The 288,358-nt window shown below is 42.2% G+C and overlaps 12 protein-coding genes, 1 long non-coding RNA gene and 1 other non-coding gene across 73 annotated transcripts in view; 5 read left to right on the top strand and 9 right to left on the bottom strand.

Moving 5' to 3' along the window:
* The window catches only part of LOC1277441 (paxillin), a 70,161-nt gene extending 4,942 nt beyond the window's left edge, over positions 1–65,219 (bottom strand). The window contains exons 1-10 of one of the 25 annotated variants that reach the window (XM_061662070.1): positions 24,571–24,686; positions 21,419–21,720; positions 17,161–17,306; positions 15,355–15,571; positions 15,155–15,287; positions 14,946–15,049; positions 14,061–14,152; positions 2,490–2,903; positions 2,187–2,417; positions 780–2,019 (exon numbers count right to left, since the gene is read on the bottom strand). In XM_061662070.1, coding sequence (XP_061518054.1) covers positions 1,927–2,019; positions 2,187–2,417; positions 2,490–2,903; positions 14,061–14,152; positions 14,946–15,049; positions 15,155–15,287; positions 15,355–15,571; positions 17,161–17,306; positions 21,419–21,506 — 1,518 coding nt within the window. In that variant the 5' untranslated portion in view covers positions 21,507–21,720; positions 24,571–24,686 and the 3' untranslated portion in view covers positions 780–1,926. Of the gene's footprint in view, positions 1–779; positions 2,020–2,186; positions 2,418–2,489; positions 2,904–14,060; positions 14,153–14,945; positions 15,050–15,154; positions 15,288–15,354; positions 15,572–15,734; positions 16,661–17,160; positions 17,307–17,503; positions 21,168–21,418; positions 21,811–23,798; positions 24,697–29,909; positions 30,629–34,266; positions 34,853–43,130; positions 43,356–59,568; positions 59,585–64,797 lie in introns of those variants that run through there. The other 24 variants (XM_061662056.1, XM_061662051.1, XM_061662050.1 and 21 more) reach the window with 24 other exon arrangements.
* Positions 3,163–7,292, top strand: LOC133393998 (uncharacterized). Its single transcript, XR_009766549.1, has 2 exons — positions 3,163–3,997; positions 6,225–7,292. It is a non-coding gene; the product is annotated as an uncharacterized LOC133393998 (long non-coding RNA).
* On the bottom strand, positions 47,804–54,738 carry LOC3291738 (ubiquitin carboxyl-terminal hydrolase 7). 4 transcript variants are annotated; one of them, XM_061662045.1, is made up of 4 exons: positions 54,551–54,738; positions 53,489–54,240; positions 52,238–52,520; positions 47,804–52,163 (listed from the first exon to the last, which is right to left on the bottom strand). In XM_061662045.1, the coding sequence occupies exon 4, from the start codon at positions 52,157–52,159 to the stop codon at positions 48,794–48,796; it is 3,366 nt and encodes a 1,121-aa protein (XP_061518029.1). In that variant the 5' UTR covers positions 52,160–52,163; positions 52,238–52,520; positions 53,489–54,240; positions 54,551–54,738; the 3' UTR covers positions 47,804–48,793. The 4 variants fall into 4 exon arrangements, with proteins under 4 accessions (XP_061518029.1, XP_554912.2, XP_061518027.1 ...); XM_554912.3 differs by having other exon boundaries at positions 47,804–52,520; XM_061662043.1 differs by lacking the exon at positions 52,238–52,520.
* A 1,089-nt stretch (positions 65,220–66,308) lies between the features above and the next one.
* Positions 66,309–70,229, bottom strand: LOC1277444 (pre-mRNA-splicing factor ATP-dependent RNA helicase PRP16). Its single transcript, XM_061661836.1, has 4 exons — positions 69,460–70,229; positions 67,230–69,385; positions 67,021–67,162; positions 66,309–66,957 (listed from the first exon to the last, which is right to left on the bottom strand). The coding sequence occupies exons 1-4, from the start codon at positions 70,041–70,043 to the stop codon at positions 66,366–66,368; spliced, it is 3,474 nt and encodes a 1,157-aa protein (XP_061517820.1). The 5' UTR covers positions 70,044–70,229; the 3' UTR covers positions 66,309–66,365.
* Positions 70,230–71,641: 1,412 nt separating this feature from the next.
* On the bottom strand, positions 71,642–166,860 carry LOC1277446 (CD63 antigen). Of its 10 annotated transcripts, XM_061661845.1 has the most exons (9): positions 166,537–166,799; positions 166,327–166,363; positions 166,038–166,228; positions 105,404–105,450; positions 88,225–88,318; positions 75,870–75,942; positions 75,660–75,775; positions 75,193–75,579; positions 71,642–74,219 (listed from the first exon to the last, which is right to left on the bottom strand). In XM_061661845.1, exons 5-9 carry the CDS (start codon positions 88,285–88,287, stop codon positions 74,154–74,156), a joined length of 705 nt encoding a protein of 234 aa, XP_061517829.1. In that variant the 5' UTR covers positions 88,288–88,318; positions 105,404–105,450; positions 166,038–166,228; positions 166,327–166,363; positions 166,537–166,799; the 3' UTR covers positions 71,642–74,153. The 10 variants fall into 10 exon arrangements, with proteins under 10 accessions (XP_061517829.1, XP_061517824.1, XP_061517831.1 ...); XM_061661840.1 differs by lacking the exon at positions 166,327–166,363 and having other exon boundaries at positions 166,537–166,860; XM_061661847.1 differs by lacking the exon at positions 166,327–166,363 and having other exon boundaries at positions 166,591–166,844.
* LOC1277447 (dynein axonemal light chain 1) lies at positions 107,946–109,782 on the bottom strand. Its single transcript, XM_316916.4, has 3 exons — positions 108,828–109,782; positions 108,617–108,728; positions 107,946–108,493 (listed from the first exon to the last, which is right to left on the bottom strand). Exons 1-3 carry the CDS (start codon positions 108,980–108,982, stop codon positions 108,194–108,196), a joined length of 567 nt encoding a protein of 188 aa, XP_316916.4. The 5' UTR covers positions 108,983–109,782; the 3' UTR covers positions 107,946–108,193.
* LOC3291736 (uncharacterized) lies at positions 112,311–114,752 on the top strand. The gene is made up of 2 exons (XM_554917.2): positions 112,311–112,971; positions 113,048–114,752. The coding sequence occupies exons 1-2, from the start codon at positions 112,448–112,450 to the stop codon at positions 114,750–114,752; spliced, it is 2,229 nt and encodes a 742-aa protein (XP_554917.2). The 5' UTR covers positions 112,311–112,447.
* Positions 166,861–168,382: 1,522 nt separating the features above from the next.
* Positions 168,383–170,183, top strand: LOC3291733 (5-methylcytosine rRNA methyltransferase NSUN4). The gene is made up of 3 exons (XM_061661837.1): positions 168,383–168,501; positions 168,578–169,875; positions 169,943–170,183. The coding sequence occupies exons 1-3, from the start codon at positions 168,436–168,438 to the stop codon at positions 170,085–170,087; spliced, it is 1,509 nt and encodes a 502-aa protein (XP_061517821.1). The 5' UTR covers positions 168,383–168,435; the 3' UTR covers positions 170,088–170,183.
* LOC1277449 (general transcription factor IIH subunit 3) lies at positions 170,116–171,593 on the bottom strand. Its single transcript, XM_061661838.1, has 6 exons — positions 171,381–171,593; positions 171,124–171,304; positions 170,859–171,054; positions 170,545–170,790; positions 170,301–170,473; positions 170,116–170,236 (listed from the first exon to the last, which is right to left on the bottom strand). The coding sequence occupies exons 1-6, from the start codon at positions 171,385–171,387 to the stop codon at positions 170,173–170,175; spliced, it is 867 nt and encodes a 288-aa protein (XP_061517822.1). The 5' UTR covers positions 171,388–171,593; the 3' UTR covers positions 170,116–170,172.
* Positions 171,594–173,003: 1,410 nt separating this feature from the next.
* On the bottom strand, positions 173,004–188,994 carry LOC1277450 (low density lipoprotein receptor adapter protein 1). Of its 5 annotated transcripts, none has more exons than XM_061661201.1 (8): positions 188,856–188,994; positions 188,604–188,753; positions 184,084–184,186; positions 181,879–183,058; positions 180,717–181,525; positions 174,191–174,379; positions 173,553–174,121; positions 173,004–173,482 (listed from the first exon to the last, which is right to left on the bottom strand). In XM_061661201.1, the coding sequence occupies exons 5-8, from the start codon at positions 180,760–180,762 to the stop codon at positions 173,384–173,386; spliced, it is 903 nt and encodes a 300-aa protein (XP_061517185.1). In that variant the 5' UTR covers positions 180,763–181,525; positions 181,879–183,058; positions 184,084–184,186; positions 188,604–188,753; positions 188,856–188,994; the 3' UTR covers positions 173,004–173,383. The 5 variants fall into 5 exon arrangements, with proteins under 5 accessions (XP_061517185.1, XP_061517183.1, XP_061517184.1 ...); XM_061661199.1 differs by having other exon boundaries at positions 182,532–183,058; XM_061661200.1 differs by lacking the exon at positions 184,084–184,186 and having other exon boundaries at positions 182,532–183,058.
* Positions 187,687–187,760, top strand: Trnai-aau (transfer RNA isoleucine (anticodon AAU)). Its single transcript has one exon. It is a non-coding gene; the product is annotated as a tRNA-Ile (tRNA).
* On the bottom strand, positions 188,803–218,654 carry LOC1277451 (actin-binding protein WASF3). Of its 4 annotated transcripts, none has more exons than XM_061661198.1 (6): positions 218,388–218,654; positions 216,589–217,266; positions 196,305–197,011; positions 195,033–196,217; positions 192,946–193,159; positions 188,803–192,850 (listed from the first exon to the last, which is right to left on the bottom strand). In XM_061661198.1, the coding sequence occupies exons 3-6, from the start codon at positions 196,683–196,685 to the stop codon at positions 192,666–192,668; spliced, it is 1,965 nt and encodes a 654-aa protein (XP_061517182.1). In that variant the 5' UTR covers positions 196,686–197,011; positions 216,589–217,266; positions 218,388–218,654; the 3' UTR covers positions 188,803–192,665. The 4 variants fall into 4 exon arrangements, with proteins under 4 accessions (XP_061517182.1, XP_061517181.1, XP_061517179.1 ...); XM_061661197.1 differs by having other exon boundaries at positions 192,460–192,850; positions 218,259–218,654; XM_061661195.1 differs by having other exon boundaries at positions 192,460–192,850; positions 218,488–218,653.
* A 2,964-nt stretch (positions 218,655–221,618) lies between these two features.
* Positions 221,619–244,492, top strand: LOC1277452 (nicotinate phosphoribosyltransferase). 14 transcript variants are annotated; one of them, XM_061662200.1, is made up of 13 exons: positions 221,640–221,822; positions 222,079–222,288; positions 222,657–223,043; positions 227,887–228,057; positions 228,189–228,315; positions 228,408–228,491; positions 228,596–228,723; positions 236,586–236,726; positions 236,809–236,980; positions 237,770–238,420; positions 241,092–241,357; positions 241,431–241,840; positions 241,931–244,492. In XM_061662200.1, exons 3-13 carry the CDS (start codon positions 222,938–222,940, stop codon positions 242,006–242,008), a joined length of 2,334 nt encoding a protein of 777 aa, XP_061518184.1. In that variant the 5' UTR covers positions 221,640–221,822; positions 222,079–222,288; positions 222,657–222,937; the 3' UTR covers positions 242,009–244,492. The 14 variants fall into 14 exon arrangements, with proteins under 14 accessions (XP_061518187.1, XP_061518196.1, XP_061518192.1 ...); XM_061662203.1 differs by lacking the exon at positions 222,079–222,288 and having other exon boundaries at positions 221,619–221,703; XM_061662208.1 differs by lacking the exon at positions 237,770–238,420 and having other exon boundaries at positions 221,636–221,703.
* A 783-nt stretch (positions 244,493–245,275) lies between these two features.
* On the bottom strand, positions 245,276–255,152 carry LOC1277455 (titin). 4 transcript variants are annotated; one of them, XM_061662196.1, is made up of 5 exons: positions 251,629–251,760; positions 251,527–251,567; positions 246,874–247,800; positions 245,762–246,793; positions 245,276–245,700 (listed from the first exon to the last, which is right to left on the bottom strand). In XM_061662196.1, exons 3-5 carry the CDS (start codon positions 247,717–247,719, stop codon positions 245,479–245,481), a joined length of 2,100 nt encoding a protein of 699 aa, XP_061518180.1. In that variant the 5' UTR covers positions 247,720–247,800; positions 251,527–251,567; positions 251,629–251,760; the 3' UTR covers positions 245,276–245,478. The 4 variants fall into 4 exon arrangements, with proteins under 4 accessions (XP_061518180.1, XP_061518178.1, XP_061518179.1 ...); XM_061662194.1 differs by lacking the exons at positions 251,527–251,567; positions 251,629–251,760 and adding an exon at positions 254,118–255,152; XM_061662195.1 differs by lacking the exon at positions 251,527–251,567 and having other exon boundaries at positions 251,629–251,875.
* Positions 255,153–288,358: the final 33,206 nt, after the last annotated feature.

The raw sequence follows: 288,358 nt of genomic DNA, 5'->3' as shown, positions 1-288,358 counted from the left end.
TCATCGACAAGATAGTCGTACCCCTCGAAAATAGCTAGTAAAAGTACCAACACAATGACACCAACTTGACCGAAGGACCATCAATCATTCGGCCGCCCCAAAAATAAATCTTCCTTATTTTTTGGAGCAGAAGATGACGATCAGCCGGCATACCCGCCTTACTCACAGTTTCAGCAATTTGTTTTTAATCGGAGTGAGCACCACCACCGCCACCACAGCCACCTCTCATCGCATCATTCAACAGCTCATAATAATTAGTTCACCCTCACCCTGTTCCGTGCGAATCGTCGGTCCATGTATTGCGTCATTCCCGTCTGGAATATCACACCGTGTAAGTGGGGGTGAGAGCGTGACACGGTCATGGTCCGGTTGTGTGGATTCTCCACTATGTCTTTTTCCATTCTCCAAAGGGTCGGGGTTGAAAAAAAGAATAAACAAAACCCCCACAGCGAAACATGGCGTGTGGAAATGGAGACGTCTGGTGGCTCGTAGAGCTTGTGCAGCAGCACGCAAGCCAGCCACAGTATGGGTCCAGTGTCTAGGGGCAGGTCCATGACGTCACCCAGGGATGAGGTCATCCGTCGTCCATGGGTGACACACAAAACAGAACAAAAAAAAACAAAACCAAAAATGCGTAAAAAGGTGCAGTCCTACGCATCGTGTGGGTGCGCACACACAAGCATACGTACGCAGCAGCACCACGTGTCTCAAGGACGCACGGTAACACGCGCATAAACGTGGAGCGAGCGCACGAATGTCGCTCTTTAAAATAGTGTGTGTTTTGTTTTGTTTTTTTGTTTTGTTTTTTTTTTTGTTTATTTATCGTCTTGTTTTATCGCTCTTTATTTACAATATACATTTATAACAATATATTAGATTCAAAAGGGTCGGTCGGGTAAAGTGATAAGGTGATGCAAATTTGTGGCCGAGTACAGTCCAGTACAATTCCTAAACAGAGAAGCCGCATTTTGGGGGGTGCATGTTATTATGCCAAAAGCTAAAGTACCTAAGTCATTGTTTTTCTTTCGATCGTCCAAAAAAGGTGTGTATGTGTGTGATCGTCCAAAAAGTGTGCATCACAACGCTGGTCGGCGCTGGGCGTCATTCTGTCTCTACGCGGGCGCCACCTTACATGTCTTGTGTACGGGGTGGGTCATGCCGTAAGGACTTGCTTAGGTAAGAAAAACAACATTAACAAGGGGGGGAGGGACAAATGGGGAAGGCGGAGATGCTAGAATGATGACCTCCATTGCACAGAGAATTGGGGAACGATGATGGAGGAGGGAGATGATCTCGCTGGGTGTTTGTGCCGTGACACTATTCCATTTCGCGCGCGCGTTCACGCATCGAGAATGTCGGCTGAAAATAGTTTCCGAACTTGTTGTGCCGTGCAAAACGGGAGCATGGGGGAGGGGAACGTGGTAATTGATGCGTGTGCGTTTTGTGTATTAAAAAAAACCCCCGCAGATGTAGGTCATCTTGTGTTTTTTCAGCATCGCAGAACGGACGGATTCGGTGGTCGAGTGTGTGAGAGAGAGAGGGTGAGACGAAAGTGGCGGCGTTGGTCGATTGATTTACCGCGCGCGTCGAAAGCACGCACGCAGGAGCAGTTGATGGTGCGGTGCTGTGATGGAGCTCGGACACACTAATCAGGGAGCGGAGAGGGAAGGCTATTTTTAACCTCGGATGATGCCAATCATCACCGGATCATCATCGCCACCCTTTTGGGACCAGCACACTTTTTATAACCGGATATTGCATCATTTCGGCTGCTGGCCGCTCCATTGATAAGTAGCATCCTCGCTGCCACAACACTGCCCCCGCACTCCCTCGCAAAATCAATCGCGACTCGCGTTTCTCTTGACACCACATCACACCACCGCGGCACATTCGATGCTACTACTTTGCTGCCGATGGTTGCTTATTTTACTCGTCCTCATCAGCGCCGACACAGCCGGGACAGACGGGTTTGCCTTCCATCGCGTAGAACGACTTGCCGGTGACCGGTTTCGAGCAGTCCTATAACGAAAGTTGATTACTGATCCACACTCTTCCTACTGCTTCTCATTCCCCACCCCATCCCGCCCCGATAGAACCCAAACCCCTTTCGTCCTCTGGAGAACTAGAAAACAGAAAGCTGAAAGAGAAAGCAGCAAAGGTCCACCGCACTGGCACACGCAACTTACCCGGCACACGAAACAGTCCGGATGCCACTGGCTGTTCAGGGCGGAGATGTAGTTCTCCATGATGGCCCGGTTGCACCCGTTGCACTTCGGCGCGAACATGTCGAAGTAGTCGTTGCGGCAGTACGGCTTGCCGTCGCGCTCGTGGAACCCGTCCTCGCCGAACTGCTGGCCGCACTGGGCGCAGAAGAAGTGCTCCGTGTGCCACGTTTTCTCGAGCGCTGTGACACATTTCTGAAACGAGAGACAACCAAACTCGAAGAAATAAAGCAAAAGTGTTCCACAAACAAAGGGGAGTGCACGTACATCGAGAATCGGCCCATTGCAGTAGGCGCACCGGGGGCTGAACAGGTTGTGATAGTCCGGCTCGCAGTACGGGTTGCCGTCGCGCTCGAAGAAGTTCCGCGTGCCCAGCTCCTGGTTGCAGTGGTTGCAGGTAAAGTGCTCCGGGTGCCACGTTTTGCCGAGGGCCGTTATCACCTGCCCGACGATCGGTTTGTCGCACGCGTTGCAGCAGCCCTTCTGCGTCGTGTTCACACCCTGGCGGCTCATGTCGGCGGTCAGGTTGCCGAGCATAGAATCGAGCTGATCGGACGAGGCCGGCGGCAGATGCTCGGTGGTCGAGACCGTCGTCAGCGTGCTCTGGTAGTGCGAAGTGCCCTGGTTTGGCTTCGCGTAGTCCGTCACCGACTGGTGCTGGTGCGACGTGCCGGCGCTGATCTGTAAAGCAAAAGAAAAGTATTTATTAAAAACTTGGCGCACAATTACCTTCAGCGATAGAGCGAGCGAGCGAGAAAATAAGGATGCGCTTCGGGAAGATCCAAACGAACCTTCCTGTTCAAGAACGAAAAAACGGACTAGATGACGTTCGGGGCGTAGCGCGTTTAGGTTGTTGCCGCGATGCGGTCTCAATGCGAACTGAGCAGTGTGCCGCCCGTCGGGGTACGATCTGCTACTATTGCCACCCCTGTGTGAACGGGGAGGCAAATAGGGGAGGAGACTGGTGGTGCAATGAAGGGTAGTGTTTTTGCACCCCACAACCTCCCACAAAACACAAACACATACACTGACACTGACGCCATTTGGACATTGGGGAGCGATTTCGTTCTCCCGTGCGCTTGCTGACACTCTCTTTCTCTCTCTCTCTCTCTCTCTCTCTCTCTCTCTCTCTCTCTCTCTCTCTCTCTCTCTCTCTCTCTCTCTCTATCTCACTCTAGCCGTGTTTTGTTTTGTCCATTAGAAATCGCAGCAAGCCGTGCACGATCCAAACAGAAGAGCGGTGTGGAGTTTCGCGGGATGATCGTAGGGGTGTGGGTGAGGGAGACGCGTTTACAGTCGCTTTTGAAAACCCACTGGCTTTGGAGCGAAATCCACAAGCGCGGGCACACACACACACACACATAAACGTGTAAAACGGTGTTCAATTTCTTGGTGTTGCGCTACACCCCGCACACGTTCTCTTCCTAGACGTCCTCTCACCATCCCTACTTGTGCAAAATGGAATAGTTATAATAGAAGATGACGCTCTACACTAACACACCCCGAACGGGTGCAAAAACGGAAGAAGATGCATCGACAGTGGGAGAGGGCTTCCCAGAGGAAAGGAAGGAGGATTGTTTTTACACGCATTTCGAACGAGCGAAGAGCTCCCCTCATGTTACTACCGTTTCAACGTTCAAGGGCAGCACAGCGTAGGTAGGTGTAGAGGTTTAGGAATTGCATCCAGCAATGGGAGAAAAGAGATGCCAATTCCGGGCGAATTTGTTTGAAAATTCGTGTGTTTTTTTACATCCCTCACACCGCAACGGAGAAAGGTGAGTGTAGCACGATCAAACGATCCTGCGAACGAATTGGTACGAACGGTCTCCAGTGGTTTTTAAATGGTTCTTAGACAATTGTTGATGAACAACGCCTTTGCCAGCATTCTGTTTATTGTGTTTGGCGCATTTTGTTTCGCTTCGGTAATTTCGGGACTCGTTTTTTTTTTTAATGCAATCACTTCACTCATCGAGCTGGGTTGGTTTGCGCCAGACGATCGTCTGTCTGGGGAAGCGGGACGCTTTGGAACATCGATTAAGCATGTGGTGGTTGGTGTGCGAAGGAGGCGCGAGATTCGATGGCGATAAAGATTTAAAACAGACGATTTTTTTTTCAACTTCGACTTTCAAGAGTTTGCCTTTTTGGCCGCACTGCGGCAGACGATTGGAGAGATAGGAAGAGTTTGTTGGGGTTGAAATTGAATACTGTTTCGCGTTACTAAAAAGCAAGACACTAAAAAAGGGCTTTTAGTGTGTACCACTTGAGCTGGCGATCATTTTATGGTGGAAAGTCTATGAGATAATATGAACCCCAACAAACCACAGAAAGACAAACAGCAATTACAACAATTCGTAAACAGTGCAACACAAGCAACACGGAATCGATCTTATTGATCGTGTGCAAGCAATTTAAATGATAAGAAATAGTGTGGCTGTGTGTTTGTGAGTATGTTGACGGCTGCGTCCCATCCACACACTGCCGACTAATATGTGTGTGTGCAAGAGAAGGTTGTGCATCATTCTACGGATGAATGGAAATCACAACAAATTATTTAAAAAGGGAAAGAGGCATATTACAGAGAGTGTGGCCTATTTTTAAAATCCGTTCTGAAATCCTTCACTAAATTGTCACACGAAGAAGGTCAGCGTCTTTCCGTGCTGCTTGACCTGAAACTCTGGGCAGCAGAGGTTTACAGGGTTTCACAGGAGATCTCATAGCTGTGGAACACTTTTTTGACTCTTGCTTCCATGAAATGAACTTATTGTAATGGGATTTCGACTCTCTAGTACCCTTGTTGGACAAATCCAATAGGAATTTCCAACGAGCCAGTGCAAAAGGGTGCCTTACAGTCCAATTTCCAATATATGAAGTTCACTTCCAATAGGAAAGAGTGAAAGAAGTGTCCCACAACTATGAGAACCCATGAAAACCCTGTAATCCATAACAAATATAGCAATGGATTAGAAATTATATTTTCTGTTATTTCTTGTGCCACGCACACGATGTGCTCAATGCGTTTAAGAACAATTATTAAATCATTTTTCTTCCATTTTTTCCACTCATCTTCCCTGAGCTCGATTTTCTACCACCGTGCCAACGATCAACCAACACCACCAGCACACCATGATTTTCATAAGCGTTTTTCCACTCTCCTTACCGCGTACGGTGACCTTTCACCGTTGCACAGCGTTCGCTCCGTCCGCTCCCCCCAAAACCCTGTTAATCACTCTGCCGCAGTGTTTTTGCACTCATCTTTGCCGGCCCGTGAGCCGGAAAAATAGTAACGCGCCGTGTGCACAAGAGACACGGCGCGATCGTGTGCGCGCCGCCACACACTCAAGAGAGCGCGCGTTGAAAACGCAGTCGAATGTGTGTCTGTGTGTGTTAGTGTGTTGTGTGCTACTACGTAAACACACAGACCCACACACAGAGCAGGATTTACTCGAACGGCAAAACAGAGAAAAAAAACTCAAAAACTTTTTGGCGGATTTTGGCTGCACAATTTACGCCAGCAGCAGGCGAAAACGCGAAGCAAAATCCAAGCAACACACACTCATTCATCAGGAAACGCGCGCAGAGCGCCTGTTTTGCGCCTGGTTTGTGGTGGAGGAAGTTATTTTTCCGTAAAATTGAAAAACAGACATCCGATGCCTCGGAGATGGAATGTATTGCTGCTGCTGCTACCGATTCTTCCATCCAGTTGGTGGTTTAATGCGATTTTGTGATTTGGAAGACTAATGATATTTTTATGGGTGCAAAAAGGGGGGCAAAACTTGGCGGAAGATTGCTCCAAAAAATAAACTATTACTTGAACACGTACTACATTGGTCACGCAGTGGTAGGTTTTTGTAACTTAATCCAGACGCACACGATCAACTACCGCTTGTTTAATGGTTTCCCATTAATAATCTTCATTCGATCCGTATAACCGATCGCGCTTCCGCAGTCAGTTAGTTCCATTCCAAATGTAGTGGTCATTCTTCTTCCCCTAACTCTTTCTAGATTTAGTTCATCGTGACGTTATCCAGATTTTGGGGCCGCAAGAAAGCGCCGGAGGTTAGCAAAACAGATGATCGATTTCACAGCATCGATCATACAGTAGGCGAGTGACTGAGGCGTTGGCGTTAAAGCAGATCAGGCACACGGGGCGCAATGGACAACCAAAGCGGGAGCTTATAAGGTGAACAAATAATGTGAAAATCCATCCCATCACAGACCCATTGAGGTGCTGTTGCCGGTGGCAAATAGAGTGGTATAACAATGATTGATGGAAGGCGATGGCCTCCACACTACCGTTTACAAAGATGGACATCGAGAAGTATTGACCCAAATGAGGGATTATAATGATTTTGGTGGGTTGATCGTGTGTGGCTACTCTAGTTAACATAATAATGCAGCAGGAACAAAATAGAATCAATGTGTTCCACTTTCTTATTTTCTGCTTTAATATCCATGAAACTAGCTTTAACAAAAACAACCTTTTTCTAAGTACAGCATCTCCAGCAACTGCCACAAATCACACAGCTCGACGCAAAACAGTGTCAACATCTCTAGTGAGTCATATGTCACGTTCGATCACCAGTTTCGTTTCCAGCGTACGCAAAACAGACCGGACAACACCCGCTTGGCTATAAATTGAGTCATGTTAAAGTCATGCCTAATGTATCGTCGTGTAAGATGGATTCACCTCTCTGGTATTGAAGCACGGTCGTAGCGTTGCCGCTCACGCGAGCCACCGGCGGGTGTGGTGCTTGACTACAGGTTTTTGATGCGCAAAATGTAATAAACACTGCAGTTGCATCTTTCACGCACCGGGCGGAAGGTGCACCGTGCACCGGCGGTTTAACAGACAGGTAATCCCGTTTGATAGACACACACACACACACAGCGCTAGGGTGCATATACACGAATGAGGATTTACACTAGGGAACGAGTGTTTCATTCGCTGGAGCGTACCAATTGAATTTCTTTACTACTAATTCGTTTTGTTATTTTTTTGTGGAAAAATATCATAAATTCAAGAATTTAAAGTATTTTTAAAAGGAAAATAAATATGCTTTGTAAACTTTACTGTTTGTTGTTATGATTTTATGGTATAACTTGTATTGTTAAAATCTTTTCTTCAGTATTAATTATGTAGTATTTATTGAGTTTAGAATAGAAGTTTATCGGACATAGAAAAAGTCTTAATGAACTAGGTGCTCACAAGCTACGGGACGTTACTTTTAGTTTAATTGACAAACATGCAAACAAATGCTCAGGGAACGCAGATTGAATTCAATATGTCATTCAATATGTGTTGAAAATCATGTGTTGAAACTTAAAATTCATTTTGAAGCAAATAAACCATTTTCAACAGCTTTCAAGTATTGCATTTACATCACAATAATATTTCAGTTCCTCCACATGATTTTCAACACACCTGACAAGCTGACAGTTCTTTGTGATATGTTAAAAATCAAGCGTAAGAGCTGAAATTTTATTGTGATGCCAGTACAATGACAGCTGTTGAAAAACATCTTGAAGGCTTTGAATACAGGGTTTTCCAAGTTACTTTCGAAAGTAACATCAGCATGATTTTCAACACTTCAACGGTCAACGAGTGATGAGATCCGGCTGCCGGACAAACTCCGGTGGAAAAACGATGACAACAGACACTTTAAGTGTTGAAAATCATACTGAAGAAATTAAAAATTATCTTGATATAAATGATATCATCAGAGTGATGTGAAATAACGTTTTGCACGCGGTGAAAAACAATGTTTACATTCGAAAGTGACTTGAAAACCCCTGAAGTGTTGTGTACATTCGGAAGTGACTTGAAAAACCCTGTAATATAAAAATCAATTTTTATCGAACTAAACTAATTATACTATAAATAAAATAGATGCTTAAGTAGAGTATCGATTACATATGTATTTAACAAAATACAGTTTTGTTTTCCTCATTAATAATTCATTACAGACAATGTTCTCATAACATAACGTTTACAAGAAGAAATGATTACTTATACAAAAATGTAAAGTATAAAAACATAATTGAAAAATAAGGAAGATAGCATGAAATTAAATGCAGTTTAGAGGAAAAGGAAAAAGTACACATGTTCACCAATAAAAACAAACGGCAGCACCTAATAGTTAGTAGCCGCATTGCATTTAAATTACATGCAATGTCCTACACGTGCAAGGGTTAATTAAACCAGCTCAAAGAAGATATCCACTTCGCCCACAAAACCACAACCTCCTTCTCCGTAACCTTGCCACAAACGAGACAACGTGCCGCCCCATACACACACACACACACACACACACACACACACACACATAGAATCAGCCATCAATCCGCATATGAACGTTCGCTAATCAGGCAAAAGAGACGATGCGCAAAATACGATACCGACGACGGGCGCGATGGGTGGGTCATCATCATCATTCGCATGATACCATTGCACTTATCGATTGCCGTACAAGCACACCGGGTACACACAGCTTGTTCCGCACGAGCTCCAGCCCGGTATGGTGAACACACCGGAGCTCTTGTTTACGAAGGTACTTAGTAGCCCTTTTTCGTCTCGACAAGCGCCAACAATTACAACGTTCAGGGTCGTGTAAAGAATGCTGAAGAAAATCGACAATCGCCAGAGTAAGCCAGAGTAAGCAAGCAGCAAACCAGTTGCATTTAGCCGGAAGATAGCATATACGGGTTTCCGTTTAATCGATTGCACAACGGCGCCCGATGCCCTTCGCAGCTCGCAGGAAGGATGCACCATGGGCATGTGCAAGCGTTTGGAGGCCAAATCTCCCCCCCCCCCCTCCTTCCCCACAATTTGGTTTGGTTTCGCTCCAAAAAGGGATCTCGCATGCCAAACAGCAATTGTTTTCGACACAGCCAGTAAAGTACGATCGCGATTCACACTTTCTTTGTGCCGCGCGCGCGCGCTCGCTCGCTCTCGGGGGTAAAAGGCAACTCCACCCACTTTCAGGGACAATAGTAATAATTGGCAAACGGTTGTTACACGTGCTGACGCATGGTAACGCATCGCAATGGGCTGCACATTGCACCCAGAACAATGCACCGGGCAGTTGCCGGTGAGGGGAGGCGAAAGGATGATATCATCGGCAAAGCAGAGTAGAGCAGAGAGCAGAGTAGGGTAGAAATTAAATTAAATTAAAAAATTAAACACTCCTCCCAAGTGGTGAATACTTTCAAACCCTCGTAACTCATATTTTCTCAACTCAACTTAACTCGTATTTTGCGAGATGTTTTACATTCTGTGTTAACCGCGCTCTTGCTTTTTTCAGATGTTTTACCCCGCGTCATTTCACACATCAACAAGGCGTTACATTTTGCGAACGTTACGGTCAGTTACTAGTGGAAAGCTAGAGCTAGTTTCTGCGCGTGACACCACGGCAAGGCCTGGTTTAATTTTCACCACTCTTTCCCACACTCTCGTGAACATTTCGTGACATATTTAATTTAATAGCCGCAATAATTAGTCCGGTGCTTTGGTGTGGGGTGCTTGTTGCGCTTTGTGAGGTGGAAAACGGTTTTGCCCGAAACACGGTGGCCGTAAATTTATCAAACATTGTTGAAAGCGGCACAAGCGGCACAAACAAATGCCCCATAGTTAAGGGTACGGGACACACGGATTTTCTTGCTTTTCACATTTGAAACCCACTACCTGGGCAAATCTTTCAACAAGATTTTAGTTGCTTTTCTCACTAAGACACACAAACTATCTATTTAATACCCGGTTTTTTCTTCTTCGGAAACGCATTCTTAAGTCTGGGAGTGCCAACCAGTCGCGGTTAGAGGTTGATGATGCCATAGTTAATAAAATTAATATTACAACCACGCGAATTGGACCACAGCGGCGGCAGCACACGGGCGGGAACGTGCAACGCGATTCAGCATTAATTAATGTGTGAGGTTGTATGTTTCGGTTGCACGACGACCAAGTTTTGGAAAGATGAACATGAAACGCAACCCTCCCTCACCATGCAAAACGACCATAATAAATGAGTATCTAAGCGCCGACAGCGCGGATCGACTTGATCCTTTTCCGTTGTTTGTCGTGCCGTTCTCTTTCGCTTGGTGTAGTGGCTCGAGTGACTACTGTCGAGGCGCAAAACACATTTCTCTGGCACGCTGTCTCTGGCACGCTGGTACAGAGGGGGAGAGCTCAGGGGCACCATCCCACGAGGGGCAGACAAATTTACAAAGCTACAAATGATATATCGGATACATTTCAATTGTGCTCTATTAAGATGTTCGCACGCAAGTTCGAGGTCACACCATTCCCGATCGTGCGCGTTCTAGCTCTACACCTTCAGTTCCGGTTGGGTTTTCAGTCAAGGCTGTCTCGTGTTTATTTTATGTCTTTTGCAGATTCGTTTGTTGGGTCTAATACTGATCAAGAGTGGCATTTGTCACGTGCCATTTTTTTAGGCCGTGTGGGAACTTTTAAAAATAGAATGTATGAATAGCATAGAATGGAGTATTTATAAAACTTTTTCAACTTTAGTATCCATTTTAATGCCATAAAATTTGACGTTTTCACTAAATTTTCATAAGCAAAAGCAAGTTTAGAATGCAATTGCACGTCTTAACGATCTGCAGCGTCTGTGCATCTCACCCAACAATAAATCTCAATTTTCAAGTACATAGTCTCTAAATACATGCTTGCAACATTTTCCTTTCCCGAAATCTCTGTTTATCCGATTGCAAGCGGAACCGTCTTTGCTCGGGGAAGAATGATTTATTTACTTACGATAGTATTAAGTATGGACATTTGTTTTCGCTTCGTTTGGCCGTCCGGAAACGATCAGAAAGCTTGAAGGACGCAGTACGACGGGTGGAAAAGTGTGCCGGAACAAAATGCGAAGTTGTATTTTGGGACGAAATGACTCGATTTTGGATGAACCCAACCGAACCAAAATTTTTTTATTGCAAATCCTCGAGAAATGCCTAAACTTCGAGGATGGATTGGAATAATAAACCTAAAGTTAGTCAGAGATTCTTCAATGTTTGAATTGCATTTGCCTTGACTAAACCGAATAAATATGTGAAAAAGCAAACCATCGATCCTTATGGTCATGATTATATTATCAACCTGATAGCGCCCAAGTCTAGCACCCAAGAGGCGGTCCCGTGGTACAGTCGTCAACTCTAACAACTCAATAACATGCCCGTCATGGGTTCAAGCCTAAAATTGACCGTGTCCTCGTAGCAAGTATTGACTTATCCTATCTATCCGGCTGCGTAGTAATGAGAATTAAGTCTCGAAAGCCTGTATAGGCCGGCATGTCCGCGTAGGACGTTACGCCAAATAGAAGAAGCGCCCAAGTCTGATGCCCAAGTATGAGTGCTAAGAAAATTGACTTATTGTGTAACACGTATTTTACTAACATTTAACATGCTAAAACATAGCGAACAGCAACTAAATTCTCGCTCTCCGCCGTTATGGCACTCGACGCTTCCCGCTCATAGGCGACAGCAGGAGCTCCCCGGTCTTCTGACGTCATGTCGTCGTCGTCGTTGTTGGAATAGTATTTGTATGAATACTATTCGAGCAAGCAATCAATGCAAGGTGTGATAGCGCGTGTCGCTATGTCGTTATCAGCTCAAGTTGTTGTTTTATTTTTTTACGAGTCTTTTTAACATTCGCTTCTTATTAGTTCAAGTGTTTGCGGCCGATTTAATTAATCCGTATCAATAATGGAATAAAAGTCCACTAGTGGCCGGGTATCTTAATCAGTAATAATGGAGCAAAAAATTAAGTTCTTATGAGTTTCGACACAGAAGTCGTCGCTGAGAATTCGCTGACGACCTCTTTGGATATGCTGAAACGTTGGAAGGCAGCCGCAAACGCAAAAAGGCTGCCGATTCGCAAATATGTTTCTTGTAAATTACATACCGAAAGCAACAATGTAGAAGTTGTATCATAATTTATCAATTTTGTGTTATTCGACTGTCTAACAAAGTCTCTCTAAGTGTCAAACATCTTTAGCTTCAATTAATAATAACAAACATTCGCATAAACAAAGCCTAACACAAGTGGTGGAAGCGATCGCATCAACCTCTGAAATGCCCGGCTTTATTCAATTCCGACAGCAAATCCTACAGCACTTGCCACCCGCTGCAGACATTTAGTGCAATCATTAACGTCAAGTTAGCAACGGTCAGTGATCGTGATAAATTTCTCCTCACAAACAGATGTGTGCGCTAGTTGAAACCACTATTTGGCAATGGGATTTGTTGTCGCTTCTCCTACAGCTTTTGGGACGGGAAAACAGCACAGCACAACAACGCGTCATCCCTCATCGTTTTTGCTGATGGTCAATCTGAGGCTTGTGTTACGAGGGCGAGTGAGAGAGAGAGTGAGGAGGACGCTATTCTGCCATTCATGGGCGGCGTCTATTCTTACGCCAAAACTGTTGGTTTAGCGGGACGACATGGAACGGCAAACGTAAATAAATCGAAAATAATCATGACCACACACGAGCATGAGCGAACGACAACAACGGACAGCAACCTTCAGCGGCGGTTACGGTAGCGCTAAAAGTTAAGAACCGTTCCTTAACCATTCATCCGTACACGGGACTTGCGGGACTGTGCACGTAGGGAACGGCGACGAGTCAAGATCGTTGCACGATCCATTTTGCGTACATTTGACGTTGGAAGGCAGCAAAGATGAGCTCGTTAAATTTAGAAACAATAATTTATCGCTAATGCAATAGTTTGAGAGGCAGAACAGTCAAATTTAATACGATCGCAGTGTGTTTGCCAATGGAATAACGAGCGTCACATCGGGACTGCTTTTAACCACGATCACCTTGCACGAAATCGATCGGACACGTTCGTAAAACAGGTGTATGAACAAGCAAGATGACAGCCCAATCGCTAGGATTTTGGGCAGTGCAAAAATGTCAATTTAATGACGAATGTAGGAAGGGAAATTATGATTCCTGTACTCGTTGCGCCACTCAAAATAGCGCCAATAAACGTCCTTTTCGAAGGAAAATCTTCCGTGGCCAAAAAGTGAAGCGAAACGAACCAGAGAGAAATTGTAAATTGGATAACTTTGGCACCCGGCTCTGGTGAACATTTAGTGCCGAAGAAGCGACACCCAGCAAAGAGTGAAGGAAAATATCCATACGTCAAGCACCGCTGCCAAAAGGGCGTTTTGTTCGCTGGTCGCAGATATGTGGCAGAGATGATCTCGACCCTGCTCACTTCCGTTCCGTAACGGTGCCGATTCCGTTGACGAAGCGTGGCATAGTTTAACAGGTGAGGCACGGTGCAGTGCATCCGCCACACTCCCAATGTAACGAAATCATACAGCTTAAAGCCGACGACAGGCGACTGTCATAAAACTGTCAGTACATGGAGACGCATGGTGGTTTAGCACAACGGGACAACGTCTCCCACTACTACACAACTTGTCCGTGGATTCTGCACTTCTCTGATGCCATTGTAAAACCGATCGGCTATAACATGGAGAACCACTAAAGCTGAATGCACAACATGGCAAAAAACCGTTCGCAATATATTTGAGTGCAAATATTCGTCCGACTGTGTTCAACACCCACAGAAAATACCTTCCGGCGGCATAATTAATCATACACTGCAGATGAAAAACTGCTTTCCACCTTGCCATCTTGATAAAAAAAGACAGCCAAATGTACTAGCAACCGAACGACGACTCGAGTGCGTCTAATAACCATTCGGTTTGTGTGCACAGTTTGTTTTTTTCCTACACGCCGCTAATTTTGTCCCGTTACGAAAGGATGCAAACAAACTGAAACATAAACAAAGCGCAAACAACGCGCAAATTACCTTGAAGTCCGACAGTGACGCCATCAGATCGTCCAATTCCTTCGTGGCCGACGAAGTGTGCGACTCATTTTGGGCCAGCTGTTGTTGGTACACTGAATGAGAGAAAGAGAGAGAGAGAGAGAGAGAGAGAGAGAGAGAGAGAGAGAGAGAGAGAGAGAGAGCGATAGAGAGCAACAAGAGAGAAAACAAATCATTAAATTCGTTAGTGGCGACAATGTTGTCGAACGGTTGTATCTTGATGTGCGGGTTGCATACTCTGTAGGCGCATATAATGCAGAGAGTGTAGTTTCGCCACAGGGTGGCTCGTAGATCAATATTCGCATTAAATGTTTTAAAAATGTAATAAAATTTATGAATTTACAGTTTTGCACATTTCTATTAAAGTTTTATATTTTGTGAAAATAAACGTTAAACTGATGCAATATTGATGCTTAGAAAAGAATGGTTTTGCTTTTATGAGTTTTTTTCTATTCTAATTATATAAATAAGCCGTTGACCACGTTTCGTCCAGCAATAAATGTATTATCCGATATACTTTTATCTTGTTTTACACAGCTGATATGGATTACAATTTATTGCTTATCATTTTTCAATGTAAATTTGAAAATGAAACGTTCATCGGAATTCAAACTGATGCAATTTTCTTAGACAGGCCGACAAGATAAGAGGTTTTTAATTCTAATTTTGTTATCTAAGCTTTACTAATTGCTTTCTGTAACAGTCAGAAGCCATTTTTATCATAGTGTAATAAAATGTGCCGTTGATTTTGTGCATTTTTGATTCCACGTTAACGTGCAAACAAGGCTGACATTCATTCTTCTCTCTTTACATTCTTACATCCTTCACCTTCTAAGAATGGTAGCGTGGTGTGATAACTGTACTTACGCTGATTTTGATACTGTGCGCTTGGTGTACCGGTAAGCTTTTCCGTCGTAGTTTCACGCACCGTTATCGTGACTTGCCGACCGGGTTGGTTTGCATTTTGATTCCTAAAAATGAAACGAGCGAGTGGGCAAATAAACGCCATTAGATACAGTTGCGGGCGTGCAGCAGCCAATTACTATCCGAATCCGGACCGACGCATGCACACTTACCCGTGCGGGACCGCATAGATTGGGTTGGAGTGCGCATTGCTTAGCTCCTCCAGCAGGCTGTCGACCGACGGTCGCTTAATGCTATCATTAATGGCATACGGAGATGGACTAGTGACGATGGCGTTGCTCGGTTCTGCAAATGGCAAGAATTCAATTAGTGCACCGTGAAACACGCACAGCACAGGTGGCGGCTGACTTACGCTTCTCGGCGACATTGCCGTACCGGGCGCTACTCAGGTCCTGCAGCAGCGAATCCAGCTCGGACAGATTGCCGGAAGCAGACGTTTGCAGTTTCTGGGGCGTGCTGGACCGTGGCAAGGAGTTGTGCGGTGTCGTCGACCTGGGCAGTGAGCCATTGTAGCCGTTGGTCGCACGCGACTCAGTCACCGTTTTGGTGGTGGTGTTTTGATATGTTTGCTGTAAACAGAGGAGCAAAATGGAAATACAAATTAATCAGATAATTTCCTACAGCCATAAAATCTAATTACTTTTGGATTGCTAATTATAATAAGTGTGTAATGGTACAAGTATTTCGATATCTGAATCTGAATAAAATAAAAAAAAAACATACAAAACTCACTTCAATTTCCATGTTCACTAATTTAATTCAAAATTATCATCTTCAATTACTTGCGAAAGCGTAAATCTCTATTAGTCGCAAAAAGGTAAAATCAATTAATTTTGGCGGCTTCTTCAAAGTCAAGCGACACCTTTGGAGCACATCCAACACGGGGGCTGTCATTGGTGACGGATTTATTCACCAGCATCTATCCATCGTCGCTCGTCCGCCGGGCAATAGTTGCAGCAGCGTTCGACAGCATTGCGTGTACTTGAGCCGAATAAGACAATTTGGCTAATGTCTCACAGGAAACGCGTGTACGTGTGCACATCTCTCCAACGTCTAGACGGAGCGTTCCACTTTGCTAATTGTCTCTCGGCCGCTCACAAACTCATGTCAACCGCATGATTCACTCAACTCCAAGAAATTGCCACGGGTTCGTAGAAGCTTCACTTGCATCAACGTGCAGTAATCTACGTCTCACGGGGGAAGAATTTGTTTCTTCTGCTTATCGTTGAACTATTTATCATCAAACCTTTACAGTAAAAACAGTAAATGAGTTGTATCATCTCACGTCGGTGTTCAACTACCGCATGAAGTAAGATCACTTTTCTGTCTAAAGCATTTAAAAGAAAGAAACACGCATATTGCATTACCGCCTTAAATACTAAAACTTTGAACGCTTTAACTGTAGTTCCTTCCACCAGACGTAAACGTAATCGGCGTCGCTAGACTAACCACACCACTGACTTTTACACCGTGCGACGCGAGAGTTACTTTCGTTTTTTTTTCTAGACATTTTTTTCAAGCGTTCAATCGACCGATATTGCCAACACGATGTAAGTCCGGTACCAGGAGGACAGGCTTGCAAGAGGCCACACACTGCTCCAAGCCATTCACACATCCATTCATGCACTTGCACGTTGCACCACTTACACACACACACGAATACAACGTGCTTCTGCAACTTTGATTCACACAGCCAGCTCGGGAGGGAAAGGGCAGGAACTAAGAGAGCAGCAAGTACCGAGAGCGGTCTGGTACATGAGTGTGCGTCTGTAGAAAGAAACTGCAACTGCACCAAGTAGCGTGATCTTCTCTTTCGTTGTGCGCGCACTTTCAAGAAATGCATCGTTTGCATCGCGAGAGAGAGAGAGAGAGAGAGAGAGAGAGTGGTTGTGTTTGTCGTTTTGACGCAGCAAATGCACTTGTGTTTGCACACACTCTGAATAAGCAAGCCTTTGCTGCTCCTCTTCGTCGATTAATGGGAGCAGCTCACTCAATGACACATCACCTTGAAAAGGTTTAAACATGATGGGGTTTTCCCCTTCTTCTTCTTCTTCTTCTTCTTCTCGAGGTTATCGTGCTTCCTTTTGTACATTTCGTACAAAACTCGATCACTGATCACGGTTGATCGTACACAACCCTGCAAATGTCTGATACGTACCGGAACGGGACTCGTCTGCTGCTTGTTCCGAACTCCATTCAAGCTACCATATCCGGGAACGGATGAGCCACCGCCACCACCACCACCACCATGCTGCTGCTGATTGTGTCCGGGGACCGTGTTCTGAAGGTCGGCAAGAAGTGCATCTGCAAAGAGTGAAAGCAACACGTACACGGCACGTTAGAAATATATATCAAATGAATAATGCATGAAAAGTAAAACTGGAGCAACCAGACACGGAACACAGAGCTTTAAGTCACACGCTTTCGATCGATCAATCACGCACTGACATTCCTTCTTCGATCTGTCCCACACACTTCATCCTTCGCTCTCTTAACCGTACCGAGAAAATCTTGACAGTTTTCCTGCACACTTTCGTACGTTATTTGTTCCATCTTTGGGTCGCGCATCAGTGCACCGTTTGGGGCTTCAACTGGGAGTTTGATTCCACAGCCCGGAAAGCCGTTTTGTTTGTTGATGAGTAAGCAAGAACTTGATCCACTTGACGCTTGTGGCACGACACACACACACACAGCGGCTGGAAGTTGCAACCAAGCGCCACCGGCTTTCTCTGGGGGTTGGGTGGTGATGGCGCGAAGTACGCTAACGGACACGCTGTCGGAATGCGTTTGTGTTTGCAGAATTCGTCCGGCTCGTTCGGTGACGGCCACTGTTCAACTGGCGCATCGCGAAAGCCTCAAACGGCACCACAGGGTGGAAGATCTCTCCCCTTTGTGGTGTCTCATATGTGTGTGTCTTTTTTTCTCCTGCTCGTTCTGGAGCACGCAGAGAACAAACGGTGTCGCTATATATGTCGCGCTTGTCTTGCACACGACAATATCACCATAGATACGGTACGGTGCGCGGAACAGCTAAGACGACGACGTCGGCTACTACTACTGTACGAGCAGTTGTTAGATTTTTTTCTTCACCCTTCTCCCCTTTTTTCTTCTACGCTGCCACACAAAAAAACGATAAACCGCAAAACGGAAGATAACCCAACCGCAACCCAACAAACCGCACACTTGATGACGAACTTTTGCGGAATGTCACTCCAAACGCGCGGTTGGCGCGGGGAAGAGAACGCGTTTTTTTTTTGTTACACGTGGAAGAAGATTTTTGTTAATGAAACGGCGCGGCGTTCCACATTTGCTTGTGTACGGGTGGCGTTTGGTAAATACACCGCTGTTGTTGTTGAGTGAGACGTTCTTGTTATGAAAGGTTTTGGTACACATTGCGTTCATTTGGGCAAGGTGTAAAAGACACTGTGCGCGGATAGACGATAAGGTTCCGGCCGATAAAGAAATAAGCGCACACGTTTGTTTCTATTGATACATTGGCGATATGTTTTTGGGTTGAACCGAAAATGTTTTAGGTTTTTGTTATTTCAAATTTAAAAGGAAACTTGATATCTGTCACAATAACTATACGACTGTATGAGCCTTGTGAAAAAGCCCATTTACTTGACTTCAGTTTAACCATATTATAGTTCTTATGAATCCATTCTAATTAACCTGAGGGACAAATCGAATTCTGTTTTGAAAGTCATCGCAGATCTCAAGATATTAATGTATGTGAGTATGATGAATCTCCATAAGTCAACGGGTTTATGAAGCTTTATTGATTTGCGAACAAGTAAGCAAGGTAGATCCCTTAGATCCCTAGGATAGTATCATTTATAGTTCTTACTTCTACGGTATAAGACATAAAGGAGGAGGAGGAGTTAGCTATCTGATGAACCAAAGAGGCAGTTTTTCGACAATATTTGTCAATGTTCAATTATCTCATAACTTCGAATTATTTTTCAAGCTGACCGATGACTTATGAATAATTTGTGAAAAAGGGTTTAATAATAACTTCTTCTTCTTCTTCTTTTTGGCGTTACGACCTACGCAGTTATGCTGGTCTTTAAGACCTTCGCATCTTATTAAGTATCATGTAGCCGGATAGTCACTTCCCTTGCTACTTCAGGGACACTGCACTACTAAGCACTATTCAAAGGCTTATGTATCATTAAAGATGACAGTTGTATTAGCTTTAAATTATCCGTAGTCTTGGTATGATGGAGCTTGGAGGACTCGGGTAGCTTTGGAGAAGCATGCAAGAAGAATAACGTTTGCATTTAAAAAATGGACATTTTTGAGTTGATTATAGAAAAAAATACTAAGAGAGATTTGTTTCCATGAACATCCTTTGAAAGGTTATTATTTAAGATTTCTTGCGAAAATAAATCTTGGCAGCTGCCTTCCATCAGTTATCCGGAAGTTTCGCCAGCGCGGACGAAGACAAGCGTGCAGGCATGTTTTGAAGATCTACCTCGATTTGTAATAGTTCCTCTCTTCAGTTATCGCGGAAAAATCGTTGGAGTAGAGCTTTTCTATCGTGTTGGTCCAGAAAATTTTGATGGAATACAGCTGGGGGATATTGGACGGTTCGCGTACTAGGGTGTCATATAGCAATTCACCCGAAATTGGCTTGAAATGATCGAATTGAGTTTTGGCGTCTTGTCTCAAGGATGCCTGGGGACCCTATCTATATCTACTTCCTGATATTTACGTTTATGTTTCTCAGATACTATTCTCTGTTTGGCGAGTTGGGTCGATCTCTCGGCCAAGCTAACGCAGTGATGTAGTCTCTCAGTCTTCATTTTCAGCTTCCTTTGAAAACTCAAGTCGCTCAGTGCTGTCGGCCATTCGGTACCGGACCTTCTTTCGGTATTCTGATTGTTTTATAATAGCGCCAAAATGTTGTAGACGCCGAAACAGGCGTATACGATGTCCACAAACTGATCCACGTAATACCTTTTAGACTCGACTTGGACCGCGGGATACAGTTCGACTTGAGGAGTTCGACAGTTCAGTTCGGGTTAGAGTTCGACTGATATAGGTGTCAAATTTTGTCCAGGAACTCATAGTTTACAATGATTGATAATGCGGGAGAAAGTTTGTAAAAACAAGTTAAAATGAATCCATACAAAATCTACCAATTTTGTCAATTTTTTAATGCAAACGTTAATTTGTTTAAAATAATAATTAAAGATTGAGATGCATGTGTTTATTTTTAAAATATTCATTTTACGACTATGAAACGAATTCAGATTTAGCAAACAACAGCGTTGCAACTAATTTGAAACACCCATATCTAACAACAATTATAATTTCTATAATTTCACTCATTGGAGAAAACATTAGCAACAAACATCTTATCACAGCAGGGAAGCAACCATTTCCACGTAAATTTGATAGAGCACTCTAAGCAAAGATGACTCAATCTTTTTTTAAGAACAAAGGAATGTAACAAAAAACAGCTAAAACATGTATTTATAGTGTAAAAAAGCCATTTAAATAGGAAATATGTACCAATTTTGCAAAACTCGTTTGAAATCGAAGTGAATGCAATTTCTTTGTAAAGAAAGTTTGCTCCCCAATCACAAAGAAATGCATTGAAATTCAAACATCCTGCTTAGAGCATACCCAACAGCGTTTTGCATCATACAAACGTCGTCTACGATTGCATTTTACACGCTTTCGGTCGCCATCTCTCAATTGGATGCACATTAGAAAATGAGTTCAACTGTGCCGCTGGCCCCGCGTGTTGCGGCTATAAATATCAAAAACCGATCGACAGCGAACGCAAAAGTGGAGAAGTGCAATTTAAAACCCATCCCACCCACCCCAGTAAGGATGCCGGAGTGTGTGTCTCGTCTCTGTGTGTGTGCTCCATCAGGTCAATTTAATGCGCACACGGGGAGAGGCGTAACGAGACCCGACCCGAGATGCAAAAATATTGATTCCGTTTGCCCTTGCCTCGCTGGAGTGCACCAGGAAGGAGGAGGGAAGTAGTGTTGCTGCCGTTTGCTGATGCTGCTGCTGCACGTGCCGGATGACACGCTGCGCGTTGGAAAAGTGGGACAACCGCCAACTGTTGATGCGTCGCATTTGGAGTTTTACGCATTTGGTTTGATTGATGCGTAGAGTCGGGGCGCGCAGGTGAGCGCTATTTTGTCACTTCCAAGATGCATTCGTCCCACTTCCACTCCTCCGAATTAATGCCAGGATAAACTCTGCTCCTATAAATAACGCCTTTCAAAATGATTTCCCGCTACACACTTTACCTAACGATTGCTCAACAGTCCGGCGCGGTACCGGTTGCGTTGCATTTTGGTTTTGCTTGCGAGGAACCAAGAGAAAACGCAATGAAGAATTGGGCAATCTGAATCCCGCTCGGCAGACCCGAGACACGATCGTGTCACACTCACCCAAATAATCTTCGAAACCTTCCGCCCGGCCTCCTCCTCCTCCGACGATTCCTTTCGTTGGGGTGGTGCGGGACATCTTTGACGCCATCCTCGCAATTGCACAACCAACGTGGTGGGCGTGTGTGTTACTACAAACAGTTGCGTTCCTTGTGAATGCACTTAATGTATATGCTTTCTTTTGTTTGTTTTATAAACTTCCCGTATAACTATGGTTCACTGCTTCTTCGTATGCTTGGTAATACTGATACAACGGAACTAACTTATCGGAATTACACTCATTCCTTGTTGGAGTTTTACAAGCTCTGCTTAAACACAATTAATTGACGGTCTTATTGTTTTCATTCATCAAAAAGTAGCTTATTCGTCGTCTCGAGAGCGGGTAACAGACAATTCTGCAAACATCGTAGGGATTAATTAATGAAAGTCAGTTTGCTGCCACCACGCCCTCCACCTCTCCATCTATGGAGCGCACACAGCTCTGGTGGAATTTTTATTACTGATCGTACATTTTATGACACCCTTAGCTCTTATGCGGTCACTGCCATAACAATTAGTGCACACTGACACCGAGGGGGACACATCTCGAATGCAGCCACGCGCAAAAAGACAAACATAACATCAAACAGCCGTTAATACAGTTAATGCTCTTGTTGGTTTGGAACATCGAACCGGAGCCAAACGACAGTATTGGTGAAAATGATGGTCGTTAAGCTGGCGACTTCACGAAAAAGATTAATTAAAACAACACACGACGAAGAACATGAAGGCAAAAAAACAGTAATTTAATATTTAAAATTGACCAAAGAATTGCAAAAAAAACTCATAATTCTTTAATAATTTCTTAATCATCAATTTTTACGATTATACTTTATCTCACTTTAAATCTTTAATAACAAATAATGAATTATTTCCTAAAAAATGACATTCTGCCATTAAAATTACACAAGAAATAACAAGATACAAATGAGCAAAAATGCACCGATTGAAATTTGTGACACAAATTAGAGGCAGATCAAGTTCAAATCAAATTGTGAACAATCATTGAAAAGCATGTTACAAAATAAAGATCTGCGAAACCATTCAATCCTAAATCCTAATGTGTACGCGTGCCAGACAGTACTTCTATTTTTTTTACCTGACACACCTTTGCAAGAAATTATTTTTAGACTTCAAACTACACAGGCAAGCTCGCACAATGGAATGAGTGGAGATTCTAGTAAAATGAATGCGAAAACCGAGCGCATTTGGCACAAGTACTGAGCCAATTTGAACAATCGGAAATGGAAATTATAGATCAATTGATGAAAAAATTGGCTTTAAATTTTGAAGTTAATTAAAACTATTTGATAAGCAAGACTTCAAAATACTGTCGGCTATCTAACAAAATTCAAAATCGTTTTCAAAAACAATCATTACAAGGAAATATTCTTCCTTCAGAAAAAGCGCTATCGAATTTCTCATGTGTTTGTTTCCCTTCCAAACGAGTTCTAAAGATGCTTTCTTCTTTACACACTCCAATCTGAGACCGCGCTGGCTTAAAATAGCCTCCAACATTGTGTGACTAATCGGCAATGGGTCGTGCGCAGTCCGGTTCCACATTTTCCTTTTCCCTTCCACCAAAAACGGCCTGCATGTGCACAAACAAAACACACGCACACACACACTCACTGATGATCGGAAACATCTTACGGTCGAACCAATTATTCTACCATGTAGACCGAGGGTGGTGTATGATCGGTTTTCCACCGTTTTCCCCCCCACTCACACCAAAGCACGAACGAGACCAAGGTCAAAAGCAAGATCTCTGCCACTGGGCTGAATGAGTTTAGGTGAAACAGCGGCACATATGCGCCCCGGCCGTGACTAGGCACGACGACGGCCCGACGCGCACACCCATAACGAGATTCCAATGGGATTTGTGTCTGTTCGGTGTGCTTCGTGCGAAAAATCGCGCATCCGTATGATTCCCCCCCCGGCCGAGGGTGAATAAGCGCGCGCGGAGTTCACGCGAGCGTAAACATAAACAAATCCGTCTAGGATACTAAAATCGGTTCGATACGCACACATTAGCGCACGAACACGACATAGAAACCGTGACAGAAAGGGGCGGGAGACGCTCCTCACAGGTGAGCGAGAGAATTATACGCTTGCACAGGGACAAACACACATACACGCGCGCGCGCACCATATAAGCCACTGACAAAAGAGGGGATTGCCAAGCAAGATAAGAAGCCACACCGCTTGGTGCCATCACCAGACAGATTGTTCTGCTCGATCGACCGCGCTGCTCCGTAGACGGGGACGACACATCACACCACGCATCATCGAACATCGGAATAAGCTACTTTTCAATAGACGAAAAATGTATATTTTTTATGACCTCAACATCACCACCTACAACAGCCACGTCTCAGAGCAGGCAGGTTCTATTTTCCTCCTCTGGGGAACAAAACAAAAAACAAAGTCTAACCACGTTATTCACTCGCGCACACACGGCCCTGATCTTATTATCGTTATTTCGAACTAAAAATATTGCCAACAAACACCACTGCAGCCGAGGGAACGAGTAGCTGAGTTTGCTCGGACATGCCGCAAAAATTCCCTGTTGTTTTGAGCACCGAAAGCGAAACAAACACACAAAACAACGTAAAAAATAACGTAACGTAACGCTCACTCGAATAAAACGTTCGAGAACACACACCTACGGGACGTGGCGTATGGCGTGTGAACGCACTGTAAACGTTAGAACCGATTAAAACCTTTACACGTTGTTTGCACTACTAATAAACTACTACTGCTACTACTACTGCAACGCCTTAACATGTCGCAGTGTACATTATTCTGTTGTAGCTATGATTTTCAACTGCAATTGTTGAAGTTTGTTCACATTTGCTGGCTCATTTCAGAGCCTTTTTGCTCTGCTGCTGCTTGTGCTTGTTTACCACCACTGTCGCAACTGTCGCCTTAGCAGAAAACCTGTTACATTATCGTTGGTGGGATTTGATAGCACCGTTTTATCTTAAACTCTCTTTCGCTTGTGCGCACATTGCCCCGCGGCACACTGGACCGGACACTGGTTTGGGTCCACTTCTCAAAAAATGCGTATTTTATAATGCAAAAAAAACCATTCAATTGCACTCTACGTCACACACAGGGACGAATCGCGCACACAAGAACACAACCTGGCGCCTTGATCGTGGTATTAAACACGGCAGCGCACGAGAGAGCCTTCACTGCTGCGCGACCGATCGCCAAACTGTTTGCACTGATACTACCATTAGCATCGGGTTCGGGTTCGGCGCGTCTCTTCTGCTCGCTGCTTGCCTTTCGCACACAAACACACACACAACCACTCGCACTGAGCGGGAGCGGGATTTTGCAGCATCACGCAAGATTAGACACGCACTGTGTGCTGGCCTTCTACACTACTGGCAAGCAGTGACGTGACACTCACACTGCCGAGCAGCACACGGTGCACTATACGTCATCAGCACGAGGCGTTATAGTGGACACACAGCGGGATTTAATACATCAAAAATCATCAAGTGTGTCACACACGCGGCGCTAGAGAGCAATCAAAGCTGGCACGTTGGATGCAACACCGCATGATAGTGTGTTAGTCTAACGCGACGTTTGATAGTCCCCGCGAGATGAGCGACACACACACACACCCACACGCTGGCTGGGACGGATTTAGACGGGACGGTTTTGACGCTGCTTTTCGGATGTGTGGCGCAACACATCAGTCAGTCACACGGCACTCGGCTGGCCGACTCCCCCCACGCAGCATCCGATCGCCACAACAACAAGCCGGCTAATTTGAACGGCCTTTCACCGCGAGGGGAGGAATCTTCGCTCGTCGGCGTTTTCCGACTCACGATTCGCACATTTCTCTCAACCTCGCTCAAATTCAAAGCATACAAACGACGGATGATTCCATTTTGCGTACTGTTTAGGGTTGGATGTTCATAAAGGTAAAATCGCAGTTGTTCAACCCAACCTACAAGCCAATGCTCCACGAAGGTGAACCTCGCTCACATGAACCTTGCCGGATGTTCCGTATATGGACGGTGATAACGAAAGATGGCCAAAGATCGTTGTCCGGTTCAGGTAGCAGCAGCAGCAGGCAGGCACCGAACCTAGACAAACATAGACGTTAGTTGCTAAATGGTAATCTTAGCTTATTATTTATGGATGCCGAATTCCACGGGCGGTACGTTATGGTGTTGCTCTGCCAGACCAGTGCTTCGGCAGACCAGCTTGCCTATAACAGTGCAAAACCAGTTAGATTACTGTCGGATACACACAGCTGGGCGGGGGATCTTTTTCGGTCAGTGGTTGGCAATGTTTTAAGTTCTTCACACATTTTGATGCTGGTATGATCTCTTCACGTGGGACTACGCGGGTATGTTTTTGGGGCACATTCAGCTGCAAAGTTTGCTCACCACTGTTTTTTGGCGGATGCTGGAATGTTACCAGTAGCTTTCATGATGTCATAGATACTCACTGACTGATGGTAAAATCATTATTGTTTTCTGTTGGGTTAGTAGGGTGAATTATGGCAGCTGTCGACAACGCAGAATGCAAATGAACCTTCTTCTTTTTGCTCGTAACTACCCATTAGATTAGATCATGTCTGACATTCGAAAGATGTTTATCGTATTTTAGCACTCAGTGGCTTTAATGGTTTTGGTAGCTAACTAGCAACAAAAAACTAGTCAAAAATTTAACATATGGTGCTCTGGATCAGTTTTGTACACGGGAGTTTAGCTAAGCTTTGATGTATTTTTCGGAAATTCGCAGGTTTGAAGTTTCCAAAATATCAAACACTTGCAAAGGATCTGAGATCTTTGAACCTACAAATTATAACTTTTAAAGTTAAGTGCTCTGATAAAGATCAGTTTGGTGATCGAGAGAAAGTGATCGTGTATTACTGATCTTTTGAGCATGACATGACTATCAAGATTTAAATATAAAATGAGCAAATAGGAAATGGAAATGATTGCATATTAAGTACCCTTACTGTCACAAATCATATATCTAACAAAAACCTTAAAACATATTGCCGCTAACCTTAAACATTAATAGTTTAAAGTTTAAAATTAAATCATAAAATCTCCCAACTCTTTGCAAATTGTTACTGTGCATTACTTCCAAGAACAGTTTAACCGATAAATATGAACCAACATCCGTGTGCTGTCAACTTAAAACATGTCACGCTCGCTGAAACGTTAAACAGACGAAAAAACAGTGTTTATATGAGCTATTTAGCAAATACACCAGATAAAAGTGTAACGCAAGAACAATTTCTAACACATTGTGTGCTAATTTTATAGCCCTAGTGCTCAAGAAGTTTACATTCCTCAATACAGCTTCTAAAATGTAAATTAGTTAACAGATGATTAATCGCTTTTGGTGTCACCCATTTGTTGATCATTTCCAAGCGCCGTGTCCACAAGCAAAACTACGAACGAATTGGTTCCACGACGAATTTGTGATCAGATATGTTTACTCTACTTTCCTGGTGAACCCCTCCTCCACCCCTCAACGGTATTCCTCACGTCTGACATGCAAGCGCCATCACGAGGTAGACGATTTTTTCGTTCTCTTTAGCACACATTAGTAGGTCCAAAGTCGACGAACGAAAGCAGTCGGCACATCACAGCGAAATGAAATGCATGCAAAACAAAAAAACCGACGGAAACACGACCACCAACCGCGCAAAGCAAAGGCTACACAAAGCGAAGGAAAGGAAATGCAAAGGTAAATATCATCCTGAGAGGACAAACCAACAAAAAATCTCTCCAAAGCCTTCAGCAAAGCCAGAGCGTGCCCTTCTGTGCGGTAGAAAGTGTCGTGTCTTGGTGCGGTTCACGACTTTTCCACACCGCACACTCGCTTGTGGCAAGGAATTTCAAGAACAATAGGGTCGTGTACTAAAAGTGTTTTTTTCCCCTGCTTGATATAGTAATAGGGAAGCTCAACTAGATGAGCGTGTAGGGTTCCTTTAAACCAGTGCTCTGCAGTGCTTTTTAGGATCGCAGACCACTCGCCTTTGAAAATTTATAAACTTAGTTCAAAGTTTTTATTCAAAAAATATATTTAAATCTAATTCTAGCCGTGCCTGTTGAAAATTTAATCTTCATTTTGGGGAAACAATGGTACGATACATACCGTAATAAGCTTTTCTTCAAAAAAAATCTATTTTTTTCGCCGACCACTTATGTCAACACCACGGACAAGTGGTCCGCAGACCACAGGTTGAAGACCACTGCTTTAAACGATTATCGAAGTATCTCGTTAAAAAATAAACAAGAAAAAATAGAACACAGGATTATATGGTTAAAAGGTTAACATTACATGTAAACTGGTTTAATTACATCCAAAGTCATATGAGGTGTAACCATTGAATCAGTACAGCAATTTTTTATTCAGGAGGAACGGTCCAAAAAGGTCTACCAATTGCTACCAATCAAAATATAAAACAACATTTGAATTAAGGTATGCAAAGAGCTTTTTTGGGGCCATCAATATCGAACCCTGGAGTGCTTTGTACCTAAATACAAAAATCATACTAAACCAACGTAGTGGGTTACATGTGACCTATTATTAGGAGCAACAACCGCAGTCGGTTTAGAACTGCCATCAGTGTAATAGACCTGGCTATCTTACTTACATTTTTTTTACACGACAGATCTCGCTAGTGTTATCGTAAATCTTCAATGAAATCTTCTTATTCTTACTCTAACGACCTACACAGTCATACCAGCCTGCTTATACAGGCTTTCGAGACTCCATATGAGGTTTCAACCCACGACCGGCATATTGCTAGGTCGTGCGAGTTGACGACTCTACCACGGGATCGCCTCGAATTCCAATAGGAAAAACGAATTATTTTAGCTAATGAAAACTAATTTAAGAGCTTTTTGTACAACGCTGAGTCAGGGAAGTCAAACCAACATAAAATACTCACGACAACACATCACTTGACAAGGAATAATATTAAAGATAATTAGCTATTAAAATTAGAATCTTATATTGGGAAACAAAATCTATTTCAATTAGAGTTTCAATTATAGGAATTAGAATTATACATTCTTGAATTCAAGGGTTCATAGACAGTACTGGTCAAGACAGTTTAAAATCAATCAATTTCAATATTGTGTCGATACTCAAAGAACCTTCCTCCATTTCCCTGCAATAAAAGATAAAAATAACTATTGCAACGTAAAAAAAACAAGCTTCAGATAAGAAAAACCTTTCCAAGGTTGAGTACGCAATCAAGATCAAACGTACCATAAACTTTGAAGAGTTTCATTCACAAAATTGTACCCGAATACGCAAAGAAAGAAACCAACACACTGGAAGAATATATAAGATTAAAGATTTCGACATAAATCATATCACACTCCATCGATCAAGACTGATCGCAGAAAGAAGTAATGCAAAACCTTTTACATTTCGTTTTTTCTATCTCCATCCATTCGAGAATACATTCACATCATGTGTGTGTGTGTATAAGGGAGGTGTGGATAAGAGGCACATAATGATAAAATGACTGTTCCGTATGTAACACACTCACTCCCACGGCCAGAATTACGTACGAAACGGCACGTTCCATCATTTGCATATGATTTTAAAAAGGCAGCCAGTAGCCAGTAGGCGAGCGATCGATGGGACCATTGGAAGCAATATCGTTTCAACTTCCGGTTTGAATTTAACACACTGGTCTGCGGTGTTAGATAAACACACTGCCCAATCTCCACTGCATTGGAGAGGAGTCTGAAGAAAACAATTAATAAAAGATTCGATTGTACAGTACAGTACACCCTGCGCCTAAGGTAACCCTCTCATTATCTTTTCGAACAAGAATTTCGGGTTGAAAGCATGCAAGGGTTGAACAGGGGAAAAAAACATATTCCCAATTTGCCTTGACTTGCCGGGCGTAGGATCACAACACCGTGTAGGAAGAAGATGTGTGGCTTCGTGGCGTGTGTTTGGAATGCTAAAAATAGCCGCTGACTTGCCTGCCACCTCGCGCAATCACATTTCGGAGCGGATTTTTCTTGCCCTGCTCTTGCCTGACTGCTTGATGTACGGTGATCGCGGAGGAAAAACACCACAAACAGCGAGCTGATCGAACACATTCCGAAATCAATACTTCTTCCCTACATTCCACCACCAGCGCCTGAGGTTGTCGGAGTTCCTTCCTGTCGAGGCCAATTATTGGATGGTTTTTTTCTCAGCAAAATTCTTTCCCAATTTTTGAGCAATTAAGAGGGAAGAAGGAAATGGAATAAGGGATAACTATCATCATCTCAAGTTCACTGGAGCAACAACATCCTCCGAACAGACGCGCCAAAAGCAAGCGCGCGTTTCTCTTTCACGCATGATGCTGCTCCGGTGCGCATAGAAACTAATGACGTCACAGGTTCCAAACCTGTTCCAAACAGATGATCGAAAGATCGAGGGCAGAGCGGCGACAACTTACCCGTCATGTTTCCTCTGCTGGCTTGGTACGCTGGTATATTTTAGACAGAAACACACACAAAATAATTGCGCGAACTGTAACACAAAATTGAAATATTCACACACCACAATGGAATAGCACAACCTAACACGCGATACTGAAGAAACCTTTTTTGTGAGGTTTTGCAGCTTTCTTTGGGATGTTTTTACTGGCAAGTGCAGGAAAACCAACACTTTACACCACTAACAATCGTTTGCTGCCTTCTGATAAGCCTTAGCGGGCATGCATTTCAGTGATAATGCTGCATTTCTTAACATTTGGTCTGCCGAAGGTAAGCACACACCGCCCGGAGACGTCGAGGTCGAAGAAGCGTCGACCTGTACAGCACACGATCGAGGCCTAGCACTCGCTCTCTCACACCACTCACACCGCTCGCATTAACTACAAAAGCGTTTGAGGCACAACAATTGCAATAGCTTCAGCGTAATGTTTTAGCGTTTTGATAGCACAATTGCAATAGCACAGAAAAAGCTTCAAACTCCTGTTCTTCTTCCAATCCAACCGAGCGGCACCGAACACCAAAATGACGCGCGAATGACGATGATTCAATGAATACTAAATCAAACCAAGACGGCCAGCGATTAAAGCTCTTTACGCGCGTCGGGGGTTGTGGCGCGGCCAAATGCAAATCCCTTGCGCACCAACACAACCAACAAACAGGCAGGGGTGGTTGTTGCGATCGCGTGAACGCCCCAGCGATTGAGAGCCGCGTTAGCGCTCAGCGGAGGAGTCGTCTTGGGGTGGCCAGTTACTCATGCTGGGGATTTGCTTTTTTTCCAGCATGTGTTTGCATTGCACCGTCGAATGAACACCTCGCAAGATTCTCGCAGGTTCACGAAAGGGAAAGCAAATGAAGAAAAAGCCTGTCAAAACCTCCAGAGCAGCGAACTGGAACGATTATTAGGGAACGTGAGCGTGAGTGAAACGGTCGATTAGTCCGTCGGTTTGAGTGACTGGAATGTGTACAACATTCTTCTCACATTCACTGAGAGAGAGAGAAAGAACTCCTGTGGTATGTTTTGGTTCAGCCCTTGCACATGTTGGGCATTCAAATTTACTGAGACCATCGCACAGTAGAGTTCTTAATACTTCAAAAGATTGGTATTTCTACCATAACTTCCTCAAAATAAAAATTAATTTTACGACTATAATTCAAAATTTTCATCGATTCTTCACATTGTTTTATTTAAAAAAAATGAATTGAGCATAAAAATGCGTTACAATATACTATAATAATAAAGCGAAGATCATCAGTTACTTGATAATTATTTGAGTTACCAATAAAAATCTTCATGCAACGTAAACAAACCGACAGTGGAATGATCGATCAGTCACCATATCACACAAAGACTTTTACCCCTCTTTCAAATACCCAGCACCGCAGTTTAAAAGAGAGCTCTTTCGATTCATTCATCTTTCGAACGATCGGTAAGAAAAGAAGGATCGGTTAGAGCAAGAAGAGTGCACAAGAAAACCACATTTACCCCATTTGCCCAACGGCGTCTCGGGTTTGTTTGCTGCAGCAAAATCATGTTTGTACGATAATGACATCATCGACGTGGACACAAGAGCGGTGGCGACATGGCGACAGGAAGTAACCCCCGTACCCACCCCGTCGATATCGACCACCATCACCAACGGGCGAAGAAAGAGCACCTTTACACCCATACACACACGCAGAAAGGTGTCGAAGGAATGCCACATTTCGAACGTATGACCTCAGCAAGGTGTCGCACATGGACACCGTGTGTGCGTGTGTTTTGAAGGCGTCCAAGTGTAGGTCTCCTCCCCACGCAAAGAATCAACATACAACAACAACAAAAAAACCCCGACACTAACCGAGGAAAGGAGTACACTCCAGTGTTTCATGGCTAGTATGGGTGGAATTTAAACAGCTGTGAACAAACACCGCCCGCACCACGTGTGTAGACGGTTACATCCATATCCAGAGCAGCGATTTACACGCGGCGCACCCCATCTGTTGGTGAACTTTGGAAGCTTTGGGGTTTAAAGCACGAGCTTTTTAGCAATTGCAGGGATGATGGTGCAGGGTTTAATTGGAATCGTGTCAGGTGTAGTGGTAACACCATTAGAAGAAGAAAAACACATCAATTGTAAATGTGGATCATATCCCACATATCCCCCTAAACACACATTTATTTTATGATAATGAGTTAATAAATTTAAAAATAAATAAAATAATAATAATAAATAAATTTAAAATTATTTTAATACAACATTTATTAAACTAGGGGACACAGATTTGAGGCATTATTTCAGCTTCTAAAAAGAACTTTTGAAATGGTTTGATGCAGGGCAAAAAATACTACATGCAATTGCAATTAAACGATAGTTAACTAATTCCATTCAGCCGCATGAAGCAAACTTTTGCTGATGAAAAATATAATTAATGTTAAACATACAAATGTTAACAAGAACGAGACACCAACAACCTATTCTTATTCTGCTTCTTCTTTTTTTCCATGAGCGCAGCAACTGTACCAATGAAGGCCTTGGCGATCTATGACATACAGGGTTTTCCAAGTCGTATTAGAATGTGCACATAATTATTCACCGCCTGCAAGATGTTTTTCAACAGCTATCTCATATTGTTTTGCCATCACTATACAATTCCAGTTCTTACACATGTTTTTTTAACAAATCACAAAGAACTGTCACACTCAATTCAACTTGAGACGTGTAGAAAATCATGTGGAAGAACTGATAAATTATTGTGATGCAAATATAACATTTGCCAGCAGTTGAAAAAAATCTTGCAAGCATGAATTAAAAATGTTGTTGACATTGGTAAGTGACTCGGAAATCCCTGTATTGTTTACCCGCAGCAGGATAGTCAGTCCTACGTAAAAGGGTCCAAGGTCCAAATGGGCCTAGAACCCATGACGTACATGTTGTTAATTCGTGCGAAACGAATCTTGTACAACGGGATCCAAACCAACAAAATGCTATCGTTAAAAAGCAAAATTTTCGTAAAGAAACTATCCGTTATTGAATTTTTCATAATCGGTTTGTTTAGTGGTGGGAGCTCGGAATCGGACCTACCCGATTCCGATTCCGTGTTCGGAATCAATTCCGGAGCCGATTCCAATGCTGGAATCGATTCCGATTCCGGAGTCGATTCCGGAGCCGATTCCGGAGCCGATTCCGGAGCCAATTCCGGAGCCGATTCCGGAGCCGATTCCGGAGCCAATTCCGGAGCCGATTCCGGAGCTGATTCCGGAGCCGATTCCAGAGGCGATTCCGGAGTTGGCTTCGGAGCCGAGCGGACTCCGGAGCAAAATCAGTTCGGGATTCTCCATGAGAATGGATCTTTTACAAGTAAATTTGGATTTTTGCGGTTATCAATACATAGTATGATTGGACCGCGCGCCTAACCAAATCCGATTCCGGAGCCGATTCCGGAATCAATGCTGGAGCCGATTCCGGAGGCGATTCCGATTCCGGAAGCGATTCCGATTCCGGAGCCGATTCCGGAATCAATTCTGGAGCCAATTCCGATTCCGAAGGCGATTCCGGAACCAATTCCGGAGTCGATTCCGATTCCGGAGCCGATTCCGGAATCGATTCCGGAAACTGATTCCGGACCTACTATCCGGAATCGATTCCAGAAAACTGCGAAGCTAGCCGGAATCGATTCCGACAAAAACTACATTTTTCCCATCACTAGTTTGCTTACATTCGCCCTTTGGCGTCATTATTACTTAACAGTGCATTGTCATCTCAATAAGAGTTCAAGTGCGTGACGATTATTTTATTGCCTCTAATTTGAATTAACACTTTGAGATGACTAATGACTTTTAATTCAAAGATTCGTGATTAACTCAATTTTCGATCTCGATTTCGATCGATGATTTATCGATGAACACTCCACACCGACGAGCTACCTTCCGTAAGATTTTGATAGTTTGTTAAAAGTGAGTTAATGATTTAACTCAAACTTCTGATAACACTGGTCAGAGAAAACTTATGCATTAATCGGGGAACAGACGAATAAATTAACAAGTTGTTAGCACGTACATTTTGGTTATCATATACAATAGACGCTTGAAGATACAATATAATTCAATAAACAAATACTCCAACGTAAACAGAACCAAAGTTTGAAGTTCTATAGTGCATGTCCTTATTTCTGAGATGTATTTCTTGTGAAACGCAGTTTCCTCAACAAAATGATAAAGAATTATAGCCATAAATTTAAGATTAGCGAGAAGGCACTCTGAACATATTAAATATTAGTAAAATGACCTTTAATATTGTTAGCATCATAACATTTCTGTGTAACCACAAACAAACTTACATCCTGGCGCTATGCCGCGATCTCTTAGTGTACAGCGGTACGGTTGACGAGCTCCTGGGTCAAATTTTCCATAGCACGTTCGATCCATCTCGGGGCCGCTCGCTTCACTGCTCACCACACCACCGCACGCACAGCATTCGCTCGTCAAGCAAGCAAGCACCACCCACCGCCCAACGATCGCAGTAAGCTTAGCTTAACGGTGTTTGATCAGCGACAACGACAAACAATACGATCCTTCAGCGGGGTCGTTGCGTGTTTTCTTTTCTCTTGCTTCACTACCACTGGTTTCTTGAGCGCGTTGGAAGTTACATTTGGAAATGAAATTCGATTCGAACCGGCTTCTTGACGAACAGCTGGGAAAACAACCTTCCCCCACGCACATTTACCACATTCACACACAACACACTGGTAGGCCGTTCAAACGGGATGTCTCATTAGACGTGGGCACACTTTTCTGGAAAAATCTTGTTTATCGCATGTTTTGATTTCCGATTTACGTAGACGAATCAATTTTCTTACTATTCACCACCAGCCAGAGCTAAACTCGTTGCACACACTGCCACACACTGTGGGAGAAAATGTTGAACTAAACCCATTCAAAAAGGTGTGGTGGTACGCACCTCAAGAAGCTATTGAAAGCACACACAAACACGAAAAACGCACGAAAAGTTTCCCAACGACGAGGTGCACGAAACGAAAAAAAAACACACGAGGAAAGATGAAAAATGATTCAAAGCATTTAATTTACGCACCGACCAGCCAGCCAACGCACAGGCGAGTGTTACCGTTCTTTAGTGTTCTAGCACTGGGGGGCCCTTCGCTCGGGTGTGCCGATGATCTCGTGCCTTACCGACGTCGCTTTATTTGCCATAAATTATTTCCCCGGCCGTGGAAAACAGCGCGTTAAGGGACGGAAGGAAAAAAGGAGCAGAAAATGTGTATTTTTTATGTTTTCTTTAGGCCACTTCAGGTCAGTTCACTCCTCGAACGGCTACTACACACAGCCAGGCAATGGTAGCATCTCCCGGTGGAAAACCTTTGAAAATCGACACCACCTTGTGACTAACAACTAGCAACGCTGAACTGCACTAGAGGATGCGTGGCACGGCGAAGGGATAGAATGTGTTGCAGCCGGTGGTTTCGCTTTTGTTGCGTTCATTTGTCAGCCGGCGGAGAGACACGCGCGCGCGTAACAAATGTAGCATTAATACGCGAAATTAAAACTTGCCCGGCGTGCTTTTGTGTGTAGCAGGAACAATTGCGTAATCTAAAAATAAAATGATTAAAAAAACACACACACGAGACCACACAACCGGCACAGCGCCAACCAAGTTGAAGAACCACTGCGGGCAAAGCGGTTGCGTGATTCTAGCGCGAATTCGTGACACGTCTTTCAAATTAATGGTGGCATGTTGTGATCGCTGCTTATCCACTTAATAATGCGTTGGAACTAGTGATTTTAGCTAGTTATTTGATGTTTTATTTTATATATATTTTATATTTAATAAATAGAACAAAATAGAAGAGTATTGCTAACAAATACAAACTTATGTACTTAAAAAATTGACTGAAAAGTTCTATCAAGTCCTTTTAGGCATTAACAAGAGTTTCTGAAACTCAAATAGGAAATGATCATCCAGATCGAATTCAAGAAGAATTACAAAAAGCCAAATTTGCTTTACAAGCAACAAATTTGTATTTAGGATTTGATGCTTCATGTTTTCATATATTTATAATAGTAATATAAAACAATTCTAACACATCTAGATGAAAAATAATAAAAATGAACAAATCAGATTAAATTGTCTTCTAGTTTTATGTTTAATAGGGTCATCAGTGATGCTATATGGAACTTTTTCATAGTTTTTTGAAGGTATTGGAGCACACGGTACAATGTTTCCACAGTTTTCACATGTACATGCTTATGTTCAATTGTTTTTAAAGTTAAAATTACAGCATTTATCCGCAGTACGCGATACTCGAAATATGCGAATTCGCACTACGCAATTTCTTCTAAATTTGACAGCTCCATGTGTTTTTTTGCAAATATTTTAATTCTTTGAAATATTTTATGCTCTTTTTGAATTTCGCTAATGTTCTAAAAGCATTTTGCACTCAATTTGTGCAAAAGATACCTGTTTTACAACAAAAAAAACTTTAATGCAAAACTCTGTGGCGATAATTTTCGACCCTCGAACCAGTAGTGTAAACAATTTTTCCATAGGAATCTGCTACACGCAAAAACTCGAGATACGATACGAGTACGATAGGGTATATCGGATAATGACTGCACAGTGTTGAAAAAAAAAATGACACAACTACTAGGAAATTCCAACATGGTCCGGGACAGTAAAAATCAAAATTTATTTAAAATTGAGGTTCCTGGCCAAAAATGTGATATTACTAAAGCATCATCCATAGTCTCCAACAAATATAAATACTATATTGCTAAGGAAATTGCGCCGGCAAATTGAAGTAATGACGAATTATTGGCAGGTGAAGGCACAAAAAACGAGCTTTCGTAACTAATGAAACAATAAACTCAATCATGTATAAATAATACTTCCTGAATAAATAGAAATACACTGTCACAAATAAATAAATAGATGCGTTAACACATTAACACATTAACTGTAACATTGTTTGTTGACAATTGTTTAGAATTCTAGCAATACGAAAACCGTATTCAATACGAACCGAGGTCTTCTATAGCTTAATATTGCATTAACCAACACAGATGATTAGTCGCAGTGATCGTTAAATGCACAACACATGATCTAGCACTACAATACTGGAATAACTGTGAGCAAAATTCCAACGCTTCTGATCACGTCACCACCAAAGGATATAATGCTTTTCGAAACTTTACTACTTTTCCCTTCCATTTTTTTTTCCTGCCTCTTTTCCCATCCTGCGGTGCAATCTCGCGACACCAAACACCTCGTCACAAAACAATTGGCCGCGTGGGAGTCCCAGACACTTAACACTTGTTATGGCACTTGGTTCGGAATTGACCGAATTGACACGATCGCGGCACCAAGCGTCTCGCCAAATTAATGGCCCTTAGGACAGGCTGGCACATGGCGCTTCTGTGCTCGCTGTGACCCAATCGTGACACTCCCACGGCACGATCGTCAATAGGGTGGATCCGTCGCCGAGACGCAACGGTTCCGGTTAAGAAAATGGTAGCCTGCAATGATGTTTGTAAACATGTCTCCCCGCACGCTAATGCGAACGCTGCGATCACAATTTCGTCACCAGGAAAACGACACATCAGGCAGGGGGAGTTTGTCAGCAAGAACATATTCACACACACACACACGCGGACGCACTGTCGGTGACAGTAATCTGCTCTTGGCGCTGATCGATTTAACGACTTATGTAGCTGTTAGCTCCGTCGGTGTCCCACTTTTTTGTTAACTATTCCTTTGGGATCTTGTCTAGGGAACGCCGTAAAAAACACGAGTGACAACACTGTGCCGAAAACGATGCCCAAATAATCACACAAACGTACGGATTTTCGAGGGGATTTTCCTTACACGAACAAACGGAGCGGGGTGCACGCTCGACCACACCACACTTGTTGTCTCGCGAAACCGGGGAGACTTGCCAAGAGCGAGAGATACACGTTCCGCGATCGCACAGCACTGCGAATGGAATGAAAACCGTTTTTCACGAGATTTCGGTCCCGTGGTTCGTCGGCGGCAGTAGCATGAAGATCGTCGGCGTCGGCAAAAAAAACGCACACACAAACTTCCTTCCCACAGCAGCGGCAGCAATCTCTGAGCTGGATTGTACGCGCGCGTATGGGAAGCATTAGGTTGATCAAGTTGCTAGAGGCCGGTTGACGTGGGCCAATGGCCGCCCTACTAGCGTGATGGTTTGCGGTAGCAGAGGGAGCAAAAAAACACACATCTGGGGGCCACACAGCCGTCCCAGCCTGTTCGTCGCGCCTGTTGGCGTTTCTCGGGGACAAATTCTGGGCGCCATGGACAGCGTGTGTGCTTGGGTGCGTGCGTGTGTGTGTTTGTGTGGCACGAAAACCGACCGATGGGATAGTGGGAAAATAGAACGGAGTTTTACGATCCCTTAACGATCGCATTACATTCTCGACACGTTCAAGATAAGTTTTTAAATCTGTTCTTTTAAAAAAAATCGTTCAAAATTCGTCGTTGTCAAGTCTTACAGGGGTTTCCAATTCACTTATAAGCGTGATGTTACGGGATGGTTTTCAACATCGATCATCTATTATTTATTTATATCGCAAGAGTTTTTAATTTCCTCAACATGATTTTCAACACTAATAAATTTCCAACAATTCGCTGTGAGAAAACAATATTAAAAAAATTCATAATTAATTGTTGGCGGTTTTGACGCATTCTCTCAACTCATATCAATTTGTTGTTCAATTTGGAAAAAAATCAATAAAAACACATATTATTTTGTAGAAACCAGTTCAGGCCGTAAAGTGTTCATGTTGAAGTTCATGTGAAATAAGGGAAAAAATATATTGTGATTACATGAAAACATCTCAAAAAGCTCAAAACTTCAATACAGGGTTTTCCAAATCACTTTCGAATGTGCACGTAATTATTCATCGAATCCCAGATGTCTTTCAACAGCTGTCATGTTGTGTATTTGCTTCAAAATGAAATTTCAGTTTTAACACATGATTTTCAACACATAACAAAGAACTGTCAAATTCAATCCAGCTTGAGTCGTGTTGAAAATCATGCTGAAGAAATTAGAAATTATTGTGATGGAAATGAAATATCAGATCGATGTGGAACATTATTTTGTACGCGGTGAATAACAATGTTTACAGTGGAAAGTGACTTGGAAACCCCTGTAAGATCAGAACAAACGGCGATTACAGGTTTTTCCAAAAGAATTTCCTATTTCAACATCATTTTTCTCTGTTTTTCAACATCTGTCATACAATAACATTTCGTTTCTTCTACATGATTTTCAACACATTACAAAGAACTGTATGGAACGGCTTGTGTTGAAAATCATGTGGATGAACCAAGGTCTATAAATTACTACAGGTCGGTCCGTTCATTGTAATTTGCCCAAATTTTCATTTGACAGCTAGGGTGTCCAAAGTTACTCAGAAATTCATACAATGTCCTTAGCAACCCTAACACCCTATATGCTAATCTCCATAGAAATCTCCATCCATTATGGCTATCAAAATCAGAGCTAAGGACCAACGTGTAGACTCTCTAGGCACCTTGGGATGAACTAAAAAAATATTGTAATGCAAATACAACATTTGACAGCTGTTGAAAAACAGCTCGCTAGAAATGAAAACTGTTGTTGACATTGGAAAGTGATTCGAAAAAACTCTGTAATCTGTAATCCGCGATATAGGCATCCTCGATTTTTAAAATATATCCAAGCGCTATGTAACAATTGAAAATTATTAAAAACATATTGTATTATATTAATCCATAATACCATATTGGGCAATATTGATTATTTTATAGAAAAGAAATATTAAAAATATTCTTAAAAAATTAAAAAATAGTAAATAACTAAATTAAAAATAGTAAAGCCCAATGTTCTAATGTGCGGCAAGACCGACAGTCCCTTAATAGAGTAATGATGACTAGAGTCGGCGCGAACCGGTCAGTGAAAAATTCAAAATACGACCACAACACACCGACCCGACACTGCAACTAGTGGGTCGTTGCTGGGAAAGGGAGGAGGGGTGGGGGCGGGTAGATGAAGGTGTTTTCCTGTCTGGCGATAGAACCACGACCGTGCGAAGGCGCAACTGAGCCGTGCTGTAAGGGACCGTGTGCCAGTCCGTGAGGGCGGAAAAGAGAAAAAAGAAAAGCAAAATAAAACACACACACACAGGAATCACCCGACGCAAAGCAATCCTGGCCGTTTCTGTCACAATTTAAAATTTAAAATAAATTCCCTTCCACGCGGCGCGCAAACGCTACCGAACCGCGCGCTGGTCACTAGCGCGTTGCGTTGTGTTTGTTCCCGTGTGTGAGCGTGACACGCATCGTTGTTCAGCGCAACGAGCGCAGGTTGATGTTCTGCGGCGATGCAGATTTCTGCCCCCCTTCTGTTCTGTAGAGAAACTCGCTCCCTTTCCTTCTTCTACCACACAATTTCCTCACAGTTGCGAAGAGGCGTTCCTGTGTCTAACGGACCGCTGCGTCCTCCACGGTCTGAGATTTGATGGACAGCAGGCCACACACACCTCCACCCACCCAAATGGTGTGTAGTTGTTGGTGGACTTTGCAAACGAACGTTTTGTTGCTTTGTAAGAGAGGAGGAAGAAAAAAGAACGATACTATAGGGAGGAGTAAGAGAGAGGGATAGAAACTTCAGGGGGGAACTCGCTGCAACTGCAGTTGCATATGCAAATGCCGCGCTAGAACGGAGCTAAACCAACTTAAATTAAACAGTGCAAACAGCATTTTTAGGTTATTGTCTGTCACTACGTTCAATTAATGATTTAAATTAACTTATAGATTTGTAAGATTTGTTCACCTTAATAAGGGCTCTAATGTAACTTGCAAAGACCGCATTTTGTTTAATCTTGATTTTTACTTTTCGTAAGTTAATCATAACATACTATGAGTTTACAGCATAAGTTTTATTTTGATAACTTTCATAGATTTTTACCCGATTTTTTTAACCACTTATAATCATAAAAACATCTTAATAAATGATTTAAATAAAGCAGCCTCAAACGAAATTGCTGATCAACTTATTCCTCGTGTTTTTCGCGGGAGTTGAAAATGTGGTATCGAAAACATATCGGTTCATGTGTTCGGGGAAAAAGTAGCGACTACTACAATAAAGTAACATTGTGTAGATTTTTTTTATGGAAATCAAAACATGTTAAAAGATTAATAATTTTAATAAAAGAGGGGTTTTCATGATTTTAACCAATCTAAATACGTATTTCTACCTACCCGTATAATTGACGGGAGTCCGTAGAGATGGGTATATAAGAGAAGCCCGTAAACCTATTGTTAATCTAGATCTTAGGTCCTCAATCTTACTAGCATAGCAAAAAATTACAAACCTAAAATGTCAAATCTTCACAACTTTTGAATATTAAATCTGAGTTTCGATTTGAAATAGTTTAACATTTAACAAGTCATCGCCGGCCACATTATAGACTCTTTTTGGGAACCGTATTTGGCCCGCGGACCGCAGTTTTAAGATTCCTGATTTAAATAACAGAAAATAATTCTTGAGTTTCTAGAATGCACGAACTTAGGTAAACTGTTCATCATTGAGCTATAATTAGTATTATACTCCTAATGTGTAAAATAACATTAGGGTTTATACATTTTGAATTAGTTATTAATTATTATCAATAATTTGATTATTATTCATTAATTATCACATTCATTTCAAGGAGTTTTTAAATAAAAAGGATCAACCATTATTAATTTTGAAACGATTAGAATTCAAAAATGTGATGATTTGAGAACATGTTGTAGCCTAAATAAGTATAATACGAGTAATTCTTCTTTTTTTGGCTTAACAAGGCCTGCATTTGTACCACTTGTGGGGTTGACTTTCCCTGAAAAATAAATTCAAGATGTTCTGCTTATACTGGACATCAAGATAAGCAATTCTAGAAACATTTTAATTATATTTCGAACAACAACAAAGGGTTCATTCTAATCGATCAAAAGAAAGTTGACCTCATTAATCCTAATTTTTTATTTGTGATTTGTTATCAAAAATTATGAGGATTATGAGCGGACAACTCAAGTTTGTGATAACACAATTCAAAGCAATCATATTCTAATTTTTGCACTCATTTCAATTCAAATTGCTGATAAGACCGAAAAAGCTTCTGGAAATCGAAATAATACATGCAAAAAGGTCTTTTTTCTCTATTATCAAAAGAGATGACGAGCCAACCAAGGCCAAAAAAACCTCATTATACTGTCTCAGACGCTGTAAAAGACGCCGAACGAAGCGCAATGTCAGCCAGCAGCAGAGCATGTATACATTATCACCGCTTTCTAACACACCAACCAGCGACAAGTATGACAAACACACACACCGTGTCACAGCTCTAATGCGTGCACCTGCTATCAGTTTGTTTATCAATGCAGAGACATGCAAACAAACACCAGCAAGCTAACCTGGGAGGACACATTCGGCCGTAACAGACCGGTGGGGGGCTAATTATTACACATTCCGATCGCGTCCGGATAGTCCAAAAAGAATAGAAAACCGACGCACACACACACACACACGCACACACCTACATGCCAACACATGTGTGCCTTCGTAAGCGACCTGTCGTTTGATTTTCTCCCTAAAAATAAACCCCAACTAATTCATCCATCCCTTTCCTTCCCCCCTTCACCGCCTGGGTGTTGCTACGATACATGTTGCTGATTGGGTCGCGAAACATAGACTGACACTGACTTACACACGCGTACACGCACACTTTGATCGGTCGAGATATGAATGAAGCCGGAACACAACAGGGGCAAACGATAAAACAGCACACAAAGTGTGTAAAGGGTTTGCCTTCAAAATAAATTAAATCCTAATCTCACACACACACACTGATACACTGGGCCGCATCACGACCGGAGCAGAGTTACGCAGAGCGACTGGTGGACGACGACTTTTGGCTCTAAACCGCGCGGTCTGCTTCGACACATGTTCGACTATTTGGTGGCCCCAACTTGCGGGGAACCTTGTTTCGATGGAAGGTTGTGTGGGGTTCATTGTCTCGTGCAGGCGCACCGGACCGGCAGATATCACGTAGATATCCATCAGCTGAGACGGACATAAAACGGTCACGGACCTTCTGTTGGCGAAAAACAATAACACACCAATACTCTTCGAGAGTGAAGCACCTTTCCTACATTTGAAACACGTGCGTGTGTATATCGCGGGTAATAGTATACCCATCGCACCCCTACACTGGGCCCGAAGAAAGTAATACGCAATACACAATTGTTGGCACACTTTTAATGACAATTTAATTAAAAACTTTGTTTACAAATGTCCCCAAAGCCCCCGAGCGACAACGACGACAACAGCCACCGAGCAACGACACTGAACAATGGCGACCAACTGACTGCCAGGGGCAACGGCAACGTAGTCGGCATGGTCCTCTACACACTAGATCGATCGCGACACATACGCGCGGGATTTTTTTTCTTTTTTCGAACAGCGCGTCATTTCTCGCGCGCTCGGTCAAACCCAGAATCTTCTCTGTTGCGCTCGCAAACATGATGTCTCTCACTCTCTCTCTTTCTTTCGCTGCTCATTGCTTTCAGTTTTATTTTGTTTAGTATTTAGTGAGTTTTTTTCATCCCCTGTCCAATGCTTCCCCCTCTGCTACAGAACGCAGGCCCGCCCAACTGGTGATGGTCGTTGCAGCTGATTAGAGCCGAGCACCTTTTAATGACCCGTCCCGTCACCACCAGCAACAGCAGCAGCAGCATATCGCACCCCCAAACTAGCAACTTGGAGAGGGAAGGAAGAGGAGGAACACACCCACTAAATCGACCGCTTACATGACCTTCCGTTCCATCGGGAAAGCGTTCACACGCGGGAGTAAAAGGGAGTAAGAGTGGTAAGAGTTATTTGATGATGATGATGGATTTACTGACTTCTTCGATGTTGTTGTTCGTTTTTTTTCTCCAATCGAACATCAGCCATTAGAAAAGGCAAGGGAAGAGGATTAGATAAATCGATTGGTGCCAGAAGCAGGAAGTGGCGCACTCGGAAGCCGCTGAACCCATATCGGACACCAACGTGACATTTAAGCGATAGCAAAAACAACAGAAAACTGGGTGTCTTGTGAGCTCATCAATTTGAAATTAGGAAGAAGTGTGAGGTGTCGAATCATGATGCAAGTAAGGAAGGAAGGAAATTAGCTTCAAGAACATCGCGATTTTTAATTATTTTTAAAAGCAGTACCGGTTTGTATCGCCCCACGTGGCTGTTAACCATCTTTGTGCATGGCACGCGCGATGTTATCGCTGTTGCTTTGAATAATGGTGATTAAATAAGCAATAAATCGTCTATGCTCGGCTTGCAAGCATTTTTTTTTTTTGTAAAGATGGGATGAATCATAAATGAGTCATCGAAACACATATAGAGCTTCATTACGAGAACTGCAGTGGAGCGAATTTAAACTAACAAATACGACGCAGTTTATTAAACATCATTCAGCATCTATCTATCTGTCAATCTATCAATCCTAAAATCTATACGAAATCCTAAAATCTATACTAGTTCCGCCAGGAGTCGTCCGCAGTCGTCCGGAGTCGTTCGGAGTAGGAGTCTTCCGAAGTCGTTGGGAGTCATTGAGAGTTGTCTGGAATCGCCCGGAGTCGTTTGGAGTCATAGTCGTGTCTGAACGATTCCGAGCAACTCTGGGCGACTCCGGACGATTCCAGATAATGCTGGGCGGACCTACCTACCGGAGTCGATTCCGAAATTATTGTAGTCGGATCGGAGTCAACTCCGGATTTTTGCAAACTTTACCCATCACTAGTCTAGGCCATGCCTGTCCAATAATGGGCATGACTATCTATGACTCATTGATGTAATTATACTAGGATAGTCAGTCCTGCGTATAGAAGCTCAGGTCATATGGACAAGTCATGCGAGTTGTGCAAATTTCAACGATAGAATCAATTTATAAGCTAGAGTGGAGTCTTCGGGAACCATATTCTATATGTCAAAGGAGACCTCGAAATATGCTAATTATACAGACATCATTGGTCTGCCGCTTTCCTATATAACTAAAGCCTACCAAGGCGGTAGAGAACCTGGGACTCCAGATAAACGCAAGGAAAAGACCAAACTGATGGGTAACACAGCACCATCAGCGACCCTGCAAACATATCCATGATCGGCTGACAACCAGCATTCTTGCGCGCAACTCAGCTGACCCTGGGATAGGTGACATCTGGGACGACTTCAGAAGTGTGTTCTGCTATCTGTACGTCACACCTACGTAGGTTTTCGTTAGTTATTGGAAGGGCCGCTGATGTTGCCACCATCAATTTGTCTTTGCCCCAAAGGATCTGCTATCCGAGATTCTCTGCCGCCTGCTCGATCCCTTGCTATTCTTCTGCTGCATAGAAGAGTCACAAACCAATGCTGTCTATATCATCAGCGTATGATAGGATCTGGGTTGACTTAAAGAAGATGGTTCCCGAAGTCTCCACCCTCGAGTGCGTACTCCCCATTTCAAAAGTACGTTCACCTAAATATCTGTTCGTCATCCCTACGTAGGTTTGGATTTCATTTCGCGACGGACGCATCTGAGACTATATCTGACGTGGCACTGTCCAGATCTGACGAAATCGCGTTAGAGTACAAGATGTACAGAAGGTTTCTAGGCCCCGTATGTAGAAGGACAATATAGTAACCGATACAAAGACAGAGCTATACCAAGTCAAGTCCTATAAGGACGTCCAAAAGGAAAGAGGGGGCAATTTGGCAATTGGAATTTCCAATGTGGCTGTCCTAAAAGGGACTTCCCGTCACATAAAGTTCACTACCCTTAAGAAATGGTCAAGAATGTGGCCCAAAATTATGATAACCCCTGAAACCCTCTGAAATACTTGATTATTTTGAAAATTTGAAAATAAAGAATAAGAAATAAATATAAAAAAAACATCAATATACATTCTAAAAGAAGTAAAAAGTAAAAATTATTCACGAACAAAAAAGAAAAACATAAACAACTAATAAAGCACGCATATATGCCAAGGTAGAATAGAAAACAAGTAGCATTTATTTTTGTAACCTTTTTATTATTTTTTTTTGTTCAGTTGCTTGCATTTTTTGTTTATACCATTTCGCAATGACTTCTTGCACTTTCTTTTTGTTTATTTTTTTTTTTAATTTTCCTCTTTAATGTTGCTTAATCTTTCCTAGTCTCTGAGCGGCGGTGACGGCGACAGTCAATCGTTCAAAACTGCGTGTTCCAACTCTCTATAACTCAATTTCCTGTGTGCCAACATTCTCTGTCTGTGGTTTCGGAGGGGGCGGGCATGAAGAACCATCCTCTTCGTTTACACACGCAAATACACAGAAGAGCAAGAGCTAAGGATTTCTGCGTTTTTAGTAAGTGCACGTAAGTTGTCTAGAATCCTCACCTCGCAAGGCTAGGGGGGCTGTCGACGTTGTGTATGAAAGTCACGAGAACTGCTACTACACACCGACAGCTTGAACTTACTCTCTCTCTCTTCCATGATGATCATTGGGCAGGGTTTTCGTGTCTGTTTTCTGTCTTTCTAGACCGTCTACCTCTCGCTCTCTCTCTGTCGTCCCTCGCTTTCTCCATGCTACGCACTAAGCTAGCAAAATATTCTTATTAGACATTTGTTTTAAAGTTATAAATCAGTAACTGGGGCAGAGCTGTGATCATCAGTACTAAACGTGCGCGTTCATATGCTGGCTTGGTCTTGCTGTCGATCGCGCGCTGCGTTTGCTTCGTGCGCCTGCAGAGTCAGACTTTCTTCATCCATCCTCATTCTCAACAATTCTCACCGCTCGTTCAGTTTTAATCGTATCTCTTTTTTAAGCTTCTATTAATTCGTCTCCGCTGGGTTTTTTACGCCATCGATGTTTTGTTTGTTTTCTATAATCGTTAGAGAGAATATGCTCATCATCAGTGTTTTTCGTAAGCAATCCCTTCCTAGTAACAAATTACTATCCTCTCTCTCTCTCAGCCGATGCTTACATGCGACACAAAGATAAGCTTTAAATTGCCAAGATCACCTTTTGTTTTGCATCAACACTCTGCAGTTATCGTCTGTTCTTGGACAACTTTTTAAACCCTCCAACCGGTCGCTAGGTTCGTCATTCTGTTGGCCGTCAGTGTCATCTGTACATCCTATCTTGTAATTTGCCTTCAGCACATCTCAGCAAATCTCTTACGCCGCGCGTATTTCTGTGTGTTTGTGTGCAGTTATGTATTTTGTTTTAGTTTTTATCATTTTTTTTTTGTTCAACATTATTAGCCTGTCCTCTCGTGCACACTTATCTGCTTGTATCTCCTCTTTCACTCACAACTATCTATAATATTAAACTGTTTGCATAATTCGTTTTAATTCCTAATCCGCCATCTGGGGAGTTCTCTTTTTCTTCTTCTTTTTTAATCTCCCTGTGGCACTTGTTGCTCGAGAGAAGCACCCCACACACACACACTCTGGGCTATTTTTTTATTATTACGTTCTATGCCAGCAGTAATTGTATCATGGTTGATTGGTTGGTTGGTTCGGGTTTCGTTTGTAAAGACTTTGTCTGGCGATCGCCATCGCCATCGCTGCCTGATATAGGTATGGATCGCCCTTAACAAACCATACCTATATCACGCCACCCTTCTGCACCTTCTTTTACGCATCGGCTGGTTGTGTGCTGAGTTCGTCGCTGTCTGCTTGCCGTTGCTGTCCTGCTGCAATGGGAGTCTTTTAACGTGCTTCCACAGCAAAAATTGTACACACAAAACACAGCACCGGATTGAAACACACAAAACACAACGAGACACAAAAAAAACACATTAATTTCAGTAGAATTATATTAACTGTATACAAAAGCAGCATATAATAAACGAACTACAACCAAAAGCACACAAAACAGCAGTATAAAGCTTGCGCGCGCGCCCAAAATGAAACATTATTCAGCGCTTTTAAAAGTATTTTAGAACACACCCACCGTATGCGACAACAGAAAAAAATCGCGCATCCGGGAACGCACAGGTTTGGCTCCTACCAACCCTTTTCTTTGCTCTCCGGTTTCGCTGTGCGCGGTGTTCCTAACTGGGGCTGGGGGCGCCCCTTAATTTTGCGATAAGTTTTCCCCATAAAAGCAAACAGGTCCGTACGTAATTGCTAATTTTACAATGCTTCATCCTCCTATCTCGATGTTTTTTATCTGCTGATGTGGGTGTGAGTGTATGTATGGAGGCAATGCAACAAGATTTTCCCGGCCATTCAATTTAAGAATGAACGATAACACGCCTATTGACTGTCTTCAACCGGTTGTGTGTGTGTGTGTTGAAGTCGAACCTAGTTCGTCTCATCCGTTTCTTTTGTATTTTGCATACTCTCTCTCTCTCTTTTACACAACATTCATTGCTATGGTACAATCAGTGTCTCGCCGGCAGCAAGAATAAATCGTGTGCATTGACCTCTGGCAAGGCCGAGGACCACTGCTGCATTTTAAAATGACCGTTTCGTGCCCTCGATATTGGACATGAACCGATCAGAATAGAAACAAAAAATCGTGATATTTCAAATACACTCACATACTTTCTACATTCCCTCCCCTCCAGCGGCTCAACTCAACAGCCCACAAAAAGGTCGAGGGGTTGTGTTGGCGGTGGTGATGATAGCAGCGGCGATGACGATGACGACAACCGTTCGATCGATGATCCTGATGAGGGCGGGGGAAAACAAGGCTTTTCACTGAGCACTGTAAAGCGCAAATTTAGTATCTCTATCTCTCTCTCTCTATCTCTCTCTCTCACACACTCCTGCTTGCTGGATATCTAGTTGTAAATCTTGATCGCCTTTTCCATGTAGTTGAACCTGCTGCGTTTGGTGTTTTTGTTGATGTGCTCCAGCCCGAGGAAGGTCCGGGAGTGCGGGTCGCTCGGATCGCCCCGGAACGTTTCCAGCTTGATCTGTATCATCTCGTCGTCGATGTAGTCGATGTGCTCGGTGATGATCGCTAGCCGGTACTTCTCCCACTCCTTGTCCGACACGCCCAGCTTCTTCTTCATGCGCTCCTTCAGCGAGGCGAACGTTTCGTCCTGCACGGTGCGTATGAAGAACGGTATGCCGAACACGCTCGAGATGTCCTTGGTGAAGTGCAGCACCGGCACGAGCATCTCGTGCTCGCCGAGCGCCACCTCGTCCTCGGCCACCTCCTCGATGCGGTACATCGTCTGGTTGCCGATGCTCGACTTCTGCACGAACGGGTTCTCGGTGTAGTCGTGCAGCTGGTCGAGCGGCGTATCGTCGGCCGGCCCGGGCGACAGCCGGTTCTTCGACAGCTCGGAAATCCGCAGCTGCTTCGTGCTCGCCTCCGCAAACTCGATCACCTTCCGGGCCTCCTCGAGCAGGTCGCGCACGGTACCGTTCTTGTTCGGGTAGAGGATCAGCTCCTTCTCCTCCTTCAGGTTCGGCATCAGGTAGAGGCAGCGGAACTGCTTCTTGTTCTCCAGCTCGTTGATGTTGATCGAGAGCTTCTGGTAGAACAGCTTGCGGATCGTTTTCGTCTTGCTGTACTGCAGCACCTCCCGCAGCGAGCCGGCGTAGCTGTGCGACAGCGGCTGCCCGGGCAGGTCGCTGTAGTTTTTGCTCTTGAAGAACTGTATCTCGTACGGGTTGACGTTGATGCGGCGGCCGACCGCCTTCGCGATCTGGTCGTACGTCGACTCGGACGACAGGTCGAGCGTGAAGCCGGTATCGTTCGGGATGAGCGTGTCGAGAAAGATGACCTCCATGCGGCAGAACAGATCCTTGAAGTACGCCTCGCACGTCGGAAACTCGAGATTGTCCTGCGGCGGGTGCAGCTTCTCGAACACCACGATCGTGCCGTGGCAGAGGAAGGACAGGGCGGTCTGCAGCGTCTGGAACTGGTCCGTGATTTTCTGCGCCTTGTTAATGTCCACCACCTCGTACAGCTGCAGCTCGGTGTCCGGCTCGAAGTAGGCGCGCTTGTTCAGCCCGCGCACCAGCTCGGCGACCGTCGTCGACGGTTTGTACAGCCCGTGGCCGCAGTAGTTCAGCCGCTTCTCCACCGGATCGTAGAACTTGAAGAACAGCAGCGTGTCCTCGAACGTGATTTTGACCGGCTCGAGCTCGGTCCGGCCCGGCAGCGGCAGCTCGAGGAAGATCGTGCACGAGTGCTTCGTCTCGGGCGACGCGTACTTGGCGCACGTCTCCGTCGACGCCGGATCGATGTACTCGAACTTGTGCGGCTTCTGGTTGGCGGGCTTCTTCACCTCCCACAGCCGGTACTGGTCGACCTTGAACGCGCGCCCGACCTGCTGCACCACCGAGGCAAGGTCGGTCGTCTTGCGCACCTTCAGCGTGCGGTACGCGGCCGTCGTCGCGTCGAACAGGTCCGACTTCTGGTGCACCTCCATGTAGTCCGCGAGCAGGATGTTCAGGTTGACGAAGTTGGACGCCTCGGTGCGCTCCGTGCGCCGCACCTGCTGGATGCGCCGCTGCTCGTTCAGCCGCTCGAGCAGCTCCTCCGGGATGTCGCTCTCCTTCACCTCCTCCAGCACCTGGTGCACGACCGATTCGCGCACGTACACCAGCATGTACGCGTTGCTGCTGTGGCGCATGTTCAGCTCGTTGTCGTGCCCGCCGTAGTTCTGCTCGATCGCCTCGTTCCGGCTGCACCGGCACACCACATCGTCGTCGAACTTGCACCACTTGCCGTCGTTCTTCGGGTTGATGTAGACCACGTAGTGGCCGCCGTGGTTGTCGCCGGAGTGGACCAGCACCGCGTGCAGTATGTACGTGGCCGGCGTCTCCTCGTGCGACTCCAGGAACGGGTCCAGGTTGATCTTCTCGTCGAACTCGAAGCGATCGTTAAACTTGACCGAATTGTCCGAGATCGGATCGTACTGGAAGCGCATCAGGTGCAGGTGCAGCACGGGCGGGAACTTCATGAACAGGATGCCCTTCTCCGCCTTCTGCAGGCCGTGCTCGCCCGCGTCGTACTTGTTGTCGTCGTCCAGGATCTCCGTCGCGATGTAGTCCTTGAACGATTCCTGGATGTTTTTCTTCCCCTTGATGTTCAGCTGGATGTCGTAGAACGTTTCCGTGCGCCGGCTCGTGTAGTCGATGTTCTGGCACTTGATGTACGAGATCATCTTGCCCTCGAACAGCTTCGGGATCGTGCCCTCCAGGCTGGTGCCCTTCATCTTGTTCTCCAGCTTGTCCAGCAGCACGCGCAGAAACTCCTGCACGTCGTGCTGCATGAACGAGTCGAGCGCGTCCCAGCCGAAGCTCTTGGTCAGCTTCTTCGTGCCGACCGGTTTGTTCTGCGTCTGCAGGTCGTGGAAGACGCGCTGCAGCGCCAGCGCCACCGACTTGCAGTCATCGTCCGCCTCGGTCGGCATCTTGTACACCGCCTTCCGCAGCTGGTTGGTGAAGTAGAGCGTCTGCAGCAGCGAGTTCATGTAGCAGGTGGCGCCCTGGTTCTTCAGCCCCACGTACCCGGTGTGCTTTTTCGAGTCCCAGAAGATGCCGCGCGGCGGCTCCGCGTTCACGTACACCTCCAGCGTGATCGTGTCGTTCTCGATGAACCCGTTCGCCGGGTCCAGTATCTCCTGCCAGTTCATGAACGACGAGAAGCCCCAGTCGTTCTCCTGCATGCAGAACGTGTGCCGGATCCGGCGGATGAACGGTTCCGCGCTCCGGTCCGCCTTCAGCAGCCGCAGCTCGGCCGACGCGGAGCAGTTCCAGTTGTTGCTGGTGCTCTCGCCGTTGCACTGCAGGAAGAAGCCGAGCCCCTTGGCGGGCGACACCGAGTTGTCGTTGTTGCGCGGCATCGCCAGTATCTTCCACGGCAGGTTGCGCACGTACACCGGCGGCGACAGTATCGACTCGGTCAGCCGGCTGAACTTCGTTATCACATAGCTGAACGTGGCCTCCGACCGCACCTCGTCGTTCAGGAAGTCCTGATCGTCCAGCGCCATCGCTTCCCCGCCCCCGTCCGCGCTCGCACCGTTGGCGGCGGCGACGGCGGCTGCCGCCACTGCGGCGACGACGGCCTCTGACGTCGGGGCTGGTGGTGCTGCGGCGACCGCGTTCGTGAGGTTCTGAATGTTGGGCGGATCGATTTCATTGTCGTCTTGCGTGTCCATCGCTTCCACGGTTTTGTCAAAATCCATAGCGCTGGAATGAGAGAGTTTACAATGTTTCGGTTTCGGTTCCGCCGGGTCCGGTTCGGGCGAGGTCATGACGCATACACGCGACCGGGGCGACCGCCGGGCAGCAGCAGTAGCAGGACACACAGGAACAGGAGAAGGATGATGATGATGATGGGGTTTTTTTTTTCAGAAATGGAGCGATCGGGATCGGGCAGCCGTTGTTGTGGTGGAGGAACCGATTGGCACACGACGGCAGCAATCGGGATGGCGGGACATCGAGTTTCGAGATGGGAGAAGCAGCGCACCGGGATGATGAGGCCAGGAGGAGTTGGGCCAGAGGATAGAGAACAGAGAAAGAGAAAGAGAGAGAAATAAACACAAACTTTCAGAACAATCGGTGAACAATCTGTCTACTGGGATGGTGTGACGGAGGAGGAGGAAGGAAGGAAGGAAGGAAGGTTAGGACAGATCAACTCCAAGCACCGTGCTTCTCAGTGATTCATCCGTTATGGCGTGATAGTTAACACCAGCCAAATTAAAAATAAATAAATAAAATTAATTTTCTAGCAGACATCTCGGTGGAGAAAGAAACAAAATTAAAATTTCCTCACAAAAGTTTCCAAGGTAACGTGACACACAGCTCGGTACGGTATCAAAGTATCCTCGTTACAGCTTCTTTGTCAAGAACGATTGACAATTCTGTCATGCCACAAAACAGAATCATTTCGCTTGCATTATTTTCCTTCCAATTACTCATTGCTCCGGCACAAGCACGACCACTGGGGCAACTACAAAACAGTGCACGCGCGGGATGCGTAATTTATCGTCCACCCACCCCCCCCGACACCAGCGTCCGAACCGATTAATCTAATTAAACATCGAACACTGGTGATGGTCGTCCACACACAGGAGGGACCGGAGGAGGTCACCCGGTGATGCAATCAACGAGTGGTATTAATTAAAATATTCTCCTCCTTCACGCCATCGACGGAGCGCCTGGGAGATGGGAACTTTTCCCTCTTCCACAAACACCGAAAGTGGCCACTTTACACATGCACACACACACACGCGCGCACAGAAAGAATTCTGTTCTTCTCGACAAAACCACAACAAACTAATTGAACCCGAAGAGAACGGAACGGGGCTCCGTTCTCAGTCGTGTTTTGGGGTGCGCAAAAAAAAAGAAAGGAAAGTGCGGATGGTGTGGGAAGCTTGATCACACGGGGACAAAGAAGGTGCTATTACACGGGGAATGGGGAAGGGGTCAAGGACAACGGGGAGAATAGAAGTGGGGGGGTGGGACGGTGTTCTTTGTTTTCATACGGCCCGCGACTAGGCCTGGATACGTACTTTAAGCCCTCTGTCGGAAGAAATTCCTTCCCCGTTTTTGCGGCCGTTCGGTGCGCACGTTTTCCGCCGAGAACAGTGAGAAAGCGGGTCAGCAGCTGGAAGCCTACGCCTCCGCCTCCTCCACCACGTCGTCGTCCTTCGGGGCCCGGGGTGCCTCCTTCCTCGGCGATGCCGACGCTGGCGCCGCTGCGCTCCTCAACAACACCGCCACCACCACCACTACCGGCCGGGATGATGTTGTTTGCCTTGCGACGCTTGGGCGCTGCTGCTAGCACCAGCGAGCTGAACAGCGAACTGCGGGCCGATTTCGCCTTCGCCGGAGGAGCGACAGTGGGGGGCGCCGCAGTGCTTTCGATGCTCCCCTGCTCCGCAACAACCACCGGCCGGACTTCTTGATCTGCTTCTTCTTCTTCTTCCTTCGCTTGCTCACCGGTTGCTGCTGCTGCGATTGGCTGCCCGTCGGACGGACGATCCGGTTCGTTGGGTGCAGTTCTGTGTGGCTTACCCCAGCGAAAGCCGACCCTGCGTCCAATCCACTTTCGAGGTGGCTGCTGCTGCGGTTGTTTCGGTTCTGCTGCTGCTGCTGCCACCGATCCCTGGGAGGATCCTTTCTTTCCCCACTTCCGCAGTGTCGCGCGGTCAGTTTGCTGGCCAATATTTACCGTTTGATGGGCTGGCCACTACTGATTTTTAGCAATTCACGGTTCACGCTCCTCCTTGCGTGTGCCAGTGGCAGTCGGTGGAGAAAAACACTGCCGATGCATCCGCGAGCACACAACGGGAAGGGAGAAAAAAGGTAGAGAAATGACCAAGAAAATGAGCAGGCGTAATAGCTAAACGTCAACGCGAGGTCTGCAGTGTGTGTGTGTGTGCGTGTGTGCGTGAGTGTGTGTGCGAGCAAAAGGGGTTGCCGTTGTAGGGTTCCGTCTAGCAAAAAGAGGAAGGTGAACGTCGGTGATGTGACCTAGCGGGTCGGGAACGGTGGTGTACACACATCCGCACACGCACGTACACACACGCGCGCTGTTCGCTGCCGATCACTGGTGAGTTTTGCACCCGTACCCGTATTGGCTGCACTCCGGCTGCTGCACTTTCACGAAAACACGGCACGAACTGTACGAAAATACTTCAATTACAACGCTCGGGCACGAAAATTTGCGCTGCCAACGACGCTTACACCATTCTTGCACGGTCGGGCTGAAGGTACGTCCATGACAGGCGCGTTTGACAGCAGGCCGAATCGGGGCCGGAATGTGACGTTTGTGACAGACCACGCACGCACGTTGACGTTCGCGCGCGTTCCCAAGTAGCAAAAATGAAACGTTCCGTTTTGCTTGCGTTTTGAATTTATTTATTTCTTTATATATTTAATTTATTCGTTCACTTTTTTTGTGCAGTCACTTATTGCAGCACACGAAACTAGTCATACAATTTAATTTAAAACATAAAATTGTTCAACGCATATTACAAAAATATAGGAAACCATGGTTGATAATGAAATATTTCATTTAAGGCGCTAATGGCATAAGCCTATGCTATAGGCATAACATATGTTTTGCAATCCACACAATTTATGCCTTTTATTTATTTATTTTAATATATTTATTTTTTTATTTAATATAGTTTCATTTTATGCATAATGCCTTTTTATATAAGTTCACTGCTTTTTGCATTCAGGCGCAACATTTATTAAACATTTATTATACAGGCACAATTATTAAATCAGTCAACTATAAAAATACAACCAAAAGTAAGTCAACTTTTTAGGAACAAGTTTGGGAAGCGAACAAGGGAATGGCCGCTTCTATTCGATACAAAAAGAATATTGAAGCAATACTAGCTTTTATCAATTATTGTTACTATTCTGATAAGATCGAAAAAACTTCTGGTTTAAACTCTTAAAATATTGATGAAGAAGGATTAAATTATAATGATAATATTACAAAAAAAAACAACAACAACAAGACTGTATTTTGTCTTTTCCCGAGTTACGCGACACTCGAGTTACGCGGATTCGAGTTACGCATTATTCGCGGAACTCGGGGAAAGACTGTACAAGAAATCCAATACAAAATTAAATCTTTGTAGAATCCAGAAATATAAGTCATAAGTCAGGATAAGTCAGAATCCAGAAATACAATTAATAATAAACATTTGTCGGATGTAACATCAAATAAACACCATTATAAAATATTACCACATAAATATATCAATTAATACGGATTTTTGTACAAACATCATCAATACAAATCAGAACATAAATTTGCTGCTGATATACACGTTGCTGATGTACAGTTCTGTAAAATTTTAATATTTTTAAGCTGTAAATTTCGTAATTCTTTCAGGCAAAATATGCTTACTGATTTTGCCATTAAAAATTATGTTTCAGAAACCGTTTACGGACACCTTTAGGTGTTAGAAATCATGTTACGGGATGGATTGTAGTTGAGATTTTACACACTAAAAAGATTTCAATTTATTTAAATAAAATCCTGAAAACCGAATTTTCATGTGAACTTTTTTCGAGGTTACAGTAGCTTACAGGCTCCTACCAATGGAACATCATTAACGAGAGGGCATCGTGTTATGTTTTGCTTTGATGTTCTGACTGACCGATCGATTTTTTTTTTTTATTCAGGAGGAACACGGCTTGGCCGAAAAAAGGATTAATGAATCATGAATGCATCATTTAGTATTTCCGATATTTGGTGAAACGTAATACTTAGCAATAATTTTTCATCAAACCCGTAGAATGAGAACAATAATGCTGGAAATCAAATAAAAAAAGCAAAGAAAATAAGACAGTGTAATTGAATTTGTAGAATTCGCACAATGTACAATAAGTTACATTTTGGCGTATCCGCGATAACCGAGGTATGCTAGAACAGTATGCAAGTATTCAATTCAATTATTTTTGGTAAGACTTCAAAAGTAACAGAAAATTTGTAATTTAACGTAGTTTATGCAGTAGACTTTAAATAAAATGGAGTTAAAAATGTTACTATAAAAATTGGAAGAAAGCAAGGCTGATACTTTGAATGGATTCACCGCATTTGTACGTCCCTGCCATTGACATTGACTCCTTCTGGTTCTTCCATTCCACGCTCATTACTTTAATGATACGCAATTAAATTTTGCGACCATACAATTTTTGCATTTTTTAAGCCAAAAAATCGCATACAACTGCACCAGCGGTAGGAACCATTCCACAGGTTCAATAAGAGTGAGCATTGATGCTTACACTTCCTGAAACAAAAATATCGCTCCTTCCTTTCCAATCGCATTCGCCATCCACCGCGCGCTACACAGCCACGAAGTCCCTTTAGGCAGACCATAATTTGATCGCTCTTGAGACGGCAGCGACCAAATATGGTCAGCGATTTACAGGGATCGAGCCTCTTACTCCTCACCTCTTTCGGCAGCTAAACACACACACACACACACACACACACACACACACACACACACACACACACACACACACACCACCTTCTTCCCACCGAGCTCAAACGCTTTGTGGTGACGCGACTCGGTGTTTCTTATAATTTGTTGTTAAACGATAGCAAGGACATCTTCATCGACCTCCTTTTGCCAGGTATCACACACCTGTGTGAACGCTGGAAACCACGGGAAAGGTGGCAAAATCTTACCGCAAGCTGACCATTCCTCCCCAAAGCAGTAAGTACCATGACCTTTCACAATGCAGCCTTTATCGGTGGCTGGCGCCACGGTCGTGCCGACCCTCAGCGGTAAGCATTATCGCAATTATGCAACGTTGCAATGTGTCCTTCTCCCGCACGGGCCGGTCGGCGGCATGTTGCGAAAAACTTGCGATCAGTTCCGGAACACTTTCTTTTTGCTTTTGAGACACACGACGCGACGCGGGACGTTATCTTCCTTTCGATTGAAGCGAACGTAAACATATACACCACACAGCATGCGGGTCGGTCGATCATGGCCGGAAGCGAAGTGTGATGGAGAATAAACGGTAAAGACAGTGAACGCCATTCGGGAGGGAAGGTTTACTGGGACAGGCTGCTGGTGCAGTAGCACGAATCTAGGACGCGAAACTCCCCACGACACAGCAGCAACAGTATGTATTATTGTGCAATGCTATATTCTAGATGTCGTTTCATGGCGCACCAACGCACCATATGGTTGGCCCATTTTCTGGGTTTGTTTGGAGGGAATAAAGGGTTGGGTCAAGAATAAATTGTTTCATAATTGCTCAGTGAATCTTTAAATTGTTCAAAAGAAATCTGTTTCAAAAGTTTATAAATTAAAACTGATGACCACCGTTAACACCAAAATCCCTAACAAATGGCATGTAATATTTAATTGACTCTTAAATTTATTTATTTTTAATACAAGGTTTTAAACAAATTCGTAAAACATGACGCTCTTGTCAGTATTTAGGCTATTATCCAAATATACTTGAAATATTTTTAAATTATTTTAAGCAATACGGCCAAGCCGTTCTTCAGAAATATATATATTTTTTTAATAATTAAAGAACCTTAAAATCTTATCTCACCTCACAATCCATAATTCATAAGTATTTCCATATCAAAAATATTGGTTACAGTCTTTCCCCGAGTTACGCGACACTCGAGTTAAGCAAATTTTTAATTTTGACTGTTGTCATATGTCAAATTGGTAAAAATTCATGCAACAATTATTAAATTTAAAAAATTCATTTGCTTTAAGTTAGAAACCGCTGAAAAGTCGGAAACAACCGAATTTCCATCAAGAAATGTATGACACGAGTAATTAGGGGAATAATAGTACGAAAATTGATCAAACATAACTACATTTCGACAATATTTTTGCTGAAAAACGTGATATTCGACACTATAAATAGAAAAAAATAAGCAAATGCTATTATCAAGGGCCATATGGTCCCAGTTTGGGACAAAATACGAAAACATTTTGTTGATCTTTTTGCAAAAACTTCATGATAATACGCTCTATCTGTTACAACATATTAAGATTTAAAGTCAGTTATCCCTGGCTATCCAATATGATAGCGATGTCACTCAAAGTGTTGAAGAGTCGAAAAGTCTCTATAAAAATAAATAAAAAAGGGCCTGTCGAATACTGCTCATCCTCTTCACGCAATCCCCAAGCTGGGAAGAACAATGTTGGGGTGCTGGGAAAAACAGCTGTGAGATCTTTAGTGGTATATTGTTGTGATATTGCTATGTACTGCTGTTTGATCTTCTCAATTTACCTTTTAAATGAAAGTTCTACAATGTATTTAGTATAAAGATTTTTTAAATATTTGCTATATTATCCTCTGATTGTGATTGTGCGTTAAGTGATAACTAAATTAATTGAAGATATCAGGCAATTTCAAACATATTGGTTGAGATGTAGGCAAACCGAAGTAAGAGCCCCAAACGTTCAACCACCCAACAAATAGATTTGGCTTTAATTATTTAACTCATCGCCCCAAAATAAAATTACGCCAACGGCAACAAATCGGCTTAGAAATTCCTCCCTAATCACAAGTAACTAACTGTAATGATAATTAACTTCCTTCTCGGGAAACCCCTTTTTTTGGACACAAAATTTTACAGTTTTCAGTTGATTAAGTATTTCTCGTACATACAACCCACTGCAACCTGAACAACGATAACACGAGGGTGTTAATTGCAGAACGGCAGGAAACTTTAACCTCGAATTAAGGGTGTGCCTGTGCCAAACATTTAATCTTGGGACGGCGTTCAACATGTTAAATAACACCGGTTCGGAAGACGACCTTACTACACGTGCACGAAAAGGTGTCAAACACACTTGTTACGGACACAAACACTTGTTGACTTACAGTTAAGTAATGGCTGGATGGTGTGAACAGAAAGGGTATATTCGATGAGCGCAGCACATAATCACGCGGACACTATATTCACTTGTACAATCGCGCCTTTGCGCTTTCAGTTTCACGCTGCACAAAACACACTCTCACACACACACACCCTCTCTTTAGACCGACCGACACAACGAGCGAGCATAATGTAAACATCATACAATTCAATGAAAAGAAAGTGAATAAAGAAAAAACAACAAACAAACACACACACCCATGCTGCATAAACAAAGCCAACCCGCGCGGTCGCGCGATCAATGCACAACCCCGATCTTCACTGTCGCCGCGCACACTGGCTGCACTTTGCGCGCGATCGCACCGTCATGTGTGTTTTATTTTCAAAAACGGCAATCGGCGTCGTAAATTCAATTATTGCAAAGCAATTAATCACTCGCGCAAACAGTGCACACACCGCAATTAAATCTGAGTTTCACACGCGCGCGCTTTTGGCGTTTCTTTTCGGCTCGAAAAACGGCAAACCCAAAACCGCGACGACACAGACGACAACAACAAAAGCAAACCGGCCCGATCGCGCTCGCAACACAAACTAATCGGCCATCGTGGGGGGAAGAAAACTGTACAGGAACCAGCCGAAAAGAGCCCTTCTTCGAGCACTGGCGGGTTGTGATCTCGGCGGCACTGCCACCACACCACATAGATCGTGACGTCGTGAAACGACCCCACCGCACGATCGTGCACAAAACACCAACACACACACGATCTCTCTCTCTCTCTCTGTGTGCCACCAACACGGGACGGAAGTAAAGTTGTTCCGCTCACATGTTTCTGTTGCTCAAATCGGATAAGGAGACGCACAGCCATCATAGATGAGAGCGCATAGATCACTCATCGAAGGGAAAAGGGTTAGTGGTGGGAGCTCGGAATTGGACCTACCCGATTCCGATGCCGTATTCGGAATTGATTCTGGAGCCGATCCCGATGCTAGAATCGATTCCGATTCTGAAACCGATTCCAGAGTTGACTCAGGAGCCTATTGCGGAGTCAACTCCGGAGCCGATTCCGGAATCGGAAACGGCCTGAGAATCGTAATTTGCCCCGGAAACGGAATCAGAATTCAGACTCCAGAATTGGAATGAGCTCCGGAGTGAGAGTTAGTCAAATGCCCAAATGCCTATTCTTATGGAGATGGCGCCACTAGTGGTGTTAAAAACGGATCCTTTTGAAGATCACCTCAGCTTTGGTTCATTCATAAAGGTGATCCGGATCATTTGATTGGATCAATCATTCAATCGTTCGTTCTCTGAAAAACTTGTCAGTTAATGCCAAATCTGCAGTCAAAGAGAAATGAGAACATCTCAGGCCTCTACCAAGGTTTTTTGGTTGTTTCCCAACAATTTTTGGATGTTTCCCATAGTTTTTTAGCTCGTTCTCACGATTTATTGAGCGTTATCCACATCTTTTAAAAATTGGATTGTATTGATGTCCAATAGGACCATAACAACATTATGAGGAAACTACACAAAAATGTATGGAAAACGGTGAAAATGAACCCAAAACATTACAGGAATCACGATGTCACCAGGCTTTCTCGCTTTGGTATAAAGAATCACACACATGTAAGTCTGATCTGTCTCATATGTCTGATCTGCTATCTGAAGAGAGAAGAATGGTGATCCGAAAATGATACCTGCTCACTTGCTCTTTTGGCGCATTCGAGCAATCACCTAAACCGATTCCAATTCAGGAGCCGATTCCGATTCTGGAGCTGATTCTGATTCCGGAGCCGATTCCAGTTCCAATTACGGAGCCGATTTTGATTCCGGGGCATATTCCGGAATCAATTCTGGAATCAATTCCAGAAACTGATGCCGGACCTACTATCCGGAATCGATTCCAGAAATCGTCGGAGCTAACCGGAATCGATTCCGACTAAAACTTCATCTCTCCCATCACTGAAAAGGGTAGAGACGAAGAAAGTAGACTGCATCAATGAACCCATTTGTCTTTGGAAGTGTGCGTGAAGCGCCATCCCTCAAACACAGACGCTTCATTCTCAAGAGATTGTTCTGTTGTGTCTGTTCTTTTAGAATGAAAAGTAACAACGATCACGCAAAAAAACAAGGCACGAGGGCTTTCTTTCCTCTCGAAAATGCATTATCGACGCGGACCGATCGAGATGGGTGCAGTGGGGAAAGAAACATGCCCAAATCCAGCACACACCAATACACTCCTGTGTGTGTGTGTGTGCATTATCTTCACCGCGTCGTGACAGTAAGTATATTTTTAGGGCATGGTAGACTAACTGAAGAGCACACATCGGGGCATCACGTCTAAATCATCATTAGAAGATGCAGCGCGTTTGCGTTAGTGGAATGCCGTTGAGTGGGGGGAGGGGGAAAGCTCGTTGGCCAGTGGGTTGGGTATCGGGGGGTGGGACACATATGAGAATGTTGGGTGGGATGGATGGATGGTTTTGGACGATCTTTTGGCAGCTTGCCGAGTGAAGATGGTTTGGGGAGTAAACGAACGGCGCCAAGGAGACAGGCGGCAGAAGGGCGGTTCAGAGTTTGCAGGGAGATGTTTAGTAAAACGTTACCCGGTTTTAAAATCATTGTTTATTGTTGTCTTTTTTAGTCAATGGTGCTAAGAGAGTGTAGACAAAAATTTACACTTGTCATACAAAATACATAAATAATCAAAATTGCTTAATTATTTACTCACTTTTTTTACATTTTGTTTAGAAAACCAAGCAAATAATGTATTTATACCTTGAGATTTTAAGTTTAATGCTAATGTTCTCACAACTTTTTCGCCGTTTTCATATATTTTTGGATATTTTTGTAAACTTGTGATTCTAAAAATTATGATAAATAGTCAATAAATTGTCAATAAAATTGTCTATGGACTGTTGGACCATAGCTATATTAATAATTTGCCTATGCGCTATATAGGTTTTACTTATTGGTAAAGGAAAGCGGGGCAAAATGGCACTGTTAAGGATTTTGCTCTGTATCCCATAGGGTACACCACTCTACACTGATATTAGGACGGCAATCGATCCTTCAACATCTTATTCATGACAAACAATCACAAGTAAACGCATGAATAACAAATAAAAATTAAAAACATGAAATTTTAAAATCAACATTGAAAGTTATGAAAATGTATTGTGAGGGGTAGAATGGTCTCGCTATGGGACAAAATGGTCATACACCCAATTTCAAAAGGTCATATGGATTCCGGAGTTGGTTCCAGAGGCGATTGTGGAGTCGACTCCGGAATCGATTCCAGGATGAGATCCGGAATCGATTCCAGGATCGGAATCGGCTCTGGAATCAAAATCGGAATCGACCTGGGAATCGCAATTTGCTCCGGTAACGGAAACAGGCTTGACTCCAGAAATGGAATGGTTTGAATTGAATTAAGAAGTGTGGAAAGCGAAATAAGTCCGGGAATCTCCATCTGAATAGATCATTTATAAGTAAATTAAGATTCTTTGATTTCTACAAGTGCTGCTATCAACAAGGAGCATCATTGGAGCCAAACGCGTATTCCTATGAAGATGCCGAAACCGACTCCGTTTCGAAGCCAATTCTGATTTCGGAGTCAATTCCGATGTCGGAGCCGATTTTGATGCCGGAGCCAATTCCTGAACCGATTCCGATTCCGAAGCGGATTCTGATTCCGGAGCCAAATCTGGAGCCAAATTCGGGAGCCAAATTCTGGAACCAATTCCGGAGCCGATTCCGGAATCGATTCCGGACCTACTATCTGGAATCGATTCCAGAAAGCTTCAGAGCTAGCCGGAATCGATTCCGACAGAATCTTCATTTTTCCCATCACTACACTCGATCGTCAATCGAAGCAAAACCACTCATTCAAGCATCAATCGAAAAATAAAGACAAAATGAAGATCCTGTACCGAGAGTGCATAAGACTCCGCTTAACCCGCATGATGAGATGTTCACTTTTAAAGTCAACCTTCATCTTTCCAAAAAACAAATGAGTAACCTTCAACAAATTCAAACCACTTCAGCCGTTACACTGCTAGAGATTAGGTCGGGAAAGATGCTTGAATGGTACATCACGCATTGTAGCGTTCCAAACCGTTTACTCGAGATGCAAGTGTTTGCATTAGTCATGTCGCTTGAGTTTGGTTTAGTATCAATATGAATGTAGTAGAGTAGATGAATTTCCCTACCGCTGTTATTCTCAATGCAAAACAGTGCGTCCTTCTCTTCCCATACATCAATCGATCATCACAGCGCGTCAAACAAAAACCACAAATCGTGAACTTTAGCGCAACACACAGCGATCGTGTCTCCCCGTTAATAGGAACAAAAAAACAGACGAAAGCCCCCCCGGTCACCAAAAACGCGCCTGCTAAGTTCGATGTCAAGGATTGGTGCGAACGATCAGCGAACGAAGGATAAGGCACGAATGGCGCGGTGTTGGCTTTCTTACTGTGAGTAGGCTAAAAATAAAACTCAAGCATTTGACATAACAACACACAAACGGTGTACGGGCATCGGACAAGGAAAGCTTTTCTTTCATTGCGCACGATTCGTAACGAATGAAACGATCGCGTTCCATTAGGACAATTATGTTTTTTTTTGTGTGTCTGTTACACACACACCATATTCGGCTCTTGAACGCCAGCATAAACGCCGAGTTAAATGCCTGCAACCGAAACCAACCTTGAAACATAACTTCAAAGCTGCCCAAAAAGGCACCACACCAAGCCACAGAGGCAGAGGAAAAGCATGTATGCCAATCAAATAGATACCCACGAACGTGTTTCTGTGTACACCGGCGGTTCCGGCCTTCGGTCAAAAATTGAAGACAACGTGCCGCTCGGAGGACCCACCACCAACGTTCCCTCTCCCTTTCGCCTTCTTCCGGGAGCTTTCATCAATCACGGTTTGCAATTGCCTTCGTGTCGGCCGGGCCGACCGTTTGAACCAGCCACCGCGATACCACCCGCTGGGGGGGCAGGCTGCCATGATAGATGCCATATATGGCGTACAGCAGCAGCTTCATCTCTGTGTACGGTCCGGTTTTGAAGGTTTCCATTTTTGGCATACGGCATTTGTCCGAACGAGCCTACCGCCCGCGTCAGGTGGAAAGGCGAAACGGCGGAGGTCGTCCGTGGGTCTTATGGTGGACCGGCCTATGGATCTGGATTTCCTCAGGCTAGATCCCGAATAGGAAAGTCCTTTCTCTCTCTCCGCCCGAACTAGACGAATTATCGGCTTGTTTGATAACACTCAAACTTCCATCACACAGCATGCCATGCAGCTCCCCAGGTAACGTCTTGTAAGGCTGGCTGCAAAGGGAGGACTCAAGGAGACTCATAAAAAACACGCACAGTGCAATTGTGCAGAGGACAGAGTCATTTCCGGAAGATGGTTGGAGCATTCAGTCACGTTTGTAGATGGGCTGAGGGAGCAGACAGAGATTCTCCTTAAAAGCTATGACTCACCGAGATCGTCCATCGTCGTGTCGGGACGGGTGTAAGCTGTTGGCGAATGCTCTGCACAAGACCGGCTTTACCACCTCTTCCTCCTTGCTGTCCGGGTTTTGGAGAGGGGGAGGCTTGGGAATGAATTGAACTGCAGTCGTCCGGGTGGAGAAGCACGAGATTTCGGACAGTTTGTAGGCAACCACACAATCACAAGCACAATATGGTTTTAGCACAATTACAGAGACAAGTAAAAACACCACCAACGCGTCACGATTTACTTAGCTAGTTAGTTAATGGTACTTTTGCACTGCACAAGTTTGTTTTTCGCGTTTGTTAAAAGTTGTCTTCGGGAAACAACTTTCCTTGCACCACCAAATTTCACAGAAAAACAACAATTTCACTTTGTTTGTGGTGTTTGACGTTTCTCGATTGATAACAAAAGTGCACCGTGGCAGCACGTGCGGTCATTTTTATGACAGTTGTAGTTTACTTTATAAATTTATTTTATTCTTGGCTTGAAAAAAATTGTTTAAAAAATTGATGAAATCCTTTAATTACGTTTGAAAATCCATTGTTAATCCTCGAAGAGCGATAAAGCGCATTGGAAATGATAAAAATGTAAAACATGGGCATGATTCGGATTAGTGATGTGCTCTTAGGGAGCGCACCTGCAACTCCGATCCGACCAGTGTTAGTCCGACTCTCAACGACTCCGGACGACTCCGACTCTGCACGACTTCGGACGACTTCGACTCCAAACGGCTCCGACTCCAAACGACTCCGGACGACTCCGAACGACTCCGGATGACCCCGACTCCCAAAAACTCCGGACGACCCCAACTCTGAACGATTCCGTACCTCTCTGGACGACTCCGGACGACTCTGGACAACTCCGAATGACTCCGCACAACTCGAACTCCGAACAACTCTAAACGACTAAGGACGACTTCGGACGACTTCGGACGACTTCGGATGACTTTGACTCCGAACGACTCCGAACCTCTCTGGACGACTCCGGACGACTCTGGACGACTCCGGACGACTCCGGACCACTCCAACTCCGAACAATTCGAAACGATTCAGACTCCCTCCAACTCCGGACGACTCGGACTCTGTACGATTCCGGACGACTCTGGACGACTCCGACTCCGAACGACTCCGGGTGACTGCGACTCCCAAAAACTCCGGACGGCTCCAACTCTGAACGACTTCGGACCACTCTGGACGACTCCGGGCCACTCTGGACGACTCCGGGCGACTCCGGACGACTTCGAACGACTCCGGACGAATCCGAATGACTCCAAATGACTCCGGATGACTCTGACTCCCAACGACTCCGGACGACTCCCAACGACTCCCGACGACTCTGAACTCCGGACGACGATTCCGGAAGATTCAGCACGACTCCCGATAATGCTGGGCGGACCTACCTTCCGAAGTCCGAATTTATCGGAGTCGGATCGGAGTCGATTAAATTAAAGCTCAAGTTGAAAGTTCTAATAAATTTTTAAGAGCTCTCAAAATCACCATTATCATTATTAATGATAAAACACTATTTGTTTCCCTTTATTTCCGCTTCCAACTTCCTACAACCCAATCCGTGCCGGTGTACGGCGCGGCGTTGCGCCCGGCGTCACGATCTCCTGCTTGATCGTGAACTTGTGCTTCTCCTCGTCCTGCTTACGCTGCTCCATCTGCTGCTGCGCTTCCCGCATCTGCACCTCCATCGCGTTCTGGTGCTCCACCGCCTGGCGCCGCTTGTCCCGCCCGCTCTTGCCCGTTTCCTTCACCGAGAAGAACATCGGGCCCAGCTCGGCCAACCAGTACCCGTCCACGGCCGTCGCGCACTGCATGTACTCTTTCGCCGTCATGATCAGCTCGTGGTACACGACGTAGTCCGGCGTCGTGCCGAGCCCGTACAGTGCCGAGGTAGGGTGCAGATGGCACGGCATGCCCGTGCGCAGGTTCACATACTCGCCGATGCCCTTCAGCCGGGCCGCCTGGTAGAAGTACGCCGAGCAGATGCACTTGCGCACCACGTCCCAGTCGGTGCCGCACGATTTCAGCGTTAGCCGCTGCTGCTGGCTGTAGATGTCCTTGAGCTGCTGGCGCACCTCCCGCACCTTGCGCATTGCCTTCACGTGGATGAAGTGTTCGTTGCACCAGGAGCCGGAGTATCTGAAACGGAAAGGCCATCGGTCATTAGGTCGATCTTCGATGCCGTTGGGGGGGCACACTTACTTGTTCATCTTCCACTGCTGGTACACGTTCAGGTAGGTGAGGTGGTCGGATTCGGGCACCTGGAACTTTTCCCTCACACTGTCCGCTTCCTCCTCCCGTCCCTTGGGACGATAGAAGATCGAGGGCACGGAAAGCATCGATACTGAAATTAAAAAATAAAAATACATTAAAAGTAATGAAAAGCACACCAAAAGTCTTGCACCCTTTACCAATGATTAAAATCTCCTCACTACATCCCATCTCGTTGGCCACGATCAGCATCTGGCACTGGGGTGGATCGAGCGGAAACTCGGCCATCTGGCGCCCCAGCGGCGTAAGCGCTCCGGTATGGTCCAGCGCACCCAAAATCCACAGCTGATAGAGCGAGTTCAGTATATTGTCCTGCGGCGGTGGATCCATAAAGTGGAACTGCAGCAAATCGCTCACCCCGAGCGACTTCAGCAGCAGCACCGTGTTGGCCAGATTGGTACGCTGAATCTCCGGCACGGTCAGATGCAGCAGCTCGTCCTTGTACTGCCGCTCGGTGTACAGCCGGAACGCTTGGCCGGGCCCGGTACGGCCCGCACGGCCCGACCGCTGGTTCGCGTTCGCCTGCGAGATCGGATAGATCTGCAGCGCGTCCATGCCGATGCGCGGATTGTACACCTTCAGCTTGCAGTAGCCCGAATCGATCACGTACGTAATGCCGTCCACGGTAAGCGACGTCTCGGCAATGTTCGTCGCCACCACGCACTTGCGCGTCCCGTCCGCCGAGCGGTGAAAGATCTTCGCCTGCAGATCGGACGGCAGCTGCGAGTAGATCGGCAGTATGGACAGTTCCGGTGCATTATCGATTTCGCCCAACCGTTCCGCCAGCACCTCGCACGTCACTTCGATGTCTTCCTGACCGGGCATAAACACCAGTATGTCGCCCTCGGTCGGCTGCAGATGAATCTGCAGCACCTGCTTGACCGCACCGTCCACGTAATCCTCACACACGTTCTTCCCGTAAAACACGTCCACCGGAAAGGTACGGCCCGGGATGGTGAACGTCGGCACGTTGCCGAAAAAGTTGGAAAACTTGCCCGCATCCATCGTGGCGGACGTGACGATTAGCTTCAAATCGCGCCGCTTGGCAACGATCTCGCGCAGCAGCCCGAACAGCACATCCGTCGACAGGGAGCGCTCGTGCGCCTCGTCCATTATGATCACACTGTACCCGTCCAGCTCCTTGTCGCGCAAGCTTTCGCGCAGCAGTATACCGTCCGTCATGTACTTGATGACGGTTTTCTCCGACGTGCAGTCCTCGAACCGGATCGCGTAGCCCACCTCCTGCCCGAGCGAGCAGTCCATCTCGTCGGACACGCGCTTCGCCACGGACATGGCCGCCACACGGCGCGGCTGCGTGCAGCCGATCATGCCGTGCCGGCTGTACCCGTCCTCGTGCAGGTACTGCGTGAGCTGCGTCGTCTTGCCGCTGCCCGTCTCACCCACAATGATGATGATCGAGTTCTCGCGTATAATGTTCAGCAGGTCCTGGCGCACTGCAAACACGGGCAGCGAGCGGCGCTGCTGCTGGATCGTCTTCCGGCGCGGCGCAAACTCACCCTTCTCCCCGCCAATGTGGTCCGCGTACTTTTGATCCTTGCGCGAATCGTACGCCTCATCGTCCCCGTCGGCCGGATCCTGCTCGTCCTTATCCTTTGCCACGCCCATAATGTTGCCCAGCTTCGTGCCGCCCAGCTGCCAGTGCTTCGCCTGCGCCCGCTTGCGCTCCTTCAACTCCCGGTACGTGCGCACCAGCGCGCTTCCCTTGCGTGCGTTGATTGCCATATCGCTGGTCGGTTCGCGCACCGGCACGACCGGTTCCGGTTGCTTCGTGAACACAATCCTACCGTCCAGAAACGGCGGCACGGTATGATGCACCAGCAGATGCACCCGCTCGAGCGCTTCCTCGTCAAAGTCTTCGTTCACGTTCACCGACATTACCACACCGGACGTGAGCAGGCGGTTCTTTTCCCACAGCTCGTTGTCCTTGTTGATCTGCCGCTGCTGGGCGGAGATGCGCCGATTGTTGCGTGACTGCTGCTGCTGCTCGCGCTGCTGCAGGTACTGGGAGTTGAGCTCGGAAAATTCGTTCATCTGCCGCTCGTCATCGCTGCCGTACCATTCGCGGTCGAGGCGCAGCTGCTCCTCGTTCCACTGTTCGCGGTCCGCTTCGGTGAACTCGGCACCGGAGAACGGTTTCGGCGTTGGGAAGTCCCAGGACGAGCGCTGTCCGGACGGTTCACCATCGTCATCCTCGTCGTCGGTCCAGTTCGAGCTGGACGGTTGCTTCGAACGGTGTCTGCTACGCGGTGTGCTCGGCTCATACCGGGAGAATGTGCTGTATGACAAAGCAAAACAAGTAGGTCCATTAGCGGTGGAATTTAAGGGCAGAGAAAGCAAAGCACAACATACCTTCGTCTCGATTCCGATCCGGACCGTACGCTCGGTGGACGATATTGCTCCCGCCGGCGATGCTCATCCTTCGACGTCGCATACAGGCTGCCCTTCTTCCGGTGCGCATCATACTCTGCCGACCCCTTGCTGGACAGCTTCTGCCGTGCGACGTCACTCACACCGCCACTGTAGGAAGGCGTCTCGACCGCACGCTCTCGGTACTTTCGTGAGTTTGATCGATGATAATCCTCCTCCTCCCGTCGGCTGCGCTTACGGCGCTCGCTACCTTCCCTGTCGCGCCTCTCCTCCGAATCGCGATGCTTTCGTGATGAAGAATGGTGCTCCCTCCTTCTCCGCTCGGACCCGCGTTCGTCCGGATCATCGCCATTTTCCGCCTCGTGCCCGTAGAAGGACAGTTTGCTAGCCTTTTTCTGCTGGGCACGGCGGGCTGCGGCAAGCTTGTCCAGCCCCAGGAGCGACGTTTGCGGTTGCTTAAACACGATATCATCTTCACCTTTGTCTCGGCGCAGCACCAAGCCACCGGAACGACCCTCTTTCGGCTGGTCCGGTTCCAGCTTATCTACCGCTGTAAAGTTTTCCATTTTTCGAATTGCACTAACGATGTGACTTAATGGGACAGCAAAGGGAAAGTTATTAGACGAACAGATCGGGGTGAAAAACTAACATTTTACAATTAAAATAACACTTTTGCACAGAAGAAAATCAATGCGATTGCAAATGAGGGTGAGTTTGTTTACAGTACGCTCTGTCAATGGGAGTGACGACAACGGTGGGTGTTGCGTTGATCATAATGTTTGACAGTTGGAAGGAAAACAAAAATAACGACGATATTTGAATTGACCGTTGGCAATCAACTTCGAAAGGATCAGTGTGCAAATTCTACTAACTTTCCTACGCTACAAATTTAACACCGGGTATGGGTTTTCCACTAGAACTGGAATTTTATCGGTTCCATATCCGAACCAGGTTCTAGTATCGTTCCGAATCTGAATCCGGAACAGTTCCAGATACAGTTCTTGTCAATTAATGAAATCGGGAGCAATTGTGGATCATTGTGGGTTCATGATCGGTTCCAAGCGGTATGGGTTCAGTATCAGTTCCAGGTCTTTTATGTGTTTACTTTCAGTTCCAGGACTGATATGGATTCATTAGTAGTTCCAGGACCGTTATGGGTTCGGTATCAGCTTCAAGTCTGGTATGCATTCAGTATCAGTTTCAGAACCGGTATAAGTTCATGATAGGTTCCCGGGCCGGTGTGGGTTCATGAAAGGTTCCAAGACCGGTATAATTTCATGAGAGGTTTCAAGGCAGGTATGGGATCATGATCGGTTTCAGGACCGCCATGAGTTCAGTATCAGTTCTAGTACGAGTATGGATTTATAATCGGTTCTAGGGCCGGTACGGGTTCAGTATCAGTTCCAGTACCGGTATGGGTTGATGATAGATTCCAGGACTGTTATGAGTTCTTGATAGGTTACAAGGCAGCCATGGGTACATGATCAGTTCGAGGACCGGCATGATCAGTATTGGAGTATCAGTATTGGATCAGTATTGGTATGACTGGTAACCAGAAGAGATGATGTGTTGGTGTCAGGACCAGTATGGTTTTGGTTTTGGTTTTAGGTCTCCTACGGAGTGGTGTTACTGTCGACCGATTTGCCCGCAAGGTTTTGTTTCCGTTAATTACCGACAGAGGGCGACACGGTCCGTGTTTAGTGTGATCAACGTTTTACACTGATCGGGCCTAGTATACCCGAACGCTTACGATCGAAGCTGTGGGAGAGAAGCAAGTCCATTCGTTCTCCTAAGGCCCAAGACATGCGACGGATTTTTAGCTTAGCCAATAAAGTATCGATGCTTAAAACGCTTGTTTAAAAAAAAAAAAACAATTTACTTCGGGTGAAAGAATGAATCCTGTTGCCTTGTTGCAACAGGGTGGTCATAAGTAGCTCATTTTAATTGGGTTTCGAGACCATTGTTTTCCGCGTAATCTTTATGGTAAAGAGGATTTTTAAAATTTATTTGCGTAGCCCTGTAACCTGGCCAAATTAGCAAGTTTATTGAAATTTTGCGCAGAGTCAAAAGGAATAGAAAATAGACAATAAAAACACAATATGTATACGTTCTTTCTTTGATAAAATTAATTTGATAAAATTATTGTAGGTAGTGTCTCTAGCAATTAATCAGTAAAATACATTTATAAAAATATTAACACAGCTGCTCTGCTTCTTCCACACACCCCTACTGAGAAATACATTGATGCAACACACAGAAAAAAAAATGTAAAATATAATAATGTATATTCATCTACCGGTACAGGAAAAAAAATAGCAAAAATACGTCCTACAGACTACAGTGTTTTTTTTAACTATTTATGTTTCCTTGTGTTTTTCGTCCTTGTTAAATGGTGGATGTGTAGTTAAAAAAGATATTTTAATTGTTTTTTTTTTTAATGTTTCATATTAATAAAACGACAGAGAATGTGTGTGTGTGTTACAACAAAAAACCTCTTTCTATGTTATTTTATATTTTCTTCCGTATATTTTGAGCAGCTTTTGTAAATAGTTTCATTTATGTATTGTATGTATTTCACCAAAAAAACGTTTGCATGCCCTCCTTCTTTCTTTGCCCGGGTTTTTCTTTTCGTTCGTTATAATGTTTGCGATAAATCGATCTTTGAGCGCATACGCAAATCGTAATGCATTACTAAAATTGAACAATATTGTTCTTCGTGATACACGCAGACACACATTTATAGCGCTGTACTTCTTCCACTGCACTACACACATGGTGGTGCCTGCTGTTACCTACTTTTTTGGGCGGAGAGAGAGAACGAGGAGCGATTGTTTTCTTACAATCCTCTATGCAAAATGAATTTGTTTCTTTTGTTTCATTTCCCTCCTATTTATTACTATTTAGCAAACATTGTGAGATTCTTCGTGATGGTGTGTAAAGGTAAAGGGGAAGGTGTACGTGCCAATATAAATTGCAAAACCTTGTGTAATCGTGCCAGCCACACACACACACACAGTGGACACCTAAAAATGTATTCTTATTCGCATCGAACCAATCAAACCAACATCCTAGGTTGTGTATGTGAGTGTTAAATGATTTTCTCAAACCGTGTGCAATCAAGCCCCTTCCCTCTTTCCTACCGATTGCATTCCAGTGCATTTTCGGTGCAAGTTTAAAACTTCCGTTAATAGGTTTAAAGAAACGTGACGTGATGGAACAGAAAATAGTTTCAAATCGTTATAGGAAACATTTCCTCTCACTTCACGAGAATGTTTATGTAAAGTATAATAATAAATGGAATGATTTTATGCAAGAATAAATGCTATGCTTTAACGCCAGCCTTAACGTGGTAATATTAAATTCATTTGTAATTCAATTTCTGTTGCTTGCTGTCCTCTACCGAATCTTCCGAAATTGCAAAAGATATTAAAATGGAAAAAAACCAAAACATTGAAAATCCCTCTTCTGTTAATGTTAGTGGAACTTATTGTAGCCGATCACGATCTACATTTAAATGTATATATCTGTAAAATTCATACACATATAGACTGTTGCAACGGCAGATGGCTTATTCCATATTCGATCCGACATTTAAGCTTGGTTGGTTGTTCACTTTTTGGAATTATCTACACACACACAGCATGATTCTGTGCGCCAATAGCACACTAAGTGGGACACACATCAGTTGGGAATGTTAAAAAGTTTGACACTGTGTGTGGTTGTGTTTAAAGGGATTTTCTACACCATCTAAAGCGTGAAATAAAATGCAAAACGTTCGCTGCTACCTCTTCTGGGCGCTCTTATCTCCTGCCTATTGGTCTCTCTCCTTATATGATTCATTATTAGCACAATCTTCTAAATATATTGATTTGAAAGTTACATCGGCTACCATGTTTTTCCCCTTCTCTTATCTTCTTATCAACGTTAGCATTTGATGAAACTACGACTGTCTGCTAATACTATAACTGTGTGTATCGCTATACTATGGACCAAAGTAGTGTTGATGGTACTTCTTCGTGCATAGCACGTAACATTTCAAGGGGGGACTGCTGCTGCTGCTCTCTCTCTGCTTTCTAGAGGGATGCATAGTATTGATAAATGCGCGCATTCGGACGACGCTCTAAACCGCGTGTACTACACCTTCCCTTTTTTTCTTCTTTTCTTTAAACAACTTCTCGATACTCTATCGATACAGCGAAAAATTATTGATTTTCATTTGTTCCCACATTCGAATGTCTGGCTGGCTGGTGTGCTTTTGGCTGGGAGAGAAGGGGGTGGGACCGGGTAGTGATAGTGCCTTTGGAGATTGCTTTACCACTGGGTGAAGTTGGAGGTATTCAAATGGTATTCTTTTTTCTGAGCCTGTTTTTGTTTGTATTGTTGTGTAATTTCTTAAGGGATTTTCTTGAATCTTTCAAAGTTCTGCATTCTTCACTCTGTTAGAGGAAAGTTAGAGGTGAATTTGATTTCTTGGGGCGTTTATCGGTAATGAGATGATATTAAATCGACTTATCCATACTGTTTCGATTGATTCGGTAGCAGGAATGCAACCACGTGGGACAGTTGAGAGGGAAAGAGAGATAGAGTGTGTGTGGTTTGGTGATGCTATTGCATTCAAGATGGATGTCGTGTATTCATCTTCTTCGCTTAAAATGCTCTCTCACTGCTCCTTCAATTTAGACGGTCTCGTACTGACGGCGGAAGGATCCATACAGACAGCAGGCCAGCAGGACAGCAATCAGCTAAAATTAGAAATAAAAAAAAAACATAAAATTAAACACTAAAAACATTCCCAGCATGCAATTATTGTACAAGGATGTATTGTACATAGAAAATAAAGAAATTATGTACATGATCAAAACCTCTAAACATCGCAAAAAGGGAATATAAATCAAAACGCGCTCATTACCATACAGCCCACACGGTTTTACAGGCGCAATGTAGCAAACGAACCACACGATATCAGCATACTATGGCGGCTATTTTGCTCCCCCAGAATGCCACAACCCACAGAGAATGTTTTGCATGTCCAAACACAATGTACCGGCAAGGGAAAAAACGGGGTCCAGTGGTTTAGTTTGCATACCCGCCAGTTGATTTTTGCCGCGGTTAACACAAACACACCGGCATGGATGTTCACATCACACATTTTGCAACGTTGCTGCGCTGAGAGCTCATCCTTTAGATTCTCCTCGATATGGCAAAGTTTTAAATCAAATTTTATTACAACTTCATCATTTTATTTCTCTAGTCCGGCGTGTGTGCTTCTGACGGAAGAGGAGGAGCAAGTTTGTCTGGCCACTTTAGCATGCATTTGTTCATTAAATACTTCCTGTACTTGTGTAGGGAGCTTGTTTTTTTTACGCCTAAGGGTTTTACTTCGATAGGAAAAGAAGATTGAACGAAAAACAGAATATTCATTTAAATTAATAACAAAAATAAATGTTTGATTCCTTTTAAAAATAATAAACTTAATATTTCAATATACTTTTATGGGGTTCAACTACAAATCACTCAATGAAATGAAATTTTAAATCCATTTTTTAAGCAAAAAAACGAATTAAACATAAACATAATTAATGCGAGGTCAGAGGTCAAGCAGTAGCAAGCTGACGTTAAACAAACACCGCTATTGACTCCGTGTCGATATTGATTTTAAACATTAATTCCTCGTGTTCAACTTTAAAGCACACAGTTCTTCCTCTGCCCCCTTACCTGCACAATGGCCAACCCGATGCCAATGCCGGCGAGGATGAGCGATTTCGAGCCGAGATAGCTGGACAGCTTCGAGAAGCAGCCCTCCGTCGAGGCGTACTCCCTGGTGCACTTGTTCACACCGACCGGCATCCGGTGGCAGCAGGCCCGCGGCACCGTGTCGTTCTTGTAGATCGGTTCCCAGTCCTCCGGTCCCTTAATGCCGCAGCACACCATCTCCGACTGCACGAGATTCCACGCCTCCTGGGCGCCCTTGTCCGTGGCGTAGCTGTCCAGCGTCTTGTTGAAGCCCTTCTCCAGTATGCCGCTCAGCTCTTCGTGCTTGTAGTAGCCGGCGATGCCGATACCGATTTCGGCCAGGAACACCAGTGCCAGGAAAATGGAAAACTGGCCAACAAGCGAGACAAGAAAAGAAGGTCAGTGAATCATTGCTCACGGTGATTGGGAGGGAAATGGCGTGAGCTTACGGTGATGATCATGCACGGGCTCTCCTTGGCGGCACCGCAGCAACCGAAGCATGCCACGACGAAGATGATCGACCCGATGACGATGAGTACGATTGGTGCGGTCCAGAAGTTGTCACCTTGAAATAGAGAAAGCAAGTAATCAGGCTCAAGTTCAAACAGTCCGAAGGTCAATTGTGATGCCCAGGCACCACAATTATGGTAAATATTTACCGACAAAGTTCGAGTAATGGTAATAATTCGATTGAATGATGGCTCCCGTAACAATCACGACCAACCCGGTGATCTGCAAATAGAAGAGAGAGAGAGAGAAAATGGACATGATAAAAAAGGGTGGGAAATGAATCAGAACCTGAGGTGCACGGTATGGATGATGTGTGTGTACACAAACCGAGGTGAAAGACAGAAAAAACAATCAACGCTGATCAACGATTCGATGCAGGACACACGTTCAAACACACGCGTCGTTATTGATAGAAGACAGACCGTGAAATTAATTGCAAATCGATAAGTGAATTGATGGACAACGCCAACCGGCTCTTTCCGGCAGGCAGTACACCCACAAATGAATTTTTGCGCTCTTCGCTCATCGTCGGAAATCGTGCCCGCTTGGGCTTGGGGGTAATTGTACACACCAGGCCCGGAATAAAACCTGGCTTGGCCCCACCATGCTCAATCCCACAAACGATGTTTGCACAACGACCGTTCGAACGAATAGTCAGGTCACAGTGAATGGCTGGTAAATGATCATCATCATCATCATGTTGAGGAATGATTTCACAAACACATTTACTCCAGTTTTGTTAAAAAAAACACACACACACATTCCCGAGTGAAGTATTAAATCATAATTACAAGAAAAGTGGGTGTGTGAAATTGAATTTTTGAGTGTCACACATACACTACACTACACATTTGCGATACACGCGCGCTTCAACAGTGGTACACACAGGTGCCGAATGGGCAGACCCATTTTGTGATAAAATTCGCCAAAATTCGAAAACAGGCCCACCATAAATTTCCATTCCACACCTTTCTTTTCGGCGGGATTGTTGATTATAAATTGTATATACACCAAGAAGATAGAACACATTTCTTAAAAAAAAACATTCCAAATAAGATACGATACAAGGATACGCTTTTTTCGTTCTGATGCTTTGTGGGTCGATGGGAGAAATGGTGACCGGGAAAGGAAAATGATGTTGCCAAGGCGCTGTTGTATACCCGGAAGGACACAAAGGAGTGATAACGTCTAGGAGAGGGCTTTATACTTCTCTTCCGAGACACATGCATTAATAAAAATTTCTTCTTGTTTTGCGCTTTGCAGCACGATGAATTGAAAATGCAAAATGAAAAAGGATAATTTTTCTTCTTATACGAATGAACAAGGACTGTAAGAAGTAAAACACATGTGTTTTATAAGTCCTAGCCACTATCTCTTAGCCTTAAAATATTTGATTTTTACGTTGAACTAAATATTGTGTTTATGCGGGATTTTAGAATATATTTTTTTACTGGGTTGTGTTTGATATTGTTTTTGCTGTGCTAGTTTGTTTGTGCTGTTTTCACTGGCTTGGTTTTATGTGTAATTTTTTTTTATATTCATTTATTTATTCATTTTACTCGCTTATTATTAAATAGCATTGCAACTAATTCCAACACTTTTGAATGTTCAAAACACTTTACTATTCTTTACTGTACTATTATTACTTTTTTTCCTACAAATATACGTCTGAATTAAGTTAGTGATATAATTTATTTATTATTTATTTTTATTATTTTTTAAGTATATCAAAAATTTGAAGATTATATTATATGTAAAATAATATGTAAAAAATATATTATATATTTTATATATTTAATTATTTATTTTGAAAAACATATCATATGTAGAAAATAAACGGTATAATTTTTAGGGAACCCTAACTAGTAAATATATAGCTTCTTCTTCTTCTTCTTCTTCTTCTTCTTTGGCACAACCACCGTTGTCGGACAAGGCCTGCCTGTACCATTAGTAGGGCTTGGCTTTCGGTGACTTACTGATTACACATAGCAGGGTTCGGTCCATACGGGGCTTGAACCCATGACGGGCATGTTGTTAAGTCATACGAATTAACGACTGTACCACCAGACTCAGCCCATTTGTTTAAGGCGTCATCCATCAATTACGTAACGCTGATTGGTATGAAGAGGGGGTCTCAAACATCACGATTTCTAACATGGGGGGAGAGGGGGAGTTAAACTTTTGTTACGTAACGTTTTTTTAGCAAGTGAGTAATACACGATAATTCTTTTTTTAATTAACACAAACTTTGCGGATATGTCGGCTTAAAACGGATTTAGCTACTTTTGATGTACTACGCAGCCGAATTTTAAATTTTTGCTTTACGTAATTGATGGATGACACCTTATTTGTTATAAGTGTTTCAATTTTATTTTTTTCGTGTGTTTTGTTCGACTTTTGCTTGATTATACATTTATTTATTATTTAATTATACATTAAACTTATTAAACTCTGTCTGTTTCAAATAAACTCCTCTATTCCTGGATTTTAAAAAGGCAATTTAAGTAGTTCTAGATGGTTCGGGAACAGCATTCAAGATTTTTGAAACTATCGCTCTTTTGTTATCACTATTTTTTGCATCACTAGGAAATGTTTGACGAAAATTGTGTGGAATTTTAGAAGTTATTAAAGTTTACAGCAAAATTGAACAATTTATTTTCGGATAATTGAATAAATAGAGTAATTGTAACTATTGCACATCTGAACTAATCCAATTAAGTTACAATGATATAAGGTACTACACACAAATTCAAATACATGTTACACAGCAGATTAAGCCAATTAGCAGCATCCGCCATATCTTTGGTGCATCGGAAGAAGTTGAACATTAAATCATTTCCATTTTAGTCCCCAACGAGCCATCGGAGACTAACCCTTAATCTCTGCCGTAATATTACTAATCAATGTCAACGTCACAGGAGCACAGGTGTAGGCAAAATGGGCCAAAAAAGAAAACATAATCCTTTAGCTGCTTTGTAACACCCAGCAGTAGACAAAACCAAGACAGAGCATTAAGGGTAAGTACTTTCAATCCGGAAGCACCGCAAGAAGGCATAAGAGCATGGGCAGGTGTTTTATGGTGTGGAACAATCGCACTGTATCAACATAAGAGTGAGTGTACCACCAACTTCCCTACCTCATCGTATGCAAAATTGCCCCATTCTGCACGCCACATTACCCCTTCTTCCCCCTCGGTGCACAGATTTTATCGTGGATGCATCCGGATTAAATCATTCTAGCTGATAGTTTTGCCGGCGGAGGGATTTAAGGCACAAAAAGCACCAGAGTGCTGGAATAACGCCCCGCTGGGTGTGTGCCTTATTGCACACACACACCCCTCAAGGAATTAATGTTGTGTGGAGCCAAAGTGACAAAGTGAACTCGTTTTAGCGCGAGAAGTTTACCGACTGTAGCAGCATGGAAAGCACACCTGTGCTTTCCCGGTGATGCTGCTTCTAAAAGCTTCTGAACGACCCAGACGCAAACCCCATGTAACCTCAACGACCTTTGCAACAATTGAAAGGATGAACGATGCCCTACACTGCATGAGATGAGGCCATATACACTGGCACGGCCCAGTACACAACAGAGTACACACCACTTCATGTACGTGCTTTAATGTGAGACGTTTTGCCTTATTTTGAATTATTTTCAACCAACACCACCCACCGGATACCCGGTGGGAAATTCGAGGCGAATCATAAAATATTAAAACATCTTAGAACGAATTTCTCAAGAGAGTTTTTGTGGGGGTGGGTTGGTTGGTTGCTGATGTGGAGTAAAAACTAATTTACTCGCCACAATTAATCAATATTTTATAATGAGAAAATGATCAGCTGTCTGCACTGGGAACGCGATTTGGTATAGCTAGTAGATGGAAAATTGTTCGTGGAAGCAACCGATCGTCGAATTCGTTTTCATCTTGTAGGACCTTTTTCTCTCTCGGGGCATTTGAAATCGAAGAATGGCTAAGGGAAAGAATTACTGAAAGGAGTACAGGGGTTTTCCAACGATTCTCATAATTTTGAAGCACTTTTATCTCTTTTCTTCCGAGAAGTGAACTTTATGTGTTGGGAATTTAAATCTACGACACCATTATTGGACGAGCACATGGGAAATTCCTATTGGATTCCACAGCAGGCAAATTAAAGGGGTTTAGTGTGTTCCACCGTATACGATTTTATCGAACCATTCGGTCAACATTTTATAAAGGATTTCGTACGATTTCGTCGAAATTAAATCCTAATAAATTTATGAAATACAATAAAATAACAATTACGTCATATTACTCGTACAACACATGATTTATCAAATCACTTTCCAATGTAAAAAGCATTATTGACCGCTTTGTAAGGCAAACCCTGTATTTCATGACTAGGTTTTCTAAGTCAGTTTTAACACTAGATATATGGGCGTCTCTTATATACCTATCTCTACCTAATATTAAATGTAAATGTTGTTATTCACCACGTGCAAGATGTCAATCGACATCATTATTCTGGTATTTCATTTGCATCATCCTAATTTTTTATTTCTTCAGCATGATTTTCGACACGTTTCAAGCTAGATTAAGTTTGCAAATTTTTTTTTGAGATGTGTTTATCATCATGTGTAAAAACTTTAATTTTATTATGTAGCAAATACACCATCTGGCAGATGTTGAAAAACATTTTAGAGGCGGTGAATAATTATGTGCACATTAGAAAGTGACTTGGAAAACCCTGTAAATCATCTGACTATTACAGGGTTTTCCAACTCACTTTCGAATGTGAAGATTGTTTTTCACCGTGTGCAAAGTGTTATTCCACATCACTCTGATAATTCATTTCCGTCACAATAATTTTTAATTTCTTCAGTATGATTGTTCAAGGGTTACAAGGGTTCTTACAATTTAGGGGACACATTCTTGAGTCTTTCTTACGGGAACTGAACTTTATCTGAACGTGTAATTTCATTGAAAATACAATAAAATGCGCCCAAAATTATGAGATCTCCGGAACACTCAGCAAATGTCACTTTTTTGAATTGACTTCCTTTATTTTCTACAACTATTTATCTATATCTCACTAAGGCTTATTTTTAAGACTGTCCAATAAACATAATTTTTAACATTTATTTTATTTCATTACAGCGTTTTCCAAGTCAGTTTCGAATGTAAACGTTGTTCTTCACCGCATCCAAGATGTTTTTCAACAGCTGTCAAATGGTGTATTTGCTTAAAAATGAAAGTTCAGTTCTTACACATGATTTTCAACACATAACAAATAGCTGTCAAACTTAATCCAACTTGAGACGTGTTGAAAATCATGCTGAAGAAATTAAAAATTATGATGGAAATTATATATCAGATTGATGTGGATTTACATGCCGCACGCGGCGAATAACAATGTTTACATTCGAAACTAACTTGGAAAACCCTGTAATGTATTAAGAAATCTTTTGTTAAGAACCGTCCATGACGAGAACCAAAGTTTGTATTTAAATTCGATCATTAGAAATAACATTTGCAGAAGTTACATTTGCCAATAATACAAATGGCCCTTTTACTCCACATTCCCTTACTAATATTCATGTTTTTCCACGCGGAAGTAAATGCTTCAGCAGTGCAGTAAAATAGTAACATGGTAAAAACATCAAATATTTGAGGACATTTTATTAAATTTAGAATACAATTTTTATCTTTTCAGAATATCTTTCGTTTCCGCTCAGACATACCGCCGCTACTGATACATGTTCATCGATTTCATGAAGTTATTACGCGCTTCTGTCGACTTCTGTCGAAAAAAAAACGACAACAGCGAGGAGGATAGTAGATAACGATCCAATTCTGCCCGACAGTAGACGATGTCTATCGTGTTGTTGCGAACATGAAGTCAGTGGAACAAGCCGTGTTCGAACACGATTCAAGCAGAGATAGTGTCAGGCCTTCAAAAACGCTGTGCCGAAAGCAACTCGTTTCTTCGCTATCTTTGACATTCAACTGTTGAAGGTTCCAGAGTGTAACACAAATATTGATGCAACATAGTGTGGAATTGCATAAAAAAGCGTTTTGTTTAATGCGCAACACTTAGCAAAGATGATAAGCGCTTAAAAGGCCAATCGTTTTAACTATGTAAACACGTTCTTCTAATCACTTGTATTCGCTTCTTTATCCGTTGGGCCACATAATTACTGTTCTCACTTGAGAGCTCATTCGGTGCATCGTAATAACCATCAATTTAGTGCTAATCATGATGGCATGCGGAGCAAGCTGCAACTCGTCCATCGTCATCCCATCGCTCGCTCAACCTAATGCTCAATTAAAGGCCACTCTTGCACAGGGCTGCTGAGTGCCAATCTTTAGCTGACCCACGCTGGCCACACGTCAAAATCCCCCCCCCCGTGTGTGTGACACAGGCAATGTTGTGGCAGCTGCATTTCTTTGTTCGTCCTAACAATAGTTCCCGGACAAGAGTCCAGCACGAGTGGCGCATTAGCATATCTCTCCCAGTGCTTCACACTGCGCAAATAGGTTGACTGATTTGAGTAATCTAATTTTGCGCTTGTGTCACAAGCGCTCCCGTCTCGGTAGTGCGCATCGATCTACAGACGACATACAGATACACCAAGAGCAAAAGGGGTGCCTTTTTTGCATGCAAATGATGTACCTATCTATCTTTGCAGTGCAACATTGACCATTCGATTCGATTTGCGACAACGGTAGCACGAAAAGAGGGTTGAACGTGAAGAGGAGAAGGGTGGGGGGTTTTTTGAAATAAATTTGATCGATTTTGGCTGAGAGATGTTGTGTCAGGCACACGACACACTTCATAGGATTATTTTGTTGTAACAGGACAATGGACTTGTGGATGCTGGTGCACTTGACGTGTGAGTATGTACGTTGGGCATTTATGTACCTATTTTTAATATTAAAATTGTATGATGTAATACAATTAAAAAAAGCATAGTAAAAACACTTCAAATACGAAACGTTGAAAAGGAGTTGAAAAGAGCTTTTACAGAGCTTAACTTCATTCATAGCCTTACTAATAAATTAACATATTTCTGCAAAAAAGACAGCTGTCTTGACAGTTTTTGGTAAAAAGAAATTTTAAAGAATATTAATGTATTAAGACTACATCCGCTCATGTTTTATTAAAAAAATCAAAGCAATAAAAAATATTATAAAAATATAAAATAATAATAAACAATTATATTATTTAAGAGCTTGAATGCACAACTTACAATTTTCAAATATTTAAATAAAAGCAGGTAAGATAAAAAGCAATAAATAAACATGTTTAAGCCATTGAGTTCCCAAACCAGTACCCAAACAGAGAATCCGCGAGATTTTAATTTTAACCTCTAATTTTAGCTTTCATTTTATATTTTCATCCAATTTTTTTAAATATATTCACCATTAGAGTTCGACAAGTACTGGGCGTCTCCGTTGGTGGGAATGGACGATAGTGATTTTATTTTATTTTAGAAATTCTTATGCAAAATGTAGGCAATATTTTCTCATTTTCCCAACATTTGTTAATAATTTTTCTTTTAAACATTTTACATGCAATTTATAAATGTTTTTTTTTTAACATAGTGTCTAATTTAATGTATATATCCAATCAACCATTTTTACCAAAAATTCACTAAATATAGTTTAACTAAGTTTTAAGTTTGATTTCATAGATTAATGATGATAGATATTTATAATGATATATTACAAAAGGATTTACAACACCTTTTTCTTTGCATTTGGTTAAAAGTTTTATTTTAAAAATTTTCAAACATTTATTGTAAAAAAAGTACTTCGAAATACTGTACATATGTAACTGAAAATCTGTCCTTAAATGTTGAGGACCTAATCTTAATTTAGCATACATAAATACAACAAATTACTATATTAACGTTTAAAATAAAAGTGTAACTTTATTTAACGACACGCAATAAAACCGATGTACGCGAGTTGATTGTAATTTATTGATTCCATTTCAACCGATTTTCCCAGATTTTTCAAGTATTCACGTGTCAGGGGAGGGAGCAGATGCATAAAATAATTTAATAACGTCCCCATGACATTGATACAGCGGAAGAGAAAAAGATAGAGAGCGAAAAAAGATCAAGCTATCGATGATACACATTCTGCTGCGCTCTGATGGTGCAATTGAAGCTCGCTGATCGTTTCCTCCCATGCGCCACGGAATTCGTGCATCGTCGCGCCTACAGAGCACACACAGACACACACACACTCAACACATGAAATCTCTCAGTAATTGTTGCGAAATTCAACCCAACCTGTCAGTCAAAGCCCGGGCGCAGATAGGAAACACGCGAAACCAGACACTGTGTACGTACTGCGGGGTGTACTGTCGCTGTACGCAGTATTAACATTTTAATTAAATTACTTTCACCCACACTTCCGACGTGCGTTGCTCCGTTCAACCAAAGCTATCTTTCGTACCCACGGATCCCAGCCCAGCCCCAAACCCGGTTGGAAAGTGATCCTTCACGAGAAGGGCAGGCAGATAGATGTATGCATTTACATACCACACCGTGTTTCCGATAAGAGTGTGCGCGACAGCGAAACGGGAACCAACATACGTGAAGGTGAAGGGAGGAAATTATTATTACGCAAAGAGTTGCGGGGAGTGGAGGCCCCCGCCAAAAATGTAAATTTTCTCCCCGCCAGCCATTTATCAAAAGTTCACAAACATCCAAAAAGTGGGAGAAACCATTGGCAAACGTTTACACGAATGGTTTACTGGCAAAAACATATGATTTAAGACGGCTTTTTTCGGATCTACGGGGGCTGCTTTTACTGAGTAGCATTAACTGTGCTGAAAACGGAGCGATCGTTGGGGGACGGGTGGTGGGTAAAAGGAAATGATTTATGCGATGGATGTAAATAATTTAAATTAATAGACCGTCTGCCGGGGGAGGTGATTTCACTGAATGAAGGTTACCATTGTTAATTCCACCGAAAGGTTATGTTGCTTTTTGACAATTTGATTTACCCTTTTGGAAGGCCCGAGTTGTATGCGCTCCGTTTAACATTGGCCAGTCCCCTACCGGGTTGTTTGTACAATAACATACCCCCCCAAACAACAGGAAGCTTTAGCATCGAACATCTGATTTTCCAATCAATAGAATTGAGGAAAAAATACATACAAAATCGGATAGAAAAACACGCTTCTTTCCCAGTGATCCCAAGCGAAAACACGGTTAGCAACCGGAATTGAAACACTTTTGCGCATGCAAGCGTTCAATTTATAGAGGGATTCTTGGTTACGGTTACAAAAAAAAAAATCTAACCTTGCACCCCCCAATACACCCCTCCTCTCTCACAGAGCTCCATGGTCCATTTCATTTAAGCACCGTCTATTACCGGCAACCTAGGCAGCTAATGCTGTCTCTCTCTCCGTAGCTCGGTGCTTCGACCGATCGCCACCGGAGAAAGTCAACACGTTTTCCTTTTTTTTCGAGTAATTTCCTACTTTACAATTCCGGCTTTTATCCGGCTTTAAAGGGGGTGGGGGAGGAGGATTCGTTTCGGTTCCGGCTATCCGGCGCTATCGCCAATTGCCGCTGCCTGCTGCCCTTTCCGAGATGGAATTTGGGATTAAGGAAATCGTTTTACAGAATACGTTCGCCACTTTGCACCATATCTTTTGATGGTGAAGCTTTTGTTCTTTTTTTTGCCGTATAAAATTACCCACCGAAGAAAAGGTATGCGGCGCTGGACTGGTCTCCAATCAATTTTTGTTTTTTTCTTATTTAAAGCAAAGAAATCCAGTATTTTTCGTGACAAGTTGTATACGATTCAATAGTTTTAAATAAGGATGAAACATATTTGTGTGATCTTTGCAGGACACGAACTGTTCTGTTTAATGCAGGAGCATTTAATTAACAAACATTCCAACATTTGCAACAACTTCAAACCTTCCAGGAACTGTCCGCTTTCGCCCCTAAGTTGACTGCAAAATTATTTCAATTTATTCAATTTCATAAACACACATACACGTATACAAGACGGTGTGTTTATGGCAATGAAACAATCTTTGAAATATGTTTTGCTGCTCAATTAGACTGTGATGTGTAAAAAAATCTTTGGAGTTGGACGGAGTTACCAAACGGGCATTTAATGTATGTGTTGGAAAAGATTAGCACCTCTAGCGGCTTAAACGGTAATCGGACTAATCGCCTTAAAACCAAACATACTTTACGTGTAATGGGCCAGATTGAAGAAATTCTACATAAAAGCAAGCCATTTTTCCGACAACTAAGACCTCAGAGCAGTTCAGCTGAACTTTTCTTTTAAAATCGTCCAAGATTTCACCTATCTCGGTTTCAAGGTCAGCACCAGTGCTGCGAAATGTCATGAGCATCACGTAATGATCATCACCGAAAACAATGAATATATCCGGGGTAGCTCTTGATGTTTATTGCTGATACTTAATGAAAGTGCGCCATGACATACCGAACGCGACATGCGAATGATTGAGTCTAACGCAATAACGTCTAACTGACAAGCTGAGGAGCTTAATGCCGTCGAAAGTATAATCATGACATTTTCTGGGTGTGAACAGTGTTGCCAAATGCCACTATTTCAGTTACCAACACTCATGACTGAAACGAAGCTCAAATCAGCTCACGTACACAACTGTGATGATCAGATGTGAGACTCAAACAGTTGATGGACCAATCACATGTTTTGTGACATTTTTTATAGCACCCAACTCTTGATCACTCATTAGGTCACGACATTTTCTCGCTATGATAATTATGGCATGCTTAGAACATACTTGACGAGTGGTCCCAAGCGACAAAACAAGTATGCTTTCTCGATCAGTCCGCTTTGATGGACTGTTGGGTAGAATGATGAAGCATTTGAGCGATGCTGATTTTGTTGCTTGGGATCAATCGCACGCACCGCACATCTCCCATAGCTATCGTGATGGTCACCGACAGAAAATGTCACGACCAACTGATTGACCAAGAGTTGGTTGCACAAAATGTCACCAAGCATGTGATGGTCGCACCAACTGTTTGAGTCTCACCTCTCATCATCACAGTAAAGCTCGTGACGCTGACATGATTTTGTTTCAGTCAGAATTTGTCACGACTATGTCAGTGACATTTTGCAGAATTGATCATGGTAAAAAAGTCATGACAAAGTGACTGACCAAACGTTGGTTGCTAAAACGTCACCAAGCGTGTATTGGTCATACCTACTGTTTGAGCATCACCTCTGATTATCATAATCGAGTACGTGACGCTAATATGGATTTTGTTTCAGTCTAAGCCCGCGGGGTTATGGGGTTTCTCAACGCTCGTTTTCACAAGTATTCATTATTTAGGCAACTGCCATAGAATACCAAGGACGTGCTGAAACTTTACAGCTTCGATGAGAACAAGGCAGCACCGTGTGAGCAAGCTCCATAAGGTAATCTTTAACCTCTTATGCGTCATGGACAGTTAAAAGCTCGAATAAGGCTTGAAAAAACTAGTTTTGAAAAGAAAACTGTCAATTTTCCTGTATTAGGATGAAGTACATTAATTAGATAATAACATCCCACTAAAGCTTTTAGTTTCAAAATGCATCCATATAGCCGTAAGTAAGCATTCGATCGGCTGCACCTTCAGTCTATCGATTGAGTCTCGATTATTAAATGCTCATCAACAAATTCACCACAGAATAAGCTCCCTTATTCAATCAGCAAATCCCCTAACACGCTGATTTTAACTTAGCTCAGCAATACACTACCTCTTCCATTCATTTCATTCAGCTAATTTAAACCCCATAAAATGCACCCCCACCCGCCTGTAAGACCGTCTCTTACTTTGTTTGCCAAAAGAGTCTTGGCAAATGATAACTACCAAAACTTTGACTCAATGTTGCCAACAGCTAAAACTATGTACCATCACTGCGCCATGATGGAACCGAACCAAGCGATCCAATATCGAAGTCGATTCGATTGCACTTCTCATTTACCTTCCATTAGAGTAATTGATTTTAATCATATCCCCGGTAGCGGTGCATCTATCGCTTCTAGTAAAGTAGCTCCACGGAAGACGGGTATTACGGGTGGCATACTCTTCCTACTCGAAGTACTGCGACTGGGTGTGCAGTCGCCTGTTTTAATGACTCTTCTGCCCTTGGAGGCATGCAACCAATTGCAATACTATCCCCGCTAAACTCGGTGCACACTGGCATAACTTTGATGGCAAAAGTTCTTCGCTGCAGCAAAACACGCTGCCAAACAGTGTTGGGTCGTGGAGACACTAGTGGCACTGCAGTGGGAGAATGGCATTATTTTCCTGAAGCATGTTCGTTCACGGTTGATGATAGTTGGTGGTATTAGACGCAGGGTCATTTCCCCGTTTGTCAGCCTGCACACTGAATCGAATCAGTATTAATTCACTTTGCTCTTCAACTCATTACATCCCCAGGAGGGTAACTGAACGATGTCCCATTACTTTGAACATGCATCGACTGCATATTTAATGCAGTGTAGTTAAACTTACCGCAAACAGGAAGTTGAAGAAAAACACCATATAGCGCACACACGATATCCCTAACGAAGGCATGTTGGTTGCGTTTCCAGAAGGCTCGATGTAGCTGGAAGAGAAAGAAAACGGACAATGTATTTCAGTACTTTTCATAATTTAATAGTTTGATTGAAGACATTCTGTGGCGGGCTGCAAATTCAAGTCCCTTGCAATGAAGAAGTTGATAGTTGAGCGACGGGTTCTAAGTACTTGGTGAATTCAATATTGCAACACACACACACAAACAGAGCAAAAAACCCAGTACTGAGTACTGAAAAAAAGGAAATATTGACTGGAAAAGTTTTCTGCGAAATTTAAGCATGCATACTGTTGAATACCATCGAATTGGAAAAGTTTTATTTTTCATACCAACAACACAATATACGAGGGGAGGATTCGTTCCTCGTACCTTCAGTTCTGTCAGTAGTAATAGATTGAAAAGTTTGACATGAAACACATCTTTACAAAGCATTATACATTTACAAGAAGGCAAGCTTATTCTTTGCGGTAACTAACACCAACCTATACGTACGCAAGGAAGCAGAGTAATAACAGAGACTTATGAACTTTTTGACGCATTTTATTATAGCTCTTCTATGAAACCATCGCAATGTCAATTTAATAAATTTGATCAAAATAATGTTCCAATAACATGAAATTATATTTCCTCTTAAACACAAACCACACCAACGCCTCACACAAAGCCTCACGAAGAGCGAACCTAACACGAACCTGTTTGAACTTAACACGGCGGAGAAACGATATACTACGTCGCTGCTCTTCAATTCAACGTAAGTGTAATTCGTACTCAGGTATTACATTTCAAGCCTTTTAATCATCACTGGGGTACGGAGTAAAACGATCGCGTTTTTCCCTTAATCATCCACCGTCGTTGGAAGCCATTTGCTGTTTACATTGTTAAGCACCTTTTCCCTCCCCACAGGATTGGTACGAACAGCATTTGAAACAGTCAACAAACACAACGATGAACGCCTGGCGGTAACGTGCTTTCACGTAATTTTGTTAATTAAATTAATCCTTTCAATACCTTCAATCCAAGAACCGGTTCGGAAGCCTTGCGTGTACAAATGCAGACAGAGAACACATTTCACTGCGAAAGTCCTCGGACTAGACGTTGAAACCTGCAGAAGCATTTCATGTTATTGCAGCTCGTTGAAGGGCTTGCCAATTTGGATTCCTTAAATCCTCATGTTTTACTCCATCGATTTGCGATGCAAGGTAGTTTAATTCTTGTTATTGTTGGGCCTCTTTCCCTTTTGCAGGTCGTAGGTTTAAATTTCGGCCTATCAGCTGTTTGCATTGTAGAGCAGTTTTCGAGCAGCTATCAAAGTGGGTATAATATACAGGTGGGTTTATCCCAAGGTGTATGTATTTAGAAGGTTGATTTTTATCGCTTCTGCTTCTCTATGACGCTTTGTGTATTAGTCAAGTTACCAGAAAGCCTGTTTGAGCACAAGTTTTTATCCGTCCTGTCAAAAAGTGACGTTCAAATTTTGTTATAAAAAAAAGGCTGTATTACACTCACACTTGATTCTAGAAACACTTCGAGTCTAGATTCCACCACCTGTTCTCTTTAATGCACCTTGGGATCCCGTCAAACATTGCGAGGGTTGCGAGTAGTATCATCTACTCGAAATCTTGTGGTATTTTAAATATTCTTTTTTTTATTCATATTTTTTCTTCGGTGTTATTTGTCGAAAAGATCACTATATCTATTTTTGTGGATTTTTTTTCAAATTAAAATGTCAAAATTCAGGTGTTTAGTATGCTATAAACTGCACTGTTATACCTGCTCTCGGGGTGCTATAATTATAACTGCAGAAAACTAGCGGCGAAAAAACTACCAAGGCTCGCAAGCTCTTTAATGCGAGGACTCTGGGGCTATGCATTTGTATGGCGTGCAAGCACTCGCGCGCCCTCGCAAATCGCTATCAATTGCATGGCGGGATAAATGAAAACACCCCTGTTGCAAACTATTAACAACCCCCTTGTTTTGACATTTTTTTTCGAGCAGGTACTCGAATCTAATTCTAGCTTTTAGGCTGAAATAATCTAGGCTGAAAATCGCTGGCTAGTTTTGAGTGTGGTTTTGTATGAAGTGTTGGCGCCAACTGTCAAAATGTATATAAAATGCTTTAAAATGCCACATTTTAATAATATTTTAAGGATAAAACACCTCCTATCCACTGTCAAAAAAAAAAACGGCTCCTAAAAAACCATGTAACAAGCATTTAGATTAAATAGCAAAAAAACTGATCTTGGGTTGCCGATCTTTCGTTTGAGATAATCCGCATAAATGCCGGCCCGCCAGACCCGGCCTACACATGTTTTTATTACTAAACTATTAGGAACGGTTGGTTGTAGTGCTTAGCACGGACTACAGAGAAGACACAAAACACATCCAACTGCTGTCCCTTCCTTTATGCTGTTTTTATGTCGGTCTACTCTTGTTTACATTACCTAACCCAAGAGTAACCTGCAACAGAAACGAAAGTCTAAAATACTTTCACAGTATCATACAGCAGTAGTTGCTTTTTCTTTTTGTTTCACCAAAGGGACGGTTTTTCTGCTATTCAAGCTATAATAAGGTAGGGATTATATTTCTTATGCACAGATTTTGTTTCTATCACGCAAGAAGCGGAGGGTTTGATGCTTTTATTTGCTTGTTTTCATGCGGGTCGGATAAAACCACCAAAAAATGTGCCTTCGAGGAGTTCATTTTCGCTCTATCTCTCTTGCTCTTTGTCTCTTTCTTCATCAAAAGTCCCTTTTTTATCAAGTTTCATGTCCAAGTCCTGCGTGCCCCAGAGATGACTGCGTCGTATGTCATTCCATTTTGCCACGCAAAAGTCACCTCCTGTGCCTGTGTGTCGAGAGGCTTGAAGGAAGCCGCCCTGAATAAACAAACAAACACGATGAGAAGAATTTAATCTTCAGCAGCCTAGGGAAGTAATTGAAAATGCCAGCAAAAAATGTTGTTTTCAGGACGACAGCCCAGGCCGAGCTCCGCGACCGAACAGGGCTTGGGCAGTCACAACAGGAAAGTAAAAGAAGTCAGCTTCTTTTTATCGTTTCCTGGTTGCCTTGCAGGGGTTTTTCCCCGTTAAAAAAAAAAAAAAAAACAACCCATCCTAGATGGGACCCGAAGGCATAAACTTTCGATCCTTACTCCCGGGTGCCGCTGGCTTCACTTCCTCAATTAAGGTTCGTCTAGCGGAGTGGCACACCACCACCGGAGTGTATAAGGATGGTGTTGCAAGTTGAATATATTCATAAGCTTTCGGTGGTGGGAAAGAATTCACGATTGTTGACTTCAATCAGGAGAGCGCGCCAAGAAAAGGGAACGATAAAACACACTCGTGATTGGGGTGAACTTCCATCCTAAATAGAGAATCCGCAAATATTGATTAATCGTTTGGGAGGAAAATCGAACTAAAGCATGCGATAGAGCAGACCGTGTATAACAACTTGCATCTGGAGCATAGCTCGACCCCCTACGGATCTTTAAAGAGGAACTAATTTTCGAAACGGGACAGAATTGATCCCAAGAACCTGTTGGAGTGGAAGCAATTTCTCCACACCACAGGAGATTTGTGCTTTCGTTTATCTTGCCAACAGGACTCGGCTAGCTCAATTGACCTACCACCACCAACAGGCAGCTGAGATTGAGCCTCGATTGGCAGAACCAATTATTTCTAGCTTCCTATTGCTTTTGCTGTGGTTCCACAAGTAAATGACGTATCATGATGACTTTCTTTTTTTTTTGCGTGATAGCGTATCAATGGCCAACGAAATTGGGTTCGTTTTGTTTTGCTGATTCGATTAAAATATTCCTGGAATACATCAATCCTTGCTGTCGTAAACAACCATGCGTCTCCATCGACGAAACAGCAACAGAAAGATAAATATTGCCAGGTTGAGAGAATAAGATGTAAAATAATTCAAATAGGTGAATGTTAAGCAAATCATCACTACAACGCCTAACAGTATTCCTGAGTCGGTGTTTCGAATAAAGGGATGTCTACAGAAATTATGACAAAATTAGATTGAATTGGATTTACAGAAAAATAAATGTATTCCAGCAACCATGCAATGCATACCACACCACACAGTTCACTACTGTCCGCACATTTTGCATTATTTCGCACAACAGAAATAGCAACGTATTGACGTTGAAATTAATTTAATAATAAATTGTTGGCCCAATAGTCGCCCGTTGGAATACAATTCATCAAATTTCACATTAAATTAAAATATTACATTGTTCGCGGAAAATCTTACCTTTACTCGTGTTGGAAGTGTATTTCGTTGGTTTTTAGAACAGTAATTTTCCAGTTGTACTTTTAGGAAATATGGCTTTTCACTTTAAATGCAATAAATTATCCTCGACCTGTTATGAGCCAGTTATGAAAAGCCCTTAAAACTAGACAAATCAGGTCATGAATTTGAGTTGAATGCATGCACATAAATTACGCAAAAACGTTAATCAATAAACAACATTATTTTATCATAAATGAGGTCGTGTAGACAACGTTTTGATTTGCAAAGAAGCACCACCAAACCATTTAATGAAATTGCACAAAAATGAAGACCCTCCAAGTGAATCGTCCGCCCGCCATAAATCAAGCAACGATTTCGCTCTAATTGGCTGACGTAACCGTTTCATGCCCAAAACCATCGGTGGCCGCGCTCTACACTCTAGGCTCAACATTTCTGTAACATCCGTTCCAGTTCGAACCCAAGTGAACTGGTAAATAATTCAAAACGAGTGCTACACCTTATGAATATTCCATTAACCCTCCTTGAATCCCACACCATTTACTGCCCCACAGCCACAGCCTGACGCACACCAGATGTCCTACACACATGTGGTGCTTTGAAGGCTTGCTCTCTTTTGAATTCTAACATCTGAACATCGTCCAGTCACGCACAGCACTGTAACACGGCAGAGGAAGGCTAAACACCAGGTAGTAGAGAGCCCCGAGAGTCAATCAATCGATTGGAAAAATCGTTTTCTAATTTAAATCCATCCCAGCGTTGCCTGAAATTGGCGTCCAGCGAGTCCCCGGCCAATTTTGCCACCGTCACACAAAACAAGGCTCAAGCACATGAACACACTGGGGGTGTTGTTGTTGTATATATCACTGCTCGGACAGTTCTTTGCGTATGTTCCAATCCTGAATCTCTATCGAGGACAGCAGGCACAGCGACACGGCACAGCTCGACTTCCTGTGGGAGTTTTCGACATTTTCCGACGCGTCAAGTCGGGATTACCGGGGGAAGGAGAAATCGAAACCATGCCATGCACGGTACGGATGGTGCTTGAAACATCGAAACCCGTCCCGGATATTGCTTGTACGAAACAAACCCTCCTTCCATCACACCACGCCCGTAGTAGTATTGGACGGATAAATGAAATGCATTTGGGTGGTTTTATTCTTCATACTTCGTACGCTTCGCTGTAAAACAACATTGCATTCCCCATTGGGAATTGACGACGAAGCAGGTAGAAACGGGTAAATTCATTGCCAATACTTAAACTCTAATTTTGGGGCGAACAACAACACTCACACAACCAGCTGGCTCCGTTTCGAACGTTTACTCCAATCGTTACAACGTCGGTTCGTGGTTTGCAAATTTCTTTTATAGTGATTTAGTGCACTTGTAATACGGCTTTTGTCGTTGTGTGGTAGCACTCGCTTTGCAAGCCATTTGAAATTGAACGGTTTGTGGTTACACCCTCACCGAAACAGTAAATTAAAATTCGAATTGCAACTACAGCGTAATACTTTGTATAATCTTATACTTGAACCACTGGACTATTCTGGTAAAAACTAAGCGCAAATAATTTAATTGAGGTTTCATCCGAAGTCGTCCGAAGTCCGTAGTCGCCCAGAGTCTAGGTCGTCCGAGATCTAAGTCGTTGGAGTTGGAGTCAAAGTCGTCAGGTGTCGGAGTCATCCAGAGTCGGAGTCATCCAGAGTCGGAGTCATCCAGAGCCAGAGCCAGAGTCATCCAGAGCCGGAGTCGTCCGGAGTCTAAGTCGTTCGGAGTCTAAGTCGTCCGGAGTATAGGTCGTCCGGAATCGTAGTCAGAGTTGGAGTTGAAGTCGTCCTTATTCTGAGTCGGAATTGGAGTCGAAGTCAACCGAAGTCGGAGTTGGAGTCGAAGTCATTCGGAGTCGGCGTCGGAGTTGGATTCTCAGACGTTCGGAGTCGGAGTCGGAGTCGGATTAGGAGTCTAAATCATCCGGAGTCGAAGTTGGAGTCGAAGTTGGAGTCGAAGTTGGAGTCTAAGTCATCCGAAGTCTAGGCCGTCCGGAGTCTAAGTCGTCCGGAATTTAAGTCATCCGGAATCTAAGTTGTCCGGAATCTAAGTCGTCCAGAGTCTAGGTCGTCCGGAATCTAAGACGTCCGGAGTCTAAGTCGTCCGGAGTCTAAGTCGTCCGGAATCTAAGTCGTCCAGAGTCTAGGTCGTACGGAATCTAAGTCGTCCGGAATCTAAGTCGTCCGGAGTCTAAGTCGTCAGGAGTCTAGGTCGTACGGAATCGTAGTCAGAGTTGACTCATCCTGAGTCGGAGTTGAATTAGAAGACGTCCGGAGTCGGAGTTGGAGTCGAAGTCGTCGGGAGTCGAAGTTGGAGTCTAAGTCTTCTAGAGTCAGAGTTGGAGTCGAAGTCGTCACTCCGGGTGGATAAACTACAAAAAATAAAAAAAACAACCAAAGAAGAAAATATGCGCCAGCACAAAAAATAGATAGCTAAATAAAACAACTAAAATAATTAAATTACGTTGGATAAGAATAAATATAAAAGTGTAAAAATTTTCCAATGAAAATAAAAGGTACGCTTTATCTTATAGAACCATCTCTGCTCATAAAAGATATGAAAACCCCATTTTCCAATACACTACACAAATTCATCACATCTCGTCGGATGACTCGCATCTGCACGCAGCAAAAGCTCTTGCTACATCAAAGAGCTGCCGGGCGAGCTTTACTGATGTGCAAAACATAAAGTCATCTCATTACCGAAAACATCATCAAACAGACATGATCCCATCAAAGCTGTACATTCTGTGCAAAAGCGAGTTTTCCGCCGCATCCGTAAATGTGTATCATGGAAGTTCTGAAAGGAACCTGATCGATGAGGCACAACACACAGCACACAATCGGCCCCGAAAAAGCGTCAAAAAGTTTTCCGTCTTTGGTAAACCGTGTCGCCATAGCTCTCGTCGATGCAGCAGCATTATATCGTCGTTCGCAAGTGATTTGTCCACAAATATTGACGATTCAGCAATGACGATAAAAAAGGATAGGATCAAAACTCTCTCGCCGCCCCCCGAAAAAGTATCCGCTACGTGATGTGTGCCGCAGAACGGAGAAAAAGTATGACTCCAATCAAATGGCCAATGAAGCGTGTTCTGCACAGTTGATAAATCCGATACCCCTTTTCCCGTCCAATGGGGAGAAGGGAAGGAATGACAAACGATATGTGTGTCGTTGAAATATGACACACGAGCTGTCGGTGGGAGAAAAATGAAAGTTTCGCACTATAAGAAATAACATTTTTATTCAACAATCGCTATAAAGTCATCAATAACGAAATCAATTTTTTGTATCCTGTATATGCTTGCTTTTTTAGATGATCAATATTTATTCCGCCTAAAATATTGCAGAGTTTTTCAATTTGATACAGGAAACGTGAAATTGTTCTACAAATAATTTCGTAAATGTGTGCAAAAGCTTTCATACAAATCATACAGTTTGTTATGACACTTTCCTATTTTTTAACAACATCGAATATTATTTCAAAATACTGCCGCATATCATTTTTGAGGATAATAAAATACATTTCCAGTTACCGTACTATTCGATGGGCTTCCTCCTCCCGGGGCATGATTGATTCTCGTTTAAAAAAAAAAAAATGTCAACCTCAAGCACAAGCTCCAGTGATGCACAACAACTTCATTTATGAGCAAGACAGATCGATCTATCGATTGCATCTGATTTGTGTGACCTCGTCTAGTAGCGTTTTATGCAACCAGGGTTTGTGTAAGTGTGTGTGTGCATGTTCCGAACGTCAGCAGAGACACAGAACGTTACACAGAACGTTACGTTATCCGAAATTCCAATCTTATCACTGCAACGGGGCAAACAAGTCACCCCTACACCCTCGACATGCAAGAAGAGTAGCTTTGATTGTGTAGGTTGTTCTTGTAAGTAGATAGCGATAAGTTCATTGAAACATAGGGAAGAAAAAAAGACAAGAAACAACCAATCACAGTATTAAAATGTGAGTTTTTCAACAACGAAAAATGATGCAGCCTTACAATATCATGTAGTAAGTAAGAACGTTAAAGCACTAGTGACATTTCACAAGTCTAAACAGAAGAGTTACGTCTGTTTCAAAACGCAAAATGGCACATAACATTGCATAGCTCTATTTGGTTGTTTAACATTAATTATCAACACTTGATATATTATTCTCTACGCACTACACCGTATCAAAACAATCATATAATTCACCTTCCAATCAGTGCCTAATTGAATATCGAATTTATAATTTCAACGAAAATTAAATCATACCCCGGCACCAGTATCTACCGCGATTCAATTAAATTCTGCACCTACAATGTTCGCATAATCAAATTTACATGAAAAGGTGCCACACAAATTGATACCCCATGTTGCATGTTTTATCGAACCAAAGGCAAAAAAGGATGGGTAGGTGGGTGTGTTAACCAGTAACACTCAAAACTGTCCATGGGAATCCGTTTTTTTGTACATCGCTACCAAAACATACAAACTTCCACGAAAAACCATTCCTACTAAAAATGGCGCAAAAAAACAACCCCACGGTGGCAACAGTAAAACGGCAAAACCACAAAACCATCGCCGCCTCTTTGTGTGATGGACAGAAGAACCACAGATTCAAGTCAGTCGTGGCGCAGCTAGCAGGGAAGCTGCTGACGAGGGCTACGAAGCTGATCGTAGGTTGTTGGGAAAATGTGTTTTTTAAGCCACCAGAAGCTATTATCGGGAATGATTAATGACTGCTGCTGACACTTGTTGAACTGTGTTGCAACAGCTCTGAAGGGTGTGTGAAGTTGTTTATTCAGTGTTTAATTGTTTGAAAAGCTTCTAAGCTATATGCTGTTTTTATGTGGTCTCCTTTTTCCTAGTGAAATGTTTGGTATGCTTTTCTGAGGGTAATTAATTCCCAGCAGCTTGGGCTGCAAAAAAAAGATCAGTTTGAAACTTAAATGCAAAATAGTTCCTTCTAGCTAAGTTCTAAAATTTTGGAAATCACGTCACAACTACAAATTGGTCTGTTATATGTGTGGAGCAACATTCACCAAAAACAGTTTCATAATATAATTCATAACTTCAAGCTAGTTAACAACCACTTATCAGCTACAGAAAGCCAAGCCCATAAATGAGGATAAGGACCTCTAGTGACAGAAAAATCCGTGGAGTATAATCAGAAGAAAGAAGGATGAACAAATTTTGCCACTAGCTACACTTGCTTACTACTATACATCACTCCTCTATTGGACTCTGATTGCACCCTTTTTGGGCAGGTTATTTAGAAATTTGTTTTGGTTTTGTACAAAAAAAGACGCTATGGAGTCCAATCGCCATCATATAAAGTTAACTTGCCATAGAAAAGAGTCAAGAAAGAGTGTTCCAAAACTATGAGAACGCCTGAAAAACCCTCTAATTTAAGCTCAAACATACACAATGTGTCTTAAAGTGAGCTCTTTATTATACTTACAATATTAAGAATGGTTGAAAGTAGGAAAACGAAAATGACATGAAAATAATTACCCAAAAAGAGGAAACAACATTTCTATGTGATATACTTTAGAAATCATAATGTCTTCAATTATTAAAATGTTCAAGAGCACTCAGGACTGTAAATTACCTTTTATTCTCAATGGTAAAAAATATGTTAAAAATGCTCATTAAGCGACAGCAGGGAACTTCAATGCTATAGGATGCTTAACGAAACATAAAACAATACATCAGCATATTTCCTGCACATCTTTGTCTCGTGTTCCTTCGAACCATCGTTCCACTAATCATCGTAACGGTATTTTACAGACTTTCATCGACCTGGATTGCTTTTTAGATGTATTACAATCGACGCACCATGCCCCGTTGGGTTGCAATCATGTAGCAACATAGCTGAACACAGCGTTGCTTCAACCGATACAAGCAGATACACTTGTATCATCATTCACCAACCCCAATGTGAAGCAGCTTGCTTCTCAATCCAGTCACAGTCTGAAGTGAACCGTGAGACGTACACAACTTCGCCGCTATGGCCGATAGACCCTAGAGCTTCGGGGCTGTTTTCTACGAAATCTGTAACAACTCGCCCTCGGAAAAGATGTGCGTGCTGAGTGTGGTAGTGTGCGGGAGACAGATGTGCTCAATACAATTTTCAGCTCCGTTTGTTCTTTGAGTGAGATTTTCTTGACTATTAGCAGTGGCATTGAGAAGGGCAGGCAAATCGTAGCTCCGCTCTAAACGGTGTAGCCCACAGCGAAAAACAAAACGAAAAATCCCCATACAAAATGCTGCCATCAGGCTCTTTAATCCTCTGTCTGTTTCAATTCACATTCGCATTCACAATGGCATCGCTACCGATTAAAGGCGATATATCGCCATCCTGCACATGAGAATTGTAAATTATTGAATGAAGTATATTTTTTATAAAATAATATCGATAACATAAAATTATGATTAACAAAAAGGTTAACTAACGTTCCTAAAACGTTCATAAATATTGTTTTTAATTACAAATTTCGTAACACATTTTCGTGAGCATTTCCCCCAAAAGGGATTAGGAAGATTGTGAAGTTATGAGAGCACTTAAATCTGCCATAAAAAAGCCTAAGACTAAGCCAAAATAATAATCGTTGACCGAGAGAAACGTCCAAGATGAGCTGTTAATTTTTAATCTCCCCTCTCCAGTAAGGATATTTTACATTGAAACCTTGAAGCAGCGAATGTTCAAGGTCTGACAAATGGAATAACATTTGGCTGTAGAATTAATTCCACTGTTTGAATCACCAACCGATTTAGGGCATGCAAACAATACAAAGGGACAGAGTGGTCTTATGCAGAATGACCAATGCGTAGTAATTGAAACTAAGTGCTTTAGTAAAGCCCTAGAAAGGACACATTGTTCCCATTTGAACAAAGCCACAGATGTATCATGAAAGTGCATTACAACAATGGGGCCCCGTTAAAAATTAATTCTCCACACAGAATGAGAGCTCGCCTGTGCAATGTTATCAAGGACTCGATGATTATAATATACTACTTTCCCCGGAATGGAAACATCACGTGCAGGGCGGCGAGTCGAAAGAGCTCGGCAAAAGCTTTCCAGCTGCATTGTTGCAGGCCGTGCGCCATTGTTTTGTGTACCGTGTTGCTGCGCGCGATCACACAATGATGGGAAGAACTGACTAACGCCACCAGTACTACCACCGTTTTCAAGCATCCACGCCACTTCTTTGAATGGATGCGATGCAAAATGGGAATGTATTTCGCAGAATAATGGACGTTACCTTGAAATCAAGGATTTAGCGCATTCGAACATTAGTAGCAGAAGAGTAGCAGTGCATACACTCCCCGTTAGGATTCATATATTTGCAACTAAAGGCTACACTCACACAGCCGAGTGCGCTGGAGGAAAAGGAGGAAAAAAAACATGCAACTAGAAACGTATTGCGATGGAAAATACTCAACTCGAGAGCGATAAATCAGGTATCACCCTTCGCCCCGTAGCACACGATTCCAGTGATTGCAACGTAGTACCAATGGCATTGCATCCGACCAAATCCAGCTGTTGCTGCCGCCGCTGATGCTGCTACTACTCGGCAAAGACCGGCACGGCGAGGTTGCCGATACTGAGGTTTAGAGCTAAATCAAACCTCAAATACACGTAAAAAGTAACATTAACTTTCATTGCCACCGGGCGTTCGAACGAAGATCGATCGTGATGGCAGACTCAAATATCGGAAAGATGCAATCGTGACATTAAATCACGTTTACCTTATCCATCTCATCTTTCCGTCGCAGCTCAATTTCCGTTTGACCTTGGCGCAGCAATAGCAGCCAAGGGGAGGCGAACATAGCCATGATGTTAGAAAAACATGGAGTGAATGTTTATGCAATCTCCTCCTGTTTACTTTTATGCATTCATTCCCTCGAAGAGCCCGGCAAAGTGGATTGAATAGTAATGGGATTGAGTGATAGAAGTAAGGGGATAAGCTAAGTACGTAATCTTTGAATTGCAATATTTCTTGCAAACTGATATTAGTAATATGTTTTAAGGTGGAAAAATATTGTAATTACTTCCAAGCAAACTTAAAGTCTATTAGTGATCGAACATTTAAACATTAGGAAGATAAACGGAGCAGAGCAAACTAGTAACATCAATAGAGAGATATGCGCCATATGGCTATTTAACGTTGGCTATTGAGCATCAATTAAATTGAATTATATACGATAAAATATACAGAATTTGGGCTGTGGTTTTATATCGCGATATTGGATAATAGAACTGTTTCAACATTTTGTATGTGAAATTAATTCATAAGCACCGTTTCTAATCTTATTTCTTAACCGTTTGCTTACTCATTACAAGAAATGTTTATTAACTGCCAAACACAACTTACAACCCACTCATGACAGATTTAGGTTCCAATAAGATACATTATTTCTACATTATTTTCAAAGCTTCCCATCTCGTGCTCATATTCTTTTTGTTATTTTTGGCGTAAGGACCTAGGCGATCGTTACCGACCTATAGAAGACTCCGATCCGACTTCGGCCACCACTAGTTCCACCCGAAGTCGTTCAGAGTCGAAGTCTTCCAGAGTCGAAGTCGTTTGTAGTCGGAGTCGTTTGGAGTCGGAGTCGTCCGGAATCGCCTGGCGTCGTTTAGAGTCGGAGTCGTTTGGAGTCGAAGTCGTCCAGAGTCGATCGGAGTTGACCTTGTGATCAGGCCTAGTGATTTTATTATGTTCACTTTGTAAACAGCCCTTTGTTTCGAAGGCCGACTCCGGCCGACTCCAACTTCAAAAGATTCCAGACGACTCCGCACGACTCCGCAGGACTCCGGACGACTCTGACTTCGACATCGGACAACTCTTACTTCGACTCCGGACGACTCCGACTTCAACTACGAATGACTTTGGGCGACTAAGAACAACTCCGCACGACTTCGACCCCAAAAGACTCCGGACGATTTTGGACGATTCCGACTCCGACCGACCCGGGACGACTCCGGGCGATTACGGACAGCTCCAGACGATTCCTAAGAACTCCGGATAATTCTGCCTGGACCGAATTTCGGAACCGATAATGCTGCCTGGATTTCGGTTCCAAAATTATCGGAGTTTTTTTTATCAACTCTGGGATTTCGCCAACTTTATCCCTTTACTAGTCAGTACAGTACTTAGGGATACGATTTTGTCCGTTCTTGTATAAGCCAACTTATCTATCGGATAGGCCACAAGGATGCTCAGCTGATAGTATGATATATCACGATACCATTGTGTGCGTGTAATTCACAAAGCGATCTTTAAAAAGATACTTTAGCAATACGAAAGTCCTACCTTACCTTCATTGTATTGCACCCAGCAATCGTAACGGTAGCATTAAATGCTCCTCTTGGGTTTCGTCGGCAGCCGCAAAAGTTCGCAGGACGCAGCTGCACGAAGTCAAATCTTCACGATAAAACATCTAATGCTCAAATAATACTTCCGAGCTACTTCATGTACAGGGGTTCAATGGCGTACTGGAAATGTACGATAACGCCAGGTGTGTACTACGACAACCAAATCCTCACACAGACCAAACAAAAAAACATGCTATTACAGTATCATATGGCATTTTCTCTTCAGTGTCATGATGTTAGATGGAAGAAAAGCAACCTGCTCCTGCTCGATGTATGGCTCGTTATTCGCTTCTGTAATAGTATTCACCTGTGGAAATGATTCCCTTTCTTTTGTTTGTCCTAGTACAGAGTCTCCCCCTACCATGCGTCAATGTGATACATTGAACAGAAGCATATTAGCCTGAGGATAGTGTCTACGCTGTACTAGTACGTCCCTGATGCCGAATGATAGATTCATTGAACTGCAATGCAGTTGCTAAGGGCATCACAACGTGCTCTGACCTAAAATTCTGGAAATTGGATAGCGCGGAGGTAGCCAGCAGAAACCAGATTCCAATTACGTTGAGTGAGACTGATGCATCGGAAATGAGTTCGCCCGAAAGGATGTTCCCCATTTTAGCCCTAGCAAACGTTCAAAAAAAAAAGGGAAGCATCGGTCTTTATCAACTGATACAGCCGGTTCGACCGGTAGTAAAAGTGGGTGTGCAAAAATGGAATTAATTTTACAGATTTTCCCAAAACTGACATAAGCGTAGAGATCCGCAACAGCAGCGAGATTTTGCGCTATGCGTTTCTGGCAAACCTTCTACAAAGTTTAACGCCATCAAATCACTCACCGAGAGCTGTCTCCCGCCCGTCAGTTTGGAAAATCGCTTGGCCCGCTCATCAGAAGAGGAACGGGTCAACAAATGGCAAACACAAACACAGGCGCGCACATACATTTCCCCATTGCGGAATCCTTTGCCCGCGCACCTTGGGGCTTGGCAGACAACAAAGAAATGGAAACTTTGCCAGACAAATGGTATGGGGCAAGGTTCGAGAGCTCCAGGAAAAGCTCAACTATGAGGGGAAATTTCTCGGACACGTCTCGGTGGTGGTCATGGTGTTTGAATTCCAGTGTTTTTTTGTGTGTGTTTTGCATTACATTTAGGAGCAATATGACTAGGACTAGCGTGTTTGCGCTATGTCTGGCATGTAATTTATGGAAAGAGATTTGTTTTAGAATCAGTTTGTGCAAAAAGTTCTATAAACAATGGCAATATAAATGGTACGTTTAATAGGGATTGATTTTAAAATATTTTAAAAATCATGAAAATATTCAAAATTAAAAAATATATTATAAAAACTGTAAATAAGCAACTAAACTAGAGAAAACAACGGCGTTCAATCAATTCAAGCTTCGTAAGCTTGATGCATTTCAAACCGGTACATGTGCACACAGTATAAAATGTAGCTTGTGCTTTATTATCCCTCTAGAGAGACTATATAGTGCTGCATTCCAAAGTTTTACTACCTTCTGCTGTTTTCTTTGTCTGAACCTGTCACAACCGCGTGCGTGAAACGGTGCACATCCACCGGAGCTAAAGCTACATTGAAAGATGCCTTAGAGAAAAGCCATTACCTCCCCGTTATTCCCGCCATTTTTCCAATCCATTTCCATGAATGCAGTGTACCATTTCCGCCGTGCAGCAGCAAATGCGCTCGGGATAAGATTCTATAGAATGCATGATTCATGTTAAGAAAATACAGGAAGCAAGGTGAGAGATAGTTCTATTTTATCTTTTCATATTTGTTGCCCCTTTTTCTGATTTATTTTATAACCCTTTTCCCGTACAACCACACACCCATACCCAAAGAGAGTGGAAAGCAAACAAACATTCAACCGTGTGTGCATGGGCTGTGCTCGAAAGGATCGAAACCTTTATGTGGCTCAAAGAGGGTACACCGACGACGCAAGTACCATCCAAGGTGGAAATGAAAAACTAACCATTAAAGCAAATCTCACTCCAGTGTACATCAAAAAGAAAGGAAATAATTATACGGTTCGGTTGGGGCTCGAGAGCACAGAGCAAAGGTAAATCTGCGTTTTTTCCGCTACCACTCATTACGGAAAGGCGAGAGCACACGATAAAAACCCATTGCTTGTTTGGTGCTAAATATATTTCTGCGGTTTGATAAGGGGACCGCGGAAGGAGAGACTGAAGCGCAATTGCACATAAAAGCAAAACCCGCGAATGTGCAAGCTTTTCTTGCTTTGCAGTGGGATTTAATGAAATGGAATGTTTCTGAGCGAATGCGAAAGCTCTGTGGGTGGATTTAATTTTCCAGCAATTTTCCGTAACGCGAAAGCACTGTAAAGATGCTTGATGGAAGAGAGATGGAAAGGAGAGCGAGGCTTATCCCGTGTACAATGTCAAGGATCGAGATATGGCTACACTGCTGATTAATTCCTCTATCCCACTGACCCACTGTGACCCGACGCCCTTCGACGCCGGAAGCAAAGGGAACACCCACACACACATCCCGAGATCCAACAACACACCGTGCGAATGGAGAGAAATGAAAGAAGATAAACTCGTCCTTTACGTTGACGCTAATGAAGACAATGATGCGCTACTTGAAGTGGTCATGCACAATGGAGCGACCGAAGAAGCCTTTTCTGCTGATGAAATGCTTTCTCGCTGCTGGTCTGATCCCTTTTCTTTTCCATAGAGACACATGCACTCGTGGCGCTCGTGATGTTGTTGCACGCGATCGTGCTTTTCTACGCCCCTTAATGAGCCTGCCATGAACGATAGGGGTATGGATTTCTGGGCGAATCTATTATAGGACGTTGAGTAATTAAAAATCCTTTCTCAATTTAATCAAAAGGTACATTCTATTAGTGCTGGATGGAGGATAATGGGTTCGAAACATAAAGAATTTTATATTGGAGACGCCTCCAGCCACAACATAATGGTGAGATAGGAAGATAGATAGATAACGATATGCCATCTTATCGCACGAGATGTCAATTGTTGGGCTTCGATACATTTGACAACAGAAGAATGATTTCCCAAGGAATGTTCATGTTTAAATAGTTAACTGCACCAAATTGATGTACTTCTATTGCTAAATAATGTAAATTTTTATGTCCCTATTAGGCCTCGACTCGAATCAAAGAATTAGACTATTTCTAATGAGTGACTTTCGTTGTCGTCTTTTCTGTGCTTTAGATCCTTTACTATTGATGTCCAAGAGTTTTAGTTTAATTTAAATGTTTATTTAAATTTTAATTTAAATGTCATTGATTTGTCCTTTAATGTCACAAAATGTGCAAGTGTCATACGAGGGTTATATTATGTCTAATTTTAGAATCGCATAGTTTATAAGACATTAGATGTAGTTGTGTATGTAGGCCAGGGATAAATAAATGAAAAAAATAGTGTAAGTTACTTACCAAGTTTCAATGTAATAATTGCTAGGTTTCAATCACACCACCAGAATCTGAAAAAAATATTGAAAAAAATTGTTAATAATTTATTTAGCTTTATTTCATTGAAATTTATCAACATAGACTTGTACATTTAAAAAATTGTTCACAATAATAATAATAGTAATAATAGTAATAATAATAATTATCCTTAACCGGGCAATAATCCCAATAGAAGGTCTGCAGTGACGGAATCGCAACCCCGTATGCAAGCGGAGTAAGTAACGCTACACTGTTCTTAGGGAAGAACGGAACTAACTTTATTCATTCATATCAGCGTAGCCGTTCTACGCCGCTATCTTACTCTAGCGATGCCTAATCCTAATTTTCCTAATCCTAGTTTCCTTATGCCCTATGTCCTTATCATGAATACCCCCACCCTTATTTTAATGTGGCTTCTATGCCCACGCACTTTACGCGCGCATCCTAATTACTAACACTACTTAAACTACTAATCGCACTAGCTGTCCTAATCTATAAAGTGGGCGTGGCCTTCCTATCTAATCCTATGCTATAGTTCATCCTACTTCCGAATTCATCCTAGTTCTAGTCTTAATCCTAATTAGTTCATTTCTATTTTTAGACCTTGTTCATTTCTGTCGGCGACATCCTCCCCCCCGTAAGCGCTCGTAGAGGGTTACAACAAAAAAGGAGCCGACTGAACTTACTTTTCTTCTTTTTCGTTACGTACGTCTAGCTTAGCAACTTTTGCGGCAGGTCTTTTTACCATCGTGGTTCCTACACGCATTACTACCGCTCTCACTTGCCCATCCTTTGCCGTATCAACATCTACTACTCTTCCCTTTATCCACCTACCGCTAACCTGTTCGTTCGGAAATGTCACAATATCTCCTATTTTTAGTGGTTCTGCTTTGTTTAACCATTTCCCGCGCGATATCAATTGAGGTAGGTATTCCTTCACCCATCTCAACCAATAATTTTGAGCCGCTAGTCTGGATTTTTTCCAAATAGACCTCGATGCCTCGGCTTCAACAATGTCTAAAAGAGAAGGTGCGGCCTCTCCGGAATAACCAATTAGGAAGTGGCTTGGTGTTAGAGGTTCATCATCCTCGTGTTCAATAGGGATGTGCGTTAGCGGTCTATTGTTAATGATAAATTCTATCTCTATCAACAAAGATCTCAACGCTACTTCGGGCAAGGAATCTTTTGTTAACGGGAAAAGACTTTTTACCTCTTGCACCATTCTTTCCCAAGCCCCTCCAAAATGTGGTGCTGCCGGTGGATTAAAATGCCAGTAAATTCCTTCCGTTGCACGCCTTTGCTGAATTTGTGCCATTTCTCTACAAGCACCAACAAAATTAGTACCATTGTCGCAATATATATGGGCAATTTTTCCCCTTCGATGCTGCATATTTTTTAGAATCATTATAAATGTGTTAGAACTAAGATCGTTGGCAAGCTCTAAATGTACAGCTCGGGTTGTTAGGCATGTAAACAATGCTCCCCATCTTTTTTCAGATCGTCGACCAATCGTAACAGTAAGTGGCCCAAAATAATCCACTCCTGTATGCGTGAATGGTTTAAAATATGCGGCTGTTCTACAAAGTGGCAACGCTGCCATTTGAGGCGCTTGTGATTAATAATAATAATTGTATTAATAATAACAATAATAATAACAACAATAATAATAATAATAATAATAATAATAATAATAATAATAATAATAATAATAATAATAATAATAATAATAAAAATAATAATAATAATAATAATAATAATAATAATAATAATAATAATAATAATAATAATAATAATAATAATAATAATAATAATAATAATAATAATAATAATGATAATTGAATCGATTGTAAAAATATAGAAGATGTTCGCCCAAGTTAATTCGAAAATCTGCGACAGTCGATTTCACGTCGCGCCAAAGAACTCTGCTTATATTGACACACTCTTTAATTCACGTCATCAAGCGTTGCTGGAGTATAATAGAATCACACGAAGTGGAAATATAAACAATACACCAAATATAGTAAAATTATTTAACAATAATGACAGCAAGCGCTCTGAAGGATAGTTTTAACCAATAAAACATACAAAACCTGGACTTTGTACTCATAGACTTATCCAACAGTCCATATTTTTCTATTTTTTAACATATAACTTCCACCAAAACCATCTATCAAACCCATCTTTCCAACGACAGACTGCATGAACTTACTGCACGCTAAACTGCACAGCACACTACCTTCCTGATGTGGGAAAAGTGAACCTCAAGAGACAAAGTGGCACTCCATGCCGTGGAAAGAACAGTTGTCACGCTTGAAAAAGTTATTTGCACCCTATGTTGTATTGCACCTTCTTGTATTGCTACAAAGATCCATTCCATCGCAATCGTACGCTGCTTGACATTGTGTCTGTACAGAACGCTCCACCCACCAAAAGACATCCTTCTTCTCCCCCAACAAACCATACCGAAGGATAGAGACATAACGTAAATTCCCCGATAGAACGATAGGAAAAAACACAATCCCCCGAGTTACACGTGCTCAGTTTTCGTTTATGAATTCAAATATGAACTACCAAATCATTGCAGCAGCGGCAACCATTTCACTACACATGAGAGTGGTTTCCCGAGGGGCGCTTTATAAATTGAGCGCGGTTTGTGAACACCACGGGATACGGGGAGGCAAAGGATTAACCACCCTCTCAACCGTCTGCAAACCTTCCTAATAGCCGCAAAGGACACCATTACTCCCGCGCACACACACACGCTCCCTCCTTCTGCTAGTCCTCGTCCTCCGTCAGCATCGGTACACCGTCGAGCTTCTTCAGTGTGGGCAACCGCTTCGTAACCTCCCGTACGTAAACCGCCTCTTCGAGGTTTTCCACCAGCGGGTTGCCGGCGAACACCAGGTCCTCGAGCGTGCTGGCAATGGCCTGCAGCTTTGCCAGCTCGCCCCAGTCACGTACGGAATTGTTCGCCATGTAGAGCACCTTCAGCTTGCGCAGGCTTTCCACACCCTTCAGCTTGTCGATCAGATTGTAGCTGATCCAAAGCTCTTCCAGCGTTTCGCCCACCACTTCCTACACGGGGGTTTGTACATACAAAATTGGGGGGAGAAGCAACAAAAAAAGGCGTAAACATACACAGGCGACGACAACTAAAGTATTTGTGTCCTGTTTCCACACAGACACACACACACGTACGATACCACTAAGCGATTTGATGTAGTTACGGCCGAGCGCAAGTATTCGCAAGTTTTTCATACCATTTAAGCCAGCGATTTTTTCAATCATGTTCGATGACAGGCTCAACTTTCTGTGACCAACAAAATTCGTGTGGATTAGAGATGATGCATAGTGCGAAATAGAAGGTTTAAAAAAAAAAGGCCCTCCCCACGCAACAAGTCACACTTACTGACAGTTCACGAGCGTCCCGAGCGTACCGTCCATCTTCTCGATCGGTGGCCAGCGGAACTGTAGCTGTATGTCGGCGGCCTCGACCGGATCCTGTCCCTCGTGTTCTTCCTGCCAACGCTTCAGTGCTTCCTTAATTGAGGTGGAACGGGCCATCTTATTCTTGCCATCCGGCACAACTTCAAGCACACGCACACTTGAAATCTTTCAAAGTCTACTAAGCAGCTGTTTCACCGTTGCGAAGGGATACACCACACGCTCCATTACCCGGCTGACTGGGTGTCGGATACGCCGGTTCGATCGATGTGATGCTTCGTGCGAAATCAGTGGCGTGTGGGAAGCGATTAATTAATTGCTTCACGACTCTGTCCATAGCGAACGAGGACATAGAGTCCCCAACACACGACGACACTGTCCACCCAGTCATGTGCACAAAACTATAGGTTCGAAGTTTGGGTCCTAATCTTAGCATTTCACTAGAACGAGGCATTTAAGACTGAAATTAACGAGCGGTGGTGGCAGATAGAAATGTCAAGTGCAGCTGTTGCGTGGAAAATCAAGACGTGTGCTTTTGCTGCGGACAGTCACATAATAATGACGACACCAACATACGCCCCACCCTGTGACACACACGCGTCGTCTTCGTCGGGGAAAAACCATTGCACTTGAGATGCTGGGTGGGGTTGGTGTTGGATGTTGATTTTTTCCACCACCGTCACCCTGCGCGAGAGTGCAAAACAAATTGCTGCTACATAAACTGTGCGACAAACGGATGTCAACTTCTTTGGAGGACGACGCGTACGATGGAGTTGATGTTCTTTGCTACACCATCATCTCCTCAGAGTATCAACATTCACAGACCGACAGAGGGGTGTGTGGTTTAGGTTTAGGTAGGTATCAGCCATAACTTCCATCTTTATTGCTTTTCTGTGCAAAAATTTAATAACACTGCTAGTTTGTTGCCGGCTTACGTCCATGTTTCCGGGCCGGGTACGAAAAACGGGAGGTTCTGGGAAGCTTTCTTCTTGCTAGTAGTAAAATAGCAACTGCAAGCGTGTATCATTTATGTGACAGTGTATAGGGCCGACAGGGAAATAGTTTTGCCTAGTTTATGACGCGCGATGTGAATTCTGCTGTTCGCCTATCTAACGCATAAAAGAGCGACATGTTTGCTTGCTACGAGGGTACACGGACTGAATGGGGGCTATTAAAAAGAACCTTTTTCACTATCAAAACATCACCCAGGAATAAATTTAACGATGTAACTCCATCTCCGGCAATTACCAGTCCGGTTGCAAAATTATCTTAGAGAATAATTTTGAAAGTAATTTAATATATTTTTGAGTAACAAGCCTTACTATTCCGATTAACTCATTATAGCTAACTTACAACGCCACTACACGGAAAAACACTACAAGGTTTTACAAGTCATGTGTGCCACATATTTTATCAAGCACGAAATTTACTTTGACACCTAAAGTAAATAAAGGTAGGTAGGGAAGGTAGGTAAAGACGGACACCTTAAAGGAAATGTTAAAAATCTTGGAATATATTAATACAACTACCATTGAAATGTGCATACATTATCTTAAACTCGTGTTTTATTAGAAAATGAGAAGAAACTTTTAATTTTTTATCGCTTTTGATGTTTTTTCATGAAATAAAAACATTTTGTTTGTGCAGTTTTGAAATGTTCGGGTAAGACGGACACTATGAAGGGTAAGATGGACACCTATAGAAAACGTAGGAAAATGAAGAGGTTTATAGCATTTTAACATATCCCATTGATTTCTCTTACAGAACATCAGTCTAAAACATCTCTTTAGGAAATTACTCCGCGGAAAGTCCGCGACCACAACATGTTTGAGGGACTTTTTTCCATTGAAGGAGCCATTTTTTCCATTGAAGATTGATCTTTTTGATATTTGTAATCCCATAGTATCTCTCGTCTATTTCTGAACGATTTCATATCATGCTCCCTTCCTCTTTTTGTGGATTAAAGTTGTCCAAGTCGTAACAAGATATTGATACGCCATCTGTCAAATCCAAACCAAACGAAACGTAAATAATTTTGGAGTGTATTTTCAAATGCTAATTACTCAATGAATAAATCGAGTTATGGGTCAAACGACCCATCATTTTAAAGCTTAAATATTCTTCTTTCCGGTTTTGAGCATAAAATGTGTAAAAATGTGTAAAATAATGCAGAAAACATAGGAAAACCAGCGGCTCCATAGGGCTGTCGAAAGTAAAATTGGAAGGGATAAAATTAACATTGGACCAATACGACCGAGACCAAGTACGTACTAGGAGTCAAACTATGTTTCGTGAGCGACAAAATATGCAGCACACATTGCCGAATGTCTTGTAAAACCGTGTAATAACAACGCATTTGAGTAACAAAGCACGGAGCAAAACGGGCACACGCTTTATTTAAGCATTATTAAACAGGTAAGATCAACTTTAATACTCAAAACATATTAATTGGACTATCTATGTGTTACAGCCGATTATAAAAGAACAACATGATTGTAGATTTATTTATACCACTTGGAAATGTACATGTTTAGTAAATGATATATGTTTAAAGATGTTTTATTTCAATACGAGCTTGAAGAAAACAGGAAAGATGTTATATCCTTTTTAATAAAATATCCAAACAAATAGAAATGCTTACTAGGCAAAATGGCCAACATCTTTTGACAAATGGTGCTCAATGAGGCAATTGTGTTGTATTTTGCCACTCAATAAAGTTAAAAGGCACAGCTGCAAACATTAGGGTTTGTCGATTTTGCATTGGGTTATGCAGAACAATTTAATCGAAGAAAAGAAAAAGAAAAAAAATCCATTTTGTGTTGAAAAAGAAGTGATAAGCGGAAATAAGAGGTAAGTTAAAAATAACATCGATTGAACTACTTCACATGTGCATTCTGCCCCACATTCCCATAGATATCATCGTAGTGAGTGAAAAAGTTGAAGAGAACTGACAAAAAACTTCAGAACTAGAGTCGTTTTTTTTATTTATTTTAATGTGATTTTTAGGGAAAATTTTAAGGGAAAATAATTCAACAAAATCCAAAGACAAAGATCCTAATAATATGCTTTGAGGGTACAGCTATACAGCTACGCTTCATAAAAGAAGATCTTTAGCGATGGAATTGTAACTTGAGCATTACATTGCATAAGGCATAACACTACACGACATTTTTAGAGGTTAGGTGGACTGATAAATTGTGTTGGATCTTTTGATCTCAAAGCTCACAATATATCAAGATGAGGATATCAAGATCAAAGTAAAAAACTGATTCTAGAATTAGTTTAAGCCGAATAATGTATAAGTCTCAAAAGTCCTATAACATCTTCAGTAGAAGTCACACCCAGAGGAACATTCAAAAAGGTCTCCATGTCATTGAACACATTTATCCCTCAACTGATATTAAATTCCTTTACATCCAACACCTTGGTACCTTCCCCTCGCAATGAATGATGTAAGTGTCTACATTCTTGCCATACCCTGGGAAACGATCCATGGGAAACAATATTAGACGCTACTGTCGGGTCGCCAGTAAGAGCGTTTGCCATTAATTACCGGCCAAAAGCCCGCCAAAAAGCGACAGATTTATGATGTCGCACACAGCACGAGGCGCCGCTTCATTTGCACTCTCGCCCTCGCATCCTAGGAACCACAGGCTACACCACCGCACGCACTGGTGCTCACACCCCACAGCATGCTGCGAGCAATGTGTGCTGGCAGCCCGGCAACGGCAACAGAAAATGAGCGAAGAATCCTCCTATCCACCAGCAGCAGACGAGGTCGACAGCGTGCTACGTGACATTGCGCTCCAGAACCTACAGCTGCGCCGGCTCGCCACTGTCCTGCTGGTGGACGTCGAGTTTTTGCGCCTTTGCGAAATATTTGACGAGATTGAGCGTGCCCTGCAGCGGGCATATTGCAGCAACGCCGCAGTTGGTCGACATTCCAGCGGCAGCGAAACGGAGGATATTATTTCCCTGCTCGAGCTAAAGGTAAGGCTACTGCGGCGTTCCAGCAGGGGCTGCTTGCAGCGCATTGCGAACTACAACGAGACACGCAAGGGGGACGCATCGGAGCGGCAGCAGAGTGGCTTCACGGAACGGCTTGAGACGTTAGTAAGCATTCAATGAGTAACAGTTTTGTGCGTTTGACCAAACGATCCTGAACCTATATTCTCATCGTTTCAGAGCCCTTGCACAGCTGACTCGAAGGCATAAAAACTTTCGAGCGAGTATTATCGACGTCATTTGGAGTTTGGGCGATATTTATCTACTGCGAGAGGTTGAGTCTTTGCTCAAAGGTACCGATTTCCTGCACGCCATTGTGCGCAACAACCATCAAAACGGTATCCACTCGCTTTCAACATCCAACATCGATCACACGATCGAGCTGAGCTGCGTTCGCTTACGGTTTGCCGTCAGTTCCCTGCTAATAATTGCGCTCGTTCACTTCCGCGAGCTGCTCGAAGCGATGGAAAGCGAGGACAGTGTTCGTGCGCTGCATGCCAAGCTGCAGCAGGAGATTCGCCGCTCGCTGGACGAAGCGCAGGTGAACGAGGAAGAGCTTGCCTCGCTGCGCCAGAAGCTGTTCACGTCGGCCGACAGCCTCACGGTGCAGCGTAACATCGCGATCGAAAAGCGCGAAACGCGTGGACTCGAACTGCAGGAGCAGCTGCGCACGATCGATCTGCTCGAGCTGGACCGGCAGGAAATTGAGGGCCGCGTAACGCAGCTAATCGAGCAGCGGGAAGCAATCCAGAAGCAGCTGGACGAACGGCGTGCCCTGCTGCAGGACGGTTTGCACGAGATCGTTCGGCTGGAGCACTTGATCGAGCAAATCGAGCGGGAAATATCGGAGCGCAAGGTGCGGTTCCAGCAGGAAGCGCAGCAGCTCGAACAACGACGGCTAGACATTCTCAACGATCCCTCCTTAAGTCCGGAGGAGAGACAACGGCTGCTGGCAGAGTGTGATGCACAGCAGCTACTGCTGCGTCAATCGCACACGAGCAACATTAACCTGCTGGAAGCTCGCTGCGACGAACTGAAACGCCAGTCCAAAAGTCTCGCCAACGATGTGGAAGCCTTTCGCGGCGAGGTAGCTCAGAAGCAAAACGATAAACTGGCAGAGCTGGAAAGGCAGAAGCTGCTCGCTACCACACCGTCCCAGATAGCGCTGATCGAGGCACAGATTCAGCAGCAGCGGGCTGAGTTTAGCGAAAACTTCACCATGCTCGATCGGGCCAAGGATCGCACCGAGTACTTCACCGACGAACATGGCCGTTACTACATAAACGAGGCGGGCGTGCGAATTTACAAGCGTGATTCAACTGCATCCGAATACCAGCTCGGACCGGACGGTGAATGGGTGAAGGTTGCGTCCGCCATCGCACTACAATCCGACGAGCACGGCACTTTCTATGTGGATAAATTCGGGCAAAAGATTTACCAACGGCAGCAATTTACCGACGCTAAAGGCACCTACTATCTCGACGAGAATTTCACGCGAGTTTACCAAACGCCCATCGGTAGCCCCTCGTCGGACGCATCGGACAGTGAGTTTATGTCTCTGTTTCACCGAACCTTACCACCATCGGCCAGTTTGCAGTCATCACTATTGCAGTGCGAAGAATATCCGCCGGCGTCCCAATCGATGCAAGAACTGCGGGAACGTGTTGCGATCGATGTGGCCTACATTCAGCAAACGGTCGGAGTTGTGCTGCGGAAAGGGCTGGCCGCTCTCACCCGGACCAAACCGGATGATCCCATCGGCTATCTGGCGGATTACTTGAAGCTGTTTCAGCGGAACGCGCTAGAAACGAAGCGCCAGCAGGAACTGCTCGAACGACTTCGATTGGAAGCAGCCAACGTTGGAATGGAAAACATTACACCCTGATAGAAAGGAACGTCGGTGAATGTGATCGGGTTTTGCATTTTCCAATTACTGCAGGGATTGTTTTATCGCGAAGCGCATCTTGGGTGAAAAGCCGGGGGTTACTCCAAATTGTATATTGGGAACGAATCTAAATTCTGTGCAAGGATCAAATTATATGGCACATTAAAGTTTTTATTTTATTTTCATCTTGAGTTTTGTGATTCACATTAACTTTGTTTATCCTCAATACTTGGTAAACGGGAAGGAAGCAGACAGACTATTTCTTATTTAGAAATAAAGAAAATAAATTAATACAAACCTACGGAATGTTTCTAATTGGAAATATCAACAGATCTACGACGCGAATCATTCAGAGTTGAGTAATTCAGTGTTTGTAAGGCGGCGCTCTAGCAGCAATCGAACACGACATCCGACACGAACAAACCCATATAATCATATGGAGGTGCACTGTCAGACACAAACAAACAAACAAGACAAACGTCGAGTCGAACATGTCAGTTGATTCTGTCTGTGATGTTCGATACCCACCTGTGCTGTGAGTACCTTGGCTGTCAAACGCTTCACACCCAAGTGACATTTGCTCGAAATTGTTTTCCCATATCTGCTCGATTAGTACTCGATACGCCTGAAATTGTGGATTTGTGTGTGATCAAGTGTGTTGAAAGCGCTAAAATTTGGTGAGTTCGAAAATTAGACTTGCTTCTATCGATTGACGATGCCGTCGAGCTCATTTTACACACATAGCTTAGATTTTTGATGAAAAACAAAAGCTTATTTTGTGTGACGTTATTTTCTAAAAAATCAATATTATTTAAGTATAAAATGGCTACCTGACCAACTATAACGAAAGGAAACATCATTTTCGAGCGAATCTAGAAGAAAACAACGAAAAAGCCGCATCACAGTTGATTTTAAAGGCCTTTTTCTAAATTCCCTTAAAGTGGTGCAGTTTAAGGGAAGTTTAAGGCTCCAGTTTAAGGGAATTTGCTCGAATTCCCGATTATTCGTGCTCGAAAATGTCAATTGGGACAGCTACAGTAGATAGAATTCAATTCGGGACATTTTTAAGTTTGTTTACGTAGTTTGTCTCTTTTTCTTCTTAAAATTGCGTGCAAAATATTTAAAATAGCTATCAATAATTATTGTTAAACTTTTCAATCAATTATAACATCAAATATAAAGGATTGAAACGTATTAAACTATTGTGTGTACAGGCGGTCCCCGAGATACACGGTTAATGGGGACCGAAAACGGCCGCAAAATACCGCGTATCTCGAATTTCCGCGTAAGTCGAATCTCGTGATTTCCAGCTAAAATTTCACTAATTTTCGTGTAATTTTGCAAGTAGGGGGCGGTTTTAGTCACTTTATGAGTTATTTGATATGATTCTGACTGTATATTGTTAACGGACAAACATAGAACGACGTAGTTGTACACCGAAGAACCCTGCACAACAAATGACACCATACACCAATATGTCAATCTGACAGAATATATTTCTCTTTGCTTTTGTTAACTGAACCGAACGCACGTGTATTTACTTTGCTCCGCATATCACATTTTCCTTTCGCTCTGCTTTTATATATAACAGTTTTAAACTTTTTGAAATAGTTTTTAACATTCGATCGAAATGGAAATTATTTGGCAATATACAATTGATGTGTCAAATCAGTACAATTTGCTCAAAGAACTGTCAAATTTAGAAAACCGCGTATCTCCGAATCCGCGTATAAGAGGTACCGTGTATCTCGGGGACCGCCTGTACATAATCCATGTGTATGCACTGTAGGTGTTTTGGCATGGACGTTTGTTTACATTTTTCAATATTAAATTTGAATGATTTCTATGTTATTATGGATGTGGATAACTAGTAAATTATGAGTTGAATCTTCCCCCTGTAGGTGGATATTCATTTAAACTATGAAAATGCTTCATTTTCGAAACGAAAAGAAAGGCGTATTGCAGTGCATCATGACAGGTCTATAAGACATCGAACAGCTGACAGAGCACCTATCGAACAGAGTCGTGTTTGTTTGTCTCGTTCGATTGGTCCCAGAGCGCCGCCTAAGTTACACAAAAAGAAATAAATTCCAACATAGAAATACGAAATGCAAATACTTTCTGAACCAAATAAATTAAACATTGATGGAAAATATTATTTCATAACTCAAGCCTTAGCAGTCTCGTGGTACAGTCGTCAACTAGTATGACTTATAACAACATGCCTGTCATACGTAGGGGGCGACTATACCCCGCTATGGGTAAACCATATGTCACTGAAAGCCAAGCCCCACTACTGGTGCAGGCAGGCTATGACCGACAACGGCTGTTGCGCCAAAGAAGAAGAATAAGAAGAAGAAGAGGAGAAGAAGAAGAAGTAGAAGAAGAAGAAGAAGAAGAAGAAGAAGAAGAAGAAGAGGAAACAGAAGAAGAAGAATAAGAAGAGGAAAAGGAAGAACAAGAAGAAAAAAAAGAAGAAGAATAAGAAGAAGAAAAAGAAGAAGAAGAAAAAGAAGAAGAAGAAAAAGAAGAAGAAGAAGAAGAAGAAGAAGAAGAATAAGAAGAAGAAAAAGCAGAAAAAGAAGAAGAAGAAGAAGAGAAGAAGAAGAAAAAGCAGAAAAAGAAGAAGAAGAAGAAGAAGAAGAAGAAGAAAAAGAAGAAGAAGAATAAGAAGAAAAAGAAGAAGAAGAATAAGAAGAAAAAGAAGAAGAAGAAGAAGAAGAAGAAGAAGAAGAAGAAGAAACATCAATTTATGTTCAAAATATAGTTTTCACGAATTATCTATGTGTAACAAGTTACAACTAAGAGGAAAGAAGTTAGAGCTGGAAAAAGGATTACACAGTTTTTATTTATTTTTTTAATGTGTTTTTTTTTGTTTTTTTTTGTGTGTTTATTTCTAGTTTGATGATTTGTTTGCTTTTTCATTTATCAATTTGCTTTCCATACGTCACAGCATGGGTGTTCAAAAGAAATGAGTTAGACACCAGAATGGGTCGTACCAACTCGGAAATAAAATATTTTCAAACAGATTGGGTATTTTAGCTCGAGAGTTTCGTATAATTTAAGAGTATTATACTATATGGTACTAGACTAAAGTATTATACATGTTAAGAGTTTGATATAGATCAAAAGTCACAAAAATACAATTCTTTTTTGATTTAATAAAGTAAGGTATTACACTACCTTCCTTCTCTCTAATTTAAAAATAAGTTATATCTAAGATAAAACATAAGATATTCGAATAAAAATGTACAAATTTTAAAATCAATAAAACATTCATGAGACATAATAGTCCTACAAAAAAATTCGATTGTTCATATCATTGCAAAAAGGACTGCAAGCCCTTAAATTCACAAATGGATTAATATAGCCCCCAAAGGTACGCAGCAAAATTCTTGCATCATGTGTCACACCGTGTAATGTCAGCACAAAATAATTAATTAATGTATTTCGTTCATTCACCGTCCACCGACATCGCGTTCAGGGAGGAAAGGATACAAAAAAAGCGAAACCATCGGTCACAATGTTTCGCGCCGGGCGAACCAGTACGAACGCAGTTTACATTTCAACATCCAAATTCGCCTCACCATATGGTACACACCACCGGCCGGCGGCGGGAAGCCCTGTGGGAAAGATTAATAAATTACTATTGCTGTTGCGTTTGCTGTTGCTTCTGTTGCTGGATTGGGAATTTCCCAGAGCTTTTTTGGACACGGACGGTCAATATTAACTTAACTGTAGCCCTGCTCTCGCTTCAGTGACCCTGTTGGGGGGCAGAGACAGCGGTTCAAAGCGAGAAGGAAAAATGTGTAGATTTACACAGCAACAGCTGGAAAAGTGTATCCATTCCTGACGCACAAATAGCGATCCTTTGAGGTGATCAAGTTGAAGAGAGTTTTGTGTAATGAATTCACAGTTTATTGATCTTAGTTCTGCTAATCCCAGGCGTTCCCGAGGCATTACAAATTATGTGCTGACCGCCAAACATCACAAGTCCTTGTCTGAATTTTCCACCAAATCGGTACTAATGCAAACTGACAGGGGACGAACTCATTCAGAGGGATTAAATTAGAACAGATCAGAGAGTGTGTGAAGCGGTGTGGTAGTATACACCAGTTTGTTTGATCCCAACTATAATCACACCAATAAGTTATGGTGTGAACCATTTCACACCGCTAGCGGAAAAGCGGTTCGGTGGTTTGATAAGCTATCGATTTTTGCCCGGCGAGTTTCATGATGATTGGAACATGGACACACACGACCCACAGAGCACAACAGCGCGTTGTCGTCTTCCGTCGTTCCTTCCTGTGTTGTTGGTTCATTCGCCGAAAAAGCAATGGTTCATAAAATTGATGGGATTCTATATCAACAGTGATGGACTTATCGATCCCACGCTTTTTCTACCCATTGTGGTTGCTTTTGGAACCTCATTCGTGTATCCAGTTTGGAGGTTTAGAGAGAGAGAGAGAAAAAAGTAGTAACTGAGCCTTCTCCTTCCTTTGTTTTTTTTTTCTATGTTCTTCTTCCTCTAAGACTCTGGCAGAGTAGCTGGATTTGGGTTGATAAAATAAATGAGCGTCGTGTATCAATTCATCCGTCTTCCAATTCGGAATCCAGGAGGTTGTATCCTCGGGAAAACAGGAAGCATGATGAAGATGAAACGAGCGTTATAGGAAAATATTAAATTAACCCCTGAAGTCACCAACAGAGTTGTAAGGAAGTAATATTGTGGAATTTTAACGAAAGCATTTTTACTGTTTTAGTTTGATAATTACAACTACATATATACTCTTCTGTAAGCAGTATTTTTTTGAAAGGATTCTAAGTTAAAACCCTCTTAACACTGAAGGGTTTATTTCTGATGAACCTGCGTTAACAAATGTGAGTTACACATTTTTCCACCACGTTACACGCTGAGATCTCTCCCTGTTCCGCTCTGTCTGTTTCTTTACCTCACACACACAAATTTTGAGAGGACGGCATCAACGTCCACAAGTGTCCATCATAATCATCGCCTGACCGTTTGGAAGACGAATGGTAAAAGATTCACCACTCTGGGGAGCCCCATCTGGAAAAATGTTCAACCTCATCCCGGGGGCCGAGAACTCTTAATTAAATCACAAACCCCGATGCCCGCCAGTGTAGAACCAGATGGTGGTACCACTGCACTACTGCTACGACCATTCCGAATGAAATAAAAGTTGTGTGTTTGAGTTTTTCCCTAGGACGAATAAAACTTTCTTGTCCCCAGGTTGTCCCCGCGGTGATTTGATTTCCTTCACTATGTGGATAAGGATTCTTTTGGTTAATTTCCATTCTTAGCCACCTAGAGTTGGATTCAAAGCGAAAAGGGAAAGGTAATTGGAAAATACTGATTGAAAACACTCACAAAAAACTATATTAATGCAAATTAGCGTATGTAATTATTTTGATTTTTTGTTACTGAAATTCTTCGTTAAATTATAATTGATTTTATTCTAATGTATTCTTTTAGGGGATTCTGATGTATCTGAATTGGCACAAATCAGCGATACTACACAAGTTTTCAATAATTCATTATTTAAGGATAACAAAACGGATATTTCCTTTCCAACAGTAATATTATAATTACAGTTGGAAGGCATGAACAGTGTAAAAAGAATGTGTGAATGTTGTTTAAACTGATTAACCAAAGCAAAATCACTGCTGAGTCTATTAGAGACTACATGACATGTGTTGAGATTGATCGTATAAAGTTATACACCTACGAGAGGTAAGCAACAACACAGCCACATACCACATGTCTGACCAATAAACCCAAGATTACGCTGTGGATTAAATCATGTTCACTCAACCGAGCGCACTGCCGAAACCACCCACAAACCCGAGATGAAAAATTCGCCAATCTCATACTTGGTGCGTTTATGAGCATACCCAGAGCTAGGCCCCGTTTATGATGGCGTACATACATACAGAAAGCCCTTACTACCATATTAGTGTCGGTTGCGACGGTGACCACAAAGGCGTACTTTAATGCTGATAGCAGCTTTGCTTACGACCGTACATTCAACAGGAGCGAAGCTGCTTAAGCAAACGGCAGCAGGGCCGTGTTAAATCCGTTTTCCCAGAACACCAGCTTTCACAGACCAGAGTGTTTTGAACGATCGACTGGTTTGTTTAAACACACTCTAATAAAACACTCTCCTCGCCTATACACCCCAGAATCTTAAGAGAGAAAAGCGAATTAGGCATGATTTCGGAGCCGATTTGGGGTCGAAATTTGTAGTGTCAGGAGTTGTGAAAATTCTTGTAAGTTTTCTACATTTCTAATTTCAACACCAGGTGATATTTATTTACTTATTTAAGCTTCAAACACAAGAGCTTCAGTTTATCGGAACAGAGCGTAAAATATTAAAGCTCAAAAGACGTAAAAATGTAACTAAAAGCTTAATGAAACGGCACACAAATATAACATTTTAAAAATTATAATTTATAACCTTTTTTCTTAAATATGTTAAATACATTTATATAAATCAATCTCGTTAGTACTTGCGCATGCTTTGAAAATTAATTGCACACGAAATTTATTGACTTTACACGATCTAATTTTTATTACACACCGCATTAATGTTTCATACATAAAGTTCAATTAATTATAACAAAATTCGTCACTTGCATCCATCAAACAAGCTGTCTCTTCTTCTTCGAACTGTGCGACACACAGCTGAACGGGAAAACGTAGCTAATTAAGGGATATATAATTATGTGGTATAACCATTATTAACCTTGGTACTGGTATAACGGTGATACGCGTGGCTGTAGTGGCAGCTTTGTGACGGTGACATTCGATCGAGAGACGATCTGATAACTCTCTTTTTCCGTTATCTCCCGAGCAGTACAGACGTCTAGGACGAGATAGGTTTTTTTCTTATTTTTTTATAGTTAGGAGTTAGGATTTAGGTTATGTTAGAATAAGTTAGTTTATTTTTTGTAAATAAAAACTTAATTGGCGCTGTAGACAATCCAGAGTGCAAAAATAGTGGCAAATAACGAATTAATCCTCGTTACGTAAGTGGTTCCCGCATTCAGCATCAACAGCTATAGGATTACATCCGCTGTTCGATTTGAGGGCCCCCCGGCACACACCTGGTACCGGACCATCGGATTTTTTTTTATATCCAAAGCACGTGAGTACGTTTCATCTTTTCATAGTGAATGTGTATTCGGTTAGTTTCAAGCACTACCAGATAGGCTTGAAATAACTACAGTGTATTTGTGTCCATGTGAGTTTGCGATCGATTTTTTATTTATCGTCGTAAACTATCTGTATTGATACTACCAGATAGGTCAACAGATTATCGAAGAAGAATCGTCCTCGTGTTGTCCGCGAGTGAACTTATTGTTAGTAGTGTGCGTTGTGTGTATTGTGCGAATAGCAAGAGCACGAGGCATCGGTTGCCGCTGCTTATAACAATTGTATCGACACGCATGCATGTGAACAGTTCAGCTAACGTAAAGCCTCGAATCGAGCTTAGCGTTTTGTTCAAAAATCTATCGGCTTCAGAGGAGAGTTCAGATTCGGAATTATCCGGAGAATATTCGAATATACCTTTACAAGACAGTTCACTTCCTAATTTAGACCAACTCAATATTAACACTATAGAAATGGAACCAACAGAGCAGCTTAAAATTATGAACCAAACGATAGCAGATTTGCAAGAAAAAATTGCAGTTTTGACAATCCAGCAAAGCCAACCATCTATCGATGTAGCCAGTTTTTTTCGCATCCCCGACCCTATAAAATCATTGCCATCATTTGACGGGAATCGCAAACAATTATCCACATGGCTCACCACTACAGAAGAAACACTTAACCTTTTCAATGGTAGGGTTACTGGTGAGGTTTTTAAGATGTACTTAACGGCAGTAATAAATAAAATCGAAGGTAAAGCTAGGGATATTCTTTGTTTAGCCGGAAGTATCAACGATTTTGAATCATTAAAAGAAATTCTTTTTGATGCATTTGGGGATCGGCAGGAATTGTCGACTTATAAATGTAAATTGTGGCAAAACAAAATGGTCGACGGAATGACAATACATAAGTACTACCAAAAAACAAAAGAAATAATTCAATGCATTAAAACTATTGCTAAGCAGACCCAAGCTTATAAAGATAACTGGGCTGTAATTAATCAATTTATTGACGAAGATGGATTAGCTGCTTTTATCTCAGGATTGAAAGGAATGTATTTTGGCCATATACAGGCAGCCCGCCCCAAAGACATTGAAGAGGCTTATGCTTTTCTTTGTAAATTTAAATCACACGAAATAACAGCAGACTGCATGGTCCAGAAACCACCCAACCAACAAAAAAATAGTTTCTTTCAAAATAATAGAACAGCTACCACTCAAAAAAGCCATTTTGCTCAAAATCAAAACATCAATAGGGAACCTTATCCACAACCTATGGAAGTGGATAATTCAATGCGAAGCAGACTCACATTGAATAAAAGAACGATTAATAATTTTGAGGTTGCTTCACAAGATGATAACTCTGCAAATTGTGAACAAAATTTTCACTTGGATTCGCCATCAACCAGCATAACATAAAATACTGTTCTAATTTTTTACCTTACATAAAAGTGAAGGACAGCAAAACCAACAGGCAAATCCGTATGCTCATAGATACAGGAGCAAATAAAAATATTATAAGACCTGGTATTATCAAAAACACAATTAAAACAGAACAAGTGAGTATTAAAAATATTTTTGGTACTAAAATTATTCAAGAAAAAGCTATTTGTAAGCTTTTAGGCCCAAACATACCAGCACAAACTTATTACATTATGGAATTTCACGATTTTTTTGACGGCATAATAGGTACTGAATTTTTGAGTCAAACAAACACCGTCATAGATTTCAAAAACAATGTCGTAGTTATCAACGAAACAAAAATTTGGTTCGAAAAATTATTTTCCTCAAAAAAATTTTACCACCACACAATATCAATTGAAACCGATCAAAATGGTGATTGGTGTGTTCCAACTTTTGAAAATTTATCAGAAAATATAATTATAGAACCTGGGTTATATTCTTCTATAGATAATAAAACTTTCGTTAAAGTATTATCTACCAGTAAAACAACTCCCCACATACCTAAATTGAACTTGACTGTAAATAATTTCGAAACATTAACACCTATTCCATCGGCTTGTAATGACATTCCAGCTAAAAAAATAATCGAAACATTAATAAGAACAGATCATCTATCATTTTACGAGAAATCGAAATTGTTCGAAACTGTCATCAAAAACCATAACGTCCTTTTGAAATTAAATGAAAAACTAACTAGTACTACAATAATTAAACATAAAATAAACACTACCGATGACTTGCCTGTTTATACTAAAACATACCGCTACCCACATGTCTATAAGCAAGATGTTGAAACCCAAATCAGGGATATGCTCGACTCTGGCATTATTCAACCTTCGACAAGTCCTTATTCATCGCCAATTTGGGTGGTGCAAAAGAAAATGGATGCATCTGGGAAAAAGAAAGTACGGGTTGTCATAGACTACAGAAAATTAAATGACAAAACGATAAACGATAAGTTTCCAATGCCAGAAATTGAAGATATTCTTGATAGCTTAGGTAAATCACAATACTTCACGATATTAGATCTGAAATCTGGGTTTCACCAGATTGAGATGCACCCTGAGCATCAAGAAAAAACTGCTTTCTCGACAAGCCATGGCCATTTTGAATTTACTAGAATGCCATTTGGGCTGAAAAATGCGCCAGCTACATTTCAACGTGCCATGAATAACATTTTAGCTGAGCTTATTGGCAAAATCTGTTATGTTTACTTGGACGATATCGTAATTGTCGGAACAAATTTAGAAGATCACTTGAAAAACGTCTCAACAGTACTCGGAAGATTGGCACAATTTAATTTAAAAATACAGTTAGACAAATGCGAATTCCTAAAAAGGGAGACCGAATTTCTTGGTCATATAATATCTCCTGATGGTATAAGACCAAACCCCGAAAAAGTGAAAAAAATATTGGACTGGCCTATACCTTCCAATGAAAAACAAATCCGACAATTTCTTGGATTATCAGGATATTATCGTCGTTTCATCAAAGATTATTCAAAAATTACTAAGCATTTAACTAAATACTTAAAAAAAGATCAGACTATTAATATCAATGACCCGGAGTATATCGATTCATTTTCTAAATTAAAAGAAACAATAGCATCAGACCAAATACTAGCATATCCGGATTTCAATTTACCTTTCGTTCTTACCACCGACGCAAGTGATTTTGCTGTTGGTGCGGTACTTTCGCAAATACAAAACAAAGTTGAAAGGCCCATTGCCTTTGCCAGTAGGACATTAAATAAGGCAGAAATTAATTACTCTACTATAGAAAAGGAGGCACTAGCAATAATTTGGGCAATCCGCAAATACAAAGCTTATCTTTATGGAAATGAGTTCAAACTTTTCACTGATCATAAACCTCTAACGTTTATTAAAACCTCTATCAAAAATAATAGAATCTTAAATTGGAGACTAGAATTAGAAAACTATCAATATTCTGTAGAATACAAAGAGGGAAGAGCTAATGTTGTAGCAGATGCCCTTAGCAGAAAAACTGAAAATACTAACGAAATTAATTCAACCAATACAACAATTTTAGCTACAAATCATTCAGGAAGTACGTCAGACGACTTTTATATTAAATCTAGCGAAAGGCCATTAAATTACTACCGCAATCAAATAGTTTTTGAATTAGCTGCTGAACATGAAGATTTAATAGAAATACCATTTCCAAATTACAAAAGAACCATTATACGTAGAACCGACTACGATGAATCAAAGATAACAGACATATTACGTAAATTCCATAACGGGAAACAAACGGCCATTCTTGCTTCACAAAACCTAATACAAATAATACAAAACTCTTATAAAAATCATTTTAGCTGCAGCGGTTACATCGTTATGACACACTCCCAAGTCAAAGATGTGGTATCCGTTGAAGAGCAAAACCAGCTAATAACAAGAGAACACGAGAGAGCTCACCGAGGTATACACGAAATTGAAAATCAGATGAAGAGGTCATACTTTTTCCCAAAGATGCATGATCGAATCAAATCTGCTGTCAACGCATGCCCTGTGTGCAACATGCACAAATACGAACGAAAGCCGTATAACATCAAGATCTCACCGAGGCCAGCCACCGATAAACCGATGGAGCGTGTTCATATGGATATATTTTCCATAAACTCGAAAAGCTTCCTTTCATTAGCAGATTCGTTCTCAAAATTCGCGCAAATGATTCCTATAGATACAAAAAACCTGGTGGACGTAAAGAATGCGTTAGCCAAATATTTTAGTACTTTTGGGATTCCATTGCAAATAATTACCGATCACGAAACAACGTTCAGATCTATCCAACTTAAAAATTTCTTATGCAATTTAGGTTGCTCGCTGACATACGCATCATCTTCAGAGAGCAATGGCCAAGTAGAAAAAACGCACTCAACAATAATAGAAATTTATAATACAAACAAACATAAATTCGTGGACATGGACACAGAAGCGCTTATACCAATAGCAGTTTCATTATACAATGCAACTGTCCACTCAGCTACTGGGTATACGCCGAACGAAATATTGTTCAATCAAACAAATGAAATGAGGCCCATAACTATACACGAACAAGCGGAAAAAATATTTGCGAATGCGAAAACTAATATTGAACGATCTAGGCAAAACCAAATGAAAGGAAATATTAGAAAAGAAACTCCACCTTTGATTCGAGAAGGTCAAGAAGTTTATGTAAAACCTAACATAAGAAAAAAATTAGACCCTAGAGCAAGAAATACAACAGTAAACAATGTAACAGATAGAACTTTTGAGAATTCGAGACACATAAAGCGACATAAAAATAAGATTCATCGTATTAGGTCATAGTAATACGTCCGGGGACGTCCGTCTTTTCCCCCCGTGACGAATTATGTGGTATAACCATTATTAACCTTGGTACTGGTATAACGGTGATACGCGTGGCTGTAGTGGCAGCTTTGTGACGGTGACATTCGATCGAGAGACGATCTGATAACTCTCTTTTTCCGTTATCTCCCGAGCAGTACAGACGTCTAGGACGAGATAGGTTTTTTTCTTATTTTTTTATAGTTAGGAGTTAGGATTTAGGTTATGTTAGAATAAGTTAGTTTATTTTTTGTAAATAAAAACTTAATTATATATTTGTGATTCACTCATACAGAAAGAGACATTTTCTGTCATCGATTTTCATTTGCATTCAAATTCCCACAGTTCGCCACGCCAATCCGAAATGCTGCTACTTTGCATCGTATTAATTAGGATGCTTTTGATGAACCACACTTGAGGGAAATATTCGATTGAACGACGATAATTTAAATGGTAATTTGTGAATACGATGTACAAATAACAGTTTCATGCAATTATATTGAAAAGGCAGTTTGTTTTTGTGCTCAATGTGTTTTGCCCATTTGAATTCATTTACACACACACATTTATTTGATAAAAATCTTTCGTTTCTCTCTTTTGATCATTTGAATGACAGCACTTGGCACGAACAGGTGTTTTAAATTGATCCAAAAATGATCATGCAACGAAATTCTTTGCAGAAAAAAGTTACATAAAACATACAACAAAATTACTTTTCGTACTGTATTTCAATTTTTTATATTTTTTTTTATATTGACTATCAGTCATAAATACCCTTCTTTGTAATCCAACTGCGCGTACCAATCTATCTATTTTAATATCTCACTGAAACGCAACACGAACTGAATTGATTCCGTGGAATTTGGAAAATGAATATTGACAGCAAAGCGGGAAACAGCTTAGGTAACGGCAATGTTATGTATTCCCTTACGTACGAGATGGAAGCCCAATAATAAATCCTGCCACATTACTACCAAAAAAAAAATCTTAGTATATTAAAATTCGTTCGAATGAATAAAACTCCTACACGCAGAATGTTTTGAAGACAAATAAAAACAAATACAAGAGTGCGTCTGAAGTCATAGCAACAGAATCGATACACTTGCGAGATGAATAAGCGTGCAAGCAAGCAAGCGAGCAAGGGTCACTTGGCTGTCTTTTATCGCGATTTACAGGTATTTTGAATAATGTTCACGATAAGAAAGTTCTAAAGGCAGCAAAGGAATGCTGCTTGCCGGTGACCCTCATCATTGCAATTCTAGGAAGGGCATCGTTCCGCACGGAACGAACTGCTGGGAATCAAACGTAAATGTCAGATTTCTTCCACCATAACTAACTTTCCGAATCATTTGACTCACGATAAGAAACTTTCCATGGAAAACAGAACGGACGCCCACAAACGTACGCGTATATGATATTACTTTCCAAATGTTATGTGTTTATCGCTGCAAAAAGATGTTTCCCTTTGCAGTGGATTTCTGCGTGTAAGATAGCACCACACAAGAGGCAGCAGCTGTAAGATCATTGCAAGCAAACTTAATTTCTTGTTGGAAAGCGATACTTGACGAAGGGACCGAATACGGGTACAACACAACGCTTGTGGCTGGGCGAGTAGAACCTGACGGTCCCCACCCGTTATCCATCTTGACGCGGGAAAAGAAGACGTATGAGAGTGTGTGTGAGACGTCCTAACAAGACGTACGGGTGAAGCTTTTTGTAGAAATGCGTAACAGAATACGTTATTTTGCAATTCTACGCGTCTACGTTGTCGATAGCAGTAACATACGTAACGAGATCGCTTAAAGAATCATTTTACGTGAGATGAGATCGGCCAGAAAGCAAGCACACGACGGCTATTGGCAGTCATACGTAAAGCATTGCGATTGTGTAGCAAGTTGTTCAAGATATTGCCTTTGGCTTGGGGTATCGTCGTTAGCGGCTAAATTGGCTAGCATCTTGTTACTGAGATTTCCCTCCAATACGCGGTATCGAAGCATGGAAATACCGGCAAGGAACACACTTGGCATTCACAAATGTAATGGTTTGTCGAGAATTGAAGTTAAACGATGCCGGCCGTGGCTGTACAAGTAAGTAGTAGTAGGAGCATTGGATGGTTTTTGGGAGAAAGCAAGCATACATTTTTGAGAATTGTTATCATAGCAAATATTTAGTGTGTGTCTTGCTTGAGGAACAGCTGATGTTCAATGAAGCATTTATGTTCAATGTGTTCAAGATGTTCTGCAATAAAATAGATGTTTGAACAAAAGAATAAAATAAATATATAACTGTCCATGTTTATATCTTTGTGGAACAACATTTGTATCACTTCGGGAGCTATTTCAATATAAAATTCAAATACTTATTTAATGAAATATTCCGACTCTTCTATTACGACGAAAGTATAGAATTACTCCGGGTCGAAGGACCGTCGGTAACACTTTCTTGCAGAAGCAAACTAGAGTTTAGAGTAACTAAAAGTAACTAGTTATATTTCCGAGTAACTATTTGATTACCAGTAACTGGTCAGAATTTAAATAGAGAAAATAAGTAAATAATAACTAGCTTGAACTGAAGTGGCAAGGTAGCATGGAGTCGTCCACCATTAAGGCTCGGATATAGGATTGGCAGAGGAAAGTGTGTGACCATGAGCAGTTTCGGACATTCCTGCTGCAGATCAAAACCACAAGTAACTGGTAAGAGTATAGAGCAATGAGAATCAAGTTACTAAAACTACTTTAAAATATCTTATCTTCGGGATAAATTGAGACTAAAAGACGAGATGAGACTCAAAAAAAGTAAACGTGATTGCCAAAAATAACTAGTTCAGCTGATTTTTTGCCGCTAGCTATTTCCGCTAGCGTGTACACGACTAACATACACTAACGAGACGCTGTCAGAATACAAGCCAGGTTTTTCCTTTAACCAATCTGTTCTTCTTTGTCGCTGTGCAAATGAGATAAAATATGCATGGTGCAACCCTATATACGCACACCTACTACACTCAACACAACACGTCCCAAGCATGCCCCGGCACCAAGCGCAACCTAAAGTGCATTGTTGTTTGTCGAGCAAAAGAAGCAGCAGCGTCTGTCAACATCATATGACACAGATGAGCGGCATCGTCCACAACAAAAGCTCTTATCTCGGAACTCAGCACAGAGAGACGCGTAGCGCGGAATTAGCGCAACAAAAAGATAGAGATTCTATCCTAAGCGAACGGTGATGATGTACACCTTGCCAGAGGGGGATGTGGATGGATAATGCATAAAGAGAGTGCACAAAAATTCAAATGTACAACTAAACGCTTCATCAGCAAGGAACGCGTGCGAATTAAGGTGTACTGGGAGGGAGTAGTCTGTACTATGCATTTCTATGCAGCAGAACACAGCAAGAACGACCAATCTTCAAATTGTCTTGAAATGCATGAGAAAGTGTCCTAAGATGAAAATGCATTATGCAAACGTTGTACCAGAGGCACGTCTTCTCCCTCTCCTTTCGAGACAGTTTTCTCATTCAAAGCGTTCATTTGCGTTCGTTTTATCTAGAGCGAACGACGAGAAGGTTCAAAACGCTTTATGACTCTTAATGTTTATTATGAAGCAGACAGCAACAACAGCCAAAAGATGACAGAAAACGGCTCAAATACAAAAATAGCCAAAATGTTAAAACAATTCAATTTGTTTTGCCACGTCATCTTAGGTCATTCCTGACATTATTTAACATTACCTTTTGCTAAATTCAATAACCAACCCTTTTCCTTTTTCCGGCTAACTTCTTTGCGTTAAAACACGTGCGAATAGATTATTTCGGAAACCGGAAACCGGTTAGCTAAGAATTATCACGAAGAGGCCATCTTTGTTGGTAAGAGCAGCATGACGACAAAAAACTTCAAACGAAAATTACATTTTCGACTGCTTCACGCAAAATATGAAACAGTTTAGTAGCGAACAGCGGAAAAAGCGCTCGATACAATTGACTGTTTTGCGAGCGGATGAGCAACGGGAAAACTTGTTCACCCGAAAGAAAAAAAAACTGGTCAACATCCGGCTGGAAACGGACAAAATGTTCAAAATTGCCTCAGAGAAAATCTTTCTCACTTTTCCTTCTACCCTTTTTCTGTTTATCACCCTGCGTTGCGTTGAATTACAGGAAAAATAGGAAGCGGAGGAGAAAATTGAATACATCCCTGACAAGCTGCCACCGGCAACGAAACATGAGTCCTGTTTTCCGATGTCTCCATCAGCAAGAATGTTCCCATCGTGAGCACTACTGGCCCCCATCGTCTTGGAACCCGCGCACCACTTCGCCATGGATGCGTTTTTATCGCGCCCGCGTTGTTCCTCCATCCGGCAAAACCACCACGCGCGCTAACGATTGGAGAGACGGCAACGAGGAATGTTTTCCTCCGCAAAAACATGCCAAACAGCTTGATCAGCATTTTATGTCAATGTGTCACCCGGTTTGCTCCAAGTGTCGGGTTTCACTAAAAAAAGGGTAAAAAGTATGTGTCTGTGTGTGATGCGCTAGCAAAGATTCAGCTTCCGAAACTTGCAAAAGCAGGGAAGATTTCTCTCCCAGAATGAAACTAATAGCAGCTCAACTCAAAGTCGAGCGAACGAGAGCTGCCACACCGCAGCCAGCCGCCAGCGCTCTTCCCGCACAATGTAACCGGGACGGAAATGGTTGTAATGGAAACGGAGCCTGGCGGTTGGTGAAAGTGTTGCCATTATCTAATTAAAGATAATTTATTGCAGCGAAGCAGCAGGGTGGGCGGACTGGTAGCAAATGCTGCTGGTTGTAACGATTCGCTTCTGGGATGAATCTCTTTGATGAGTTTTATAATTACGAAAGCAATTGTCCAACAATTTCTGCCAATAGGCTTGGGGAAAAGGGCGAAGCAAAACTGTGGTTCTTGGGGCAGATCGGACAGTAGGGAATGTCTTCAAAATTAATGCTCCACCGAAAGGCGTTTAAAATCTAAGAATATAGCGTAAGATTCATGGAACATCTATATAAAAAGCAATTTTAAACGTAGCGGAAATTGGTTGATTATACTTCTTCCCAAGATTTACATACAATATTAGTCTGAATGTTTCATTCGTTCTGTATGAAATTTAAATTTTAAACTTTGAAATTCTGATTTCCTATTCACTGCAGCCTGAATAAAAGAGACCGCAAGGAAAATTGATTGATTAAATTGAATTGATAATAAGTATATAAATGATAACTCATCAAAATGCTCTGTTATATCGTTCACTAAGAAAAGAACTCCCATTATTTAGGATTACAAAATTCATGATAGATCAGCGCCTCGTACAAATGTGATCCGCGATTTAGGCGTTCATTTAGATAGCAGACTAACATTCCAGAACCACTATGAAGAAGCAATACTATCAAAAGCTTTGCGTTTATTAGGCTTCATTTTGCGTGATGGGAGAGTCCTTCAAGGATCCATTCAGTGTAAAAGCTTCGTATTGTGCAATTGTAAGTCATACCTTAAAATTTGCTAGTATTGAGGCCCTTTCCGTTTGAAGTTCGTAGGCTGAAATTTCAGCCTGTCAGCTGTTTGGATTGTATAGCAATTTTCGAGCAGTTATCTTAGTGAGTATAATATACAGGTGGGCTTATCCCAAGGTGTATGAAATTAGAAGGCTGATATTTATCGCTTCTGCTTCTGAATGAAGATTTTGTGAGTGTTTTGAGTATTCGTCAAGCCTCGAGAAAGCACCTGGACTACATACACTATGATTCTAGATTCCACCACCTGATCTCTTTAATGCACCTTGGGATAAATGTAAACAATACCGTGTTTTCGAGCAGGTACTTGAAAATTGCAGGCTAGTTTTGTGTGTGGTTTTGTATGGAGTGTTTACATGATTTCAGCCTCCAACTGTCAAACTCCATACAAAAAACTAACTAGAATCGTGAAGGCCCCGATTATTTGAACTCCGACACAGCAATATTTAATAGATAGGCTAGAATCGGACCTACGCAAGCTTATTCGTTCATAGTTTTATCGTCTCCAGTGGTCTCGTAATTCTGTTTGTCCCTCTTACCGTACAAGGTGTGCCTGTTATTTGGACTAGAACCTCTGCAACATAGAAGAAAGGCACAGGCACAGTGCTTATTTATACACAATCTTATTAGTGGATTTTTAGACGCCTCATCAATTCTCGGTAAATCGAAGTTTCAGGACCCCAGTACACTATTCAACATAGAGTTCAGATCGACTAATTTTGGATCCAACGATCACTTATTAAAAATGATAAGTGCTTATAACTCGTTTCCTAACTCTCTACACTACTCTTCTACACTCTACTCTTCTCTACACTAATAAATATAAGTATACTAAAACGTTCTGTAATATCTACACTCAACATTTTGCAAGTGCAAGTTCAACATAGTTAAACAATCTCCAGCAATGAGGTAATTAAAAAGAAAAAAAAAGAAAAAGAATACATATTCATTATTAACACAATGTACTGTCTGTGTTAATAATTATGCACTGAAGCTATACTTATGTGAAACACAAAATGAATAAGCTGTCATCGTCGTAAATAAAACTCAGTCAATAAAAATGCAATAAATTACGACAAAAACATTAATCTGGCAGATAACGCTTTGACAGATAATTGTAACTATCATCAAAGTATCATCATAAACTTCATCATAAATTGTCCTAGCTTTGTCTCCTTCATTCTCCAATTCATCCATACACTTTTGACAACTTTGCAAAAAACACATATTATCGCTTCTTTGTGATTTACGCGAATGGCTTCGATGCGTGTGCGATTGGGTATTTACTTTCTCTCAGCAACATAAATAATGAACGATGCGCCTGGCGACTTTTTCCCGAAATCAACCAGCGCCAAACGCGCTCGCGCTTTCCCTAATCCCTCCTTTTATCGACAACTTTTGCACATCCTACCAGCTCCAGCTTTTCGGGAGGAAAGTATTTTGAAAACAACCACACAAAATCGTGACAAAACTTTTACAAAACAACTTTGTCTGCCTTTACAAACATACACACACACACGCTGCTGCGCGATTGTGAAAGCTTCTTGCAAGCATGGAAAAGGAAGTTTGAGGATCTAACTCTGAGGGAAAAAGTAAAACTTTAATAAGAATACTTCAACCGAAAGACATTTTTACATACGGCACACGGCTCAAAGACGTCACCGTAACGAACCGAAGCTGCCGCCGCTGCGATACTTGGAGGGACTGTTTTAATAGGCGCTGTAATTCTTAAATCATGTTTCCCACGCCGTGCCGTATTCCACCGCAGCCCTTAGGGCGCGGTTTGGTCGGAGGGGGGGGGGTGCAATCGCGTTAAGGGCCGCCGCAGCACCATGAATTATCTTTTACCCTGTACTTATGGTAGAACTTTTTTTGCTGTACATTGGGTTTGATGAGAAAATTGTCAAAACATTTATTTTTGCTCCGTTGTCATCAACCGGCATGGTAATTTGCTGCGAAACACAAAGCTTCAGAACACAATCATCGAGGCAATAGAAACTTTTTCCCGCTGTTTGTGTGTACTGTACTGTCTGGCCTGGCCTAAAGCGTTTATCGTACTTTTTGTCGTTGTTTTAATACGTTTCTTCTTTTTTTTGTGAAACTGTTGATACAACAGTATCCTCTACAGTGCAACCTACCCATGCGTATAGTCAGACGTCAATAGGAACGTGAAAAAATAAGACAGTGTTTAACATTCTAATGCATTTGAATGCAGCATTAAACTATGGGTCGTAAAAAGGTAACGTGAAAGATCGTATAAATTGACAGATGATCGATAAATCTTCAGCAGTTTTAGATTTACAGGCACATTTTAATTACCCAATAAGGTATAAAGTAGTGGTGGAAGCACGGACTAGGGCCTACCCGAAGCCGATTCTGATTCCGGAGTCGATTCCAGAGCCGATGCCGGAGCCGATGCCGGAGTCGATTCCTAAGCCGACTGTGGAGTTGATTTCGGAGCCGGAATCCGGAATCGGAATTGACCTGAGAATCACAATTTGCTCCGGAAACGGAATAAGAGTGGACTCCAGAATTGGAATTAGCTCCGGAATGAGAATCAGAATTGAAATAAGAAGTTTCAGAAGCGAAATCAGTTCGGGAAACTCCATGAGAATGGATCGTTTACAAGTGAATTTGGATTCTTTGTGGCTTTCAATACGTAGTATTTTTGGACCCATTGTACAGGGACGGTCTCATTGTACAGTCGTCAACTCGTACGATTTAACAGTATATCGGTCATAGGTTCAACCCTCATATGGACCCGTAGCAAGGACTTTTACTATCCGGCTGCTTGGTACTGAATAAAGTCTTGAAAGCCTGTACAAGCAGGCATGTCCCTATAGGACGTTTATGCCAACTAGAAGATCATTGGACCCACTCGCCTGTTCTTACGGAGATGCCGAAACCGACTCCGATTTCGACGACGATTCTGATTTTGAAGCCAAATTCGTCTCCGGACCCAATTTCGACTCCAGAACCGAACCTGATTCCGGAGCCGTTTCCGGATATGATTTTGATTCCGGGGCCGATTCCTAAATCAATTCCGGAAACTTATTCCGGACCTACTATCCGGAATTCATTCCAGAAAACTTCGGAGCTAGCTGACGAAAACTTCATTTTTCCCATCACTAGTACATAGTGAACTTTTCAACTCATTAGAGTAGTAGTTAAAACCAAAATGACGCAAAGTGTCTACTTTATCGGCTAGAAAGTAGTGACGAAAGGCCACTTGCACGTTAACAAGGAATACAAAGATTCCCTTTGAAAACCTGTCCCTTGTTAGAGAGGGATGAAACCAAACACTTGACTTGAGGCCGTGTGATCTAACGGTGTAAATTTTGAATAGAAAGCTTGTATAAGACCGACAAGATAATGTAAATCGGTTGATGTGGAGTTATATTTAAACAAGAGCACAACAGCATTTATGAGCATTTATGCATTTATGAGTTAACCCTTGGGTTTAAAACGATGTGCTAGTATGTAGTATATATGTCATAAAAATATAATTATTCACCAGGTATAATTACTTCCTCTTTAATGAGTGTTCCCTATTCATAACTAACCATAAAGAAACTCGTTATCATCATACCCAAAATCATTACAAACTACCACAACAATACTCTACACCCCGCCGAAGCCAACGCCATCTGGCTACGCTCTGGCAATTATAAGAGGCCATAAAACATTGCATTCTAGAAAGTTTACTTTTCAAATCTTCTCTAAAGAAATAGTGCACTCCTACTATCCTACCATCCAAGTTTCAGCCAAGAATACGGCTTCCAATTTATCAGCTGCGGCAAGTTGTGTCTTTCCGACGTTGCATACCAACACACACCCACCCCGGGTGCTGTGCTACACTTCCTCCTACGGGATGAGTAGTAGAGTTTTACTCTAATTTCTTCCAAATGCTTCACAATTCCGGGCAACTCCGGTGTCAGTGAGCGCGCGTAGGAGGTGCTGCTTGATAGAAGAAATTAAAATTACTCTCCCTTTTTTTTCGTTCACAACCTCCGCGTCTGTGCGTTGGCATCAGCTGTTTGCCATCCGTCTGATACTTCGGATGAAATGGTGTTAGTGCACAAGGTTAGATACCGTGGGGTGAGAGGGAGTACAAGATGACGTGACGACGACGGTGACGGAAATTAAAATTAATTTAATTCTTAATTTTGCCGTTTTACAGCTACCGCCAACACCAAAAGGGCAAAATATGTGGTGATGCTTCTTTAGAATTTGAGGCTTCATTTTAAAATTGGTTTGATGCCGAAAAGGAATGCCTCAACTGGTACGTAGTTTCATTTGCTTCGTTGCAGCAGAACCAAACAAGCTCTCTATGAACTTCTTCAGTATCATCCGTTTAGACTTAAATCAACAAATATCAAAATCACTGAATAGTTCTGTTGTACATTACCTGTAACGAGAATAAAAGTAGGAAGGATGTTAGATTTTTTGTTACATACATGAAGTGACAATGTTATAATGTACATTGGGTAGACAATACTAAAACAATCTTATTTAAAATCTAATTAATCTTTACACAAACTGTAAAACCGTAGAAAAAAAAAAAACCATTCTTTGAAAGGCGTAGATCATAAAAATGTCGAAAGATGCCACAAACAAACAGTAGACAATCATCATCAGCAACCGCATTGCAGTGCAGAAGAAGAATGTCACCAGAGCATCGTGCTGCTGATGGCATCGAAGGCAAAGTAAAAAATAAAACGCACACCATTTTAACCCATTTACTGTCGACTAATGGGTGTAGAAATTTATGAGCCAAGCGCACCACCAGCCATTTTATGCACCAATTTCGCAGTTCCTACATTCTCGGCTTCTCGCTTGGAGCACCATTTAGCATGAAAAAAGCACCAAGACGAAACCATAAATTGAGATAACGAGGACAGGATGCAAAGACGTGCAGCAGCAGCACTTCTGGGTACCAAAATATCTGAAGTTGGCGAAGAAATTCCCGCTCCTTAGGATCTTTATCGCTGCTTTCGCACACTTCTCCCTTAATGTGACAATGCGTTCTAGCAAGGCACACACCCACTTCTAACATCAAACACCGAAAGCAGTTGAGCTTTGAAGCAAGCTGTCACACGAGAGTGAGAGGTGTGTGGTACGTTTCCTTACGACCCGAACCGGGTCTTTCTTTCTCGAAATTTATATACATCGTTTAAGAAGAAGAGCTCAAAGCTCAAAGAAAATTACACAAACGATCGTTTCGGCCGACACATTTTTGAAGTCAAGGCACACAAACTCATCACTTGCTTTGACGAAACCTTTTTGTAAGGCCCAATTTTGGTTTCGGCGCACCGAAAGGTCGTTCTAAAATCACAGACCATTGACCTAACGTCCCAATTGTCCTCTTTTTTGTTTGAATGGCGGGTCTTCCGGGATCACGATTTACACTAATTGATAAACTTTTCTTGGAGCTGATGTTTATCATCACCCTACGAACAAAAGCTCACAAGAAGTCGTTGTTTATTTTGCTGTATAAAAAACTGTTAAAACTTTTCAAAATAAATGCGATTTCTTAGACAAGATGTTATAATATCTTACAGCAATAAAAGATATAGCCATATACTACACAGACTTACTTCGTTTTTCTTTCTTATCTAAACCTATCCACCTGTCGGCTCTTTGTATTCAACTCATCGACAGCCCAACGGGATAAATTACATTAATGGCATATCCAGGGTGCTCGTGCTGTAGCAGTGGACTGTCCAAAGGGACATAATTATGGTAGCCCAACACAGATAGCAGACAGCAACAAGGGAAATAAACACACTCATTCGAACACGATCCTCGCTCGCCCACATTATGTTACGGCGTTGCGGCGAAGGCTGTCTGTGTGCTATAACCGGACACGCTCTCCTCTAAGCGTAAATGATGATATCCTCTCCGCAATGGTTATGATGTTGCTGATTATGTTACGAAGATTGTGCCGTCCACCAGCGCCGCTGATTAGACCTCGTGCATTGTTCCATGCCTGTTGCACGCACAAGGAAGGAATGGAAGGAAGAGCAACAACACAAAAAACACCCAAAATAGAAAGAAAACAAAAGATAATCTACACCAAGGACAAAAGGGAGTTCGTCCCCCAACGGTTTTTTTTCGGAAAGCGTGATTGGTAGGAAAATTAATCGAATAAAATATGCATAAACAAATTACGCCGACGATTGTTGGACCGAACGGAACGAATAATTTTCCACCACTCAGTGGGTGGGCGCTAAAAAGGAGGGAAAACGAAGAACGTATCATGGGAGGGAGCGCGTTTTTTCTTTGGGGTGAAGTGAAGGCTTATCAGCGGGTAATTTAATAGCGTGTATTGTGATGAAGTGAAACGCGCAAAAGAAACAAAAAATCAACCCTAAAACAAAATAAAGCTCGCGGTGTGATGTCATTTTAAACGAATTTGACACTGTAAAACACAATTACCCACCAATTTGCCCGTAAGGAAAGGCATTACTGTGCCAAAACAACCTAAACAAACCCTGTGTGCCGCCCGTAGAGTAGCAGTCAAACGACACAAAGAGACAGAGGAAAAACGGTGCCGGAAATCACAACCCACCTAAGCACACCACCCACAGCCACGGGGACAAACACGCGCATGAATAAATTACCATCATTACAGTTAGAAATTACGCCGCTAAACAGCAACAATCGAACGTGTGGTGGTGTTGCGCCGCTGAAGACAATTTTGTTGTTGAACGACAATCGAAGAACAATGACTGGCGGTTTAGGGTTTAGCGTTGCTGAGGGGGTTACAAATGTAAAGGAAAATGGCAAAAATAAACGACAAAAGACGAAACAAATTAATTGTTGTTCATGGTCATTGCAAATGTAATGTAAAAGCGATAAACTGTTGCATTTTCCCTGCGGGTCGATTGTACCCTATTTAGCGGTACCGGTATTTCTGTTGTGTTACTTATTGAAACAATCGAAAGAGGTGAAAAGATGATCCCACAGGCTCATTATTGCCCGTTTTCACATTGTAGGAGAGGAAATGAGAAAAGGTGTTTCAAGCTTGAACGCCAGAACGCGTCTTTTGGGATTGCCATGTTTGATGCGCGTGTCAATTTTGTGTTTCAATATTTCGTACAATTCTGTCAAGCTAAGTAAATGTTAGCCTTTGGAGAAGGTTATTGGTCAGGAGTTTAGACGCTTAATGGCACAAGCCAAGCAATTTGTGGTGAGATTTCTTATCAATTTACTTTCCGATCGACATGGTTACCATGATGTTGAGTAATTCTAGTATAATTAGTCCATAAAAACTGACAATTTTCTGATTTCACTGCTCTGAGTAAGGAGACTCTTCTTCTTCTATTTGTGTATTTTTGTCATATTTGTTGGTCCTAGAAACAAACACTAATTCTGAGTTAATACTGAGTGGTAGTAAATTTTATTAAGCGGATATCGTTGTTCCTGTATCGATGGCATTGGTCACCATTTACTAAAGTGATCTGGTTGTTTGTATTATTATTACTGGGTTTCCAGGGGTTCTCATAGTTGTGGGACACTTCCGCGACTCTTTCTTATGGGAAGTGAACTTCATATGATGGAAATTGGACTCTATGGCACCCTTTTTGGACAGGTTTCTTTTAAACTCTCATTGGATTTGTCCAACAAGGGTGCTATAGAGTCTAATTCACATTGCATTAAGTTCATTTCACTTAAGAAAGAGTCAATAAAGTGTCCCACAGCTATGAGAACGCCTGGAAAACCCTGTATGATGTTAACTGAGTAACAAATCAACGCTCAGCACAAACGAACTTCAGAAAAAGATTTCGCTTTCATTCATAATTCGTTTGCGATAGATTTGGTTTAATATCGGATCAAAAACAACTTACTGCTTACAAAGTTTTGGCACATATTTTTCAATCAATTAGTGATTTTCGTTTATTATTTTACAGATAAAATGATAAGCCGCTTTCCCTTTTAACATCCTAGGCTTAAATTTGAGCCCATCAGCTGTTTACATTGTATAGCAGTTTTCGAGCACCTATCTAAGTGAGTATAATATACAGGTGGGCTTATCCCAAGGTGTATATAATTACAAGGTTGATTTTTATCGCTTCTACTTATGAATGAAGATTTTGTGAGTGTTTTGTGTATTCGTCAAGTTACCAGAAAGCCTATTTGAGCAAAAGTTCTTACACGTCCTATCAAAAAGTGACGTTCAAATTTGGTCATAAAACCCGGGTTTGAGACCACCTGGTCTACATACACTTTGATTCTAGATTCCACCACCAGATCTCTTTAATGCACCTTGGGATAAATGAAAACACCACCTTGTTTTAACATTTTTTTCGAGCAGGTACTCGAATCTAATTCTAGCTTTGAGGTTGAACTAGTATAAGCTGAAAATCGCAGGCTATTGTTTGTGTGCGATATATTAAACTAATAGTAAACTTATGCCATTTACTTATACATTTGATTGCCTCCACGACAATTTCCCGAAACGTACTTTTAGTCAAAATATATTTACCTCTTTTAATCTTGTACATTTACGTAAGTTGAAGTATTTTTCAGTATTTTTTCATTTCAGTATTTTATTTACATTTACTTTCAAAAGTAAACATTGTTTCTAACCACGTGCAACTAGTTATTCCACATCACTGCGATGTTTGATTTTCAGCAAAATAATTTTTAATTTCTTCAGCATGATTTTCAACACTTCACCTGTCAATGGGTGAAGAGATCCGGCTTCCAACCCCGATTTAAAAAAAAAACAATGGCAGCAGCCCGTTGATGTGTTGTAAATCATGGTGAAGAAGTTAAAAACTATGATAATGGAAATTAAAACTTCGGTGGATGTGGAGTAACATTTTGCAAGCGGTGAATAATAATGTTAACATTTGATACTTAATTAGAAATAGCCTGTATAACGTTCAGTTTTAAATCAATCTCAAAAAATTAAATATTCCTGTCTGTAAAGGTGTTCTAGCGGTGTGTTTATGCCTAATTGGTTATTAACAGAGTTTATTTCCTTTTTTTGTATTGTATCGCTATCGTATGCCGATAATGTGCATTTAATTGATTGGAAATATGCGATCATCATGCGTTCATTTAATTTTAAAACCCTTTTTTTAAGAATACGATGTATCTCTGTTCCATTAAATCGTGCATTTCAAATTTTGCATGCGTGAAATAAAAATATCGCCCCTCTTCAATACAAGTGGAATGACTCGAAACACACAATTTCCACTCTACATTTTCCTACTTTTCACGTATTTTGCATCATACGACAACAACAAAAAAATCTCAAACCTTGAAAACCATGTTTGGCAAATGGAACCGTCTGCCGCGGCCAACCAGCATTGCACGCATTATTGGCACCTGTGTTCATACCCATTTTTCAAACACATGTCACGTACCGAAGGCCTCGATGAGCGCCGTCCGGATGCCTACCACCGACCGACCAACAAGCGCGTGTGTTTTTGTCAAATTGTTTCAATCCTTTCTTTTTTTCACGCTGCTACCAAATTTGGGTACAAATGGACACCGCCCCACACAAACGTAGTACGACGTCGCATCGCGGATACGCATTTGACCGGCGGCTCCAATATTCACGTGGTGTTAGAGCAAGCGACAAACCGAACGGAATGACGGCCCTTTCCACTGGTGCTTCACCACCAACGACGGGAGGTAATAATGGGTTTGTTTGCATGCTGAGGCTATCCTCCGATGACCATCATCAGGCGGTGTAGCGTCTGAGTGTGTGTCAATCCCCCCACAGCCAACAATTACCGACTAACATTCGGCAGATGCGGGAGGGCAAACAAAAATGAAATACTGCGCACGCCGGAAGCCATTCGCAGGCGTGGAAAGATAATGGAATGTTGATAAAGTACATTACGGAACCAAAAAAAAACACACACACACACACACACCCACACTCAGGCCACAGCATTTACTACCATATTGTGCGCATTGGACACTCTTTTCAATTAACTGAAACTCGGTTGGAGTTTCGCTTGCGTCCCGGGCTGCTGTAACCGGAAAGGGCAAGTACGTTTTTGTTGTTGTCATTTTTGGCAGCTTTCTTCCCTTTGGCAGCATTATATACGAGGAAGAGCATCTTTAAATGTGGCAACATATTATGGTGACATTATGGCAGATGGGAAAAATGGATGAGCACTCTTATGATGATGGACGATTATTTCATCTTAATTGAAACGAATTCAACATTGTTCTTGATTTTTCACCAATTTTGAGTCGATGATTCGTGACATCGTAGAAAATCAGAGTTTCAAGGACGACTCACAGGGGCTTCCAAGTCAGTTTCGAATGTAAACATTGTTATTCAACGCGTACAAAATGTTGTTCCACATCGATATGACATTTCATTTCCATCATAATAATTTTTAATTTCTACAGCATGATTTTCAACACGACTTTCAGCTGGATTGAGTTTGACAGTTCTTTGCTATGTGTTGAAAATCATGTGTTGAGACTGAAATTTCATTTTGAAACAAATAAACCATTTGATAGCTGTTGAAAAACATCTTGGATGCGGTGAATAACAATGTTTACAATAGAAACTGACTTGGAAACCCCTGAATTTATTATAATTAAACATAATTTTAATTTTTACTTTGCTACACAACCAGCAACTGCTCATATCTGCTCACTGAAACTAAACACAAGGTTGAACTATAGATTGATGGACATTTTAAGTTCCCCTTGAAGTATCGAATTATTTAATATCGGCTCAAAAATGAAAGCTTTCTGTGGGAGAAGGCACAACTCAAAAACTAAAGTGGTTTAAGCAAAACAATAAAAAAAACACCTAAGTGCAGTTTGCCATTTCGTTTTTCATCAAAATCAGAAAAGGGCACCAACAAAAGGGTCCTACAAAAAAAAAACATTTCCACCCAAAATTCTACCCACAACGAGATGAACGGGAAGTGGTCTCATTGAGCTGCAAAAAATAAAACGCTACTCCACGAAATTGGAAAAGTTCCATCCGTGTACGATGCATTTGCAGCGGAGCACACAGCACCAAACAGAAATAGAGCATCAGACCAGAGCTATGGCGGCTTAAATCTGTCTCTAGTTGCTCATTTTTCACAACTACAGCACCGCGGCAGACGTGCAACAACACAGCACGGTTTTGTAGTTGCCTCGCGCGACGGATGAACATCGCATGCCATACAAAACACAAGAGCAACAATCACTTCTACTCGATTACACCTGCTCGCACGCTCACGTTCACTGTAGCACCGCGAGAGGGCTGTGTTTTATGATAAATTTACGTCAGATGAAAGGAAGCAGTGTGCTACAGAATAAATATTAAGGCCGGGCTACATTGATCGTACTCCGTAGTGTAATTTCGATTTTCACTAGCGCATCTGGCGGCGGCTGGTGGAAGCTTTTTTTCGTCTACAAGGGAATGGTCGTGCCGGATCTCAAAATTAATTAGTATTTTCGCCGTTTTTCGATGCGAAAACGGCTGAAATACTTGCACAACATATTCATCTATCAATTACAAAGCTTTTCCAGTCCAGTTAAGGTAAAAAACATGGAAAAATAACATATTTTCTGAAGCGGCTCCAAATTGTTTGGAAAAATGCTTCGGTCAGCCGCCGCCAGATGCGCTAGTGAAAATCAAAATTACACCAGAGAGTACGATCAATGTAGCCCGGCCTTTACATTCGCCACAAAACAGAACAACAGCTGGAAGGTGCACCGAGCGCAAAAAAAAAGTTAAAAGTTAAAAAAAGGAATCGGCTCCGGAATCGGCTCCGGAATCGACTCCGGAATCGGCTCCGGAATCGGAATCGATTCCAGCATCGGAATCGGCTCCGGAATTGATTCCGAATACGGAATCGGAATTGGGTAGGTCCGATTCCGAGCTCCCACCACTAGTTGGGCGTCCCATGGGTTGCAACAAATGAAACATGCAGTTTCTCCGGTAGAGTATCACGTCATCACAAACACTGTGTAGTTATAATTACTTTAGGGTATTTTTTGTAATAAGAGGATGAGTATATTTCTAACAACTTGCAACTTGTATATTGAATGTTATATCTGAACATTGTCAGATTGAGCAAAACACTTGACATGTTAAAAACAATGTAACAACGTCCATGATGTAATAGTTATTGTAGTTTAAAATTACAAAAAATATGATTGAAAGCATCAGAACCTTAGGAAAAATTGAACCATAGTGGAAAGAACATTGATTTCAATGTTGAAATTTCAAGATTTCAACGTAAAATATTGAAATTGCGAACAAAACGGAGTATAAAAAGAGGAAACAAAATGATAACACTTACAATAAATGTGTAATCAACTATCAAAATAATGAGACAAAAATGAGAAATAAAAAAAAAGCATTTTTAACAAAAGAACAAAACGAAAATAAATAATGAAAACCTTATCATAAAGAGAAAAAAACAAAAATGAGCGAAAACACAAAAGTTGTAAACGAAACTATCAAGGCGTCATCCATTGATTACGTAACGCTGATAGGGGGGAGAACGAGCGTCGCAAAACGTTACGTTACATGGGAAGAAGGGGAGTTGAACTTTTGTTACGTAACGTAGAATATAAATTGATGTTATTTCATTTCAAAAATAATGAATGTACCACAATAAAGATTAAAAAAAATTATTAAAAACCCAAAAACAAATATTGTATTTCATAAACAGCTGTTGGAGAGGGGGAAGGACCTCTAACGTTACAGTTTGTGACACTAGGGGGGGGGGGGAGGTTGATAAATTTGCATTTTTTGCGTTACGTAATTGATGGATGACGCCCAAAACAATTTGATCATTCAACAACACCATGCATTGAACATTGCAAAAATGTCTTTAACATTCAAATAACGTTTCACAATTTACAGATGGTCTATTGTTCTAAGCGTCTACGTATGCCGAACCGTGGTTTAATTCCTATCCGGACTATCTCGACGCGATAGTTAAAGGATGTTATACTTGAAAAAGTTGGTAGCCAAATAAATTATTTTGTAAGCCTATGTAAGAATAGGCAAGACCAGTAACCACAATTACATGATGTTTTTTTTTTTCATTTCTAAAACCTTTATTTTCATTTCCAGTCTAGTCTGCAGTTCTATGCAACGCTCTCCAGCATCTGTAGGATGACCATAAACCAAAGCGATTAACTAGTCTCGTTAAACGCAATTGCGCAAAACTGTACACTGCACTGGATGATCCACTCCTTTTGCTTTCGTTCATTTTTATGTCAACGTTAGATGAAAAAAAAACATAACCCACCCGACATTGTCAGTTCATACCACCATCTTTCTTTCGCTTGAAGTGGTCGTACACCAGGTCACGCAAAAAACCAGTAACAAACGCTGTGGTACAGTGCAGGATGGAATTACGATCCAATTTCTGCAACAAGCATAAGGTTAACTCTCCATCTGCCGCCATCATCATGCTGATGAAGGGTCATGCCAGAGATAACATCGGATAACCCGCCGCTGCCGTGTACACTTGTCCTCAGTGCTTCACGAATAGAATACTTCATGCGAAAGAGCATGAATACCATGTCATGCACACAAACACACACGGGCGCGTACACAATATGCGCCATTCATTGTTGAATTTAATGCTTCGCAGTTCTTAATGTTTCTGCGTTCGCATACTTTCTTCGTTCGTTGTGTGTGACCCAGAATGAAGGTTACGAAGTTCACTGTGTAAACAGCAACCACACACGTCCTCTCTCTTTCTCTCTCGTATGTGTTAGACTCATTTTACCGTTTTAAAACAATGATTATGAGCGAAACGTGATTTTTCTTTCATCTGCAGCACGTTTCTGTGAGGGTGTAGAATTGAACCAAAAAAAAAAAATAAAAGGTGAAACAGACGCCCATCTTTATATGAGGGGCGCAGGTGATCCTATTTTATAAGGGTAAATGCGACATGACACTGCCTAAATATGGCAACATTTGCTTCCGTTTAGGGGGGACGCAAGCGCGTGCCAGGCCGATGGGGAGGATAGGGAAGCGCGTACTGAATAAACGCTGATGACCTTTTACTTCTTTGTTTTTAGTGATTCAGTAGATGCCTGCCCTGGCTCTTGCACGTTGTTGTTGTTGGTTCGAGATGAATATCGATTTTCCTGTCAGCCACTTGGGAGGGAAAACCTCCACTGCTAATAATAATACATCCTAAGTACCTACGCGACGCTACGCAAACTCAGGATCGCGAAAGAGAAGTTATTTTTTGTTTGTTTTTGAATAAGTGCTCTCGGAAGTATAATAATGGAGAAAAAAAAATGTACAAAACTTTTGTTTGATTCAAGAGCCAGGGCGGACAATACAATAACAGAAAAAAACAGTATTTGGCTATCAATAAAAATCGTACTCATGCAAATGAAACTTCTAATGATTGCTTGGTGGTATTGCAAACTTCAGTGGTCATTCGAAACTGGGACATTTAAAGCTTCACTTGACCGAAAGGAAATCAAACAGTTCGGTTGATTAAACATTTCACAGCACAGCCGCTCGATCTAACGCATTAATCTGAAATTGAATCACTCGCAATAAATCATGGAGGCTATATATAGATGGTGTACCGTTCTATTTCCTGTACCAATATCGATTATTTTGTTGCAGTTACAAACAAATTTGTCGGATGTTTTGAATAGCTTAAATTACTAACGCATTCAATTAGCAATCAGTGTCATTTGAGCAGCATTTGGCACAGGTTTAAACCGAATGGCGTGTCGCGGGATAAAGTTCCCAATGTATTGCAACCGCAAACCACTTGTAACGCAACAACAGCTCTAATTTCAAATACATTCCAGGTCAATGGGAATCGAAGTGTTATTAGATTATACCTTGGACATTTGTGATCAATTTACAAAATGAGATTACATTTACAGTGTATAGGATACTCCATTGAGTGAGTCTGAGTACTGATATCTCGATCTAGAAGTGAAATTGATGAATAGAATTGTAACAACAAATATAATAATAGAAGAATAGAAGAATGGAATATATAATTTAGCAATAAAAATATAAAAGATTAAGTAAATTGATAAAACATAAATTCATAAATGAATAAAAAACTAAATAAATAAATTCTTGAAATAACACATATTACATTAATAACTTATAATATTGATAACAAGTTATGTTAAAAGCAACAACCTTATTTAATTAAAACTACCCAACCTACGGGCGAGAAATGGAAAATCAATCATTTAATCAGAGCACAACAATGAAGAGCCACAAACACATACACGCATAGTAGCATCGATGGAAATATTTACGAGCGTCCTCCTGCGTTTGATTTCATCGCAAGTTTGCCCTAACATGTAACAATATCAATTATTATTGTAAAATATTGCCCCATGTTACCATATATGCTTTTAAGTCTTCCACCTACCAAACACCCAAAACCACACCACAAAACCAAGATCAAACCAATACGCACACGGGTGGGTGGTGGGTGAACGGTCCCAATATCTGGTATCAATTATCGCACATAATGGTTAGGATTGTCCTTCCAGTCGAGGAGAAGCCGGGTCGACGTTTGAACTGGTCGTAAACTCTAGTTTTGCATCGATTTTCAATCCTACGTCCTTATGGAATGTGTGATTGAACTTAACGATTTAATTAGACGTTTAATTAGAATAAAGATCGTATGCTTACATTTCCTTTGGTAGATAACAGCTCGATTTTAAGTGCTCTTGGTGCTTTTCCGATTAAAATAACTACTTCAAACTTTAAACGCTAGCAATAATACAGGTGTCTTGAGGTTCATAATTCTTGTTCAGTAGTTGATTTTAGTTAAGTACCTATATATGCAAAACAACACACTCAGTTGTAAGACTCCATATTGGCTCCAAGGCAAACCTTTTTGCAAATCGAGCATACTGGATTGGAAAAAATCGATCGCCGATGAACAAAGATTTAATTTATTCATGTCGACAAATTGTGGGAAAATGTACAACCGGTGATGGTTTGGGTGCGATATGAGCAAGTCTTGTCCGTCCTGGAATAGACGGCTCTTTTTTCTGATTGAATAGCGACTACTTCCATGTGAATCTTTTCATTTTTTGCATCAATTTTGCGTTGTGCAAAAACGATCACGATACGGTACACAAAAGAGGGTTCTCGGACTTTCAACCATCTGGAAAATTTCTACCACATAAAAGAAGCATTTTCCTCATACTCTGTCATCATTGGTGCACAGCACGAAACGTCACGATAGGACAATAATAGATTGTTAATAGTAGCTTTGTGCTATTCTTGCAATATTGTTTAATAATTAAACAGCCACCTCCCGGGGGGAGGCTTCTGTTCTGGGCTCCCCCTGTAAAGCGTAAATAGTTACATCGAAATTCAATTAACCACATTTGTCGGATACTTTGCTCAAAAGAAGGACCTTAAACATGTGGTGTTTGTCGACGGAGTGAAAAAGCGATTGAATGACAGATGTATTGATGTGTTTTTATTTCCTGGATTACATGTGACGCATGTTTTTATTATGCAACAAGTCTTTATCATGTCTCGAGCAACAGGTATGTTAGAGAGTTCCGTTTACCTTTCCTGACTTTATCGACAAAAGACTGTGCACTGTAACGCACGATAGAACGTCTTTGATGTTTTCTTTATTAGACACCGACCGCTGATTGTCATTACACAAAGCATAGAAACTATGATACTCCAACTATTCTCTTTCATCATGGTTTCACGTTTCTGTAACTTGTGTTTCTCTAACTTGTCATAGTAATCGTTTCTTATCGTTCAAATGCAATAAATTGGTTTTATTCTTTCACTATTGCTACGATTGTTTCATCTTTGTTTGTTTAACCTTTTTTTCAGTGTAATTTCATTCTTTCTTCCTTTCTTTTTTGGATTTCGCTTTTATCGTTGACCTCTTATAAGTGTATGTTTTTGGGTTGTTTAATTTTCCATGTAGCAAACAGTTGTGTATTTGCAAATTACATATTGAGGCCAATTGAAAGTCTGTAAAACGGAAAGTTATATCATCCATTCCTAATGATAGAAAACTACCACTCCAACCGAATGCTCAATATGTAGACGCAGAAAATTATAATTGTGCGTAATAAATAACCACAGTAATGGCAATCAACTAACTATATACAATAAATAACATAGCTAATTGTTGATATGCATGTACAGACACAACATCAAAATTCGAGGATCAAACTAATTTGTTCGAGAGTGTTTCGCCGTGAACCTTCATCTATATGTCTTGTACGCTGCCTGCCAGAGAACTTCCATAGATTAGCTTATACAAGTCTATTTCCATCGTATTCTCAAAGCTTCTTGTTTCTTACGATCTTTAAAGGCGTAATAAATTACGTATTCGTGAGAACACAGCATTAATTGATAAAATTTGCAAATTTTCTGTCATTGCGGTATAAACACGATGATGAAGAGCATTAAATTCCAACTACCTTCAAAGTCCTCGTCAACAGGGAACCTCCTCGTCAAGCAGTAAAAAATAAACTTCAGCTGATGTTCCAAATAACGATCCAAAGTTTAAAGCAAAACTCATAATTTGCACCATTTTTTGGGCACAGTATGATGCATTTTTGCTTACCTACCCACTATTTTACGATTCTATTGCCTATTTTTTATCACCGACCACCACCGACCAAAATCAATGCCTATAAAAATATAATGAATTCAGTCGAGAATACCCTTCAGACAACAGCATTACAATGTATAAATCCTTTTCGGTTCGAAAGAAGTAAAACATTCTACATTTATATTCGAGCCACGCAATCCACCTTTTTCCTTGCTGGAAAACAGTTAAAGGTGTTTTATATACCTTTTTCCTCTTCCATAAAATGAGGCACAAAAACAAGCAAGTATCGTCACGTCGAGGAGAAAAAAGAATCCCGTTTGAGGTGACGAGAAATAAAACCTCGACCATTACACCACAATAACCAGAGCATCCTGTCGTAACGTATTTTCCCGACGGCAAATCTCACCTAAGCCAGTTACCGGATGGATTTGTGTGATGTTTTCAACCCCTCTACCCAGGGCCGTCGGGTCAAAGGGAACCGGTAGAAGCAACAACAAAAAAGTGCCTCCGAGAAACACATACACAGCCCAAAAGAAGAAAAAATACAGAATAAAACCTACCACCCACACTGTCAGCGATCATAAGTCATGATCTCTTGATTGGGAAACGAACGGACGAAAGAGAAAGAAAAAAGGGACGATGGTTGGTGATTTCGAGACATACACACGACCGAAGCGCGCGCGTCACGTCAAGAAATTTATCGTCCGTTCCGTAACCACAGTAACACCCGACGCGCTCTGTGTGCAATTTCATTCGATGCCATATAAACGAGAGCGCGTCCGCGCGTCTGTTGAAATAATCGCACCTAGTCCAGACGGCCACTTTTTGTGTGCGAAATGGTTTATTGCCCATTTTTCGGGGCCGGACTGCTTCCACATACGCACGACGATGTAGGAGGAAAAACGCTTAAACACGTACGATCGCTCAAATAATGGTGCCCAAAGAAAAGACAGGTTACTTCCTCCGTGTTGACATTTTCCCCTGTTTTTTCGCTCAAATCGTGCTGTTTTACTCGTAAACGATTGCCAGATTACTGTACGCCCTCGGCGGAGAATGTTTTAGTGAGCATTAATGCCAAGGCACATACAGAAGTCACAAAGTGAATGGGGAGTTATCTCTTAAACGTAGGAAATGAAAGGGAAAATATTGTATCAAAAAATGTCTACCTTAAGATTGTCATGCAACTCAGGTCACACACACACACACCCATCCGTAAGCGAGAGAACTCAACAAATCGTGATTTTTCACCACGACAAAGCACCATTCCCCCTCCCGGGCAGATTCTTATCAAAACGTAACGACATAGGACGGGGAAAAGTGAGACATTAACGCGACACGCGCACGTCTCCAAAGTGCTGATTTGTGAGAAAAAAACGACGATTGATACTTATCGGTGAAAGAAGCCTAACTAAAGAGAGTCGGAAGAGCGAAGAGCTTGAAAGATTGTAATAAAGAAAAGAAAAAAATCGCTAAGGTGCTAAATTATGGCTTTTCCTTTCGAAGCACAAGAGAGCTCGACGCCGTGATGGATGGGCGAAGGAATTGTTCGGAAAAGAAGAAACAGTGTCGGCAACATTCCCTACACTACCATGGAACGCGAAACGTTCAGATCTTCTCAAACTCCTGCAGGTTGGTTGTAGTAGAAAAAATGTGATCCCGGAACCACGAACCATGGAAATTGGGGGAGGAATTTATGAAACGTGCCTTTGCTTTAAGGTGGGATTAGCGTGTTTAAGCTAGCGTAACGGATCGAAATTCAGAAAAGGAATTAAAAATAGAGGCTTTTTCCCCAAAAAAAAAAGTTACAAAATTCTGTAGAAAAAAGACATAATTTATGGGGGGTATGGAATCGCTTTCAAAAGTTTCAATATTAAAATTATAAAGTTTAAAGTGTATTAATTTAGAAAATAAGCTCAAAATTACTCTATTAAATTTAAATATTTCAATTTGGAGAACCTCAAGAAGTTAGTCCGGAGGCTTGAAGTGAGTCATGGTACATACTGGAATTGAACTCACATGAATGACATGATGGTAAACAGTGAATTTGCACTAATAAATTCAAATTTTAAAGATAGACTCAGCCGAATCAAGATAGACTCATCAGTTGGACTCAATTATGGCTTTGGAACTTACAGAAAGCTTTTACATCGGGAGTCCAACAGCGAAATAAGGCCACAGTGAGACACGATGGCTTACACTAAGTGATGACAATTGCAGACTTCGCGTTGAACCCACAACACCTACTAGTTGCTGTAGAACCTCAAGGAATTTAGATCAAAGCCGGTATGGCATAAAGCATGCATGACTAACACAACTTCAAAGTAGTAATTTGAGTTGACACCTTAGTGATCCTGTAGGTACACTACGTGAAAGATATCTTCTGACATTTGGCTGAGAATAAAGGTCCCAGAGGTGTATACCGTTCTGATACAACGTTACACGTTTTTTAGAGATGTCAGACAATCAAATCTGACTGGGAATGTCTGAGTTATTGAATTTCAAAGGGAGAACTGTGGGCTAAAGTTACTCGTTTTTGAACAAGAGCCACTTGACAGTAACTACAACTAACACTTGGAATTGTCATTATATTGAATTTACATTCTCCTACTCAAATATCTATAATTGTGTGACATCTTCACAGTATAATTAATGTATAACTAAACTGAAATATTTTAATTTCGAAGTTATATCACCCCAACAACAATCAATTTCCGCCACGGCAGGATACTTACCGCTAGCAATCCACCGGCAACAGTAACCACAAACTTCCGGGCAATGTACCCCGAAATGCAGTTTCCAGTGCACTGGTTACCAAACCACAGTAATGGAAGCCCCACAGCATCATCATCATCATCATCATCATCTTCTCCATAATAAAACCACAGTAGCATTAAAACACTCCCCGCACGAGAGAGATATTTCGTTGCTCATTTTCATTGAAAGTAATGAACGATGTGTTCCAGAGACACACAAAAAGGGTGGAACAGTTCCAGTTGCAGACTTGCCATTTGTACAGTTTCCACTCCAACACATCTTGACGCCCCAAATATGAAGCAACAACTTTGGCAATGCGCAAAAGCAGCGACAGGAAAGGGGATCGGCGTTTGCTACTCTGCTTGTTATCTAGCTAACCTCACCACCAGCTAGAGTAAGTTGAGTTTCGGTCAGCTGTGAAATGGCTGGTTCTCTCGCAAGGGGAAACGTGATAAGACTCCTGGTGCGCACGAAAGTCAATCCCTGCCATTATCCTGATTACGGGATGATGGATTTGTGCAGCGCTGCAAAACTCTTCGGTAGCAAAATTGTTCAACTTGCACCGCAGCTGGCTTGCTGATGGATGCATTTTTTCGGCTTTCCTCCGGCGAGCTTATCACATCTCCACCTGGCAAGCACGCCTGCTGACCCGCGTGTTTATTGGCGAGGTTTTATGCAACGTGATTTTAAACAGATAATGATGTGATGAAAGGTGAGGTTTTTCTCATTTCATTTTAATTACCAAGAATTAATTTGGCTTCACTCTGAAGCGCCAGGTGTGCTTCCTTTCTACATCATACAGGCGCACACAATGAATTCGTTTGATTGAAAATACTGATCGTGGTAGTACTCGCAAAAACTCGCTGTGTGCTCATCAAACCACACGAAAAGGCCAGCAGCTAACAAATTGCAAAACAAAAACGGCACACACAAAAGCAGCATAAAATGCGCACCACCGAGCGGATTATAAAATATTTAAACATTCTACTGTTTCCAAACCATTATCAGCACACACCGCCCCTGTCCGCAGGTCACAGGGTGGAGGGTTTTTGGAAAAGTTTCCAGTGCCGAGTTGTGAAAATGTTCCGCGCTCGCTATTGTTTTTGTGCGCTTAATAAATACGGTGCCGGTGTTGGCTCATGTTTCAGTGTGGCTTAATGTTCCGAATAAAATCAATAACTCGTTAGCGAACCGAACGCGAGAGAACACGCGGGGTTTTATAGACGAACTTTTTTCAATCTTTACTAAAATTCTAAATGTACGGCTAAAAAATGAATAATGATTAGTCTATTCAGTTTGCCTTGTGCCGCGTCACATGAAACTGATGAATGACGACGACGAGGCGACGGCTTTGGACCGAATGAAAATGGCGGACCCCGAGAGCTGGAACAAGGGAAAAATAATCTGATCGGCCGTGTTTGGTCACCGATAACTTTTTGCCTGATGCATGCGGGAGGTGCACACATTGCGTTCCTATGCACTTCTTCGGCGCAAGCGAAAACTTTGCACACATGGGAACAATAGGGTGAGCCGTATTGAATTGCACAAAAAGCTAAGAATAATAGGCTATCGGGGCAGGTGCATTTTATGAACTATGCGCCTGATTCCGATGCAAAAATGATCGAAATCGAAGGGCCTGGATATTGAATGCACAACAATAGGCTACAGCATACTTGAATTCACTCCTACACCAAATGTCGTGTGTCCATAAATCCTAGTCAGTCCGATATGTTAAAGGCGTCCAAATGTTTGCCTTTGATAATATACACGTTATCTAGTGAATCGAGATTGCTCAAAATTAAGAACTAACTTTTTGTTAAATGGATCAATCAGTATGCTATAAATAAGATAGTATGTCACACTCTTACTTTTGAGTTTAATTTATCTATAACACAATTTTTTTAAATATATTTTGTATAAATGTCAGATATTTAAAAAGGTATGTTTACATTCGAAACTGACTTAAAAACCCCTCTATTTTCTTTTTTTATTGATTTTATTTTTAAGTTATTACTTAAATAAATAATGTTTCCTCTTTACAGCCAATTAAATTTAATTAATTTATAAAATGTAGCATTGAATTTGAATATAAAATTTCATGACAGGCTTTTCTGAGTCAATTAACCAATGTCTTCATCATTTTTCATGGATTGTGAGATGTTTTTCAACAGCGGTAAAATGTTGTATTTACATCACAATAATATTTCAGTTCTTCTGCATAATTTTCAACACGTCTCAAACTGGATTTGGAGTTTGACAGTTCTTTGTGATGTGTTGGAAAAACATGTACAGGAACTGAAATTTTATTTTAATTCAAATACATCATTTGAAAGTTGTTGAAAAACATCTTGGAGGTGGTGAATAATGATGTGCACATTCTAAAATGACTTGGAAACCCCTGTAATAATTTGGATTTTAACATAAAAAATTACAATTTGTTTTTCCTTTTCATAGAAGCATTTTTTTATTTAAACTGTATGTAAATGTATAAATGAACCAAATTAAACGATAGAAATAGTACTAGAAAAGGAGTAATTAAAAAAAGGCATAAAAGAAAATGAAAAATAAAAAAAAAACAAAATAGTAAAGTCACTGAAAAGAAATAAAATTTAGTAATACACAGTACCACAAAATTGGGTGAAAATACATACGGAAATCGCACAAGTTAACTTCTTAATCCAATAAAAGAAACAATGAAATGTGGAACAGATCAGATTACAAAACAAACAGCAATAAAAACTATGATAAAAGCTAAAATGCAGTTAATCAATATGAAACATATCACTGCTTGCGTAAACACTTGCGCGTAGCCTTAAGTTCATGTTTATTTCTTGACGACTTCAAGAGCATTGCGCAATTAAAATGCAATTTCAGTTCATTCGTTTTGCAGCCAAGTCTTTTTCTACATACAAAAAAGGTTACAAAATCATTATCAAATTTCCCCCGAAGAAACTAATGCCTCTCTCGATAGGGCAACCCATCTCAAACTTCATCGTACCACTTCATCACCAGTGCGAAACGGCCAAAGATTCTGCGAACTGGTGGTTTCGGTGAAGTTTAATTTAATTAATCCGAGACGACCACGACGACGGCCGAGATCGCTCTACCAACTCAGACACTCACACACACACACATACACACACACACGCAACAAATAGCAGCCGTCGTCGACCAAGAGAAGCCATTCAAAAAGACAAAAGACTTGAAAGGCAAACCCCATCAGCACCATTCATCGAGATTCGTCCGGGGTTTCTTCTTCTACCGCAGCCATCAAAGGGCAAAGGCACACAAGACGATATCGATTGAACCCTAACCCCCGGTAGGAGTCACACTAACGTAGTGACACGTATACCAAACTCCCTCCTCATCAAAACCGCAGGCTTTTTCTTTGTCTTACACGCGTGTGCTGCCCCACGTCTTGTGTGATATTGCTTGACCCGCATCGTCTCCCAGAGCCTTTGAAGAAAATTCCAAACACGCTTCTCTACACGCCTACGTCCCCCCCATTCTTTTCTTCATATGCATTTGATGAGATCATTCAATGGAGGTTCGGACCTGCTTTGAAAACTTTTGCCCCAAAAAAGTGCGTACCCACAAAAATGTACTACTGCCTGCCCCTTTTGTCCAGTGTTCGGTGCATTGATAAAGTGGTCCAATGGTTGGACGATTCCCTATATGCCATTGCGTAAACACACCCCCTGCACGAAACCACCGGGTGGGTTTGAATTCCGGTGGACTACAGACCTGAGTGTCAATTATTATCTTCAACCGAACGCGCTCAGGCGCGTAACAAAACCGACACACCGAACCAAGCGGCGCTCGCAAGGGCGAAAGAACTCGTACAAGTTCTCAACAATTTATGTGTCTCCGACGCCACAAACAGCGATCGTCGGGGAGAGATGCTAACATTGGAGGGGAAAGGTAATAAAATTATCCCCGCAGTCGTACGATATGCGTTCGACGGGAATTGATCGGCAATGAAGTCGGAAACTTACGGCGAAACCACCAAGAATGTGTATTTTGTTGACGGCGGGAAAGGAAAAAAAGCTCTCTTTCTCTCTGTACAATTGTGCACACACACTACACAGTATGTGCCGGGGAATAAATCAAAATATTTATTGATTCAATAGAAATGAAAGTCAGGGAAGTGAACGAGAGAGAGAGAGGGAACAGAACGCAGGAGGGAATGAATTTCGTTATCATAATCAATTGTAAGAGACAGCGAGACAGGTCACCGATGCCATCGGCATTTAATATTGGGTTTGCTAATATATGGGGTTGACTGGTTGATAAACTGGTTAGTGCATTAATCAATTTCAATAACGTGGCCGCCCTCTGCCCCGCCTTTTTTGTTTTGTAAAGAATTACAAACGCGGTTCATTGTTTGAAGATTTTCATTAAATTCTTAAAGATCGCTACTTCCGTTTCTCGGTTGTTTGTTCTTTTTATGTGCATAGCAACAATGTATTTCCGGTAAATACCAAGCAAAAGTTTTGATGAAACAAGCATGATTGATCGCTCGACATTGGCGCTCCAAAAATCAAGCAAAGTTTAATCATTTTCACGCTAACGCCAGGTTATGTCAAGATTTTGATTAGATTCTGCGGTAAAGGAGATGAGAGGGATAGATTTATTTGCATGGTACGCAAAAAAAGCAATCTTTTAAAAGCTGATTTTCAGAAAGCTGAAGTACTAGTCGAAGCGAAATTGTATAAACTTTATCAAGAGTTCGATTATTCCATATTGAACATTGAAGTCAAAATCCTTTAAAAAAAAAGTGAATCACAACTAAACGATTGACAAAAAAAACATAATGAATCATTATTAAATTTCCTCTTCTTAACACACTTCTATCAGTAAGTAACCAGAAGGCACATAGCATCCAATCTGTTGAGTACGCTCGTGCGGCGGAATGTTGATGCTGTGTGACTCACTTCGGTGACACTTTTTGCTCTGAGAAACAGATTAGCCACTGCTTCTTCCCACAGGAAGAAGCATGAGACGCGTCTACAGAGCGCTCCCACTCATTCCGTTTTATTTACAGTTTCATCCACACATTCGCTTCTTGATAATGTGTCCCGAGGAAGGCGCATTTGCTTCGGTTTGCTTCCTGAGGCGATGGAAGATGTAAGGTTTCCCCGCCAGGGCAAATATATTGCTCTGAGGTTCCGTTTTCTTATCGAGCGCTCGAGAGAGATTTGCACAAGTCTTAAATATATCGCGCTTTTGCATGTACAGCTACATTTTAGTGTGAAGTTGCCCTTAGAGTTGCTTTCCGGTTTCGTTGCAATTCGTTGCGCAAGAGTAAATCCAATGCTATGGGGATTGAATTTCATTTTTGCTGCTTTGCTGCGTATATAATGAAACGGATGGGAATATTTTAAAACAAATATGCTTAACAATAACACATATGGCGGTACAGCAAATTGATTATGTCCTTTAATTTACGTGTCTAAATGAAACTAAAATAGAATAGTCAGGCATTCCTTGGAACTAATTGGATGCGGAATTTGGGCGAGTCCTCTGCCAAAGCTGGGCAATTGATCCAAATGAATTTTCAATCTTCCTTATTAATACAAATCCCTCCCTTTCACAGGTAGAATTCAGAATTTCAGAATTTTGTTACATATTTACCTGTATTTTTATATCAATTCACCTTGAAATCCCTTTGCTAGTCCTAGTTTCAATATCGATTACATTTACGGACTAGATCCACTCATTTTTCGTTTGAAAACAATCAACATTCGATTTCTGACTACTACCAGTATAAATGTTAAACAATTTGACCAACATTATGCAAAAATCTACGGACGAAAAGTTGAAAAAAAATCAATGTATTTATTTTTTTGTAAATAATATGTAAAACTTCTACTTTGTTAGATCTATTTCTATAGAGCACAAGTATATTGAAGAAATATTTAATTATTTTACATAAATTTCATATTTTTTATGTGTTTTATATTTCATTAAATTAAGTTATCGAGCAAATTTTGCGTACATAACGCATTAAAAAATCAATCTTAGAATTAAAAGACCTGATCCTCAGCCAAGCCTTAACAGACACCATTGAATTGAACGTTAGAGATTAATTAATTAATAGAAAAAAACAGCTACACCGAACATGAAATAATCAACCAAAAAGCTTAATACAAAAAGTCTTTAAAAAGTCCTTAGGTGAAAATTAACGACGTGCCCTAGAGCGTTATAAGAGCTCATCATTTGGAGTACTGGGTACCTGGAGCAATATAAAGTAGTCCTGAAGTCTGCCTGTAAAAGATGCCTTGCTCTTAAAAGTATACCCGGAAATAAAAAGATAATATGCATTAGAATAGAATGCAATCCCTGTTACAACCTTGTGAAGGAAAATACTCTGTGCCGTCAGTCTACGTTGTTGTAAAGATTCTAGTCCGAATAATGTTCGACCATGGTAAACGATAGAAGAGTATGTTTGTAAACTTTTTTGAACAGCATCTAATCTATCTATTCCATCTTGTTGTAAACGGGTCCAAACTATACTAGCAAATTCAATAATGGGACGAACTAACGACAGCAACAAGTTTCCAGACAAAAAGGGTACGCTTCTATCTAAAACGAAACTTTGAAGCCAATATACGAGGTCTCTGCTTACTTCATATTTTATCAGTTTCGCTAGAAGTAAGATATGGTTGAATTTATCAAAAGCTGCATGAAAATCTTCTTCTATTTGGCGTAACGTCCTACGCGGACATGCCGGCCTATACAGGCCCTCAAGACTTTATTCAATACCACGTAGCCGGGAGTCAAAATCCTTACTACGAGGGGACGGTCCATTCCGGGCTTGAACCTATTACGGGCGTGTTATTGAGACGTTCGAGTTGACGACTGTACCACAGGACCACCCTGAAATTGCATGAAAATCTGCGTATATGCAATGGACTTGAAAGCTTTTTTCGAAATTGGAATAGCAGTATTTCAGAAATTCAACCAGATTAGCTTCAATGAAGCGGTATACAAACAATCGATTTTTATTCTGTAGTGACAATAAAGGGTGAAAATTGAGGATAGTTCTATGAAAAACAAACGAAACGCTTAACATTGTTGTTCAACATTTCTTTGCTTTTAAAGTATATATTAATAAGTTTATCAATCTGCAAATCCTCGCCATATGGACTATATAAAATTGTAACCTACATCTCCACAAGATCAGTAATATCATCTACAATACATGGAATAGTATCCCCTCAATGGCAAATCGCGATTATAATTTGTGTCAGGAATCCACAAACATTTCTGATAAACTGGCATTAAATTCAAACTAGTTCGTAAACATACCAAGCTCCCAGTAAGTAGACAAAGACAACGTTTATTGAAATACATGGAAATGCCTCTAACGAAATTCAAGAAACCGTGTAATTAAATCTTCAACATATCTTCAACAATGTTTGTGGAAAAAGCCTTTGTTAACAGAAGTCTTGAACGTATCTTCAAGCATGCTGTAGGCAGCGTCATAACGTGTGTTGCTATGCTCCAAATACAATTTACCAAATACACCATTTCATGTAAGAAGCATCGTCATCCTTGCAGCACTTCTAACTTTTTCTTCAATGTTGGTTTCTCGAACTGCAAAAGACACGCACACACACACCCGTCCTGTTGCTTGTTGTGGTCTTTGCGGGTGCTATGAAAGTATCCGCTGCCTTTCCTTTCCCCCAAACACGTTGCAAATGAACAAACCGGAACGGCAACGATTAAGGAAAATTAAAACCACACAGCTTCCTCCTCCTTTACCACCGTACACCACACCACGTGATGCCCCCACGCGATGGATACCACACATCCTCCCATGCCTAGATCGCCTAGCTCTCACTCGAAATTACATCCCACTTTGCAGGCTTTAGGCGTTCTTCTTTGATGTATGTCTATGTATCATCGCACAACAAACACACACCTCACACACACCTTCTTCTTCCTCTTGGGGCGTCGGTCGGGAAAATGGTGTGAAAAGACGGTAAAGACATCCCGTCGCCCGCGAACCGCCGCCTGCGACGTTGTTTGTCTTCCGTGTCAACATGTTGCTGGCTGGCTGGCTGCCGCTGCTTTACACTCTCTTGTTGTGTTTTCGCATTCAAACATTTCTTTTCGGGAAAACGAGCTCGTGGTCTGAACTGGAGCGCAACCTTGGAACGAAATCCCTCGCACACGTGTAACAAGCGCAAACAGAAGAATGCTACCATCTAACAAAAGCTTCATCAAATGCAGCTCAAACTCGTAATGAAAACAACATTTTTACATCATAGACGACATATTGGACTTGTTTGCATATTCCGAGAAAAGACAGAGCACTTTCTATGCATCTGGTTATTCAAAAACTACTCCATGGAAACCTTATAAGGGAGTTTGCTTTGCTAGTTTGTTCACTCAACGTTAACTCCAATAGAGATAGTGGCGTTCCACGCACACGAGCTACTAGCTGTAGGGGAAGCCCCAGTAAAACTAGGCTCCTCTGTCTGTCCCGTCTGCATGCTTTGACATGAGGATTAGTGTCAGATTAGGTACGTGCTCATTCCCGTGCCATAACTGTTAAGTAAAGCTTGTCGTAATCAAAAGCGTGCACAAATATAGGACAGATCTGACAAATATAAAAACAGTGTTTATAATTGAAAATAAAATTCAAACAAAAATTCAAAAACAAAAAGGAAACCTACATTTTAAACCTTCAATTCACACATAAACAAAACTGAAATTCATGACGTCAGATATTTAAATTAAAAATTAGAAAATGATTAAAATATATAAAAATTGAAAACAATGTTTATGAGGATTGTAATCAGACTTCAAAATAGTTACTAAATTTTATCTAAATCAAATCAAAGCATTAATTTAAAAAAGTGAAATATTATTCTGGACCTTCAAAACACACATTAGTTTGTTTAAATTATCACAAGAGTTTAAAATTTATCGTTCGTCAAATGCTTTCAGTTAAAGCGATTTAGCAACATTAGCTCCAATTAATTCTTTAAAACAAATGCCATAGGAAACCAAACCCACACATACACAAATACACGCAACACATGTCCCACAAATCTAACTCGAGATCTAACTTAATCTATTCCTCATTCTACTGAAAACACAAAACAAAAAACTTTTTCTCCCAATCACCATACAGCTGGAAAAGTCCTTTCCATGGAATAAAAGTCCCCTTCGAGCGACGAAACCATCAAGTGTCCACACACATACACACACATACCACACACCAAGCACTCGGACACTCTTTCCATTCTCGGCCACAAACTTCCAACGAAAACCCACTTTTCCTTCGGTTTATCCAATTTTTCCTTTGCTCACAGCTACACAAAGACCCCACACCACAACGAGAGTTTTCACTTAGGAGCGGCTAGGCTAGCGCGCTTTGGTTTGGGGGTAAAAATTCGGCTTCAGCGCAGATTGCAGTCCTATACTTTAGTCCTAACGATGCAAGCAAAAAAGCTAAAAACCCAGAACCAAAAAAAGAAAACACACCGAAGGAAAAGTCTCTAACAGTTGGCCCCCCCAATGCTTTTGCAGACGGGATCTTTCTTACCTTAGCCTCCGGGGCTTGCTCTAATTTTGCTGGCATGCTTTCATTCTCCACAGCTCGGGGCGTCGTCTACACCATAACCACCACACCAACCGGAGCTCCAGAGCGCATATCCTCTAACGAATCGATCCGCATATACATTAGAACCGTCTGGGGTGAAGTGTCTCCCCCGGACGTCCTTCTGCTCATTGATGCCACCGCAACCGCAATGCAGTTTTCAAGTGCAACCCCGCATATTGCACCCGCAGCAGCGTGTGCTGCGTCCGAAAAGGCGATAAAAGGCGACCCGGGCATACAGAGACTGATGGGAGGGAAGAAAGCAGAGATACAAAAGGAACGTTCCCAGCAAGCTCAAGTAACACTTAGAGCGCTGCTGCTCGTCTTTTCTCTTGCCTTAGGTGTATTTCGTTGGGGCTCACCCGAAGAACTAACCCCGCGCACTCATTTCGCCCCAGATCTCCTGTGAGAATACTGTTAAGGTCATGGTACTCTCCCCTTCACACCCATCTTACACTCCAAGGGGTCGATGTGGAATCATTTGAGCTCTGACAAGGGATCGAGAAGCCCCGGGGATACCGACGTACAGGAGGGATTACTTTAAAGCTCAGGTGAAATGCAAAGTTTACCGTCACGGTCGAATGATTTTAGCCAACTTGATAAAATAGTGTTAAGCAGATCGGCTTGCAACAATAATGGCCAATGGGGGTTTTGTTTTAGTTGGTTGCGTTTTATCTAGTGATGGGTAAAATTGACAAAAATCCGGAGTCGAGTCCGATCCTACTCCAATAATTAAGGAACCGACTGCCCAGCATTATCCGGAGTCGTCCGGAGTCGTCCGGAGTCATCCGGAATCAGTTGATGTCGTCCGGAGTCATCCGGAATCAGTTGATGTCGTCCGGAGTCGTCCAGAGTCGTCCGGAGTCGTTAGTAGTTGGAGTCGTCTGGAGTCGTCCGGAGTGGTCCGTAATCAGTTGAAGTCGTCTGGAGTCGTCCAGAGTCGCCCGGAGTCCTCCGGAGCCGTCCGGAGTCATCCGGAGTCGTTAGTAGTTGGAGTCGTCTGGAGTCGTCCGGAGTCGTCCGGAATTAGTTGAAGTCGTCCAGAATCGTCCGGAATTAGTTGAAGTCGTCCAGAATCGTCCAGAGTCGTCCAAAGTCGTCTGGAGTCGTCCAGAGTCGCCCGAAGTCATCCGGAATCAGTTGGTCGTCCAGAGTCGTCCGGAGTCGTCTGGAGTCGTCCAGAGTCGGCTGAAGTTGGCCTTTACAACAAAGGCCTGTATACGAAATGTACGCGCAAAGTGAAAGACAAAAAAACACAACGAAATGAAATGCTCGATTACAAGCACATTGCACCGGAAGGCTGCTGTTGACTCCGGTCTCCGATTCCGGACGACTCCGAACTACTCTGGACGACTCCGAACGACTCCGAGGCGACTTCGAGCGACTCCGGACAACTCCAGGCAACTCCAGACAACTTCGACTCCAAACGACTCCGAACGACTATGGGCGACTCCGGGCGGAACTATTGGTTCGGATTTTGCCGGAATCGGAATCGGACTATAACCGGAGTCAGATCGGAGTCTTGGGAGTTCTCTAAATAGCACATCACTAGTTCCATCAACTCATCAGTGTTAAATAACAAAAAAAGTTTTATCACTTTACCTACAGTCGCTGAACGCTGAAATTTGCTTCTTAATCATCGATGTTTGTTTCTAAGGCAATTTTGTTATTTGCCATGTGTTTACTTAGTTTCTTCAACTTAATCAAAAGTATCAATGAATCAATTATTAAACAATTGTTATTGCGCTTTTCAAGCATTCATGCATGCATTTTCAGGTGCAAATAATGCCGTAAAAATTTATTGAAATTCGTAAAAAGAAAAAAAAATCAAAAACAAACGTTTTAAATTAAAATATCACTAATATCAAGTGTATTTATTATGTTTTATACTAGGGGCAAACATAGATCACTTACAGTCAAAAGTTAGTGCTTTCAAAAAATTGCTACTTGCAGTCAAAAGATAACGACAACGAATGTATTTAATGATAAGGTTGGTGATTCTACTTTTTTCTATATGCAATTGTGTCTTGACATAAATTTAGTGGAAAGGTTAAAGCCAACATTGCATGCCAAAATTACCTTAATGTTGTTCAAATACTGCTTTGCATGAAGCTTAAGTTAAATTTAAAATGCACCGGCAATCGTATGTAGCGAATTAAGGAGTGTTAAAATCTTCAAATTCCAGGCTTTTTGCATGTTTTTATTCAATTTCTTCATATCCAATTCCTGGTCATACCGCTTTTTAAGTTTATATGATTGCCATGATGTACTAGAATAAATTAAACATGTTTCTGACCCCTAGTAGACCCTGATGCAACAGTAAATAAATATTATCTGTCGGTCAGTTCACTACCAGAGTCCGGACCTTAAAAGAAGTAGAAAACTAAAAAAGTGTGTAAGTGAATCTGAAAATAATTACCGATATTTTGATGCTGTCCGAAATTTGAATCAAAACGTCCGTCATATGAAACATGAAGTAAAAATTGGCCGAAATATGAATCAAAATATTGCTGTAATTCCTTGAGTTTTTACCATGTTACGAGTAAAGTTATTGGAAATCTTTTTTTTTTTTTCTTAAATTTAGAAGGTTTGCTCCAAAAATGTCTCAAGTGTCCGTAAGTCGAAGTAATACGGTATATTTCACACATTGCTCAACTTTAAAAGTATAACAAGCAAATGTTGGGATTATTTATTTTCAAACAAGAACATTCCAACAGAAAGACTTTTTTAGAATGATATCTTCAGAAACTCTTTTTCCCCACTTCAAAACGGTTACCTGCTGCGCGTGTGTGTGTATGTGTTCAAAAACGAGCGACAATTGTTCAAATATTTAAATTGGATCACGCATCAAAACAAACAACAGCATATCCACTTGAACGGAACGACGATACTTGAATAGCAACACAAACCCACACCTCGTGCACAGCACAACGTGTGAATAGCACACAAATGAGGAAGGATGTCTCCCGAAAATACTCCACCATAAATATCAACCCGATAGAGACCGCTTTCAATTCCAGCACTGCCGGGCACCCTCCAAAATTTGTCTGCTATTGGCACAAAACGACACAAATCAGAAACACACAACCTCCCCCCCCCCCCCCCCACACACACACACACACACACACACACAAACCCTCCACTTGCCGTTAAGTATCGAAGTAAACCGGAGGGTATTTTCCCTACTTTCCCAGAACGATTAACATCAGCAACTAGGCACGACGGTTCGTTGTCGAACGAAGGTAAACGTCCTTTTTTGACTCGGTATAGAGAACAAACGCGTATGGAATTTTCCACTTCCCAAAACACGGTCCGGGAATTGGCTGTAGCGAGAAGCACACAGCGACAGGCAGACGAGAAGAGCAGACGGCGACCGCTGCCGAAGGGTGTGTGTGTGTGTTGTTTTGATGCGTTTCCATTGTTTTGATCCGGCCATTCTACTCGCACCGTCTTTCGCGAAAGAAAGAGAGAGAGAGAGTAAGGGTAAGCAGGATGCAGTTCAAGACGGAGTTTCTAACAAAGCAAGCCAGACAGACGCGGCGAAGTACGCGAGCGAGACACACGTTCCATTATTTACGGCAAGCGATGGCTTCCGTTTCCTATTCCCATAGCAACGGTATTTCACTGTAGTTGTGTTTTTCTTTTTCAAGTTGTTTTGCTGTTGTTTGGTGACTACTACAGGAGCGTTGCCATCGTAATGGCGTCCCGCTTTCGGGCTGGTTTTTGTGATAAAAGTTTGTCCGGGAGAACAAAAAAAGCATTGGAAATGATTCAAGCAGATACAAAGCCATAAATACACTCGCATTGATGGTTTATGATATTTTCATTACATGAAACGTATGGCATTTTCCCACACACAAACCAAGTACGAGCTGTAACTAACCTTTTTGCGCTTAACAGCACACGACTCTGCCCGTTCACACAACGATGCACACGGCCCCCAAAAGATGGTGCAACTTTATTCCAATGCACGGGTTTTTTACTATCAGCACTTTTTTCACTTCTTCTCTCTCTCTCTTCTTCTCAGCAAGCACTTTACACTTTGCACGGACACACTTTAAGATGGTCGCTGACCTGAAATCGAAGACAGATTTTTACGGTTAAAATGGTACCGCTCCCCCTCACACCACCGTCACACACCCAAACACACACACACACACACACACACACACACTCAAACACAAATGCTAAATCGCAGCAGCCACAAGCCTCAAAAAAAACAATTTCTCAGATTTTTACTCCTACCACCTCTACCGTATCTTCCCGCGGGATAAAACAGTTAGCGTCGGAACAAATCACTTATCGGAGGAGGGATGGAAGGAGGGAGGGGAAGGCACGGAATATTGATTCGGCACGATATTCCGCTTCACACCAACACTCACGGGGGTAAGGGCTCGTCGCGTGCGCCGTATGCAAAACCTGCTGCTGTGTATTACTATTGGCTCTGAGGGTCGCTCACACCTGCTGCTGTTCGAACACACGGACGCTTCCCGAAAACACGATGGGGTTGCTATAGAAACGGCTTGCCGCGCGTAGGAAATGCAAAGGTACGGCTAGAAATGGATTCCGGAGCTGTGTGTGCAGCAGCGCTGGGCTTCCGCTCGCGAGGAAATGAACAGTACGAATGGTTGCGTATACGCGTGTCGTGTGGGCCCTTGAGCGAGCTGTTCGCTGCAGGCGGCGTGCAATTGAACTGAGAGAGAGAGAGAGTGAAAGAAAGTGAGAGAGAGCGCGCGCGTGTGCTCCTCGTACGATGAGGGGCGTATTGTCGAATTCGTTCGAGATCGTTCAATCGGTATCATGAACCCACAAGTTCATTTTCGACTTTAGGCGGGAATTCAAACGAAAGATTTTTTTTAAATTAGGCTCTCGAGTTTCTCCTACAATTCAAATCTTAGCATTTGGAACAAACAAACAAAGGTTTCAAAATTGTCAAAAAATGTGGAATTCTCCTTCGCTGAGAAAAGGTGCAAAGCGTGGTCATGTCGGCATTTACAGACTTCTGAGACAGTTTTTCCCATGATAGTTTGATTGTTTCTCTAGTAGTTTTAGATGCTTCTCGAGCTGTCTTAGAATCGTACCTCGTTTTATTGAGCGTAGGACGAACACAAAAAATGAAGAAATATCTTTAACACCATGGCAAACTCAGTATTCACCCAATCCAAGTGCCACAAATCCATTAAACGACCACTAAACGGGTTCTAAACGACTCAGGCTCTCAACCTAAACGGAATATAGAAAGACTTCGTTTAACAGACGACAAACGACTCATGCATTCTAAAAATAGTAAAAAAAGGCTGGGGTGGCGCCCATCTGTTGGTGGAATACCCATCCAATGGGGCTTCCTCGCTTGAAGGAGAGCTTTCTCATTCCCTCTGCACTGTTGTATGGTTTCGCATTGAAGTTATGGCATTGCTAGAACTAGTACGGCGATACGATTGCTTAAATACTAAACTCCAATGTAAACCACCAGCACTGAAGCAAATGAGATTTGAGCTAAGGTCGTTGGTGTTGATACCCGTATCTGACCACACGACCATTCACTTAGATTTTTGCTCGAAAAGTTAGAAGGGTATATATGCCATGATTCGATAAAAAGCTAGGCCAAACACATTACAAGAAAAGGATAGCAATATAATAACGAATTATGAAACTCCATCTATTGAGCAAACCAGTGAAGCTATGGAGCTTAATCTGTGGCGCTTGGGAAAGCATTGCATTTGATGGATAAATATGTTGTGCAAGTATTTCAGCCATTTTTGCATAAAAAAACAATAAAAAAACCACTTAAATTTGAGATCCGGCGAATGGCCGTGCCTTGATGAGCGAAAAAAGTTGGCACTAGCCGCCGCCACCCCATTCTCTCTCTCTCTCTCTCTCTCTCTCTCTCTCTCTCTCTCTCTCTCTCTTTCTCTCTCTCTTTCTTTCTCTCTCTTTTTCTATCTCTCTCTCTCCTTCTCTCTCTCCTTCTCGTGTTCATCTGTTCATTTCTTTAATTCATTCGATCTCCATTGCACGTGTTCTTTTCGAACGTAATAGCAACAGCGGTAAAATAATCTCACAAAAAATTCAAACAGCTTTAATTTACATATTCAAACAGGACTGCTGCACAAATGTAATGTAAACAAATTAATATAAAATTATAAAAATTAACGGAGGCTTCTAAATGTGCTCATTCGTACAATCGATTTGCTGGCCACACTGCTGACAACCGCATGGGAAGCCGTTTGTTATTGTTTACAGCACCCGCAGCGGCTTTTACATAACTGTCAACCTTCAGCATGCTGCGACCGACTCACCGGCTACCCTTAATTTTACAACGCTTTCGGCATGCAAAAACGCATTGGGTAAGTGGGGGAAAGGTGGACAACAACGCAACAGTACAATTACTAAAACCACCCCTCGATTAAATCGCATTTCCAGTCCGAGCTGCGGAAGAAACAGTTCCCCAAGGACCGGGCGCTGGAAAACTTTGACGATTTCTACGGCTCCGTGTTTGGGGCACGATGGAAAAGCGTCCGGATAGCGCTGCAGTGCAAACACAAGTACATCGCACTGGTGAACCAGTTCGGCGACACGGAGGACACCATCCGGCTGCTCCAATCGGACGGGGCAATAAGCTTACGGGACATTTACTTGGCACGCAAGAGCGCACTGGCGAACGGCGAAGAGCAACAGCAACAGTTGCCCGCCGGTGGTAAAGTGTTCAAGATGGGCGACCGCGTTGCCGCCTTCCAGGCGAATCAGGAGCGCGCGGAAACGGACAGTTTGTACCGGGCTAATCCGAGTGCGGCTCCCAGCAGCTTGAGCACATCGAACAGTGGGAGCGATTCTTCCGCGGAAGCAAAGGTGGTGGATTACAAGCAATCGCTCGACAAAAGTTTGAAGGATGATTCGGAAATCGACTACCAGCGCATGGTCGATCCGGCTGTTGGTACGGCAGCGGCACTGCACGAGTTTGTGCCCGCCTCGAAGCTGAAAGGCATGGAGGACTACGTGTTCGAGTCGGAGCATTACAAATACTACAGCAACAGTACCGATTTTCCGCTCAAAATCGAAATGGACGAATCGTTCACCATCCCGGAACAGCTGCACCTGTACACGTACGAACGGGCGAACGTGTCCACCTTCCGCAGTCCTCGCAAGTGTAGCACGGGGGTGTTGTCGCACTTCCTGTTCGATGGAGCTTCCTGTTTGCCCCCGCTAGCGCTCAACGTGCAGCCGGGTGATCGGGTGCTGGATGCCTGTGCGGCACCGGGTGGCAAATCGTTGCTCCTGCTGCAAACCCTGCACCCCGGCACGATGGTAATGAACGATCTGCAGGAAAGCCGCTGCAACCGAATCCGCCAGCTGATGCGCCAGTATTTGTACGATTTCGACGAGAAGTGGAAGCAGAAGCGCTGCTTCATCACGCAGTCCGATGCGCGCAACCTGCAGGAGTACTCGATGTACGATCGGGTGCTGGTGGACGTACCGTGCACGAACGATCGCCACTCGGTGATGGAGAACGATAACAACATTTTCAAACCGTCGCGCGTGAAGGAGCGGCTACGGTTGCCCGAACTGCAGGCGAGCATTTTGGGCAACTGTTTGAAGCTGTTGCGACCGGGTGGAACGCTCGTGTACTCCACGTGCAGCCTAAGCCCGGTACAGAACGATGGTGTGGTGCATATGGCGCTGAGTAACGTGTTCAGTGAGATTGGAATGACCGTTACGATCAAGTAAGGCACGCTTGGAATCGTGCAGAGAAAAAGGACTCAAATAATAACCTCATTTTCTTGCTTTCAGAGACCTCAGCCTAATGATGCAACCGCTGACGGATATTTTTAAATTTGCAAACCCGACCACACTCAAGTACGGGCAGCTTGTGCTTCCCTTCCTGCCCGCCAACTTCGGACCAATGTACATCTGCAAAATGGTTCGGAATGAGTAGTAGTAGTAGAGAGAATAGATGTGATGGGTATAGGTATAGGTGAGGCTGCATTTATTATTGTTAGCCTGCGAGAGTAAATGAAGATTCACGCTTTAAGCTTCTTTTTCTTCGGTTTGGCTGCGATCGGTGCCGGTGCTTTGAAGACGGTACTGAAAGTGAAAGAAAATGATGTTAGCATTCGATAATTTGATGAATATGGAAGTCGCCACTTACTGGCAAGTGGTACAGATGGGGCTGAATTTGCAAAAGATGGACAAACAAACGGAGCAAACGTAACCGATGTCGATCAGCTCGCGGTGGCAGAAACATGCAGCACGGTAGTCCACCTTCACCGGTGGCGGAAGGACGAGCTTGCAGCGCATCTGCGGATCGGGCAGGAATACCCACTGGAAAAGGAAGGCACATAAGTTCGTTATTGATTGCACTTTCCCACCCCTGTCGGTACTGCTATACCAACCAAAAGATACTGTAGAAAACCCTCCAGCTGCTCCAGCCGAAGGTACTGCCCGCCGGTAATATCGCACCCTTGCTGCAGCAAACTAAGCGCTTTATCGAGGGCACACACATCTACAACCACGCCCTGCTTTTGTGCGGTGAAGAACACGTTCATGTACGTCATGTACTGTGAGGCACACTCATTACTCCCGGTGACGACCAGCACACGTGAGTTAATCTTCGAACCGGGTGCTTTGTTGCGATTTATCTGAACACAAAAAAAAAATGTGGGTGAGAAAAGGCAGAATTGCACCGCAATAGGGCAGCATTAGTTACCCGCGCGATGTAGCAGAGTGCCATCGACATGCTGCCGGCCAGCAGGGATTCCGTCGGTGTCGTTAAAGGTGGCGCCGTGTTGATCATGTGCGCTAGCTTCTGCTTGATCGTTTTCTCCACCAGTGTAAACACTTCGTACTGCCCGTCGACCTGCCGGATGTCGAGCGGTTTGCCGGGTGTTGGGTACAGGAACTGGCTGCAAATTTGGGTAGAATGAAAGGATGAGTTATTAGCATAGCAGTAGGACTAATCATGCCATTCTTACGTCGCATGATGATGGCAGGCCAACACTGCCAGCTTGTTCTGTGCCTTCTGCATCAGGTGTGCGTTCGCGAACGCCACGATCGAGTCGAGACATTGCGTGAGGTTGTGCGGCTTCTCGCGGATGATGCGCTGGGAGGGATTGGTATCGAGCACGATTACCAGCAAGCTGGCGTCTTTGTTTTCTGTGAAAGCACAGTGAAATTGTTGGTAAGAAGGTAAATTACACTTAAAAATGGGATATTCGCTGTGAGCACGTACCGTCCATTGCGGCTTCCTAGTTGGTTTGTTTTGTTTATGTTCGCTCGCCTGTTTGACAGCTGGTTTGGAATAGTGAGCGCTCACTAGTCATTTTATCCTTAATTTTTTTTTAAATTTTATAAATTAATACCATTACCGTATTAATACACGATGCGCAATCTCAGATTGCGCATATATTCGTTTTATCAAAACATAAGTCATTTCGCGTAGCCAACCCTAAGCTATAAACGTCATTTCCATACATTTTCAGATTGCGCCAAGATTGCGCATAAATTTTCAAGATTATATGTCCGAGGCAAGGTGTATGGATATTAGGAGGTGAAGTGCTTCAGAGCAAATTGACATTTCACGACTTGACATAACAATACTGGGAGCTCCGGTATTAAAATCGGGGAGGGCTGGAGGGAGGTATAAAAAATTGTAAGCGATTTGACATAACAATACTCAATGATGGCGCCCGGAAAACGCGCTAATAATTCACCTTCTTAATAAACACACCTTGGTCCGAGGTATATAAATTTTTTTTGACAGATAAATATATCAAACCGACCCGTTTGACAGATAAATATATGCGCAATCTGAGATTGCGCATCGTCTATTGCTACGGTTACAAATTCATTGATTAAATATTGTTATACAGGCGGTCCCCGAGTTACACGGTACCTCTTATGCGCAGATTCGGAGACACGCGGTTTTCTAAATTTGACAATTCTTTGAGCAAATTGTACTGATTTAACACATCAATTGCAAATTGCCAAATAATTTCCGTTTTGATCGAATGTTAAAATCTATTTCAAAAGGTTTAAAACAGTTATATTCAGTCAGAATCATCAAATAATTCATAAAGTGACTAAAACCGCCCCCTATTTGCCAAATTACACGAAAATTAGTGATATTTTAGCTAGAAATCACGAGATTCGACTTACGCGGAAATTCGAGATACGCGGTATTTTGCGACCGTTTTCGGTCCCCATTAACCGTGTATCTCGGGGACCGCCTGTATAACCACACGAAATTGTGGAATGTTTCTACGGAAAATGTACGGATTTTCTCATTATTTTACTTTTTTTATTTCTCAGCGCTACCACCGTGTTCTTGGAATTGGCTGCGTACTTTTGTGTTACTTCTGCAGCCAGTGTAGAAAAACGTGGTCCATTTGAATTTCAATTTCTTTTAACGGTATTTCTACTTTTCGTGCTACATAAATTGTAATCTAAATCAATTCTGCGAACTACTTACCACTAGTGATGGGCAAATACCCTCTTTTCCGGAGTCAAACTTACCAATAATTGTCTGGATGATAATGGACAGTCATTTTGAGAATTAGCAATTGCAACGTCCACCTGAACTATTCGCCCGGACGCTACCGGACTCGTTCAGACTCATCCAGACCCATCCGGGCTCATCCGGACTCATGCGGACTGATATGTGCTGATACGAACTGATCTCGACTGATCCAGATTGATCCGAACATATCCGGGCTGATCCGGACTGCTCCGGAGTCGAATCCGACTATGATCCAGAGTCAGATTCATATTTCTCGCACCGGAGTTCATCCATGACTCCACTCCAGATTACCCATCACTACTTACCACATCATTACTACGAAAGGACACATTATCATTTAGTTTGAACTGTCATTTTTTATTTAAAATATCACAAACTAATGCAAATATGAGACAATCGGGACACAGAGGGCGCTTTCTTTAAAAAAAGGAGAATTGTAAACAAAACATTACCATAAGTATGACTTGAATATGACCCAAATAATGACTAAACCCCAATGTATGCGATAGCTTAGTAGCACTCTTAATCTAAATCGTACTCGTTGTGTTGTTTGACGACTGAAGAAGACAAAATTCGAAAATAATATTAAAAAAAAAACTCTCAAAGCATTTGTAAACTGATCGCTCCAAACTCCCATCCAAAACGCAAACGCAACATGAAGCTTAGCATGATGATTCTAATTCTATTCTGTTGCTGTTGTTGTTGGCGCTGGTTGCTCAGTTTGAGCAGATGGCCATCCCGCTCCAGCCGGAGTTGGAAGATAGTGTTGGCACCGCGAGAAACTCTTGTGGCTTTTGATCATCTTCAAATGATACCTGCAAGTAGAATGAACAGGCCCATTAAGTTAGTTGATAACGAAACAGGTAAACACTAACGCCAACGCACCCAAGTGTTCTGCAGAAGCTCCCGATGATGGTGAGCGTCGGAGCAGATCTCCGTCAGCTCGGAGTTAAAATCGATCAGCAAGCTGCGACATTCGCTCTCATCCCGCTGCTGCCCGCCACTGCTGTTCGATTCGCTCGATACAGCTTTACGCACCAGTTCCTGGCTACCGCGCAGTTCCCGCTCCATGCGCTCCTCCAGCTCCTTGCGCTTGCGTTCCGCGTGGAACTGCTTGCTCTGCCAGATCTGGAACGCACGCTCGAAGCTGCGCGCCACCGTCAGCGTGACGGTTTGCGCCATCTTGCGCTTCTGGCACAGGAAGGCATGGCACACGAGCGGTCCCTCGAGGTTGATCTCCTCCGCCGTGCGCCGGAAGCACATCTCCTTCACCTCCGCCTCCGAGCCGAGCGTGCAGCCGACGAACGCAAACACGTGATCGTGGTTGGCGTCGGCCGAGCAGTACGAGATCTGGTAGATCGACACCTGGAGCAGCGTTTCGCCGGTACCGGTGTCGATCATCTCGATGCCCTTCGGTGAGATCGACAGTGAGACGCGCTGCAGCTTCTTGTTACCTGTCGGAGAGAATGGATTGAAATTGGATTAGCTTAACGGAGCTTGTGGAATTCTAAGTTGACACTAACCCTTGGCGGCTGTTATGATGCTCTTGACCGCTTCCGCCGTAGCATTCTCGGACCGCGGAGTAGGGACGGGTGTGTTGCCGAGGTACTTCACGCTGTAGCTGATGGCTTCGTTCGAACCGTCCTCCAGTTCGTCGTGATTTTCGGAAAAATCTCGAATACTGTTCGCTAATGCAAGCTCCTCGCACAACTCTGCAAGAAAAAAAAGGGAAAGACAGGCTCATGCAATTAGTCATTTTGTGCGCTCACAAGAAAAATCGATGTAATTATGTTCGCTTTAAATTGTTTGCAAAAATTCAAGTAACCACATTCCGTGTTGCCACATCGGACGAACGATAATGGTTGGAATATTAAACAACCTGTCGCTTGGCTATCGCTCCCGTTCGCTATCGAGCACCGAGCCCCCCGCCACCAAATGTAAATCAGGTCCGTCCGATTGGCACTTTCAGTGCAAAATTGGCGCCTGCACCGAGCATCAGAGCACATAGAAAACCTGACACCCGCCGTTAATGATGATAACCACACACACACCGTTTTGCAATCGCGCCAGTCGGCGGCCGGTGCCGGACATTGAATATTGATAGAGTGCTGCTCCTGCCAGAGCCCGTGTTGGTCGTGTTGCATAAGCTATATCAGCTGCAGCAACTTCGGAGCAGAACATGCACATTTATGGTGTTGGTGCTGAAGCTGGTATGATAAGTAACTGAGAGACCTAAAGACAGCTCCATAGCGGACACGCCACCAATGACTTTGTTGAAGAATGGAATGGGGCATATCTCCCATTTCATGGAAAACTTGATCGATTATAGATAGAGTGTGGATCGACTTTTCTTTTTAGGGCAGGTCGTTGTCGATCACTTGTCTGCAACTGTATTGCCAATTTAAAAGCTGTTAATATGCAAATTATGATTATAATCAACGTTAGCAGTTGAGTTAAACTGCGCAAGGTGAAAGTCTTCAGGATGTTGAAAGTAGGGCTTGGTGTATTTATGGATAAGATTTCAAACGCACATCCTGTAAAATGTGTTACTTCAATCAGGTCTTATCACGACCTCGCGCATCATGTTGAGTCTCTCTTTCATGTTACGAATAACGAATCGAGTATGAAATCAACCATACGACAAGATACTTTAATTTCTTTGACTTCATCTATGAATATTCTTGGGATTGAAACCTCTGGAGCATTAATGGAGCAGTATTTTTACAGTGCTTCTCATAATTTTGGGACACTTTTGTAACTGTTTCTTACGACGGGAAGGGAACTTTATGTCACGAGAATTGGACTCTGCAGCACCATTGTTTGGATAAGCACATCAGAAATTCCTATTGCATTCCAAATTAGCATATGGCGGCATGTACGGTGCCGTAGAGTCCAATTAACGTCACACAAAGTTCACTTCCCAGCATAAAGAGTCAAGAAAGGGTCCTAAAATTGTGAGAACCTATGAAAAAAAAAACACAGATGATTATGAATTGCCTCACAATTTATCCTTATGTCTTTTTAGGATGTCTAAATTATGAATTTATACTTGAAATTAAAAAAAAAAAAACAATCTTCCTTGCGTAATTCCAGAGTTACGCGATTGATGCATAATGCATCGTATCTCACTCGTGCAAATCACTGCAAAAGCGCTCCACTTGTTCGAGTGAAGCTTGAGAAAATCACTGAATGGGTTTAGCTAAAAAAAAGGAATTTATATTGTATTTGATAACTGTTGGCACAACATTGCACCAATCTCACATATTTGGACAACCGCGTATCACCAAATCCTCGTTATTCGAGATTCCTCGGAACTCGGGAACAGATTGTAATATCAATAAACGAAGATGTGTATAAAATAACACATGTTACTGACATTTTACATGTACATTTACGAATTGTAACTCTTTCTATCGTTCCGAGCCATCCTACAAGATTTAAATATCTTGATGTTTTACAAAAAAAAATGTACAACTTGGGAAACTTTGAAATTTTTTTTAACGAAAAACGGACTGATACGGTCCAATTCCAAATCTTGAATCTTGAAAATTATAAAGCAACAATTAGGGTAAATGTACCAATAGTGGTGCAATTTGTAGTGGTACCGATGTGTTTTAATGGATTTAAAGTGACAGGAAGGACAATTTCTGAATATTTCAACACATATGTTTTGGAATATGTTTTATCTTCGCAATCACAACCATTTTTACCCTAAAATACATCAAATTTACGAAAAAATACATATTTTTGTGACTGCTTCGTTGTACCTATAATGGTGGTATGGTTCCTATAGTCGTCGTATTGTGTTCCTATAGTGGTGGTAAACAAAGATGCATAAAAAACGGTGTATAATATCAATGAAACTTAGTCTCGAAGCTGTTTTCGTATGAATAGCAAGGATTACTGCCATAATATTGGTTTCTTGCATAATTTTATCGTAAAAAAATGTATAAATTTGATTTATGAAACTATTCACTAAAGTTCACTAACACCTGTTGTCAACCTACACCCGGAAGAGTGTGCTTGATTTGAAGTCAATTTTTTATTCAGCCAGATAAGCGAATTTTGGCCTGTTTTTGGTAAATTACCTACATAAAACTCATTTATGTTGCTTATTTTGGTGAAAACAGTACGACATGTCAAAAATTTCCTCAAAAAAATCTAAAACGTCCTGTTTTTATTGATTTTATAACTATAACCACTATAGGAACATGCCTGTTTTGTGTACCTATAATGGCACTATGGTAAAAAACACTTAAAAATGCATAAATATGGTCAAAATGCCAATAATTTTAGTAAAAAAATAACATTCCATACCAGTCATGTTGAAAAACTAGTAATTGCGTGGGTATGTGATCATTTAGAACGTTAACAGAAATATGAGTTTCGTTATGAAATCCTAAGGATTTTGGAAAAATGTTGACACATTTCACAAAATAATGGATTTTTCGGTCACTAAGTAACGGAATGGCCCCATTTAACTTTTAAACCCTTTGTAAAAGGCTAAAGAACATTTCACACTAACTTAAATAACTTAATTACTTTTAATTTGCCCTATGAACCGTATTTTAGAGCAATAGCACCACTATTGGTACTACCACCACTATAGGTACATTTACCCTACTCTTATGTTACGAATTGTTCTTGAATACTCATAAAACTTTGACAAATAATTAACCTTGCCTTAAATCACATATGTTTTTAAGCCTCAACATTAATTAGTAACCGTAACTGTCAAATGAAGATTCGTGATTTGTGAATGATTTGCGAATCAATCGTATTATTTGATAGTTTATATCCTACAGTATACATATCTTAAATTTTCATGCTTGAATCACCTAAATCATGAATCATGAATCACGAATCAAGTCGCTTATGACACGGCGTCTAACTTCAAAGGCGGCACCTTTTTTAACCTTTAATTGTTTTAAATTCATCTTGTAACACATGCCGGTGAATGATCTTTCTAGAATAAAACGAGATTAATGAACTGCATTTCCGCTGACCCCAAAATTCGAACGATACGAGGATGCAGATACTGCTGGCTGCTGCTCCGATAAGCAATGCTTGCCCAGTCAGCCAGCCAGCCACCCAAACCCATCTGCCCATGGTAACACCAGCAGTCATGCACCCCAGCACAGCATTGTGCATCTAGTTGTAGTGCGTTTGCCGATAGGTTACATTCAGCTGTGCAAATCTGTAGGAACTGGAGTAGGAACCGGGCCCCGCCAGTGGAACCGCAAAACCGTGCAAAAGGTGAACAAGCTTCAGTTAACCTTAACCATCAACAACACAACCGGACCGGGCTGTGCATTATCAAATTCGGGGCCAGCGACTCGCCGATTGTACTGGCTGTGGTTGTGTTTGCGCTATTGTGTGTTTACCATGCATGATCCATGATTCATGCCCAACAGGCAAGGCAACGTTTTCCTCCGATCAACGCTTGGGCAGCTTTCCCCTCGTTGGCGGTGCCGATTGCTTCCAGCCGTTAGCCGTTCAATTGATGATTGCGTTTGAATTGAAGACGAACAAATCCTTTTGTTTTGGAACGGCATGCCGCTTGGGCAGCACCAAAGAAAAGCCAAAGAAAAAAGTGTGTGTGTGTGTCGAGGCAATCATCTCCTACTCGAACGCATAATCATTTGGTCAACCCACTCCCCAAAAAACGAGGTATTTTCAAGCGTTCCGGCTCGCGCGGTTACGTTATGTTACCCCCATCCGTAAAGGGGAGGACTTGGGATTGATTTTTCCGCCCCAGGCCGGCGCCTGTATGCTGCTGCCGGCGATGATTTGATTCATTCACCACCCCGACACACATCGGGACAAATGTATGCGGCTGAGATCCATCCACAAAATCGACAAGCGAATTGAAGTGTTTCGCTCCCAGAACACGACGGTACACGACGGTACACGACGTGACGCGAAAAGCACAAACATTCAATTCATTAAAGTGTAGCGCAACACTAATGTGCCATTAATGTGCCGCAAACCAACCCCGAAATGCCATTCGCGGTTTGGATGGGAGGAATTTTATGCGTTATGCGTCGATCGTGTGTAATCATCGGCTTTTCTTCACGGTAGCGCATTAAAGCCTTGCACTAAAATCTTTTCAAACTTCTTTTCACGGTTCACTTCACAGGTTACCCGATTTAGGTGCGCAAGTTTTAGTACGACTGCGCTAAGGGAATGTGCGCCTAGTGTGTTTGATTGCTTTAATGAAAAGCGTTTTAGGAGGTTTGCAAACTGAAACGAGTGTGCCAATTTCTTGTAAGAATATTGTTAAACGCTGTCGATCGTTAAACAAGGTAAAATAGCCTTGGTAGTTTGTAAAATGATGTTTTTTTGTCAATACCGTGTTTAATATAGGCCTATAGATAACTTGTCTGAGAATGGCTGGACTAATTAGACTAGCTTCGTATAAATCTTTTAAGCGATGTCCAAAATGAAAATATGCATTTTAAAATTGTTTAATTATGTTTGTTTCCATGATCTGTACTGATTTTTTTCCAATTTGGTTTACCTAAGAGCGATTTCCACAACATGCATATTCTTTTATGGATTGATCAAATCCAATTGGATGTGTTTGAAATATTGGAAATTCATGAGTCTTGGTTGCTGGGAATTATCTGATATGATGAACTAGTTAATTTGGCCAGGTTACAGGGCTACGCAAAAAAAAATCAAATATTCCCTTTACTGTATAGAGTGCACCGAAAACAATTGTCTCGAAACCCAATTAAAATGAGCCACTTATGACCATCTCTTAAGAGTCCTAAAACCAAAACCAAAACCCATACTGGTCCTGACATCACCTTTTCTAGTTCAAGAACTGCACAAGACCTAATGCCTGCAGGATCGGCACTGAACCTATTGTTTACCTATGCAAGTTCAGGACCCGATACTGAGCCCAAACCGAGCCAGGAACCAATACTGATCATGATATACCTGGAACTTATCATGAAACCTGCCCTGGGACCTATCATGAATACATACCGGTCTTGGAACCGATCATAAACCCATATTGGATTTGGAACTGACATGACTACTCATGAATCCATACCAGTCCTGGAACTGAAAGTAAACCCTTAAAAGACCTGGAACTAATGCTGAACCCATACCGGTCCTGGAACCGATAATGAACCCATACTGGTAGTAAATATGCAGTGTAGGAATTAGCGTAGGAAATTTTGTACAATTTGTATAGTGATTGTTAATGTCCTTTTCCTTTCTTAAGAGATCTGTCTTTATACTTTTCATTTCTATAATTTATTTATAATATTACATATGCTTGCTTGCCTTTATTTATCTCTTTTCTTTACAGAACAAGAGCTATAGTCGTTGTTTTTCTTTTACGTAAATAGTGCTGCCTTAATGTCTTTGCGTAATTCACTACAAACTCTTGTCTGGAAATGGGATACTTATATACCTCTGCATCTGATGCCTTGCTGTTTCAAAATTATATTCGTCTACCCCTTCCAGACAGAGATGAATCGATTGCACAGATACCAAAGTACCGGTTGACATAATTCCTTTCCCATTAGGATTTCAATGTCGTTGCAAATGAACAGCTCAGATGATTATTTGTTTAATTCAAATAGGAAAACTAACTTATTACAGTACCATGAGAACATTTCGAGAACGTCAAAAAGCATCTGTTCATACTATTATTATATTTCAGGTATAATATCTAAATGATATTAAAGATGCAAATAATAAATAAAATCAATTAGTAATAAATCAAACAAATTTGATTATTAATTATATGGATTCTTTTAAAAACCTGATTTGTTAAATTGTTCAGATTATTTCGTCAAGAATATGTCCCAACAAAATATTAAGTAATATTTTACAAAAAATTTAAATTTAAACAAAAAACACATTGGCATCAAATGTTGTCTTCATTGCAGTTTCGTAAAACAAAACTATTGAAAAAAACCCCTCAATTGCTCCACCATTATGCGCAATTCACTGCGAACAAATCCATTTAACTCGATCATCGTACAATTATTTCTTGCCCGAACCCACTCGCTCTCAGCTCGCCATACTCACTCTTGTGCTTGGAGCTATTTTTCCAGATGCTCTTGAAGAAGGCCATCCTGTGCTCTTGTGCTGAAGGACGCCGGTACAAGAAGAAAAAAATACCACTACGATGAAAATCACACCGAAATGCGTCGTCCCCGCTCACTCCCGCTCGACGGGTGTTTCTTTTCCGTTTTCCGTCCGAAAACGGTTTCGATTTATTGATGACGGCACGGCACACGTGCGCGTCGACTCGAAGGTCCTTCTCCGATCGCGACTCGAACACGCACCACACAACACACGACACACCTGCTGCTTCACTGCACTTTGGTTCACTTTGGGGCGCACGCAATGACACTTCCCGCGCACTGTATTCACTCCCTTTCTTTGAGGGGGGTGGGAAATTCACCCCACAAATCAAACGGATCACTGGCGGGGTGTGCCCAGCCCAGTTCGATCGAACACCAATGAACAAGAGCAGCAGGCGCTGCCGATCAATAATGCCTGCTGCAAGGGGGGAGTGCTGGCAAATGGATCACTTACAAACAAACACACACATACACGCACACACACGCACAATACAGATCGCTGGTCCCCCTCTCTGTGCTGGGTCGGAAAGTTTCACTTTTAATTTATGGACTTATAAATCAATTGGAAACGGGCCGCCTGCCGAGCCACCCCGTTTTATACGCCGTTTTGCGAATTTCTCGTAGTGTAGGTACGTTTGGGTGCACGATGGGAAGATTTGCTTATGTTTCGCAGCAAATGTGTGAACAAACTGCTAGCTGGGATTGCAAACAGCTGTCGTTTCAGTATTGCTTGTCATTTGCACTTTAATTCTGCAAAGAAAATAGAGAAAAAACATTTTAGGCTTAAATTTGGTTTTAGTAGTCAGTATGTTTCCTTCGACGTTGCTCTCGAAAGTACGATAAAAGGGATAAAAATAGCGCTTTTCCACGACACCAATCAACTGAAGGAAAAAGAGAGAGAAAGAGAGAGAGAGAGAGAGAGAGAGAGAGAGAGAGAGAGAGAGAGAGAGAGAGAGAGAGAGAGAGAGAGAGAGAGAGAGAGAGAGAGAGAGAGAGGCAGTCGCACGTGATGGAGGCAATGTCCAATCGAAGTAAGCTGCGCCAAGCAGGATCGAAGCCTCCCTTCACCGATGCACGGAAGCAATTACACTAACCGCACAAACCTTCACCCATTCACACGGTTCACGGGTTCCCTTCTAGTGACCACGAACCACACACGAGCAAGAAAAAAGCACAGGCCTTTAGCCGCACATGCCCACCAGAATAACAAGTGAACAAGAATAACTGTTTGGTGGTTGAACTTTGATTCTTCTCCTCGGAGGGTGATGCAAATGAGCTCAAATTAAAGGACGACACGTCACGGAAGGACAGAAACGTCACCAAAATAACCGTTGTTCAGGGAACGCCAAACCACGTACCGAACGCGCTGGAATCTGAAGGAACACACACCGAACAACACACTAAAACTGCTTTCAAACACAACACGGCACAGCACCCGCCGATTGCTGGGCCTGCCCGCCTGATGTTGCCCGTAGTAACACTAACACCCCCCCCCCCCTCCTCTCCACCCGTTTACAAGGAAACCAATCCACCTTTTCCACCACCCAAAAAGCAGAAGAAAAAAAAACAACATCAAATCATCCAAGCGTGTTACGTATCGCGGCACTCGCGCAGTGGAAAACGAAAGGAGAGCGCACGTGCATCGAACCCCAAGCAACGGGTGGAAGGGAGCGGTGAAAAAAGCTCAACCCGCGCGAAGAAAAACCCTCCCTCTCAACGCTTTGGCGCTTTTCTCTCACACCCGCTTTGCTCTTACCGTGAAATAAGTAGTCTTCTCCTTCTTTTGCCTTTTTTTCTTCGCGCTTTCGTTTCGCGCACGCGCGCTGCTCTGTTTCGCACGACGCGAGCTGGCGTGGCTGTGTGGCCCTTCCTCGGTGACGGACGATCGTACAGTGAAGCGGTTGGATGCTGTGATTTCCTCCCGAACCCGGTCCCGTGCGATCGGTCGGGGTTGGACTTTTCCGCGCCAAACACTAACACACGTGCGACATGTAACGACACAGCGTTGCGCTTAAGCGAGAGTGCGCGCGCGGATTTGTTCTTGCGCGCTGTTTTGTCTATTCGAATGCGCGCGCGTGTGTATCAGTGTGTGTGCCCTTTCGCCAACAGGGTGTGTGTGTGTGGGGTTTTTTTTTTCTTATCACTTTACTCGTTTCCTTTAGCGGGTGTTTTGAGTTTACTTTTTCTTTTTCGATTCTATCCGCATAGACTCATGCTTTGATTGTTTGTAGGGAATTTTAAGGAGTTTTCTTTCGCTCTATTAGATTGATTTTGAACAGATTGCTAATGTTTGGAATATGGGAAAAATACAAAATAAGAAAATAAAGAAAAAAAAACAGAATTAATAAAAAATACAAATGCATTTTTCCTCTTTTTGTACATCACAATGTCGTGCAACAATGGAAAAGCATTAGTAGTAGTAGTAGTAGTAGTAGTAGTAGCAGTAGTAGTAGTAGCTGTTGTTGTACAAGTTGAAGAAAAAACGAGTAAAGAAATGAAAGAAGAAGGAGAAGATGAAAATGAAAAGAATAATAATAAGAAGAATAATAAGAATATGAATAACAGTAATTAGGAGAATAAGGAAAGAAGTAGAAGAAGAAGAAGAAGAAGAAGAAGAAGAAGAAGAAGAAGAAGAAGAAGAAGAAGAAGAAGAAGAAAAGAAAAGAAGAAGAATAAGAATAAGAAGAAGAAGAAGAAGAAGAAGAAGAAGAAGAGGAGGAGGAGGAGGAGGAAGAAGAAGAAGAAGAGGAAGAAAAAAAGGAAGAAGAAGAAGAAGAAGATGAAAAAGAAAAAGAAAACGAATCAACCAAAGATGAAAAAAGAAGTAGAAAAAATAGAGAAAATGAAACAAATAAAAAGGAGATGAGTAAGAGAACAATAACAAATATAACGGCAGGAGGAGGAACTATAAGAAGACTATTAGAATAAGGGACTAGAGAGAAAAGAAGTAAAGTGAAGGAAACAAGACAAAAGAGAAAGGAAGGAAAAATAAGAAGAAAATAGTAATAATTTATGTCTCATTTCTAACAGATATTGTATGAAAAATGAGTTCTAAGAGATCAAAGTTTTACATTTAACAGATGTGGTAAATGATTATCTATTATTAGAGTAACTAAATGTCATCATGTTCTGCAGATTATTTGGGTTTTATCAAACAATTCCTAAGTATTTTTGAAACGCTAAACGCTATTGAAACAGTGCATATAATCATACAAATCATACAATGAACTGTTGAATTAAAAACTAGATTATACCTCATTATACCTATTGTTTAAAATTGAGAAAGAAACTCGGCATGATGCATTTACCTCGCTAATAATCTTTGCATGAGTTGCGACTCTTCATTCCGCTTCCGTGAAGTTAAAAGGTTGTCAATCAACCTGCATCGATCAGTCAATCGATCAGTCCATCCTTCATGTTACATTGAACCCCGGAAGCGTTTTATGAAAAGAAGCAACAGCATCAGAGGTTTATAGTTGGAATGAAATAGTCACAATTATTATAAATATGTTTTATCATCAAAATGTATCAACAGATCAACCGATTGCTTGAAAAAAAAAATTACACACTTTATGTTTCGAAATTAACTTTGGACATATCAAGCTTTTCCGCTGTAAAGTTAAATTATGTGCAATTACCTAAAACCACGCTTTATTTAACAATAATCTTCAACAAAAACAAACACGAAAGAGATCGAAAGTGTTTCCAGAAAAAAAAAAAATAAAAAATAAAGTGCATTCAGTAAGTGCATTTCGACGTTCATTCGCACGCTCGCACGGCAATTCGTACCTCGCGGTTTCGTACGGAGGCACCTTTCCCTCCCCCGCGGTAGCAGCAACCGGCAATGAAGGCAGGTGCGTGCGAAGATTTCCATCGGCCGCTTGTTCCGAGTGTGAGTTTTCCACCCATTTAGGCCTTATTGCTATGCGCGATACCGCGAAATGCTGCCCGTTCGCGCACTCTCTTCCGCATTAGATGACGCAACTTGAGGACGGCAACGGCCAATGCGGCCAATGAGGAAAGGAAAGCGAAGAGAAGATCACATTTCGAGCGTCCCTTCCATTGCACGTTAGATTGTATGGGGAGTGGAAAAATTGCGATTTTTAGGTTAACGGGGTGACGCGCGCGCACGTTATCACACGCACTGTCCACGTCCCCGGGGGCGTATAAGGGTCGATCTATCCGTCAAAAACCCAATCCCGTCAATCAAATGTGCATCATCGTCCCCTTCCATCGTGTGGTATTGGAGCGTACCGGCGGGAGAACTAGAAAGGAAGGAAACGGGAGCACCAGCCCCAATACTTACAGCCTTCGCCGCGCGTAGAGTTGCGCAAAACCGGTCAAAGATCACTTGCTCCTTCGGGAGTAAAAAGGGGGTACAAACTACTGAAAGGGTGGAAAGGAAAGGTGTGTACTATCATTATTACCACCACCACCAACTGAACTGCCCCTGTAGCTGTTCTTGTTCTCGCATTCTCATGCACCCGTCTCGTGCAATTCGTCACGCGGGGCGGCACCACCGAGATGCAGCAGCAATTATCGGTCTTTGGCGCAACCAAGGCCGTCGGTTTCCGTTTCGCCTCTGTATTATCAGTGGTGAGGCACGGGCAGGCAATCGGCAATCTCCGGGACGCATTCGCTGAAGTGATTATGCGAGTTGATCAGTTTTTAAGTTGTTGGAATTGGGTGTGTTTTTGTTTGAGTTTCGCTCTATTTTCTTAGTAATTTATAAGTTTTTTTTTTCAATTTGTTTTATGTTATTTTTTAGAAGTTTTAGTTTCGTTAATGAACATTTTCCTATTTTTATTTGTTTTATATAGTACTTGTTTAATTTATTTAAGTTCTTATGCTTCTTTATGTCTTTCTTCGTTATTTATTTGTTCTTGATTGTTGTCTTATTAATTTTTCAGGTTTTTTATAGTTCAATTTATTAAAAAAAAAGATGTTTCTAAGATTTCATCATAATATTAAAATCGATATTTAAAACAAAAAACAACAATATTCTTTGCTAAATGAAACGATTCTTTCTACAAACACTTCAACTCGTAATTACGCTAATTCGAAAAGTGCGTCGAACTGGTTCTGGCCCGACTTGAAACTGATGAAACGATTCCAGCAGTAAAGTTGTCAAGTATCCCTTCCAACTCCCCCCTTTTGTACTTGCCACTCGGCTCGGGGATGCTGTGCTTCCTCCCGGAATGGTCAATGTGCTACCGACGCCACTCTCCCAACCCGTCCACCTCACAGCTTCTGTTTTTCTTTATTTCTGGAGCTTTCTTTCCTTCTTATTCATACACCTTACAGCATCAGCAGCAGCTTGGTGCAAGGTGCATGAATGTCTAAGTAGTGCGACGCATGCAGAGCTAGAGCTCTGGGTATCTGATAGCATCTGGAGTGTAGACAGGCACAGCGACACGACATTTCCTTCCTTCACCATCTCAGGCTCGAGGTTCGAGGTGTGCGCTGAAATGATGCAATCGCAACACCAGATAAAATCATCATTAGCGTGCTCTTGAGCTCTCTCCCCCCGTTGGCCAGATTGGTTGGTTGGTCGTCGCACGCAAGGAAGCAAACTGCACTCTCTACTACAGTTTTTCGCGTGGTGTAGGGCAAAAAAAGCCCAGGAAAATGGAATTGATGCGTGTTCAGTTTGCTGTTGCGTGTGTGCCAGAGCAGAGATGAAGAATGTCTTGAAGATGAAGACGTAACGCCTAGTTACACATGTAGAGAAGGTGTATCTTCACAGTAGCATAACGGAAGTTAGACCTATATATATGAACAAGGGATAAGCTTTTCTATTTAAACAAACCAAAAGCCCTTTTGAGATCCTTTCACCATCACGAACAAAGGTGATTTTTAAATCTATATTCTGCTCATGTTACCATTCTGCTTATGCGGAAGTTGCCTCGTACAATGAGGACCCAGCAAGAGCGCCAAGTCATCCCCAGGGATCTCTATGTAAGAATGATTCTTGAGCTCTTTTTATCTGCTTACCATTAAAGGAGTTATTGGCATCGTGATCAGTGTGAAATTATCGACCTCAAGTCCTGTGCCTATGTGGATGGTGGTATGCGATTTTGTCCCGACCGTTCCGACCGCTCCGAAGGCCAACGGGTCATAACGGGAAGAAGGTGGTCGGGGGACAATGCTCTTAAAGGGTCGGCTCTTGTGTGCGCTAAAAGGGAATCGGTGGTCGGTGGCACGCACTACGCCCCACAGGCAAAGGTGCAACTAATGTGATGGTGAAGCAATTTGTAGGATGAAAATGATCATGCATAATGTTGGATAGTTAATTGCAGGACCAAATAAGGCGTATGACTTTTTTGCTGCTGTTATCAGTAGTTTTTGCCGACTTTTGTATGTTGAGGCAGTTTAAAAAGTTATTCTCAATTTTCTCTGACTATTTTTTATAGTTTTACGCTTAAAATAATATAGAAAGGAAAATATGTAAAAATAAAAAAGAGCTCATAATGAACACAAGAAGAGAGAAAATGTTAAACTATACAAGCTAATACTTTGTACAGTTTAAAAAAGCGCAATAAAACCAAGCACGAACAAAAACAAACTCGCTAAACACAGAGAGCGATAAGGAAATGCAACCAAAACAAATGATAATCAAAAACAAAACGTGCAAAACAAAAACACTACAAAAACGGATTTTGAGTCACGGAAACGCAGGAAGTGAAACAGCGTGTAAAATCCCCTCGGTTTTGGGGTTTTTTACAACACTTTATCAATTTAAAGATAGTCCCGAAGCAACGTCATCATGCCTGATAAACAAATTTCCGCAAAACGGGGCATTTAGGTGTAAATGCGCATGCGTTTGGGTATTTTTACTAAGCTCCGAGGGTATTGCAAGTGTGATCTGCTGTGCTGATTTGTATTGCGTTGTATCGCCCTTATAAGCAAGCGGCTCCATAGCTCAGCTGGTTAGAGCGTCGTGCTAATAACGCGAAGGTCGTGAGTTCGATCCTCTCTGGAGCCAGAGAATTTCTTTTTTTCTTGCTCTACGGCGGACATTGACTACCTCTTCTCGATTGTTTTTTTTATAAGTAATGAGATTGTTTTGAGCGTGTATGACGCTAACAAGAACTGGACACTCTACTCCTTTGGAAAACCCGTTGCGCATATTGGAAACTTCCACTGTTTAGCCCAACAAAACAGGAAACTGAGTCATCTGCTCATGAACCTTTAAGCATCAACGGCTTTGTAAACAATAATTTCACACATTTACGAGTAAGAGTAAATAACCAGGATAGGTTACTACTCCTTCGTCATCTAATCACTCCCTTGGCCAAAGCATAGACGTTTTTGAATTACGTTTTTGCTGTGCTGTTTTCTTTCCCCATTCGCTTCATTTCTGTGTTATCCGGTTTGCCGGTGAAGGAATCATTCTTTTTCTATTGTACTAAACAAGAAGGAACATCCTCTTTCGTAGTTAGGAGTATACTGCTACGTAACAGAAGGGGTCAAATTCCGCGCCCGTGTGTCTGTTTGTCGAACATGCTGCGCAATTGAAACATCATAGAACGAGATGTGGGGTTTATGTTTAGTCCTAAATTGCAAACTCCATCGCGACACAACAAAACACTTGTGTCTTTCCGTGTCAAGATCGTGGCTCGTGAGGGCCTTGGTGTTTTGATATTATAGAGAACACACTGTTTTGCGCTTGGAGCGCTCGCGTGTGCGCTGCTGATAAGGCTTGCGCGTCCACTTGCGCGAGCAGGCACGTTATTTAGCGCATTTAGCGTTTTGATAGCATGCCCTGGTCCTGGGATCCGGTCCAGTCTATGCGCATTACTGACCTATTCAACAATCGCACACTTACATAAAAAAATGTGCGCAATTACACGACGGATGCGTGTGCGCGCAACACGACAGATTCATTCATTTCCGTTCCAGATCTTGTTGGACGATGTATGTCTGGACTGGCTCCATGTGCCGCTTTTGTTGCTTTCAATCTGTGAATCTTTCTTATCTGTAAAAGAGAACAATGCGTTTAGGTAAATAGGCTTAATTTTATACACTTTTTTTTTCTTGCAAGTTTCACTTTATTTCTTCGATTAGTTTGTCTAATTACCATGATCCAAGTGGTGGTTGTGTATTTTGTTTCTGGTTCCACTATTTTCTGGCTTTACTTTTTAATGTTATTGGAAACGCTCTCCTCTTTATTGCCTGGTTAAGCAATTTCTACTATGCTTCACATTTCTTGTTTCACATTTCATTACAAAAAAAAAAAACAATGTGTGTTTCCTTTTGCTGCGTTTTTAACCTTTTTATGTATAAAGAACTTATAATACACGTACAAAAAGAAAGGACTTTTCGCACGAAACAAAAAGGGGAAAGGAAAGCTATACACACATACAACGATAGGATCAGGGGAGGCGCTTCAGTAACTTAAACTTTAATAACAAAGGAAACAAAATATAAAATAACTTCCGTGTGAGAAAACGTTGTGTGACTACTTTCGTCATTTGTTTTTATACATACACCGGATGGGGGAAAGTACCTAAAAATCCCCCCCCCCCCCCCCACCGCACTTGTGTTCAATTTTACACAGTCCATTTCCATCTTCAGCTTGTTTTCTGCTCTCTACTAGTGGTCTATATTTTTCATAAACGATGAACGACTAAAGCTTAATGCAGAAACCAATCAACTTGTTTTGCTTATTTGCTTACTTCCACCACTCTACTTTGAACAGAGTGCAGTGGTTTGCGCATTAACGTTTGGTGATGAAAAGTCTACCTTCTTCACGACTAGCACTCCCCCTTTCTTCTCGCGCCTTTTTTATCATGCGCGTCGTCCAATGCGCGATAAATGCTACATACACACCACTTCTTCCTTCGAGGAGTATTTGCTCACTGTTTTCATTTAGTTATTTATGAAACATTCACCCCCACCATCCGTTTGTTTCCCTAATATCAAAGGCTTGTAACTGCCCCACACAAACCACAGGTTGGTGGTGTGCGCGTTCTATATTGTTTCTGCCACGCTAGCTTACATTCATTAAATTGTAATGGTTTTCTGGTTTGTTTGCAGTTTGCATTTGTTTTTTTTTTTTTTTAATGCACGACTGTTGGGTGTTGCTGCAACAAGCGACCCACGTACAAAGGAAGATATTGGTTGGTTTTGCTGTGTTACTTGGTTAACTATCTATTTATATGTATATAGTATTCGCTTTATATTGTGTGTGTTATTTGTATTACTGCTGTTTTTTTTTTTTTGCTAATCTTTTCAATGACTTTGATCGAATGATTACTCTGTTTTGGCTATTTGAGTTGCAATTGCATTCGAGCGTAGAAGAGATCTCTAATCTAACTGTAGATGATCGTTTCGCATCCTCTGTCCCTGTTCGGATCGTTCCTGAAATTTGGTATTTTGCTCTTGGCTCAACACCAAGCTGCTGTCCTGATGGGTAGCAACATTGCTGCACTGGAAATAAGAATCGCGATAAATTTGCCTTCATATAAGGATTGTTGCCTTTTCTACGTTTTCTAATTGATGTTTTGAATTCCAATAAGAAATTTCCAATAAGCAAGATAAAAGCTGTAAAGCTCCAGGGCAGGGACAAGCTTTGCTGAGCATTTAATAACAAGCGAATAATAGCAATAGCGAGCGAAAGAGCATTTGATTTGCTTAAGCATTTTAGACCTACAAAATGTGAGCTTTTTAGGTTTGTGAAGGGAAAACTTTGAGCATTTCATATTAATTCAAATTAATTTAACATTACACACTGGTAGCACACGGGTTGGCCGAATAGAAGCTCAAGCACATGATATAATGAAGAAAAAGTAGAAAATGATTAGGAAGAAGAAGTATTTTTTCAATTAATAGCATACACAATTAGTTCGGAAAACTGTTTTCATGAAGGGAAATAATAAAAAAAAAACACACTTTAAAGCTGACCTAACAATGCATGCACAGTTTTGAGCGATTTTGGTGTGTTTGGTTTGTTTTGCGTTTGCGTTGACGATTCTTAAATAGTTCTTTAAGTTTTGTTCACTAATGCAACAATATCTACGCGCAAGGGGCAGCAAGCGGAAATTGTGTTACCTTTGCCTCACACTACAGCACTACACACACAGCGGTTTCAGCAAATTCTGTTTGCCAGCTTGTTCTATTTGTAGCTATTTTAATTTTAATGTCTTTTTTGTGTAGCATAATAATTTCCCCGTTTTCTTTTCTTATGCTCTTGTTTTGTATCAGGAAATAAATGTTTTTTTCTTCTTCTTCTTCTTTTACATATAAGCTAAATAAAGCGCATTTAAATCGTTGTGTTTAGTGTGGTTTTGACTGTGACAGTAGGAATATTGTTTTTCTTTTACCGAAAACGGAAACAGCGACGGCTGTGAGTGCACCAACAAACGAGAACACTCGACCGAAAGATAATAGATAAAGCAAAAAATGGATGAAACTCATTTTAATCCAGCTATTTAGAAAGTAAATGTCCCCAGATAACTAGCTCCACAAAACAATCACTAGCCAGTGAGAGAGATAGGCTTGCCTAAAGTGCCTGAACTAAACCGGGCCAGACTAATGCCACTAATTTTGGGATCATTAAATGCGAGCTTTACAATTGGAAAGCTGTTAATTATACTTTCCCATTTGATTTGATTATTTTGTTACGCTTTTTGCAACAGCTTTTGCTTGAATGTATTCATTCATTATCCCCCCCCCCCCCCTCCAGAATGATGGATCGCTATCTCATTTAAGGATAACAATTAACACAAAAAATGCTTTACCTCTCTATCTTCGTTCCCTCCATCGCACTCGTCGTTTCGTTCTCTGTTTGGCATTTTCGTTTGCATCTTCTCGTCGTCTAACTGCTTACAGAACTACATTGGTGTACGGCTACGTTTACAAAGTTGTCCCTTTCTTTTACGTGTACAAATTGCTGGCTCCTTCTTTGTGTGTGCACGCCTGTGCTTGTGTGTGTTTGCAACGTTTCGTCCCGCACCAGCAGGACCGTCGGCGGCAGCATTTTTCTACTTGTGTATGCGCCAGTAAGTGTTTGTTTTCTTTTAAATGATCCTACGCCACGGTAGTGTCTGTGAGACACATACCCAGCTTTTGCCTTCATCCTAGTATAGAGTTAATCATGTTCGAGGGAAAAAATGGGACATTCTAAAACAAAAGAAAACAAAATAATCTATACAAGAATGTTCAGTATGTATCCGCAACAAAGTAAGAGAGTGAGTGAGACCTTGCTCCTTCATTTCTCTCGCCTCCCTTCGATCATCGTGTGACCGGGTGGTAACCACATTACCTCACCTTTTCCCTCCCATATTTTGTTTGGGCCAGCGGCTTCTTCTTCTCTCGCGTGTGTATAAATAGTGGAAAACTATCTTTGTACAACTTAACATCAGAACTTAATCGATACAATCGCCTTAGCTTTTCGTTTACCCACTCCGCCTGGCGCTAAATACAACCTATTATTAATATAATCTCGAATATAAATGTGTCTTCCTACATCATTTCGCGATCATTTCTTTAGGGCCAGTCCCAGCCACCGGCAGGGAAATCAAATTGCTTGACTACGCCCCACCACGTTGGTAGTGGTGAGTGGGTTGTGCCTTCAAAATAAATACACTGCATCATGGGGCGCATCAAAAACTATCGCGAAAACAAAAACCCGTCTTTGTTGTCCTCCTTCCGTTTCGAGCGATCCCTTTGCCTGGGGTTCCTTGTTTTTTCACCACAACCACTTCCACACGCCCAGCAGCAGTGGTTTGAAATAGCGATTATATCGCTTCAACCACCACTACACAGCAGCAGATGCGACATGCGGGGGAGAATGAGGGCAGGAGAAGGAAGCGCTCTATCGAAAGAGGCGCTACACCTTGTTTCACTTCTTCTTGCCACCGCCGCCCGCCGCCACGCTCTCCTGATGTCATGCGGACGTTTCGTTCGTTTCCTGCCAGCCCTCGCTGTCGTCGTCGCTTTCGGACGACTCCGACTCGGACAGCTCGATGGCGACGCGACGGGCAAGGATGGAGGCCACATCGTGCAGGCCCTTGTTGCGATCGTTCTCCTTCGCCTCGTGGTTTTGCTTCTCCACCTTGCGCAGTTTGATACCTTTGTGGGGGGGGAGAAGAAAACAGAGCAGAAAATTGATTAGCAATTTGAGGGAGGGATGCACAGAGCGCGATCGATGGTGAGGCGAAACGTACCATCCCTGATGGCCTTCATTAAATCGCTGCGCGGATCATCGTAGGTTATCTTCTCCTGGGGTGGAATCTTCTTCAGCTGGTGCATCTTGGGCATGTTGTACAGGTCACCGTTCGCGACCGGTGCCTTCGACGGGCTTAGCGGCCCATCCAGCATGGGCGGTGGCGGTGGAGGAGGCGGAGGTGCCACATTTGGAGGCGATTGTTTGGGCGATAGCTAAAATATTGGAGCAAAAAAAAAACAGGAAAGGTTAGTAAAGGTAGAGGGAATGCTTTAATTTACTACAGAAAATATCAATCACGCATTATTCACGGTAAATATTGAACAGGAGTTGCATCTGAATGCATCACATAGACCAAACGGTGGGTGACGGTTTGCAAGGGAAACACTGACGTACCCAATGACCTGACTCGTTCGAGCAAGATTAATACAGGGTTTCCCATGATTTATCGGTTGGTTCCCATAATTTTTTGGGCTCGTCTCGCGATTTATTCTAGAGTAGGTCAAAATTCACAAAAAAACGGAACTGGGTCCGAACCGTTCCATAAAATTTCGGAACCAGTTCCGAAGGGAAGGTTCCATCACTCACGTCGGTCTGGAATCGTCCGGAAACGTCCGGAATCGTTCGGAATTGCTCGTGCAGAATCTTAGTCGACCGATGTTTGTGAATGTGCGATAATACATTTAATATATTTTTCACTATCTACATCATTGCGTTTTACGCACTTCTGGCAAGTATGGCCTCCCAAAAATGTTGGGAGCGTTGATGCACCCTCTTAGTACTGGAAATAAAAGGACTTTCCCGTTATAGAGTGTTCAAGTGTTTTGAGGCGATTAGTAGGGTGGCAGAAATAAATTTCGATCACTCCATTGTAGTTTCTGAAATGAAACCGGATCATTTTTCTTTGTATTTTTCCGATGTTTAGTTGCAGATTAATAGCAGGCAATTAAAAGTCCTACGTAAGGCGCCACACGGTCTATTTGGGGCTTGAACCTATGACGTGCATATTGCTAAGTCGTACGAGTTGAAGACTGTACCACAAGACCGGCTTACACTTATCATTATGTGATCGAATTAATCTAACTGTGCCTTACTGTTGTATCTATAGCCCATCTCATCTAGGCTCGGTCCATTCAAGATTCGAACCTATAATGGGCATTTTGTTGAAGTTTTACGCACATTTACAAATATCGGTCGACTACGATTTTGGACGATTTCGTACGATTCCAGATGATTCTGAACGATTCCGATGATTCCGGACGATTCCAGACGATTCCGGACCATTCCGGATGATTCAGGGCGATTCCGGACGGTTCAGGATGATTCTTACGATTCCGGCGGAGCTAGCGATTCCATTTCTCTGGAATTGGAATCGGAAACAACCTTGCCAGAACCGGAGCGGAACCGTGGGTGCGATCTGGACAACCCATCTCTAATTTTTTAATCGTATCCCATATATTTTTGGTTCGTTCCCACAATTTATTGGTCATCAATACAATTGAACCAAAAATTTATGGAAAACGCCCAGAACCTAACCAAAACAATATGGGAAGCATACAAAAATATTATGGTAACCAACTAATAAATCGTGCGAAACCCTGTAATATGATGGAACAGATTAAACACCTTCTTTAGTCGTTTGGAACAACAATGACATGAAAATAGCGCAGTAATTACCAAGTTTACAATAAACAACGATTTAGTGACTTCTCAACAACAACTTCAGACACTAAACTTTTAATAGAATTAGCAAATGAACTTAGTTGACACAAAGAGACACGTTTAGGCCGACAGACGGATTCGTTCCTTTTTTGCTTTGGAACCTAATTGGTCGCAAAACGACTCACCTTACCGCAAAAGCCTAACGAACTCACTCAGAAGAGGACGGGGAGAGTAGTCGCACGAAGACAGTGCTATGAAAGAGAGCTTTGGGCTGTAATTTGAAAGCCTCATTAGGCGCTTTGTGTGTGTGTGCTCGGAACCCATTCGTATTGGTTCGGAGTTTGCCACCGTTCGATTACCCGCAAAGCCGCAATCGTAGACCAGCCAAGCTGGTAGTACACAGAGAACCCCCCGAGCCAAACTTACCTGTTCCGGGATGGGTGGCGGCGGCGGCAGATCGTTCATCGACATCTGGTTCAGCTGCATATTGAGATTGTTCAGATTGTTGATCTGCTGGTTCAGCTGCGCGAGCGCAATCTGGTTCTGGTCCATCATCGACTGCACGACCACTTGCTGTTGGTGGTGATGTTGGGGCTGTTGTTGCTGCTGCTGTTGCTGGTGCTGCTGCTGCTGCTGCTGCGGGCCGCCGGTCATGCCCAGCTGCGGTGATCCGGCCCGCGAACCGGACCGGTTCAGCAGCAGCTTGGCGGCGACGCTCGTGCCCCCGTTGCTCAGGCCGTGCGGCGGCGACTGCAGACCCTCCGGGATCGGTGGCGGCGGTGGCAGATTGTCCCGCCCGGTCGACAGGCTGCGGCTGCGCGTGGGCGTGTTAGCGTTCGAGGCGTTCGGTGTGCCGCCCCCGCTGCCGGACGAGGGCGGTGCCGGCGGTGGCTGCGATGGGCGCGATTTCGACCGCGAAGGCGTCCCCGGCGCGTACAAACTTTCCTGCGACATTTGGTTCGTGCCCGCGCCGTACATGGCGGACGGGTTGCCGTACTGGTCGTAGATCGGCTGCTGCTGATACACACCACCGCCCTGCTGCATCTGGACGGCCATCTGCTGGTGGTAGCCGCCGCCGCCGCCCGGGGATGGTGGCGCATAGCCCCCACCGTCCACCATTTCGTTCGGCTGCTGGTAGCTGCGCCGCAGCTCGATCGAGTTGGGACGGGCGGCACCGCCGCCGCCACTGCTGCTGCCACCCATCGCCGAGGAGGAGCGGGAATCGTATATCATACTGCCGCCGGCCGCCGCCATCGCACTGTTGTAGATTGCCTCCTCCTGCGAGCCGATGATCGCGTTCGGCGTCCGGTAGATGACGTTGTTCGGCATCAGCGTCTCGCCATGGCCGATCGCCCGCTGGCGCTGCTTCTCGCGCGTGTTGTGCGGTGCGCGGGGCCGCTTCTTCTGCCGGCCGCCCCCGTCGGCGCCACCGTCCGCCCGCGGTTTGTGCACCTTCTTGCCGCGATCGTGCATCACGCGCTCCGTGTCCTTCAGCATCTCCTGCCGCCACAGCTCGAAGAAGTAGTTCGGATCGGTGTAGAACTTTAGCCCGTCCTTGCCATCGTCCCGGTAGCAATTGAGCTTGTCCAGAGGGGGTGGTTTGTCGCATGTCTGGAAGGCAAACAAAAAAAGAGAAACAAATTAGTATAAAATATTCCTTTTTTTTTTCTTTAAAAATCAATAGCCGACGATCCGCACCTTATACACCTCCAGCATTGCCGAGGGCATGGTCGCCCGGGAGAAGATCTGCTGGTCGAACATGGTGGCACTCTTGAACGCCTTCTTCATCTGGATGTCCTGCAGCGACACCTCCTCGACGGTGCTGTCCAGCTGCGTGACCTTTATCGCGAGCCGATCGATGCGCGCCTGCAGCGAGTTGGCGCGCTCCGCCAGCCCACCCGCATCCCGCGCCAGCTCACCGAACAGATCTTCGGCATGTTTGGACAGGGAGGACAGCTGGCGCACGATGTTCGTCAGCGTCGTGTTGGTGACCGTTTCCAGCTCCGCCGGCAGCTCCTCGCGCACGTACACCGACCGTGCCACGAACACCGGCTGCACCAGGCGCTTCGGAAGCGGCATGATGATGTTTGTGGCTCTCGGTTACCAAATCACCACACAAGGGTCGAGTTTAGTGTTTTCACAGGAAGCGGTTCCGTCCACACCGGGAGCTAGATCCCGGGGCGTTTTAATGATACTCTCACTTCTCTCTCTTTCTCTCACTCTTTCTCGTTGTTAGCTGCAAATCTAATTTCCCTCTGCGTACTGCTGCCTCACTCTCTCGCTCTCTCCCCGTCTGATGACTCGATGTGCAGTGAAATTGCCACCGCCGGATGTTGATGATTGTGGGGCACGTTTTCGTCCTACATATTCCTACGAACGTGCTTGGTGGCCGCTACGTACTAAACCTGGAAAAGAGATAGAAAGGCACAAGGGAAAAAGTAAATAGAAAATTGCTCAAAAGCGATCGATCGAAGTGGAGATCCAAGCGAGTTGGATATCTGTTTTCTTCGCCATGGGAAAACAATGCTCGCCCCACAAAACATACATCCCATGGCACGGTCCTCGTACGGCGTTTTGATGTCTAAACTTGGGCAGTTAATTATTTTGCAGTGCCCCGTACAACAATCGCTCTCTCTCGCTCTCTCTCGCTTAGCTCAGCCCTAAAGCCGGATGTTACTCCGGATCGTGATCGTGTACACCTCACGCAGCATCACAGCACAGCAGCAACATAAACGAACCAAATCTAGGCCGTCGTTCACCTCACGCGGCAGTACTTTCCGAGCACTAAAGCAACAACAGCATAAAGTTGCAGTTGACGACGACTGAGGGCAGCATCGAGAGGGGTGGAAGTAGATGATTATGCTAATTGAATACCCGCGGCAGGTTGTCCTTCCCTTCCCGCTTCATCAGACGCGCACAGCTGATTAAAAAAGCATCGCGAAAAACTAGGGGAGCAGCGATCGGACTGGTGTGATGGCGCATGCAAATCACTTCTCGCGGGCGCGGATTGTTCATTCACGCATGTTTTGCGCGTCACGGCTACAAACGGCTCGGAGACAGTGCTTCAATCATGCGGGAGAGCTCAAAACAAAACCATACTCCAAGCTTAACTGCCAGCTGGGGGGGGGGGGGGGGGGGAACAGAAAAGGGGAGGCCTCTTTCCCTTTATCTGCTTCGCATACTTTTTGTACACTATCGTGCGCAGCACGGTACGGTAAAATGCAAGCACATAAATGAAATAACGAAGTACGAACAAGATGAAAATGAGATGATGACCGTAAACGGTTATTTTTCAATTTAAGCTGTAGCAGGAACTGCTGTCGACTGTTGTTCCAACACACGCATGCACATCCGCCGTTAACCCTCGTCTCGGTGTGTTTCCGCGTCTGCCAGCATGGGAAGAACGGTGTCCCGCTGACGTACCCGGGGATTATACAATGGCGCGTGAAACATATGGAACCATTTTACGGCGCAGAGTTGCTGGAGTTTTAGTTTGCCACATAATAAGGTTCATTTTTGGTGACATATATTTGAATTAAAAATGACAATATTGGGCTCACTGTGGCTCTACAAATTAAAAGCACGTGTCGTTGATACGATCAATCATAATTCAAATCCCTTTTATTCGAACGCAGCAAATGAATGTACTAAAAACACAATATGACAAATCCAATTCTTCTTTCTTGTCAACCTCAACTCATTTCGAGTTGTTCACTCAAAATAGTTTAGTACCGATTCGTTTAAACATAGTAACATCTACAAAATTAATAGCTCCTTTTCTAAGAATGTCTACCTAATTACAGGGCTTCCCGAACTACCTTTCAAAGTGAACATCGTTATTCACCGTTTGCGAGACGTTTTTTCAACAGTTGTCACAAGTTCTATTTGCAAAACAATAGTCTTTGAATTCATAGACATGAACGAAGTGCTAATTGGAAGCGAAAATGATTTTTACATTGAAAAATGACTCGACAAACCCCTGTAAACATTTAGAAAAAGAAAAAAAAACTTTAACGATGAGATAGAAGCATTCTTGCATAGAATTGCAATTTAATCTAAATAATCAATTCCACAAAGAATTGCAAAAAAGTTGAAGTATTCAAATCGGCAAAGAATTGCTGAGAAGTTGAAAGATTCAATATCGAAAAGAATAAAATAAAAACATTAAATTAGAAAAAATAAATTTAAGGGCAATCAAAACATTGAATTCCACAAAGAATTGTAGATGAGTAGAAGGATTTCATTCCTGACGAGACTCTATTCCAATATCAAAAAGTTGGGCTATGAAGCGTATAGTAAAAATAAAATAAAATGTAGTCTTACAAGGCAGAACAAAGCAGAAAACTGAGACGGATTTACTGCCAAAAATTACTATTTTTTTATATATTTTGTCCTTCACTGTAGGAACAACACGGTTACCTCATGTAGAACAGTCTGCTATTTCCCCAATTTTTCCTACATCACATCAAATTATTATTAATGAAAGATGCAACTTAATCGATTATAGATTAAACTCTTTATAAGAAGTGATTAGGTGAGTTAGCCAGGCTTTAAAAAGACTCACAAAGCACATCACTGCATCATGACAGATTAACAACATACTGCTTTTGAATACACCATCTGGACCATGTTGTAATGAGAAGTAGATGAGAATGTTAACTCACAGAATAATCTACCAATCTCTTTCAGACAAAATAGAGCAGCCTGCACCTGTGCCTGTACCCGTACCCGTCAGCGTAGTCTTTACTGCTGCTTTACGAGCGTTGCACAGCACAACACCGAGAGTTACAGACACCGGCTGGTCAAGAAGAAATTGTGGAAAACGCCTCTCCCATCGCAACGGCTTTATCTTTACGCCGTCCCGATAACTGGGAATGTGCGAGCGAAAATGTGGCCCCGTTAAGTAGGTTGAGTGGGGAATGCTCTTTTGCGCGCGACGACAACAACGACGGCTAGAGCAAAGCAAATGACTATCGGCATGTTGGAGAAGCAAAAGCCGCATGTCAGAAGACGACGAGGCGGCTTTGGCAATGGCTGCGAATGGCACGCGTGATTAGGGAAAGAAAACCTGTGGCAATCATGCGCCGACTGACTCGACTCGGTCTGCATTCGCCTCGGTCAGGGGGTGATGATGGTAAAGCAGCTAAGGCTAGATTATCGTGGCATACCAACCGACCCAACCCAGCCTCGCTCCGCCGAAAAGCGACTAACCTCTGCTTAGAAAGCAATCAGCAACGGAGTGGAATGGCGCAGCACAGGGGAACTGATCTCATTTCGGAGTTTCGCCTTTCGAACGCAACAACCGCACCCAGCAGTGTGCATGGGCCGACCGAGACACGATAGAAAGGCGGTGTAAAAGAATCTGCAGAACGAAATCGGTATGTTGGAGGTCGGCTTTGAGAAAGGTATTCTGATTGAGACAAGATTATTACCTTTTCTTTTTCACTAGGCGCGTGCGATAACATTGTCTTTGAATGGAGGAGTTTGATGTATTAATTTTCCAATCGAATGTGAACCTCCGAATTAATTACTTTACAACAGGAAGTATTGGTGAACGTGTGGTTTAGGTGTTTTTCATGCTATTGTTATCATAATTTTCTGTGACACTTTGTAAGTCCTTACCTTGTAGACTATAAAGCAAGCATTTCTCTAAAGATTACAATACAAATCAAAAGCCAAGTATTTATAAAAAGGGAAAAGAATATAAGCAACATTGCATGAAAACGACAAAAAATATAATTAATTTTTTAACATTGTAAGTAGACACTATTGAAACAGTTTCTAATAGCCTTAGTGCCTGTGTCAATTTGTTTGAAGCAACCAAAGCTCGAAAAGCAAGAAAAAAATCAAACATTCAACATCAAAAAAGATCAAACAATCTGATGACAGCTCCACAGTAAGCTTGCAAAATTCCTCTAGTCGATTGCAACACTACCCTCATATGATTGCAAACTTCCACAGCTTGCATGCAACATTCCCCTATCGATTTGCAACATTCCCCTAAGTGATTGAACTATTCCCTTATATGATTCGAAACCCTGTAGTAGACCTAGGAATGGTTCTCAGGATTGGAAATATAATATTTAAGTTTAAAAAGCTAATGAAATATTGACAGCACATTTTAAACTGTTTCCTTGATTGAACAGTATATCACAGTTAAGTATTTTACGGTATTTTAACTGTTAGAACTTCCAACGTACACATACTGTACTCTAGATTACGATTTAATAACGAAGTAATTTTCAACTGATCGTGTTTCCAATATACATTGTTAACATAGTAGTTATCAATAATATACGTTAATATAACAAATTGGCTAATTAAAAACCACAACTACTTCAAACAGCGCTCTTTATGCAGTAGCAACGTTCATATCGTGGCTTGATGAATGGCAAGACCGTAAATTACCTCATCGCAACCGTTACAGCAAACAACTGCATCTTTAACACCTTTTCTAACACATCTAAGCCAAGCACCAAGATATCAGTGCCATGCAAGCAGAATATTTATTTTTTATTCTCCTCACCCTCTGCCTGACTGTACATCATCACCGTCATCCGCAACTACCTTCGCTAACGCTGATGTCATAAAGATGTTTAATTGTTTGCATATTTACACATCCGTGTGCTTGTGATTCGCTGGCGCAAAGCTGCCGATGCAAACGGCCGGCCCGGCAAACGGTTTTTGCACTGCAAATGCACTTGCTGCGATCATCTCTCGCGCGCGTTTGCTGATCGGTAGTCGAACACGACGCTTCAGCCGCCTCCCGGGGACTTCCTCGACTACACTACTCATGGCCATTTTGAAAACGCATTCCTCATCTTTCACCATCATAACGATATTGTGTGTGTGTGTGTTCCCCTCTAGGGCAAAAAGCAGCTATTAAAATGATACTCTCCAGTGAGCACACACAAGGGATGCGCATCCGGACATACCACAGCGCGCGGTGGAATCATTTGCACGCGTCTGCCGCCGAGTAGAGAACGAACCCCGTTCCGCAGCAGCGCCAGCAGACCTACTGGCTGGGTATGCGCGAGCGCGTAGTAAATCAACGGAACTGTGCGCAAAAACTACTGGAAAATCTCTTCGGCAGTATGAACACTTTCTTTCAACACAGCCGCCGCCAAACCGACTCGTTTTGTGTGGTGTGGTGGGAATCCAGCGTGAGTAGGGAAGTGAAAGATCGTTAATAGGGTGTACACCACCACCCCATCATTCCTGGGCGGGGGGGAGCTGCTCTTTACTTTGCTTGGGTTGTGTGTACGAGATTTTATTACTTCTCGGTAGAACGGTGCTCATTTCGCTTGCGGAAGAGCCGCCACCACGCCAGATTCGTAGAGACTAGAGATTCGTTTATCTTATCTACTTTGTTAGAAGCCGAGGTTTAGGTTGCGATGTAGCTGAGGATCACCCAACTACGAAGCGTTTTGTGGCCCTCTTTCTCGTGGCTAGTAAAATGTTGAAATTAACGACGGTCGTTCACAGCAAAACAAAAACCGCACCAGGAATTTCTGAACCATTTAGCGCGCGCAGCTATTAGCAAAGTGATTATAAAGAGTTGTTAATATGCGATCAATAACTGAGTGGGGCTATTAAAACATCGTGTTTTTATGATCCCCATCGTTTTGTTTGAGGTAAATAGATTAGAAATGTATAATAAAGATACGAAGAAAAAAAAATTTGAAGTTGATTAAGTCCTGAGAAACAGATATTACTCCTACTTATGAATGAAAAGTGATATTAAAAATTATGATCAGCAGTGATAAGCAATTGGTAAACGCGTTGCATATCAAAGACTCTTTCGGGGTACAAATAACCCAAACCTAAACCACAATGAAGACTGAAGACAGAGCATTCTCTAGATAAAGAACTTGAACTAGTATTATCGTATTAAAACACAAAACATAAGAATGTATTTACAATTTATACAGAGGATGCTAGCGAGCTCAAAATGGTGAGCAAACATTACAAGTTCGTCATTGTGACATATGTATGGCAACATAAGCTTGGCATCTTGAATGATGCCGACAAAAGGTGCTTAGGTGCTATGCAATATACAAAATCAATGTTAAAATAGGATTTTTCGCATATGAGATGATGATCACGATCATCAAATGACTAGAGAAAGCCCATTAAAGATGTGTTATATTTAAATAAATACAACAAAATCCGATGATATTAAGATCATTAAGTAAGATAACGTAAAGTTGATTCATTGAGGCAAAGGCGTAGTTAAAGTTGTTGCCTATAAAATGTTGCTTATTATTCAAAAATAGTCTTATTCAGAAGAAGAGTTAATCTGGATAAAGCCCAACAATTCGAGAAAAAACATACTGGGGCAATGTGTTCTTAGTACAAGAACTATTAAAAAGAAAAGGAAAGGACGTATTAGTAGAAAAATAAGAACTAATATAAAGATTAAAAGCAAACTGCACACATCAATTTACAAACAAATGAAGATATCCTAGGGGTAGTAAGTGATATGATCATTTTAAATCCTAGAAAGGAAACCAATAAACAAAACAAGTTCTTTTGATCTTTACAAATAAATTACCAGAGTGACTTATTAAAAAAAATCAGGTAAATGAAATAAAGCATTTGATAACATTGAAGAAACATGAAGAAAACAATCCAAAATAAGACAAACTATAACAAACAGTAACACTTTTATTTGAAATAAAGTTCCAGAAGAATATCTCTCGAGAGTTGGTGCGAGGTGAGGATGGATCGAATTTGTTAGCAAACCATCCATCACAAATAATAGTTAGGAACAACGCAGTCGTGTACGATCCGATCGCTACTGCACCGTTGCGTCATAAGTTCTTCCCTTCAAAACGAATCCCTAACCCGAAGACTCGCCGCTTTTCGCGTCCCCATCTTCCTGGAAAGGCACTTTTATCCTCACTTTCACATTAGAGTGCCTTGTCAGCTATCGATGATCTCGCTACCTTCGCTAAACGGCTGCACGCTTTTAACTCGAAACGCGCCTAAGATCGAGCAGCAAGGGGTTCGAGAGTTTGTGCGCATTTCTTTGTCCGTTGCCTATAAATTAAATCAAAATCCGATACCACAATTTCGTACCACCGTGTACTGTTGCGTTCTCTGGGCCTAGGCTGGCTGACACTGCATTGTGGAATTAGAACGCAGCGGTCGGCCAAAATCGTGATTGGAAATGGTTGCCGCTATGTAGCACCAGAGCGGAGAAAGGTTTCACTCCCTTTCACTTCGGCACAGTAGTGATAGACCTGCATAGATCCATCCGGCCAAAGGTATTCTGCAGTTGCTCAAACTGTACCGGGGTGGGGAGGCTTACGATACCTTCCAATTCGCCATTAAGATGTCTCTTTCTGTTGCTTTCTCCAATTCGGTAGGATTATTTATGTTTTTAAGGGATTATAACGCTCGCGGCGGACGGTGACAGTGAGCAGTACATTTTACGCGTCTCAAGTTAAAACTATAAACAGAAGAGGGTAAGGATAAAAGGGATTGTTTGATAGAGGGTTGCTCGAACGGCTGAAGAGTAACGGCGAGATGTAATTTGAAAGTAAATAAATATGTAATCCGCAAAGAAACGCGGTTGGGATCACTGTGTTGTGTGGTTAGGTATCAATTCTTATGCCTTAAAACCTTACAATTGCTTCACCTTTTAAGCTGTCTCATAGCATTTATCAAACAAATCTTTAAACACACAACATTTTCATCTCAAAACAAAACCTAGAATTCATCTTTGTTTCCCAAGAACCTTTATAAATCATAGACAAACGTGGAAAACAAGACCAACGCCACCCAGCTAGATTTCATTCAAACTTCGCCGTTGTTTGGTAAACAACGCATCATTTGTAGATATGTATATATATACACACAAGAACGCTGACGGCCTTTTAAATTCGGTACTAAATTTCTCCAGAATGATCCGTCCTTTTTAGATCCGCTGTGTGTCTACGTTTGTTGCAGATGCAGCAACGTCCGAGGGACATATGAAATGTTTGTTTTAGTTTCCATTTGTGATGTGAATTTACGACTGCAGACAGTAAACACAACGAATAATCCATTTCGTTTGTTCGTTTGCTATGGCGGGAAGATAGGTGTCTAAAGCTCAGATAAAACCATTACTGCTTAAGGAATATAATTTATTACTCAAAGTGTCTTTTGTGGAGAATTCAGAGTAAATTTACACTATGTATATGATCACGTCACGTTATAAAATTTCATAATTTCAATACAAGTTGTAACACTTCACTTTGAACAATTGCGAACAGCAGCTAAAGCGATTGCGTGCAAGAAGAATCGATACATCCAGCTCTATCCTCCCTGAACAGTAACCAATTCGAAGATCGTTCAATTAACACCGGATGCGCATTGGCGACCAACCTTTAATAAACAAACAGCAAACGAACGAACACATGCGGAAGTGGTTGCTTATTTTGTCTTGAACTTGAAAGAATGGAACTCCATACCGCGCTCGCGCTGCTGACTCACACACTAGACATTCCAGAGCCCGATCGTCACATACCTCCAAACACGGCTCCGGGGGTAAGTAAAAACAGTGTCTCATTTTCCATCCGCTCGCGGGAATGGAACGAAGCCAGGTCACCTGCACAGACCACCCAAACCGAGGGGAGTGCAACACGATCGATGAAATGCAACACGCCACCTTCTCCGTCGTCTGTGCGGGGAGGTTTGTGTGTTGTGCCTGGTGGTGGTGGTAATCGTAAACCGCGTCCACAGCACCGGCGATTTAACCTCAAACTGTAAACAAAACGACCTCGCGTCCAGCTCCGGCTAGAATTTAGACGCAATTGTGCCAGCGCTGGTGTAGAATGTGCAGTTGAGAATGTATACCTCTATTGAAGATTGCATTGAAATTCTTGAAAACGGAATACAATTTATAATGTTTAATTAATTTTAAATAACTTCTTCATTACGAGACTGAATGAGACACAGAACAATGGACCTACAGACAAAAATGTATGTTTTTATGACAAAAAATTGATGACAACGAGGCAAAGATTAGTGTTCAAAAGGCAATCATTGAGATAAGCTGCTAAGAGTTAATGCTTTAGAGACAATGATTGGCGACTTGGAGGGAAAACAAGGAGATTGTTACAAGTAAATCAAAAATAAACAGTGCAATATGATAATTTAATTTGGTTTTGAGACACTTACTTGACATTTTCTTACAGGAAATTAACTTTATGTTATAGGAATTGGACTCTGGAGCACTCTTTTTGCACTGACACATCGAAGATTCCAATTGAATTTGTTCACAATTCCCGTCATAAATAGTTAATTTTCCATTAGAAGAGGCCACTACGGATTACGGGACAAGGTCGGTAGCTACAATACTGCAATAGGTGCTTGTTTAGTGTAAATTATGCTGCCTAAAACACGACAAATGCATTGTTTAATGAATACTATGTAAATATATCAAGCCTCATGGAATGGAAGTATAATTTTCTTAAATTGACATTATATTATTTTGATATAATTTTAAGTATTTGAGGCGTCTCGTGTTCAATGAATCAAATGGAGCTAAATGGTTAGTAAAACTTAGCAGATAAAATGAACAGACTCGTCGTATGGATGCATTTGCATAAGGCAGTGATAGTGTTGACAACTATAGCATGATATTAGTTCATTTACATTGAAAGTAGGTAAATTCCTAGTGGATGTATTTTTTGTATCCTTTCCCTCCATATGAATATTGAACTATATGCTTTATATGTATTTAAACACAGTATGGAGTTTCTTCTTCTTGTTCTTATTCTTTGACACCACAACCGTTGTCAGTCAAGGTCTGTGCGTGTACCATTAATGGGCTTTGGCTTTGGCTATCAGTGACTTGTTTAATTACCATATAAGGATAGTCAGTCCTACGTATGTATGTGGGGGCATGGTCCGATCGGGGTTTCAACCCACGACGGTGAACCCATGATGTTGTTAAGTCGTACGAGTTGACGACTGTACCACGAGACCGTCCTCGGCAGTATGAAGTTTTATATTACTTTTAATCTTTTCAAAATCGACTGAAGATGTCCAAGATTGACTCAATATCACTAAAATAATGTAATGGAGATGAAATTCATTTTATCTATTGCCTCACTACGAGGTCACGATTCACGCAACTAAGATTGGATTAAAGGCGTCTTTAAAGGCCTTAACGCATCACCACAATCTGCCAGCCTCTAATGATTTATGTAAGCGAAGGCTCCACACGACAACGCTGGCGCCGGCGGCAAAGTAAATTGAGAGTAAATGGGCTAGTGATTTTCCGTGTTAAAACAAATCCACCAGCTGGGTCAACCCTGGCTGAAGCATCAAATTGATGCACATTTCACCGTTGCCTCAGATGGTCGAAGAAGCGCATCAACACAAGCGCACACAGCACTCTGCGATGCATTTCTTTGCGTCGGATCCATAGTGAACAAATGGAACGGTTTAACGTTGTCATGAAAAGCAATAAACGCTTGAAGTAATTATACAAAAAAAAAATTTGTCTATTGAATGGTGAAGTTCTTTGTTCTTTTGTTTAATATAATTTCGAATTAAAGCCCAATGTTCGAATATTTCGAACTTCTTGTAAAACTACTCTTTCCATATCAATCATTTAAGCGAACAAATGACATGAACAACATCATCAACGATACTGGAAACCTTTTTTTTTAAAGCTAACGGAAAACATGCTAACACACTATTAAAACGCGTATCGCTAATGTTTTCTACTTTATAAACCTCTGCATCTAAGCCCCCCGCCAGATGCAATGAGTAATAAATTTGGATCACGCTTTATCTTAAGGGCAAACGTGAGCGATATTAGAAGCATCTCCCCCGTCAACGTTGAACCCAACTCTAACCTTTTCTTCAGACCTTCACCAGGGAGTGATTGGGCACGCGTGTTTCTTTTATGGGACCACCACATCGAGAGGCATTGCCCAGACCATATCCCCACGATTCCAACCACGCTACTCTTAGTCTCCGCGGCATTCATTTACCATATCACCGAGTGGTAAATCAATTATGATTGTGTCTATTTTAAAATCTTCTCCACTCTTCCGCGTGTTATGTTGTGCCGCTTCTCGCTTCTTTCCCCTTTGCGGCAAAGTGCATCCGTCCCTTCGGTGAGGTCTTGAAGCGAGTTGGCATTGTTGTAACGGATGCGCAACGTCAACATGGTTTTCATGCATCATTAAATACCATTCCGCCGTGGTGGTGGTGGTGCTGGTAGCGTTCGATCGTAGCCGTTGTCGTCGTCGTCGTTCGGGAAGGTTAACTCGCACAGGTGTGTACGCTACAACCACTAAATGTCAACACCGAACGGTAAAAAAAAGCAAACAACCTTTTGGAAAAACGATACCAATAAGCACTCGATGGAGAAGGATTTGGACCATTTACTTCTGACAAATTTCGTGCAAAACGCTGTTGCAAGACGTACACAGGCAGCAGGTTAGTTTATGAGACAGGTTTTTGGACGCATTAGGAGCCCGTTTCGTGAGAGATTAGTGTTGCATTTTTGTTGGTTGTTGTAAGGATTCCATTATCCACCTCGAAAGAGCGGACGAAAGCCTAAGAAAAAGCCATACAACGACAACGACTATTGCACTTTCTGGGTACATGTTGCACCGGGAAGTCCAACAAATCGACCTGATAATGTGCAATAATGCGTGCAGCTTATCTTGGCGGCAGAAGGAAAACTCCATGCTCGTTTGTCGATGTACACGCCTTCAAAAGTAATCCATTTGGTGGGAAAAATGTCTCATCATCTCGGGGAGTTTGTAAAATGTAATTATTAGGCCTTCCCGGTCGGGTGTAAATAAAAGCTATTTTCTTCGTAGCATTGATACATTCACTTTCTCAAGCGCACAACCGCATATTCATCATTGGTACATCCGTTTCCTCAACAAATGAGAAACAATTAAATGGAGCAGAGATCGTTTGAAAAGAAAAGCGTTGCTTTCTTCTCTCCAAACCCATTAACCTCCAACGCAATTGTGTAGGTGCTTTAAATTTGAATGGGTTTCACTTTCTTTTGCGCTGTGTGTGTAGGAAGATCTTTCAAGCGTATTTGCTTGCCAACGATCTCTATGTAGATAGCCGTTGAAACACACAATTTCACAATCGTCAATTAAACTTGTTTTGCAGGGTTGACCGAAAGTGTGTGCGGCAGTGTGCAGCATAGTTTATTGTTTACGAAATTAATGTTTTATCTGCTAGGCATCATATTTGTACTGTCTCGAATCAAATTTCTAAATTCCTATTTGATTTTTCCATTAGTTCGATATGATTCTGCAATGTAAAACATGACTGTATTGTGGTTGTTGTATTTTTGATAAAAAATATATATTTTCGGGAAAATAGTATAACGTATCAAAATGTTTAATTGGAGTGTATGAGCTAAAAAACTTTTTTTTTAACAGGTTCCGCTGTTTTAAAACCTAGCGAGATATTGTTCAACGGCGCAACTGTCACAAATATATGACAATTGTTGAAAAACATCTTGCGAGAATTAAAACAGACCCAGTATAAATTTTATCACTAATTCCCGATTTTTTCCCGATAATGCGTCAAAGTATATATTTCATTCACAAATTGCAGAATAATTTTGGAAAAATAAAAAACAAAAATACAAAAACAACAAATGTCCACCTTAAAATGACTCGAAAACCCCTGTAAAATCAAAAAGTGCTACAGGTCAGGTCAGTTCATTTGAGAAGTGATTTAAACTCAAACTTCTTACTGAATTCTTTCTTGGATAAAGTTTAAAAAACGTTAGAGCAGTATTTTGATGCTGAATGTTGTAAATTACTCTACCATTATCACACTTCTGAGACACCCCGACAGCTCAGCCCCGTTTATCAGCTGACGAGCCAGTCAAGCAAGATTGTAGATTTGCAAAAGGCGAGAGAAGCATAAATATAACCACGCTCAGGCCTCAAGAAAATCCCTCGATGAAACTGCACGTTTCACCCCCACAGCCCCGGCTGTTGCTACTGGGGTTGCATTATCTCGACCGATTCTTGGTAACCTTTCAGCAGAAGAAAGAAACCATACGCCCCAAATGCAACGCTTGTATACATGTATACATGTATGTGCCCGCCTCTAGGGTTCCTATCGATAGAGGGTGCATTCCTTGCACGCCACGCATTCAACACTTCATCGCGAAGGGTGAGAGTGTGTGTTTTTTCTCTCTCACTTGTAAGTTCGTTCGAAAGAGGCAAAAAGGTTACGGTTAATATTTCACGTTCCAGCTCATTACACACGCTAACTTCCTCACCTACTCACTGGCCGACCGGAGAAGGGGGTGTGGGTGGCCGAGGGTTCTTTAAACCATTGGAATTTATGCCTTCCTTTTATTCGACCCCCTTTACCCGATACGAGACGACAAGTTCTTGGCGGAAAGGTCGACCTTGGTGACATGCTGGTATGGGTAATTGAGGCCAGCCGACGGATGCACACAACGGTACACAACGGTACTGCCGAATGGGACTGATTGATGGGGTGGCCATGTTCTGGAGCGATGCGTTCTGGTTGATCAAGAGGGAAGGTTGCACTTGTTTTGATATGTTTTCAATACACATACACGGTAAGGTGGCGACGACACTTAAATGAGTGTAATACGAGAAGACAAATTATTCCAACTCGAAGTTAATAGATCGTAGCCAGTGACCATCAACTTCTTAGGATTATGGATTTTAAACCCTTTTAAACCGTTGAAAATCTAAATTTTTTACATTATTCAAAAACAAATAAAAATTATATTCTTGGTACAAATCTTATAAACATTTGAATGTGTATTGGAGCATTTTTGGGGGTTTTTCGCCTCAAAACTCACCATACTCATTCGGGTACAACATTCTTTGAAGTAATTAAATAATAATTTATTTTTATATTAACTGTATTTAACAGACAACACCCAAGCCCCAAACAAACATCGTCGTGTGCGGTAAGCATGCCACACATGTATCCTTTGTCTTCGGGGGTAAACAAACAGCACGCAATTGCCAGATGTTGCAGCAACAAGCCGGTATTTTTTAAATACAAAACTTGACGTTGACGTTCGCCATTAAGACATTAAAACAAAGTGTATTATCCAGTTAACATACAGCATTACAATAATAATAAAAAGACAGAAAAATAAACAAGAACATATGCAACGAACGGAAACCCAACCCCAGAAACGTGTGTGTGTCTGGGGTCCCTATAGATATGAGCTCTATATCACACACTACACGATCGCTCCCTCGTGTTCCTCTTCACTCACACTGTTCAATGGTTTAAATAAAATAAAACTCAACAGAATTGATGACGCTCTGGCCAGCCCGGAAGAGCGGCGGATGATGATATTGCATTGCACAAAATTCGGAAACGGCTTCGGGTGTGTGCAGCAAGCTACTGAACACTGGGGAGGTGTATTTATTTTTGATACAAGCCTTTGTTTGCTTACATTCAGTCATTCAGAACGTTAACAACTGTCTGGCGGAGAACATATTAAGTTGCTGTCGTTCTTTTTTTTTAATATATTTTGATGTTTATATTTTAACTCTGTCTACAACAGTTTTACAGCCAGTTATTTACTTAACAAGGGCTGCAAAATGAGTATTGCATGCTGATAATCTTTGCAAGTTGAATGCAATCGATTCGGCTATATATGGGCTTTCAACACACGATCGGGTATGGAGGTTAAATAGCGACATTGTTAGCAGCTCGGAAGCCTCAACACACCCTGCGGAATGTGGGTTGCATATCTAATCTAGACTCGAGCGGCTACGTGCTAAAAGTGATGTGTTTGCTTCAATTATCGCAACGTTTGCTTTTCAATTTGGGTAACGTACATGGCTTACTATTATTATAAAGTATAAAAAAGCTACAAAAAATAAATAAAAAAGAGTAGTTGTTGTTATGATACCAGCACTTAATTAGCTCAAACATATTTGTTTAATGGATTACACATTTGTCACTATTAGTTCACTTGGAGGACCTAAATTTCAACGCTGATTAAAAAACAAATCTGTCGAGAGTTTTTTTTGCCCAGTATTAAATAGAGACCAATTACTGGCTCATATGAGGTACCGTATCGGCAGTATCCCGAGACAGGGATAGGGTCACGATCCGTTAAATAATTGAGGCAGAAGAAAATGTAAAGTTTACTAAGAATCAGTTTCTACATCAAAATAGGTTCAGAAACAATTAAACAAGGACTTAACATAGGTTTTAGTGTTGGGTTTCATGACTGTTTCGTTGAGATTCATTCATATAAATCTTCAGGGATGAGTGATTCAAACATCGAATCGACTCTTCAATGATTCATGAACCTCTGAAGATTAATGTATTTTCAAGGATTTATGAATCTCGAAAGATAAATGAATCTTCAAAGATTCATGAATCTAAAAGTTTCGTAAATCCATTAAAATTCATATATCTCCAGGGATTCTTGAATCTTTAGAGATCTATGATTGTCAAAACAGTGAATTGGCGCGATCCCACCAAATAATATACCCGTCGTGGGTTTAAGCCTCGCATGGACCGTCTCCCCGTAGCAAACCAAACTATCCAGCTACGTGGACTTGCCAAGAAGTTTGGAAAACCTATATAGGCTGGCATGACCACGTAGGTTGTTACTTCAAAAAGAAGAATAATGAGAAGTTCAAGCTCTATGGATTTTTGGAGATGTATGAATCTCATGAGATCTATGAATCCCTAGAAATTCGTGAATCTTTTGAGACATACGAATCTTTTAAAATTCATAAATCTTTCGAGAATCATGAACTTTTGGAGATTCATGAATATTTCGAGATTCATGAATCTTTGAGATTTATAAAACTTTGCAAACCGAGATTCAGATTTATCGAATCATTCAAAAGATTCACTCAGATTCATGTATCTGAATCAGATTTACCCTACACTAATAGGTTACAAAATTGATTATATATCAGTTCCAGGAATAGTGTAATTCTGGAATCAATGTGAGGACTTTTAAAGATATTGTATGAATTCCAGGACCGATGGGGGTTTGAGATTATTTTTTCAAGGTCTATAACCATATCCATCCTTTACCATACATACAACTGCTCCGCGATCATTATGATTCCGGCATCAACCACGGGGCCGGTGTGTGCTGAGGATCTGTTCCAGTACCGGTATGGATTCTGTATAAGTTCCTGATAAGCCCAATAGATTTAAGAGGTATTTGAGAGTTGCATTACGTTGTCAACTGAAATGGTTTAATTACAAAATTAACATTGGTCTTCGTAGATTTAAGAAACATTTAAGTGGATTTAAAAAAACAGAGAGTTTTGTCGACAAATCTATAGTGTTTTCTAAGTTGCAACAAGAATCAAGAATTAGTTGTGAGTTGTCCTATCTTGGTATGTGGTTGTGATTTAGTGCTATGTGTCATACAATTGATAATTTTATAATTTAAAAAAAAAACATTAGTACATTGCATTATATTTAAGTTGAAACGTAAGACGTAGAACATTCCTAAAAACCCGTTATATTTACACCAAAACTTACACACCACTCGTCACAACATAATTGAAAAAGCTCTCTTGGTTGTGATTGGATTGTGCTACAAACGTTTCAGCTATTTTTCAACTAGTAAAAAAAAAACCTTCCCTATCGAAGGAAAGTACAAACTGTGCCGGTAGAAAGGTGCTTTCCCCATTGTCATTGTGCCCACCGCCCCCTCTAGGAGGTGGCAAGTGTCTATGCTGTTGCTGGGCTCTTAAGGGATGTGAATTTCCCCCCCTAACTCTACATGTAAACACTCCACAGGCCCAAATTTCCCTCATTACCGCTGACCCAGCAGGAAGAACAATTGAAATAGGGAGAAAGACGATGCCACGGCGTCACCTACATCACAGCGTCGCATAGTTGGGGAGTTGCTGAATAGTTTTTCAACCTTTTTTAGGTTCTTTTTTTTTTTGGGGCACGATTCACACATTCCCACCCAAAGCATTTCTCCCACCGAGACACTTCATATCCGGTCATTCGAAAGCAAACAAAAACGCCAACCGTTACACTACTCCAGATAGGTTAGAAGCCGCGAAGATTCGTTCCTTTCGCGAAAGTTTGTTCGTTCGCGGGATGGAGTGGGAAATTAGGGTGTCGATGCCGTTTTTTTTTCATCGCTGCATCTTTCGGCACACACACACACACTCACATCGTCACGCAAGGCGAGGGAAAGAAATGGTAAGATGAAGTAAAAACACAAAATAATGATCATTGCATGATGAAATTAGGCACATCGCGTGAAACGCGTGAATGATTGTGTTTTTCTGTTGTGCATTTTACACCACATGTGGTGCCGGAAAATACACACACACACACGAACGCAAACCCATGTGTTTTTCAAAAATGCTTCATTAAGCGCCACGAAACGCTATAAAACACGGGCGGTTTGAAGGGAAAGAAAATACCGAGGAAGCTATAAAAACAATAACAACGAACGCGAATGATTCGAATCATTCTCTTCAAGTAAGAGTTAATATAAGTCCCCCCCATATCCCCGCCGGTTGATGGTCGCATTTTTCTTCGGCGTTCTGAAAATAGTTTAAGACACGCAAAACAAAATTAACCCAACCATCTCTCACGGGGCGGCAAGAAATCCACTAGTCGTTGAAATTTTCTTCTTTTTTTACTCATTACAATCTGACAGAAAAAAAAAACAGGGGAAACGCAACTTGGGGACTGATTGTAGCCACTTGAAGAATGTGTTCCCAAGAAGCAGCGCCACAGCATTCCGGAGACGATAATTAACATCTGCCCAAAAAATAAACGTGTCTTGTGCTCACGCTGGAGTAAAACAATAAATTTATATCATTCAATTGCTTGGAGAGTTAGATTGAAAAATTAAACGACATTTAGGGTCATTCTAAAGCCAAAGAAAAATAGTTAAAATACTGTTTTGTAATTGGAATTGATTCAATGTGAAGACAACATCATCGTCACTGTGGAGATAACTAACGATAAAATACGATTAACACGGGTTATCATCAACAAAATTACCTTAAGAAGGTGTATCTTATTGATACAAAGGCTATCTTACACTATTTAATCGAGACTTTTAAAATAATGTCGCTTAATCGTCGGAATTCGCAACGAGCATGTTTGTACCAAAGCCAACATAAACCAGAGCCAAAATATGGCAATCTACCGAAACATCAGTGTTTGTGCCGCAAATAGACTGTTTGTATCGCGCCTTCTTTTTCTTTATCGATACAAAAGTTCAGTGTTGTTTTTCAAGCGATAAGCCTTATCGCTTACATCGTACAACAACTTCAAGCATTACGTTCCTTTTAACTGCAAATAGAGCACACTCTGCGGGTAGTTTTATCAAGCCCAAGTACCGAAGAAAGCCAGTCTATTTGTTCCCATATTCTTAACGCACGATAACAGCACGAACACATACACACAGAGTCTACCCGGACCCTCCGTGGTTTGGCGTTCCAGTGAGTCAGACCTGCTCGATCCCTTCGGCCGTCGATAATGCCACAAGATTCTGTTCTGCAGGGCAGTTTTTCGTTCGCCCCTTCTCGCCCTTTCGGGGACTGTGTGTGTGTGTGTGTAAGCAATTGTGCCGATTATGCACCCGGCCAATCCAGCAGGGGTGGTAAAATAAACGCAAACATAGCGGGGAGTAGAAAATGCTTTCTCGGGGCACATACGAACCTATTTGCACTACCACAAGAAGCCGTGCGCCATGTGGCGGAGAAAATTCGCGCGAGCGTGACCGAGGAAAACGGCGTGCACAGAGGGGTTGGTACTTGCAGAACCGGGCAGCGCGTTTATTTATCGAAGACACGCTAAAAACAGCCTTATTTGTTGGATAAATATTAGCTAAATTATTTTTTTAAACAGTTGATAAAGTACTTCTTCGGAATTTTTGCCAAGCAAAACGAAGAGATGCTAACAGTAACAGCAATTCTTATGACTTGTGTATGCGTTCAGCATGATCATTGGCGGCCTGCATGTTTCGCAGAAACCATACTGTCTCTAATTGGATGTCATCAGATAGGTATCTGGGCCTTGATTTCAATTACTGCGACGGCACAGTGCAAACCGCGCCAACTGCATCTCACCAATCGTTGACCGGGAGTGCCCGTAAGAGATCATAACAATTTAAATCTCATAAGAATTGCTTTTAAATTGTGTTTGTTAGTGTCTACATACTGTCTCCGTACCAGATAACTCGACGTAAAATTCTCACAAATAAAAGCAGGGACCTATTAACCAAAAATGGTTAAATCCTCCCCCAAAAAAGGGCATTCGTAACATTGCCGCTTTGATCTCGTTTATAAGAGGGCAGAGGGGCAGCGCACCAATTTTGCCTTTTTAGTGGCCTCGTTTTTTGGCGGCTTCAGCTCGCTTAAGCCACCCACACCAGGGCAGCGTAAATTACGACACCAAAAACCCAAAAACGACGTCCGGGCGGCCTAAAAATGGGACCAAATGGGACACCGTGGGCACGAACCGGCGACCTATGCCTCTCGCCGTACAGCACCACGTACACGGGCTGGCTTCTCTTCACCTTATGACACCGTTAATGACTTCCTTTGTTGGATTTGTTGAAGGGCGGAACTCCTGACTCTCTCTCTCTCTCTACCTGACATTCCCGGTGTCTTTTGTGCGATTCATTTCGACCTTAAACAAACAAACAAACGGTTCATTAGTATGGCGCGTATTTAGCCAATGACTTTAGACAATTATCTTGTTTGGGTCGGTCTTCAACATTCCCAAATGTTTCCAGAAGCTTGCTGCGACGTCATCAGCCCAAAAGGTTCTTGACATTCTTTCCTCGTGAGCCGAGCACACCTCGACGGGAGCGCATTAGAATTCTTCACGTGCGTCGTGTGCGAGTTGGACCGGAAGTGGACAGTCCCTCCCGCTCAGGGGGGGGGGGGGGGGAGAGATAACTTCAAAGGTGTGTACCGGGCAGGGCGAGCGAAAAAGCTTACTTGTAAAACCGCTGGCGATAGTTACTTACATGTTTCCATCGTTCTGGGGCGTTTTCCGCTTTCCGCTTTGAGTTTTGCTCTTATCAGATTGAATCCCCTTGGGGGGAGGTTGCGCGTTGTTTAAAGGGAGTTTGCGGGGGGAATGTGTCGAAACGGTATTTCACTCTTCACTGCAGCAAAAGTAAAAAAAAAACAACTTTTCCTCACGATTTAAGAATAAATGCACACAGACACAACGCGCTGCGTAGTCGCCCCGCCACACCTGTCAAATGGGGCCGGCTTTTGACGTTTGGGCACAGCAAGCCGAGCAACCGCTCTCTCTCTCTCTCACTCTCTCCGTACCACTGATACTGATAAGAGACAGAATTGCAGCAGGCCTAGGGACCGGTCCCCGTACCAAATATGGGCGTTTGGTGAAAGAGAATGATGCTTTCCTTTCCCTTTTTTTTACAGACCCACTTTCGCCGTGCCGAGACGGTGGTTTGTGCTGTGTAGCCCCGGATGGGAAGGCGACTCCGGTTTCCGGTTTTCCGGTCGGTGCACAATTAAAAAACAGACTCACTTCTACACACACACACACCGTACACAACACACTGCACCGGTTTTGCGCAGCTCTGTTCCTCTCCTGTGAGGAGCGCGATGTGATGTGTGTTGGATGTTGTTTTTCACAAATTTCTTGCTTTTTTTCTTTGAAACACACGGAAAACCTAAGGAAAATTAAGCATTAAAGCACAAACCGATTAAATCCGATCCAACACAGCGTAGTGTGCAAATATGCCAAAGAGAGAGGTGAGATAGAGAGAAATGTGTGCTACACCAAACAGCAGCAACAGCAACAACGCGATTGATAATGAAGGCAGCCCACGGATTGGGCGGTTGTTGTTGTTGTTGTTGCTGCTGCTGCTGTTATTGTTGTTCTGTGGCGTGTTGCTACGGAGTTGTCACACTTGTCGTTTTCTGTCTGCTGCCAAACCCAATAATATTCACCCTTCTCGCCCTTCTCATCCCTCACACACACACTCTCTCTCTCTCTGCCACACTCGGCTCCCCCTAAAAACTCGTTATTTCTTCACTTTTCCTTCGCAACGGCTTGCGTGCGCAACGACTCCTTGTGAAGCTGCACCTGGTTCGCTCCCTTTCGAATGATTCACAATTCAAGAGATGAAGAAACGCCACCACACACTCGTGCACCGGAAGCTCGCCACAATCATCTTTGTCTGGTTGGTGGTGGTGGTGGTAGATTTAATGCCTCCTGCCCTGCACATACGCTACACGCCCAACGGTTGATGTTGAGCCATCAGCTCTCGATGACGACACAGCCGCACACACACGCACACCCACAGAGCCACGCCACACACCAACATCACACCCACCGCGACGATGTTTTCATCACGAGATCACAGCAAGCGCCGGACTATGTCTGCCTGCTGTTGCTGCAACTGCACCACCGTCGTCGTCGTCGTCGTCCGGAATGATTCACACACACACACGGCTGGGCGGGCGGGTGTACAGTTCCTTCCGAAAGCCCCGCAGTCACAGAAAATGCGTAATGCAGGCTTCCTGTGGTGTACACACAACCATCGCCACACAAACACACACACACACACACACACACACACACGAAGTGTCGGTTTCGCCGTGTTGTGGTCAGTGCGGAAAGATGGCAAGATGACCAACACACCTTGATGCTTTTTCTCACGTTTTTGGGACTGCAAAGGGAACGACCGTGAAGCGCCACCATGAACACATTCGGTGCCTCCGTGGACACAGCACCGGACACACACACACACACACGCGCGCGGGGATTGAGAAAGATCGTAATTCTTACCGACTTCTGCCACAACGCCCGTCGACCCGTCTTCACGACGCGCACACGCACGCACGGTATATCTTCCGCTCAAGGCGATGGCAAAACCGGGCCAACTCACTTTAGGTGAAGAATGTTACACGATACGGCAAATCACTTTTCCAGGAACCAGTAGAAACCAGCAATCGACCACGGGAACAAAAGAGATACGCACCCGATGCGACCTCCTCGGAGTGATTTCGCCTTTTCCTTTTTCTTTACGCCTTCGAGTCACCGTTTGCTCCCTCTCTCTCTTCTAGCGGTTCGCCCACGGTAGTGGTGGTACGGTGGCAGCCGGACCGGAACGATGGTTCCGGATCGATACGATCCTGTCACTTTGCTGCAAATGTCAAATCCGGTACGAAAACCGAACCGAATTTTTGAAAACCATTGGTAAAGTATGCAAAAATGATAAATCAAATGCATTTTAAAATAATGTAGATGTTTTTCGAAAAACTTTCCAACATGAAAAACTAAAATTTACACTAAAATTATATTGAACAAAGCATACGCGACATCACTTCAAATCAATGTCAAATTTGTATGGCAATCGGGAATGCACAAGGTTGCTTCATAGCTGTTTTTTTAATGACAGTTACGATTCAAAATTCGAACAATTTTTAGATGGTGCACTGTTCTGTATGAAGAGGCTACCATGTAAAATCCTGTTCTATTCAATACAAAGATTACATTGCGTATTGAGGAGGTTATTTGAAATAACAGTTATCAGAGCACATTGTCATAATAAAAACAATTCGACAGTTTTGCCAGCATGACAGCTACAATTGCGTTTGCAATCGCGCTCAATGTGGAACGGGTGTCAAAGTTTTTTTTTGTTTATAATGTTTTGGTGAAAGATAGTCCGTTTGTATCAACTGTTGTTTTTTCATTGAGGGTTTTTGAAATTTGCCCAAGGTTCATAAATTACTACAGGTCGGTCCGTCCAGATTCTTCTACTTCTTTGGCCCAACAACTGTTGTAACTCTTGTAACTGAAGTGAGCTTGGATTTCAGTGACTTATTGTTACCATAGCCGTCCAGTTTATTTTCACAAATGTTCATTTCACAACTAGGAAGTCCAAAGTTACTTAGCAAATCATAAAAAGTCCTTAGCAACCTTAACTCCCTATCTGCCTATCTCCATAGAAATCTCGATCCATCATGGCTACCAAAATCAGAGCTAAAAACCCACCTGTAGTCTATCTAGGCACCTTGAGTTTGCCATTTTTTGTTATGACAATGTGCTCTGTTTACGTTTTTTACAATATCCTCCTTAGAACGTAATGTCATCTTTGTATTGAACTGTAAATTTTCAACAGCACGGATTAACGGACAGCCGGATAAACGGCGTTGCACTGTACTTGGGTTGTCATCCAAACAATGAGGTTAGTTTGAGCTTTGATTCTTCACATTTGTAGACTGTGAAACTATATACAGGTGTCCCCCGAGATACGACTGTATTTGGGACCGAAAAAATGCCCCAAAGCAAGGCGTAAGTCGAAATACAGTCATTATCCGATATACGCTATCGTACGGGACCGAGCGCAATAGCGTATACAGGCGGTCCCCGAGATACACGGTACCTCTTATACGCGGATTCGGAGATACGCGGTTTTCTAAATTTGACAATTCTTTGAGTAAATTGTACTGATTTGACACATCAATTGCAAATTGCCAAATAATTTCCGTTTTGATCGAATGTTAAAAACTATTTAAAAAGTTTAAAACAGTTATATTCAGTCAGAATAATATCAAATAATTCATAAAGTGACTAAAACCACCCCTTACTTGCAAAATTACACGAAAATTAGTGATATTTCAGCTAGAAATCACGAGATTCGACTTACGCGGAAATTCGAGATACGCGGTATTTTGCGGCCGTTTTCGGTCCCCATTAACCGTGTATCTCGGGGACCGCCTGTATCGAGTTTTCGCGTATAGCGGATTCCTATGAAAAAATAGCTTACACTACCGGTTCGAGGGTTGAAAAATATCACCACAGAGTTTTGCATTAAAGTTTTTTGTTATAAAATAGGTATCTTTTGCACAAATTTAATGCAAAATGCATTAAGAACAATAAGGAAATTAAAAAAGAGCATAACATAATTCAAAGAATTAAAATATTTGCAAAAAACACATGGAGCTGTCAAATTTAGAGAAATTGCGTACTGCGAATTCGCGTACATCGAGTATCGCGTACTGCGGATAATTGCTGTAGTCTTATCACCAACAAACCGACGTGACACTTCGAACAAAATGAGCTTCAAAAGTTGTCTACTTATTTCAAATGAAAATACGTTAAACATTAGCGCCATCTCTATAACGATTCGCTTACTACACTGACACAGACGAGAAACTGTCGAACTTCCTTTTTGTTTTTCTACCCAAATTCTAAGGCACATGGTTTTATTCACTTCTCACATCTTTTATTTTGATTTAGAAACTTATGAAATGATTTTTCTAGGCATTTTGTCCAATAATTCCACGCAAAATCTTGCCTCACTCTTCCTTTGCAATTTTTATTTAGAAAAGTTGTTTACATCTAAGATGCCGTGAACAGAGCTTACTTTGACAGAAGTGATCGCCTCAATAGCAAATTACAGTACTTTCGTGTGGGACACTTTTGTAACTCAAGTGTCACGTCGGTTTGGCGAATATCTGTCAATATAAAATTTATAACCCAAATAGAAGAGTTCGAAATCGTTGAAGGTCTATGAAATCGTGTATTTTATTTAAAATAATGTACGATAATGTATTAATTTTCCTCCAAAAACCGTTTACACGACAATGATATTCAAGACCTGGGAGTTGTGGGATCTGTGGAAATGTGTTTGTAACGACGAGAAACCGATTCCCAAAATAATCTCAAATATTTTATGATCTTCTAAGATAAAACCCGTTTTTGAAGATCCAATGAATTTCCAAGGAAATTCGAAGTGAGGGAATTTCCAAGGTGTTTTGTCCAATAATTACCACAAAATCTTGCCTCACACTTCTTTTGAAATTTGTATGTAGAAAAGTTGTTTTCATCTAAGATGCCGTGAGCAGAGCTTACTTTGACAGAAGTGATCGCCTCACTAGCAAATGACAGTACTTTCGTGTGGGACACTTTTGTAATCCAAGTGTCACGTCGATTTGTCGGTGGTTCTACAGTCTCGGGTTTAGTTTGACACCGCTGACCATATTTGTTATTTGGGAACGTATTTATTCTCCCACAAACAAACTCGCTCCTTGGGAACGGTTGTCCTTCAAAGTACCTTCATGAGAGAGCCGACTGCTGTTGCCGGAGTGCAGTTTTTGTAAAGAAACCTTCATCTAACGTATTGCATCGAACAAATCAGCGTTCATCAACTCATCTACCCTGGGCACAGCAGTGATTTCGTGAAGTTTCCTCCCCCCGGCAAACATACCCAAAGCGGTGCAAAAACACGGCCCACCACAGAAATCCTACCGCCTACCATCTCAGTCTCGCCGTCGGGTGGGGAGGGTGGGGAGGCGCTCGCGCGCGCGTATATTTACGTCCAATATAGCACCAACACTAGCGCATAACCGGTTGTCTGCCAGTGTGGTGTGCGTGAGCGCGCTGTGTTATGTGTGGCGGGTTCTCTTGTAGCTTGCGGGAGAATCGCGTTTGCTTTGCTCATTCAAATCTATTCTACTTTTCCACCGCAAAGGTCGTGATTTCCTTTCCCGGAGCAGCAGCAGCAGCAGCAGTTGAAGCAGCAGAAGGAATCATAGCGGTGTATGACCGTGAGCACAGGCTTCGAGCACAGGTTCACGAATAGCCCGAGCAAGTCGTGTTTGTGCTAAGCTCACACACAGCTTCGTAGTTTTTTGGCGGCAGCCGTGCACCTTTATCGTTGTGCTACTGTTTACATTTTAAGGTGATCCGTTGTAATCATTGTAATTTGTGAGTTAGACATCAAATTGTGCGTGTGTGTGTGCGTGTGCGTGCTGAAGATAGTTTGTCTCCCAACCACACTCGACTCGTTTTAAAGTGTCCCCCCCCCCCTTCGACTCCGAACCACCCTCCTTCACCCTCCTTCACCCCGCTTCACCCTTCCTTTGCGATGAGAGTGTGATAAAAATAAAGAACTAAAACACTGCGTGCATTAACATTGTTGCTAGAGACTGGGCGGAGATGATCGTGGTGTTTGATTTACGCGTGTGTGAAATAGAGCAATATCTTTAGACCGTGCGTAACCTTTCATTCTTCTGCCTTCTCCTCTTTTCCCTTCCAACCCGGGTGCAGCACTGACACAAGATATTTCCTGTGAGAATAATCGGTCGTCGTCGCCGTCTTCGTGTCGTTCATCATCACCGCGCGTAATCACTGTGTTGCTGAGGTCAAAGCGTCGCAATCGGTACACGACTTGTGCCCTAATCTTGCCCTGTGCGTGCGATACGGCCTACAGGTTCGACAACACAGTAGGCCGTTCGAACGCGGCCTGAAGAACAAAACGATAGTGTGAGATCGCGTGTGTGAGAAGCGGAAGCTGCAGGAAAAAAGCCGGAGAAAAGGAAGAAGAGGAGATGTCCTCGTTAAATCGCGAACTGTCCACGGACAGCGCGTTTGCCGCTGGCCGCAACAGTTGGAATCGCCACTATCATAACAGCGTCGTGCAGCCTCTGTTGACAGGTAAATACACGTGTATGTGTGTCTGTGCGAGAGAAAAGGATAGAGAGATAGAAACGGAACGAAAGAGATAGAATCATTTCTAATCACTTTGGGGGTTTTTTTGTTGTTGCTGTGTGTTTGTTTGCGAACACTAATTGCAATACAGCAGCTCGACTCGATTGATTACACACGAGATGATGAACTGTCAGCTGGCGTTGCACTTGCACCTATGCATTTTAATAGGTAAGGGTTCCCCCACCCGCTTTCCTATAGCCACCATCAGCTGTCAAACGGGTGGGGTGGGAGGGTCAGCTGTGTATATGTTTTGCCATCCAAACAGGCGGTGGAAAGCGCTCCATTCCGCCAGCCGATGTCGGGTGAAGGTTTTACTTTCGATTTCCGCCATTCATGAGAACGTACTCGCGTAGTATTAGTAGAAGTAGTACGTGAACGAGCGAGTAGTGTGTTGTGGTGTGCTATAATTTATTTGTGTGCCTCTCTCTCTCTTTCTCGTGTGCACCCGTCCGCGTGTCCCCGATCTGGTGGTACGTAGACAGGACCTCGACCGAGTGATGGTTTTGTTTTGTGTTTTTGGCACGAGATCCACAAGCAATTTATGCAATCTGCACACACATTTCACTTGCCGCCGGGTAATGCCGTTGTTTGTAAACAATTCAATCCTCTTTGCCTTTTCGGAGGGCGCGATTGAGGCGATTTGATTGCCTTTGAAGCAAAAATTTGTGCACTGAGAGGTGTGGATTTGCAGGAAATAGACAAATTGGATATAAATTGTCTTATACAGAAGATAATTTAAATAAAAACAGGGGATTCGATTTTTTAAAGCTTTCTGTACATGATTTACTGAGTGTTTCTTAAAACTATTTGAAACATTTGTTATTAAAATTCAGGGACAAAGGCTAAAAATTGTCTGACGAATAGAAAAAAAAATTAAAAAAAAGATTAATTCTTTAGGGGAATTAAAAAACGAAATCGAATTTTCTTGGGAAACAACAAAAAAACCCTGGGAAACCTGTATGCTTTTGTTTTGTTTGATGACCGTTCAGTCTCTCGTCTTGAATTTTGATAAAATTGCTAAACATCTTAACAGACCTTATTCTTACTTCGTTTATTTTGGTTGTTGATTTCGTTCCTTGCATAATGAAGTCAAGTGATTATTAAATGATTTATTTTATTTTGTTTGAAACAAACTGCATGTGATATTCGTACCTGCAATTTTAATGAATAATTTGTATTTTTGTATTTGTATTTGTATTTGTATTTTAGTATTTTGTATTTGTATTTGTATGCAGCATCTTTACGTCTAAAACGTAAACATTGCGTAACTTTAGTGGGCTTTGCAAAGTGATGCGAATAAAATGTATCATTAGTGGTATTTTTATTGTTTTCCTTTTGTTAGACAGCTTTTGATTATGTGCAAAAGTAGCTACAAAATAGCTTGATAATTTGGATATTTTTCTGTTTGTTGTATAGCATAAATTTACGTTCAAAGTACCCATCGATTGCTTCTTGCCACATACCATGACTAACAAATATGAATGTTGAAAAATGCATAGCTACAGCTAATGTTAAACAAAATGTTCTTATTTCAACCTCTGAATGATTTCATCAGTCGAATCTTCAGACACTTGAAGATGAAATTCAGTTTGGAAGATGAATTGTTCCAAAAATAAAGTTTTATCTATTTATTGTTTATTGTTTATTGTTTATTTATTGTTCTTGTAAGCTTAGCTTGTTTAATCAATTGTGCTGAAAGTACCACTTTGAACGGATAAATTCTTGTCCTCAAAAGTGGAATTTTCTTCAATAAACTGTGATTAGAGTATACAAAACGTCCAGAGTTTAGCATGAAGCACAAAGATAAATGTTGTCCAGGGGCTAACGTATCTATAAAAATAGTAACAAGAATTGACGCAAACAATATTTGTTTTCCTTTTAAACGAATATCATCTCGCATAACTAGTGAGCGAGATTGTTGAAATCTCACATTCTCTAATATTTAAATCAATATCTACAATTGGGTTCAATTATTCAACCATACTGGACAATTGAGCTAACAGTTTTGAACTTTTTAATACATTAATTAATTGATCAGCGTGTGCATAAATAAGATTGCTGCATTAAATTTATTCAAATGTATTTAAGACGCTTCATGATAGACCATTATCCACAGGAAATTACCCACGTGTGTGATCGCTAAGTTTGCAAACAAAAGGTAAAACAGTTCATTAGCTTGATTTTTTTGATGAACCTTCTAATTATTTAGCAGGCAAGAACCTAATCAAATCCATAAAAAAACACACACATAGCTGACCTCAAAGCCATTCATAATAGCTCTCCACACCTTATGATTTTCCGTCCCTCTTGCGCGTTATCTTGCTTATCTTTCGTTGGGGTAGCACAATATCCATCATCATAAAAGAGCAATAATTATCTTTTAGTTGGTTACTCCGCTGCAACTGAACGTCTCGTCCGGTATTTGCATCCCACACCGGCGCTGATAATACAGTGCGATAGTGCTCATACGTGGTTGTATTATTAAACACTGACCGATAAGAGGTGATGCAAGATGGAGCAACTACACTCTGGCTCTAGCGCCCCTGGATGTGTTGCCCTTTGTTTCACTTGTCTTTTCTACCGTTGCCATACGGAATAACTGTCTGAACGTACACCATGGTACACAACGAACTGTCCCTGATACCAACATTGTTAGCCGTTTACAGCAAAACTAATCGTTATTTGTTTGTGATGCATTCTGGAACCTACTTTGCACAGTGCAAATGTAATTGTGCAATACAGCAAAGGGCGTTGATATTGCATCAGCTCTCGTTTCTTTCCCGGTCGCTCTTCACAATCGGTCAATGGACAATGGATGAACTTTTGTCTTCCTGGTTTGTTTATGTTACTATTTTCTGATCTATTATAGCGTTCTGCGTCTTGTTCTTCGTTGTCGTTCGTTTATAGGTTTTGTTCTGCTATAGCAGAGATGTCAATCATACGGCCCGCGGCCTTCGAAGTCTTGGGATGCGGTCCACGACTCCTTGCATAAAAATATATTTTGCACATCTTTTTCTTTTTGGTTTGATTATTAAAGCCATCAATCAGTGTAGTAGATGAACCTAAGAGCAATTTCAGTAAAAAAAATGGTTTTTGGTAAATTTGGTGAAATTTTGGTAGAGATATTAAGGGAAACCCATATTCTGACATTGGGGGCCTTCACGATTCTAGTTAGTTTTTTGTATGGAGTTTGACAGTTGGAGGCTGAAATCATGTAAACACTTCATACAAAACCGCACATAAAACTAGCCTGCAATTTTCAGTCTAGATTATTCTAGCCACAAAGCTAGAATTAGATTCGAGTACCTGCTCGAAAACACGGTGTTGTTTACATTTATCCCAAGGTGCATTAAAGAGATCAGGTGGTGGAATCTGGAATCAAAGTGTATGTAGTCCAGGTGGTCTCATAGCATTTTTTATAACCAATTTTGAACATCACTTTTTGACAGAACGAGTGAAAACTTTTGCTCCAACGAGCTTTCTGGAGGCTTGACGAATACTCAACACACTCTTAAAATCTTCATACAGAAGAAGAAGCGATAAAAATCAGACTTCTAAATTCATACACCTTGGGATAAGCTCACCTGTATATTATACTCACTTAGATAGCTGCTCGAAAACTGCTATACAATGCAAACAGCTGACAGGCTGATATTTAAGCCTACGAACTTGAAACGGAAAGGGCCCCAATGTTCGTTTCGTTTAATGTAGCATAGAGCATTAAACATGAACAAAACGATTGAAAAGTAACTTAAAATTCTTTTGATACGATTTAAAAAGTTACGTTTTTTCGGATGTTTTAATGTGGTTAACAATGAAAATGGAGGGACTGTCAAATATGTTCAAATAAGAGGAGTCTTTTCACATTGGAGAGGTCTCAGATGAGAGAGAGAGTTCACTGTAATGAGGAACAATATACATTACTGTAAATTAAATTTATTTGGAGTAAATCCAAATTTCGAACAAATCAGAGGCTTATGGCAAAATCAAAAGAATCTGAGACAAAATATTTTGTTGTAAATTGTTTCTGATATTGAACTTTACTTATGTTTTATACAAATTTTTACTGTTACTTCAACAGTATGAATTGAAACGGGCCGCTGACAAACCAATTTTTGTATATTCGATAAAAATTAGCTTTCTACCTAGCTTTACCTATTTTAAGTAGCTTTTTGAGCCACGTCGTCAAATGAGTTTGACAGCCGCTGGCTTAGCCAGTGATCCTCCAATTATTGTGTTGTTGTTGTTTTGACAGTTTCTTCTGCTAAATGTACTAAATGCTCGGGCTTGAATTGATATCGATGGGATTTCGAATTAACATGTCTATGATTATGATCTTTGTCGTTTATCTGTATTGCATTCGATTATGTTTTCATTGCTTCGTCTTTTCTTTCGTAATTTTCCTTAACTCGTATTACGTATTTCTTCTTTAAGTTGACTTGAAATACATATTAAAATATGGAAATATATGGCCAAATAAGGTATTAAATCTCTTCTACACACATTTGGCGTCACCGTCTTATGTATCTGCGCTAATTGCACAACATTATACAAAAACCAAGAGTGTGTTCCAATATTCCAATTGGATTAAAACGCATAATTGTTACGGGTAAACCAACTTGTTAAGAGTTTACTGCAAACTATAGGATTACAAATAGGAATGTATTAATGTCAAAATCGTCCGAAACAACCTTCAAATTATCTGTCTCATCTCTTATTAATACTATTGTACACGCTTCGCGAATCGCGCCTAATGTTTCTTTCCGTTCTTTCCCCTTCCCAATTCCAGATCTGTACCAAATAACGATGGCGTACGCTTACTGGAAGTCGGGCAAAATCGACGACCACGCCGTGTTCGATCTGTTCTTCCGCACGAACCCATTCCAAGGCGAGTTTACGATCTTTGCCGGGCTGGAAGAATGTTTGAAATTTCTCGACAGTTTCCACTACTCCGAAACAGGTACGTGGCATTGCACTCGCCGATAAAAACCGATGTGTCTGTATGTGTGTGTGTGTGTGTGTGTGTGTTTTGCTAACCTGTTTTGCCTAATGCGCGTTCTATCCCTTCTCTTTACACCCCTTTGGCTACAGACATTGAGTATTTGAAACATGCCCTGCCCCAAGGCATCGAGGACGAGTTTTTTGAGTATTTAAGCCAACTGACGGCGAAGGATGTCACGCTGTATGCAATAGAAGAGGGATCGGTCGCTTTCCCAAGGTAAGATCACGAAGGCGTTTCATATGCCAAATAGGTGGAATTTGATTATACAATCTATTCGCTGTGGCTTATCTTGCTTCTTTCCCCCCCAGAGTTCCCTTGATAAAGGTGGCCGGGCCGCTAATTATAGTACAATTGCTTGAAACAACACTTTTGACGCTGGTAAACTATGCGAGGTAAGCAATCAGCCGGCATGATGTTGCCGTGGCGTAACGCAATTTCTTCCCAGCTCAACACGCGTTTGTAATACATTTTATCAAAAAACGATTTTTCTTTGCAGTTTAATGGCCACAAACGCCGCCCGGTATCGTATGGTCGCTGGGAAGCACATACACCTGCTGGAGTTTGGGCTGCGCCGTGCCCAGGGCCCGGACGGGGGCCTCTCCGCCTCCAAATACTCCTATATCGGTGAGCAAAAACGGACGATGGTGATGTAATATAGCGGGCGTGTGAAACCAATGCATGGCCCCGATAGTATGTTGCACCCTAAAGCCCTTCCCCATGTCGTCTTTTCCTCTGCGATCGAAACAGGATCAACCTTTAGCCCCCCCCCCCGGGTGTTGCGGGTGGATTATGAGCCGACACGCGATCCCGGCGTGTCAAACCGACCTGCTTCTTTTCCCCCCATAAGAAGGGGAAGGAAGGCACACGAGAAGAAGAAAGGGAAAGTGTTTATTGGGGTAAAGAAACGCTCTTCCCGGTTCAGCACGTTCCACAGGGGTCCTAAGAAAGCGGGGCGGGGGAGACCCCAACGGGGGTGTCGTGTGTGCGCCCTTAAACGACGGACCGCGCGTTGTTCTACTGCATTTGCGCGCGTAACCTTGGCAGCATGTCAAAACACCGGAAGACTCGGGGCAGGCACATTGTGCATTATGCTGTTTCTTGCTACTCCATGCGAGGAAACTTCTATTCCGAAAGTTCGCCCCGCCAATCAAAAATACAACACACCGGTCCGAAGGTAGACTTCCGATCGCCGGGTCTGCCACGACACCCGCCCCCCCCCCCCCTGAGGTCCGACAGTGTATCGCCAAGGTTTGTTTGGCTCGGTGACGACTTCTGGCTGATACTTTTTGATTGTTTGGTTGAATGTTTTGTGCTAGCCGAGATTTGGCGGCATAGGGCGTAGGGCGTAGGAAAGGGGGGGGGGGGGGGGGGGGTCTAAACAAAGCTCTTCTATGAGGGGCTTGGCTTCTGTGTGTGCATATTGTGTTTTTCCCCGCGTTGTCGTCGTCAAGCTGAGTTTTGATATTTGCCCACAGAACGGTACCAAAGTGACGACCTCTAAAAGGAGATTTGATCGGGTGTGCACCTGTCTCCCTCCCTTCAGCGCTATGCATTACTCTGGACGCATTCGGACGTGCACAGTGTATATCGATCGTTTGCAGTCAATGTCAATGGTAAACGATCAGCGCTAACCTTGGTTGGTAGAAGTACGCGAAGTGCAATGTCAAAATCACGCGCCGCGGAAGCAGCATGCAATCACGTCGGGCTGGGGATCGACACGAATCGGCACAAACTTCGTGTCAATCATGTCGATTTTTTCTAAACAAAACAACAAACTGTTATTCTAAAAATATAAATTCTGCAATAATATCACGTGACGGTGTCGCTTTTATGAGGCACCCTTGTTAGGTGTCAACTGTCCTTGGGAACTTTGTGCTAGAAAGTTTTTATAAATCCGCAGTACATATTCGTCCCCGTTGCGCAATTCAGACGATTTGTGTTTTACGCCAATTTTGTCTTCAAATTGTACACTTTATTCGGTCGCTCTTTGCGTGCTTGCGGGCAAAGCCACATACAAGAAAGTGGATTAGGGCTAAGCTTAAGCTACATTTTACTGTACCTAAAATATCAGTATTTTAAATCAAACACGTATCGATCGATCAGCCTGTTCATGGCGAGCAGCCACACCAGAAACGAGAACACGCTGACGAAGAAATTTCGTATCCCCAGCGCAAACTGCTCCTTGATGCGGGCCTGAGCCGCCTGTTTAGCTCGCTCCTTTCGATTGCTTTCCATTATGGTTTTTTGCGTGTCGCGAATCACACCGGTACAGTCACACTGTTCCCCCGTAGGAGCAGCAGGGCTTTGCGGATGGTGCGATACATTGAGGCTTAGCTTGGCCCAAAGCAGCCGGGCCAGCGCGGGCGGTGGGATGAACCGATCGTACACGTCCGTGCGCACCAGAAACAGCAGCCCGATCAGCACTTTGTCCCTTACCTTTTGGCAGCCGTAAAACACAACGTAGCTGTCACCGTCGGTAGCGAGAACGCGAGCCCCACCGAACCGCCGATAGTGCCGGTACAGGTTCTTGTAGCTGTGCAGCTGCTGGTACAGCTCGGTGGCGGGATTTTCGCTGTACAGCGTAAACTGGTACAGCTCGGTAAAGTTAAGACAGTTGTAGTGGATCAGGACGAGCCCGCGCAGATTCTCGCTGTGCAGCCGGAGACAGCCGGCGAAGGGCGAAACACCCGGCGGTACGTGAAACATGGACAGGTAGCTCGGGTGCGGATCGGTGTGCGCGTAAACGTACCACGTCTTGAGGTGGAAGAAGTTTCGATTGACGTCCCGGATGGGGGAGGGCAGCTGCAGCGTTGGACAGTCGCCATGCTCGAGCTGATAGGAGCGGGCCGGTTTGATGGTGCTGCCGATCGAGAGAAGAAGCGTAACGATCGTCGCCTCGGTTGCTTTCATTTCAACTGGGGAATGGATGGGGAATAGATTCAATCAGTCACATCGCACAAGGAGGTTAGCAAAGTAAAAGCAGTGCTGTATACGTTACCGAAAACTGTTGGAACATGGCTTTAACTTGGTCATGTTTTCCGTTCGCTTTTGGAAAATGTTTGGGGATCAAAAATTCTTGGAAGTGGTGGAACAGGCGTTAATTAAGCTGCGTGTGGCTTCAACAGACACTTCGTCACACTAAAGGACGGACGGCCGATAAACTTACATTGCAAGCAGAGCTACCAATCCAGTAAAAAGGGCGTGGGATTGTGTTTGTGTTTACACTTTCATTAAAATCTCATTATGTGTAGGAAATTTCGACAATTTTCGACACCCGTCAAAGGGCGTGCCGGTGTGGGTTGTATCGAATTTCGCAACCAGCCTTAATGGCCGAACGAAATGCTTTCCTTCGAAGGGAGTATGACGATGCCCGGTTCAGTTGATTCGTTGTTGCTGGAGAATCAAGAAGCTCCTCATCCGTTTGTGAGTGGAAGAAGATCTCTGTGTCAGGTGAGAGATGGGAGCGCGTGTAGCAATGACGGTTATTCTACGCATAAATATGCCATGTTGTACAGGTTGCGGCGATTTTAGTGCTTTTCGTTTGATTTCGTTCTTCTGTTTCCAGTGCTTTCTGGTTTGGCCCAGGTGGTACAGTACGTACCACCCAGCAACAGTGTTATGTGTGTACTGTAACCCTTCCGATGCACAGGCACGAGGATCAAATAAATCGTAGCCATAAGGACTGGCAGTACCCACCCGACCGGCTACAGACAATTTGTCTGTTCTGCCAAAATGCCCCTTTGATGACACGCGATTTTATCGATGCACACAGCCTATGCGGCATCATAAATAGCACCGCTAGAGACCGGGTGACCTTTGGGGATGGTTACGCGACGATCGTAAATTGTTCGATCGAGCATGACAGTGTGTTTCGGCGCGCCAAGCACACCGATTGTGAATTATTGTGCTGGCGGAAAAAAAGAGTTATGTCTGTCTGATGGGAGCAAACCATGCTGCGCAATGAATATCCAAGGGTAATAATGATTAGGTAAAGTGGGCTGAATAGTGAGATCGATCAGTAGTGTGTTGGAATAGAGCACGTGTTTTAGTGCTGTGGTTGAGGGTTCTTTTATTTACATTTCGCAGAGTCTGAACAAATAAAATGATAAATAGATCTCGATGTTGCTTTGGCTACAGTCCCGTACTGCAGTATTCAAGTCGCAAGACATAATAACAAGTATATTGTACCAAGATTCCTGTAATATACGCTTGATAACTTAAGATTGGATCTCAATGAGCAAGATATTATGTCATTAACTATAGATTTTTGTCTGATGCTGTTTTATGCAGCATTTATGAATTAGTTAAAATCGAATAAAAGAACGTATTTCTTGTTTTTGAATTATAAGCGCATATGATCTTGGAATGTGTTTGTACGATTCTTATAAGATGATTTCTTATAATTAATATTCATAGATCTCAATAGAATAATGATATAGGTTATACAGGTTTTTGAGACTATTGGGCAAGTACCACGTAGCTGGATATAGTTTGTTTTGCTACGGGTATACGGTCCCTGCGAGGGTTGAACCCACGACGGGAATGTTGTTAAGTCTTGCGAGTTAACCACTGTATCATGGGATCGTGCAAATTCAATATTTAAAAAATCATATATCATATATCATATTTCATATATCAAAATCATATATATCATCAGTTAAGATCTCTGGAATCCCTGGAGATTTATGAATGTTAATTGATTCATGAATCTTTAGGATTCGATTAGAGATTCAAATCACTCATCGCTGAAGATTTATATGCATAAATCTCAACGAAGGATTCACGAAACTCAACTTCTGGTGAGCATGGTAGGTTTCAGTGAGATCTAAAATATTTATTTATAAAATATATGGCATCACACACATCATATCACTACTAATTTTTAACTTCTGACTGTGCTGACTAACGACTCACTCCTTCAGGATTCAACTCAGTCACTCTTTGTGTCGACTATAGTCTCACTTTTCTCGGATTGAACATACTAACTCTAGTCCATATAGATACGCAATTCTTCTAAGTTTCATTAAGTTTTGATAGTCTCTACGCTCTACCTATGTTTTTTTTCTTTAATTTTTTTGCTAGGTCTAGACTAGTTTAGTTAGGCTTAGTTTTTCATGAATATTTTGTTTATTTGTTAGGGTTTATTTAGTTTTAAGTCTGCCTTATTTAGCCTTGATGGCGGATATTGTATTAATAAATGAAATGAAATGAAATGAAATGAAATTCTAAGGGATGCAATCAAATCATTCTCTGCGCTGAATAGTAACTTACTCTTTTGGGATTCTATGGATACAGTGCGAATGAAATTCCAGTTATAAAAATAGAATAAAAAGCCGTGCCTTTGGCGGGTCTTGGGATGTGTCCGGATAGGAGTAGAATGAGAGAACCTATATTATCCATCAGCGGAAGTTCACATTCCTTGTCATTGTAGAGTGAGAGCACCTTTACTTTATTACAAATAAAAAAGCGAGCGCTCCGGGTAACTCGGCGCTCATTGAAACTCTCTAAGCTCAATGTAGCTCCATACACTCTACATAGCTCAGTTATCTCAATCATTGCACTCAATGAGAGACGAGAAAAACTTTTTTTTGTAGTAGCTCCTTGTAGCTAATGAGTTTTGTAATTAAAACTACTTACGAGTCTGACCTTTACCACGTAGCTAAAACAAACTTTCTAGGGCAAACTCTTTTTTCCCAAATTGTCAACAATAATATTGCATTTTCTTTCGTATTCGATATTCTAGTAAAATGTAGCTAATAATTTATAATCAAATCTCATGCAAGTTCTTTGTCCATCGTGACACGGTCGCATGACATGGTAGCTTATTCAAAACCCGTCCAAAAGTAGCATAATAAATCATAATTTGGTTTGGATGATTGTATTATGCGCGTTGTTGCTGCAATTAATTTATTATAACAACTGCTGATGATTCACGCTGCTTCGAATCCTAAAACAACGATTTTTACTACCGCAATTAGTCATTGCGGGCCATTTTTCGTAATATTATTATATAGGCTGCTGTAAGAAACAAAGAAACAAGGAGACACCAAAGAGACAAGGCACGATGTGCCCTGAAAATAACATTCAACAACACGCTTGTCATGCATTACTGCAGTAGAGGCTTCGGAACTGAGCACGAAATGTTGTTAGAAAAATTAAACCTCCCCACGCACAAACAAAAGGGTACACATTCTTATATAGTAGAACTATGGAAAAAATGCAGTCAGAAGGGAAAAGAAAAAGCTGCATACGCTTTTTTGTTCGAAACGCTCGCAATCGAAAACCCAGAACCGTTTCGCAGGACTGTGTTTGGGGGGTCGCTTTAACGCTCAACGCGCTCCTGTGCGCGACTCCTTTCCCTGCTGCCGCCCCACCGTTGGTGTGTATCTCTGGCTCGTGGCAAAGATTGATCAATAACATCACCATATAAACTAAACTGTTCCTGTTCGTTCGTACCGATATGCCGTTTCGATCACTGCAAGGCGTTGGACGGAACGGAACGGAAGAGCGAATACAGTACGGTGGCAGAAAGTGCTATACTATTCTTTAACTGCGTTTGTTACAGACCGATTTGGAAAATGATGTTGCAAATTGCATGATGCGCTATCATCATGCGTAAAAATAATGAAATATACACAAACGAAAGGAAAGGTCGCTTTTGTGCGGCGGTTAGATAGGGCGTCGGCATGATGACTTCGGGCTGTATAATTCTAGTCTAAGTGGAAGTGAACTACGAGGAACTGGAGCTGGAAAAAGAATATGAAACAAAATTGGAGTGCATAAGACGAGAACAGTCGTCCTTTACGTTATTTGTATATTTACGCTTTACGCCTATGTATGTCTAACCCAAGCAGCATTCTGATTGTTTTAATCATTGTTGAAGGGCAGATGTTATTAAGGGACGGGTACATTGTCCGTACTCGCTAGTGTAATTTCGATTTTCACTTTTCACGCATCTGGCGGCGACTGACCGAAGCATTTTGCCAAAGAATTTGGAGTCGCTTCAGAAGATATGTTATTTTTCCATGTTTTTTACTTAAACTGAGCTGGAAAAGCTTTGTAATCGATAGATAGATACGGGTTTGCACGCATTTCAGTCATTTTTGCGTCAAAAGTCGATAAAACCCTCATTTAATTTTGCGATCCGGCACGACCATTCCCTCGATGACCAAAAAAAGCTTCGGTAAGCCGCCGCCATATGTGCTAGTGAAACTCTAAATTACACTAGCGAGTACGGACAATGTTGTTGTGCGAAAGAAGAAGACTCACATACGCTTTTGAGACATGGCAACTGTCCAAATCTGACGAAACCTTCGAATAGCTTCCACCAGTCGCCTCGCCATTATCGAGTAATGTACCCGTGCCTTTAAATACCATTTAAAGAGTTAAAAAATGCAATCGTCAGTCAGGATTCATCAATATTAATCTTAACAAATAATTAATTTAGTGACTTAAACATTTTGTGTAATACCACTCATCGCAAACATTACACAAAAATCAGTTATATTTTAGCTGAAAATCGTTTAATTTGAGATAGGCGGGACTTTGAGATATGTGAATTCTTCTTGGTCTGCACCAATAGGGTATCTCGAGGATCACCTGTATATACAGTAGTTCTCCGAGTTACACGAATAATGCGTTCAGGAAACATTCGCGTAACTCGGATTTTCGTGTAAGTCGAATATCACGTTTTACAGCCAAAATATACTTGAGTAGTAATGATTTTTGATTGAATTTAGTTAATTTAAGCAAATTTATTACTTATTTAATGCGATTCGTGTCGAAAATTCGGTTATTTCTGTCTTTTTTGTGATTTCAAACTTTGGGAAAAATTGCAAATTATTTTTCATTTGACAGATTTTTTTTACTCATTTGACATCTTTTTTTTTATATTATTTTTTTTATCGTAATGACCATCACTAGTTGGTTGCCTGGATGACAAAAGTACCCTCAAAATGTAGCTTGGGAATTTTATTTTGTTAGCGCTCCTCGAAGTAAACGGCTGTAGAGGGCTTTCCTCCACTTTTACCGTCTGACTCTTTAGGGCAAGTGAAACGACGGTGAAAGAGAGAGAGAGAGAGAGAGAGAGAGAGAGAGAGAGAGAGAGAGAGAGAGAGAGAGAGAGAGAGAGAGAGAGAGAGAGAGAGAGAGAGAGAGAGAGAGAGAGAGAGAGAAAGCGAGATAGGGAGAGTGAGAGCAATAAAAACTATTTGTAAATGAGCCTAACACGCCACTTGTGGAAAGTTGTCAAGGAAAGAATTTGGGGAAAAACCCTCAAAAAGCGAAACTAGGTTAGTAACACAGATTCTTGATAAACTTGCCTGTTTCGACACACCCAACCGATCTTTGTTCTGTTCCTTCCAGCTGACAGTCCCCCTAATAGTGCCCTCCTACCCCGTTTTACTTACATGACACACCATTTATCATCTTACTTCATGTGTTTGTTTGTTTTTATCTATTTTTTGCACCACCAATCCCTTTCCCAGGTGGGTTTGATGGTACATCGAACGTGTTGGCCGGCAAGCTGTTTAACATTCCAGTGAAGGGTACTCACGCACACGCCTACATTACCTCGTTCACCGGAATCGACGAGCTGAAGACGCGCGTACTGCAGCACAAGGAGGATGGTAAGGCTCTATTTGCGCTTCTGGTTGTGTTGCGTCAGGATACTTCTTGCGCTCATGTCTTTCTTTCATGTCTTTGTTTTAGGAACGACCCGCGATTTGCTGGAGCTTGCGATGGAACATCGAGCCGCAATCGCGAGCGTGCTGGACGTTTCCACGGACGAGAGCAGCGAGGGCGAGCTGGCCGCGATGGTGTCGTTTGCGATCGCGTTCCCGGACGGGTTCATGGCCCTAGTCGACACGTACGATGTCAAGAGGTATTCCGCTTCTAGGCTCTACTCTCTCGGATGTTGTTTTCGTTTCTGCGTTTTTTTTGGGTGTTACTTACCTCATTTCGTTGTTTCCTTCGGTTGTACTGTTATTCTTTCTACACCTTTTCTTTCCTTCTACTTCACGTGTATCTTGTTTTTCTACTTTTTTGTAAATCGATTTTGTTCTATTCGTTGTGTTTTCGTACATTTGTTTCGTTGTTACGTTCGATGTGTCGTTTGCGTCTTGAACTCTGTTGTGTAGGTTTAGTTTTCTTGTCCCGTATCCCACCAATTTGTTTCTGTCACTTGTGTGTGGCTCACTCCCCAAATTGATCGTGTAACTTGTGCCTGTAGGTGATGGAGGTAGAATTGATCATTCTGAACTGTTTGACGGTGGTTTCAATGGAAGTTGTTTGGAAGCGATTGTTGTAGGAAAATCCAAGACCAATATGTATAGATTTGTTCCTCTGTGAATTATTGCGCAGCTATAGTTATTAGCAAGACCTGAGGGTACTCTGGGCATAGAGAGTGTTAACGTGACTGTGCGTGTCGTTTTCCTCTGTGTTTATTGTCTGCCCGTCCTTAAACGCTCCAGCCTTAAGCTGTAAGCAACAACAAAAAAAAGTACATCTTCATCCTGTTCGCTCTGCTACTACTACTAGCTCATGCTTATAACAAAACCCCCTTTCCCCCATTATTCTTCCTCAATGTTGTTTCTATATATATATACAATCTCTCGTGCTCGTGCTACATCACCGATCGCGATTTCACGGGGTACCATCTTCATCAAACCAGCGATAAAGCTCTCGGTGAACCGACGGAGGAACTGTCCGATCCGCCCGATAGCGTTGTGTGCGATTCGCTCTGTGCCGGTCGGCTGCTCGATCAGGACGCGGATACAGGTTCGCTGCTTCCGGTGGGGTGTACCGCGCTGCCCGAAATACCGGAAGAGGAGTGCAACGGATGCTGCGCGGAGGAGCACGGCGAAACACCCTGCACGCTGCATGACGATGTGGATGGGGAACCATCATCGGCAGGCGATGAGCAGGAGCAACAGGCTGAAGAGGAAGCAACTGAGCCGGACGCGGCGGAAGAATCCTGTCCACCACCATCGATCACGGTGGAAGATGAAGACGAGGTGCCGGTGGGAGAGGGCGAACCAGGCAAAGGTGGAAGCGATGAAAATGGCAATGAAGACATTGAAGATCAAAATGTACGTAACGCAACGGAGCAGGAGCAGGAGGAGCAGGGCGAAGATGATGAGTCACATGAGAATCAGGTCGTTGTACCAGAGGAGGAGATTGAGGAGCAGAAAGAAGAGGATGATGGCGGTGGCGATGGTGGTGGTGGTGGTGGTGGTGGTGAGGATGAGATTATCCGTTGTGCAAACTGTGAAGCATTGAACACCATGATCCATCATCTCAAGTCCGTTGGAAAGTCCTTCAGGTAATGAATGGCACACACACGCAGAATGGCAATGTGATTCCCAGTGCTAATGTCCACACACCACACAGCAACACACATACATAAATACACCCCCCAGAGAATGCTAATGCGCGCCCTTTCGCCCATAATTCCATCGTCCGGTACCAACCACACTACACCACCAGCCCATTCTATTTCATTAAACACGTTCTCACGCAGGACTCAGTATTTTAACGATCAGATTAACGTGTTTGTGTGTGTGTGCTAATTTGCCCTTGATTTTGGTGTGAATGTGTGCGTGAGTGTGAGAGGCTCATTTTTGGACTGTCGAGACATTAACGATTCAACTCCCAAGTAACTAAACGATCGAGACATGATCGAGCAGTTTGATTTTTGCATCCACCTGTCATTACTGTCATGAACTTCGCAGTCGCGCTCGAGAACCTTCAATTTACCTTAGTTGCAAAGTACGCGCACAACATACACAAATATCGAATTTTTTTGCATGCCTAAACGTTCTTACTCGGCCATAACAGTTTAAATAAGGATTCAATTTTAGGGCGGAACCACCTCCCGTGTTTGAAGCTTGTCTTTTTGTCCTGTAATGAATGTTTTTTCTTTGTTTTTTTTTTACTTGTTTTTGTGTTTAGTTGCTTTATTTTGCGTTAATGTTAGTGTTTTGGCGGGTTTTACTTAACACATTAACACAAAAGTTTTGTGCAGCACACACTTTGCATGCAGCAGGGTGAGCCAATTTCTTGACATAATCAGGTGGCAACACATAAATTAAATTTGTATAACATAAGCCAACGTAATAATGTCATTTTGTGTCATCGTGTGTTAGTTTCGTGTTTTCTTTTCGTTCCTTTTCTGCTCAAAATTCGTTTCCCAAGAGGAGGACCTACCTTTCGAAGGACTTTCCAACGAGACATCAGTCAGAGAAATTAGTGCAACTGTGATCATAGTTTAGTGTTTTAGCAAATTTGTGGTTGAATTGGACACAAGTGTACGAAAAAAAAGAGGTTTCAAGCGATAATTTCGAAAAACAAAACTAAAACCACAACCAAAACTTCCATTGAATCCGCTCTGTCAAACAAGGCAGACGTTTAGATGCTACTTCGTGAAGAAACAAACAAAAAAAACGCTCCTCCTCACCCCTATATTTGGCCACACCCATACTCTATCTCTCTCTTTCACGGTATTAAACTCTAAATCAAACATTCCACCCTGATTGATATAGTTCCATCGATCTCTTCTCTTCTTCGGTTTCCCGTTTTTTTTTATAACATATTGTTTTCCATTTTTACTCTTACTTTTCACTATTTTGTTCTTTTTTTCAAATACTTCAAAATCAAAAATATTGTACATATACTTCCCCACAGTCCGAGAGAGCACTCTGCATGGCTTTGTGTCTGAATAATGGTTGTTGTATGTTGTATGTTGTTGTTTTAGTGCTGGCAACGGCACCATTGAAAAATTTACATATGTTGGTGATCAGTGTATTTATATCTATGCTTAAATACCATCCTTTTTAATGGCAAACTATATCTATGCTTTTATACTACTTTCCTTTCTGTTTTGTTTTGGCTTCTCTGCTCTTTTTGACAATTTCTCGTGGGGAAATAATTTCCCCAATATAATTGTTTAATAAATTCTTCGCATTTCAAAGCTTTTACTTCATTATTTTGAGTATTTTAAGACAAAAGTAACTTTTTTAACGTATTTTTCAAATTTCTTTAAAATGTATAACACATTATTATCTTTTCTATTCTATTCTTCAATTTTCTCTTTGTTCAGCTAATAGTGTTTTTTTGTTGTGTTTCTTTATTTAATCTTTCTTTTCTTCTTTCATTTGCATTCTATTTCTGTTTCATCGCTTATTCTTTGCTGTTTTTGCTGCTATATTTTCTCTTTTATATTACCGCCAACATCCATAACACCTGCTCCCCTCCTACCCACCATCACAACCATACCATCCTTACTTAGCCGAACGTGCTGGCTTGAGCGTTCCCTTGCCGAGTTTAGTAGAGTAGCGGCACATCATATAGAACTGCTCAGCTATTACGACTTGACCCGCCACCATCACTCCCTGTCGAGGTTAGCATTAAAGAGCGGCTTAGTGAGTAGTAGTAGTAGTAGTAATAGTAGTAGTTCTATAGATGAAAAGCAAAACAAAATTTGCTATAAAATTCCCGTCCAATGTATCGTTCGTGGTTGGTTGTGGTTGTCCCCTTGCATGATGTGTGTAATTGGTAGAAGCTTTTTAGATTGTGGTTTTGTTTTAAAAATATCATTCATGCTAATCCCATATTTGTATTAGTCGTTCAGTGTTCAGTGCAAAACTAACTGTCGTACCTCATTGTGATCAATGTTCAACATATTGCGCCATTCCTGCATCATTCCAGTAACTGGTATTTCGTTGTCATCTCACTACAAACGCTAGGCAGCTGGGCCTTTTTCTTATCAGAAACATTTTCTCTACATTTTTCCTTCCTATGATAAGCTGCTATCGCTAGGGTTTTTTGGAGTAATTGTTCTCATGTCTAATACAAGATCTTTTTCATCTCACTTTTGCGGCGACACCTTTCCCTCCTTCTGACGGTGTGCTGCTGGTGGGTGTATTTTTTATTCTTCCCTTTTTTTGTTCCTGCTCTGTCGAACAAACAAACACAACCACACGTGCGTGCCACAGGAGCGGATTGCTGAACTTCTGTGCCGTAGCGCTGGGGCTGAACGATCAGGGCTACCGTGCGATCGGCATTCGCATCGATTCCGGCGATCTGGCGTACCTGAGCTGCCTGGCGCGCGAAACGTTCGAGCGCATCGCGGAACGGTTCAAGCTGCCGTGGTTCAGCAAGCTGACGATCGTGGCATCGAACGACATCAACGAGGACACGATACTGAGCCTGAACGAGCAGGGCCACAAGATCGATTGCTTCGGCATCGGAACGCATCTGGGTAAGAGATCATTCTCATGCTGGCGGCTCTTTATGAACCTTGTTTACTAGTTACGCTGCTTTCGCTCTTTCAGTAACCTGCCAGCGGCAGCCGGCCCTCGGTTGCGTGTACAAGATGGTGGAGATTAACAACCAGCCCCGGATCAAGCTGAGCCAGGACGTGGGCAAGGTGACGATGCCGGGCAGCAAGAACGTGTTCCGGCTCTACGGAGCCGATGGGCACGCGCTGATCGATCTGCTGCAGCGGGTGGACGAAAACCCGCCCGAGGTCGGCCAGAAGGTGCTGTGCCGCCATCCGTTCCAGGAGTCGAAGCGGGCGTACGTCATTCCGACCCAGGTCGAACCACTGTACCGGGTGTACTGGGCCGAGGGACGGGTGGCCCAGGTGCTGCCGTCGCTCGAGGAGGTCCGGGAGCGGGTGCAGGCTTCGCTGCGCACGTTGCGCCAGGATCACAAGCGGACGCTGAATCCGACCCCTTACAAGGTACGTGGTGTGACGGTTGTGCTGAATGGAGAGACGGATCTTACAACCACACGCACACACACTAACACGCATTTCTACTACTGGTGACAGGTGGCGGTAAGCGATAATCTGTACAACTTCATCCACGAGCTGTGGCTGCAGAATGCACCGATCGGCGAACTCTCATGATAAGTCGGTGGTCACGCGAGACGATGGAAATTGGAACTCTGGTTCACACACACCACCACCACCACAACAAACCTTGTAAAGGCGTGGTGCGCGTGTTGGCAGTTTGTGTTCTTCGATTTCAGCAAACAACATTGATGCAGTGTTGTGCGGTTTATGGTTTTTTTTTTAAGTTATATGTTTCGTTTTCTTTAGTTGTTTTGTTTTTAAAATTCATCCCAAAACCAGTGGAAACTCCTTTCCGTGGGGTGCTGTTCCTGAAACAACTTTCACGTTTAAAAGCATCCGGCCCATGGGAATGGCAGGGGAAAAAAGAACAGCTATTCTCAAAACTAATCCCCTTTTACCAAGGGTGCTGTTAGGATCATCGCACAGATTGTTTGTGTGTGTGTTAGTGAGTGTATTTTGTGTGCAAAGTAGTAGTGCAACGTTTGTCAGTAGATGAAGACAGTTTTTACCGGTAAAACCACATTTCAATACATAAAACACATACATAAACGACGGAATTTGTTGTTTGCGCCCCAGAAACGTGCAATTGTATGGTGGTGTAGTAGGCAATAGGGAGCTTAAAGTCTAGCAGGTGCGATATAAAATGTTGGTTGGTCTTTCTCCCCACTTGCCCGAGCTCTCAAGCTGGACGACTGTGGCGTTCGTGGGTTACAAATTGTTATGATGCGCGCTAGATTAGTTAATGTAGTAGCTACACTCTTTCCAAGCCATAGGGGTTTGCATGAAAGCTTATTTTTAATCGAATAAAAACACGGCACCACAAACAAACAAACACGTACCAGATTGGATCACAAACACACCTCTACGGGAACCTGCAATACGTTGTTAAAGTATACATATATTTTTAAATATATTCATATTGTGACAGTCATTCCTTTTTCTCCAACACGATTCCATTCCCGACTCTGGAGCAGACTGGAGGATCAATTGTTGGATTAATAGTTTCTATAGACAGAGAACAGGTGTGACTAGTGAGAAAAGAGAGAACAAAAACACATAGCTCTCCAACATATTCACCCATAACAACAACTAAGCGCACCAAAAAGGCATTTCTAACCCATAAAGCTCCTTAAAAGTCCACAAAAGCACATGTAAACCATTGAGCAGCGTACGTTACAATTTTGTACCTTCTTCCAATTAGCAAAAGCCCCAACAGGAATCCCAACAGGACAGGACAAATGGAAGTAAAACGATTTAAATTTGCCCCGCACCCAGTGCGGCGCAATCGATATTATCCCTTCAGCGACCCAAAGGGGGGGAAAGGGAAGCGTCTTGTGATATTGATGGATTTGTTGTGTAGAGTGTGAAAGTTCGTGTGAGAGCGTTTAAACGATAAAATAGTAGAACTAACGTTACCAAGTAAATGTAAAATGGCAAGCAATTTGTTGCAAATTCAGAAAAGATTTCGAGAACAAGGATAAGAGGATGATCTGCTGTTTGTTGTTTGTGTGTATCCGTATACGGTGCGATAATGAGTTTAGGAGATTGAAAAACAATTTAAAAATGAAGAAACACAGTACAGAACAAGCTATTTAATGTATATGAGTAGATGTGGTGTGTTCTATCTAGGGCGCAAAGGTGTGCAGAACTCTTTGCTACAGCAAACGATCACCGTGCCTTAAAATTGAGTTACACGATACACACATTTTGGTAGGATGTTTTGGCCACACAGGCACACGATACACCTCAGTGATTGCACAATTTGAAGAGAGTTGTCATATACACACACACACACACACACACACCTAAAACTACCTTTGAGTGCTCTGAGTAAATACATTGCCAGAAATGTGATAGTCCGCCCCACTGCAACACACTTTAGTTTAGAAGAGGGAACACAACAAAAAGGCAAACAAACAGCAATAATGAATTACTCTTTTAAAAATAAGCTTTCATGATATGGATTTCAATTACTCTGGTGTGAGCAAAGCAATACTTGGTACAGTGTATGAAGCCGGTCAAAGGCATTCCACTGTTTGCAAATGCAAAAAAAAGTCTAAAATATGCTAAACTTTGCAACTTTACACTCCTACACTATTGCACTGCTGCTGCACGATGAGATGATGCATTCCTTCGATTGGACAGTGGGGGCGAGCAACAGCAAACCAACCCCATGGAACATGTTCTCGTTCCGCATACACATAACCAACACACACACTTTCTCTTGTACAAGCAACTTTGTACAAGACAACTTTTGAACGTTTCACTATCCTCGGGTAAAATGGGGCTGAAGAGAGTTGTTTTTAACGCGACACTTATTTACTGTTGGAACACGTTTAGTGGTATAGCTGTAAGCTACGAAATAAACACACACTCACAAAACACAAACACACTGTAATAGTATGCAAACTGTTAAATTGTACGAATTAAACACGCGCGGCTGGTAGCTTGTGACGAGGGATGATGGAATAAAATGTGTGTTGCTGCGGTGAAGAGTGTACCAGCAGGAGGGAGGAGGCGATCGGTATGGCTTAATAATGTGTATGTGTGTGTTTTAGAAAGTTTTCTTTACTATGGAAAGAATTTATCTGGGTGCTTCATGGCTGTATAATTGGTTTCAGGAAGTAGTGAGTGGATCAGGACCTGGTTCGGAAGTATGTCATCGTACGTATGAAGTATAAGATTATGTACATCGGTCAATACACCAGTCAGGGAACCAAGAACTCTTGGATTCTTTTGTTAAAAAATCTAAAGGAAAAGCTAATCAGATTCCGCTTATATTATCAAATCTATGATTTCAAATGTAGGTACTTTGATACTATTAGATTCGTATTGAGGGTCACGCCCTGCTCCAACTGCACTTCCTCCTCGCTGCTCACGGCGTCCACGGCGTCCGCTAGCGCTTTCCAGACACCCGTCACGTGGCGTGATTTGCTCATCGCCATCGTCTCGAACGAATCATCGCGCTCGTCGTCGTCGTCGTCCGGTGCCTGCTCCGCGTAGATGTGGCGCACCTGCTGGATGGTGATGTGCCTCTTGTCGTACACCAAATTTGGACAGCGTCCGCGGCTGCCCCGGCATGCTCTTGCCCTTCACCTTGTCGTTCACCGTCTCGTCGCCATCATAGACGGCCGATCCCGAACGACTCCCAACGATTTCAGGCGATTCCGACGGACCTACCTTCTGGAGTCGGATCGAAGTCGACTCCCATGGAAGATGATTGGATGCAAGATCCTGAAGCTGAGTGGTGCTGAACATGTTAACAACTTGTCGTTCTCAACCATAAAACCTTACCAACGAACATGGAGAACATGTGACAAATGCTAATGAATTTAACTTTATTTCATTTTCATAAAATAGTTCTCCTTAGGTAGTGTAACACGTATTCAAACGATGAAGGCAATTCTTTGCAATATAGGAAAAAAACACACACACACTATGACGTAAGAAACAAATAAACATTTACCTACATTTAAAGCTTTCCGGTTTAGGGAATTTAAGCAAAGAAATAGAAGAAAAAATACCTAGCAGGAGAATCTAACTTTCCTAGTGATTGTACTTTTACGTTTGGTCGCTTCCATCTTTCGAGCTTTACTGCCTTGTCCAGATTCGGCGGTAGACGAAACAAGTACGCTCTTTATGGCACTGCCACTACTACCACTACTGCTGCTCTGATTAAGCTTCGCCCGTCTGCGCAAACCACTGCCCGCGGACGTTGCATCCTTTTTGTGATGTTTAAGGTGTAGCTGTAAGCATAAAGAGTGCGATTAGTCAACGATCAGGGAAAGGCAAACCACCAAAACGCACCTTTAGGTGATGGCTCCGTTTAAATGCTTTCTCGCAGTAGGAACACTTGTGCGTTTGTTCCTTCTCCTCCTCCTGCTGGGCTGCTTTCTGTGCCCTTTTCGTACTGGCGGACGACGACACCAGCTCGGTCGGCACGGTACTACTACTGCTACTACTACTACTACTACTACTGCTGGCATGGTACTGCTGGTGGCGGCTCAGATTCAACGCACTCTTGAACGCACGGTCACACTTTTCACACTCATACCGGGAGTGCTCTTGCTGCATGTGCACGCGCATCGTTTGCTTCGGCGTTAGCCGCTTGCGGCACAGCGCACAGAACGCGTTGGACTTGCGTGAAGTCTTCGGTTTTGGCGAAGGTGGTGCTGGTGGTGCTGGTGGTGGTGCAGGAGTCTGTGCCTCTTTCAGCACCGGTTTCTGCACCACTTTCTGTACCTTTCGCTTTTTTTGCTGCTTCTCCAGTATGAGCGAACTAACTTCCGGTTTGAGCGAGGTCTTTCGTTTCGATTTGCGCACCAGAAGCTCTCCCTTGGCGGGCGATGCAGGCGCCGAAGATGGTTCTTTCTTTATGGACGGTGGCTTTACTTCCACCTGCTGCTCGACTGTCGGTGGTTTGATAGGTTCCACCGGGACCATGGTCGTCGGTGGCGGTGTCGCCGGAATAACCGTAATCGTGGTCGAGGCAGGGATTTTTAGTGGTACAATTTTAATGGGAGATGAGGATCGGGCCACCGTCACGCCACCACTGTCGCGGGTAGGCACGATCGGTGAGGGAGTAGTAGCTGTAAGGGTGATCGGTGCTGAAGGGGGGATCAATTTCGGCGGTAGCAAAGGACCGGCGATGGGTTTGTTCTTGCGAACGCGAATTTTGATCGCCGGTTTGCCCTGTTCGGTGATAACGGTGCGATTGGTTCGGGGCAGATGTCGCCGTACGATGTGCTGTTGCAGTTCGCCGTTCGTTTCGAAGCACTCCGGGCAAGCACTGCACTGGAAGCGCTTGGTGCCGCGGACGTTCAGGATTGCAGGAATCATCTGGGGAGGGATGGAGGGAACATTAATTTTAATGAATAAGCAATTCTGTATTAATCTGGACAAAACGATGTTGTTCTTACCCTTTTGTTTTCAATCATATCTCCGGCAACGTTCGTCGTCACCAGCTTGATCGTGACCGTGTTTTCCTGCCGATCCTCGATCCTTGTTCCCTCAAACTTGTTCGTACTGCTGCTATCCTCGTCCTCGTACGGAAGATACAGATCGGGATCTACCCCTACCTCCATTTGCGTGACGCTGGCCTCATCGATCCTATACTCATTCACATTAACACCCGCAATCGGTCCAACCGGTGCCACAAAACCGGATTGATTTCCGGATTTAACGCCACCAGTCGGATTGATCGGTGGTTGAAACATAACCGCCGGCGGCACCACATTGTTATTATTCAGCGGCGTTGATGCTGCCGAAGGAGGCATCGCAGCAAAGCTGTTCATCACACCCTGCCCGATGTACGATTTGAGCAGCTGCGTCAGATCACTATCATTCAGCAGGTTGCGGTTGGAGAGGATCTCCCGAAAGCTCGAATTCTTCAACCGCTGTATCAGCACCTCGAACGACGCACGGCGATCGTTCTCCGCCCACCGGAGCGCCTTCAGGATCAGCTTCAGCAGCTCTTGGTCTTTAATCAGCAGCCCCAGCTTCAGATCGCTGTACGAGATGATGCCCTTCTCGGGCGGGCTGACGCTGGCCGGTGGTGTAGCGGTCGATACGGTCGGGGAAGGATTGCTTCGTGCGTCTTTGGCGGCCGATGCGTTGTGTCCCTTTTTCGAATCGGCACCACCGTCGGGATCGAGTCGAAACAGGGGCAACATTACGTTGACGTTTTTGGCCGCCTCGGCCGGGCTGCTGAGACCGCGGAGACGACCGAGCCAGGCGCGGAACGCTTCCTCGGTGCGGCTGGCCATCAGCGCGAACTGGTCGATGCTTTCGAGCTTCAGATAGCACGATCCACAGATGCACTTCGGGAGCAGGTCATCGATTTGTATCTGCAGATGGAAGGAAGAATGTAGGGGAAGTGGTTAGTGTTTAGACCGTAGAGTAGAATCCTTTTCAACTTGGCGCTAGAGAAAGCCATCCGAGGCTCGAAGGAGCATACTTTGGGAATCATATTCTATAAATCAACCAAGTTCATGGCATAAGCTGATGATATAAACATCATTGATCTGGATGGAACAGGCAACAATTATATTGGTAATTGATTGTTTCTTTGATTTCACTACTAGCACCTGAATGTGAAGAACATTTCGAACTTGATTGCCAGTTACTACCATGTGCAAATATCACATACAAGATATTAAAATCTGGAGAGTCTGATGTTTCCGGATTGTAGGGTGCATCCTATATTGTAATTTTAAGGTCTGGTCTTTTTTTGGACCGTTCACATTAGGACATAAGTACATAAGAACATAATAGTGAATAGTCCAAAGACCAAACTGATGTTGGTACTACCAACGATCCTACTATCCTCACATATCCAGACCTACGTCAGGGTGATAGTCTCACATACTATATTATAGCAGAGACGGATTTTCCAATAAGCGGACTGAGCGGCCGCGGGGGGCCTGGCCAAAAGGGGGCCCCCGAGCTAAATCTCCACATGTTAGTGCACTTTCAAATTAGAAATCATTCTCAAATTAGTACATTCTTACAAGTACGTGTGTGGAATGTGTTAATAACGTTTATAGCAATTGTTTCGATAGCTCTTATTTCGATGAGTTCTTTATTGCTACTAAATTATTTTGTAGGTTGCAATCTTAAATCTCTAAAGTTCATTTCTCCACAGCCGAAGTTCATCTCTCCACAGTTCATTTTCGATCCTAGCAACTCTCCAAATTCCCGTTAAACAGTTTTCCCCAAGATTACGCGTAACAGCAATCAAAAGCTTTTGCGAAGTTTGGAGATAATTTCTGAAGGTCTAGACAAACTTTACATACTTTCACGCTCTTCCATATTAGCAATAAAACCTCCCATGACAGTACATCATGAAGAAGCTCCTGGGACGTTTAATTTAAATTTCTGGAAAACTTCGTCAATGGTCTCGATTGTAAGGACGAAAAGTCTACAAATACGCAGGCACAGAGGATAATCATTGTCGGACACTTTGATTTTAGGGTAGACCTAACGAATTCAGGATTATATATTTGGTATTTGTAAAAAGATTTTCTTAAAAAATGCGATATAACTTTGAGGACTTTACAGGAAACAACAACCCCATTTCGATCGCCCGCTAAGGGCTCCGAGCTTGATCAATCCGCTTCTGTATTAAAGTATATCTAGAGAAACTTAAATAATACAAGAGTGATGACAATCTTATGGGACGAGAAGTAGATTCAATGTGCACCCTCTTTGGACTAGTGATGTGCTGTATGGAGCGCACCCACGACTCCGATCCGACTCCGACTATTGTTAGTTCGATTCCGACTCCGACAGAATGGAACCACTAGATCCGCCCGGAGTCGGAGTCGTTCGGAGTCGTCCGGAGTCGACCGGAGTCGTGCGGAGTCGCCGACTTCGAACGACTCCGAACGACTCCGAACGACTCCGGATGACTCCGACTCTGGGCGACTCCGGGCGACTCCGTACGGCTCCGGACGATTCCGAACGACTCCGGATATTGCAGCGCGGACCTACCTTCCGGAGTCGATTCCGAATTTATCGGAGTCGGATCGGAGTCGACTCCGGATTTTTGCCAACTTTACCCATCACTACTTTGGACAGTCACATTGCACATTCTAATTAGATTCCAATTTCAGCCGCTGTCAATAGATGAGCAAATGAATACATTGATTTTAATAATATAATAATGAATCTTCTGTTGAATAGCAAGTAAGGCCGTAAATGTTCACTACTCCTTCATCCCTGATAGTTCTAGAAAAGAGCAAGGAACTCTAAAATTATGAAAAACAATAACACAATAACACATAAATTACTATGATACTTCTTTTGGAACCCTGCACTAACGGAATTTGATTGATTAAGACTATAGAGCGCTTGCACAACACAATAACACATAAATTACTATGATACTTCTTTTGGAACCCTGCACTAACGGAATTTGATTGATTAAGACCATAGAGCGCTTGCACAACACAATAACACATAAATTAATATGATACTTCTTTTGGAACCCTGCAATAACGGAATTTGATTGATCAAGACCATCAGTACTTAATACTCAGAACTTAATCAGTACTCAATATTTAACTTTTCTCCAAACAAATTAATTCAATAATATACCGGAAGAAACGAAAAAATCGACTAAGGCAGAAGTAATCAATGGTCAGAAACAATATTATTTTAATACAACAATACCGAGACAGTATGCTCCAGAATATTGAAAAATTAAAAATTAATAAATTAAAAATAATTTCAAAACGCAAATCTGCTACAAGTAATGTTAATATTCATGTTTCCCTGACCACAACATGTCCACCTTTACAAACATTCATCAACAAAGCACCTGTTGGACAGCATCGCGCAAATACCGTGCTGGTACCGTGCTTAGGGCGATAGGGGTTGATGATGACGGGCATGTTCGAGGGGTTTGTTTGTTTGCTTTCCCGCTTGCACAGGTCTACCCGTACGTTTCACGCGCCTGTCCTCACACGCACACACAAAGCGAGAGAGAGAGAGAGAGAACCATTCGCCACGCAAAAATAGAGCACGCTCTCTCAGTCAGCAGCACCGTGCTGCTGACCGTGTGCACGTCGGGTGCGTTGGAGCAAGTTGGTCGCTAGGTTACGACGCACAGCACAGGATGGAGCGAGAGCGTAGAGCGCCCGCGCTGCGTTCGTTCGCACCTTACTTGCATAATCACGCACTAATCACTGTCTCTTTCCCGTAGCAGGGGACGGTCGCGCTGCTTCAAGCGCGCGTACACGTGGTGATATCGCGCCGTGTGGGGTGCTGCGACAGCGCGTAAACGAACGCGTAAGCCCGTTCGCCCTTCGCTGCAAATTCCGCGCTAGCACCGATTTCCCTTCCACTGACCTGGCGCCTTTCTCCAGTTGTGTGAGTAAATTGCAACTTTCTCTTCTGTTCGTAAACACGTTTTGGACACACACACACATGCACGGTTACAGTGGGCGCAAAATGGCGCGAAGACCTTCCTTCGATGCGGTGCAAACTGTTGCCTTTTCTTTTCACTCACTGGGCCCCATTGCAAGTGCAGGGGATTTAGTGTAAGAGAGGATGCACTTTTGCGTACACACACACACGGACGAGAGTTCTCTTTGTGCGATGCAGCGCCGCAATCGTGAGGCGTAAGTTTTAGGTTCGCCTCGGTTACACTGCGAATGTAACTGTCTCTCGCTCACTCTTGCGGGGCATGTTTACGATTGGGGATTTCACCGTCTTCTGGTGGCATTGGGGGTATGTGTGTGTGTGTGTATATGTGTGTGTACGGAGAGTGATATTGTGAGGTGTTTTTAAAAATAAAATCAATACACCATGCATCATGCGAGTGACGTTGTTGCTGGCGTGTGTGTGTTTGTGTACTATTTTTCTTCTAATACTACTACTACTACTACTACTACTTCTACCGCTGCTGCTAAGGCCAGCGTTTTTTGTCTCACTTCTAATCCAACTGCTTGCACTGACGATTATTTTCTTTATTCACTCTCGCACTCTGGCGAAACTGCACCGAGTGTACGATTAATTTCTTATCCTCGAACTGTTTCGATAATTCTCTTTTTGCCTGCACTCGGGCTTACCTTTCGAATGCACTTTTCACTTCAGATGCTGCATCCAAACACTGTCGAGAAATATGTGTTTAACTATTTTACGTTTGCTTTTGGTTTATATTGGCAACTCACACAAGTTTCCTGTTCCCACAAAATAGTACACAACCGTCTTCTTAGTACACTCTGGCAACTAAACGCAATTTTAAACTGTTTAGCTGTATTCAAACTTCCATTTCTTCCACTAGTTCTGACGAGCAATGCAGAAGAAAACATTCCACTTGCGCGTTTGAGCCTGCCTACATCAGCCGCGCGATTTATGGTCTATGTGTGTGGCCGCGACGTTCAGTAGTTCTCGGTCGATCCGGCGGCCCAACACAGTAACCCAGAAAATGCGCGCTCTTTTTTTGCTTCATATACGTTAGAGCTAGAAGAGTAGGCGCTCGCGCGCACACCAATGCACAGTGGACTAGTCCTCCTACCATCACCCTCCCTCCGCCTCATCGCAGGGTGGTGGAAGGGCTAGAAGTACGGAATTTTACACAAACACATACACACGTGCACTTTATCTCTCGCTTCTGTGTTGTTAGGCGCACTGTGTCTCGCCCTCACTCTCTCTCTCTCGCTTGCTCGCCCTTTAAGAGAAATGGTGTGGAGGTATCTCGGGTCGGGATAGGACCAAGGCCACCACTATATGCCGCTCCGAGAGCACAACACCACACACTACTAAGGAGTGTGTGTGTATGTGTGACTGTGTGTTTGATAAAGTCAAAGGCCTGGTAGATAATTTTATTCTTTGAAAACAGACGAATCTCTACACAAAGCGATGCAGCTAGCGGGGCTTACAAAAGGGCGGCTAAACTTAACGGTGGTCACGGCGAACGAGGGACCTTCATGCAACTGTCAAAACTGCGCTCATGGCGTAGTAACCATAGAAACGTGAACACGCTGGAGAGCACTACGCGCAGGGTTCGGCCGAGTCCTCTAAACCGTGCGGAGGTATTTGACAGGTGAAATATCTCACAGGTAGTCCATCACAGCAACCATTGAAGTCGCAAGCATTTAAGTCGAAGTGCAATTTGTGAATCAAAAATCTTCCACTTAAGAGGATACTCTCTCGTGAGTGATTATCAAAAGCGGAAGTTGTATCTCCCTCAACCCATTAGCGTTGCATGTCAAATACAGTCAACTCTCTCTCTTATTTGAGAGAATAACAGAGGAGGGTATTCAAATAAGTGGGATTTTAAAATTAGAAAGGTTGAACAAATTAGAGAGGCGTATACAAAGTTCATACAAACTAGAAATAGATAGCGCATTTAGTATGCAGCCTTAACTTTTGCTATCAGAAACTACGAACACGATTTCAGACTGGAGCATACATCATTCAATAACCATGGCAACACAAATAAGAGGGATACAGATTTCAGAGGTTCAAATAAGAGCCCCCTCTTTTCCGATTGGAGAGGTCTCAGATTAGAGAGAGAGAGAGTTCACAGTAGTAACGTATCATGCGCATAAGTTTGAATACTTCCTGGCTACTTGGATCAGACTAAATTTCTTCGCTGATTCGTTAAAACAACTGCTGCTGGGAATGATTGCGGACTCAGGCTTTGAAAGGAAGAGGAAATTGTGATTCCTGGACAAGTTCATGTCCGCGATTCGATCTATCTAATATGATATAAAAAGAAGCAGTTTCAGGACTGACATAGATTCAACATTAGTTCCTGGACTGATGTGGGTTTAGGATATGTCCCAGGATCGGTATGGAGTCAGGATCAATCAATTAGCGTTCATCTATAGTTCCAGAACCTTTATGAGATGAACATCAGTTTCAGGAGCGGTATTGGGGTCAATATCTGTTTCAGAACCAGTATAGATTGGAAATCAGTTCCGGGACTAGAATGGGTTGAAGATCAGCCATATGACCCATATGACTCGCTCAGTTCCAGAACCATTACGGGTTTAAGCTCAGTTCCAGTACAGTATTAGGCCGGTATAGTATCAGGATTAGTTTCAGTATTAGTAGCGTTTTGAGTACCGTTTAGATCTGTCGAGATCAGTTTTAGAACCGGAATAGGTTGGAAATCAAATCCAGAACTGTAATGGATGCAGGATCAGTTCCAATACCGCTATGAGTTCCGAATCGGTCTTCCAATATCGCTGTCTGTTGAACAGCTTCAATGGATTGCAATTGCAACTGTGAATTCTTGGCTGTACCACTAGTGGGCTTGGTTTTCAGTGACTTATAGAATACCCAAAGCAGGATAGTTAGTTTTACGTATGGAGACACGAGCCATTCGGGTCTTAAACCCATGACGGGCATGTTGTTAAGTCGTGCTAGTTGACGACTGTTCCACGAGACCTGGGAATTCAGTAATATTTAATAATCTACTCGAATTCTTGTTGTAGCCCTGTTACTGGGCCATAGTAGCTCTAGTTAAAATAAGTTTGCCGTTTTGTTCATAGGCAACGCTACAAGTGTTCAAAAGAACATTTCGTGTTTATATTATTTAAGCTTCAAATAACCATCTATAAGAAGACTGCAGGTTCATGAATGTCCTCCCTCCCGTCCCGAAAAGTTGTCCTGATGTCCGTTCAAGCAGTAAAGCTCGCAATTTACTTACATTCAGCTGCAGGTAGCGCTCCAGCTTCTGATCCACCCGATCGTTGCCAAAGATTGGGAAGGCGCACGTGAGATCGAGTATGTCCATGCCGCAGATGCGACACTTCCGCGCCACGTTCAGTGCCAGGTTCATGCTCAGCAGGCTGTTCGAATCCATTCGTACTTCTTTTGTTGTTGTTGTTGGTGCAAAAAAACACACACACAACACTCCTCTCTACACACGTGCTGCGTTACAGCTTTTCTCCGGGTTGCAAGGCCCTTTTCGTTTGACCACTTTTACACGCACACACAGTTTTTTTTGACACTTTTCACTGTTGAGCAAACCCTTTTCGGACCTGCTCTCCCCCTTTGGCAGCTTAAGCCTGCTATGATTGTGAAATGCCCCCCAGAGTGTGTGTGTGTGTGTGGTTGAGGCCAGGGTTTTCCCTTTCAGTCTGTTACGCGCGATTTTACGCACTGACACGCATAAAACGGGCTGTGCGTGCTACTCTCTCCCTTTAGCGCGATGAAGAATATTTCACAAGTGCAACCACACTCATACACACACACAACTCTTTGCCTGCGTGTGAGACGGCGTGTGTGTGTGTTTGTGCACGTTTTTGCCTATTTTTGTAGTGTTTGCCCCCCTCCCACCCTTCGAGAGGGAGGAAATTTAGTTCCCGATTGGCAGCAATTCGGGGCGATGAAAAAAGCTGCTTAATCTTCTAGTAACTTTTCCTGTTTTCACCGTTCAACACACAATGGCAACACACGTGAAACACGCGCGCACTGTTTACCAACAATCTTCTCGCTGGCACCGTTTGTTGTTTTGCTATGCAGTGTGAGCCCTTTGCCGTGACGGCACTGGTTGATTCACGCGGTAGAAAAATCTTTCCCGTGAGTTGCCGTCATCATCACCAACTACACAGACACACTGACACACACACACTTCTCCTCACCCGGAGGGAAATATTGCGCGTATTTCTTCGTCACGGAGCTGCACGACGTCCGATCACGAAACGAGAGAGAGCACTACTGCGCCGCATGTGTGCTGTTTTGGGGGGTTTGACCGTCTGTGTGGTAAAGTCCGCTCAGCAACGCTCTGCTAGTGTGCGTGCACCTGGGTGCGATAGTGTTGGTGCGTCATCACCATCCCCCAATCGATGTACAAAGTAGGTGCTGTGCGAAAGAGAGTGAGAGTGAGAGCGCAACAGCGAGCTAGAGAGAGAGGCGAGATAGGAGAGGAGCACAAGCGCGAGCGAGATAGGCAACACGTGTGGGGCTGAGACAAAAGTGGCCTCAGATTTTCACATTTCTGCTTGCGCACCCCCACAAGAGCACAAGCAAGCGGGCCAACTCATCGAGTTTTGCGTTGTGTGTTTCGTGTATGTGTGTTTGTTTGTGTAAAAATATCACAAACACTCAAGCGCTGTCTCGTTTACGCACAGGAAATAAAGCTATTTTCTTCCCGCTTCTGCCCCAATGCCCTAACGCTGCCTGGGGCTATTTTCGACGTTCGCTTTATTTGTGAAATTATTGCTTTTGTAACATGTTGAATCATTCTGTCGAGAGATTCGTGTAGAATTATTTAAAATAAAGGAAATTAAGGAATTAAATAGAAAGATTATGCATAATACTAAAACAAGGAAGAAATTAATCACATCCCTACAAACAAATTGTTGTAAGCGGTAACAGTAGTAAGCAGCGCCACATGTGTTTCTGTCTACTTACGATGGCTAAATTCTTTACATAGAATTGTACAAACAATTGCTGCCGAGAATGGATGGTTCAGGCACTAGATCGCAGTAGGTAACTGTATTGATTTTTGGATCAAGTAACTGGCAGTAAGTTTAGTAACAGACCGGTATGAGTTGTGGATCATGTTCCAGGACCTGTATGGGCTCAGGATTAGTTGAACGATCAATATGAGTTCAGGATCACTTTCTGGTATGGCTTCAAGATCAGTAGCAAGACCAATATGGGATCAACCATCCTTATGGATTGTTGATTTGTACCCAGGACCGGTATGGTTTCATGTACTAAATCTTGTACTTGCCTTTCTAGGAATATTTTGAAGGAAAATAAGTATTTATTTGTTTTGGAAAATTTAAACTGAGCTTTTTGAGTCTAAACACCATACCGGGCTTTTACTTGTGATTTTCTAAGTAAAGAGAAGCATAAAGATCATTTTTATTGAAAGTATTCGAAGTTATGTTTTTTTTTTTAATACAAACACATAAACCAGACTCTTGTATCTACCGTAGAGGTCTCAGTTGTACTGCAAAGGTACATATGTTACTTCCTTCGCCATTGACGATCAGCACTAGTGTTGTGTAAAGTGGCTCTTTACAAAGAGAAGATGGCGTCTGTTCAATGACCTAAGAGAGGCGATAGCTCTATGTAGCTTCACACACTCCACATGCTCCACAGGCAGCATGAGGCTCCATACGCCCGATGTAGCTTTACACGCTGTATGTAACTCCACACTATGTCGAATGATAGTCCTCGCAATCTTCATGTTTGTCATATACAATTCTTCCTAAACCAAAAAAAACCCTATTGATCTATAGCAGCGGTCGACAAAAATTTGAGGTATAGGACCAAATTTTGATCTAGAGATGTGTGTTCGTTGATTTTGGTCAATCATATCAAGAAATATAATAGGTGATATTGTTGTTTTACTGTACTAATATCATCCAAGCATGGTTAACGATTGGTAATTCCTGTTATTAACACTAATTGTAATAGTAGTTCGGTAGTCAAATCGGTTGCTGCTAAAGGGCATGCCGGTCACAACATTATGTTTTTGGATAAAGAATTGATTGGTATGGAGGTAGCTTTGAACAAGCAAAATTATCGTATTTATGGAGCATGTCGTGATATATCGACAATCAACGGCTTCATGATATACAAGCAGTCGAACGATATCAAAATTCATCACCTGAGTTTATTTGGGGAGCTATATCGCCTAAAGAGGAATTACCATTGTTTTTCATTATCATTTTTCATTATTCGTTGCAAAGCCATTTAAAGCCTTACGCTAAAATGCTTCAGGGAAAATACAGTTTTTGCTTCCAACAGGATTCAGCTCCAACCCCTAAGGTTACAATGACATTTAAAAGCGTTTACGAGCGGTTATCAAATACAAAGAAAACATATTTTCTCAACTTAGATCGATGTAATTTTACTAGTAAACGTTGTTGTAGACATAGATTCCGCAGATAAATAAAATCTCGTTTGAATTTTATTACATAAAAATTGCATCATTTTTACGTTGTCATCATATACATCAATCCATACAATTTTGCAGGTGAAAGACGCATGTTTTTTTTTAGAAAAATCATTTGATCGAGACTTTATTGTATTTTAAATTACTCCGTCTAAAAAGTGTGGCGTAGAGTTCACTTCTCGATTCATAAAGTTCAAATCCCGTCAGAAATAGTCAAGCAAGTGTCCCCAAATTATCAGAACTTCTGATCTTACTGATCTATCAGTAATGATTAGTCCGTCAAACTATATGATTAGGTCGGACTTTGCCGACCGCTGCTTTATAGCTATTAGTCATAATATTTTCAGGCCCCTACTGCTTAAAAACCATGGAGCTTATTCTGGAATTCGTTGAGCAAGATATTTGCTCTTTGTCGAAAACTAGAAGAAAGTACCATCTTCCGGAACGCTGCGTACCGCAAAAAATTATGTCTAGAAATCATAAAGCTGAATGATCATAACATAAAGCCGATTAGTCAAACACCTTCAGTTAAGATCACCACCGCGGAATACACCGATCGATGAGGATTCTGGGAAAACAGTCACTTTGATGGAGCCTCAAAAATGCCAGTTCGATGGAGCCCAGAGAAAAAAGGATCAACGGACCGGCCTCAATGATGGCGCTCAGTAAAACTTCCAGTGACGGACTGTTCCTTCTGACGAATACCTTGATTGTGGTAGGGATTTCCAAAAAATAGCCCTGGCACATGCACACGGATGGAATCGCGTGGTTCGGGACATTTGCTTAAAGTGACTTATTGATTACCCATAGTAGGATAGTCGGTTCTACGTATGGGGACACGCCCTTCTGAAGAGTTGAGCGAGAAATTGCAAGAGAAATTCTAATCTAGAGAAAGATTGAGAAGTAAATTTACTGGTTAGCGGGGGGATTGGTCCCTTTTGTCGGGGCCCATTGAGGCCTCGGGGTCCCACGCGGCCGCTTAGTTTGCTTAGTGCTTAATGCGCCCCAGGAGAAACGGTCCATTCGAGGCTTCAACCTATGACGGGCATGTTGTTAAGTTGTACGAGTTGACGACTGTACCACAAGACCGGCAATACCAACATCATGGTAGTTTTATTATTTCCACGTCTTTGATGAAATAGATTCCTGTTCGACGGTATGTCTAATGCTGGTCAATACATTCGACTATCAGTTTATTTCTTCTAGTAAATCTTATTGAAATATCAAAATTAGGATAGTTAGCCTAATCATTAGGGGGCTATATATAACTAAATTTGAGTATGATGATGATTTTACCAAACAAATAAACAAACTAATAGAACCATGCGATTTGTACTTGAAGTTGGTGGAGGTGTACTCGGTTTAGCGTATATTATTTAAAATAGAGCTAGAATTCGTCTGTTAAAATGTTTTAACAGATTTCAACTACTTCTTCTCAAGGCACAATGCATCTTGCATTTCATTGAGCTTTATTTCCGTACCGCGTGTACTGCAGAGTCTGATGTCCATAAGACGAATCCATAAACAAATCAGAGAAATCCAAAGACATTTTTGTATCCAAAGTATAGGTCTCATCATCAAAACGTGTTACAAATGGCCTTGCACGGTCGGTCTGAAATAAAATTTTATAAAATTTTAATATAATCGTTATTGCTTCAAGCAGTAGATTGCGTTTGATTGTTAGCGTATATTTTCCCCGCTCGTATTGTAATGCTTCAATATTCAAAAATGTGTGCATGGTTGAGAGCCGCTGCATTGCTCGAAAGAGTGAGAAGCTGCTCGAAATGGGATGAAGCTTACGCTATTCTCCGCTTGCCGAGGCTTGGCGCCAGCAGTATCAAATCGAAATAACGGTCCGTTGAACATATTTGCATTTGCAGCAAAGGAGAAAATCTTCTCTTTTTTCAATATTTTAAACAAATACTTCCTTTTTTGAGAAGAGTTATCCATTTGTAATGTATAGAAAAACTATTCAAATAAACAAGGTTTTGTATTTTATTTTGATATATTGATAGAACTCCTGAATGTCGATATCATGTAATTCATTCTGATCTTTGCTGTTTTTGCTTTGTTGCCTTGACATCTTAATTATTTAATCAGCGTTCGTTACTTTCAAAGCCAGTTCAAGCAAGCTTAACATGTTTCTCCAGCAAATAGGTTACATGCATTCGACACATTATGTCATAATAAAATTGCACTGCTAACATTTCAGTGGGATCGGTTCTGATACGAAATCTGTATTAGACCGCGTAATAGGCCTTAAAATCATACCACTTAGCGCAGTTACTAACAACAAACATCCGAGCCGTTATCGTGCTGCCCACATCTAATCCATTATTCGTTTCTCACATCACAAAATAAAAAAGGAAAGAGTGTGCATAAAACAAACAAAAGCGTCAAAATAGGTCCTTTGCATGTGGCTGGGCCCAGTGCGCTCCGACCGATATCTGATCGATCGTTAATCCGCCTATCGAATCCAATCGGGGCTCGCAATTTATCACGTTTTATGATATCGTTTCGCCGAAGTTTGTCATGGTGTGGTTAGCGCACCCCTTAATTACCTTGCACCGGGTCAGAATGTGGGACAATTAGTGGGAAGTTAAAGTAAAAATAAAAACTAAAACCATCGGCTTGCAGGACATGGTGCTCAAAGACAACGAATGTTCCACGCGATCGATCTTATTATGGCGGGAATGATCGATGCAGGAGATAAATCGTACAGTGCGGTTAAGGCATGGTGTGGTTGGCAAACCAGTGTGTGTACGTGAAGCTTTATGCGAGTGAGAAAGCAGGTGCAACGTAAAATAAAAAATGTTATGAGGTGTTTTGCAAATTAAACGTGCTGAAAGTAAAAGTAAAATTAAAAGGAAAAATAGCTAAATCACGAATGAGATTGTAATGTAATAGTTATACTACACGAGGCTCATATTAAACTGTTCAAATTGCTATTTAGCGTGTGTGCTCTGGTTTAAAACGAAAATGTTAAAAAGGCAACACTTTTTTGGGACCTCTTCGTTCAATCGGATGTGTTTTGTAAAATAACTCACAACGATGGATGAAACAGGTGGAAGAGGCCATAAGAATGAAAAAAATTGGTAAAATGAATAACATTTTTACAATTTACAATTGTTCAACAGTAACTAATAATTAATACTAATTGGAACTGGATAAGACATTGCATGGCAAAAGTGCAAAATAGGAAGAAAAGATTTAGCCAAACATTCTCAAAAGGTTTTATTACTTTTATTAGTCGGTATTAAAGTTTTATTTATTATTATTATTATTATTATTATTATTATTATTATTATTATTATTATTATTATTATTATTATTATTATTATTATTATTATTATTATTATTATTTTTATTATTATTATTATTATTATTATTCTTATTATTATTATTATTATTATTATTATTATTATTATTATTAGTATTATTATTATTATTATTATTATTATTATTATTATGATTATTATTATTTTTATTATTATTATTATTATTATTATTATTATTATTATTATTATTATTATTATAATAATAATTATTATTATTATTATTATTATTATAATTATTATTATTATTATTATTATTATTATTATTATTATTGTAAGCATTATTATTATCATTATTATTATTGTAAGTATTATTACTATTTTTATTATTATTATTAATACTATGTTTATTATTATTATTATTATTATTATTAATATTATTATTATTATTATTATTATTATTATTATTATTATTATTATTATTATTATTCAGATATGTATATTTATGAATTCAGACGTGTTTCTAGCATCCACAACTATCTATACAATCAGTCCATAGGTCAGTTGCAGGGTTGAATCCTTCGTCTATTTCTAATCTTAACCTTACAACATAAGACTTCAGTATAAAACCTTTATGAGTTGTGCGGACAGGAAGCGGAAGGAAGCCAAGAAACATAGATATTCAGCTACTCATTCTCTATAGCCCTGCGATGGCTGATGCAGACCGTCAAGTCTTGGTTTCTTTTAAAGATATTTGTTAAGTAAAATTTACTAATTATTCATAAATGTTCCGTATTCCTTAGTGTTTTTTATGTTAAACTTTATCTTATGTCAAACAAAACGCTATCTTCGTCAGCTCAATATTGACCATTTGACACAAAATCACAATCAACCTCCGTTTGAAAGTAACATCCTTTATTAACAACATCCAACTACATTCCGAAACAAATTGTTATAATTGCAATTGTTGACTTTTCTCCCCAAAGGTCCACTTTTTTCCCGCAGCGATCATAATCGAACTAAACGAGCAATATATATTAATTTCCTTTTGTCAAAGTCGCGTTGCCGCGTTGAGTGATGTTTATGCAACGTTCAGCCTAATGACCTTAAGGTGCCTTTTGAAAAACTACGACACAGACGCCACGGAGTTTAACACTGCCAGAGTGAGAATTTCCGGCAAACGCTGGTGCCCGGCACAAGTAGCGATCGGTAGTAGAAAAAAACCCTCCACCCTACAACCTCCGGCACCAACCAAGCCCCGGCACAGCCGAATCGATCGATCGTGCGCGAAAACTTGCCCCGCTTTGGCTACGGGTGACCGTTGCACCCACCTCCCCAGTGTAAGTGCTTCCATCCGCAAGGCCTGTGTGTGTGTGTCGGTTCGGCGCAATGGCACCGCAGCATGGTAAAAGTTTTGCCCCCCCGGACTTGCCACCTTCCCCTCTTCGGCGTGTGGGCAGCAGCAAAATGCCAATTTCGTATTTGCTCTACATTCGCTTATGTAATGAGAGCGCCGACGAAAATTTCCAGCAAAAATCCGCCGGACCCCGGGGCGAGATGTGTGTGTGTGTGTGTGTTTGTCTGTGTGGGAAGAAGGAGTGTCTGGACAATTGTAGGACGTCGTGCAAGGCGGTTTGCGGGTGCCATTGAACGAGCGTGACCATTTTGCCCGCACATACTTCTTATGCTGCGGCCGGTCTACTAAAGCCATGCTCTGGCCTTCTGTTTGGGGTGGAACGCGGGGGAGAGCTACGACCGGGAGTGGATAATTTCTCTTTAGCACCGTCGAAGTACTGGCCAGGCTACTGGGCCGAAGTTTGTTAAAACGTGTGGAGTGTTTGTACCCTGTTTCTACTTTCATTATGCTCCATCCTTCTGCTTCGGCTTCTGTGGGGTCTGGCGGTGGCGGTGGGTTTACTTTTCTTTTCAGATTTTGATCCTCTCCTCCTCGCTCCCAGGGTTCGATCTGCTTCATATTCTTCGCCGGACAATCGCGCAAACGTTTGCGTTACGCGAACGGGACTCATTAGGCGTGCACTTTCTGTACCAGCACGAACCCGCACGAGCTAGCCCGGGCAGGCGGACAGTCAGACCGGGCCCGTTTGCTTTACTTTTCCACCCCCCCCTTAAGAGGGCGCGAGTGCGCGCCCCTGCGATCTTTCAGGAAGTTCTTGATTGTGTTGCCAGCCAAGGGGGTGAGTGTGGGGCCCATTCCCCCGGATAGTGTTCGTTTTGCGCCGGTCGATTTTCATTTCACTCTGATTTGACGGGCATCGATGATGATGAAGTGTGTGTGTGTGTGTGTGTGTGTGTGTATATCGAGTCCGAGAAACAGGAAGTCCAAACGAGCTGCACGAGCACGAGCAGTCCGAAAGGGTGGTTCTTTTCTTACAGCGTCTCCGGGTATCGCCGTTTCCCCCGTCGCTTGTTTTGTCCACCTCTTCCACCCCTTTTCTGGGGGTTGGGTAATATAGTGAGAGAGTAATAACATTATTTGCTGACAGTAATGGGGCTTTAATAGGACAGATTCTGCCCTTTTTCTTCCCAGCTTCCCTCTCTGGCTTGCAGTGCGCTGGTCTTCATTAGGGTACTGGCAGTCCGAGGCGCTCTTTGTGAGGGGAGGCGGTGAAACTGGTTACAATGTTGCGTTCTTGTAAGAGGGTGTATTATCGAGATGGATTTGAAAGTACAAACGACTCGACAATAGTGGTGGATAATTATTTGTATAAGAGAGTAAGTTACAATAATTCCTCTTTGGTCGTCTAATAATTGTTTTTTATTGCCCTGAAATAGTGGAATTTTATTCCAATTCCTCCTTGTTTCATCCTTAATAAACGTAAACGGTAAATGATTTAAAAAAAAAAACACTATTTTAGTTGCATGCCAATTTCACTCTCAAAATGTTGCTTGTGAATTTATGTTCAATGTTTACGAATAACAAATTGTTATAAAATGAGAGTGAGAAAAAAACAGTGAATAAAAAATTGAGATTATTTTAAGTGTAGTCATTTTATTTGAAGATCATTTTTTAAATTACCTTAGAGTAAGTGAGTGTCTTGCAAATCTGCTAACGTTAATCGTGAGTTTTTTTTCTAAATTAAAAGCACAAATAATACAGGGTTTTCCATGATTTAAATGCTATTTCCACGTAGTTTTGTGGGTTCGTTTTCTGATTTATTCACAGTTTCCCATATGTTATTGAATCTTTTTCATCCAGTGTTTGACATCTTTCCATAAAAAAGCAATACAACATATGGGGATATTTGAAACATTTTCTGGAGACAACCAAAACCTGATGATCCTAAATTTTATGTTAGTTCTTTAGTTAGTTAGTTGGTTTTATGTTAGTGGTTCTTATAATATTGACACACTTTCTGGACTCTTTCTGGTTGTAGTTTTTTGTATAGTTTGAAGAGGCTTTGACTTTAACGGAGTTCTTTCGCCTGACTCTTTCTGATGCTAGGTTTTAAGCGTACTTAATAAAAGTTGTGCTTTTTCCTAGGCTTTGTTTGACACAATTTCTCGCGAGGCTGTCATATGAGCTCAGGTGATTGAAAAGCCCTTCTGGTGGCTGGCCATTGCAGGATATGTCTGTCAATTTTATCAAGATATGACAGGCAAATGCTACCAAACCTCTGCCTGAAGAACCCCTAAAACGCTGAGTAACTAATAGAAAGTTAGAAAAATTATGGTTGTTTCCCAATGTTTTTGGATATCTCCCGAATATTTTTAAATTAGTCTTCTGTTTGGTGGAACGTTCTACGTGGGGACATGCCTGCCTATACAGGCTTTGGAGACTTATGCAGTACCACGAAGCCGGATAGTCAATCCTTGCTACAACAGGATGGTTTATTCTATGTTTGAACCCATGACGGGCATGTTGTTAAGTCGTTCGAGTTGAAGATTGTACCACGGGAAGGCCCCTAAATGCGTCATTCAGTCCAACAAATGGTTTTCTATTTTGGATATCATTCCGCAATTTAAAGTCCATTTTCCACATATGTTTGAATCGTCCCCACGATGTATTAACATCATCCTATCATGTGGCGACAAATGATCATTCAAACCTGGGAATTTGGTTAACATAAAAAAACCCTTTTGCACATACACATGAATACACATTCAAAGTTATCCAATGTATAGTAAATGAAGCATTCAATTGGGTTATTTTAATTAGAGCGCGATCTGTAAACGGTGACTTAGAATCAGGATCATTATTTTCGAACATTAAAATTTTGAATTATGCTTGAATAATACAGTAGGAAACTAAGATTAGGTTATAAACAACAAACTGCTCGAATATTATCAAAAGCATGAGCTACTCGAATTATTGTATATAAAAGGATAAACGAATACAAAGGTGCAAATCGATCAGCGATACAGGTGTACATATTTCATTCACTTTTTCCCTCTAAATATCACATCCAGCCCCCTTTTCGTGATTATATTTCACACAGGGTGGTCGACAACCAACCGTATTAGGAATGATCTTGGAGCTACAACTGAAATCGTATGATGGCTAATGTCCATGTCCTGTTAGAATAGCTCTTCATTGTGTAGCACTGTGTCATAATTACAAGAAATTGGCGAGCTCACCTTACTATTAATATGACACAGAACAACTCAAGGAAAGGGAGTACAAACCAAGGACTAGATAGCGTCTGATCTTAAGCGATCATACGATACAACAAATTTCCGGTCGAGAGATATACAACAATCTTCTTCGAGCGAATAAATTGATAAAAAAAACCTATAAATAATACAGATAACAGATAGTTTATATTTTCATTACATTACATACATTACGTACTAAACTGCTTTACCAAGGATAGCAGGACATGGTTAAATCTACCAAACGTTTGTCTTATTAGTGTTTACCTGCACACAGCCCAATCTTGAAGTGCCGATAGCGTTCCGGACAAGGACATAAAGGTTTTAAATGTTTGTCAACTTAGGCACGTGTCTTAGGCCTTAAGTCTACACGAAACCTAACCTGACGTGTCGATAAGGATGCAATAAGAACACGCTTAAATAGATCGCTGTTGGCAGATTGCACGAAAATTCGCAAACCATGCGGTTCTTGTGCTCTGCTAGTACACTCTCCGTCCGGCACCGCATCGTGTTGTGTTCACTGGCTGGTCGACTGATTCATTCCAGCCGATAACCTGTTTGTCTGTGTGTTCGAAAATCGCTCACAAGCCCTCGCTGACATGTCGACCGCAGCGTCGCGGTCGGTCACCGTTTCCTAGCCAGGCCTAGCCTTCCAATCGAGCCGCAAACAACGAAACCCATTCACTTTCGATTATTGGTTTGCGCGGTTCGTGGTTTGCTTTATTTGTACCACCCGTGCCTGCACCGGTTCGGTTCAACCCCCTCACATCGCTTCGGTTAGTGGGCCACCCTGTGTGGCGTGTGTATGTGCCTTTTGGCATATATTTGCACTCGAGTTCGAGGATCGATCCGGTGCAGTACATCGGTAGCAGTAATCTCGTGCCAAAGCTATAAACACGAAATCGGGTCGATTTGGGGGGTAATCGAAAGTGAGCCGTGAGTCCTGCCGCCGAAGAAATAGGTGGAATGCTTGCAACCTAACCCGCCCCGCGCCTGTGGGTGGGTAGTGGGATACGAAAGTGTTAACCATAATCATGTTATCGTATGGGGCTTATGTAGTTAAAACTACTGCTTAAGAAATGGCATAGGAACAGGGGTCTGGGGGTATGGGTGGAACTACACTTCGCTGCACAAGGCATGGTGGATCGATTTGCGATCTTTGTTCTTTCTACGCTCATAATAATCGATCGTGAGCATAATACGATCGTTGCTCCGTTTGGAACGTGGAAGGCCCCACTGGGACCGAAATCGAGGCGTGGCGTGTGTGCGTTACGGTGTACCTCAGCGGCTGCAAATGGGCTGGAATGTCGTGCCCTTCGGGTTGGAATCAGGCCAGTTTCCTTCTTGAAGTAGCAACACAAATGGACAGGCGCTAGGATCAATTCCGTTTTTGATTTCCGAGCGAAGGGAAGGGGTAGCTAACGCGCTGCTATTATGCTGCAGCGCTTGCGGACAATGATGACGTGTTGCTGCGTACCCGAAAAGCTTAACAAAAGGAAACACAAACTACACGCGTCCCTGGTGGCCAAAAGTAATGTTGACAAATGATTAATGTGACTAGATCGCGCATGATCCTGTTATGATGATGTTGGCAGCGCGGCTTGTGTGTTTGTCTGTCTGCCGATCGTTTGGTTATGCTTACGGTTGCTGTGGTGGTGAATTGCCAGCTTTGCCTGAGCTTTCCTTCACATCACATTAAATCACACGCATAAGCTACTTGTTTCCCACCGAATCGTTTACACTGCAGGATTGACATACCTTCGCAGCGAATCGGTGTGCGCGGACCCAATGGTTTTGATCGGTTGCATTCTTTACACAAATTAATAATCAACCCTGCAGCATGCTGACAAAAAGCGCTGAGGCGTATAAACATAACAAACATAATGTGATGGCGTGTATGCCGTCGTCGTCGTCGTCGTCGAAAGAATTGTGTCGACCATGTACGCGCCAAACATGGCATCGAGCATGACAATGTGATGAATAGTAATAATAGCATTTGGTGTTTGGTGCTTGGAGATCCTTTTAATGCTCACCAACCCGCAAGGCGCACAAATTCGTTTAGCAATGGGTTTTGTTTCTGCGCAAACCACACCACACTTTGGCAGCGAATAGAAGCGCAAAACCGACCGATCATTAAACACATTTGCCACCTTCCCTGAGGCGGGTATGCGACCCCTTCACGGCTGATTGGGTGACATTAAAAGGTTCTGTTTTGCCTTTTTTTTTCGCGTTAAACGATCGCACGCTAATGAACTCGGAAATGGTTCCGAATAATTATGCCGCACAGGATGGAGGGGTTCGGATCGATGAGGGCTCGGAAAATTGCTTCAAAATAGTCAATCAAAACGGAATAGATTTGTGCGGAGTTTTTGTTTTGCTTTTTGGTGATCGAGCCAGCTGTCGATCGCGTAGGAACAAAGTGCGTTTATTTTAGGTGTGCTGGTTGAAAAATGGCTCATTTCCTTGATGATTGTTTTTTGCAATTTCAGCAACAAGTGCGCCAATTAAGGAACTTGTAAAGGAATGATAAATTGTGCGATACGCCCGGCAGGTGTTGGTCTACGGTGTGCAGCCTTCAAAGATCAACTGACCTATAAAGTGAACGTTCTGGGCACGTATTCTGTGTGCAGGTAATTATCGACCGCAAGTGTGTGTATGTGTGTTTGTGTGACTGCTTTCGCGAGTTCGATGAGGAAATACCTCTTTTTATCGTGAGAAATAAACTTTTCCATCCTGTCTTTTGCAGCTGACCTTGATATTTTAGCAAACTGTGCGGAAGGTTGAGCTGTGATAAGGTTTCGTAGCATGCATGGAGTTTGTTATTTTATGCCAGAGGGAAAAATGTTCAAAATCCAATTGTATTTAGAATGCTTATTAGATTTTCCTGCTTATCGGCAAATGCATTGCTTGGGTGCATAAAACAGTTTACAGTTCCAATTGAGAATTTGGATTTTAAGGCGCAATAACTTGATATCTATTTTGCATTTATTATCGCTATTGATCCTTTTTTTAACGATACGTTTGAAGTATTTGCTGGTTATATTGATCATCTGTATAATGCTATCTTTTAAGTTCTAAAACGTTTACGTATCAGCACAAAAAGTATCATGTAAAAACCTTTCAAAATACTGTTTTTATTTTATTTTATCATATTTGCTGTACTTTTTCTATGCGAGATCTCAGTGCTTGACAACATATTTTAATCGCTTGGAAAAATATGCAACAACCAAAATCCGAATACTAAAATTCTTTTAAAAGCAGCAGTAAAATCAACAAAAAATCAAACGAAAAAAGTATGTCTTAAAGCATGTCTTTAAAACCTACATTATTATTATCTTTTGGTTATTCTTTCATTTTTATGTTTTCTTTTTATTATTTTTTTTAAATTTTTTGTTTATTTTTTTTTAGAAATATTTATGCATTCTTTGTATTCAAGATAACCAAAGCAAGGTATCTAGTACTGGAAACATTAAATAAGTTTACAAATAATATTATTAAAAAAATATAATTAGGCTTTTGGCTTTTAATTTTTGTTCTTGCAGACGAAAAATATCAGGGTGTTTGTCAATAGAAAATACATTTTTGGCTTCATTTTATTCGTGCTCATGACTGCGTTTTCTAGATTAGCGTTTTATCGAATTGTTCGATTGTTTAATCGATTTAAAGAATTCTTTGTATTTTTTGAAATCTTTGTAAGTGTGTGTATTTTGAATGTTTAAACCATTTTATTTATTTTCTTTGTTTGCTTATTAACTAAAGAATGGTCCTACGTTCTCTATCATTTCAAATTTTTATTATTATTTTGGCACACTAACTAAAAAGACCTTAATAAAACGAGATGTCCCAGAATAGAATCTCTTTATGGAATGAAATCAGTCAGAGAAAATAAATGTTATTTGAATTTATATTTATACATTCAATATTAATTTTACAAAAAAAAAACCAAGGGACAATCATTAAACCATCGACAGTAAAAGAAACTATGTTTTTTCATAGATTGATTGAGTTTGCGCTGCATTTTGCTGCAATGTGTAATCCGATATCACGTACCAAACTACCCAACAACAAGGTGCCACAGAGCTGAAAAGAAAGTTTGTAAGGGAAGCAAACAATTTGTTCCAATCGTTCCATTACACGTATGACATACGAGCTCGTGACAGCGGTTTTTTTTTCTTCTCCCCCGTTTGCCACCCAAATCGATGCATAGCCCTGCCCGGCACATTAGAGATAACGTGGCAGCTTCGCGAAGGCAAAGTGTGCAGGTAAAAGGCACAATTTGTTTAAAAACTTCGTGGGAGACCCACGAGCGACATTCAATTTTATTTACACATTCATAAATGACGTGCCCCGCAAGCGAGAAACGTTCGCCCGTCCGAGCGTCCGAGCAAAAACTGCACATTACTGCACTACATTGTTACGCTTGCTAATTAATTTTGAGCTGTGTGGGAAATGGTTAATTTTTAGCAGCGCGAAAAAGAACGGGATCAATGTAATGTGAAAAAAAGGGAAAAAACAGAGCACAGATCAATCGGTATGCAGCTGTGTTCGGGGTGGTCGAAATTGAAACTGACAGTGCATGGGGGACCACACCCGAAACGGTTAGTTCAGGTTCATTATGCGAACGGAGCAGGAAGGTGAGATTGATTTGACTCTTGTTGGATGGCGATCGGGTTCGGTTTAATGGTTTTACCGTGAGCCGGGCTCGACCATGACCGACGCAAAGTGCTAATTTGTGCTTGTCAGGAAGGAGATTGGTTAGATCTCTGCCGTTGGAGAGGGCGTTACTTTGTACTACCGTACCAGAACACTTTGAATGTAGTGTAATTAGTGTTTTGGTTTTGTTCTAAATCGCTCTAAAGGTATTCGTTATAATTGGCTGTAGGTAAAACGAATAAATACTTTATATACTTTTGAAAACTAAAAAGTAATACATAAAGTCATATAAAATATTGGTAAAATGTCAAAAAGTAATACTAAATGCAAAAACAGACAACAATGTACATAAGCAAAAGAAGCTTTAATTTAAAAAAAAAACACTGTAAATCGTCAAATAATTTAAACTGTCCATGGAACATGAGTAAACAGTAAATGAAAAGAAATAAAAAACCTTTTATCTATAAAAGCGCACAACGTACACATAATATTTTGTGTTAAAATAATGCAATGTCATTATATAAAGACTCATTGTTAAAGGTTTGTGGTGGAGGCGTGTATTAAAGTAATGCTTTCCTTTCATCACATACACCCACGGGGATATACCGCTCCTTCCTTCTTTAAATAAACTGGACCACCGGATATGTTGCCGTTGTCGCTGGGTCTGTAACAGCTCGCTAGAATTGCGAGCAGTGGAGCAACGATTTCGCTTCATGTTCTAAGTCACGGCCTTGAGCTTCCATTGTTTGGTTTGGTGAACGTGGCGGTGTTCTGGTGTGTTGGAGCGCTGGTACCGTTTCACGGTGGCAACGCCGGCGTCTTAAAGGCGAAGGCAAATGGTTTCCCTTTCTGCGGTGTGAAACTTTGAAATCGCATCCGGTTTAGCGCGGCCACGTAGGCTAAGTAGAGATACGTTTAACGCGGAAGGACACGGTGGTACTTTGGCTCGGTGAGGGTTGGTAGCTGGTTGGGTCGTCAGTGGAACGTAATAAAGCGCGCAAACCCGAGCGGTACACTCGCACGCATTATGAGCTTCGAGTGCGCGATCAGGATTGGATTTCCAAACGCCTGTCATTAGTGACGTGTGAGCTTGGACAAAAGGATTTGTGGCAATGGATAGGAGGTTTGCGGTGCGCTGTACAACTCATTGTTGAGATTGCTGGTTTGTTATTTGGTACTGTGAATAATTTTGCTTAATTCCGTATTGTTTGGTTGAAATGAAACACTTTTAAGGAGGTGATGATCAGTTGAGCCGTTTGATTAATGTTTTTTTTTTACATTTTTATGCTATCTTATTTTATTTTATTTTATTTTATTTTTCGTAAATGGAGCATAACCTTTGCTATTTTAATTATTTATATAACTGGAAATGGAACTGATTATTGTACTAAACATTTTCTTATCTACTAGCTACTCGCTCACTTTAAAACGGTTTCAAATCTGCTCTCCACTCCAGAAAGATTTCAACGCACAAACGGACGACGAACCCCGCATTATGTCACTCGAAAATCGACCGACACCGACTGGAATGTCTAAGCCCGGTGGCATCTTGCGAACTCGCTGGCTCGCTTGGCCAAATCCGCAACACAAATCTGTGCTGCAGATACCCATCCCCATTTGCATCCATTGCCCTCCTTGTGATATTACGCCGGTTGATTACCCCTAGATCCCTCACACACAGGCGGGCGCGTATCAACGCACTCTTGGCAGCGCGCATCTGCACTCCCCGAAAGTGGAATTTCGAACACTTTCCACCATTCGCTTTAATTAAAATTACACCATCGACAATTTCCCCCCCTAATAAAACCCACGTACCCACGTACGGCCGATAATTGTTCGCCTGCTTGTGATGCCGGCATTACGCCATAATATCTCGTACCCTCGCTCGGGTCGGGTGAGTGTGGCATCTGCCTCCATTATCGAGTTTTGTGAGGGTGGGCCTACTGGCATGTACTGGGGCTTTAAAAAGTGCATTTTTTTGCTGTAGAGCACGCTTACTTCTTACATGTGAAATAACTTCCGAAAATGATGAATGGATACAGAATGCGCGTGTGCGTGCTGAGGGGGTTCGTGTCCCTTTTTGCGCAGGGGGCTTTGCTCCCAATGAAGGACGCCTGGACGACTGTTCGGTGGTTGGAGTTTTGCGGACGATGGAACGTTGGATATAAAACTATTTTCAGAAAGCAGTTGGAAATTTGATAACTGGGTAAAAGAAATAATTATAGCAATTCACCAACAAAGTATTATGTGATTGTTTACAATAACATTCTTCTTTATATGAGTATCGAGTCAAACTGTGAAACGAAATTAAAATTAAAATTAAAGTCTCTAGCAATAGATAACATGTATATTTCAAAGCGGCTTTTGAGGTAAAGCAGTGAGTACGATTAAGTAAACAATGACAAATACTTTGTTAGTATATACTTATGGTAGTATCAGTAAATAACAAGTTTTACGATTTATTTGTTTGAATTGCAAACTAACGTGCTGGGTATAAGTTGTTTACTGATTTGGTTATTTCTAACCTGCTTTCAGACTATTTTAATGCTGGTTATAGTTTAGTTTAAGTGTAATTTAAGTGTACCAAATTAGCTGTATTATGTCATCAAGATACCGATTTTACTCCTTTAAAAATAAATAATGGATAAAATTTTAAAACTTCATATGTTTTCTAGAAGTCTACAATGTGTAGAACACGAGAGTTTTTTTTTATTTCGATCCAATGTTTAAGAAAGTATACAATTTTAATTAAAAATTGCATCTGAAGGTACCCATTTTGGCTAGAGTGTTCCTATATATTTTATATTTCATATATTTTGTTTTGAGAACGGTATTTTATGACTTAAGAGTATTACAGTAATACTAGCAGTAATACTTAACAGTATTTTATGACTTTAATATCACCTCGACAATTTGAAAGTACTTCTTTTGACATATCTTAGGCGAGCAACAAACTAGTGATCTCATACAGGACCCATTTAGGTATGTTTGTTTGTAATTGTAAAATTACTGCTTTATTATACGAAACAATAATTTAAAAAGTAAACACATAGCAAACAAACTTTAAGCCATTATAGAAAAATGCCGATTTTATAAGAACTCGCTCAATACTTGCCTTTGTGATTTTTTGGCAAATATCAATGTTTTGACATTAACCGCGGGATAAACTTTGACTGAGAATCGACTGTTCCCAGAAGCGGTTACTAACGATACGTGAGCCTCAAGCGGCCTAAATAGTGGCTCAATTCTCTAGTTTTATTGCGTTTAACTATAACACTTTTTTATCCTTGGTTTGAGAAATGTGACTTTATAGTTTGTCAACCACTGCTCTATTTGGTAAAAATTGTGGCAAAATAATTTACTATACTTTGCCTTTTTAGATTCGAAATAAGCATGAAAGGCCCCTACAATTCAAAACAAGAGCAGTAAATATTAGGGAACAACTTGTCCTAGAGAAGTCCTAAGAGACTAACATGTAAAATATGCAAGATAAGCACATTATTTGGAAATTAATTTCGTTCCAAACACATCATTCATCGCACAATGACAATTTCAATCAGCATATCCAAACTGCACTAGAAACACTCCAATACACGCCACAACGCCTTGCATTGTGCCAGTGTCGTAACTGGCAGCCGAAAATGCACACCCAAGCTGTAGTGTTCTCGATTTGACTGCCCTCGCCTCGGATAAGCCACATGCGCTACCCGATCTCAGCGCTTTCGATTACGAGCCTCAATAAATGGCTCGATTACATGCATGATCCGCGCATAACAACCATAATCATCGATCGGTCGGCGGCTGCGGGCTGGGGCTGGGTCGGTGAACCGTTTCGCACCTGCCCTCCCCCACTCAGCCCACAACAGCTTCACCAATGCTCATTAGGCTTTTTCTTCTCTTCGCCGATGCGCGAGACGTCCCCCGAAAGGTGTGACGATGACGGGTAGTGCGGACGATCGTGCCGATCTCCCTGCTACTAGCCCGAACTCGCTCCCCCACTTACCGCGGGTTGCCAAGCATCATCAGCATAATCATAATCAAATCTGGTGTGAATTTTTACTATCATCAAACGCCGATCGGGTGGTACGCGCGGTGGCAAACAACCGCGGCACACACCGTGTGGCAACTAATGATAATGTTGAAAATAGTAACTCCAGCCCCACTTGAGCGAGCGTGCTGCGGCACGAGCGATGATTGTTAGTCGCTTGTGTTTCGGCCTTTAATGTGTACGGTACGTGCGTGCGTGTGCACTTCTGTCTCCACTCGTCATGCATTGAATTTCGCCGATGTGATGTGGGTGGCGAAAATGGTGCTGGCTGCGCCGGGAGGAAAGCAAAAAGGCCGGCCAGTGCGCGCCAGGCAAGGCGCAGAACGGTATCATTATGTCAGTAGGCGCAAGGCGGCCACCACCGATCCATCCACAGCAGCATCCAGCATGCGGCACCGGTGTTCCGTGTTGCTCGTGGTTCGCCCGCGCCTGTGTGTTTCTGTGCGGTTGGCAATTTGGCGATACAGTGTGTCGAGAGTGTGTCTTTGTTCGCTCGTAACAGTGCGCTGGCGGCGGGTGGACGGGAGTTGAGCTCGATTCGTTTTGTTTCCTGGCTGCCTCGAATTGGCTGCCTTGGTGGGGCCGATTTTTGACACACATGCATCATGCAGACACACGACACACCACCGCGAACCTGGCGCACGGGACTGTCAGTTCGGTTTTGCATGAATTAGATCATACCGTTGACGTCTTGGTTGGCGTTGGAGTAGCTGGGCCGGGATGGAATTTGAAAGCGAACTATGATTAAGGAGCTTGATGGAAAGGGTATCAAGTGATCTTTTAAATGCATAACTTCTTGCTATCTGTGTAGCTTTCCTTTAATGTGCAAAATGTGAATATTTCATATGTTTTTTTAAGTATTTAAGTTTAATAGCACTGATGCATCAGTCATCAGTAATATTTGAAATACGGACGCATCAGCAATAAATTGTACTTTCAACATCATTTGACAGATCTTTAAATTGCAAAAAGTGATATTAAAATTGATTCACTAGGTCGGTAACTATAAAACCGAAATTGTTTAACAAATGATCATTTTACTAAGACTTCATTTTAAAATTCGCAAATGCCAACATTCACCAATACAAATAACTGAAAAGTTAGTTATTTTTATCTTTTAAACATAATTTCTGCATTTTTTCGGCATCCTGAACATCCTGAAGCAAGATGATGAATGATAATGCGATGTTTTCAGTTAAATTATAAATAAATGTTTCGATCAAGAATTACCTTTTTCGTTTATTTTATTAGATTCGACTATTGTTCTATTTATTTTATTTAATTATTTTTTTATTTTTTATTTATTTAGTTATTTATTTACTTATTTATAATTTGACACGAATGTCCGTCTCAAGTGCTTAAAAATGTTACTTACTTACTAAGGAAAGGATAAGGATGAAGAAGAGTGAAGACGAGAACAGAAGAGGACTAAAGGAGCCTAAAAATAGAACAGATGATAAAACGTATTGAAAGCAATTTGAGATTCAGGAATGAATCTTTTTGACGTACTATGTTAGCCGGGAGAGGAAATAGAGAGGTGGCCTATCGCGAAGATGGAGGGAAGGGACATAAAAGCAAATGGATAAGAGGGAGAATCAATCTCTTTAAGGATAACGATAGTATCAAAACGATGGAGCAATTTTAAACAATCGAAGAATCATATTCCTACTAAACGACATCCAACAATCTCTCAGTTTACTAATATCACGGTTAATCCTTACTGAAAAATCTGTGAACCGCTCCTACTGTCAATTTGGTGTAGAATGTATTAACTAAGATTATAATCGAGATCTCGGTTCTGTGTTCATGAGTTCTGAACTTCAGAGTGGCTGATACTGATACAACATCAATTAATTAACGACACTAGTGCGAAATATCTCATCCAAGCGCTTAGTACATTACCAAAAACGAATTCCACTGTGGGCCAAATTAACTGAGAGCAGCTTTTCATGACATTAAACTTCTGCGGGGCTGAAGCTGGTGAATGCCAACAAATATTTTAGCAGTCATGAAACTTAACAGATTTGTCTACAATTTGACGTTGACTTTCACAGGGTTTTAATTTTTTTCCATTAATAAAAATTTAAATGATCTTCATGATTTGCTTTCCTATCATGACTATAGCTAACTTCTGACTTTGCTCAATTGATTATTGACATGCGGTTGAACTCTTGCTAGGTGTTGATGTGGGTGTATCGGTACGCCAATTAATTTTCCACCCCCCTTGCTATTGCTCTGCCTCCTGCCGCACCGTTCCCATCAATAGAGCTTCCCCTGAATGCTGCGAGACTGATCGACGGCTCAAATGATCATTAAAATCGGGTGAACAAATTCACCGCTCCGTTCCGTCTGATTGACGGCCCTCCGGCCCCCAGGAAGACCGCCTCTCACTCGGTAAAGTGGCCGCTAACTGTTCGTCCGCACGTCGATGATTGGATAAAGTCACTGCGCCACCGGACGGATTAGGTGGACGATAATTTTTTTCCCTTTTCCGAGCTGCATCTAGCACGAGCCGATGCAACGGTGGAACTGATCGATTTTCCCCCCTCATTTGCCGAAAGGAATGGTAGGTCTTCTGTTGTTGTCGCTGTCGATCAGATTAATGCATGAAATATTGCCGCAGCTACAGAAGGAACGGGCACGGCAAGGCAAACCGGGCGTGCAGCAGTTGCAGTAGTGTCCGAGCGTGATGCAACCCATCGGTACGGTCGGCCGGTCTGTGCGGACAGTGGATCCGAAATCGATGTCATTTGGGGGCGAATTTTCGATCTTCGAGCTGCTGCACACGGGGCACGGAGAAACAGGTTCGCGTTTGGGGAGCGATTTGCGTGTGCGATTTCTGCTGCGGGTTCGATCGGACGCGGAGGGCCAAGGGGAAGGACTTCGATCCGATCGAAAGTGAATCGATCGGAGGTGCATTTTAGAGTTTGTGGCCGAGCATGAATTAAACATTTCTATACGTTCTGAGAGTGACGAGGTAAAATTGGCCGGCGTTATGCCATGGTTTTTTTTTATTGTATCGATTGCTTTCCATACTGATTATTATAAGATCGAAGGCAAACCACGGGACCTTCTTGGCGACCTTACAAGGACCATAGGGTAGGCACTTATGCAAGAGAGTTTATGTTGAAATTGAAATTAGTAGATTCATCAGGCTTAAATGGGCTGTTCCTTTCATTACCAGCAAACTGCAGCTGGATGCAATGAGGTAGATTTAGTTACGTGATATAAATATTCATGAAACAAACCTGTTTTAGTATTACAATTATTCGAAAAAATGTTTGAAATAGTTTTCTGTTATTTAACTTAAAGCATATAGCAAGGATTTTATTTTTTTTCAGTTTATCAAAAAAATTATAGAAAATTGTTATACCCATTTTTGTATCGGATCGCAAATTATCAGTAAACTGTAACATAGCCTGCTGTAAGAGTAACCGAGACCGCTCACAGTCTGCCGATTCGTTATCACCATTATCACCTGTACGCTATCTTGTCTCGTTTTGGTCAAACTAAATAAACAATGCACTCTATTTTTATTCAGAATGAAAGGCTTGGGCCGAATTGATGATACACTTCTTTAGAAAAAGCAAAAATTTCCATTGTAAATAACTAATGACATGCACCGTTTTCGGGCCCAGGTGCTTTTGAACATTGTTCAACGAAAAGTAAACATTAGACGGCCAACCAAAATACTATCATCAATATTATTAGTTACTAGTTTCTTTCATGTTAATTTTGTTGAAACTAAATTGTTTGAAGCTTCATTTAACTTGATTTCAAACTAATTGGATGGTCTATAATTAATTTTGAAGGTATCCGGACAAATTATTGGCAAATAAATTCAAACAATTTTTGTAAATGGAGGCACCCGTACAAGTCTAACCTTTATTCAGTAAACAGATCAAATTATGATTATTATTAAATTTGTTTATTTTAAAGTATTATTTATATTTATAAGATAAGAGATTGCTAGATTTAGCGTCATTGTTTTTCATCGCCGAATTCAAATTTGTCAAGAGACAGTTTAGCTTTTCATTTAGGATTTAACAATGTAAGGCTTTGACCATTTGTTAACTTAATCTAGCTTAACCTAACGAAAAAATAAATTATGAACTATTATTTACATCAAAAAGAGCCCTTAGAAGAAGGAACTCAGATTGTTGGGATTTTTCTTTGATCCGTTCGGTCATTTCATAGGCGATTTCAGTTAGAGGTTTAGTGCCAGTTGAATCGTACAATTCTTTGAGCCTCATCCAGTGTGGGGCAGTCGCGATTAGACGCAAAACACGATTTAATCCCACCTGATCAAATTATGAGTTTCACTTATTCAGTTAGTATTGAACGAAGTTCAGAGAGGCATCAGTATTTCAGTTGGACGTCAAATGTTTACTTCTAGTTGAAAAATGTTCAAAATCAGTATAACATTATTTATTTGGGCTCGAAAACGGTAATAACTTCCTCCTGCATAAGAAACTAATTATATAACCAATCAAATGCCACTGGATACTACAGAGCATATACACTATTAAGGCCGGGCTACATTGATCGTACTCTCTGGTGTAATTTTGATTTTCACTAGCGCATCTGGCGGCGGCTGACCGAAGCATTTTTCCAAACAATTTGGAGCCGCTTCAGAAAATATGTTATTTTTCCATGTTTTTTACCTTAACTGGACTGGAAAAGCTTTTTAATTGATAGATGAATATGTTTTGCAAGTATTTTAGCCGTTTTCGCATCAAAAAACGGTGAATAAACAACTTAAATTTGAGATCCGGCACGACCATTCCCTTGAAGACCCAAAAAAGCTTCCACCAGCCGCCGCCAGATGCGCTAATGAAAATCGAAATTACACTACGGAGTACGATCAATGTAGCCCGGCCTTTAAACCATACTCTAAATAATTTTTTTTCATGCTTGCTAATAACTTTTTATCAATTTAGTTTTTGGATACAGATATAGCGATGTATCTTGATACACTAATCATAACGAAGGAGTAAGATATTTAAAGAACCAGCTGTCGCTTAAATTTGCTCATAAAAAAATACAAAATAGTTCAACGCCCGACGGTTCCACTCCCAGCACGGCTGCTTCTTAATCCCGTTAGAGGAGACTAGGACTTAAAAATGAAAGGATTTTAAAATAAGTAAAAAAGGAGGAAAGGCATTGTTCCTTCGTGGCATTAGTCAAAAGGATACAAATAACGTAAAAGAAAATAAACTTCAACCTTGCAGTATGGTTTTATTGTTCTAATACATTTACAACCGCCAATCCATCTACGGACACAGCCCCACACAAACCTCAATCTGGATTGACTAAAGCATTCTTTATCCATCACGAAAAAATGTGACAGCCTCCGCCAATGCTGGTCAAAGCACAAGGGCCAAACCATAAATCACCGTGGCCCGGATCATGGTGTGCGCCTTTCCGATCGGCCGGACAATCAAAACGCACGCGTATGTGACGCGAAACAATTCGCCACGCTGACGGCGCCTTCTAGAATATAAAAGTTCAGCCAGCACAAAATGCCCAAGACAGGAGTCATGTTGATTTTGTTTTTTTGGGGGAAGTGGTGCAACAATTAATCTCCCACAGCAACACACCCGCCCGAAATGGGGCGTCTGAGAATGTACCCGTAGCAGCGCAGTTTGTCCACCAAATAAGGCCGCGAACGTGCAATGGGGGGGGGGGGACACAGTCGATCGATCGTGTGCCGTAATAAAGTAGATCGGTTTATTGATTGTGCCAAAACAAAATTATACGGTAGCGCCACATAACTTCTGGGCCGCCGTGGCAAGGCCTGTCTTGCGTGTAATGGTTGATCCGGGAGCATTAGCATTGGTGGTAGGAAATCCACAGACATAAACCAAAGTACATAGGTTGGTTTCGGCGTTTGTTTCCGTTTTCCAATAGGATGTGGGTTAGGTGGTGTGGTGTCGTTGCAAACACAGTTACGGTTGATGGAGGTTAGTGTTCTTGCGAAGGGATTTTCGGTAAGCAACGCAGGCCACACCTCGCAACGGTTCTGCTATGAGCCGGTACCGGACCAACCACGCCAGCCGAATCGCCTGCGACCTTCACGACCATGACATGGTCCAAAATATCATGTATGTGGATCGAATGTGAACGTGCGGGCAATATTGTGCCATTGGCTTTCGAAGTCCTTCACGGTAGGTTTCGCTGTGGCCGCGCGTTTTGCTCCACTTCCTTCGCCCAGCATTGATATCAGCCAAAATGGGCGTGTGATTTTGCTTGTAGCAGGCACGACACGACACGCAGACAAGACGCATTTCGCGATCGCGCGAAAGAATTAAGAAAGGTAAACCACACACACGCACGAAACGAATCGATCGGTGGCCAGTAGTCGTTAATTACGTTTTGCGTTGGACGGTCGCGATATTTGACCACACCATGGTTCAAGTTCGCCCATTCGCTTGGGAACGTTCTTGCAGAGTAGCGGCTTCAACAGTTCCATACGCAACGCGCAAACGCTTTGGAGCTTTTTTTGAAACGTTTCCTAATGCACGTTTTCGGCAATCTAACACAATGCGGAAAATGGGTAGAAAATTAAACAAATTTCCTAAAGCACACAGCTACTGCTACCATTCGTTCCCCCGTTGCAGGAGCGAACGCGGGCGCGCGCGCGAACGGTTGCATCCGTTTGGCGTGAGCGAACGCGCGCGCGTGCCAACGAACGAACCGGGCTCAAGGTTGCGCAGAGGTAGCCACGAAAGCTCTCGATCGGTTTGTCGTGTGGTTTTTCGAGGAAATTATGTGTGCGTTGCTACTAGTACTACTGGCCAGTTCGCCTTACCAGGTGAGACGGCTTTTCCGGTGCCGTGGCAACGGGGCAGTGTGAGGTAGGCACTGCATCAAACGGACGCGCACGCGTAACAGCATGTGTGTTGAAGAGCGGCGACTTGTGGAATGTGCCAGGCAATTAGTAAACACGCTGCGTTTGGGGTTTGCGGAAGAATTCCATGTGCATTTTTCGTGCGATGAGAGTCGGGGGTAGGTTATGGTGTAACGCTAGGGTGTCAATGGAGAGGGAATTTTGTTCCAACACAAAGGACGGCGAGTGGTTTGGTGAAAATCTATTAATTAAATGGTGCACGGTCGCATGGTCGCGGTTGGTTTATGGGTTTTTGTGATGTCATTTCGCTAAAAGTCGTTAAAATGCAATTAAAATTAGAAACACAGCATGTTGGATTGTGTTAGCCAGTTGCTTAATTAAATGATGCTTTAAATTATAAAAATGATGTGTTTTTTTATTGGCAGAAGTCAGCCCAATCAAAACTCTCATTGAAATTTTTAGGAGCTACCCGAGATTTTGTTTTACATTTTTCTGTCCTTTCCAGCTGCGGATCTAACGGTAGGCGGACTAGGCGGTCGCCTGGGGCCCCGCCGATTTAGGGGGCCCGTAGATCGCCATTCTATAGTATGCCGTATGGACAGAGTACTAGCGACAAGGGCCCCCGGAAGGATGGCCGATGGGACCCCGAGGTTGGCGAAACATTTGCACCCCCCCCACCCCCCGTCAGCAAAAATTTAAGAGTTTGCGACAGATTATTTGCGAAGGATTTGATTTGCGAAGGGGCCCCGCTGAATCAATTCCCCCCCCCCCCCCCCCCCCCCCCGGCAGCAAATATTGAAGAGTTTGCGACTGATGATCGAAGGGGACCCCGACGGCATTTCAAGTTTACTGTTCAATCTCCCAACAGCAACTTTAGTGCCGCTTCACCCCCCAACAACATTTACCATTTACAGAGGGCCTCAACTCGTCGTTCCGCCTAGGGCCCCCGATACCCTTGATCCGCCACTGGTCCTTTCTATGGTTGATTAACCGTAAACACAATCAACTGTTTTTAGATCGCACTTAGCATCAGGAGTCAAACAACATTTTCATGTTACAGCTCCAAACCGTTCCCAAAATTATAAATATAATATCAAATTCATAAAGTTTTATTCAAAACAGCTGTTATGGGTAACACGTCGGACATTGCTGTAATAGTTTATAATTTATCATTATGTTCAATAATCAATACGCGTATCAACTATTCAAATTCCAAAGGATTTCTGTAATTATAAACCTCAATATTTATCGAGTTCGGTGTGCTCCCTTGTGCTTCATGCCGAACTGGGAATCGCTGTCGAACACATTCTTGGTGGGGCATGAGTCCGGCATCCTCATGACAGCCTGTCAGCCTTCGTCACAGTCAGGATGCTCGGTTCGTCGTACAGCTCAGCAAGCTCGTGATTCATCCTTCTCATCCACGCTCGAACACCCCGCCAAAGATGATTCGGAGGATGCGTCGCTCAAACACGTCCAGAGCGTTTGCATCCTCCGCTCGAATGGTGCAGGACTCGTGTCCATAGAGGACCACTGGACGAATCAATGTGCGATATATCACATATCCCGTGCGGTCTCGAAGTCTTCTGGATCTCAGCAGCCGGTGAAGCAGTATGTACTATTCTCCTGCAAAATTTGTCTCCAGATTTCGATTCTGATGTCGTTGTCCAAAGTAACAACCGTCCCGAGATAGCAGAACTCCTTTAATACCTCGAGATAGTCGCCATCAAGTACTACTCAGATTTTAATCGCTCCAATTTTCATCAAATCTCTGAAGATTTTTGAAGAACGGAAATCATTTCGCGTTTGATCATAATTTTGATTTTGTGTAGACATTTGCTTAGCTACCACCAAGGGCTTACGTCAAGGGGCAGATAGGTCTCCTATTTTGTCTTGGCGCTTGAGAAAAAAAAACTTCAAGGTGAAGACTTTGAAGACTATATGTCTAAGTCCTACCCGCTGCTCTCATACGCTGATGATACGTTGATCATATCCTGAAACATCATTGATTTGACAATGTAACTGACGCTCACTAAGTCAAAATGTTCACAGGGTAGATAAGCCTCGGATTGAATATGATGAGAGCTGAAAGGGATAAAAAAGTAAGCTCAGGATTATCGTCACAGTCTATGGAGGCTGCTGTTCGAATGGTAGTGGACGATGGAAAGATTGATTTGTTCTTTGCAGCATTTGATTATAACATCTTTTTTCCGTGAGGTAATTCCTTGTATAGTTGAACTTTACTCAAGATTGTAATAATAACGCTTGACTGTACTTTGTGAAATGATAATAATACATTAAGCTTTAAAAAGTCTGTGCTTTTATTGAAAAAAAAAATCTTAAAATACTCCAAGAAAAACTAAAAAAATGGCAGGAAAGCGTAATGAACTTTTAAGCCCGACCCATTCACGCTTGAAGCCCTTTTGTCCGCCTGCTACGCAAACTAATAGAACTGACTTTTTGCAAGCTGTCCAGCCGTCTCGTTGGTTAGTTGGTGGAGCACGGAGCCTGAAGGCGTTTTTCGGCACAACGGACAGCGTACCGGTCAGCATAACCGTTGAACGAAAAAAAAAGACCGACTACCGCCTGGTTGGTATGTAGCGCCCGGCCAAAAGGTCATGTTAAGTAACAGTAGAAAAGACACCCCGAAGCGGGAAATGTTCTGTCCGGATGATAAGTCATCCCCACAAGGCAGGGCCGCATTTAATTGGAAACCGAAGCAGTGTTGGTACGTTCTGATCAGCATTTGATTGACATTTTACATCATAAGCAATTGGCAAAGTATCCTGAGCCTTAACAGTGATCGTCGACCTAACCTTGCTCGGGGGATTGCCGTGGTTCAGCTCCATTTCATTCCGGCTTGGGTGAAAATGATTTAAAGTTCGCACTCAAATGCTTCGGTCCGTTCCGAAACACGCCTAATGCGTGTTGATCGTATTGTGACTCAACAGACGCGATCATTAAGCATACATCGAACCCATCGGCACCAGGTGCCACCTTTCCATACGCCTGCCCCTCCGGGGTGCTTAATTTCATTCTCGTGCAGTACAATAAAGCGCGCGAAAATACGCGAAAAAGATCGTTTAGCGTAGCGCGAACCAACCGTAGCACACCTTGTTATTTGTTCTCCCCACAGCAGTTGTTTCGGTTTGGTGCGCCTTCCATTTGCGCCTGTGGAGTAGACGCCATTCTTGACGCTCTATCATTAAATCTAACCTTTCGGGCGGGCCGAAAACGGGCGAATAAAACACAAGAAATCAAATCCAACGCCCGGCGGCCGGCTCACAACGCGGTGTGGTGGGAAAAGGGTGCAACCACAGGGCGGAGGGGGAGTGAAATGTTTGCGGTTTTTACATTTTGCGTATGAGGGCCGGGCACCCTTGATGCGGGTGTTGCGTTGCACCGCGAGTGGACCGGGGCGCAACGGTGGCCCCGGGTGGAAGCGAACCTTCGACACCTTTATGGATGCGCGTCAGCAAATGCGCTTTTGTAAAGGAGGAGGGCATTGTTTTACCAAAGGTCCGCCCGGGAAAAGGAAAGAGAGTGTGCGTCCGGAATTGCACAGGAATACGCACAGAAAAGTGTAGTGATTTGTGTGGTTTGTTCGTTTGTTTAGGCGGAAAAATTAAGATTTGAACAAAAACAAAACAAAAACGACTGGCGGCTGTACCGGTAGCGCAGTCGTAGGTTTGTATGCAAAATTTCACGCACCACTTACAACAACGCTTGGCTGGTGGCATTGGTTGGGGGTGGCTGGTGGTTTTTTTTTGCGTGTGTCGCTGCTCGAAGCAACGCCTAGTTTAGCGTGGTGTTATCAGTTGCAAAAACGCTCTGTTCCTAGACGAGGCGTAGTTAACAAGGCGGAAAAATGTGCTCCTGCTGATGTTTAGCAAGCGCTGTAGCAAGTGGTGGTGCAAGAAATGAGGGAAAAGCAAGTGCGCTTTAGAAAAATGGTTTGTTTGTAGTTTTCCATGACAAACATGGTTGTTGAGTTGTACTCCTGCTTAATGATTTATGATTCTTATTGCAAAGGATTCGATGGAACAAGCAACTGTAGACCTTGCTGAAATGATTATTTCATAACAGAAAAGATCGAAAAGATCAAGTTATCGATCGTTCATTAATCAAATCGACCAATAAATCGAGTGGTAAACATTTATTTGCATCCATTCAAAGACAGTGAAAGCTCTACAAATACAATCAAATTCGAGTACCTGCAATAAATAAAACTTAAGGAAACTGTAAAAGTAAAAAGATGTGCTGTGGTTTAAATATCAAGACCAAGGGCCGCCATTTAAAAAAAAATAAAAACCATGTTCTTGCAAAAGAAAGCATCTAAAATTAACTGAGTCCTTTTATCGAAATAACGGATCCAGTTTGTTGAAATTGATGTTCCAATCAAAACTAAATCCTGTAAATATCTTTTATTCTCAGTCTAACTAGTCGTAAGTTGATCGTCATAGCAAAATTGCGTAATTGTACTTTGTTAATACAGAAACACATATGCGAAGTTGTAGAAACATGTCCACACTTCAATATTGATTCATTAAATTCATAAATGTGATGATTAATTTGAAGAACTGGGTCTTACATTTAAAATTTGCTGATAATTTTGCCATAGAATTAGCCTGTAGAAGTTCAAATAGTTTAATTTATAGTTTCCAAACTACAAGATGAAACTGAGCCGGTTTGGCATTCATAAGAATCTAATCATATGGTTCAAGTCATATTTAAACCAAAGATCATATTGTGTTTAAATAAAAAAGTGCCAACGTGTTTGTCAGTTTGTCCGGTGTGCCTCAAGGGAAGTAATATTGACCCCGTATAGTTCGTTTTATCAATTTTTGCTTCTATTTGCGGAAGATGTAAAGATTTATGAGAGCCTTAAAGACAATTCGGACATCTCGACACTCCAGCACAGCCTAGAGAAATTTAACAAATTAGTAATTGGTGCTCTGCGAACTTGCTATCCTTTCCAGTTTCACTGATAAAAAGGACCCTATTCTGAGGGACTTTAATCTTGACTCTTGTGTACTCTCACGAAACATAGAAACTAAGGACTTCGGTACTATTGTTGACTCGTCACTCTCCTTTGGTGAACATGCGTTGGAGTTATGATATTTGTAATGTTTGTATCTAAAAATAACTGAGATATGCATGTTAATTTGTGTCAATGTTGACAATTTAATAATGAAATTGATTCTTTCAGTGCTGTTTAATCTTATATGACCATCTATAGTGTAGAGATAGCTTTCTATTATGTTTTGCCTTACAGTCATATCTACGATAGGATATAGGATCAAATAATGGCTAACTGTGGTAATAATAATTATTGATTTTTTTTATGGTTACTTAAGTAATGTGCATAAACACTACTGGAATTCTTATGGACACTTTTTGTACCTGACGCTTTGAAATTGTTTAAAACTAGGCAATGGTTAAAAGAAATCTCATCAATACGAAAATCTCTAAGCCTGTCACAGTGGGGACTAAGTGTCCTCTAACCCTTGATGACTTCCTGGAAAACTTAAAGTTAAAAGTAGGTTAGCTTTGGATATTGTTTTGAAATCTACAAAACTTATCAACTTATCATCTTATTTGATATAATAATTGATATAATAGAGTTTTTGTGCTTAAAATATATAACGTATATATTATGAATCATTTTTGTTTTTTTTTTGTCATTTCGTTAGTTTTTATTTGAAGCAGTTAAAATATTTTAAAATAAGCTTCAAGCGTAACATTATTTGAGATAAGAAAACTCCTGTCCTATAAATGTATTACACTCTCTTAATTACTGTCATATCCATTAATTATGATAATGGACGGGTGAAAACATTGGTAGACTAACAATCGAAATGACAATGTTTAGAAGTGGTGTTGTTTTATTTATTTCTTATTACTTTTAATTCTACCTTCTCCGAGCAAATGAGTGCTTTTAAGCAAAAACATTCAGTTTTCAAATTAAGTGCATGATAAGAAATGATTACTAGGTCGTTGGTGGATTTCTAAGCTCGAAAGCTACCATTATCAATTACGCACGCGTATTATGCGATCACCGGTATCACCTTAATTTACAGCCGAATCGATTGGAGCCCCGGGAATAATATCCCATTGTTAACCTACAATCAATTAGGATTTGATACACAGCACTCCGGTGTTAATGGAATTGCACTTTAATCTCGATCGAGCGGCGATGTTTGCGATACTTTGCCCACCCCCCCGTTCGCTTATGGCATGAGGGCGTCATTCGTTCAACTGTGCTTTCTACTGAAAAGTGAGTCATTTCAGAATGGGACATAATTTATCGTTTCAATGTTTGGATTTGGTGTAGCGTGTTGAACTAAAAAAACACACTCACAACGTTAAGTAAAACAAGATTATTACCGAAAGCGGAGGGTTTATCAGGGTTCGTTTTTTTCTGTGCTGCTAAAAAGCACCCAGCATCAGCGGAGAGCGTGTTCGTGGTTCAGGTCGGTTTAACGTTTCGCAATCGGCCCCCGCATCGTTAAAGCCAGATCGGTCTGCCACTCGGTGGTTCGTTCGCGGTGTCGCGATGGTGGTTACACCTTGATTTGCAAGAAAGTTGTCCCGAGACCCACCCGACCACACACTGGGACGCTGGCCACTGGGAGATTCTTGGCGGTGACTCCCGGGCTTAGTGCCTACTAACCCGGGCGGGAAGGGAATAGCTTTTTGATAGCCGATTTGGTCGGTGTAAGGTTCGGTTTCGAACGGAGCTAAAGTGTAAATTGTTAGCATGATAGGCGAGAGGCAAATGTGGTGAACGCCCATACCACGTCCCACCCTCAAACGATCTGTGCACGGTACAAGGGGTATGATTATTGGGAAGCACAAAGTATCTTGAGAAGATGAAAAACGCTTGCTCGTAGGGTTTCCTACTTCTCGGGCGTTGAAGTCTCTTGATAGCGTACTATTAATTGAAAAGCAAAATCCCTTTTACGAAGCGTTTCTACGTTGAACTGGGCAACAAATGCAGCTCTTCGGTAGCGGTCGTACCCGGGTAATGATCACGAAATATGTTAAATAGTGAGAAAAGAAGAGCAATTCCAAAAAAAAAACGGCACAAAAAAGGAGGGTAAAAAAGCGACGAACCGATGGTACCGACGTCATCCCGAACGGTGTGGGAAAACGAATCGGAATCCAATTGCGACCGGTGAAAGCATTGCGTAATGTGTAATTGAAAATATTTTTCGTGAAAATGCTTAGCACCGATTCGGCACGCAACGGCACCTAACCGAGCGTTACGAAAGGAAGGGAGGGTACGTTCCCATGCAGCGCGGTTTGTCATCACGGGCTGCAGCATCCGAACCAATCACTGCTCGAGCGGGTGGAAAGAAAAACAAAACAAACGGAACACACCATAGATACATCAAAACCGTGTTTGTTTATCCAGAAGTGAATTTTAATTAATTTCAATTACCGAACGGCCAATTCGGTTGCACAAACAAAAATATAAATAAACTCTTTCCACCCGGCCCTCTCCATGGCAAAACAGCAAACAGACTCTCAGCTGTTAGGGTTTCGGGTTAGGCTTGGAAGATGTTTTCGCAGCGCATTTGTTTGCTAATCATTGGCA

Source organism: Anopheles gambiae, chromosome 3, assembly GCF_943734735.2.
Source record: "Anopheles gambiae chromosome 3, idAnoGambNW_F1_1, whole genome shotgun sequence".
Lineage (NCBI taxonomy): Eukaryota > Metazoa > Arthropoda > Insecta > Diptera > Culicidae > Anopheles > Anopheles gambiae.
Note: the sequence above shows the minus strand (reverse complement) of the source record. Positions and strands in the feature narration are given on the sequence as shown.

Bases quoted from the DNA above. Each gene is read 5' to 3' on its own strand.
- LOC1277450 (XM_061661201.1), bottom strand. From the start codon at position 180,762: ATGGCCTTCTTCAAGAGCATCTGGAAAAATAGCTCCAAGCACAAGA. The intron at 174,380-180,716 runs GTGAGTATGGCG...TTTTTCTTGCAG, and splicing joins AAATAGCTCCAAGCACAAGA to AGTTGTGCGAGGAGCTTGCA. The intron at 174,122-174,190 runs GTTAGTGTCAAC...TCTCTCCGACAG, and splicing joins CATCATAACAGCCGCCAAGG to GTAACAAGAAGCTGCAGCGC.
- LOC1277452 (XM_061662213.1), top strand. From the start codon at position 222,938: ATGTCCTCGTTAAATCGCGAACTGTCCACGGACAGCGCGTTTGCCGCT. The intron at 228,316-228,407 runs GTAAGATCACGA...TTTCCCCCCCAG, and splicing joins GGATCGGTCGCTTTCCCAAG to AGTTCCCTTGATAAAGGTGG. The intron at 238,421-240,385 runs GTAATGAATGGC...ATCCTTACTTAG, and splicing joins TCCGTTGGAAAGTCCTTCAG to CCGAACGTGCTGGCTTGAGC.
- LOC1277449 (XM_061661838.1), bottom strand. The intron at 170,791-170,858 runs GTAACTAATGCT...TTTTGTGTTCAG, and splicing joins CACTCTGCTACATCGCGCGG to ATAAATCGCAACAAAGCACC. The intron at 170,474-170,544 runs GTTGGTATAGCA...TTCCTTTTCCAG, and splicing joins GTTTTCTACAGTATCTTTTG to TGGGTATTCCTGCCCGATCC.
- LOC3291736 (XM_554917.2), top strand. From the start codon at position 112,448: ATGATGTCGCACACAGCACGAGGCGCCGCTTCATTTGCACTCTCGCCC. The intron at 112,972-113,047 runs GTTAGTAAGCAT...TCATCGTTTCAG, and splicing joins TTCACGGAACGGCTTGAGAC to AGCCCTTGCACAGCTGACTC.
- LOC1277455 (XM_061662194.1), bottom strand. From the start codon at position 254,273: ATGGATTCGAACAGCCTGCTGAGCATGAACCTGGCACTGAACGTGGCG. The intron at 247,801-254,117 runs GTAAGTAAATTG...TTCCATCTGCAG, and splicing joins AGCGCTACCTGCAGCTGAAT to ATACAAATCGATGACCTGCT. The intron at 246,794-246,873 runs GTAAGAACAACA...ATCCCTCCCCAG, and splicing joins ATATGATTGAAAACAAAAGG to ATGATTCCTGCAATCCTGAA.
- LOC1277451 (XM_061661198.1), bottom strand. From the start codon at position 196,685: ATGCCGCTTCCGAAGCGCCTGGTGCAGCCGGTGTTCGTGGCACGGTCG. The intron at 196,218-196,304 runs GTGCGGATCGTC...TTTGCCTTCCAG, and splicing joins CAATGCTGGAGGTGTATAAG to ACATGCGACAAACCACCCCC. The intron at 192,851-192,945 runs GTACGTTTCGCC...CCCCCCACAAAG, and splicing joins AATGAAGGCCATCAGGGATG to GTATCAAACTGCGCAAGGTG.
- LOC3291733 (XM_061661837.1), top strand. From the start codon at position 168,436: ATGCTGCGACCGACTCACCGGCTACCCTTAATTTTACAACGCTTTCGG. The intron at 168,502-168,577 runs GTAAGTGGGGGA...TCGCATTTCCAG, and splicing joins GGCATGCAAAAACGCATTGG to TCCGAGCTGCGGAAGAAACA. The intron at 169,876-169,942 runs GTAAGGCACGCT...TCTTGCTTTCAG, and splicing joins GGAATGACCGTTACGATCAA to AGACCTCAGCCTAATGATGC.
- LOC1277444 (XM_061661836.1), bottom strand. From the start codon at position 70,043: ATGGAAAACTTTACAGCGGTAGATAAGCTGGAACCGGACCAGCCGAAA. The intron at 69,386-69,459 runs GTATGTTGTGCT...TTTGTCATACAG, and splicing joins GGATCGGAATCGAGACGAAG to CACATTCTCCCGGTATGAGC. The intron at 66,958-67,020 runs GTAAGTGTGCCC...TTTCCGTTTCAG, and splicing joins CAGCAGTGGAAGATGAACAA to ATACTCCGGCTCCTGGTGCA.
- LOC3291738 (XM_554912.3), bottom strand. From the start codon at position 52,228: ATGACCTCGCCCGAACCGGACCCGGCGGAACCGAAACCGAAACATTGT.
- LOC1277446 (XM_061661840.1), bottom strand. From the start codon at position 88,287: ATGCCTTCGTTAGGGATATCGTGTGTGCGCTATATGGTGTTTTTCTTC. The intron at 75,943-88,224 runs GTAAGTTTAACT...TTCTATTTGCAG, and splicing joins TCTTCAACTTCCTGTTTGCG to ATCACCGGGTTGGTCGTGAT. The intron at 75,776-75,869 runs GTAAATATTTAC...CTCTATTTCAAG, and splicing joins CCATTACTCGAACTTTGTCG to GTGACAACTTCTGGACCGCA.
- LOC1277447 (XM_316916.4), bottom strand. From the start codon at position 108,982: ATGGCCCGTTCCACCTCAATTAAGGAAGCACTGAAGCGTTGGCAGGAA. The intron at 108,729-108,827 runs GTAAGTGTGACT...TGTTGGTCACAG, and splicing joins GGGACGCTCGTGAACTGTCA to AAAGTTGAGCCTGTCATCGA. The intron at 108,494-108,616 runs GTACGTGTGTGT...ACCCCCGTGTAG, and splicing joins TCAAATCGCTTAGTGGTATC to GAAGTGGTGGGCGAAACGCT.